The 288,358-nt window shown below is 44.2% G+C and overlaps 3 protein-coding genes across 3 annotated transcripts; 1 reads left to right on the top strand and 2 right to left on the bottom strand.

Annotated features, from left to right (window-relative positions):
• Positions 1–7,513: 7,513 nt before the first annotated feature.
• On the bottom strand, positions 7,514–39,277 carry LOC149439079 (NACHT, LRR and PYD domains-containing protein 3-like). The gene is made up of 5 exons (XM_089659486.1): positions 39,187–39,277; positions 31,766–31,926; positions 29,477–29,654; positions 25,464–25,529; positions 7,514–9,261 (listed from the first exon to the last, which is right to left on the bottom strand). Exons 1-5 carry the CDS (start codon positions 39,218–39,220, stop codon positions 7,550–7,552), a joined length of 2,151 nt encoding a protein of 716 aa, XP_089515612.1. The 5' UTR covers positions 39,221–39,277; the 3' UTR covers positions 7,514–7,549.
• A 62,743-nt stretch (positions 39,278–102,020) lies between these two features.
• Positions 102,021–211,579, bottom strand: LOC149439078 (NACHT, LRR and PYD domains-containing protein 6-like). Its single transcript, XM_089659494.1, has 11 exons — positions 211,477–211,579; positions 206,068–207,784; positions 188,852–189,016; positions 186,659–186,823; positions 183,843–184,007; positions 173,873–174,037; positions 145,406–145,546; positions 117,369–117,533; positions 112,437–112,601; positions 110,176–110,340; positions 102,021–104,290 (listed from the first exon to the last, which is right to left on the bottom strand). Exons 1-11 carry the CDS (start codon positions 211,577–211,579, stop codon positions 104,203–104,205), a joined length of 3,204 nt encoding a protein of 1,067 aa, XP_089515620.1. The 3' UTR covers positions 102,021–104,202.
• Positions 211,580–284,234: 72,655 nt separating this feature from the next.
• On the top strand, positions 284,235–287,864 carry LOC149439077 (NACHT, LRR and PYD domains-containing protein 3-like). Its single transcript, XM_089659475.1, has 2 exons — positions 284,235–284,307; positions 286,150–287,864. The coding sequence occupies exons 1-2, from the start codon at positions 284,235–284,237 to the stop codon at positions 287,862–287,864; spliced, it is 1,788 nt and encodes a 595-aa protein (XP_089515601.1).
• Positions 287,865–288,358: the final 494 nt, after the last annotated feature.

Below are 288,358 nucleotides of genomic sequence, written 5' to 3'. Positions count from 1 at the left end.
AGAACATATGACAGGAAACTGGGCTGGAGCAGACACCAATAACCAGGAGGAAGGGTCTGGTGAGGAGGCTGCCAGGGAGGACACAGGAGTAGTCGTGAAGGCTTTGATTTGTACAGTGGGCAAGACAGGAACCTGAGGTAATACAAGGGACAGAGGGCACTGTAGGGTGTATGGGGGCTGTACCGGGGACAGAAAACACAGTAGAGTGTAGGGGGGCAGGTAAGGGGACAGAAGGCACTGTAGGGGACAGGACAGGGGACAGAGGGTACAGTAGCTACTAATGTGGAAACCATGGCTTGGTCCAAAGCAGCTGAAGGGTGTTTTGGGGTCTTAGCAGGCAGGGCACATGGAATCTGGGAACTCATATGGTACAGAGGTCACAGATGTTGGGACCTTCACCCATCCAGAAGGTAGTGACATAGGAGCTCTGAGCTGCACAGTATGTAAAGGGATCCATGGTTTGGGAAGCAAAGAGGGTAAGGAACTAGAGGTGGACAGCACCGGAAGGGGGCAATAGGAGTAGGCAGGGAAGCAGCTTTACTACAAGAAACATCTTGTAAGGTCTGGCAATGTTGAGGGAGCATCGGAGAGGTGGTGGCCTCAGCCACGGGTACAGTGTGAGGTGGGAGCACCTTAGGGAGACAAGTCCGATTGTATTTTGACCCCCAAGACAATACTTGGCCAGAGTTCCATTCAAGATTGTGTGAGTGTTTCTGCAACCATGGAAGTCCAAAAATGATGGAGCTAGAAGAGTTAGGGAGGATCAGGAGGGAGATTTCCTCATGATGAAGAGTGCCAACATGCATAGTTATAGAGGTGGAAGAAGCGTAGAGGTCCTAAGGCCAAGGTAGAGCCATCAACTGTATATACTGATTGGGGTGTCATCAAGGGGACAAGAGGAATGCCCAATTCAGTGGCCAAAGATTGCTCAATTAAGTTCCTGGCTGCCCCAGAGCCCACATAAGCAGAAACCTGGTACAAGTTCAGGGCCCAATGAATGGAGACAGGTATGATAAATCAAGGGAAGGTGGTGGAATTCAGGTTCTGTTCTAGATCACCTCCCTCAGAGTGACCTAGACCCAAGTTTCCTGGGTGGACAGAACATGACTTAATTAGATGACCTTCAGCCCCACAGTAAAGGCATAGACCAATTCTTAGGTGACGCAATGGTTCTTGTGGAGTGATGTGTGTTCGGCCTAACTGCATAGGCTCTTCAGATGCTGGTACGGTTGCAGAGGTAAGTTGATCAGGGGCTTTCTGGAAAACAGGAGCAAAAGAACCCACTGGGGGGTGACGTGGACGAGCCCTTTCCAGAGCTTGCTCTTGGAAGCGGATATCGATTTGGATGCTAACAGCAATCAAGTCATCCAGCGCGGTGGGTATGGTTCTTCCAGCTAGTTCGTCCTTAATACAGTCTGCTAGACCCTGATATAGGATTGCAGAGAGAGCCTCATTATTCCATGCCAGTTCCGAAGCTAAGGTGCGAAACTGAACTGCATATTGTCCAACAGTCATGCTACCTTGACGAAGCCGAAGAAGAGCTCCTGCGGCAGACAAAGTCCTGCCGGGCACATCGAAAGGTTTTACAGAAAGCTTGCAGAAAGGCTGGGAGGCTGCAAATAGTTGGATCTTGATGCTCCCACAGTGGCGAGGCCCAAGCCAGTGCTTCACCAGAAAAGAGGGAAATCATGTATGCCACCTTGGAACGGTCAGTAGAAAAATGGTGGCCTGCCAGCTCGAAGTGAATTGAGCACTGATTGATGAAGCCCTGACAATCTTTGGGATCACCAGAGAAGCGAGGCGGAGGAGGCAACTGGAGTTTTGAAGGACTGTGTTCCACTGGAGGAACAGCGGGGGTTGGAGCAGCAGGAACCAGAGCAGAAGCCAAAACAGAGGATAAGGAAGGGGACACAACCTGCAGCTGATCCAGCCAAGAGGAAAGTTCCTGCAGACACTGCATAATACGTTTCTAATAGGCCTGCTGGACATCGACTCTCTGTGCCAAACACTGGAGTTGTTCCAGGAGAGGCTGCGGGGTCTCTGAGGAGCTGATGGCCTAAGCAAACTTTCAGCACCTGTGGTAGTGAGTTCTTATTGATCCTCAACTTGGTGTTCCCCAGAATGTGGAGTCTAAGCCCCAGCCTGCTTGTTCACCAGAGCCCCTGACAGTGGGGATGGACTTGCAGCAAGCTGGGACCAGGTCGCGGCAGCTGAGGTTGAGGAGACCGCTTGCGGGAGCAGAGTACAAAGGGAGGAGACAAACGGAATCCGACAGACAAGACGAGATCAGGACAGGCAGAAAACAAAGCAAGGTCAGAGAACGAAGCTGGGGTCAATACACGAGTAGTCAAAGTAGTATTCAGACAGTAATAACACACAGGAGTTCCAACAACTAGGAAGTTTCTCAGGCAAAGTGGGCTAGACTGAGCATGTCTTGAATAGACAAGCAAACTAGGAGGCAGGCCAGGAAGTAATGGAACAGAAGGAAATAAAACCAAGAGGATAGCAGATGATGCCCATAGGTGAGCACAGACAAACACACACCTCAACTCAGCCTAGCTTAGCTAGCAACTCCACAGGGTGTCTCCCTGGAGCAGTAAACCAATTTCCTCATTTGGGGAGGGAGTTGTAGGTGGAGACCTCAGGCTATGACCAAAAATCCTCAAATTTAATGTCGTGGCGTAGGCTACCTCCCTGGAAAGCAGCTTCCGGCTCAGGTAGAGGATGGGATGTTCCTCTCCTGCACCATCCACCTGGCTCAGGACTGCACCCAATCCATATGCAGAGGCATCTGTCTGAACTAGGAAATGGCAGGTGGAGCCTGGAGGATAGGAGAATAAGGGAAGAGATACACTTCGTGACTTATAATGTTAATGAATTAAATAGCCCTGGGAAGAGATTTAGGATATTTAAAGAAATTCAGCATAGATTGTCTTCAGTGTTTTTTTTTGCAGGAGACACATTTGGTGCGAGAAACAAATGTGAAATTAAATTCTAGATATTATCCATTGTGGTTCTATGCAGATTCCCCAATTAGAAGAGCTAAGGGAGTGGCAATAGGTTTTGCAAAAAAATATAAGGTTTTCGTTAGAAGACAGATTGGTAGATCCCGTAGGGAGATTTCTGTTTCTGAAGGGAAAACTGCAAGAAATAGATTGTACATTAGCAAATATTTATTGCCCGAATAAGAAACTGGAGAAATTCCTAAAAAAACTCTGAAAAAATTAATGGATTTCAAAAAAGGGAGGTCTAATTGTGGCAGGAGATTTCAATCTCTGTATGGACCCTCAGATAGACATGACATTGCCTGTGCAGAGAGAGGAAAGTAGGTCTTTGAGATCCTTGAAAAAAATGATATTCCAATGCCAACTTGTGGATATATGAAGAATTAAGCATGTGAAGGACAGAGATTATACATTTTACTCCCTTGCACATGAGATGTATTCAAGATTGGATTATATATTGCTGGAACATTGACTTATTGGGGTTTATTTACTAAAGCTGGAGAGTGCAAAATCAGACTCACTTCTGCATAGAAACCAATCCGCTTCCAGGTTTCATTGCCAAAGCTTCATTGAACAAGCTGAGGTTAGAAGCTGATTGGTTTCTATGCAGAAGGGAGTCTGATTTTGCACTCTCCAGATTTAGTAAATAAACCCCATTGAGTCTTTGGTCAAAGCAAAAATAGAAGTGATGTCAATATCGGACCATGCTGTCACAATGCAATTATTATGGGGAAATATTATGGTGAGCTGAAAGGGGAAAAAGTATGGAGGTTAAATGAGACACTCCTCCAGGATCAAGAGACAGATCAAAAAGTTAAAAAAGAAATAGAGCAATTTTTTGTGGAAAATGAGTCTGGGGTAGTGTCTGTAGCAACGGTGTGGGAAGCTCATAAGGCCTATATTAGAGGAATCCTGATACCAATTGGAGCAAAGAAGAAGAGGGAAAGAAGAGAAAAAAAAATGAATGTACTTCTTGGGGAACTCTGTGAGCTTGAGCAGACACATAAATATAGAGTAACAAAAGAGATTATGCAGAGGGTAATAAATAAAAGAGAAGAATTAAATAATTTTCTGGAAGAAGATAAGAGAAGAGTGTTTAACAAAATGATAAGTGAGAGATATAGATGGGGAGACAGGCCAGGAAAGTATTCAATGAGGGCTTAGAGAAAAATAAATCCAGGAACTATATAGAGAAAATAAGAGATCCCAAAGGAGAATTATTGTACTCAACTAAAGATATAGCTAAAGTGTTTAAAGAATACTACAATAATTTCTATAATATTATTCCCCATAGTTCTATAAATAAAGATGGAGTAGGAAAAATAGAAAAAAGACAGTCATACTTAAGAAAAGCGGGATTACCGAAAATAAGCGAGGAACAATTAAAATCCCTTGAATTAGCAATAATGCAGGAAGAAATACAACTAGCACTAAAAAGTACTGCAGCTGTCAGGAACTGCGGGTCTCGCCGCGGCGCACAGATCTGCGCATGCGCAGACTGCCTAGGCGCACCAATGTGCAGGCACTAGGACCTGGGCGTCCGCGGCGGCAGTTGTGGCCGCGCATGCGCACTCGCGCGCCTGGCAACAATGACGGTGCAGGGAGCACTATTTAAACTGGCCAGGCGGTGATCAGGTTGCCGCAAGGTCTAGTTCCTGTACCTGTGTTTCTGAAGTGCGTCCCTGTTGCCGATCCTGCTTGTCCTGAATTGTGTTGACCTTCTCCTGCTCTGACCCCCGGCTCGTCTCTGACTATTCCTCTGCCTGTCGTTACTATTACTATTGGACCTCCCGTTGCTGAACCTTGCCTCGTGACCCGGTTGCTCTCTGTCTACTGCTGGGTACCTACCTGTCTCCACAGTTACCAACCTGGCTAGTTGGACAACGCTCACTCCTGACTGTCATCCATCCATCCCGCTCAGGACCTGGACCTGTCAGCCTCTTCACATCAGGCTCACACCTGGCACATACCCTCAGCGGGACCCCTGTACCACAGTTGGGTGCACTCAGGGGTCGCGACATAGATCAAGTAGGATTTGTCCCAGGGAGAGAAGATAGAGACAATGGATTGAAATCTCTGTTTCTCATACAAAAAAGTAGGAAAGAGAAAACCTCTGCGGTGGTACTCTCGATTGATGCTGAAAAGGCATTTGATAGAGTAGATTGGGGATATATGATGGATACATTGGAAGTATTGGGGATAGGACATAGAATGAGAGAATGGATAAGGAAATTATATAGCCTCTGCAGCAATCGTGGTTAATGGGGAATTATCAGAGTATTTTGGGATGCTAAATGGAACAAGACAGGGATGCCCTCTGTCTCCACTTCTATATGTTTTGTCATTGGAATCTCTATTGGCTACAATAAGGAATAATATAGATATAAAGGGAATATGGATAGGAGACACAGAACATAAGGTGGCAGCTTATGCAGATGATATGCTGTTTTATGTGGGAAAGCCAAGGATAACATTGCCAAATTTAATAAATCATTGAAAGAATATAGGGAGATGTCAAATTTAAAAATTAACCCAATTAAAACAGAGATCTTAAATATAAATCTTCCAAATAGAGAGAAAAATAGGTTACAGGAGTAATTTCCCTTTGTTTGGAGAGAAAAAGAATTAAAATATCTAGAGACCAAAGATGAACTAAGGAAATTAGGTGGGGGAAATATATCATGGATCGGTTGTGTAAACTTGATGAAAATGGTGATTGTTCCAAAAATTCTATATAAATTCCAAATGATAACAATTAAATTACCAGAAGCATACTTCAGAACAATTAAAAAAATGTTAAATAAATTTATTTGGAGCAATGAAATTTTAAGTAGAAATAAAGAGAAAAGGCGAACTAGGAGTACCAGACTTGGAAAGATATTATAATTCAGTAATATTGGCAAGAATTTTTGATTGGACACATAATGCACATGGGAAAAGCTGGGTAAAAATTGAAAATACAATAAGTTATACTAATTTAAGTAGAATTGTATGGATACCTCCACAATATAGAGGATTAGCACATAGCACAAGTTTGTTCACACCAGGGCCAGACTGACAACTCATGGGGCCCCCGGGCAATAGGGAATCATGGGGCCCCTGTGTCCTTGCCAAACTCAAAAAAGCCTATGAAAAAAGGTACCAGGGGCATCTCATGGGGCCCCCTACTGACCCCGGGCCCTCGGGCAGTGCCCAAGTTTCCAAATGGTCAGTCCGCCCCTGGTTCACACTTAATGTTTTAAGAGTTTGGGATGTTTTACACAAACAGATGGGATAGGAATTTAATTCACTGTTAATGCCTTTAGGATCCACAGTTTTTTCCTCCAGGTAAAGAAAGTATCACTGGGAAGTGGATAAAGAAGGAAGATGTACAATTAAGAGACATAATGGTGGGAGAGGAAATGGGTTCACTTAAGGAATTGAAAAATAAGAGGGAAATATTTATGAGAATGGATGTGTAGCGTTATTTTCAATAGAAACACTTTATAGGGAAGTTGCCAAGGCCATTGAGAACAAGAGAGGATTGGAACCCTTTTGAGCACTTGTTAGATACAGGGGGTGATGGGAAACATGGGATTTCTAAAATATATACGATCCTCACTGAAATAGATACGGATATAAGGCCATCATTTATAGAGAAATGGGAAAGGGACTTAGGAGTAACAATAGATGTGGAAAAGCAGAAGAAATGTATAGTCTAATTCATGAGAATGTAAATATGAAGGAGGTGGAAATGAATTATAAATGTTTGGCAAGATGGTACATTACACCGAGTGTAGCACAAAGATTAAGCGGAGACAATTTACCCTTATGTTGGGATAGATGTGGGGGTAGAGATACAATATATCACATATGGTGGGAGTGTCCTAAAATCCAAGAGTATTGGGTTAAAATAGTATGTTTGATTCAGAAAATTACGGAGGTTAATATCTCAAAAGACCCAGAGATTTGCCTTTTTCATGATACCAAGCTTTCAGTTAAAAAATATATTTAAAAAAACTGGTTTATTGTATTATTTGAATGCAGTGAAAGGATTGATACCCAAATTTTGGAAGGAACAGGAGGCACCAAAAATAAAAGATTGGGTAGATAGGGTGGATCAGATATATAGATTGGAGGAACTTTACCATATGAATGAAGATAAGATGGAGTTTCCATATAAAATGGAAAAAATGGGAGGAATTTAAAAAAATCAAACTCAATTCTAGAGATCATGGTTGATTAATATAGGAATAAATATGGCTTTATTTCTGGATTAGGATCTCCAGAAAAAGCAAAGCAGAGATAAGGTAGGGTTGAAGGGGGGGGTATGTGGTTTATTGGTAGGGGGGCTTTGGGTGAGGGGAAAAGATATACAATATTAATGTTATTGTTTTGATATGGTGTTAGGTAAATGTGAGCTTATGTTTTGTTTATACAAACCATTTAAAATAGATAATCTGAAAACTTAATAATAAAATATGTAAATTATAAAAAAAATCCAATATAATAATAATAATTTCTCTGGAGAAATTTCAGAACATTTTATTATTCATAGTTAATATTTACCCCAGACTCTTGATGTTGTGTAGAACCGGTACAAGCTTTCTCAATCCTTCACTCTGAATATTACATGAACGTAGATTTACTTCTATCTCTCTGCAGGATTGAAGGATAAAGGACAGCACAGAGAAGTCGAGAGGGCTGAGGGGGACATTGTACAAGTCAATGTTGTTTGATCCAATACATTGTGACACCAGAGCCTTATTCCTGCTCTCATGGAGATAGTAGAATACATTAAGAAGATCTCTGTTGCCTCTTATAGATGCGTCAGGTCTTTGTTCTAGTAGTTTCTTCTGGATCCAGGTGATGACGTGTCTGGCAGCCTGAGCAGACAATTCTCCCACATGAGACTTTAACATGGATCTAGTAGAAGAGTCTGAGAAACCGCAGAGGAAACGGAGGAATATTTTAGCACGGCCATCTTTGTAAGATTCAGCCTCATCAAGTGTTTCCTGTAATCTGTCAGCATTATAGTCAATAAAATGGACTAAAGCAGCAAAGAACTCCTGAAGAGTGAGATGTAAGAAGGTGTAATCCACATCAGGAGGCTGACCAGATTCCATCAGGAAAGATGAAAAGAGATGTTTATCATTTCTCACACTGAATGACTCCAGATGACGCTCATCAAACACAATCATGTGATTCATGACTCCATGTTCTGCCATCCGCCCCATAGATGTCAGCAGTTCCCGGGCAGTGTGAACACCATCTGTATTCTGGCTGTGATTGGCCAGAATGTTGGAGACAAAAGTCACAAAGAGTTGTGTCACTGTTTTGGGCAATGATGTCATCAGCTGATCAGTGATTGTTGGTTGGGCTCTGAAGCACATTAATAACACTGTACAGATGATCCAGCAGTATGCTGGGATATAACAGAAAGTGTACAGCGTGTCATTCTCCTGCACATAATGAAAAGCCTTCTCTGACCATTCCTCATTTCCAAAGAAATTATTGAAGAAGGTCCGTCTGTCTCTATGGAGAAATCCCATGATCTCTGCTATTCTCTGGAAAGCACCGGTATCAACCGATGCCAGTCTGGTTGGGCGGCTGGTCATCAGTACAGAGCAACCCTTAAGAACACTCTGCCTCACCAAACTGATCACAATCTCACCAAAATGTGTTCTCCGTTTTTGATTGGACAGTTTACTTGATCTGAAATCCACTTGATGAATACTTTCATCCAAGCCATCAAATATAAACAGAAGTCTCTCTGGATCTTGTAAAATATTTCCAATCTGACTCTCCAGATGTGGATATTGTTGAAGAATCATTTCCTCAAAGCTGAGCTCTCCCAGTCTATTAAGGTCCCGGAATCTGAAGAGGAAAACAAAGGCAAATCTCTGGTAGTGTTTTCCGGTCACCCAGTCATAGACAAACTTCTGCATCAGTGTGGTCTTCCCTATTCCTGGCACTCCGCTCACCATTACTGCATGTGGTACACATTGTGACTGGAGGTTCCGTTGGAACAGCCTGTTGGGAGAAATATGTTCCAGTCCAGTCTGTGTTTCCTTCAAGCATTCCTCATGTTTTACCCCGGTCTGTATTATCTCATTCTGGGGACGCTGCCGGAACTGATCAGTGGAGACTAAAATCAGCTTCACATAACGCTCATTGATGAGGAATGTTTGTGGTTCCAGGGTAGTTCTTGGGGGTCTATGCTCCACTAGAGTCTCAGTCTTCTCCATCAGATGTTGTTTGTGCTTTTTCTGAATATCTAGAAGGTGGTGAAATTTTCTTTTAATCAGATAAAATCAGAAGTTGAAATATAAAATTAATTTTAAAGTGTTATAAACCCAGGACTCTGCATTCACTATATCTGCACTCCCTGGACCCCGCATTCACTATATCTGGTCTCCCCGGACCCTGCATTCACAATATCCGCTCTCCCTGGACACTGCATTCACTATATCCACTCTCCCTGGACACTGCATTCACTATATCCACTCTCCCTGGACACTGCATTCACTATATCCGCTTTCCCCCGGACCCCGCATTCACTATATCCGCTCTCCCCAGACCCCGCATTCACTATATCCGCTCTCCCCAGACCCCGCATTTACTATATCTGGTCTCCCACAGTACACAGAACATGGAAATGCAATTATTTTAGTAAATATAAACTGCTAAATACCTTTTTCTCATCAGCAGTTAGAGCAGTCTTTTGACTTCAGCAGAGCACTGGTTAAAGCTTGTAGGAGGAGTTTTTTTTCTGCTCTAGGAGGATGTGAAACCCCTGACCCTCTGTCTGGACAGTGCTGATTGGGACTGTGCTGATCACATGCACCCTCCCAAGAAAAAAAAAACCTCTAGTAATACACATCAAACTGAGCATGTACAGGTGACTACGGATTCAAAGGAATAACAGGCGCATGGAATAGGCAGTCCACATAGTCTTTTAGTTGGGTATGAGATCCAAAAACGGACAGGAGGGTGGACAGTCTAAAATACAAGGAGAGAAACACAGTGCCTCTAAGTGTAGACTGTTTAGCAGTTTAATAATTAAAACCATACTTTCCAGTGACCTTCCAGGCTTTACTATCAGGCGCTCCTCCATCTCTCCAGCGCTTTCTTCTGTCCGGCCGGCATTCTCTCTCACTGTGGTTCCAGTGTCTGGCATAGAGGCGCTGTGCACACTTAACCCTTATGAGCCCGTTTGTCGTTTCCAATATATGAGTTGTTAAACTTGCTGTTTTAATCATTAAACTGCTGAACAGTCTACACTTAGAGGCGCTGTGGCATATAGGTGGAGGTCACGATTCCCTTTCAGCTTCACTGCCAGCTGCCTGCCAAACTACGGGATGAAAGCCAAAGTCTGCATTCCAGGCTCAAATTACCTTGATTGTTGAGGATCAAAAGGATCCCATCCAATGTTCTAGCTATCATCCAATGCCATTAATTTGATTTGAAGAATTTTGCCAATATGATAGCAAATAGGACACCTACATACCACACCTAACCCATACAGAACACATCGGGCTGGATTTAATAAAGACTGAATAGAAATACTTTTCCCCAAACATTATTAAATGTGGAAAAGCTATGATGATTTATATCATCCAGTCATGTGCAAACAAAAATGCTATTTTATTTTCCTTGCACATGATTAGATATTCATTAGATACTGAAGTGTAGCATCCTAGTTTAGCTAGGGGAAGCTAGAATCCCAGTTGTCAGTCAGGAAAGCTGAGTAGCAGCCTGGGTGTAATAGCCAAAACGTTAAATTGTGGACAGGAGCTGAGAGGCTCTGCAGGCCTGCCCCTCTTTTATTTCCCCCTGCTCGATGGCTCTGGAGCAAGGCCCTAGAGGCAGTGGGTGGATCTGAGGGGTTGCAGTTCCTAGCCAATCCCCAACAAGAGGTTGGTAAGGGGACAGGGCACCCTTAAAAGTGTTGGAGCCTGCTCAATTGGAGGAGGGAGAGTTTGGGTGGAAGATGTGAGGCTGAAGGTGGGAGGCTGTGAGGAGGCCCAAAAGGATGGAGTCTACCTGCAGGCCTTGAGCTGGAAAGGAAGAAAGCACAGAGTCCCACTGGCCCTGTCACGGTCTGGATCAGGTTCAGAGACCAGTTGCTACAGCAGTGTAAGGCTTACCTGAAACCAGCAAGGTTGGTACACCAGCAGATCACCCTGGGAATGACGCAGGCTCACCTGAGGTGCGGGGTCTAAGTATTAACCAGTTTTGCCCAGAGCTCCTAATGGTGGAGATGGATTTGGCTGCGTGCTAATACCAGGTCGCAGATCTCAGGATCACCCCACCAGGGAATGAGCAAGCTGGAAACCAAAAGCGGATAAAACAGATTAGGGATCAAACAGAAGCGGAGTCAGTCACAAGCCAAGGGTCGGTCACAAATGGTAGTAGATAGGATGAGGAAGAATGGTAGTCAGTAGCAAGCCAAAGGTTGGTAACAAAGATGTAGACGGCAACAGGAACAGTAAGGGGGATATTGGCTGGGAAGGCACAATAATCTGGCAAGGATGAAGTGCGTGGACATGGCTTTTATAGGAAGTTCATGGGAGGAGCAAGGAGTTCAAGGTTCAAGACAAAACAGGGCCAAGGCAGGATCAACCAAAGAGTTGTTAAGGGAGCTGTCCAGCATTCCAGGTGGCTCAGTGAGAAGAAACATTGCCTCTCACCGCAGAAGGCCCAGATTCGATCCCAGGCTCTAACAGACCCCCAGATTGAGGACCACCTGTATAGCAGGGAAGGAGTGGCCCAGCTGATAGGCCCGGTAGCAGCCACCAACCCACCAGTGGTACAGGAAAGGATCTGAGCGAGTACACCTATGCCCTCTGGGTGGGGAAGGGGAAGGAGCACTCTGGTGGGAAACCAGATTCACCACCTAATTGTGACTGTTCATCTCCTAAATTGACAGGCACCGGATCCCCTGTTCAGGAATACCTCCAGATTGCTGGATGAAGGAAGAGGAGCTCATCTAGGGTCTGGGGTGGTATATTAGGAGATGCTGGCTAGCTCTTCATTATACACTGTGCTATGTGTAAAAGCTTGTAAATGGTTCCAGGAGGTTGTCCTCAGTTCATCAGTTCCCTTGGGCATTCTGTACACCCCTAACCCTATTCCAGTTCAAATCACTAAAAAGAAAAAAAAAACACCACCACAAAGCTCAAGGACTGATTTCTGACTCTGGATGCAAGCTTGTGTGAAGATGGCTGGCTGTGCAGGACTACGAAGGGACCCAAAATCTTTGCAACTCCTAAGGGGTAGTGCTACAGAAGCTTTACCATACTACATTTACTAAGGAAAACAAGGGAAAGTGCACATTCTATTTTGCCTTCAGTAAATCAACCCCATTGGATTTATCCCATTGATAGAAGCAAAAAATAGCACTATCATGACTAAGATATAAAATGTGAACCAGCTGCGTCACGTGACCCTGTGGCGTGATGCGTAGGGGAGGAGTTTTGGTGATGTCACGGTGCTCGCGGTCACCTGACCTGCCCCAGAGAGAGATCACGAAGGGAAAAACTGGTTATAGCCAGATGTCAGCTACATTTATGCGTGTAATATTGGGTGCGATGGAGCACCTGAATCATGCGAGTTGCTTATTTATATTTTAATAAAATGGAAGTTTTTAAACGATAAAGCATTATTGGTCTGCCTATGTACTTCCTATATGTATGCTGAGTGAAGAAGGAGCTGAATCAACAATGAAGGAGAATCTTGGTAGAGGTCATACCATCACTATACGTCCACCTAGAGGACGCAAGCCTTCTTTGACCAAACATAGTTGTGAGGTCAAAAATTCCAGGTCAGAGCACAACTGGTGTCACTGGTGGTGGAGGTGCACTATACAGTTATGTTCAAAATAATAGCAGTGTGTTGAAAAAAGTGAATAAAGCTCAAAGTCCTTCTAATAGCTTTTATTTCCATATACACAAATGCATTGGGAACACGACACATTCTATGTTCTATTCTATCACTTAATGAATATTTAGTTGTTTAAGCACTGTTTCTGAGAACTGTTCTACATCTGTGTTGCATGGAGTCAACCAACTTCTGGCCCCTGTGAACAGGTATTCCAGCCCAGGATGATTGGACTACATTCCAGAGTTCTTCTCTATTTCTTGGTTTTGCCTCAGAAACTGCATTTTTGATGTCACCCCACAGGTTTTCTATTGGATTAAGACCCGGGGCTTGGGCGGGCCACTCCATAACGTCAATCTTGTTGGTCTGGAACCAAGATGTTGCACGTTTACTGGTGTGTTTGGGGTCGTTGTCTTGTTGGAACACCCATTTCAAGGGCATTTCCTCTTCAGCATAAGGCAGCATGACCTCTTCAAGTATTCTGATGTATTCAAACTGATCCATTATTATTATTATACAGTATTTATAAAGCGTCAATAGTTCGCTCAGCGCTGTACATTACAAAGGGGGAATGAACATCCGACAGTACAGTAACAATACAATGCGATACACGAGGGGTTCGAGGGCCCTGCTCTTTCCAGCTTACAATCTAGGAGGGAGAGGATAGTGGCACAGGAGGAAATAGCTGTGGGGGATGAAGTGGTAGGAAGAGTGGAGGAGGTCGGTCAAGTTAGCAGGGGGTAGGGTAGGCTTCCCTGAAGAGATGGGTTTTCAGGGTGCGCCTAAAGGAGAGGAGAGTAGGTGATAATCTGATGGGTTGGGGCAGGGAGTTCCAGAGGATGGGTGACACCCTGGAGAAGTCCTGGAGGCGGGCATGGGAGGAGGAGACCAGGGAACTAGAGAGAAGGAGGTCTTGTGAGGAGCGGAGTGTGCGTGCTGGGCGGTACTTGGATATTAGGTCAGTGATGTAGTTCGGGGCAGTATGGTGGACGGCTTTGTACGTCAATGTTAGGATTTTGAATTTGATACATTGCGCAATCGGAAGCCAGTGGAGGGATTGGCAGAGGGGGGTGGTGGAAACGGAGCGGTTGGAAAGGTGAATGAGTCTGGCGGCCGTATTCAGGATCAACTGAAGCGGGGATAGCCAGCGGCGAGGCAGGCCAGTGAGGAGGGAGTTGCAGTAGTCGAGTCGTGATACGATGAGGGAGTGGATGAGCGGTTTAGTGGTTTCTGGGGTTAGGAATGCGCGTATTTTGGCGATGTTGCGGAGGTGGAGTCTGCACGAGTTTGTTAAAGATTGGACTTGGGGCTGGAAGGATAGGTTGGAGTCCAGAATGACACCAAGTACTCTGGCCTGCAGGGCGGGTTTTATATTGGCGTTGTTGGATGTGATGGAGATGTCAATGGGGGGTGGGGTCCGGGCTGGGGGGAAGACAAGAAACTCGGTTTTGGAGAGGTTCAGTTTAAGGAAGTGGAGCGACATCCAATCTGATATGTCGCTCAGTAGGTGTGTGATTCGGGCAGAGACTGAGGGGGTGAGGTGGGGGGTTGAGAGATAGATTTGTGTGTCGTCGGCATAGAGGTGGTAGTTGAAGCCGTGAGAGTGTATGAGTTGGCCAAGGGAGGAGGTGTAGATGGAGAAGAGAAGGGGCCCAAGGACAGAGCCTTGAGGGACCCCAACAGAGAGGGGGAGTGAGGGGGAGGTGGTAGCATTATAGGTAACGCTGAAAGAGCGTTGTGACAGGTAGGATGAGAGCCAGGAGAGAGCAGAATCTCTGAGGCCAAGGGAGTGTAGTTTTTTGAGGAGGAGGGGGTGGTTGACTGTCCATGATCCCTGGTATGCGATAAATAGGCCCAACACCGTAGTATGAGAAACATCCCCATATCATGATGCTTGCACCACCATGCTTCACTGTCTTCACAGTGTACTGTGGCTTGAATTCAGTGATTGGGGGTCGTCTGACAAACTGTCTCCGGCCACTAGACCCAAAAAGAACAATCTTACTTTCATCAGTCCACAAAATGTTGCGCCATTTCTCTTTAGGCCAGTCAATGTGCTCTTTGGCAAATTGTAACCTCTTCAGCACACATCTTTTTTTCAACAGTGGGACTTTGCGGGGGCTTCTTGCAGATAGCTTGGCTTCACATAGGCGTCTTCTAATTGTAACAGTCCTCACAGGGAACGTCACACCTTCTTTCATCTTCCTGGAGCTGATTGTTGGCTGAGTCCACCCCATTTTGGCTATTCTTCTATCCATTCAAATGGTAGTTTTTCGCTTTCTTCCACGTCTTTCAGGTTTTGGTTGCCATTTGAAAGCATTTTCGATCATTTTAGCTGAGCATCCTATCATTTTCTGCACTTCTTTATATGTTTTCGCCTCTCCAATCAACTTTTTACTCAAGGTACACTGTTCTTCTAAACAATGTCTGGAATGACCCATTTTCCTCAGAATTTCAGAGAGAAATGCACTGTAACCAGCATGTACAACATTTGCTCCCTTCCTTCCTTAAATAAGGGCAATAATTGCCACCTGTTTTTCAAAGAATGAATGACCTCACTAATAGAACTCCACACTGCTATTATTTTGAACATGTCCCTTTCAATTAGTGATTCAATGACACAGAATCAGCAGCATGCATGTCATGACTGTTGGGTCTGTTGGATTTCTATTACTCTACTACACCTGCTAGTAAATTATTTGCCATGTAGAAATATAATTTCTACCAAAAACAGTGATTGATCCGGTTAGTGATGTCTGACTGCTATTATTTTGAACATAACTGTATATGAAAAAAGAAAATTTTTGATGGAAAAAGTTTTTTCTATAGTTGGAAGGACTATGAATTAGCGAAGGACTGTATTAGTTCATTAGATTTGGGCATATTGTTTGTAGTATTTATTCAATATTATGTCACTATTTGAATAGTGTGGCACGGTTATCGTATGATTTTAGCATTATCAGGACTATTACAATAATTGATAATGCAATTAAATGGAAACGTCCCCCTTTGCCTACTTTCCTGATGATGCAGAAAATAACCCTGACTGGGGATTCTTCTGTGCAACATTACAAAAGATTGGCACGCCACCACCCCTGCTTCACAACATGATGACCCTTTATGACTCCCTAACTGCAGAAATTCATGTCAATTAATTATTCTTTGAACTGGTAGCAATTCATGTTTTGCACCAGGGTTGTCCACTTTCACTCTACGTTTATACAGGCAGTCCCCAAGCTACAAACATCCGACTTACATACTGTAACGGAACCGACCCAGACTGCGCTTTAGTACTTCCATTAGAATACCACTTCCCCGTCCGAACATCGACAGACACCACGGCCGACCATACAAGACTAGACGACACCATTCTTGAAGCAATTTATTTGAACACAGATACACGATATATACACTCGGGACAACCCCCCCCCCTCCCTGCATAATGACCCAGGGCGGGGCAATCTACATTTACTAACAAGAGACAAACCAACAGACAGTTCCATCAGGAGGGAGGGCTGCTGGAGACACCCCCCCCCACCAAGCTAATACACTTAAACACATACATCCCATAATAGTTTGCTCCCAAACAATAGAACAATGGGATGCAGCCACATAACATCAAAACAATCAACAACCGCCCACCCCAATTTTAGGACAGATCACCCTGTACCCCTAACAGGCACAGGGTGATTTACACATAAGAGGGATATTGAGAGCTGGATTCCATGGGCCCCCCACCCAAAGTGACTCCTGTCACACATACAACTCGTACTTAAGAACAGAGGCAGCGTGACGTCACGCTGGTCCCAGAAAAAGCCAGACAGCCATCTTGCTGCTCACCGCATGCTGCCACCAACTGTCTGGTGGATCTGTCAGCAATTCCACATCACTGCATGGCCAGTTAACCCTTCCCTATGCTATCCAACACTTAAAAAAAAATTGGGGTCTGGATTTACCCTTAAAAATGTACCTGTTCCAACTTACATGCAAATTCACCTTAAAGTGATACTAAAGTCTTGTTTTTTTGTTTTTTTTTTAAATAAACATGTCATACATACCTGCTCTGTGCAATAGTCTTGCACAGAGCAGCCCGGATCCTCCTCTTCTCTGGTGCTCCTTGCCCCTCCCTCCTGTCGGGTGCCCCCACAGCAAGCAGTTTGATATTGGGGCACCCAAGCAGGCGCGCTCCTGAAACACGGCTCTGCGTGTCTATTCACACACAGAGCCGCTGCTCGGCCCCACCCCTTCCCTCTCCTGATAGGCTCACAGACTGAGTGACAGCAGCAGGAGCCATTGCTCAGCCAATCAGTCGTGAGAGTTCCCAAAGAACTGCGGCTCTTGTGGACATCGCTGGATGAAGAGGGAGCTCAGGTAAGTGTTGGGGGGGGGGGGGTTCGGGGGTCCTGATACACACAGAAGGTTTTTTACCTTCATGCATTGAAAGTATGAAGGTAAAAATACTTGAGCCTTTAGAGCCACTTTAAAAACCTAGCTTGTTCGTAACCTGGAGACTAGCCAATAGAACATGTGGCTAGAGCTTTTTAAATGAACCTGACCATCTAGGGCATACCAACAGTCCAACAACATTATAAAATGGGTCTGTACACGGACCTTCTCCTGTGTATTTTGAATCCTACCTGGACTTTCCTTCCATTCTTCAGGAATTTACCGGTTTTGGATCATTTAGTTGTTTTGAGGTTAATACTCTTAAATTGTTCGGCACAGGAGGAGGAGCCTAACTATGGCGGTAGGAGAGAGGACGATGTGAGCACTCTCCGCAAGACACTCACCCTCCTTCCCCAGATGCTCCCCTAATAACGCTGCGAAGGGGCCCAAACAAAACTCACGAGCAAGAGGGGGTTCCCGAAGAGAATCTGATGAGAATGGAGCTGCAGGAGTCCACGAGTGCGGGACGGCTGAAACCTCCCACCCGAGGTTGCTGGGAGTGCAGGAGACGCCGGGTAGCCACGTGATCTCCCGAAAGGGAGCTCTGGGAGACAGAAGCCGGCTGGCTTCCTGTGTCAGGGGGAGACGCCGGCTCTGTCACTGACAGGACAAGTGATCCCGGCTCAGTGTCCCGGCTCGGTGAGAGGAGAAGGAGAGAGAACTGGCTGGGACTCAGTGGAGCCGGTGAGATGCCAGTCTGAGGGAAAGGAGAGCCTGGCTGCCAGATACCTGTGAGAGAGGTAGACGGAGGAGGAAGGAGACCTGGAGAGATTCCCCCCCCCCCCTCCTTCAACTGAGGGGAAGAGGAACAGAGTTAAAACAGAGGACAGAGAACTCAAAAGACAACCTCCCTGGAAAAGCGGCTGGAGAGAGGGTGAGTGAGAGTGGCTGGACTGTGTATTAAAATCTGTTATAAGGACAGTATATTGAAGCAGCAGGAGAAGTATACATAGAAAAAAAAAACAAAAAAACAAAAAGGGAATACCAAGTAGAGTGAAGAAACTAGAACCTCTCTAAAGGACCCATTACAGCATATACCCTAAAGTTTTAAAGAAGAGGGATTGGAAAACATGAAGAGTAAAAATAGTAAAGGGAGTGGGCCCAAACATTCTCAATCTGGAACAATTAGAAAATTTACGTCTCAAGGTAATGTGACCCCAGAAAGAACTCAGGGAATAGGTGAAAAAAGTATAATGGAAAACAGTATGGATAAGAGTGCCAGATCTCCGGTGGAATTGGATAATGATAGTCAACAAATAACAGGAGGAACAGAGTTAAGAGAAAATGAAGGAGAACTACAAATCCCAAATAAAAAAGAGATGGCAGAAATGTTTGGAAGTTTGGAAAAATCAATCAAACAGGAGATGGGAATTATTAGGAAAGACTTGGGACATCTTTTGTCTAGAGTAGAAGAAACAGAAGAAAAAAATTAAAAAACATGCGCAAGCCATTCCTGAACTGAGAAATCAGATAATGGAGATTAGGCAAGAACAGAAAAAGTTGGGATATAAGTTGGAGATACAAGGAAACATGCATAGGAAAAATAACCTCAGGATAAAGGGAGTTCCGGAGCTTACACAAGAAGAAGATTTAAGAGAGACAATACAAAAAATTCTAAACTCCATAATGGGTAGACCTAGAACCGAGACATTTGTATTGGACAATATATATAGGCTAGGAAGGTTTCAACAAAATCGGGTGGAAGAGAGACCAAGAGATGTAGTGGTACACTTTAATAAAAATGCAGAGAGAGAAGAAGTATGGAAGAAGATAAAAGGAAGAGCTAGTATTGAGTATGAAGGAAAACATTTACAAATTTTTGCAGACTTGACACCTGAAACATTATGGAGAAAAAGATCATTGAGACCACTAATAAAACAGATGAAAAAACAAAATGTACAATATAGATGGAGTAGCTCGATGTGTCTAATCGGATGGAAGAATGGAGTTACTGCATATCTGAGATTTCCTGAGGAATTAAGAGACTTTTTTGATAAACTTAACATTCAAAGAATAGAGATTCCAGGTTGGGAGGAAGAGGAAGAAGGAGGGATATATGCTGAGGGAAAAGAGGAATGGCAGCAAGTTAGAAGAAGGAATAAAGAATGAATAGTTAGGGGAACACTGGGGGAAAATGAGGGTGGGTGAACCGTACAGGGTTAGAGTTCTACCTCAAGGTCAAGATCCAAAAGTGACACTAGGCTCACAAAAGGATTAGATGGCAAAGAATAGGCCTAATGGGGGAGGGGGGAGGGAGAGCGGAGAGGAGGTTGTGAGGGAGGTGGAGGCGGGGGACATTGGAGGGGGGGGAGGAGGGAGGGGAGGGGAACGGTAAGGGAGGGGGAGGAGGATGGTATAGGGGGAAGTTTTTTAATACACTCTGCATAGAGAGGAGAAGTATGCAAGAAATATGGAAGATATAAGATTTATAACATATAATGTAAAAGGGTTGAATATTCCTGGGAAGAGATTTAAGCTATTTAAAGAATTACAACATAGAGAAGCTTCGGTAGTCTTTTTGCAAGAGACACATCTTGAGATTAAGTCAAATATAAAATTGAACACCAGAAATTATCCAACATGGTTCTATGCGGATACCCCAATTAAGAGAGCTAAGGGGGTGGCAATTGGGTTTGCTAAAAACATAAGGTGGGAGATAGAGGAGAGAGAGACGGATCCTGAGGGGAGATTCTTGTTTTTGAGAGGTAGATTGCAAGACATGGAATGTACAATAGCAAACATCTACTGCCCAAATAAAAGACCAGAGGTATACCTAAAAGAGATATTAAAAAAATTGATGGATTTTAAAAAAGGAAGACTGATAGTTGCAGGAGATCTGAATCTATGCTTAGATCCACAGATGGACACATCCTCTTGTGTGCAGAGAGAGGGAGGTAAGTCTCTGAGAATTTTAAAGAAGGAGATACATGAGTGCCAACTAGTGGACATATGGAGAATAATGCATGGAAAGGAAAGAGACTATACCTTCTTCTCTAATGCACACAAGATTTATTCGAGATTAGATTACATAATGGTAGATCATCAACTTATTGAGAGGGTGGTTAAAGTAGAAATAGAGTAGAAATATAATGAAGGTAAGATGGGGGAGGAAGTTAACAAGGGGGGTAGGATGGAGGTTAAATGAGGCTCTTTTACAAGACCAAGAGATTGATCAGAAGATCAGAAAAGAGATGGAAAGATTTTTTCAGGAGAACGATACAGAGGGTGTGTCAATAGCCACAGTTTGGGAGTCCCACAAGGCATATATCAGAGGTATACTGATTGCGTTAGGGGCAAAAAAGAAAAGGGAAAGGAGTAAGAAACTAACGGGGCTCTTAAAAGAAATATATGACCTGGAACAGATCCATAAAAATAGAACAACAAGTGAAATAAGACAGAAGGTAATAAAAAAGAAGAAAGAACTGGAGTTATTAATGGAAGAAGAGAGGAGGAGAGTACGTAATAAAGTAGCAGGAGAGAGATATAGATGGGGAGACCGACCAGGAAAATATTTAATGAAAGCCCTAAGGAAAAAGACAAATAGAAATTATATAGAAAAAATAAGAAACCCCAAGGGAGAAATGGCCCACTCTACTAAAGAGATCGTAAAGGTGTTCAAGGAATATTATAGTAAGTTGTATAATATTAACCCCCAAGATGGTGTGAATGAAGGTGAAAATGAGAGTAGAGATAAGAGAAGATTATACTTAAAAAACGCAGGACTACCAAGGGTAGATGAAGACCTATTGAAATCCCTGGAAGTAGAAATCACGCAGGAGGAAATAAAAATAGCATTAAAAAATACTAAGGCAGCGAAAAGTCCTGGTCCAGACGGATATACCGTGAGATATTATAAAAAATATAGTGATTTGCTAATACCTAAATTGAAAGAATATATGAACGCCTTGGGTGGAGAAATGGAGATTAGACAGGAATCCCTACAAGCCCATGTAACACTTATACATAAGGAAGGGAAGGATGCTACTCAATGTTCCAGCTATAGACCAATTGCACTGCTAAATATAGATACGAAGCTATATGCAAAAGTCCTAGCAAATAGAATGAAAGATTTAATGCCAGAATGGATCCACGGAGATCAAGTGGGCTTTGTATCGGGGAGAGAGGGTAGAGATAACGGAATGAGAACTATGCTTTTGATACAGAAATCTAAGAAGGGGAAAACCCCAGTAGTGGTGCTCTCGATTGATGCTGAAAAGGCCTTCGATAGAGTAAACTGGAGCTTCATGATGGATACCCTAGAGATCATGGGAGTAGGTGGTAGAATGAGGGAGTGGATAGGAAAGCTATATAGAGCACCCTCTGCGGTTATCTTGGTTAATGGTGAAAAATCTGACCCCATAGAGATGTCAAATGGGACAAGACAGGGATGTCCATTGTCCCCACTGTTATATGTGTTATCATTGGAACCCTTGCTGGAAACAATTAGGAAGAACGTAGATATAAAGGGAATACAGATAGGGGAAACTGAACATAAAGTGGCAGCCTTTGCAGACGACTTGTTGTTTTATGTGGGAAATCCTAGGATGACATTACCGAACTTAATAAAAAGCCTAAAGGAATACGGGAAATTATCAAATCTAAAAATCAACCCAACAAATACTGAGATCTTAAATGTAAACCTTCCGAATAGTGAGAAAGATAAGATACAAAAAGAATTCCCTTTTATATGGAGAAATAAAGAGATAAAATATTTAGGGATTAAACTTACTGCTTCATATACAAAACTATATAAATTAAACTATATTCCTCTTCTAAATGAGATCAAAGAAGAACTGAAGAAATTGGGAGGAGGAAATCCCTCTTGGTTAGGAAGTATAAATCTGATAAAAATGATAATTGTACCCAAAGTCCTGTATAAATTTCAGATGATCCCAATTAGACTCCCAGAGGCCTTTTTTAAAGTAATTAAAAAGATAACAAGATTTATATGGAAAAATAAAAAATCCAGAATATCGTATGACCTGATGACTAGGGGTAAAGAGAGAGGGGGATTGGGAGTGCCAGACCTCAAGAGATATTATAATGCAGTAGTTCTAACAAGAATTTATGATTGGACTCACAATGTAGAGGGGAAAAGATGGGTTAAGATAGAGGAAGAATTGAGTGGAGTGGATTTGAGTAGAAGTATATGGGCACCTACACAATATAGAGGTTTAAGAGACACCACAAGTGTATATACACTGATTGTTTTAAAGGTTTGGGATAATTTACATAAATATATGAAATGGGATTTCAATTCACAATTATTGTCATTAAGGAATATGGAGTATTTTCCACCAGGTATAGAAGGGAGTGTGGGAAAATGGTTTAAAAAGGAAGATATACAACTGAGGGATATTATGGATGGACAGAAATTGAAAACACTGAAGGATTTAAAGAAAGGTGGAGGGGAACTTTTTATTAAGATTGATGAGTGGAAATATCACCAATTAAAACACTTTGTAGAAGGGCTCCCAAAACCTATGAGAGGAAAAAAGGAGTGGAATATGTTTGAGAGGTTGTTGGAATCACGGGGAGATGGGAAACGGGGTACGGCAAAAATTTATAAGATTCTCACTGAGTTAGGCACGGAAGTAAAACCAAGTTATATAGATAAATGGGAAAAAGATTTGGGGATAGAAATAGATGAGGATAAACAGAGGAAAATATATAGACTTACACATGAAAATGTCAGTATGAGAGAAGTGGAGGTGAATTATAAATCTTTAGTAAAATGGCACATTACACCGCGTGTTGAACATAAAATAGATGTAGAAAAAACACAAGAGTGCTGGCGGGGGTGTGGAGGGATTGGTACGTTGTTTCACATATGGTGGGAGTGTCCAAAGATCCAAAGGTACTGGGAGACAATGGTCAACTTAATAAGGAAAATCTCAGGGATAAAGATAGGACTAGATCCAGAAGTGTGCCTATTACACAGTACAGAGATACCAGTGAGTAAATACAAAGACTTGGGTATATGGTACTATGTGAATGCTGCAAAGGGATTAATACCTAAATTCTGGCATAATTTAGAGGTGCCGACAGAAAGAGATTGGGTTGAGAGAGTAAATCAGATTAGTAAAATGGAGAAACTGTATTATATCCAAGAAGACAAGATGGAGATTTATAATAGGAGATGGAGGCAATGGGAAGATTTTGTAGATAAAATGAACATATGTGAAGCAGTGGGATGTGATAAGTGAAGTTTCTTTTTGAATTTTTAGGAAAGGACTTAAGAGAGAAAGGCAGAGTGAAAGGGGGGCGGGAAGAGGGAGGGAATAGGGGTAGAGGGAAGGGAAACAAAAGGGGGGAAAAAGAAGGAGATAAGAATTTTATATGATATATGAGATTGTTGAAGAAATGTTATGTTCTTCTTTTCTTTCTCTCTTTTTTATATGTATTTATAAATATGAAAAATCAATAAATATTTGAATTAGAAAAAAAAAATACTCTTAAATTGTTCATGCTTGACATCTGCCTTCCCAAGGCTGGTAAACAACTGCCCACGAGCAACATCTCTTTTCAATGGGAGTCTAGGGTGACTGAGCACACTAATAATAGTGCAGATCACTAAAAAACCTTGCCCATGTACTGTATATGAACTCAACTATCCTCCCCTCTTGCAACTGATATTCAACAGACCCAAGGATTGGATACAAAAGCAGCATCATTTTTTAAAAGCCATCTGTTTTGGAAGAAAAGAGAGCTAGCAAAAATGTGGACCTACCCTTTGCCATGGAATATCAGCAGCAGTCACACCCATTTTGTCATGTATACATTTTATGACTTGAATTAAAAATTCCTCAGTGAAAGAAAAGCCCCAATGAAAGTACAGTATATGCAAGTTCTTACGTTGTAAAACAACCTATTCAGTTCAACAAAGAAATGAAAGATAAAACATTTGCGTGTAGATAAAAGAAAAACTATTTTCCTTGTTTAGAAAATGATCACATTCCCTCTAAGCTCCTTATGCAGCTAACAGAGAGGTGGAGGTGTAGAAACAACAGCACACTGACTTTTTCAGTGAATGGCTGTGCTGTGCGGGGGGAGTGGGGGGGTGTAAGGACAAGTCTGATTGGAGGAGAGCAAGCACGAGTTCCCATAGTTAGAGAATAGAGAACTGACTGTACTGTGCTCTCATGCCTAGAAAGGAAGCAATACAAAGAGAACAGGAGACTTCATACAGGTACATGGTTGTCAGGGTGCTATTTGGAACAAACATAAGCATGTGCTGAAAAGGAGACGCAGAATAAAAAAGGAAAAGACCTGGCATAGTCACCAATGCTTTACATGGCACAAACATTTGAGTCAGCAAGAACATTTGCACTTGCGTATGTTCACGCACACCTGCTTCGAGAACTGGCACCAAATGCCCTATATAAGGACAGTGGCTGCGCTCAGACTTTGCTGGATGATCTTTGGCTACCACTATTCCTTGCTCCTGTGTTTCCTGTATTCCTTGGTTACCAGTTACCAACTCCGCTTGTCTATAGACTTTCCTGCTGCCTGATCCCTGGTTTTGACCCTGGCTTGCTCTAAGGGCTCTGCTTCTCTCGTTCTGCCATGCATGACTCTGGCTTGCTCTTGACTACTTTTCTGCTTGCTCCACTGGATCCCTGTGAATGACCTCATCTCTGTTCTTGACCACATTCCTGCCTATTCCCTGGCTTGCTTTTCAGTGTATGAGTTCAGCTACCAACCTGACAATGCTGTTACAGTCCATTCCTGCCAGCCTGATTCTGCTTCTTCCTTGGGTGCCACCTTGCCTGTGGTTGCTGCCCTGGTCCCACTACCTCACCAGTGGTAACTGAGGTCCTGCCATCTGTCTCGACAGAAAAGCTGGCAGCTATCCGGTTGACTTTACTGCAAACAGCTTCCAGCAGTTCTACCTAAACGGTAAACGTGCTTCTTTGAACCTAGCATTCCCTTTTCTCACCTTCAGGGGTACCTGGCACTTAGCTGTAAGGGAAGCCCTCTCATCAAATCAGCCTCAGACTAGGTACGTGAGAATAGTACAGCAGGCACATATCAGGAATATGAAATGTTGGGATTACATACTCTAAGTGAAAATATTTTAACAACGTTTGAACATATTTCAACAAAATTAATCATATTTTTAATTGAAAACACAATATATGCTCTATTTACCTTTCAGCTCCGGAGTCAGTGAACAACCGTGTTCATCCAGCAGAATCTGCTCCACCAGCTGCTCACCTTAAAAAAGTCAATAATTATGATTATTTATATTCATCTAGAGGAGAATGGATTAGTGGTGCTGGATTTAATTTTTCTCCTAAATAGAGCTCACAAATAGAATCATTTCAGCTAGTGTTCTTGCGACAAGAGTCACTTTGGGTGGGGGGCCCATGGAACACAACTCAATTTGGAGAGGTGGGGAGACCCCTGTCTCAGCTTCCCATATCCCTATTATTTGTAAGTCACCCTGTGCCTGTTAGCGGTACAAGGTGATGTGTCCTAATATTTGGTTGGGGGTTGTTGATTGTTTAATGCTCTGTGGTTGCATCTCATTGTTCTATTGTGTGTCTGGCTTGGGAGCAAACTATTATGGGATGTATGTGTTTATGTATTGGCTTGGTGGGGGGTGTTTCCAGCAGCCCTCCCTCCTGATGGGACTGTCTGTTGGTGTGTCTCTTGTTACTAAAGGTAGATTGTCCCGCCCTATGTCATTATGCAGGGAGGGGGGTTGTTCCCTTGAATGTACAGTGAGGAACAGAAGTATTTGAACACCCTGCAATTTTACAAGTTCTCCCACTTAGAAATCATGGAGGGGTCTGAAATTCACATTGTAGGTGCATTCCCACTCTGAGAGACAGAATTAAAAAACAAAATTCAGGAAATCACATTGTATGATATTTAAAGAATTTATTTCTCTTGCACTGCTGAACAGAAGTATTTAAACACCTGAGAAAATCAGTTTTAATATTTGGTACAGAAGCCTGTGTTTGCAATTACAGAGGTCAAACGTTTCCTGTAGTTCTTGACCAGGTTTGCACTGCAACAGGGATTTTGGCCCACTCCTCCACACAGATCTTCTCTAGATCTGTCAGGTTTCGGGGCTGTCGCTGAGCAACACGGAGTTTCAGCTCCCTCCAAAGATGTTCTATTGGATTTAGGTCTGGAGACTGGCTAGGCCACTCCAGAACCTTGATATGCTTCTTACAGAGCCAATCCTTGGTTATCCTGGCTGTGTGCTTCGGGTCGTTGTCATGTTGGAAGACCCAGCCATTGGTTGTTGCTCAAAATCTCACAATAAATGGCCCTATTCATCCTCTCCTTAATACAGTGCAGTCGCCCTGTCCCCTTCGCAGAAAAGCACCCCCAAAGCATGATGTTACCACCCCCATGCTTCACAGTAGGGATGGTGTTCTTGGGATGCAACTCATCCTTCTTTTTCCTCCAAACACGACGAGTGAAGTTTAGACCAAAAAGTTCTACTTTGGTCTCATCTGACCACATGACTTTCTCCCATGCCTCCTCTGGATCATCCAGATGGACATTGGCAAACTTCAGACGGGCCTGGACATGTGATGACTTGAGCAGGGGAACCTTCCGTGCAATGCATGATTTGAAACCATGACAGCATAGTGTTCTACCGACACTGACCTTTGAAACTGTGGTCCCAGCTCTCTTCATGTCATTGACCAGCTCCTCCCTTGTAGTTCTGGGCTGATTTCTCACTTTTCTGATCATCAGTGATACCCCACGAGGTGAGATCTTGCATGGAGCCCCAGTCCGAGGGAGACTGACCGTCGTCTTTAGCCTCTTCCATTTTCTAACAATTGCTCCAGCAGTTGATCCATTTTCACCAAGCTGTTTGGCAATTGCCCCGTAGCCCTTTCCAGCCTTGTGGAGGTCCACAAGTTTGTCTCTGGTGTCTTTTGACAGCTCTTTGGTCTTGCCCATGGTAGTAGTTGGCGCCTGACTGACTGTGGGGTGGACAGGTGTCTTTAAAGAGCTCAGACAGGTGCTACTAAGTTAGATTAATGAGTGGAGTAGAGGTGGACCTTTTAAAGGCACAGTAACAGGTCTTTGAGAGCCAGAATTCTTGCTGTTTCTTAGGTGTTCAAATACTTACTTTCAGCAGTGCAAGACAAATACATTCTTTAAAAATCATACAATGTGATTTCCTGAATTTTTTTTTAATTCTGTCTCTCAGAGTGGGAATGCACCTACAATGTGAATTTCAGACCCCTCCATGATTTCTAAGTGGGAGAACTTGCAAAATCACAGGGTGTTCAAATACTTCTGTTCCTCACTGTATATATCTTGTATCTGTGTTAAAATAAAGTAGTCTATTTCTTGGTTTGCTTCAAATCTGTGGTGTCTGTGATCGGTGTTCGGACGGGGAAGCAGTATTATAACAGATATACCCAAGCACAGATGGGGTCAATTCCGTTACAGTTCTCATTCAGGGTTTTTACCCGCTGGCTACCATAAAGTCATCCGGACTGGAATAAAAGTGACAAAGTGGTTTAGAATTTGGCTGCAGTTTAGGAGGTTGAGCATGAGATGATAATGCAACACTGGAAGATTAGTTAGAGTGGGACTTGGCATGACTAGTGGCACATAGGAGGTGAATGTGGCTAGAGAAAGGATGGACAAAGTAGCAACCAAGTTCATCATCCACAGAGTACACTATACTCTGCAGAAATTACAATCTTGGGGGAGAGTGGACTCCCTGTATTGTCCCTGATGAGCTACGGCTATCCTCATACACAGCTACGGCTAAGAGTACCCTCGCTCTTGGGAGTCCATTTCAACCACCCTTAATACACTTTGCTCTACACTGTATTGCTTGACCCAAAAGTGGCATTATTAGGAGCTGTCCCAGATGATAGTCTCCCATCTGATGTCCACATAATATGGACGAGATCTTTATATTGAGCTTGCAAATTCATATTACAGAAATGGATTTTATCAACAGCAGCAATGCATAAACAGTGGATAGATGTGATTCATGTCAACCTACGGAGGGAGGAGCTGACATATAAACAAAGGGGCTGCCCCAAAACATTTCAGAAAACATGAGCCCGATAGCTAGATTCCAATCTATCAACCCATTCCACATTGTCCTTGGGACCTGAAGTAGGGAGTTAGGTGAATGCTCTGCCAATGGTTGGAGAGGATGACCATCTTTTAGTTTAAATGAGATACATTATATAAGTGGTTAATTCTTTAATGTGACTCTTGGACAACTAACCTCTGTGAGAAGACTACTTTAACTCAAGGTTCCTTAAATCTGTTATGGCGTGATCTAAAGATAGTATGCTTTATCTGTACTTTTTTGGATGTCTCAGTAATATTTCTACTTCTGCTGTGGAAATATTTTTCTGTATAGTTTTTCGTTAAATAAAAAATTGTTTACTAAAAATTACCTGATTAAAAAAAAAAAATGTTTTTGTTACTGTATTCATTTCCCAAACCCCCCACCCCCGTGCCTAACTTGCAGTAATGTACCAGTTTGGAATTATTTAGTCATTTTGAGGTAAATACTCAAATTGATCACACTTGACATCTGCCTTCACAAAGATGATAAACAACTTCCCACAGGCAACTTATCTTTTCAATGGGCGTCTAGTGCGATCGAGTGCACTAATAATAGTGCGAATCACTAAAAAACCTTGTCCATGTATGAACTCATGCAGCCCTTTGATATTTGAAGTGTGGCCCTTGGACCCCAGCAGTCAGTAGAGGGAGCAATGATTTGTAAAAGGGCCCTTAATAGTAGTAAAGTCTAGTGGTATCATGCCACATGTCCCTAGTCTCTGACTGTCTCCTATAGCGTGACTTCTGTAGAACAATCTCTGACCATTTCCTCCATCAAGTCTTCCATCTGTGACAGTTTTCTGCAGCATTAACTATATGCTACACCCTTAGAGATATTGAGGTCTGCAGTTAAGGCTCCCGATACTGTGAGAGTTGACAACCAATGCTAAAATCAGTATCCAGGGCCGGATTACTCACACAGCCAATAGGCCATGACTTAAGGTGTCATGGCTGCCAGGGGTGGCATATTACAGGTTTGCTGGTTACTGTTACTTGTAGGCTTACATAGCCTGCCAGGCAAATCCGCTCTCCACTTCCTCCTGTGTATGGACTTAAACATAAAGCAAAATTAAATGCAGATTAAGCAGTGTTACCTGTCAGGCTGATTTCTCGCAGAACGGCCAATAAAATAGGAGGAGGACGATCTTCCTGTAGTGCATAGAGACATTCCCAGAGTCCAATCACAGCTTCTCTTCCCCGATCCTGAATATCTTGTAACAAGGTGTGAGCGAAGGCAGAAACCCCCAGTCCTTCTTGTACTGACCTGTATTTCTAAGACATAGACATATTCTCCTTGTAGATATATTGGGCAAAGAATTGCAGAAATATATTTTTTCAAATATTCTCAAATTGCAGGAAGGAAAAAAAATTGAAGTTTTATCAGTGAAAATAGCACAGATTTAGACAAAGCAACAAAAATTGACCCTACTTACTGTAAGTTCAGAGAAAATCAGATGGGCCTAATATGACAACTGTGTTTGAAGCTGGACTTAACCAAAGCTTAAAGCTGAACTTCAGTCAGATATAAAGGAAAAATGTGTTATGTAGTTTTGAGTTTATTCAAAAATATTTTTTTTTACATTTACTTTTAAAGACAGCTATGTCAATTTCTGAATTTGACTGGATATCAGCTTTATACAGTATTAACCCTTGTACAGTGGAACCCATACTGGGAGAAGGAGAGGCAGCCCTAAGACCCAATTTAAGTGTGTTACAGTGCATATATGATGAGAAGCTACATACTGAATAAAGGCAAGAGCAGAATGACCAGAGGAATGAGTTCTTCAGCGAGCTTCTGCTCATTCGTTGTCCAATCACAAGCTGGGGGTGGGGTGATGACAAGTTTGCTTAAAGTGGTTGTAAACGCTCAAGATGCATTCTATGCATGAAGGTAAAAAACCTTCTCTGTGCAGCATCCCCCCCCCCCCCAGCGCCCCTTAATACTCGCCGAACCCCCCTCTCAATCCAGCGATGTGCACTGGAGTCTCAATTATCCCGGGACTCCCTCTCCTCGTCGGCTGAGGCAGAGGCAGCCAAGCACAAAGCAGCAGTCCATTCACTCCCCCTCATTGAACAGTCTAGGGGTTGTCTTTTTGAAGTTGCTGGTAGAACTGGAAAGTAGGGGAGGACAATGGGGTATGGCATATTCAAAAACACTAGGTATTGTTAGCAGAGGACAGTTCTTGCTCAGTAAGAGCAACACAAGTAACAGGTAGACTGGAAGAGTCTATGTGGTCATCACAGTGGCTAAGTGGTTAGCACTTCTGCCTGGCAGCACTAGGGTCAATGGTTCAAATCCAAAACATGGCACTACCTGCTTGGAGTTTGTATGTTCTCCCTGTGGCTACATGGGTTTCCTCCGAGTACTCCATTTTCCTCCCACTGGTGGAAAAACTGGCCCTAGTATGAGTTTGTGACCTTATATTGTACGCCCCTTGAGGGCGGCAGCTGATGTGAATGTACAATATATATGTAAAGTGCTGTGTAAATTGACAGCGCTATACAAGTACCTGAAATAGTTAAAGTGGTTTTTTAGGCTCAAGGTTTTTTTTACCTTCAAGCATTCTATGCATGAAGGTAAAACACCTATGTGCAGCATCCCCCCCCAGCTCACCTAAGCCCCCTCTCGATCCAGCGATGTGCACTGGAGTCTTGACTCTCCCGAGGCTCCCTCTCCTTATTGGCTGAGCCAATGAGAAGAAAGAGGTGGTGGGGCTGAGCCGCAGCGGCTCCATGTGTGAATGGATACACAGAGCAGCGGGTGCCCCCATAGCAAGCGGCTTGCTGTGGGAGAACCCGACAGGAAGGAGGGGCCAAAAGCGCCAGAGGGGGACTCTACAAAAGGGGGATCCAGGCTGCTCTGTGCAAAACCATTACATACAACAGGTAAGTACAGACATGTTTGTTATTTTTTATTTATTTTAAATAAGCCTTTAGAATCACTTTAACTGCAAAAGGAAATGTCAGGTCACCAGTCTGGCTCTGCTTTCTGGATGTTCTGTGAAAATCTCAAGACTTTATTGGACAAACGTATAATTCATTTGACAGGTAACGCAGATCCAACATAATTATTATAAAGAATTTATATAGTGCCAACAGTTTACGCAGCACTTTATAATATAAAGCCATAATGTACTGTATGTATATCAACTATAAAATGAGCCATTTGCCTGGAGCTTTACAAAGCAATCAGTGTAGAAGAGAAGGCGGTCAGCCTCATGTCCTGGAAGTTGGTCAGACCAGGAATTTTAAGATCTTCACCCCGTGTTCCGTAGAGAAAGTCAGATTTTATACATTTAATGAGAATTTTACATTTGATAGGTGTCTGTAAAATTTTCATGCTTTTGTTAACACATGGTAGGTCTTTGCTATCATTATCTTACATCTCTGTTTAAGACATTCCGAGACTTTAGTTCTCTGAGAAGAGCTTTCGTGTCCAAGTTCTCCAGGATGTAGATCAGATCATCTCTGTAATACTCGTATATTCTCCTCAGTGATGAATGTTGATACAGAGACAGCTGGTGGCAGAACCTCTTGATGTCCTCTAAAGAAACAGAAATATTTTTACATGAATATCGATTTATATTAGAAACAAAATGATCATTGAGGAAATCTATATAATTGCATCTGTTCCTCTTTTTTTGTGCTTCCTTTAATAACAAGGTGTTGGTTTAGACCCACAAACACCTGTAACCTATAAAGCAGGATTTCTCAACCAGGGTTCCATGGAACCCTAAGGTTCCTCCACAGGTTGCTGGGTGATTCTTGAGCGATGAGCAATCTTTGGCTCTCAGGTAAGTTCCCACTGACACCATTGATCTTTTTAGTTATCTGTAAGGGGCTAATTCTTCCCATTGACCACAAATGTAAGGAACATTCTTCCCACTGACCATCACACTAATGTATCATGAGCTGTAGATATAGTCATTTTTAGCAGTAGTTCCCTGAGACCGGAATGTTATTTCAAAGGGTCTTCTGTGAAAAGACTGAGAAAGGTTGATCTAATACCATCATTACTTCTAAATCAATAACTCTATAGTGGGGGGTCAGCAACCAGTAGATTGTGGCCCGATGACAGGTAGATCACGGTCAGGGTTTGCTGACCCACCATCCCAGAGCATCAGAGTGCAATGCAGAGGGACTATTTGTAAAGTTGGAGCTGTAGTAGGGAGCGGGATAGCCGCATAAGCCCATGCCTCCTCTGTAGTGCCGACTCCTACGCCCTGTCATGGTTGGTGGGTGTAGCACCTGCCAAGCATGACCTATTCAAGTGAATGAGGCCGCTCTGCAAGTGCCCTGAAACCTTGTGCAGTACAGCAAACAAGGGGTTAAACAGGCATCGGTGTGTTGCTTTCTCACCACCTGCTTTAACTCCTCGGACCCCACAGAAGCATGCAGTTATGGGACACTTGCAGAGTGGCCCCATTTACTTGAATGGGTCTCGACTGACAAGGTGGTAGCACCCACCAAAAGCAGCAGGGGGTGTAATTCCTGCTGTGGTATGGTATGAGTACAACTTTGGCTGCTGCCTCAGCAGCTAAAGGGGGTAGGCATTGGGGGGAGGGGGGGTTAAAACTGTGACTCAACTGCAGAGTTTTGCCACCCCCCCCCAACTTTACATGTGAACAAGCTCTAAGAGCGCCACTGCCGGATGCAACTAAGGGCTCATTCTCATTCACAAGTACCGCAAGTGCTGCTCCTCTGCAAAACGGTCCAGGTGTGTTTGAAAAGTGGTAAGGAAGCAATACAGTGAAAGAAAAAAATATTTGATTTCCTGCTGATTTTGAATGTTTGCCCACTCACAAAGAAATGATCAGTCTAAAAATCGAATGTTCGGTGTATTGTAACACTGAGAGACAGAATAGCAACAACAAATTCAAAAGAAATGCATGTCTAACAAATGATGCACTGATTTGCATGTTCATGAGGGAAATACGGATTTGATCCCCTATCATTCAGCAGGATTTCTGGCTACCAGGTGTCTTTCATACGGGTAAAAAGCTGAGATTAGAAGCAGTCTCTTAAAGGGAGTGCTGCTAATCTCATTTTGTAACCTGTATAAAAGACACCTGTCCACAGGAGCAATCAAACCATCAGATTCCAAACTCTCCACCATGGCAAAGACCAAAGAGCTGTTCAAGGATGTCAGGGACAAGATTGTAGACCTACACAAGGCTGGACTGGGCTACCAAACTATGGCCAAGCAGCTTGGTGAGAAGGTGACAACAGTTGGTGCAATCATTCACAAATGGAAGAAACACAAAACAAGTGTCAGTCTCCCTAGGTCTGGTGCACCATGCAAGATCTCACCTCGTGGAGTGTCAATGGTCATGAGAACAGTGAGGAATCATCCCAGAACTACATGTGAGGATCTTGTCAATGATCTCCAGGCAGCTGGGACCACAGTCACCAAGAAAACAATTGGTAACACACTATGCTGCCAAGGATTGAAATCCTGCAGTGCCCACAAGGTCCCTTTGCTCACATCTCCAGGCCCATCTGAAGTTTGCCACTGAACATCTGAATGATACAGCGGAGGACTGGTTGAAAGTGTTGTGGTCAGATGAGACTAAAATCGAGCTCTTTGGCATCAACTCAACTCGCCCTGTTTGGAGGAGGAGGAATGCTGCCTATGACCCCAAAAACACCATCCCAACTGTGAAATATGGTGGTGAAAACATTCTGCTTTGGGGGTGTTTTTCTGCTAAGGGGACAGGACAACTGCATCGCATCAGAAGGGATGATGGACGGGGCAATGTACTGTCAAATCTTGCGTGAGAACCTTTTTCTCTCAGCCAGGGCATTGAAAATGGGTCGTGAATGGGTGTTCCAGCATGACAATGACCCAAAACACACGGCCAAGGCAACAAAGGAGCTGCTCAAGAAGAAGCACATTAAGTTCCTGGAGTGGCCTAGCTAGTCTCCAGACTTTAATCCAATTGAAAATCTGTGGAGGGAGCTGAAAGTTCGAGTTGCCAAACATCAGCCACCAAACCTTAATGACTTGGAGAGGATCTGCCAAGAGGAGTGGGCCAAAATCCCTCCTGAGATGTGTGCAAACCTGGAGGCCAACTACAGGAAACGTCTGATCTCTGTGATTGCCAACAAGGGATTTGCCACAAAGTACTAAGTCATGTTTTGTGAAGGGGACCAAATCCTTATGAACATGCAGATCAGTCATCATTTGTTAGACATGCATTTCTGCTGAATTTTTTGTTGCTATTCTGTCTCTCAGTGTTACAATACACCGAACATTCAATTTTTAGACCGATCATTTCTTTGTGAGTGGGCAAACATTCAAAATCAGCAGGGGATCAAATACTTATTTCTTTCACTGTTACCCCCTCACCACCTGATTTGCTGTGCAATACATATGATTGTGACACGGTAGTATGGAAATTAGAGGTTTAAATCCGGTGTCAGGAGGCCACACTGGGCCAGTTGATCTTTGACTTCTCCCATGTTGTTTAGTTAGATCTCTACCTCTTTAAGGTTGCCTATCCCTGCTCTATAGTATCTAATCTTTCCTCATAGCTGAGCTCCTCCATGCCTCTTATCAGTTTGGTTGCCCTTCTCTGTACTTTCTCCAGTTCCCCAGTGTTCTTTTTGAGAATTGGAGCCCAAAACTGAAATGCATATTAAAGATGAGGTCTTACTAATGATTTGTACCGAGGGATGGGTGGGATGATATCTCTCTCTCTCTGGAGTCTATACCTCTAGTAATACAAGAGAGGATTTTGTTTGCTTTAGAATCCGCAGCTTGGCATTGCATGCCATTATTAAGCTTGGGATCTACCAGAACTCCCAGATCCTTCTCCACCATTGATTCCCCCAGTTGTATCCCCCCCCCCCCCCCCCCCGCCCGTAGTATATATGATGAATGCATATTCTTAGACCCCAAGTGCAGAACCTCACATTTATCAACATTAAACCTCAGTTGCTACAGAGTTGCCCAATTAAACAGAGCAACTTACACTTGTAGGTAAAAATCAAAATGCAGAGCTTCCTACCACTTCAGGCATGTTCTTTAGTCTCCAACAACTCCAATAGCATGTTTGCAGTCTTAGTCTGTCTCCTGCGGCATGTCCGCAGGCTCTGACAATCTCCAGTTGCACGTCTGCACTCTCTCATGGGTTTCTGTTACATGCAGTGAATATTATGTACAGCTCTTAGCTGCTGTCAGGAGCCACACATGAGGTACACGTTAACAAGAAAGTTGACCACGACTGACACAGGGGGCTTAACCACTTGCCTACCGGGCACTTTCACCCCCTTCCTGCCCAGGCCAATTTTTTACTTTCAACGCTCTCATACTTTGAATGACAATTGCGCGGTCATGCAACACTGCACCCAAACTAACTTTTTATAATATTTTCACACAAATAGAGCTTTCTTTTGGTGGTATTTAACCAGTTGCCGACCGTAGATAGCCGAATGATGGCTACGCTGCGGCTGGCCAGTTCTGGGTGGGCGTCATATAACGTCCTCCCAGAACCCGCTCAGGGGCGCGCACCCGGCGATCTCCGTGATCGTTGTGTCCTACGGACACAGCTGATCACGTGATGTGGTAAAAGGCCAATCACAGCGGCCTTTTACCACGTGATCAGCCGTGTCCAATGACACGCTGATCACAGGGAAATGCAATCCAATGTCAGATCGTGAGGAAAGTACTGCCAAGAACAGGCAGTTGTCAGAGCAGGGATCGGCACTAATCATCAGGGCACTGATAATCAGTGCCCTGATGATCGGTGCCCAGAAGTGCCACCCACCAGCTCTGCCCACTTGTGCCCAGCAGTGCACCCACCTGTGCCCAGCAGTGCCTACCAGTGCCACACACCTGTGCCCACCAGTGCCACCCAGCAGTGCCACCCACCTGTGCCCACCAGTGCCACCCACCAGTGCCCATTAGTGCAGCCCAGCAGTGCTGCCAGTCAGTGCTACCAGTCAGTGCCCAGCGGTTGTGCCAGTCAGTGCCCAGCAGTTGCGCCAGTCAGTGCCCAGCAGTGCCGCCAGTCAATACCTAGCAGTGCCGCCAGTCAGTGCCCAGCAGTGATGCCAGTCAGTGCCACCTATCAGTGTTGTCTATCAGTACCCATCAGCAGTGCCGCCTATCAGTGCTGCCTATCCGTGCCACCTCATTAGTGCTGCCTATCAGTGCCGCCTATCAGTGCTGCCTATAAGTGCCCATCAGTGCTGCCTCATCAACGCACATCAGTGAAGGAGAAAAATTACCTGTTTGCAAAATTTTATAATAGAAACAAAGAAACTTTTTTTTTCAAATTTTATGCAAATTTTTTGCAAATGGCGAGAAAATACCACCAAAAGAAAGCTCTATTTGTGAGAAAAAAATGATAAAAATTTCATATGGGTACAATCTTGCATAACGGCGCAATTGTCAAAGTGCGACAGCGCTGAAAGCTGAAAATTGGCCTGGTAAAGAAGGGGGTATAAGTGCCCGGTAGGCAAGTGGTTAATCACCACAGGGAGGGGTTTTATTGTTTGCACTGTAAACAAAAAAAGAGTGAAAATTTAGAAAAATAAGGTTTTCTTTGTTTCTATTATTACATTTTAAAAACAGGTAATTTTTCTCCTTCACTGATGTGCATTGATGAGGCTGCATTGATAGGCAGCACTGATGGGCACTGATGAGACAGCACTGATGGCCACTGATAGGCTGCACTGATGTGGCAGTACTGGTGGGCACTGATGAGGAGGTACGGATGGTGCTGAACTGATAGGCGGCAATGATAGGTATTAATAAGCGGCACTGATGGGCACTGACTGGCGGCACAGACTGTCAGCACTGATGTGTACAGATTGGGAGCACTGCTGGGCAGAACTGTTGAGAACTGATGGGCAGCACTGTTGGGGACTGATGGGCAGCACTGCTGAACAGCACTGATGGGCACAGATTGGCAGCATTGCTGGGCAGAACTGTTGAGAACTGACGGACAGCACTGTTGGGGGCTGATGGGCAGCACTGCTGAACAGCACTGATCGGAAGCACTGCTGGGCACTTTTGGGGCTGCACTGATTATGAGGGCACTGATAATCAGTGCCCTCATTATCAGTACAGATGTGTCCTTTAACAGTTGCCGGTTATCGGCAGTACTTTCCTCACGCTTTGAGTGTGAGGATAGTACTGCTGATAACCGGCAAGTGTATTTACAAGGTGGTCAGCTGTGATTGAACACAGCTGATCACGTGGTACAAGGCCACTGTGATTGGCCTTTTACCATGTCATGTGATCAGCTGTGTTAAAAGGACACAGCAATCACAGACTGCGCCTGGTGCGCGCCGCTACCGGCGCATTCTGAGAGAACACCATATGACGCCCTCCCAGAACTGGACGACTGGCCTTTAGCCATCATTCGGCTATAGCGTGGTAGGGAAGTGGTTAAAGGAGGCCTCTGACATCACCAAGGGACAACCCATTATATTTAGTGAACATAATGCTTCAGAGAGTTGTCAGAGACTGCAGGCATGCAGTAGGAGACAGTGAAAGACCAACGTGCTACAGGAGACGGTCAGAGACTGCAAACATGCTGTAAGAGTTATTAAAGACTGGGAACTGCTAGAGATCACTTTCTTTACAAATCAGTTTCTTTATAAATCAATGATCCCACATTTGCCCCCTCCCCCCTTTTTTAAAATATAACATGTGCCACATTTGAGAAGTTATTTCAGCAAGATCCATTATTAAAGTGGGAAATAAAACAGAAAAAGAGAAGGGAATGGATGGGAAAAAAAAATAAGACAGTGGGAAATATTAACCTCCCTAGCGGTATGATTATTTCAGATTTTTTGTGCTGAAAGCGATACCATTATTTTGCATGGAAATATGTATTTTTTTTATTGTAGGCTGTAATATTTAGGAATAACTCACTGAAATCTGTCCGAACAAGAGTCTAGTAAACATCCCGGGGATGATAAAATTTGAAACACAAAATCATAAATTATAATTTAATAAATAATCATAAAAAATAATAATATAATAATAATAAATGTAATTCAATAATATAATCAAACTAAAAACACTGAAATGTGAAATAAAGCGCCAAGTTCGCACATCGCTGAGCAAAGTCGCAAAATTGTTTTCAGAGTCTGATGATGAATTTCCCCCACCAATCATTATCACTCAATTCTGCAAGTGGTTCTGATTTACTATCGCTGTTCTCTAGCCGGTCTAAACCGCTTTTGACCTAAAGGGACGCTTTTTGGACGCCATGGACGTTTCTCAGTTTCCAGGCAGAAAGAACAGTAAAAATGCAGGCAGGGCGCCGGACAAAGCACTCGGGACAAAATGTATGTGAAATGGTTTGATACAGGAATGTTATACTATGTAAAATTCGTTTTGAAAAAAATGAAATTTTTTTTACATTTTCAAATTTCCCGCCGCCGCCCGTACATCCCGACGTCACAGGGATCGGAACACAGAAGCCAGATGCCGGTATCAGCCGGAGGAGATGGCCGGGGACGCTGCAGGGGACACATCGCGGGAGCGAAGGACAAGGTAAGCTCTGCAGGGACTCCCTATGCAGCGCCGCATGGTAAGTCCGAGTGTAGCTCGGGGTTACCGCTTTTGGCACAGAAACTTTACCCCGAGCTACACTCGGGAATACCACCAGGGAGGTTAAATTATTAGAATCCAGTACGGACCAAGGCAAAGAAAACAGATTTTTGTCTGCGGGGCCCCAAAAACTGCACAATGGATGTCGAAGGGTCACTTGCAGCCCCCTGGCCAGAGGTTGGTCCCCAAAGATATAAGTGAATAAAAAATAAGCAGCAACTGATGTCTATTTACCAGAACTGGCAGCTCCTCTCCGGCTCTTCTCCATCTTTTTGCTCTTTGTGAAGTCCTGTACAGCAGAATTAGTCCTTCATAAGGTACACCTAAATGCACATCATAATTAACATTCCATTATTAGACAATCATAATATAATTAATAAAAACTTCTTGAACTGAAAAATGTCACTTGAAAAGGTAACGCATTTCCTATGAATCAGTCAGTGTTCAAATGAATGTTCCGTTGTGCAGCACTACCCCTGCGGGGGCCTCTGTCATTTACAAGGTTCTTTCCCAACACAGTGCAGAGGCAGCCAGGCACAAAGCAGCAGTCCATTCACTCCGGCTCATTGAACAGTCTAGGGGTTGTCTTTTTGAAGTGTATTTGCTGGTAGAACTTGAAAATGGGGGAGGACAATGGGGTATGGCATACTCAAAAACACTAGGCATTGTTAGCAGGGGACACTTCCTGCTCAGTAAGAGCAACACAAGTGACAGGTAGACTGGAAATGTCTATGTGGTCATCACAGTAGCTAAGTGGTTAGCACTTCTACCCGGCAGTACTCGGGTCGTTGGTTCAAATCCCAAACACTGCACTACCTGCCTGGAGTTTGCATGTTTGCCCTGTGCCTGCGTGGGTTTCCTTCCACACTCCAAAGACATGCTGCTGGGTAAACTGGCCCTAGTAGGTGTATGTATGAATGTGAGCTAGGAACTTTATATTGTACGCCCCTTGAGGGCGGCAACTGATGTGAATGTACAAAACATATGTACAGCGCTGCATCAACTGACAGAGATATATAATTAAGTGTTCTTGCATGGCGACCACTTCCTGTTATCTCACATATATATTCTTATTATTATAGCCAAATTTACCACCCTAACTCCTCCCACAGTTTTTACACTACATATACAGTAATATACCGAAATGTGTGGATTGTTCCCGATTGGTGTGCTATTACTTTGTGGAACGTTTCGCCGAATGGTTCACGAAATATCGCTGTTTTTGTGGTGAAATTGATCCCATAGGAATGAATGGTGGATTGTTCAAAACTAGAGTGGGTGCTGACAAAAGCTAGAGTGTGAGCTGAAAAATCAGGACATGATTTCTAAACTGCCACCACTCCCTCATTTTCAAGCCCACCTACACAAATCTTATATCAAAACGTTCAGCTATCCCTGCTGCCACTAAAAATGTCCACGGCTAAGCCATAGTCCTGATAGTTTTCACAATATGACCATTTGTATGCAACTCACGCCGCCCATTGAAACTCCACTCTAGCCACCTCAAATGTGAAGGGCAATTTTCTAAACTGCGACTGTGCCTTCATTTTTAATATTTCAGAGACATACTATGCATCGAAATGTAGGTCTGGGTCTTGTGATTCTCACAATATAAAGCTCATTGGTGTAGGGTTTACAATTTTTAAACTACAACCGTTTGAAGATGGCAACTGCCAGTGAAGTGAGCAAGTTGGAGCAGTTTGTTTTTAACCGCTCTTCTCTGCCCTCGCTGTAGAGTGAGTTGCCATAGGAACCCAGGTGTGTGAGCAGGCAGCAGAGTGACAAGCCACTCCAACCACAAAACAGTTACTCAAGCCACTCCACCCAGTTACTCCGCCCACTCCAGTTGTAGACTACTGGTGGAGGCAAGAACACTTCACACAATTTCCCCAGAAATTGTAGCTTTTCTAGTTAAAGTGGTTGTAAAGGCTGAAGGTTTTTTTACCTTAATACATTCTTGCATGAAGGTACAACACCTTCTCTGGGTAGCATCCCCCCCAGCCCTCCCAATACTCACCCAAGCTCCTCTTGATTCAGCGATGTGCACTGGAGTCTTGGCTCTTCTGGGGCTCTCTCTCCTCATTGGCTGGCTACAATGGCTCCCACTGCCCGTGAGCCAGAAGAGAGAGGGGCCGGGGCCGAGCCATAGCTCCGTGTGTGAATGGAAACACTGAGTAGCGGGTGCCCCCATAGCAAGCTGCTTGCTGTGGGGGCACCCGACAGGAGGAAGAGGCCAGGAGAGCCTGCGGGGGACCCAAGAAGAGGTGGATCTGGGCTGCTTTTTTTTTATATATATAATTCAATATTTTTATTGATTTTTTTTTCAGGGACAAACAAGGAAATGATATACGGTTCATTCATACAATATTGCAATACAATATAATATAGTTGAGCATTGTTTGTTTTACTCCACTCACTGGGTGGTGGTGGTATAAGTCTTATTTAGCAATATCATCAGAGGTATTCATATGAGTATGATGAACCTTGGTGAAGAGCCTGGGATGTTAGGGGGGTAATGATAGAGGAGGTGTTATGATCCGCCAGGTGGTGCCTCTGGCAGCCCACTTGACAGACCTACCCAAAGCGTGGAGTCTAAGTCCCGGTCTGCGCTTTCACCAGGGCCCCTGATGGTGGGGATGGACTTGAAACAGACCAGGACCAGGTCACGACCTCTGAGCAGGCCCACCAGTGGCAGAGGGAACCTCCGGGGATGTATAGGTACCGGGAGAGCCAGATGTGAGGACGATGGCGGGACCTAGCAGGATAGGTCACGAGCAGTGGTCCCATGGGGTAGGCGAGGTACAGAATCGGCAGGCGGAGAATCGGCAGGTCACACGCAGGGTCAGCAGGATAAGTCAGTCCGTAGGTAGGTCAAAACAAGCCGGGAGTCAGGAGGGGAGAAGGCAGAGTAGTCAGGACAATCCGGGTCAAATACAGGAGAAAGCAGCAAAATCAGGGTCAATAACTAGGTACAGGATCCAGGAACACAGATAGACCTTGCGGCGATAGTGACAGTGCAGGGCATCTTTAAATATTGCGCCCTGCACTGTCATTGGCCGTCCAGGACGCACCCCCGGGCTGTCATTGGCCGCCCGAGGCGCGCCCGCAGCTCCTACTGCGCATGCGCGGCGTCCTGTCATCTGCGGCTCGCCGGGACCTGGTGCTTGTGTCCCGGCGTGAGCTGTCGCCAGTGCGCGTGCGCCGGCCGACAGGACGCCGCGCTTCCTGACAGGAGGTGAGGGGGTAGGAAGTAGGAACGGGAAGATATAACTGGGTGAATGAGGATGTACCAGTCTGGGTTTAGTAGGTAACTTTTTACGCTTTAACGTCATCAGGGTTGTACAGAGCATTTTGGGTGTTTTAACCATCGGGGCCATTGTTGGTTGAATTTATGTTGAGAGGAAGTATTGAGTGCAGATTTGTTTTCCATTTCACATTGGGTGTTGAGGTCTGTAATTAGTGAAGAGAGGGGACATTAGTAGTGTTCCATAATCTGGTGATATTTATTTTGGCAGCAAAAAGTGTGTGGGTAATGATTGTTCGGGAGTGAGGAGGGAATTTCTCAATCCCAATATGTAGGAGTGCCAATGAGGGATTCGGGATTATCGAGATTTTGGTTATGTCAGAAAGTAATTGGAAGATAGCATTCCAAAAGGATCTTAGTGAGTTACATGACCAAAGAATATGTAGTGTTGAGCCTGTCTCACCGCATTGTCTCCAGCATGTAGAGGAATGTTTCAGGTAGTAAAAGGAAAATTTGACCGGGGTCAGGTACCAGTTTTTTTTAAAAAATAATTTTTTTTTAAAAAAGTCTTTAACCCCTTCACGCCTAAGGGTAAAACAAATCTTAATGCCTAAGCACAATTTTGCAACATGGACACATGTTAGTAAAACCGTAGATATCATCACAACTATTTTGTACATCCAGGTGAATTACACCGCGTTTTTTTTCAGGACAAATTGGGCTTTCATTTGGGGGTAAATGGTAATCAATATCTCTTGATTTTTTTTTATATTATCAAAGGAAAACTGGCCCAAAATAGTAATAAAAATTATTTTTTTTTAAATTTAGCTGTGTGTTTCTTGTTACTACCATAATCTATCTCCAAAGAACAACCCAAAATAAAATTTTCAGCTCTTGGCGAACGCAACAATACCATAAAAGTGTATGTTATTTGTTGTTTGTACCCGTAGTACAGCCCAAAAACAACAGTGCGCATTTAGTTTTTTGTTTACCTAATACACAATGACACTAATACCAATTTGTTTTTGTTTTTCTTTTTAAATCCTGACCTTTGACCGTGACTTTGACCCAAACACTTACCCTAGCACTGAACTAGATCAAACCTTGATCTAGGAATTTTTTATTTTATTTTTTAATATTTAATTTAATTTTCCCTCAATGCCAGGAGTTAGAGAGATACAATGTATCTCTCCTCCATTTATAGAGAGAGAAAAAAAAAAAAAAAGGGGTCCGGGCTGTACAGTGACTGATCACTGTGATAGCCAATCAGAGGCTATCACGGCGATCATTTGACCAGAAATCAGGAGTCCTGGTACCTGATCGTTAGAACGGGACCCAGGCCTCTCAGTGACACCGCTATGTGGCGCGCTCCCAGCAAAAAGACAGGTATGAAAATATGCGGCCACCATGGAAATAGCCCAGTTCTGTGAGGCCTCATATTTGTGTTACCTCGGTGTCAAATCACTTTAAATATCCTCATGGCTGGGGAGGGACCATGCAGTAGATTTAGCACAAGTAAAGGTAGACTAGTATAGTCTATAGCCTCACGGCTGGGGACCATGAAGTGATGTGCAGCACAAAAAGAGTCTCTACTCCCAGTATCCTGGAACAGGATCAGTTCATAGAGGCAGGCTCTAGTAGGGTATTTATGCATCTATTCTAAAGGGCTCTAGGGTTAAGCAACCCCCCTCCTCTCAGATAACATCCAATAGCTCAGAAAGGAAAAGGCAATCATCTCTGGGCTCTAGACTATTTAACAACTTGCCTACCGGGCACTTATACCAATTTCCTGCCCAGGCCAATTTTCAGTTTTCAGCGCTGTCGCACTTATGAATGACAATTGCGCAGTCATGCAACACTGCACCCATATGACATTTTTATAATTTTTTTCACACAAACAGAGCTTTCTTTTGGCGGTATTTAATTGCCGCTGGGTGTTTTATTTTTTCGCTATAAACAAAAAAGTGAAAACATTTTGAAAAAGTTTTTCATTGTTTCTATCGTAAAATTTTAAAAAACAGGTAATTTTTCTCCTTCACTGATGTGCGTTGATGAGGCTGCACTGATAAGCAGCACTGATGGGCTCTGATGAGGTGGCACGGATAGGCAGCACTGATAGGCGGCATTGATGATGCTGCACTGATAGGTGGCACTACTGGGCAGCAAGTGGGTGGCAGTGCTAGGCACTGAGGGGCACAGGTGGGTGGTCCTCATTTCACTTTCTCACTACCTATCACAGTTTCAGAGGCCCTGAAATGCCAGGATAGCACCAACTCCCCCCCACCCCCAAATGAGCCCTTTTTGGAAAGTAGACACCCCAAAGAATTTAAAAAGAGGCATGGTGGGTATTTTGCAGATCTCATTTTTTCTCACAAGGTTTTGAAATACAGGCAGTCCCCGGGTTACGTACAAGATAGGGACTGTAGGTTTGTTCATAAGTCGAATTTGTTCATAAGTTGAATCAGGCACTTTTATAAGCACTAACTACTAACCAAACGACAGGATATTAGATTACGTTTTTGTAATAAGGTTACAGAAAGCAGTAAAACCTCAAGAGGCTCTAAACTGGTGTTTTGCATAAGAACTGCAGCTTGGACACATGTTTGCCTTAACATATTTAACTTTTATGTTTTACATTTTACATGCTCCATTATTCTACTCTTATCTTTTAAAATTGTTGAAATTGTTGACGGAGCATAACCATATGCTTTGCAAATGGATGATGATTTTTCACCACTCTCTGATCTCTTTATTATTTCTACTTTATCTTCCAAGGAGATTGTTTTTCTTTTCTTTGCTGTGCCAGCACTTGCATCAGCTTTTTGCTTTGGAGGCATTATTGCAGGGTAAAAATACACTGTACTGTAATGTACTGTATGAGAGAACTCTGCTCTCCTTTACACAGCACACGCTGCCCCCTCCCCCCTGCACAGACGGAGGATCACTTCAGTGAGCAGCCTGACAGCCTCTCCTTTCCTCTCCCCGGAGGTGCAGACAGACAGTCTTAAATCACTTTGGAGATAGTGGGCAGACACTGCTAGCCCCACAAGTAACGAGCAATGGATGTCTCTGTCTCTTATGTCTCTCTGATGTCTCTTATCAGCTAGTCTCTTATCAGCTTGCTGCACAAGAATGCTGACAGCTTGACTTCCGGTCCCGAGGGAAGTGTACGTAAGTATGAGTATTACGTAAGCCGAATGTACTTAACTCGGGGACTGCCTGTATAAAAAAAGAAAGGAAAAAATATGTTTGTTTTCTTTCTTCATTTTCCAAAACCTTGTGGCAACAAATGAGATCTGCAAAATACTTACCATGCTTCTTATCAAATTCCTTGGGGTGTCTACTTTCTAAAGAGGGGTCATTTGGAGGGTTTTGGTACTATCCTGGTATTTCAGGGCCTCAGAAACTGTGATAGGTAGTCAGGACGTGTAATGAGGAAATAAAGCCCTGAAGGTGCTTATTGGATTTTGGGGTCCTGTACTTGGCTAGACTGCCAAAACGTCTCTCACATGTGGTACCCCCATACTCAGAAGTAGCAGAATGTATTTTGGGGAGTAATTCCACATATACCCATGGCATGTGTGAGCAATAAATCATTTAACCACTTGCCGACTGCAGATAGCCGAATGACGGCTTCACTGCGTCCGACCAGCTCTGGGAGGTCATCATATGATGTCCTCCCAGAATGTGCTCTCCTGCGTGTCATTAGGGGAGCGCACCCGGCAATTTCTGTGATCGCTGTGTCCTATGGACACAGCTGATCACGAGATGTGGAAAAAGGTCAATCACAGCAGCCTCTTACCACATGATCAGCCATGTCCAATGACACTCTGATCACTGTCACAGCATGAGGAAAGTACTGCCAAGAACCGGCAGTAGTCAGAGGAGAGATTGGCACCGATCATCAGGGCATGGGTGATCGGTGCCCTGATCGGTGCCCAGCAGTGCCACCCACAAGTGCCCAGCAGTGCCACCAACCTGTGCCCATCAGTGCAGTCCAGCAGTGCCACCCATCAGTGCCCATCAATGCTGCCTATCAGTGCAGCCTCATCAAATGCACATCAGTGAAGGAGAAAAATTACCTGTTTGCAAACTTTTATAATAAAAACAAAGAAAAACTTTTTTTTGCTATTTTTTTGTTTATAGCGTAAAAAATAAAACACCCAGCGGTGAGTAAATACCACCAAAAGAAAGCTCTATTTGTGTGAAAAAAAATGATAAAAATTCCATAAGGGTACAATGTTGCATGACCGCACAATTGTCATTCAAAGTGCTACAGAGCTAAAAGCTGAAAATTGGCCTTGTCAGGAAGGGGGTATAAGTGCCCGGTAAGCGAGGGGTTAACCACCTGAAGATCAAGCCTTTTCTGACACTTTTTATTCACATGAATCTGTATTTTTTCTAGGAAATTACTTTGAACCCCCAAACATTATATATTTTTTAAAGCAGACACCCTAAATAAAATAGTGGTTGCTGCAATTTCTTATGTCACATAGTACTTACACAGCAATTTTTCAAACGCAAATTTAAAAAAAAAAAAAAAAAACACAAAAAACCTTTTTTTACTTTTAATGCACAATAACACAATATATTGTCCAATTATTTGGTAAAATATAAATGACGATGGTATGCCGAGTAAATAGATACCAAACATGACATGCTTTAAAACTGTGCATGCCCCGTGTAATGCGACAAACTGCATACATTTTTAATATCCATAGGCAACGCTTTAAAACGTTTACAAGCTACCATTTTAGATTTACAGAGGAGGTCTAGTGCTAGAATTACTGCTCTTGATCTGATGTTTGCAGCGATACCTCACATGCATGCAACTGCTGTTTACATACCGTCACAGGATCAACGCTCACGCACGCAGGTGCGCGTGCTGGGAGGCGAGGGTGCTTTTTTTTTTTACGTTATTTAGATTTTTTTAATTATTTTTACACTGTCCCTTTCATGTTTTTTTTTTAATCACTTTTAATGCTATCACAGGGAATGCAAATATCCCCTATAACTTCAATGGGCATTGTCATATATTCTTTTTTGAGAAATCTGGGGTCTATCAGACTCTAGATATCTCCTCTGCCCTTACATTATGGAATCTCACCAAGATCGGTGTGATCAGATGCTTTCCCAGTTTACAAATGGTGCTGTTTATATCCTGCAAAACTGAAGTGATGAAATGCTCGTAGCTTTCGAAATCTTAGACTATAGAGATGATTGGCACCATTCCGGTCTCCAATCAGCTCTATGGTCAGCTGGCAGAAACACTGACTGCATTCTCAGGTTCCCCCGATGGCACGGGACTGCCCGAGAAGGCCGTGGAAGGCAGCAGGGGAAGGGGGGGCATCGTCTCCCTCTGCTTATAAAGGCAATCATGCAGCTAATTTGGGACTAGGATTGCTTTTACATGAAAGCCGATCGCAGGGTGAAAAAAACAATAACAGGATGATGTCTGCAGCTGTAGGCATCATCTTGGTATAACAATTCAAAGTCCAGTGATATCCAAGTACATCGCTGGTTCTTGTTGGGTATATATGCTATGTTCTTTTTTTTTGTATGCAGCCTGTGGGCTGAATGGAAAAAAAAGAGAAGAAATTTCTGCCAGAAAAAGTGTGTGATATGCCCACTATTAGAATATACCGCCCTGCATCCACCCACTTCTAATGGTGGGCACACATTAGGTCGCACGGTGCCACATGCGCCAATTTCAAGATTGTACAAATTTCTAAATAGTGGCACGCTTGAATAAAAATTGTCCATGTATAAGTGGTACCCCATATGGAAAAAGGATGACACCAAGTCCCAAACTATCTTGCCACTACTCCCCATGTAGTCTGGGCATCTAGACATCTGCAAATTTTTGGTTAAGGTGATTTGCGAGAGGCCAAATTTTGCGGAGCCGGTCAAATTCAGGGTCACTCAGAGGACGACAGAGCGTATTGTCATTGAAATGCATAAAACACATAATACTCTCATATCTATGCCTGGCCATGGCAGCAGAGAACACAGCCATATGATGAATCGGGTCTGTGGACCAGTACAACCGCAATTATATTTTTTTAGTAATGCCCATGTTGAGGGTTAGGCCAAAAAAAAAAAATTGAAATTCGGAAAGCACAATGGATTTCCATGTGAATGGTCTGGCAAGGTTTGAATTTGGGTTGGCAGCAATATATTGTTGCGCATATAAATTGATTTGATCCATAATCAATGCATACAGATATTCCGTGACAAACAGCTCCAAAAAAATCAAGGGGAGTAATTAAATTTGCTGTTTCCACCTGAATTCTGGGTTGGGCAGTGAATGGGGGAAGTACGGGTGCTGCAGAATTGGGATTTGCAAGTACATCCGGAAGGATACTAGGAGCTCTATGCGAATTCTCGGTGGTTGCGGGACAATACTTGTGCTCACCACCGCTCCAGCTTGTACTGTACTTAAGGGACTCGCCACATCACCAAGTGATACTACAGTGCTGGTATGTGAAAGACCAGGATGTACTAGGCCGCTGGTGCTCGGCAGTTCACTAAAAGGTAGAGCAGCACAAGTACTGGCACTCTGCTGCATATGAGGGGCATCAAAATTTACCGGCAAGTGCTAGCAGAGATCAGGCCTGAGTTTGCGAATACTGCGGTTTGTGTGCAATGTATCAAGTGACAGTGACCTACTGACACTGCACTTGCTGGGGAGAGAAGGGGAGAGGTAAGCGTATGGGCTAAACACAAGTACTGGAAGGTGGCGGGACTGATCCCGCTAACGCTGTGTTTTTGTCAATGCTGGTAGAGTGCTAATCTGAACAAAGATATTGATCCATTTATTGTGTATGAGCGTCTTCCTGGCAATCAAGGGGTTAAATGTGATTACTGGTGTACTGACAGGCAATCAAAAGCTATCTGGGAGGGGCGTGAAAACCACGGGAGCGTGAATCACATATATATATATATATATATATATATATATATATATATATATGATTCTTCACACCCGCGCCGCCCTGTAGCAGTATTTCTGCTAAAGGGCGGTCAGGAAGCAGTTAAAGAAGCAGTTTGTGTTGCGGCGCTGCATTACTTTCACTGACAATTGTGTGGTCATGCAACACTGCACCAAAATTAAATTTATGCCCTTTCTTTCCCACAAATTGAGCTTTCATTCAGTGGTATTTGATGGCCTGTACATTTTTTATTTTTTTCATTATAAAAAAAAAGCTCAAACATTTTGAGAAAAAAAAAAAATATTTTGGACTTTTTGCTATTAAACATGTCCAGTAAAAACATTAAAAAAATCAAATTTCATCATAAATTTAGGCCAAAATGTATTGTGCGACATGTTTTTGCTAAAAACAAAATCCCAATATGTGTAAATTGGTTTACGTGAAAGTTATAGCGTTTACAAATGGCGGTATAGATACTGGATTTTGTTTTTTTTAATATTAATAATGGCGGAGATCAGCGACTTATAGCGGGACTGCAGCGGACATTATGACTTTGGGGGGAAACTGACTTGGTGTTACTGACATCCCCAGTGACACCAATACAGTGATCGGTGATAAAAAAAAAACACTGACACTGTACTAATGGCACTGGGCAGGAAGGGGTTAAAATGAGGGGAGAGCAAAGGGTTAACTGTGTGATGTGTTTTACTAGGGGGCGGGGGGGGGGTTGTGTGCTTTACTGTAAAGAACACTGATCGGAATGGCTGTGCTCAGCCATCCCGAGCAGTGTGCCCAAACTGATAGGGTGATGGGCTTTTGGTAAACAATGCAGCCCTCCTCCTGTCGGTGATCACCGGGTGCCAGTGGGTAATCACCAGGCAGGACCCAGTGATGGACACTGGCGCGGGTAGGTCAGTCGCAAATCACGTGTATTTAGAGTGAAGGAAGGAAGTATTTGATCCCCTGCTGATTTTTAATGTTTGCCCACTCACAAAGAAATGATCAAATGGTCTACAAATTGAATGGTTAGGTGTATTGCAACTCTGAGAGACAGAATAGCAAAAAAAATTCAAAATAAATGCATGTCTAACAAATTATTCACCGATTTGCATGTTCATGAGGGAAATAAGTATTTGATCCCCTTCACAAAACATGACTTAGTACTTGGTGGCAAATCTCTTGTTGACAATCACAGAGGTCAGACGTTGCCTGGAGTTGGGCACCAGGTTTGCACACATCTCAGGAGGGATTTTGGCCCACTCCTCATGGCAGATCCTCTCCAAGTCATTGGAACTTTCAGCTCCCTCCGCAGATTTTCAATCGGATTAAGGTCTGGAGACTAGCTAGGCCACTCCGGGACCTTAATGTGCTTCTTCTTGAGCAACTCCTTTGTTGCCTTGGCCGTGTGTTTTGGGTCATTGTCATGCATTGTCATGCTGAAACACCCATCCACAACCCATTTTCAATGCCTTGGCTGAGGGAAGAAGGTTCTCACCCAAGATTTGACAGTACATTGCCCCGTCCATTGTCCCTTTGATGCGGTGCAGTTGTCCTGTCCCCTAGGCAGAAAAACTCCCCCAAAGCAGAATGTTTCCACCACCATGTTTGACAGTTGGGATGGTGTTCTTGGGGTCATAGGCAGCATTCCTCCTCCTCCAAACACGGCGAGTTGAGTTGATGACAAAGAGCTTGATTGTGGTCTCATCTGACCACAACACTTTCAACCAGTCCTCCTCTGCATTATTCAGATGTTCAGGGCAAACTTCAGACGGGCCTGGACATGGGCTTTCTTGAACAGAGGGACCTTGCGGGCACTGCAGGATTTCAGTCCTTGTCGGCGTAGTGTGTTACCAATTGTTTTCTTAGTGACTGTGGTCCCAGCTGCCTGGAGATCATTGACAAGATCCTCATGTGTAGTTCTGGGATGGTTCCTCACTATTCTCATGATCATTGACACTCCACGAGGTGAGATCTTGCATGGTGCACCAGACCTAGGGAGACTGACAGTTGTTTTGTGTTTCTTCCATTTGCGAATGATTGCACCAACTGTTGTCACCTTCTCACCAAGCTGCTTGGCCATAGTTTGGTAGCCCAATCCAACCTTGTGTAGGTCTACAATCTTGTCCCTGAAATCCTTGGACAGCTCTTTGGTCTTTGCCATGGTGGAGAGTTTGGAATCTGTTTGATTGCTCCTGTGGACAGGTGTCTTTTATACAGGTAACAAAATGAGATTAGCAGCACTCCCTTTAAGAGACTGCTTCTAATCTCAACTTGTTTCCTGTATGAAAGACACCTGGTAGCCAGAAATCCTGCTGAATGATAGGGGAACAAATACTTATTTCCCTCATGAACATGCAAATCAGTCATCATTTGTTAGACATGCATTTCGTTTGAATTTTTTGTTGCTATTCTGTCTATCAGTGTTACAATACACCTTGTATCGGAACCAACCCCAGACTGCACTTGGGTACTTCCGTTAGAATACCGCTTCCCGTCCGAACACCGACCACAGACACCACAGCCGACCATACAAGACTAGACGACACCAATCTTGAAATAATCCAGAAAGTAAACTATTATTTTAACTCAGATACAAGATATATACACACAAGGGACAATACCCCCTCCCTGCATAATGACACATGGCGGGGAAATCCACATTTAGTAACAAGAGACACAACAGACAGTCCTATCAGGAGGGAGGGCTGCTGCAGACACCCCCCACCAAGCCAATACACAAACACATACATCCCATAATAGTTTGTTCCCAAGCAAGACACACAATAGAACAATGGGATGCAATCACATGGCATTAAACAATCATCAACCCCCCACCCCAATATTAGGAGACATCACCCTGTACCCCTAACAGGCACAGGGTGACTTACACATAATAGGGATATGGGGGAGCTGAGACAGGGGTCTCCCCACCTCTCCAAAGTGAGCTGTGTTCCATGGGCCCCCCACCCAAAGTGACTCCCGTCACACACCTACCATTCGATTTTTAGACTGATCATTTCTTTGTGAGTGGGCAAACATTCAAAATCAGCAGGGGATCAAATACTTATTTCCTTCACTGTATACGTGATTTTGCACACAGGGCCTGCCCAGCAGTAAATGTACGGTGGGCGGGCCTTAAGCGGTTAAACATGCAGTAAAAAAATGATTAAAAATCATATTTCGTCATAAATTTAGGCCAAAATGTATTATGCTCCATGCCTTTGCTAAAAAAAAAAAAAAATCCCAATACGTGTAAATTAATTGTTTTACGTGAAAGTTAGAGATTATAAATGGCGGTATAGATAATGGGAATTTTTTTTTTCTACTAGCAATGGTGGCGATCAGCAACCTATTGCGGGACTACGGCAGACATTCTGACACTGGGGGGGAACTGACTTGGTGTCACTGACATCCCCAGTGACACCAATACAGTGATCAGTGCTAAAAAAAAAACAAAAAAAAAAGCACTGACTGTACTAATGGCACTGGGCAAGAAGGGGTTAATATTAGGGGCGATCAAAGGGTTAACTATGTGTAAGGAGTGTTTTACTAGGGGGCGGTGTCTGTGTGCGTCACTGTAAGCACACTGCTCTGGATGGCTGTGCTGTGCAGTGTGCCCAAGCTGACAGGGAGGAAGACTTTTAGTAAACAGTCTTCCTCCCCATAGGAGATGCTCGGTAATCACAGGGCGCCAGCGGGTAACTACTGGACGGGACCTGGTGACTGGCAGCTGCGAATGGCAACGTGGGTAGGGCGTGCGCCCCCTACCTGGAAATGCAAAATCATGTATATATACACACGTGATTTTGCACACCACTGCCACCCTGTAGCAGTATACCACAGTACATTTTTTTAAAATTTGTACATGAGGTTCCTCCTAAAAGCCTCTTCCCACAACCCTTGCTCAGTGGCTGTAGGGGTCTGCGGGCAGGAGGGCCCATTAGCATCAGGGTATCCTTTTAAATAAAGGGGCACCCTGATGCTGAACCCCCACCTTGTGAATGAGTAAGGGATACTTGTACCCTACCCATTCACTAATGGGTTAAAACTGTGAAAAAAAAAAAGACTTGCCAAAATAAAATAAAAAAACCCAACACCAGCCGACCCGTCCGCACCCACTAAACACTCACCGCAATCTGACATTTGCGAGTCAGATGTAAACAAATAGGCGGAGCTAGTGGTGACCTCACTGCTAGCTTCGCCCAATTGCTTACGCCTGACTGGCAACTGGCAACAATTGGGCGGTGATGTCACCCCCTAGCTCCGCCCAATTGTTCATGTCTGACTTGCAAACATCAGATTGCAGCGAGTGCTTAGGTTGGTGGGTTTTAAAAATTGGGTCGTCATGACAACACTGATTGACAATGGATTACAAAGCTGGAGCCAGTTTCTTTTTGGCTTTTTTACATTTTTAAATAAAGGACTGTTTTTTCCAATAAAGAATTTTTTCAAACGTCTGGTCTCTATTTTTTCACAATTTTAACCCTTTAGTGAATGGGTAGTTGTACCCTTATTCAAAAGGGGGGGGGGGCAGCATCAGGGTGCTCTCTTAACCGCTTCCATACCGGGCACTTTTACCCCCTTCCTGCCCAGGCCATTTTTCAGGTTTCAGCGCTCTCACACTTTGACAATTGCGCGGTCATACAACATTGTACCCAAACTAAAATGTTATCATTTTCTTCACACAACTAGAGCTTTCTTTTGGTGGTATTTAAGCAACACCGGGGTTTTTATTTTTTGCTAAATTAACAAATAAAAGACCAAAAATTTTGAAAAAAAGAAAAACATGTTTCTTTGTTTCTGTTATAAAAGTTTGCAAACAAATAATTATTCTTCATGAATTTAGGCCGAGATGTATTCTACTACATTTCTTTGGTGAAAATAACCCAAATTAGGATTTATTTAGTTTGTTATAGAGTTCATAAACTATGGTATATACTGTATATCTGAAAATTGATCAATTCTGAATTACTGACGGCCAATCTAATTTCTTGAGGTCCAAGAATGTCAGAAAGAGTACAGATATCCCCCAAATGACCACTTTTTGCAAAGTAGACAGTCCGACGTATTTCATAACAGGCATGGCGAGTTTTTTGAAGTTATAATTTTTTGTCATAATTTTTCAGAAAATTGAAAAAATTATTTTCACTTTTTTTTACATATTGTCATCAGTGCAGTACAGCGTCATCATATAACTGGCATGGCAGTGATCAGGGACACTGACTGGTGACAGTATGAAAAAAAAATTATAATTTTTTATTTTTTTTTATTAGTTTTAATTTATTACTTTTTTTTCTCTTTTTTAAAGATTTTTTTCATATTTCACTATGACCAAGTAGTATAATGTTACCATAGTAACACTGTACTATTTTGGGGAAGTGATCAGTATTTTTTTTTTCTTTTTTTTTTTTAACTACACAATTTGCTGATAACAAGGTATTAATTTGCTATAAGCAAGCATTTACCTGAATGACGTTAATTCATACAGGGTTTTTCTATTTTTGTGCTTAGCTGTGATTTGACCACAGCTAATCACATGACACAGCTGGGCTGTGATTGGCCCAGCTTGTGCATGTGATAGCTGTGACCATTCACAGCTAGACACACTAGTATACAAAGGATGGTATGAAAGGAAGCCATCCATTCTATACAACTGTCATGTGACCTGCTGTGATTGGTCACAGCAGGTCACATGGTACTGGAAACGGGGCTGGTACACAGATCTGTCATCGGCCGTGTTCGTGACAGATCGCACCGCAGAGCGGCCCTGCGGGCAGGCAAACTGCGCGTGACTAAAAGGACGCCATATGGCGTCCACCCGGAGGGACGAGCTGCTCGCCCGGCCGCCTTTGTGCTGTTGGCTGGGTGGGAACCGGTTAAAGGGGTATGCTGATGCTAATGAGCCCACCTGCCCGCAGACCCCAACAACTACCGGGCAAAGGTTGTGGGGAAGAGGCCCTTGTCCTCATCGTCATGGGGACACCGTCTGGCAGCCTGGTAAGGCGCAAGGAGCGGGGAGCCGCTCGTACGTTCCCCCCCCCCCCCCCAACACTTTCCTGGCTTCCCAAGCCTGTGCCTGGATTAAGGGTACGGTAGGAATTTGGGGGGGGACCCAATGCTCCCCCATTTTTTGGAGGTGGGGTTACCCTTAAAAATCCTACCAGACCTAAAGGGCCTGGTAGGGCTTTTAGGGGAAACCCCACGCACTTTTTATAAATTGTTTTTACTGTGGGGCCACGCCTAACTTTCCTGCCAGACCTAAAGGGTCTGTTAACCTCTTCTCGTCCGACCCAAGCCAATAGAGGGCCGGACGAGAACGCTGCCAATGCGGGTGTATTTTCAAAACGTCCCCCCGCATCCATTGCCTGTGCCATCGGTGCCCACTGTGTCCTCCATACAAGATGTCACTTCCTGACATCATTGCTTACAACTTGTGAAATCTGTGAATGATCACAGAGGTCACATGGTACAGGGCTATTCACAACAGCCTTGTACCATGCGACAAGCTGTGACCAATCACAGCTCACACAGTATTTCTCAATGGCTGCAGGAACGCAGCCAGAGAGAAGGAGAAATTATTGCTTTTACAGCCTTTATGGGTGTAAAAGCAATAACTGTACTGGTAGGGTGACAGTATGTTAAAAACAAATAATAATAAAATAAAAATGTAAAAAACTATTTAGAAAAATTATGTTTGGCTATAAACTAATTTGGGTTTTTTTTTACTAAAAAGATAGATAAATACATTTTGGCCAAGATTTATGAAGAAAGATTATTTATTTGCAAAATTTTATAAGAAAAACACTTTTTTTTTTCAAAATGTTTGGACTTTTTCATTTATATATCAAAAAAATTAAAATCCCAGTGGTGAATAAATACCGCCAAATAAAGGTTTATCTGTCTCAAAAAATGATAAAAATTTCATATAGGTACAGTTGCAAGAAAAAGTATGTGAACCCCTTGGGATTACATGGAGTTTTGCATGAATTGGGCATAAAATGTGCTCTGAACATCATCTAAGTCACAACAATAGAAGAACACAGTCTGCTGAACATAATACTACACAAACATTAGATGTTGCCATGGTTTAATTGCACATAACATGTAAACATTCCCAGTGCAGGGAGGAAAAAGTATGTGAAGCCCTAGCTTAATGACTTCTCCCAGAGCTAATTGGAGCCAGGAGTGAGCCAACCTTGACTCCAATCAGTGTGATGATATTGGATGTGTTGCTGACAGCTGTCCTTCCCTTAAAAAACACACACCTGTTTTGGGTTTACTGGTTTCAAGAAGCACTGTCTGATGTGAACCATCCCTCACAGAAAAGAGCTCTCAGAAGACCTACGATCAAGAATTGTTGACTTGCATGAAGCTGGAAAGGGTTACAAAAGTATCTCCAAATGCCTTGATGTTCATCTGTCCATGGTAAGACAGACTGTCTACAAATGGAGAAAGTTTAGCACTGTTGCTACTCTCCCAAGGCATGGTCGTCCTGTAAAAATGACTGCAAGAGCACAGCGCAGAATGCTGCATGAGGTAAAGAAGAATCCCAGAGTGTCAGCTAAAGACCTACAGAAATCTCTGGCACATTCTAACATTTTTGTTGACACATCTATAATAAGGAAAACATTAAACAAGAATGGAGTACATGGGAGGACACCACGGAGGAAGCCATTGCTGTCCTAAAAGAATATTGCAGCACGTTTGAAGTTTGAAAAAGAGCACCTGGATGTTCCACAGCACTACTGGCAAAATATACTGTGGACAGATGAAACCAAGATTGAGTTGTTTGGGAAGAACACACAACACTATGTGTGGAGAATAAAAGGCACAGCACACCAACATCAAAACCTCATCCCCACTGTAAAACATGGCGGAGGGAGCATCATGGTTTGGGGCTGCTTTGCTGCCTCAGGGCCTGGACGGATTGTTGTCATTGATGGGAAAATGAATTCCAGAGTTTATCAAGACATTTTGCAGGAAAACATACGACCATCTTTCCGCCAACTGAAGCTCCTCAGAGGATGGGTGATGCAACAGGACAATGACCCAAAGCATACAAGTGATTCAACAAAACAATGGCTGCAATAGCACAGAATACGCCTTCTGGAGTGGCCCAGTCAGAGTCCTGACCTCAACCCAATTGAAATGCTGTGGCATGACCTTAAGAGAGCGATTCACACCAGACATCCCAAGAATATTGCTGCACTGAAACAGTTTTGTGAAGAGGAGTGGTCCAAAATGACTCCAAATCGTTGTGCAGGTCTGATCTGCAACTACAGGAAACGTTTGTTTGAGGTTATTGCTGCCAAAGGAGGGTCAACCAGTTATTAAGTCCAATACTTTTTCCTCATTCACATACTTTTTCCTCCCTGCACTGTGAATGTTTACATGTTATGTGCAATTAAACCATGGCAACATCTAATGTTTGTGTAGTATTATGTTCAGCAGACTGTGTTCTTCTATTGTTGTGACTTAGATGATGTTCAGAGCACATTTAATGCCCAATTCATGCAAAACTCCACGTAATTCCAAGGGGTTCACATACTTTTTCTTGCAACTGTACAGTGTCATTCAAAGTGTGATAGCACTGAAAGCTGAAAATTGGCCTGGACAGGAAGGGGGGAAAAGTATCTGGGCTTGAAGTGGTTAAAGATTGGGGGGGCCCCACTCTGTTCTTTTTTGTTTTCTTTTTTAATAAAAATGTAATTTTTTAAAAAAGTCAGTCCTGCTGCAGCAGGTTCTATACATTGTACAGATGTGCACCTTTGCAGGTAGTTTAGGAGGACCCTAAGGCTTGATATTGAAAGGATTTTTTTTCCCTACTTTAAGCAATGAAAAATGACTGCCCCTTTAAAAACAGTACTTTTTGAAAACTATGTTTTCACTGATCCATGTCCCTCAATGCAGAACCTGAGTCCCCATTCCCCTTTTATGACTAATAACTTGCATATAAGCCTTCAAGATGGGCGCTCTTCGAGTCCCTTAGACTTGCTTTAAGTTTGAAGTTTGCATTACGTTTGAATGTTTGACCGCGAACTGCACAGGGGGGTGTTCAGTCCATCACCACTTACCGGGCTTAAGAGATCAGAGTTCTGCTTAGTCCTAACAGACCTAAATACAGAGAGAATCAAGGTTTGTACAACCTACAAATATCTCTTATTACATATCAGGATGACCCGTCCTGCCTAATGTACTACTACTTCTGTTATATAGGGATACATGTCATCTTACCTTACAGATCAGATGGTTTGTGAAGCCACATTCTAGCAGATCAAAGAAAAACATGGAGACTTTTAGGTGAGGCCAAGTAACGGGGATGTGACTGATTAACTTCCTTTCAGTTTCAGTAGGAGTCGACTTCCTGTTTTTTAAGCCAGACAGAATGAAGATTATTCTGGAGGTTGGATTCAGCAGTAGATTGTGAAAAGGTTTTACTATGGATCTGCTCTCTGCATGGGATCATTTGTGGAATCCAATCAGTACATTCGATGATGGCAACAGAGACTTAATTGATGTTTTTCGAATGCACTCCAAAATTGCATTTGCTTTTATAATTCAATTTGAATTGAATGAAATTTCCTAAATGAAAACCACATTCATTGTTAGAATTTCATTCGAAAAAAAAAAACCTGCTTTTTCAATATTTTTTTCATCACTACAGGTGAAAACGATGGTCAATTCAACCCCATTAACTACTACAAAATTTAGCAAATGTTCCGAATACATTTCTCTAAAATGCTACTGGTGTGTGGCTAGCTTTATGCCGCCACACGTGGGATCATCTTCCAGACATCTTACCAGATCTATAATGGAACTGGGGAACATTGGACGTGGTCACCACATTTTAGATGGCAAAACAATCATCTGATAAAATAAGAAATACAGGTCATTACAAAACACTATTAGGCTCCATGCACACCAGCAGGTTTTTTAAGCTCAAAAAACACTGGTAATAATGTTTTTAGCATTTTAGTATCATTGTAGTATCAGTTAGGAGTGTTGCCATTTTATTAGCATTTTTACAGTACATGTAGAAAAAAACAAAAGAAGAGAAAAATAAAAACAAAAGTTATTAGTAGCATTTCGCATTTTTTTCTGCTGGATAAACGCTACAACAAACTGTACAAAAACAACATTTTTTTTCTGCTCCAAAAACTGAAGCTCTAAAAACACTAATAGCCTAAAGCAGTGTGCATGGACACATAGGAGAACACTATTTAGCTTCTAGGAGCAGAAAAAAGTGTGCTTGTGTTCATGGATCCTAATGCAGGCCATACATGGTTCGAATTCCGAATCATTTTTCGTCCGAAAATCAAAAACGTCGTTCGTTCGGTAATCCGATGGTTGCCATCAAGGATTTCGAAAATCGGCCGACCAAGTCATAAAGTTCACCCCATATAACAGGTGAAATTTCTGTTCCTTCCAGGTCACGGCTCATGCGCATATTCTTTTCAGAAAAATGATCGTACGATTTGACCATCATTGAGTCGAAAATCAGTTGTTTTTTACGAATTTTCCAACATGCCCGATCACTGAAAAGGGGAGGAACCAAGAAAATCGGCCGGTGCTATTAACCCCACTAACAGAGCAAAAATCAGCCGATTATTTTTAGGTCCAAAAAAAATCTGTCGAATTTGTACCCATGTATGGCCGGCCTTAGACTCTTCATCCCTCCACCTTTGCTGCGCTGTATATCCAGTATGTATGCAGAAATGAAGTCCATGAGTAGGACGGAGCACCAGGAGGCTTTAGTTAACCACTTGGTAACCTTCCCATAGCCGAATGATGTCATCATATGATGTCCTCCCAGATCTCGCCCTCTGACACACCCCCAGTGGCATGCACCAGGCAATCTCCGTGATCACATGATGAGGTAAAAGGCCAATCACAACGGCCTTTTACCATGTGATCAGCTGTGTCCAATGACACAACAGATCACGGAGTAAATACAGTTGGCGGTTATCGGCAGCACTTTCCTAACGCTGTCACACAACAGATTGGCACTTGTTATTCAGTGCCACCCTCCAATGCCACCTAGGAATTGCTGCATATCAGTGCCTCCTCATCAATGCAGCCTATCAGTGCTGCCTATCTGTGCCACCTCATCAGTGTCCCTCTGTGCCACCTCATCAGTGCCCATCTGTGGAGAAAAATTACCTGTTTGCAAAACTTTATAATAGAAACAAAGAAACTTTTTTTTCTCAAAATTTTTTGCTCTTTTTTTGTTTATAGTGCAAAAAAAACACCCAGCAGCAATTAAATACCACCAAAATAAAGCTGTGTTTGTGTGAAAATAAATAACAATTTCATATGGGTACAGTGTTGCATGACTGCACAATTGTCATTCGCAGTGCAACAGCGCTGAAAGTTGAAAATTGGCCTGGACAGGAAGAGGGGAAAACTATCTGCACTTGAAGTGGTTAAGGATTGGGGGGACTCTGCTTTTTTTTCTTTTTTTAATAAAAATGTAATTTTTAAAAAAAAGTCAGTCCTGCTGCAGCAGGTTCTGTACATTTTACAGATGTGCAACTTTGCAGTTAGTTTAGGACAGGCATGTCCAAAGTCCGGCCCGCGGGCCAATTGCGGCCTGCGTTCCGGACTGAAACGGCCCCACAGGTGAGCTACCCAAATATATAACTTACGGCCCCCGGTAGTGATTCCCTGAAAGTTACTGAGGACTCCAGCAATCTCTTGACATCATCAGCTAGCGCAGGAAGGAGAGCCCAAATCTCGCGACGTCCGAGATCTCGTGAAATTTGGGCTTTCCTTCTCTGTGTGCCGGCTGATGACGTCAATTCCCGCTCGACAGATCCCTGGAGTCCTCAGTGGCGTTCGCAGAATCACTAGTGGAGGGCCGTAAGTTATATATTGGGCAGCTCATCTGTGGGGTCCGGAACGTGGGCCGAGGGATCCCAGGTGGTGCGCAGGGAATTACTACTGGGGCTACCATTTACCGTATTTTTCGTTCCATAAGACGCACTTTTTCCCCCCCAAAAAAGGGGGGGAAATGTCAGTGCGTCTTATGGAGCGAATATAAAGCGGCCGGTCCGGTATTTCTGCCGCCACCATGTCAGAATACCGGGCCGGCCGCTCAGCTGTTGTCTCCTGCAGGGCCTTACCTGTTCCTCGCTCCAGCGCTGCACAGTCTTCCTGCGCTGGCTTCTGTGACAGCCGGGTGCCCACTGCGCATGCGCTTTGTGAATGGTCATCGCAGTCTCTGGTCATCTCCTGTACTGTGTCCGCAGTCTCTGGTCATCTCCTGTACTGTGTCCGCAGTCTCTGGTCATCTCCTGTACTGTGTCCGCAGTCTCTGGTCATCTCCTGTACTGTGTCCGCAGTCTCTGGTCATCTCCTGTACTGTGTCCGCAGTCTCTGGTCATCTCCTGTACTGTGTCCGCAGTCAATAGGGCGCACTCTGCTCCCACCATGCATACACCTTAATAGACTAGTTTCCCTATAGTGCTTGTTTTAGGCTATTACAGGCACATTTATATATGCATATATGTTGGTATATGGGCCAGTGCATATTTTTCAATCAACTATTTTTTAATATTTTTTATCATATTATTTTGAAATTTATTATTTATTTTATTGTAATAATTAATTGTTTTGTATCATGGATTAAATTAATGCATTTTTGTAATTTGTAATGTAATTTTATATGTTTTATATTTTGTCTATATTTGCATATTCCATAGAGAGATGTACTCATGATGTGGGATAAAAATAGATAGATCCGAGCTGACTGCGAGGTTGTGATGCTATGTACCCCTCCGGGATGATTACAGTGTTGTTAGAATCACATGAAGCAATGTATTACAAGCGTCCCATTTATCTCTAGGAAAATGGCTGCCCCCATTAGATAGTCAATAAAATGGCGGAGCCGTGCTTTATAAGCCGGCAATACACGGGTGACGGACCAATCAAATCCCCCTGATGAAGCCACGTGACCAGTGGCGTAACGCGTAGGGGTGGGACTGTTAACGTCACTCGGAGGGAGTCAGTCCGTTTGCCGGACCACGAGCACACAGCTCCGGCAGTCAGCGGCAGTCTGGGATCGTATCTGTACTACCACTATCCGTATACATGTGAGTGCCATACCTTAAAGCAAATAAAAGTCAAGCTTTTAAAACGATAAAGCACCATGTCAAGATCTTTTTTGTATATGGAGAACTGCATGGAGACGAAAAAATAGAGGAATGGCACCCTATGAGAGGAGATTTATTCCACAGCATATGTCGCATTCCATGGATATCTAGTAACAGGAGCTCTTAACAAGCAGGTTCCAAAGGAGGTGAACCGCAAGCTTTAATAGCCTAATTGCAGGCTACCTATGAGGTGAGCGCATATCTTCACTTGAGGGAGGAGTCACAAGCAGTCACCGATTTAATGTTATTGAAGATTTTTCCAGCACAAAGTCACTTTTTGGGACATTAATTTTATATTATATATAATTATATATATATATATATTATTTTTATATTTTATTTTTTATATTCTATATATTTGTTTATTTATCACTGCCCTATGCACATGGTTTATCTGAGTTGATTCAGAATATTCAAAAGTATAAGTATTTATGTTTATTAATACACATTAATTTTGAAAAAATTTTTTATATATATTGATTGAAGGGTTGAGAGCGCAACACTATATATATTTTCATCTCCTGTACTGTGTCCGCAGTCTCTGGCCATCTCCTGTATTGTGTCCGCAGTCTCTGGCCATCTCCTGTACTGTGTCCGCAGTCTCTGGCCATCTCCTGTACTGTGTCCGCAGTCTCTGGCCATCTCCTGTACTGTGTCCGCAGTCTCTGGCCATCTCCTGTACCGTGTCCGCAATCTCTGGCCATCCCCTGTACTGTCCGCAGTCTCTGGCCATCTCCTGTACCGTGTCCGCAGTCTCTGGCCATCTCCTGTACTGTGTCCGCAGTCTCTGGTCATCTCCTGTACTATGTCTGCAGTCCATTGGTTCAGAATTTTTTTTTCCTGTTTTTCGCCTCTAAAACCTAGGTGCGTCTTATGGTCAGGTGCGTCTTATGGAGCGAAAAATACGGTATCAATTTGGGCTATAATGGATTGGTGCTCAGGATCGCTTAACGTCATCAGACAGTGCAAGGAGAAAAAGCCCAAATCTCACGACCTCCGAGATCTCGCGAGATTTGGGCTTTCCTTCTTCCTGTGCTGGCAGAGTGATTTAACACCTGTTTAGATTTGTCATCCAAGTCACAAAATGAAAAGTATGCTGTTTTCAATAAACTTTTGCATAAAATAGTTCATTTGCATTTAATTTTAATGGTTCATCAGAATGTCGGGCAAAATGGTCGGCCCTCGCACATGTTCACTTCATCAAATCTGGCACTCTTCCAAAAAAGTTTGGACACCCCTTATTTATTTTTCTACTTTAAGCAATGAAAAATGACTGCCCCTTTAAAAACAGTACTTTTTGAAAACTATTTTTTCATTGATCCATGTCCCTCAATGCAGTACCTGAGTCCCCATTCCCCTTTTATGACTAATAACTTGCATATAAGCCTTCAAGATGGGCGCTCTTCGAGTCCCTTAGACTTGCTTTAAGTTTGAAGTTCGCATGTTTGACCGCAAACTGCACAGGGGGGTGTTCAGTCCATCGCTATTTACCGGGATTAAGAGATCGGAGTTCTGCTTAGTCCTAACAGACCTAAATACTGAGAGAATCAAGGTTTGTATAACCTACAAATATCTGTTATTACATATCAGGATGACCCGTCCTGCCTAATGTACTACTGCTTCTGTTATATAGGGTTACATGTCATCTTACCTTACAGATCAGACTGGTTTTTGAAGCCACATTCTAGCTGATCGAAGAAAAAACATGGAAACTTTTAGGTGAGGCCAAGTAACAGCAATGTGACTGATTAACTCCCTTTCAGTTTCAGTAGGAGTCGACTTCCTGTTTTTTAAGCCAGACAGAGCAAAGAAGATTATTCTGGAGGTTGGATTCAGCAGTAGAGTGTGAAAAGGTTTTACTATGGATCTGCTCTCTGCATGGGATCATTTGTGGAATCCAATCAGTACATTCGATGATGGCAACAGAGACTTCATTGATGTTTTTCGAATACACTCCAAAATTGCATTTGCTTTTAAAGTTCAATTTGAATTGAATGAAATTTCCTAAATGAAAACCACATTCATTGTTAGAATTTCATTCGAAAAAAAAAAATTCTGACCTCCCTTTTCAATATTTTTTTCATCACTGCGGTTGAAAACGATGGTCAATTCAACCCCATTAACTAATACAGAATTTAGCAAATGTTCCGAATACAACATTTCTCTAAAATGCTACTGGTGTGTGGCCAGCGTTATGCCGCCAGACGTGGGATCATCTTCCAGACATCTTACCAGATCTATAATGGAACTGGGGAACATTGGACGTGGTCACCACATTTTAGATGGCAAAACAATCATCTGATAAAATAAGAAATACAGGTCAAAGTTCCTTACAAAACACTATTAGGCTCCATGCACACTAGCGGGTTTTTTTAAGCTCAAAAAACGCCGGATAAAAAACACTGGTAATAATGTTTTTAGCATTTTAGTATCATTGTAGTATCGTTTAGGAGCGTTGCCATTTTATTAGCATTTTTACAGTACATGTAGAAAAAACAAAAGAAGAGAAAAATAAAAACAAAAGTTATTGTAGCATTTCGCATTTTTTTCTGCTGGAAAAACGCTACAAACTACAAAAACAACATTTTGTTTTCTGCTCCAAAAACTGAAGCTCTAAAAACACTAATAGCCTAAAGCAGTGTGCATGGACACATAGGAGAACACTATTTAGCTTCTAGGAGCAGAAAAAAGTGTGCTAGTGTTCATGGATCCTAATGCTGGCCATACATGGTTCGAATTCTGAATGACTTTTCGTCTGAAAATCGAAAACGTTGTTCGCTCGGTAATCCGATGGTGCCATCAAAGATTTCGAAAATCAGCCGACCAAGTCAAAAAGTTCACCCCATATAACAGGCGAAACTTCTGTTCCTTCCAGGTCACGGCTCATGCGCATATTCTTTTCGGAAAAATTATCGTACGATTTGACCATCATTGAGTCGAAAATCGGTCATTTTTTTACAAATTTTCCACCATGCACGATCATCAAAAAGGGGAGGAACCACAAAAATTGTCCGGTGCTATTGACACACTAACAGAGTGAAAATCAGCCGATTATTCTTAGGTCTGAAAAATTTGGACCCATTTATGGCCGGCCTTAGACTCTTCATCCCTCTAGCTTTGCTGCGCTGTATATCCAGTATGTATGCAGAAATGGAGTCCATGAGTAGGAGGGAGCACCAGGAGGCTTTAGTTAACCACTTGGTAACCTTCCCATAGCCGAATGATGTCATCATATGATGTCCTCCCAGATTGCGCCCTCCCACACTCCCCCAGTGGCATGCACCAGGCAATCTCCGTGATCACATGATGAGGTAAAAGGCCAATCACAACGGTCTTTTACCACGTGATCAGCTGTGTCCAATGACACAACAGATCACGGAGTAAATACGGTTGGCGGTTATCGGCAGCACTTTCCTAACGCTGTCACACAACAGATCGGCACTGGTTATGCAGTGCCACCCACCAATGCCACCCAGCAGTGGCACATATCAGTGCCAGCAGTCAGTGTCGCCTATCAGTACCGACTATCAGTGACCATCATTGCTGCATATCAGTGCCTCCTCATCAATGCAGCCTATCAGTGCTGACTATCTGTGCCACCTCATCAGTGTCCCTCTGTGCCACCTCATCAGTGCCCATCTGTGAAGGAGAAAAATTACCTGTTTGCAAAAATTTATAATAGAAACAAAGAAACTTTTTTTTCTCAAACTTTTTTGCTCTTTTTTTGTTTATATGGCAAAAAATAAAACACCCAGCAGCAATTAAATACCACCAAAATAAAGTTGTGTTTGTGTGAAAATAAATTATAACAATTTCATATGGGTATAGTGTTGCATGACTGCACAATTGTCATTCGCAGTGCAACAGCGCTGAAAGTTGAAAATTGGCCTGGACAGGAAGAGGGGTAAAAGTATCTGCACTTGAAGTGGTTAAGGATTGGGGGGCCCCACTCTGTTTTTTTGTTTTCTTTTCTTTTTTAATAAAAATGTAATTTTTAAAAAAAAGTCAGTCCTGCTGCAGCAGGTTCTGTACGTTGTACAGATGTGCAACTTTGCAGTTACTTTAGGAGGACCCTCAGGCTTGATATTTAAAGGATTTATTTTTTTTTCTACTTTAACCAATGAAAAATGACGGCCCCTTTAAAAACAGTACATTCTGAAAACTATTTTTCACTGATCCATGTTCCTCAATGCAGAACCCGAGTCCCCATTCCCCTTTTATGACTAATAACTTGTATATAAGCCTTCAAGATGGGCGCTCTTCGAGTCCCTTAGACTTGCTTTAAGTTTGAAGTTCGCATTACGTTCGAATGTTTGACCGCAAACTGCACAGGGGGGTGTTCAGTCCATCGCTATTTACTGGGATTAAGAGATCAGAGTTCTGCTTAGTCCTAACAGACCTAAATACAGAGAGAGAATCAAGGTTTGTATAACCTACAAATATCTCTTATTACATATCAGGATGACCCGTCCTGCCTAATGTACTACTACTTCTGTTATATAGGGATACATGTCATCTTACCTTACAGATCAGATGGTTTTTGAAGCCACATTCTAGCAGATCGAAGAAAAAACATGGAAACTTTTAGGTGAGGCCAAGTAATGGGGATGTGACTAACTCCCTTTCAGTTTCAGTAGGAGTCGACTTCCTGTTTTTTAAGCCAGACAGAACAACACAGATTATTCTGGAGGTCGGATTCAGCAGTAGAGTGTGAAAAGGTTTTACTATGGATCTGCTCTCTGCATGGGATAATTTGTGGAATCCAATCAGTACATTCGATGATGGCAACAGAGACTTCATTGATGTTTTTCGAATGCACTCCAAAATTGCATTTGCTTTTAAAATTCGATTTGGATTGAATGGAATTTCCCAAATGAAAACCACATTCATTGTTAGAAAATTATTCTAGAAAAAAAAAAAATTCTGACCTGCTCCTTTTTTTTCATCACTACGGTTGAAAACGATGGTCAATTCAACCCCATTAATTACTACAAAATTTAGCAAATGTTCAGAATACAACATTTCTCTAAAATGCTACTGGTGTGTGGCTAGCTTTATGCCGCCAGACGTGGGATCATCTTCCAGACATCTTACCAAATCTATAATGGAACTGGGGAACATTGGACGTGGTCACCACATTTTAGATGATAAAATAAGAAATACAGGTCAAAGTTCCTTACAAAACACTGTTAGGCTCCATGCACACTAGCGGGTTTTTTAAGCTAAAAAAACGCTGGATAAAAAATGCTGGTAATAATGTTTTTAGCATTGCAGTATCATTGTAGTTGCCATTTTATTAGCATTTTTACAGTACATGTAGAAAAAAACAAAAGAAGAAAAAGCTAAAAACAAAGTTATTTGTAGCATTATGTATTTTTTTTCTGCTGGAAAAACGCAACAACAAACTGTACAAAAACAAAATTTTTTCTGCTCCAAAAACTGAAGCTCTAAAAACACTAAAAATCTAAAGCAGTGTGCATGGACACATAGGAGAACACTATTTAGCTTCTAGGAGCAGAAAAAAATGCTATTGTTCATGGAGCCTAATGCAGGCCATACATGGTTCGAATTCCGAATCATTTTTCGTCCGAAAATCAAAAACGTCGTTCACTCGGTAATCTGATGGTTGCCATCAAGGATTTCGACCAAGTCATAAAGTTCACCCCATATAACAGGCGAAATTTCTGTTCCTTCCTGGTCACGGCTCATGCGCATATTCTTTTCGGAAAAATGATCGTTCGATTTGACCATCATTGAGTTGAAAATCGGTTGTTTTTTACGAATTTTCCAACATACCCAATCACCGAAAAGGGGAGGAACCACGAAAATTGGCCGGTGCTATTAACCCACTAACGGAGCAAAAATCAGCCAATTATTCTTAGGTCTGAAAAAAAATCTGTTGAATTTCGACCCATGTATGGCCGGCCTTAGACTCTTCATCCCTCTAGCTTTGCTGCGCTGTATATCCAGTATGTATGCAGAAATGGAGTCCATGAGTAGGACGGAGCACCAGGAGGCTTTAGTTAACCACTTGATAACCTTGCTATAGCCGAATGATATCATCATATGATGTCCTCCCAGATCGCACCCTACCACACACCCCCAGTGGCGTGCACCCGGCAATCTCCTTGATCAGATGATGAGGTAAAAGGCCAATCACAGCGGCCTTTTACCACGTGAACAACTGTGTCCAATGACACAACAGATCACGGAGTAAATACAGTTGGCGGTTATCGGCAGCACTTTCCTAACGCTGTCACAGAGCAGATTAGCACTGGTTATGCAGTGCCATCCACCAATGCCCACCAGTGCCACCCAGCAGTTGTGCCCAGCAATGGCACATATCAGTGTCATCAGTCAGTGTCGCCTATCAGTACCAACTATCAGTGACCATCATTGCTGCATATCAGTGCCTCTTCATCAATGTAGCCTATCAGTGCTGCCTATCTGTGGCACCTCATCAGTGTCCATCAGTGCCACCTCATCAGTGCCCATCTGTGAAGGAGAAAAATTACCTGTTTGTTTCTATTATAAATTTTTGCAAAGAAAAAAACATTTTTTTTCTCAAAATTTTTTGCTTTTTTTTTATAGTGCAAAAAATAAAACACCCAGCGGCGATTAAATACCACCAAAACAAAGCTGTGCTTGTGTGAAAAAAATTATAACAATTTCATATGGGTACAGTGTTGCCATTGTCATTCAAGGTGCGACAGCGCTGAAAGCTGAAAAATTGGCCTGGGTAAGAAATGGGTATAAGTGCCCGGCAGGCAAGCAGTATTAAACCCCAAAACCAATTGTTTTTATATTGCAGTTTACTAATTCTGGGATGTGGTGGCTGCACTAGTTTTTTTTCCCCTTTACTTTTATCTGATGATCCTTTCATTAACAGATTAAGCTGTCGAGTAAACGTGAGAGTCAAAGTGGAACTACACCCACAGATTTAAAGTGGTTATAAACCTAAAGAACACAAATCAATCTAATCCTACAGTTGAATAGATTTGACCTTTGCTAAGCATTTGCGCTTGGTTTGGTACCTTGAAGCAATTCCCTTTTTCCAGAAATCCCCTCTGCTCTTCTGAACAGAATAAATCTGACACAAGCGGAAAAATGGTATCGCCACTCACCTTCACCTGTGAGTGACGGGCTGCGCTGAAGACGAGACCAGCGTGAGCCTCCATGTAATACACTGCAAAGGGATGGGGGGAGCGGGTGTCCTCTCCCTGATGGTCTCTGCCTTCACAAGATGGAGAACTCAGCACCAGTGTATACCTGAGGGATTGTGTGACATCTCCGCCAACTATTCCCTGGTCCTAAGCCACGCCCACAGATCAGCAGTTTTTGGAAGGCTGAGACAAAATAAGGGAGCATTTTTCTGAGGTTTACTCCCAGTTGTATGTATGTTTACATTATAATGTATTCATTTATGGCAAAAAGTACATTTTGTTATATTTGGCTTTACAACCACTTTACCTATACTTTAGCCTATAATGAGGATTACCTGTAGGTTCAGTGAATATCTCCTAAACTTGCACTGTTTAGGAGATATTCACACAACATGCAGCCGGTGATGTCACCGATGCATGCGCTCTGAAGGGACGGCATAGTGTGGCGCAACTTCAGAGCTCCCTGTCCCAGCCGAGGGCTCACGCGGACATGCTCAGGAGTGACGTCATCGCGGTTCCAGTCATCCATACAGGAAGACTGGGTAAAGATGGCGGTGCCGGGGAGCCGTGATAGTGTGGCGCTGGAGGTCTCCATCTACAGGTAGGTCTGTCGCGGTGCATTATGTCCTAAACCTGCATTGTTTTGGGTTTTTTTATACCGCTTTAACAGTTTCCCAAAACAGTTACATTCAAGGCGTGCCCTGAATGAGAACTGTACCAGCAGCTTGTGCTCTTAATTGAACTGTCAAGCCAGCAAATGGCTGGTGTCCTAACTGCAAACATGCAGCATTATTGTATAGATCAAATAGATGCAAAGATGACGGCTGTGAGGAACCATCAGGCACCCCGACTGGGTGCCTCCACCAAAGAGCTGCTTCCTCACTGCTGCAGCACAGGAACAAGGTATTATAGCTGGGAATTGCACCCAAGAACTAGACGACTCCAGCTTAGGTGCAAACAGGAACTGTTAATTATAAAAAATTCACACATAATTTATACCACACAAAATCAGACAAGAGCTTGATCACATTATCCTAAACAATGCAAACTTTAAACAGTAATATCATCAGTACATCTAATGAACAGCTAACAGTAACCTAATTAAAAAGTAATCTAATCAACAGTCAGGAACCCAGACCAGCTTTGATTTAGTCAGGGAGCCCACCCCAGACAGTCCAGCAAGAAGTCCACAGCCCTGGATACACAAAGTACATTACACATGTTGACTTTCGGGTATTTGGCTTTCACTTGAGTATTCTGTCCACTAAAAAAGTCATCAAAGGACAAAACTCATACAGTGTTTCAGCAGTCTGAAAAAGTGCAATTAATTTATCTTAGATTTCTTGAGGGAGATTGTTGATAAATATTTCTGTCCCAAATGAAGGCGCTTCTCCTACCCAGTCTGCAGGAAGGCCACCATATTTCCTCTGACCATTAACCTGTCCAAGATTAATATTATACCTTTCCATCCCCTCCAGAAGGGAAGCTTTATTGTCTTTATGCAGAGGATTAATGTAAGCCTCGCTCTCAATGTTCACCATGTTGTTGTCCATCATTAGAGAATGATCTGTTCTCTCCATCACAGGCTGAACTGAGCTCTCCTCCGTGCTCTGACCAGGAGAAGCAGAGAAAATGCCTGGCCTCCTCCATGGGCCATAATCAGTTGGTAGAAGGCAAGCCCCTAGTCCCCTGTCCCGGTTGGGTCTATCACATTTCTCACCCCTCAAAAGGTAGACTAACTAGGTCCCAGACCTCCACCTAGTCTGGACATGTGTTAGTCGGGCAGAGTGAACCCACATAGTTTGTCCACATAATCTCTATTCCTGGCCACAGGGAAGAGTTGCCATCAGTAGGTGTGGAGAAGAGGTTGTGGACCCTCTGTCTGGCTGCCAGTGGTTCAGCTGAGAGGTCCTTACCTTTCCAGGACTCAATCGGCTGCTGGGGAGAGGGACTGACTGCCCTGATTCCCCATAGCTGTGAAGATACGAGGTGCTAGGCACAGGTCAGTAAAGCTCTGCCCTGTTGCCAGCGATTCAGCTGGGGACTCCACATCCTTCACTCTGGCTGACTGTTGTGGAGGGAGGACAACTTCCTTCGCTCCTAGACTGTGGATCTGCCAATGGGGAGGGAGGACCCATCACCTCCTCTCCTGGACTGTGGATCTTCCACTGGGGAGTGAAGACAGCTTTCTCCTCTCCTGGGTTCTTGAAGTGCCACTGGGGAGATGAGCTGGCTGCTCCATCTCATCCGGCTGCTGAGATGACATTTCTTTGGTACTGTCTTCCAGGTGCATGGATCCCTGCTGGGGAGGGAAGACAGATTTCTCTTCTCCCAGGTTATCGTATTGCCTCTGGGGAGATGAGCCGGTTGCTCCCTCTTCTGGACTCCTGCTGTGCAACGAGGACGACATCCTTCGCTCCCGAGTCCCTACACTGCCGTTAGGGAAGAAGAACTGCCACCTTCTCTCCCTGAGCCACCAGAACTGCTGTGGGGCAGAGGTCTTGGACTCTGTCCACTTGCCAGTGCTTCAGCTGGGAATTCGAGCTTCGAGCCTGTCACTGGGGAGAGGTTGGAAGTTCTGCTCTGATACCAGCTCTTCTTCTTGAGGTTCACTGGGTTGTTCCTCCTCAGCAGAAGTCTATTAAATCCCCAGTCTTTGGAGCTGGTGATGGGGGATAGAGGTTCACTATCTCCTCTCCGTGCATCCATGGAGCCACTGAAGGTGCTGGGCAGAGGTTGGTAACACACTGGCCTGATGCCAGCACTTCTGCTGAGGATCCCACATCTTCCACTCCGACTGGCTGTTGGGGAGGGAGGATGGCTTCCTCTTCTTCCAGACTGTGAATGTGCCGCTAGGGAGGGAGGACGATTGCCGGTGCTGGGCCCCTATATATGAGGGAATTCACCAGTGAATGAGCCCCTATACATGAGGGAGGCCACAGATGAAGGAGTCTTTTCCTATCATTGCCATACATTATTTTCACAGATCACATCACTGTTGTGTGATCTACAAATGTGCCATCCATGCAATAGTCCAGCAGAGGGGGCTTATCCATCCATGCAGTGTAGTGGATGGAGGAAGCCTGCTGACTCAGGCCGCATTCACACTTTTGCGTTCTCAGAAATAAAATAAAAACATGCCAAAATGCACATCAAACTTGTGCTGCCATGAATTCTTAATGGCACTATAAAAGGGGGTTAGAGGCAGGCCCAGACTGGGACAAAAAATAAGCCCGGGCATTTTGGACTGAGCAGCCCCAAGCCAGGGGACCCTTTCATTTTCCTCAAAGCCCAGTAGCAGAACGCCAGGGCCTGATCACAGGAGCGACCCTGGTAGTTCTGTCATTAGTGTCAGTACGTTGTTATTCAATTTTGTACAATTTTCTATTGTATTTTTATTATATTTGTTTTGTAGGAGAGAAAGAAGGAAGGAAGGAGGGAGAGAGAGAAGGAAGGAAGGAGGGAGAGAGAGAAGGAAGGAAGGAGGGAGAGAGAGAAGGAAGGAAGGAGGGAGAGAGAGAAGGGAAGGAAGGAGGGAGAGAGAGATGGAAGGAAGGAGGGAGAGAAAGAAGGAAGGAAGGAGGGAGGGAGGAAGAGAAGGAGGGAGGGAGGAAGAGAAGGAGGGAGGGAGGAAGAGAAGGAGAGAGGGAGGAAGAGAAGGAGGGAGAGAAGGAAGGAAGGAAGGAGGGAGGGAAGGGGAGGAAGAGAAGGAGGGAAGGGGAGGAAGAGAAGGAGGGAAGGGAGAGAAACAGGAGACAGAGACAAAAAGAAAGAAACAGTGAAGTAAAGAAAGATAGGAGAGAGAGAGAGAGAGAGAGAGAGAAGACACAGGCTGGTGGAGAGAGTGTGGGTGGGGCAGACACAGGAAGAGAAGGTGGGAAGAGGAGGGGAAGCTCTCTCCTCTCCTGTCTGTTTGGGGGGGGGGGTTGGACGACTGTCAGTGGACAACTACGGCCGCCCCCCCTCCATCCTGCAGCACCGCCACCAAATTCCCCCCTCCCCCCACAGATGGGGAGGAGAGAGAAAGCTGCCCCTCCTCCTCCCGCCCTCTCCTTCTGTCTGCCCCGCCCACATTCCTGACAGCCTTGTGTCTTCTCTCCCCCCTTCTCTTTCTCTGTCTCCGGTTTCTCTTCTTTCTCTCCCTCCTTCCCTCTTTCAAAACAAATGTAAAAAAATAATAAAATATAAAATTGTAAAAAATTAAATAAAAATAAAAACCTGACACTAGTGGCGGAACTACCAGGGTTGCAAAAGTCACTCTTGTGTCTGGGCCCTGGCGTTCCACCACCAGGCTCCAAGGAAAGGATCCCCGGGCTAGGGGCTGCTCCATCCAAAATGCCCAGGTCTATTTTTAGTCCCAGTCTGAGTCTGGATGACTCCCCAAGAGTGCGGTATCCCCCCCCCCCCTTCGGGGTGTGCTGGTATAGAAATGCTCCCCAAAATGGTAAAGTATGAGGATCGGACACATCTGACCGCTGAGACACGTATAAAGCATGCTAATTTTTCCACGGTTAATGTGCGCTGTGTTGTGCAGTCTATTCAGAACAACTGGACTGACATACACCTCAGCAGTCCAGAAATCATATCCTTTTTTATGGGTGTAGCTTCAGTGGTCAAAATGGTGACCCCACCCATGCTCCAAGATCAGATAAAACCGATCTTGATATGGTCAGATGTTTTGAAGGGCAGAGGACAGATCTGGGGTCTAAGGCCCCATTCACATGTAAGTGTAGCGTATTTTGTGCATTTTTTTGCATGTTTTGTTGCACCTCTGCAAACATTTATGCACGATTTGTTCAGGCGTTTTTGGGCTGTTTGAGTTTTGGCGTTTTTGTATTAACCAACACAAAAATTTCATCTGTGACACCAATTGCTGCCATGTTCTGAAAGGCCAGAAAACGCTCTTGGTAACGCGACAAAACACGCAAAAGCACATAAATAACGCGCGATTTGCGCGTTTCCATGTATCGCTATGGGAATGAAAATGCGCCAAAAACACATCAATCTGCCCAAATGGAGCTACAAAAGCAACTCCAAAGCTGTATTGAGCTTCAGGCGACTCGGAGTGGAGATGTGAACCGTCTCCATGGAGTGATACTGATTTTTTTCTCCCTTCGAGCTACAAATTTCTCAGGTGTGAATGAGGCCTAATAGACTCCAGATCTCTCCATAAAGAGGATCTATCACTGCTCAAGGAACCCCCCTGAAGGAACCCTGGCTGAGGGTGGGGGGATGGGAGGATGTGTTGGAATTTGTGTGTAATAATCCTCTGATATGCCTGTCCCTGGAAGAGTGTTCCTGTGTGTAATAATCCTCCGATATCCCTGTCCCTGGAAGAGTGCTCCTGTGTGTAATAATCCTCCGATATCCCTGTCCCTGGAAGAGTGCTCCTGTGTGTAATAATCCTCCGATATCCCTGTCCCTGGAAGAGTGCTCCTGTGTGTAATAATCTTCCGATATCCCTGTCCCTGGAAGAGTGCTCCTGTGTGTAATAATCCTCCGATGTCCCTGGAAGAGTGCTCCTGTGTGTAATAATCCTCCGATATCCCTGTCTCTGGAAGTGTTCCTGTGTGTAATAATCCTCTGATCTCCCTGTCCCTGGAAGAGTGTTCCTGTGTGTAATAATCCTCTGATCTCCCTGTCCCTGGAAGAGTGTTCCTGTGTGTAATAATCCTCTGATATCCCTGTCCCTGGAAGAGTGTTCCTGTATGTAATAATCCTCTGATATCCCTGTCCCTGGAAGAGTGTTCCTGTATATATAATCCTCTGATATCCCTGTCCCTGGAAGAGTGTTCCTGTATATATAATCCTCTGATATCCCTGTCCCTGGAAGAGTGTTCCTGTGTGTAATAATCCTCTGATATCCCTGTCCCTGGAAGCGTGTTCCTGTGTGTAATAATCCTCCGATATCCCTGTCCCTGGAAGAGTGTTCCTGTGTGTAATAATCCTCTGATATCCCTGTCCCTGGAAGAGTGTTCCTGTGTGTAATAATCCTCCGATATCCCTGTCCCTGGAAGAGTGTTCCTGTGTGTAATAATCCTCTGATATCCCTGTCTGTGGTGACAGTGTGTGTTGCAGACGCTTATGCTAAGATCATAGTGTTGTTGCTGGGATTTGTGAGTTTCCTCCTTCTCTGTAAAAAGGAGGTGGCGGCAGTGTGAAGGGTTAATTGTGTAATTAACCTAACCCAGTAAAAATTGCCCTCAGTCTGCTGGCACAGATTGTGGTCCCGCGAGCTGGAGAATCTTTCTGCAGGGTGCAGCTGAGAGTGACATTGTTACACAAGTGACAGTGCGGTGCGAGTTGGTGAGAAGGCCAGGTTTCGGATGCCGCGTTCCGTCACAATACCCACCTCCGCCAGGGTCAGGGGCTCAGTGCAGTCAGTGCTAAAGATTAAAGGGGAGCTCCGGGCAAGACCTCCAATTTAGGAATCCATCTGAAGAGGGAGAAGTAGCTCACCTGAGACCTTTTGAAGAAGAATCCCATCTGACAACATTCCAGGCAGGAAATAAGGACTGTCTGAGGGACCATGCTGCTGCTGTCTGGTCAGGACTGGCCATCGCACACAATGCAGTTTGATTTGACCTCTCAGCAATCAGCTGTAATAAAGAACAGACGGCCATCTATGAGGAAGCTCCAGTCCTGCAGATGACAATCAGATAGAAGCAGCCGAGGTCCATCTCCTGAGATTCTATTCCGTGTCATTGGTTTTATGTCCTCCATCCCCCAATCATCTCTGGAATAATCCTGTCCTCTGTCAGTCCCTCGGGGGCGGGACAATTCCTCTTCTAGTAATAAATCTATTCCACCCGCCTGGTGTTCCAGGTCATAGATAAAGCAGCTTTCCCCTCATTATAATTCCAGTACAATGGATGTCATGTGACTTCTATTAAATGGGGGACCAAAATAGGCTGACTCCTCCCCCCAGGGACCACCTGAGCCCAAGAGAGCCCTTCACAACGGATTTGCTCTACACCAGACCTGCCACCCCTCACAGCTGTCCAATCAGATGTCCCCACCTCCAGACACGCTCCTGTGATTGGCTGGGAGAGTTGGCCACTCAACTCACGGCTGTTACTTTAGGTCTTCCAGCTTCTCCCCTGTGATTGGCTGAGGAGACCTGTCACTCCCATCACAGCTGTCCTGCCTCCCTGCTCCTGTCCTATAATTGGCTGAGACAGTTTGTCAATCATCTCATAGGCATTTGAACCTTCCAGCTCTTCTCCTGTGATTGGCTGAGTGGAGACACGCCATTATCTTTGGAGCTTCCCCGCCTCCCATCTACTCTCCAGCAATTGGCTGGGAGAGCTTGTCACCTGTTACCCCAGGTGTTCCCGCCTCCCAAATACTCTCTTGTGATTGGCTGAGAGAGTTTGTCACCTGCTACCTCAGGTGTTCCCGTTTCACAAATACTCTTCTGTGATTGGCTGAGAGAGCTTGTCACCTGTTACCTCAGGTGTTCCCACCTCCCAAATACTCTCCTGTGATTGACTGAAAGGAGTCTGTCACTTACCTCACAGATGTTTCAGTCTCCTAGTTCCTCTCCTGCGATTGGCTGAGGAAACCTGTCACTCACCTCACAGCCATCACAACTCCCATGTACATTTTGGTAATTGGCTGGGAGAGCTTGTCACTCACCTCACAGCAGTTACCTCAGGTGTTCCTGCCTCCCAGATTCTCTCCTACGATTGGCTGAAGAGACCTGTCACTCCCTTTAGTTGTGCCCTGCCTCACAGCTACTCTTCTGGCTGTGAGAAATTGTCCCCTCACAGCTGTGTTCCCACCTCCCAGATAGTCTCCTGTGATTGGCTGAGATAGCTTGTCCCCTCACAGCTGTGTTCCCACCTCCCAGATACTCTCCTGTGATTGGCTGAGAGAGCTTGTCCCCTCACAGCTGTGTTCCCACCTCCCAGATAGTCTCCTGTGATTGGCTGAGAGAGCTTGTCCCCTCACAGCTGTGTTCCCACCTCCCAGATAGTCTCCTGTGATTGGCTGAGAGAGCTTGTCCCCTCACAGCTGTGTTTCCACCTCCCAGATATTCTCCTGTGATTGGCGGAGAGCGCTTGTCCCCTCACAGCTGTGTTCCCACCTCCCAGATATTCTCCTGTGATTGGCTGAGAGAGCTTGCCCCCTCACAGCTGTGTTCCCACCTCCCAGATACTCTCCATCACCCTCTTATATTTATAACCTCAATTGTTCCCCCTCCCATCTGCTCTGTGCTAATTGGCTGAAGGAAGCCTGTCACTCACGTCACAGTTCCCAGCAGTCCCTTCAGGTGTTCCCACCTCCTCTCCTGTGATTGGCTGAGGAGACCTGTCACCCACCTCACAGATGTCCCTTCAAGTGTTCCCGCCTCTCAGCTCCTATCTTGTCATTGGTTGAGCAGTCCTGCCACTCACCTCACAGTTCCCTCATGTGTTCCCACCTCTGAGCTCTCCTGTCATTAGTTGAACAGTCCTGTCCCTCCCCTCACAGTTCCCAGCAGCTCCCACCTCTCCTCTCCTGTGATTGGCTGAGCAGTCCTGTCCCTCCCCTCACGGTTCCCAGCAGTTCTCTCAAGTGTTCCCTCCTCTCAGCTACTCCACTGTGATTGGCTGAGTTGTCATGTCACTCACCTCACAGTTTTCAATAGTTCTCTCGTGCCTCTCAGTTCCTTTCCTGTGATTGGCTGAGCAGTCCTGTCACTCACCACACAGTTCCAAGTAGTTTCCTTCATGTGTTCCCTCTACTCAGCTCCTGTCCTGTAATTGGCTGAGCTGTTATGGTCCCTCCCCTCACGGTTCCCAGCAGTTCCCTCATGTGTTCTCACCTCTCAGCTCCTATCCTGTGATTGTCTGTCCTGTCACCTCACAGTTCCCTCATGTGTTCCCGCCTCTCAGATCCTCTCCTGTGATTGGCTGTTCTGTCCCTTCCAGCTTTCCCTCAGGCAGACCTGCTCTGTGTTCCCGCCTTTTCCAGGCTGAGGGGAGGAGAATGGCCGCTGTGGGGTGTGAAGTCCTCTCCGAGATCTCCGGGTGTTACATCTACATGAGGCGGAGCTGCTGAAGTGTAGCCAGGTGGGGTAGCATTGTTGGTTATTGTATGTTGGAGAAGACCCCCTGCGTGGGGAATCCATGTTTGCTGTCATGTCATGTAATAGAAGTGTGCTGCTGATCCCTGAACTATAGATCCTGCCTGAGCCGGGCCCACTTTACACACATCTACCATAAACGCCGAACATTCGCCGTATCACAGCAACCAATGTGACCTTAACTCCTCCCCCTCCAGAGGATCCCCCGCCTCTTCCTGCCCAGGACATCTTTTGTGTTACGATGCTGCGTTATTTTAACTGACAATTGCGCGGTCATGCAACGCCGCACCCAAATGACATTTACGTCCTTTATTTCCCATTAATTGAGCTTCGGTGGTATCTGACCCCCTGTGCGGTTTTTATTTTTTGTGCTATAAACAAGAAACTGACAATTCTGAGAAAAAATATTTTTGGGTTTTTGCTATTAACCACTTCCAGTCCGGATGCTTCCCCCCCCCCCTTCCGGTCCAGGCACCCCCCCCTTCCAGTCCGGACACTCCCCCCCCCCCCCCTTCCAGTCCGGACACTTTCCCCCCCCCCCTTCCCCTCCAAGCCAATGTTCAGCTTTCAGCGCCATCACATTTTGAATGACAATTGCGCGATCATGCAACACTGCACCCATATGAATTTCTTAGCATTTTTTTTGAGACAGATAAAGCTTTATTTTGGTGGTATTTATTCACCGCTGGGATTTTTTATTTTTTTTGCTATGTAAATGAAAAAGTCCAAAAATTATGAAAAAAAGTGTTTTTCTTATAAAATTTTGCAAATGAATAGTTTTTCATCGTAAATCTTGGCCAAAATTTATTCCGTTTTATCTTTTTAGTAAAAAAAAAAAAAAATAACCCAAATTGGTTTATAACCAAACATTATAATTTTAAACTTTTTTCTTTAATTTATTTTTTTATATTTGTTTTTTTTTACATACTGTCACCCTAGCAGTACAGTGCCACTGCGGTGATTGGGACCTCACACAGAGGTCCCGTCCGACGATCGGTGTTTCACTGTGTCCGGATTGCGGTGCTGCACGCTCCCAGGGACCGCACACAAGCAGGGTGCGGGGAGGTCGTTTATAAACAGCCACCCGACCCTGCACTGCCACCGTCTGGCCGTTTATATACAACGGCCGGATGGGAGGTGGGTAAACCTGTCCAAAAACAAATTAAAAAATCAAATTGAGGACAAAATGTATTCTGCTTTGTGTCTTTGCTGAAAACAATCCCAATACGTGTAAATTAATTGGTTTACGTGAAAGTTATAGCGTTTGCAAATGCCGGTATAGCCCCCGGAATTTTTTTTTCCTAGTAATGGCGGCGATCAACGACTTACAGCGGAACTGCGGGGGGGAACTGACCTGGTGTCACTGACATCCCCGGTGACACCAATACAGTGATCAGTGCTAATAAAAAGCCCTGACGCTGTACTAATGGCACTGGGCAGGAAGGGGTTAACATCTGGGGCCATCACAGCCTAGGGGCTTGATTGTATACACCTGTGACCATGGAAGGGATTGGAACACCTGAATCACATGATTGGGAGGGGATTGGAACACCTGAGTCACATGATTGGGAGGGGATTGGAACACCTGAGTCACATGATTGGGAGGGGATTGGAACACCTGAGTCACATGATTGGGAGGGGATTGGAACACCTGAGTCACATGATTGGGAGGGGATTGGAACACCTGAGTCACATGATTGGGAGGGGATTGGAACACCTGAGTCACATGATTGGGAGGGGATTGGAACACCTGAATCACATGATTGGGAGGGGATTGGAACACCTGAATCACATGATTGGGAGGGGATTGGAACACCTGAATCACATGATTGGGAGGGGATTGGAACACCTGAATCACATGATTGGGAGGGGATTGGAGCACCTGAATCACATCATTTGGAGGGGATTGGAACACTTGAATCACATGATTGGGAGGGCAGGGACAATACTTTTGGCAATATAGTGTATATTGTACATTCACATCAGTCCCTGACCCTCGAGGGGCGTACAATCTGAGGTCCCTAACTCACATCCATACATACACATACCGGGGTCAATTAACCTCCCAGCATGTCTTTGGAGCGTGGGAGGAAACCGGAGTACCCGGAGGAAACAAGCACATGCCATGGTTGGGATTTGAACCCACATCCCTAGTGCTGATAGATGGAAGTGCTAACCCCTCAGCCACTTTGTTGCCCACAATATGGATTCTATGAAATGTTCATATTTTTAGTGGAGTTTTTATCTCCATTACAAAACCAAATCCCCCCCCCCCCCCATCCTGTCCTGGTGTATTCGTTCATCTGTGATGATCCGTTCTCCTCTGGGGTCAGGATTGCTCTTCTCTATATCTCATTCAGAGCGATGTCCCGGCTCCATTCACAGCTGTAGTTGAGTCTCCTCCTGCAGGGTCACCTCATGTATATATCTTCAGTTCTGGGCGGAGCGTTCCCGGAGTTTCTAGTTCTCTGCTTGCTTCCTCTGACAAGGAGTTGTTCCCAATCCTAGAAGAGAGGATATAAACAGTCATCAGATCTCAGCAGAATGTTCTCAAACCATTTCCCAGCATCCTCCAGGATATCTGATAAACTCCACACACATTACAATCTGATTGTACAATCACTGTTTGATCTTCCATCAAGTCTGCAAAGTGAGGTTCTGTCTGATTGTATAGAATCTGATTGGATAGTTTAGGTGGGTCCTCCTATTACATCGTTTTGGTAGATTGTAGAAGTTGATTGTACAGAGATTGTACGGTGAGGTTGTACTGTGTGTGATGGACCTGACACCATCCTGTCACCTTCTTGTAGGACTTTAGTAACTGCACTATGGAGGCTGATGGGAGATATCGGACTATACAACAGGAAATATTCCTCCTCATTGGTCGATTCTCCTGTAAGATCTGTTCTGTGATGTCCCGATCCCACCAATCACATTCACACGTCTCTCTTTCTCCTCCATTGAGGGACACAGCGGTTCAGGTAAGTTTGGTATTAGCGATGGGCCGAACCCCCCCCCCCCCCCCGTTCGGTTCGCGGTCGAGACATCCAAACCTACAGAATGTTCGACTGCAAACTCCGAACACGAACAATATAGTGAGCGATATCTTCCAGCATCTGAGTATGAGGTGAGATATCGTCCGTTACTACAATCTGGCCAGAGTTCCATGATGACGTCATTCGGTATTTTAATCGTGAGACATTCATTCATGTTTCTGCTGTCAGTGGGGTTCCCTGCCGACAGCCGGATGTCAAAACAATTGTCCGCATTGCCCGACAATTATATATAAAACATCAAAACAGCGCAAATATATAATAAAATGAATAAATATAATAAATATACACTGCAAGGAAAAATTAAATGATAATTAATAAAAAATGAATAAATCCACTCCAAATCAATAAAGTGAAAAATAAAAAAATATATTCATGAAAGTCCTTTTCCAAAAAAAAAAACGTTTGACCCGTGTTTCCCCGAAATAGCGCTCAAATACCACACCGCACTCACCAGATATTGGGGAAAAAAACGCCTTTCAGGGTTTTTTTTTGGGATCCTAAACCCGGTCAATAAGCCTCCAATCACCAGATATTATTGGATCTCCCCTCCTCCAGACAGGAATATAGCCGCCTCCAGCAGGATCACCAGACTCCACTCTCCAAGAAAACGTTTTGAATAATGCAGGAAAACAAACCAATGTATAGTGTAATCCTGCAATACTCGGCAGAATCGATTCCCGAGTACCAAACCGCTCACATTCTTACAAAGTATAATCCGCATTTATTGTATTTGACATGGAGCCAAAACCGCCACATCACCGCCGGGGTATTCCTGAGATCTCACGGTCAGCAACAGATGACAGCACAAGAATCACCCACAACCAAGATGGCCCCCGGGAACGCCATACGCCGGGGTATTCCTGAGATCTCACGGTCAGCAACAGATGACAGCACAAGAATCGCTCATAACCAAGATGGCCCCCAGGAACGCCATATGCCGGGGTATTCCTGAGATCTCATGGTCAGCAGCAAATGACAGCACAAGAATCGCCCACAACCAAGATGGCCCCCGGGAACATCACACGCCGGGGTATTCCTGAGATCTCACGGTCAGCAACAGATGACAGCACAAGAATCGCCCTCAGGCACAAAGGGGAGAATCCTACATCTTGGCTGACATCTTGGTTGTGGGCGATTCTTGTGCTGTCATCTGTTGCTGACTGTGAGATCTCAGGAATACCCCGGCATGTGACGTTCCCGAGGGCCATATTGGTTGTGGGCGATTCTTGTGCTGTCATCTGTTGCTGACCGTGAGATCTCAGGAATACCCCAGCGTGTGATGTTCCCGGGGGCCATCTTGGTTGTGGGCGATTCTTGTACTTTCATCTGTTGCTGACCGTGAGATCTCAGGAATACCCCGGCGGTGATGTGGTGGTTTTGGCTCCATGTGGAATACAATAAATGCGGATTATACTTTGTAAGAATGTGAGCGGTTTGGTACTCGGGAATCGATTCTGCCGAGTATTGCAGGATTACACTATACATTGGGTTGTTTTCCTGCATTATTCAAAACGTTTTCTTGGAGAGCTGAGTCTGGTGATCCTGGAGGCGGCTATATTCCTGTCTGGAGGAGGGGAGATCCAATAATATCTGGTGATTGGAGGCTTATTGACTGGGTCTAGGATCCCAAAAAAAACCCTAAAAGGCTTTTTTTTTCCACCAATATCTGGTGAGTGCGGTGTGGTATTTGAGCACTATTTCGATGGAAACACGGGTCAAAAGTTTTTTGTTTTTTTTTGGGTTTTTTTTTTTGGACTTTCATGAATATATTTTTTTATTTTTCACTTTATTGATTTGGAGTGGGACTTATTAATTTTCATTTTTTATATTTTTTATTATTCATTTAATTTTTCACTGCAGTGTATATTTATTAATTTTCATTATATATTAGTGCGGTTTTGATGTTTTATATATATTTTTTGGTGTTTGCACTAATGAGCAGCAGCATTTATTTAGCATATAATTTCACGGTTTTGGTGCTGGTGATTTTTATATAATTGCCCAACAATTACTTAAAAAAAAAAAAAAAAAAAACAGCCTGGGGTCCCCCCTCCCATCCATACCAAGCCCTTCAGGAATTTTGAGGGGAACCCCAATGCCAAAATTTAAAAATAAAATGGCGTGGGGGTCTCCCCCCCCCCCCCAAAAAAAAAAAAAAAAACCAATACCAGACCCTTATCCGAACATGTGGCTCAGCAGGTCAGAAAACGGGGGGGGACAAGTGAGTGCCACCCCCTCCTGAACCATACCAGGCCACATTCCCTCAACATTGGGGGGGTGCTTTGGGGCGGGGGGGCATGTTGATGGGGACAAGGGCCTCTTCCCCACAACCGTGGCTGGTGGCTGGGGGTCTGCAGGCAGGAGGCTTATCGGAATCTAGAAACCCTCTTTAGCAAGAGGGCCCCCAGATCCCGGCACCCCCCATGTGGATGAGTATGTAGTACATGGTACTACTATCCATTCACAAAAAAAAGCTTACTGTAAAAAAGAAGCCAGGAGAATTCTCTGACAAATCCTTTATTAAATATCAAGACTTAAAAAATGTCCCCTGAAATAAATCCATCGTCAGTCATGATGCCCGCCGCTACCTGAAAAAAGGAAAAACCGTGACTCTGGCTCCTACCTGACAGCTGCGCCCCCGGATGACCGTTCTTAAATACTGTCATGATGTCACAAGCGGTGAACCCCGCCCCTTGTGACATCATCCTATGCTGTGATTGGCCAAAGTATTGCACCTGAGCTATGGTCAGGAGCATTGCTTTGACCAATCACAACGCACTGTCAGGGTGCAGTTCATTACGGGGCGCAGCGTTCGAATAGCCCGTGGAACGCCCATACCATTCATGTGTTCGTTGAACACACACATGGCCCATGTTCCAGTCAAACTTGAGTTCAACTCCACCATGTAGCCCATCACTATTGGGAATATATTGCCACCTAGAGGAAACTTTGACAATGGCATTCTAAAAAAACTGGGGGCCAGGATAATCCCTCCTAGTCCCAACATGCCTCAGTTTTCTGCTGGTGTCCTCGGGCGGGGGAGGTCTTTACTCTGCTGAGAAAAGTTTAAATCAAACATTTCTTATATTGCAGCTGCCAAATCTTAGCTGTGATGGCTGGAATACGTTTCCTTGTCTTCTATATTCATCTGGTGAATCAGCCAGCAAGTCTTTTCAGAAGCACAAGCTCTCCAGCAGAATGTATCAGTTTACATGGATGAGACAAACCATTTACCACTGGCAGCGGTGATTACTATGATCAGCTTTTATTTATTCATGCCAAACCTTTATCATCCCGAACACTGATTGCTGTAAATGACTATAAAGTGTGAGCTGGAGGAGTTTGGAGTGTGAGCTGGAGGAGTTTGGCTTCCATGTGATAGCGGTTCTAAATCTGCAAATACATTTAACACTACCCTTCCCAGACTTACAATGCTGCTGTGCCTCCTGTGCTCATTGCTCCAGAGTCGTGTCAGGAGGTGTATTACTGACAGGATCACCAGGTGAAAACAGCGGAGAAAAAGACAAAACTAATGCAGCCACCACATCCAATGACTGGTGAGCTGCAATATAATACATTTAGGGTTTAGTACGGCTTTCACCTATTTGCAGCTTGTTTTTTCATCAAACTTTCTTCCCTTCAGTAAAGATTGTTGCTCCATTATTGCTGAGCTGGTCTCTGCATGCAGCTACCCGGATCTCCCCCATGACACCGCACATGTATGAAGTATGTGCGTGCTCCAGGGTCTTGTCTCTGTCACCTCCTGTCTGCAGGAACTCTATCGCTTTGCTGGTCTGAAGTCACTCTGCAGGTTTCAGCGGTTTCCTGTCATCTGCTCTGCATTCCAGCTTTGGATATCTCACAGTCGGTGCTGAATTATGTAAGAGCAAATCTAGTGGCTGAATGGCTGCTGGATCGCTTTCACATGTGGGGGAAGGGGGTCCCCATCCCCCACCACTTTCTGCTGACGATCGCACCACAAATGTAAGGTGATCCCATGAATATCATAGCGAGAGCGATAATCCCATCACCGGCCCTCCTGTGTGACTCTAATCTGCTGACCTGGAAAGGATGTTAAGGCGTGGCCGATGGAGATTTGTAAGAATTGTAATTTGTCACATTTCAGGAGTATGCGCAATTGTAACGCATGCTAGTTTGTGATCCATTTATCATCCCTGTATGGGGATTGTACCATACACACTCACACTGACCTCTCTAGGCTTTGAGGTCCAACTTTCTGGTAAGTCTTGGATTCAGTTGTGGGGGATCACTGTGATGGTCACAGAAGTCTCACTCATGTTGTGGAAACTTGAAACAAAGTAACGCAGTTGTACTTTGGGATTTTCTTTGAACGTTGTGATGGAGGATTATTATATTATAGCGTGGAGGAGTTTTCATTATTGCCAGTTTTATTTGGACTTTTTTTTTATCGAAGAGTCTCACTACTATTGCTGCAAGGGGGCGGTTGGGGGTTTGTGGGAGGTTTTGGGGGTGTTTGTGTTGTGGGGGCTGAGTTCAGTTTCCATCAGGGAGGTGCGGGTATGAGATGTTATTTGTTGTTTGTACCCACAGTACAGCCCAGAAACAATAGTCCGCATTTTGTTTTCTTTTTGTTTTGTTTTTCTTTTTACCTAACGCTGACACTGATACCAGTTTAAAAGCAAAACAAAAATCCTGACCTTGACCCAAACACTAACCCTGGCATTGAATTAGATCGAACCTTGATTTAGGTATTTTTTATTTATCTTTTTTTTTATTTAACAGTTTTTTCTCTCTATACAAGAAGAGAGAGAGATACAATGTGTAATATAATGTATATAATGATACAATGTATCTCTTTCCTCCATTCAGAGAGGAAAAAAAAAAGAAGGGGGTGGGCTGTACAGTGACTTATCACTGTGATAGCCAATCAGAGGCTATCACAGCAATCATGTGACCCGGAATCGAGAGTCCTGGGTCTCGATCATTAGAGCGGGACTCAGGGCTCTCAGTGACACCCCGGTCTTTGTGCTGGGAGTGCGCTGTCCTGGCAGACTTAACCCTTTGCTGCCCATGAGCCTGGCGGACTTAACCCTTTGTTACCTGGAGCTGCCTGTGTGGACTGACCTTGTGTTGCCTGTGTGGACTGTAACCCTCCGTGTCCGGCTCCCCGCATCCAGTAAGTGGACTAACCCCGTGCTGCCCAAAAGACTGAGCCCAATTCTCCCCATGAACCCCAATCCTCACAGAACCTCCACCCAACTGTCCTATTGAACCCTGTGGACTATTGGCCTCCTGTTGTTCCATATTGCCTTTCAGAGGACTTTACTGTGTCGCTGTGTCTGGTGTTGGTCTGTGGACTAACAGATCTATCATCTGTACCCCAAAATCCTCCCCAATAACCGGCCGCACGGCGGGTTCTGTGCAATCTGTCTCCACGTGCTCTCTCTGCGCTCCTGGTACTTGACAACTCAAAGTGACACAGCGCAAATAATAAAAATGTGAAAACTTATATATTAAAGTCCAACAAAAGCCCCAAATTAAAGTCCAAGGTCCCAAAAATTTGTCAAAAAAATTAATTAGAACTGTAACTGAAACTTCATAAATTTTCCAGCATGCTCACATCTTCAGTGAAAAAAAAACCCATTTGATTGAATTACTGTGAATTCTCGAGCTAATAAATCTTTAAGAGAGAACAAGACACGCCTGCAGGTGGGTGTGGTATCCTCAGATGTTGTCATACTCTTTCAGCGATTTCTCACTGACTCTCCTTCCCAGACAATTCCACATATAGCGATAGAAAACATAAAAGAAAAGATGCCAATGGAATATTACTATATAACCAGAAAATATATAGAAAGTGCCAAAAACAGCCTTCCTTACACCCAAATAAGGTGGTTAGACAGCAATTTTCATGGAATTATCTGCCTCCCAAATCACAGATGATGATCCATCCTCACCGTCCTCCAAGCCCTCCCTCATGGATGGAAGGATGGAAGGATGGATGGATGGATGGATGGACGGATGGAAGGATGGATGGATGAGGGTACTTTGTGACCAGCTTGTCACTCTCAAGCCTTCGCTAATAATTCTTCCTTAGTTTCCCCCGAATTCATTCTCATGGATGGATGAAAAATGCAAGAGAAAGGATACAGAATAGCGTACTACTGATAAATCCGTTTCCTCCTCAGGTGACGCTCCAAACGTCTCACATTATAGAACGGAATATAAAGCCTTTTTGTACATAAATCAGGACTCCTCCAACTTGTCCCAACAGCCCCTCTGACAGTCCCAGCTAGGCACACACAATGGGTCAGCTTTGGCAATGAAGAACTGGCAAAATTGTACAGTCAGATCTCTCTGCCCACACTAAAGATGGCTGCAGAACGCCGCATCAGCGTGCGCTCCGCTCACCGGATGTGACGTCATACGTACCGGGTTGGAACAGGAGGTACGTCAACGCGTTTCACCTTCCCACAAGGCGTCGTCACGGACAACAAACTCCGGTTCTCAGTCACTCTAAATACTCCCCCATCACTCCTCATTTGTCCAGCAATTAATGGGTGGAGTAAATCCGTATAATCCCCGCCCTCTCCATCCTGCTATGTCAACGGACTATTGAATAGACTGCCCTGCTGCCGATCGATCTCCTTACTTGGTGAATACCTCGCTGCCGATCGATCTCCTTACATGGTGACTACCCTGCTGCCGATCGATCTCCTTACACGGTGAATACCCTGCTGCCGATCGATCTCCTTACACGATGAATACCGCGCTGCCGATCTACCTCCTTACACGGTGAATACCCTGCTGCTGATCGATCTCCTTACACGGTGAATACCCTGCTGCCGATCGATCTCCTTACACGGTGAATACCCTGCTGCCGATCGATCTCCTTACACGATGAATACCGCGCTGCCGATCTACCTCCTTACACGGTGAATACCCTGCTGCTGATCGATCTCCTTACATGGTCAATACCCCGCTGCCGATCCATCTCCTTACATGGTCAATACCCCGCTGCCGATCCATCTCCTTACATGGTGAATATCCCGCTGCCGATCCATCTCCTTACATGGTGAATACCCCGCTGCCGATCCATCTCCTTACATGGTGAATACCCCGCTGCCGATCCATCTCCTTACATGGTGAATACCCCGCTGCCGATCCATCTCCTTACATGGTGAATACCCCGCTGCCGATCCATCTCCTTACATGGTGAATACCCCGCTGCCGATCCATCTCCTTACATGGTGAATACCCCGCTGCCGATCCATCTCCTTACATGGTGAATACCCCGCTGCCGATCGATCTCCTTACATGGTGAATACCCCGTTGCCGATCGATCTCCTTACATGATGAATACCCTGTTGCCGATCGATCTCCTTACATGGTGAATACCCTGTTGCCGATCGATCTCCTTACATGATGAATACCCTGTTGCCGATCGATCTCCTTACATGGTGAATACCCTGCTGGTAATCGATCTCCTTACACGGCAAACAATATGAACCAAAGCAATATATAAAATAACACTAAATGATAATCTTTATTATTAATAACCCTAAAAAATTAAAGAAAAAATACAATATAATGAGAAATAAAAGAAGTAACTTGGAAAAAAAAAATTGTGTGTGTATATATGTGTATATATATATATATATATATTGAAAAAAAATTAAAAAAAAAATAAAAATAAAAAATATAAAGAGAGCATAAATGAAAAAAATCTATATAAATGAATACAAATAAACAAATAAAAGTTAAAAAATAAGAAAATATATGAAGAAAAATATATATATATTAAAAATAAAATTTAAAAATCTATGAAAAATATAAATAAAAATTAGAAAAGATAAAGAAATACAAGCTGGTCATAAATTACCCTTATCCATCCATCCATCCATCTATCCATCCATCCATGAGTGAGAGCTTAGAGGAAGGTAAGGATGGATCATCATCTGTGATTTGGGAGGCAGATTTCATTAAAATTGGTGTCTAACCACCTTATGTGGGTGTAAGGAACGGTGTTTTTTTGGCACTTTCTATATATTTTCTGGTTATATAGTAATATTCCATTGACATCTTTTCTTTTACGTTTTCTATCTCTATATGTGGAAATATCTGGAAAGGAGAGTCAGTGAGAAATCGCTGAAAGAGTATGACAACTTCTGAGGATACCACACCCACCTGGAGGCGTGTCTTGTCTTTTAAAGCTTTATTCGCACAAGAATTCTCAGTATTTGCTGAATTTGGATCAAATGGGTTTTTTTTTTCACTGAAGATGTGAGCATGCTGGAAAATGTATGAAGTTTAAGTTACAATTCTGTTTAATTTTTTTTCATAAATTTTTGGGACATTGGACTTTAAATTGGGACTTTTGTTGGACTTTAATATATAATTTTTCCCATTTGTATTATTTGTATGTTTTGCGCTGTATCACTTCTATGAGTATATTTTGATGTTTAGTCAATTTCTGAACAGCAGCATTTATTATCATTTTATTGTTTATTCCTTTGGCACAAGTTTTCTATATATTTTGTGCGGTTTGTTTTTTTGCACTCAGCAGCCATGGAGGTTTTTGATTTTGTTCAACACAAAAAAATGATTGTTGATATTTTTTCACACTCAGCTGAATACACAGATTTAACGAAAGACTTCAGACCCCTAAAAATGTTCCAGATACACAGATCAGAGCTCGGGGGGATGTTGCTGCTTTGGAGAAATTTGTGACAGAGGGGATGACACCCAGGAGGGTGAGGTGGGAGGGGCCCCTAATGACAGTTTAGTAGGGAAAGAATCGGAGGAGGAACGGTTTTCATTCTTCAATCACGTAGAGAGAAAACTTTTAGAACTGATTATCCTGAGGAGGAAAAAGAAACTCGGAGATTTAGAAGAAAAAAAATCACACTTTCAAAGAAAAATTGATGCCTTTTGAGAACACCACCGACTTTACAGAGAGAATGAAATCATTGCAGGAGGAGAGTAAATAAGTGGAGGAGGAAACACAAAAGAAAAAGATGAAGTATTATAGAGACACACAAGACTAGAAACAGAATGCAGTCTATAAATGGCCGGAAGATGGAGCTAAAGATAATGTGGGTTCAAGGACGTCCAGTGAGGAGAGAGATTGTCATAGTGATAGAACCCGCCCTCCTTCACCACAGAAAAGTAGAGGGTTCACAAAACTATAATAACAAAAGGAAACCCTCAGGAGACAGAATGAGGGGAGTCATAAAGGTGAACGAACCCCTTTCTATAGGGTACTGCTGCACAATAGATTTGAACCTCTAAATCAGCGTTTTTCAACCACTGTGCCGCGGCACACTAGTGTGCCATGAGATATTGTCTGGTGTGCCGTGGGAAAAATTGCCTCGGCTCACAAATAGACGGGCAAACTACGGCCCGCGGGCCGTATACGGCCCGGCGGACCTTTTAATCCGGCCCACGGAGCGTGATACTGTCAGGATGATCTGTCCCCCTCGACGTATCTGCGCATGTGCCGGAGATTGCCGATCGGCTGCTAATGCCTGAAACTGGCACATGCGCAGATACGTCGAGGGGGACAGATCCTCATAGGAGACCTACACCGGAACGGCGAGAGGAACGCGCGGCGCAAAGGTAAGTGAATTGACACAGGGGGGGCTTGGGGACTTAATATGGGGGATGAATTAATATGGGGAATGAATTACTATAGGGGGGATGCATTACTATGGGGGATGAATTACTATGGGGGATGTATTACTATGGGGGATGAATTACTATATGGGGGATGAATTACTATATGGGGGGTGAATTACTATATGGGGGGTGAATTACTATGGGGGATGAATTACTATATGGGGGATGAATTACTATGGGGGATGAATTGCTATAGGGGGGATGAATTACTATGGGGGATGAATTACTATATGGGGGATGAATTACTATATGGGGGGTGAATTACTATGGGGGATGAATTACTATGGGGGATGAATTACTATATGGGGGATGTATTACTATGGGGGATGAATTACTATATGGGGGATGAATTACTATATGGGGGGATTAATTACTATGGGGGATGAATTACTATATGGGGGAGATGAATTACTATGGGGGATGAATTACTATGGGGGATGAATTACTATATGGGGGATGAATTACTATGGGGGATGAATTACTATGGGGGATGAATTACTATATGGGGGATGAATTACTATATGGGGGATGAATTACTATATGGGGGCTGAATTACTATATGGGGGATGAATTACTATGGGGGATGAATTACTATGGGGGATGAATTACTATGGTGGATGAATTACTATATGGGGGATTAATTACTATGCTTACTATGGGGGAATATTACTATACTTACTATGGATGACACATACACATCATTCATCTACTCTTGGTCCGGCCCCCGGGTCCAATTATAAAATACTTTATTATTTCATAATAAAGTAATTATAAAATAATTTCTTTGTGTTTGATTCCTATTCAAGAGAATTACTTTATATATAGTCAATATAGGCACAGAGGTAAATTTTTTTAACATTTTCTAATGGTGGTGTGCCTCGTGATTTTTTTCATGAAAAAAGTGTGCCTTTGCACAAAAAAGGTTGAAAAACACTGCTCTAAATGGATGGAGGCAGTCACCATCCAGACCCCACCCCCACCCTAATGCGGGGGATTTTCAGAGGAGAGAGTATGGGGGTCCACCATGGAGGGGGTCCTTACTTCAGGGGGAGGGGAGCCCCATTTTTCCAACCAGGGAGAGGAAGAGGGGGTTGGAGATCAGATCCCCAGATGTCAGGAACAGGCCCCTATATGAGAAATGGAGAAAGAGAAGGAGGGGGTGTAGAGGGGGGGGAAGAGGAAAAAGGAAAAGAGAGGTTGAAGTTGGCATGTGTAACCTGAGTGATGTGGGGGTCACTGAGGACCAACTGAACGTTTTAGAATGAGGATTGAAATTCTCCCCAGATAAACTATTGGACAAGATATATATATATATAGATTTACAAAAATTAATTTGCAAACTTAATGTTAGAACATTTTGGGATAAAAAGGGATCTAATGAGCAGCAGGACGAGTGTCGGTATTTACACACCAATTTACGGAATAAGTCGATCTTCAATCCCAAAATCAGCGATCATTTCTGTGTAGACACTTGGCTCTGGGCAGACATGAATAGTGAGTTCAGCTGACAACAAGTGAAGCCGGCATCTGATGATTTGATGGCATTTATTCATTTCCTACATGTGAGTGTATTACTGCTTCTTTATACATTTTATATTCGTACATCCTGCACCATGGGAGCCGCCTTTGTTCCCTTTTAAGGATAGGAATGTGTGACCTCCATCACCCGTAAAGGGACCGATCCTTGGCTCTGGTTTGACAATCTATGGCAAGCTGAAAGGTGTTTGATTTCTATCACATGGCTGTGGATTGAATAAGTGAAGAATCCGTTTTCCTATTGGATATCATAAAGTGCATTTCCATGTGCTCTGAGGTGAGAGTTCTGTGAGCACTGAGGTGGCTCTGTATGTTATGGGCACTATTCTACTGGATGGTGTTTGGGGATATCAGCGCAAGAAGAAAACACATGAATTATGGAAGAATCTTTATTACAAATTGATTGATTTTACATCTATGGACTCATTATGGACGTTTTATTCAGTTATGTCACTCTATTATTTTTGTAGCTATTATTTAGCAGCGTTACATCACTTATTTATTTATAATTTATGTACAAGCCTTTACACCAACATTTTCTTCTGCAGTGCTAGCCAGCATGTCCTGTCACCAGCATCTCCTGTTGTACCACCCCAGACCCCAGATGAATCCTCTCCTCATCCAGCTGTACTGGGTGAATCCCTGGGCAGGTTCCAGTGCCTGCGATGCCACTGCAGTGTGAAACAGTCCCAAGTGAAAAGCTAATATAGTGTCCTAGCAGAGTGCAGCTTTCCCCTCCCTGGCCTAGGGGTGCAAGTTTATTCACTCAGTCCTTCTTCTGTGCCGCTGGTGGGTTAGTGGCTGCTACCAGGCCTTCTAGTTGGGCCGCTTCTTTCCTGTTGCATAGGTGGTCCTCTTTCTGGGGGCTGGTGAAGTCCCAAGCTTTGCTTCCTCCAAGCTCCTCTGCCTGTAGGTGAGCCCTTCTCCATCTGGGCCCCCTCCCAGGCTCCTCTCTAACCTCACGTCTCCATCTTCCACTCAAACTCCCCTGCTGCTCAGCATGTTTAGTTACTCTTAAAGGATGTCCTGGCCCCTTGCCATACCTCCTGTCGGGGATTGGCCAGGATCCTCTACGACTACAGACCAGCCACTCCTCACCTCCACCCACTGCTTCTAGATCTTCCTCCAAAGTTCTAGTGCAGGGGGAAGTTCCAGAAACTTGGTCTGCAGAGCCTCTCAGCCCTGACCAAAATTTGACCTCCCTCTGACTATCACACCCAAGTCTCTACTCAGCCCTCCTCACTAACAATTAGAGCTAGAGCTCCCCCTAGCTGACAAGGAGGGAGCTACATTAAAAAATGTGCTGCACCAAATTGTATGTTACTGCAGTACTATGCGATTTGGTGGCTGCAAAATGTACACATTTTCTAGATGCATTAACATTTATTGGCATCTGCATGTGTCCAGCAAAGGCAGCGTATTCCTCTGTGGTGTGGAAAACGCACACAGAAATTAGCATTTCCTGCACTGCTATGAACCGGCCCTAAATCAGCTTTCTCTTCCTTGGATACTTTAAATAAGATGAAATGAAAGAAAAAAGTAAGAAAAAGAAAAAGGCGCTTGTACAAATATTTGCTTTATTTATGTATTATATTCAAATGAAGATAACAAACCGATCTGAAGATGTTTCTGCTTCTCTTATGACAAGTAAATCTGAACTATTACATATAAATATTTCATTAGAAATGGTTCTCATTTTTCCCTCTCTGGCAGACTAATCAAAGTGTCAAATGCCTTGTTTACTACAGTGCTGTGAATATACAGTGCCTTGAAAAAGTATTCATACCCCTTGAAATGTTCCACATGTTGTCATGTTGCAAGCAAAACCGTCAATGTGTTTTATTGGGATTTTCTGTGATAGACCAACACAAAGCAGCACATAATTGTGAAGTGGCAGGAAAGTGATAAATGATTTACAAATAAATATCTGAAAAGTGTGGCGGGCATTTGTATTCAGCTCCCTTTATTTTGATTCCCCTAACTAAAATCTAGTGGAACCAATTGCCTTCAGAAGTCACCTAATTAGTAAAGAGAGTCCCCCTGTGTGTCATGTGATCTCAGTAGTTCTGTGAAGCCCTCAGAGGTTTGTTAGAGAACAAAGAGCATCATGAAGGCCAAGTAACACACCAGACAGGTCAAGGATAAAGTTGTGGAGAAGTTTAAAGCAAGATTTGGATATAAAAAGATATCTCAAGCTTTGACCATCTCATAGAGCACTGTTCAATCCATCATCTGAAAATGGAAAGAGTACGGCACAACTGCAAAGACATAGCCGTCCACCTAAACTGACAGGCTAGGCAAGGAGAGCATTAATCAGAGAAGCAGCCAAGATGCCCATGGGAACTCTGGAGGAGCTGCAGAGATCCACAGCTCAGAGGGAAGAATCTGTCCACAGGACAACTATTAGTCGTGCACTCCACAAATCTGGCCTTTATGGAAGAGTGGCCATTGTTGGAAGAAAGCCATTAAGAAGTCCCGTTTGAAGTTTGTGAGAAGCCATGTGGGGGACACAGCAAATATGTGGAAGAAGGGGCTCTTGTCAGAGGAGACCAACATGAGACTTTTTGGCCTAAAAGCAAAACTAACAATATACATCACCCTGAACACACCACCCCCACCGTGAAACATGGTGGTGGCAGCGTCATGTTGTGGGGATGCTTTTCTTCAGCAGGGACAGGGAAGTTGGTCAGAGTTCATGGCGAGGTGGATAGAGCCAAATACAGGGCAATATTAGAAGGAGTCTGCAAAAGACTTGAGACCGGGGTGGAGGTTCACCTTCCAGCAGGACAACGACCCGAAACATCCGGCCAGAGCTACAATGGAATGGTTTAGATCAAAAGCATCTTCATGTGTTAGAATGGCCCAGTCACAGTCCAGACCAAAATCCAATGGAAAATCTGTGGCCAGACCTGAAAATTGCTGTTCCCAGACGCTTTCCATCCAATCTGACAGAGCTTGAGCAAATCTGCAAAGAAGAATGGGCAGAAATGTCCCTCTCTAGATGTGCAAAGAGACATCCCCAAAAAGACTTGCAGCTGGAATTGCAGCCAAAGGGGGTCCTACAAAGTATTGACTCCGAATACAAATGCCATCACACTTTTCACGGATTTATTCGGTTTATGACGGTTTGTAACAGGACAGAATGTGGAACATTTCAAGGGGTGTGAATGTAGGAATACTTTTTCAAGGCGTTGTAGACCTTCAATCTGCTATAGCAGTCAATGACAGAACTAGTTCTGGGCTCTCTTATTGGACAGTCTAGCATCCAACCCACAAACAGAATTATGAAAGAACGCAGTAATAAATATTACATTGTAAAATAAAGTTTGGAATGTTTGGAAAATTGCCATTGGCACACAATTGGCACCAATTTTTGTGTTTCCTAGGGCAGCCTAAAACCTAAATACACCACTGGTGCCATCTCTTCATCACTCCGTCTGTATTATCTCTGGATGAGCTGTGGAAGACAAATGCAAGGACGATCATTAGAGACAGCCGTGTCTCCCAAGTCACTTGATGGGGAAAATGTTCATGGCTGACTGGAGTGTCACCCCTTCATGTTCAGAAGTATTGGAAACAAAACAGTTACAAAGTCCTCCCCCCATCCTGTCCTGGGTGTATTAGTTCCTCTTTGATGTTTCATTCCTCTCTTGGGTCGGGTTATTCGTATCAAAATCTTATTCTCCTCGTCATCCTGAGCAATGTCCCATTCACAGCTGTAGCAGAGGTTCTTCCTCTGGATTCATCATGTAGAAACCTTCAGTTCTGGTCGGAGGGATTCCAGCTTTTTCAGTTTCCTTTTAGTTTCATGTGACAAGGAATTGTTCCAGATCCTAGAAGAGAGGATATAAAGCAGCCATCATTAAATGGTGGACTGCGGTCCGGACACCGACCAAGTGATGCTCCTGTCCGGACCGTCAGCCCACCAGACTAAAGGGTCATATCCCCGCCACTCAGCAGTCATTGGTTGCTGGGACCGTGGACATCCCAGCAATCAATGACGTCGTGTGTGCCCCCTGTGGCTCGGCATCTCTCCTGCTCCTTTTTTGCCCGCAGGGTACGATGTGACTTCATGCGGGCGCCTCTCCACCCTCAGCAAGGTTCTCCGCCCCCTGCAGCTCGCTACCTCTTCCGGCTCCCGCTCCCTGTCTGCCCTCAAGGTAGGGTGTGCTTCTACTTCAATAAAGATTTTCAGAGGCCAATGGGCACTTTTCATGGTAAATGGCACTCTGATGGGCACACTTTGTTAGGATGCAGTAAATGTAATTTGAATGTTTTTTTTTTTTTTTTTTTTACTGAAAATATAGCTTTGACAAACAGTTACCATAATATAATGTAACAAAAATGTGTAACTACCATGTTTATATTCTACAGGTCGTCAGCTTTTGTAGATTGTTTTGGGGTCCCTGCAGCAGGGAAGGAGTTAAAATTATATCTACTGTATATCCAAGAGCAAAACTGTGACATATTGCAGCTTACCAGTCTTTAAGGCCCCATTCTTGAGCGTTTTACAGCGCGAAGTTCGAAGCTCAAAAACGTTCAGGGGGGAAAAAAAAAAAATCAATATTCCTCTATGGAGATGGTTCACATCTCCACTCCAAGTCACCTGAAACAGAACGGCTGAAGCTCAAAAAAGTTTTGGAGCTACTTTTGTAGCTCAGATTGAGAAGATGTGCACGTCTTTGGCGCGTTTTTATTCCCATAGAAGACAATAGAAACGTGTGATTGGTGCGTATTTGCGCGCTTTTGCACGTTTTTGTACGATTTTCTGCTCAAATGAAAAAATGTAAAAAAAAAAGTAAAAATATATAAATAAATAAATACACATATAAACAAAAAAAACCATGATAAATAAATAAAAAATTAATAATTAACCCTTACCCTAAAAAAAATATAATATTATTATTATTATTAATAATAATAATGTATTTTTTAGGTGTTTATATTAATAATAATTACTATTATAATAAACACCTGAACAAAAAACACATTATTAATAATACATTTTTATTATTATTTTATGACTTTTTTGAGGTTAGGGGGTTATGGGTTACCGTATTTTTCGCTCCATAAGACGCACTTTTTCCCCCCAAAAAAAGGGGGGGAAATGTCCGTGCATCTTATGGAACGAATATTGAGCGGCCGGTCCGGTATTTCCGCAGCCACCACCGTGTCAGAATATCAGGCCGGCCGCTCAGCTTTTCTCTGCAGCATGACCTTACGTGTTCCTCAGTCCAGCACTGTACAGTCTTCCCGCGCCGGCATCTTTAGTGTCAGCACCCGGCTGTGACAGCCAGGTGCCCACTGCGCATGCGCGAGAAGCGCTGCGCTTTGTGAATGGCCCAGCATCTTCTGGGACACATGACAGATCCCAGAAGACGCCGGGCCATTCACAAAGCAAGGTGCTTCTCGTGCATGCGCAGTGGGAACCCGGCTGTCAACCGGGTGCCCACACTAAAGGGAGGACAACTCCGTAGAAGTGGGAGCAGGTACCTGTCAAATTCAGGTACCCGTTCCCCCTCCCTCCCCAAAGGTCCGCAGTCTCTTGGTCATCCCCTGTATTGTCTGCAATCTCTGACAGCCTCCTGTACCGTGTCCGCAGTCTCTGGTCGCCTCCTGTACTGTGTCCGCAGTCTCTGGTCGCCTCCTGTACCGTGTCCGCAGTCTCTGGTCGCCTCCTGTACCGTGTCCGCAGTCTCTGGTCACCTCCTGTACCGTGTCCGCAGTCTCTGGTCGCCTCCTGTACCGTGTCCGCAGTCTCTGGTCGCGTCCTGTAACGTGTCCGCAGTCTCTGGTCGCCTCCTGTACCGTGTCCGCAGTCTCTGGTCGCCTCCTGTACCGTGTCCGCAGTCTCTGGTCGCCTCCTGTACCGTGTCCGCAGTCTCTGGTCGCCTCCTGTACCGTGTCTGCAGTCCATTGGTTCAGAATATTTTTTTTCTTGATTTTCACCTCTAAAACCTAGGTGCGTCTTATGGAGCGAAAAATACGGTAATTATTATGAATTTATTGTTACATAGTATTTATGATTTTTATTTATTTGTGTATTTATTTTACATTTATTTATTCATCATCATTATTAATAATAATAATAATAATAATAATAATAATGTATTTTTTGTTTGGGTTTAGGTGTTTATTTTTTATTAATATTATTACTATTAATAATAAAAATTGCAGTAAACGCTGAAAACCACTACACTCAGATTTGAATTAAGCCCAAATGTGGTGGCTGCATTAGTTGAATTTCATTTATTTATGTACTCTGTTTAACAAGTTGATCTTTCCAGAAATGCTTTGTCTTTCTACTCTTCTTATAGGCAATTAGTAATTTCCTTCCAAGAAAGTGTCTGTAAATTACTAATTTCCTGCACCCCCCCCATAATGAAGATGCAGACAGAAGATGTTTGTAGCCCAAATCAGTTGTGCAGGCTTGGGTGACAACTCTGCTTTTCCTACACACAGTGCAGTCAGTCATCCTAGAACAGGAAGTGTGTTAAGGTGGTACTAAAGGTTCAATTTAAAAAAACAGAAACCCCAAAGAAGATGTTATACTGCTGTGTACAATCCAATCCTCCTCTTCTGGGGTCCCCCACTGGTGCTTCTCCCCCTTGACCAGCGCCCCCAATAGCCACTTGCTATGGGGGCACTGGTGCATGCTCGCTCCCAAAACCTGCTCTCTGTGTCCATAAGACAGACAGAGCCGCGGCTCGGCCTTGCCCTCTTCTCAGTGGCTCACTGGCTGCGATGGACACTGGCTCCTGTTTAAGCCAATGAGATGAGTATGTCCTGGGACAGCCAAGGCTCTCGTGCACATCATGAATCAAAAGGGGCTCAGGTTTGTATTAGGGGGGCTGTGGGGGGAGCAGCACACAAAAGGATTTTACCTTCATGCATAAAATGTACTGTATGAAGGTAAAAAACCTTTATCCTTTACAACCACTTTAAGCCTGATACACATGGGCAGAAAATCAGCTGGTTCAGCCGGTCTGTTGAACGGCATGCTGGAAAGCCAATGGCTGCAATCCCTGATCAGTGTATTCTGGCTGGAGGGGAGTCTCCCTGTCAGAATACAATATCTCAGTGGGAGAGATCCCTACATCATCCTTTGTGTTGATACAGGGATCTGGTTTTTTTTTTTTTTTTTCTATCCCACTGGTTGAGCGGAAAAAAAAAAAACTTTCCTGTGTGTACACAGCTTTACTGGCAGGATCAACAGGAGAAGATAAAGGAAAGGCCTGAAATCAGGAAATAAATGCCTCCAAAACATCTTAGGACTGGTAAGCTGCTAACAATGTGCACAGGAGCCTCGGCTTTCCGGAGACTCTACCTCCTCATTGGCTACGACAACAGCAGGAGCAATTTTCTCCCACTGCTGTCAATCACAGCCAGTGTCCCAAAGAGGAGGGGGAGGTGTTGGACTGCGGTTTGGTGTATGAATATACGCGCAGAGCAGCGGCTTAGGAGAGATCCTGCTCAGGTGCCCCCATAGTGAGCTGCTTCCTCTGGGAGGACTTGATAGGAAGGAGGAGCCAGAAGTGTCAGCGGGAGACCCGAGAAGAGGAGCAAAATGACTGCACACAGCAGGTAAGTATCACATGTTTGTTAGTTTTCTTTTTTACAAATTGCCTTTATTATCACTTTAAAACATATGATCCATACAGGTCCCATTATATATATCATTCATCAACTTATCATCATGTGTGTCCTATTTATTGCCTACATAAGGTCGTGTTCAATTCTAATTATATATAAAGTTATAAAACCCAACCACCTTATTATAGTTCCAATTCTAATCCTGTGAATAAGGCCCTGAAACCGGAGGAGGCCTTAACTCCCCCCCCCCCCCATATGTGTTGGCGGTATGTGATGCTATTAGTTGTTAAACAGACTGCTTCTACAAACATTGGTGAAAGAATGGGTCGCTCTCAGGAGCTCAGTGACTCCAAGGGTGGTCCCGTGATAGGTGGCCACCTGTGCAATAAGTCCATCCGTGACATTTCCTGGCTACTAAATATTCCACGCTCAACTGTTAGTGGGATTATAACAAAGTGGAAGCAACTGGGAACAACAGCCACTAAGTGGTAGGCCACAGACAGTGGGGTCAGCGCATGCTGAAGCGCACAGTGCGCAGAAGTCGCCAACTGTCTGCAGAGTCAATAGCTAAAGACCTCCAAACTTGGTGTGGCCTTCAGATGAGCTATTATTTAGCGGCGCTACATCACTTATTTATTTTTAATTTATGTACAAGCCTTTACAGCAACATTTTCTTCTGCAGTGCTAGCCAGCATGTCCTGTCGCCAGCATCTCCTGTTGTACCACCCCAGATGAATCCTCTCCTCATCCAGCTGTACTGGGTGAATCCCTGGGCAGGTTCCAGTGCCTGCGATGCCACTGCAGTGTGAAACAGTCCCAGGTGAAAAGCTAATCTAGTTTCCCAGCAGAGTGCATCTTTCCCCTCCCTGGCCCAGGGGTGCAAGTTTACTCACTCAGTCCTTCTCCTGTGCCGCTGGTGGGTTAGTGGCTGCTACCATGTCTTCTAGTTGGGCCGCTCCTTTCCCGTTGCATAGGTGATCCTCTTTCTGGGGGCTAGTGAAGTCCCAAGCTTTGCTTCCTCCAAGCTCCCCTGCCTGTAGGTGAGCCCTTCCCCATCTGAGCCCCCTCCCAGGCTCCTCCTCTCCAACCTCATCTTCCATTCGAACTCCCCCGCTGCTGAGCTGGCTCAGTTACTCTTAAAGGATGCCCTGACCCCTTGCCATGCCTCCTGTCGGGGATTGGCCAGGATCCTCTAAGACTACAGACCAGCCACTCTTTACCTCCGCCCACTGCTTCTAGATCTTCCTCCAAAGTTCTAGTGCAGGGGGAAGTAACCAGAAAGCTGGTCTGCAGAGCCTCTCAGCCCTGACCAAAATTTGACTTCCCTCTATCACACCCAGGACGCTACTCAGCCCTCCTCACTAACAATTAGAGCTAGAGCTCCCCCTAGCTGACGAGGAGGGAGCTACATTAAAAAATGTGCTGCACCAAATTGTCTGATACTGCAGTACTATGCGATTTGGTGGCTGCAAAATGTACACATTTTCTAGATGCATTAACATTTATTGGCATCTTCATGTGTCCAGCAAAGGCAGCGTATTCTGCGGTGTGGAAAACGCACACAGAAATGAGCATTTCCTGCACTGCTGTGAACCGGCCCTAAATCAGCTTTCTCTTCCTTGGATACTTTAAATAAGATGAAATGAAAGAAAAAGTAAGGCGCTTGTACAAATATTTGCTTTATTTATGTATTATATTCAAATGAAGACAACATACCGATCTGAAGATGTTTCTGCTTCTCTTATGACAAGTAAATCTGAACTATTACATCTAAATATTTGATTAGAAAGGTTTCTCATTTTTCCCTCTCTGGCAGACTAATCAAAGTGTCAAATGTCTTGTTTACTACAGTGCTGTGAATATACAGTGCCTTGAAAAAGTATTCATACCCCTTGAAATTTTCCACATGTCATGTTCCAACCAAAACCGTCGATGTGTTTTATTGGGATTTTCTGTGATAGACCAACACAAAGCAGCACATAATTGTGAAGTGGCAGGAAAGTGATAAATGATTTACAAATAAATATCTGAAAAGTGTGGCGGGCATTTGTATTCAGCTCCCTTTATTTTGATTCCCCTAACTAAAATCTAGTGGAACCAATTGCCTTCAGAAGTCACCTAATTAGTAAAGAGAGTCCCCCTGTGTGTCATGTGATCTCAGTAGTTCTGTGAAGCCCTCAGAGGTTTGTTAGAGAACAAAGAGCATCATGAAGGCCAAGTAACACACCAGACAGGTCAAGGATAAAGTTGTGGAGAAGTTTAAAGCAAGATTTGGATATAAAAAGATATCTCAAGCTTTGACCATCTCATAGAGCACTGTTCAATCCATCATCTGAAAATGGAAAGAGTACGGCACAACTGCAAAGACATAGCCGTCCACCTAAACTGACAGGCTAGGCAAGGAGAGCATTAATCAGAGAAGCAGCCAAGATGCCCATGGGAACTCTGGAGGAGCTGCAGAGATCCACAGCTCAGGGGGGAGAATCTGTCCTCAGGACAACTATTAGTCGTGCACTCCACAAATCTGGCCTTTATGGAAGAGTGGCCATTGTTGGAAGAAAGCCATTAAGAAGTCCCGTTTGAAGTTTGTGAGAAGCCATGTGGGGGACACAGCAAATATGTGGAAGAAGGGGCTCTTGTCAGAGGAGACCAAGATGAGACTTTTTGGCCTAAAAGCAAAACTAACAATATACATCACCCTGAACACACCACCCCCACCGTGAAACATGGTGGTGGCAGCGTCATGTTGTGGGGATGCTTTTCTTCAGCAGGGACAGGGAAGTTGGTCAGAGTTCATGGCGAGGTGGATAGAGCCAAATACAGGGCAATATTAGAAGGAGTCTGCAAAAGACTTGAGACCGGGGTGGAGGTTCACCTTCCAGCAGGACAACGACCCGAAACATCCGACCAGAGCTACAATGGAATAGTTTAGATCAAAAGCATCTTCATGTGTTAGAATGGCCCAGTCACAGTCCAGACCAAAATCCAATGGAAAATCTGTGGCCAGACCTGAAAATTGCTGTTCCCAGACGCTTTCCATCCAATCTGACAGAGCTTGAGCAAATCTGCAAAGAAGAATGGGCAGAAATGTCCCTCTCTAGATGTGCAAAGAGACATCCCCAAAAAGACTTGCAGCTGGAATTGCAGCCAAAGGGGGTCCTACAAAGTATTGACTCCGAATACAAATGCCATCACACTTTTCACGGATTTATTCGGTTTATGACGGTTTGTAACAGGACAGAATGTGGAACATTTCAAGGGGTGTGAATGTAGGAATACTTTTTCAAGGCGTTGTAGACCTTCAATCTGCTATAGCAGTCAATGACAGAACTAGTTCTGGGCTCTCTTATTGGACAGTCTAGCATCCAACCCACAAACAGAATTATGAAAGAACGCAGTAATAAATATTACATTGTAAAATAAAGTTTGGAATGTTTGGAAAATTGCCATTGGCACACAATTGGCACCAATTTTTGTGTTTCCTAGGGCAGCCTAAAACCTAAATACACCACTGGTGCCATCTCTTCATCACTCCGCCTGTATTATCTCTGGATGAGCTGTGGAAGACGAATGCAAGGACGATCATTAGAGACAGCCGTGTCTCCCAAGTCACTTGATGGGGAAAATGTTCATGGCTGACTGGAGTGTCACCCCTTCATGTTCAGAAGTCTTGGAAACAAAACAGTTACAAAGTCCTCCCCCCATCCTGTCCTGTGTGGATTAGTTCCTCTTTGATGTTTCATTCCTCTCTTGGGTCGGGTTATTCGTATCAAAATCTTATTCTCCTCGTCATCCTGAGCAATGTCCCATTCACAGCTGTAGCAGAGTTTCTTCCTCTGGATTCATCATGTAGAAACCTTCAGTTCTGGTCGGAGGGATTCCAGCTTTTTCAGTTTCCTTTTAGTTTCATGTGACAAGGAATTGTTCCAGATCCTAGAAGAGAGGATATAAAGCAGCCATCATTAAATGGTGGACTGCGGTCCGGACACCGACCAAGTGATGCTCCTGTCCGGACCGTCAGCCCACCAGACTAAAGGGTCATATCCCCGCCACTCAGCAGTCATTGGTTGCTGGGACCGTGGACATCCCAGCAATCAATGACGTCGTGTGTGCCCCCTGTGGCTCGGCATCTCTCCTGCTCCTTTTTTGCCCGCAGGGTACGATGTGACTTCATGCAGGCGCCTCTCCACCCTCAGCAAGGTTCTCCGCCCCCTGCAGCTCGCTACCTCTTCCGGCTCCCGCTCCCTGTCTGCCCTCAAGGTAGGGTGTGTTTCTACTTCAATAAAGATTTTCAGAGGCCAATGGGCACTTTTCATGGTAAATGGCACTCTGATGGGCACACTTTGTTAGGATGCAGTAAATGTAATTTGAATGTTTGTTTTTTTTTTTTTTACTGAAAATATAGCTTTGACAAACAGTTACCATAATATAATGTAACAAAAATGTGTAACTACCATGTTTATATTCTACAGGTCGTCAGCTTTTGTAGATTGTTTTGGGGTCCCTGCAGCAGGGAAGGAGTTAAAATTATATCTACTGTATATCCAAGAGCAAAACTGTGACATATTGCAGCTTACCAGTCTTTAAGGCCCCATTCTTGAGCGTTTTACAGCGCGAAGTTCGAAGCTCAAAAACGTTCAGGGGGGAAAAAAAAAAATCAATATTCCTCTATGGAGATGGTTCACATCTCCACTCCAAGTCACCTGAAACAGAACGGCTGAAGCTCAAAAAAGTTTTGGAGCTACTTTTGTAGCTCAGATTGAGAAGATGTGCACGTCTTTGGCGCGTTTTTATTCCCATAGAAGACAATAGAAACGTGTGATTGGTGCGTATTTGCGCGCTTTTGCACGTTTTTGTACGATTTTCTGCTCAAATGAAAAAATGTAAAAAAAAAAGTAAAAATATATAAATAAATAAATACACATATAAACAAAAAAAACCATGATAAATAAATAAAAAATAAATAATTAACCCTTACCCTAAAAAAAATATAAAATTATTATTATTATTAATAATAATAATGTATTTTTTAGGTGTTTATATTAATAATTACTATTATAATAAACACCTGAACAAAAAACACATTATTAATAATACATTTTTATTATTATTTTATGACTTTTTTGAGGTTAGGGGGTTATGGGTTACCGTATTTTTCGCTCCATAAGACACACTTTTTCCCCCCAAAAAAAGGGGGGGAAATGTCCGTGCATCTTATGGAACGAATATTGAGCGGCCGGTCCGGTATTTCCGCAGCCACCACCGTGTCAGAATATCAGGCCGGCCGCTCAGCTTTTCTCTGCAGCATGACCTTACGTGTTCCTCAGTCCAGCACTGTACAGTCTTCCCGCGCCGGCATCTTTAGTGTCAGCACCCGGCTGTGACAGCCAGGTGCCCACTGCGCATGCGCGAGAAGCGCTGCGCTTTGTGAATGGCCCAGCATCTTCTGGGACACATGACAGATCCCAGAAGACGCCGGGCCATTCACAAAGCAAGGTGCTTCTCGTGCATGCGCAGTGGGAACCCGGCTGTCAACCGGGTGCCCACACTAAAGGGAGGACAACTCCGTAGAAGTGGGAGCAGGTACCTGTCAAATTCAGGTACCCGTTCCCCCATCCTCCCCAAAGGTCCGCAGTCTCTTGGTCATCCCCTGTACTGTCTGCAATCTCTGACCGCCTCCTGTACCATGTCCGCAGTCTCTGGTCGCCTCCTGTACCGTGTCCGCAGTCTCTGGTCGCCTCCTGTACCGTGTCCGCAGTCTCTGGTCGCCTCCTGTACCGTGTCCGCAGTCTCTGGTCGCCTCCTGTACCGTGTCCGCAGTCTCTGGTCGCCTCCTGTACCGTGTCCGCAGTCTCTGGTCGCCTCCTGTACCGTGTCCGCAGTCTCTGGTCGCCTCCTGTACCGTGTCCGCAGTCTCTGGTCGCCTGCTGTACCGTGTCCGCAGTCTCTGGTCGCCTCCTGTACTGTGTCCGCAGTCTCTGGTCATTTTCTGTACCGTGTCTGCAGTCCATTGGTTCAGAATATTTTTTTTCTTGATTTTCACCTCTAAAACCTAGGTGCGTCTTATGGAGCAAAAAATACGGTAATTATTATGAATTTATTGTTACATAGTATTTATGATTTTTATTTATTTGTGTATTTATTTTACATTTATTTATTCATCATCATTATTAATAATAATAATAATGTATTTTTTGTTTGGGTTTAGGTGTTTATTTTTTATTAATATTATTACTATTAATAATAAAAATTGCAGTAAACGCTGAAAACCACTACACTCAGATTTGAATTAAGCCCAAATGTGGTGGCTGCATTAGTTGAATTTCATTTATTTATGTACTCTGTTTAACAAGTTGATCTTTCCAGAAATGCTTTGTCTTTCTACTCTTCTTATAGGCAATTAGTAATTTCCTTCCAAGAAAGTGTCTGTAAATTACTAATTTCCTGCACCCCCCCCCCATAATGAAGATGCAGACAGAAGATGTTTGTAGCCCAAATCAGTTGTGCAGGCTTGGGTGACAACTCTGCTTTTCCTACACACAGTGCAGTCAGTCATCCTAGAACAGGAAGTGTGTTAAGGTGGTACTAAAGGTTCAATTTAAAAAAACAGAAACCCCAAAGAAGATGTTATACTGCTGTGTACAATCCAATCCTCCTCTTCTGGGGTCCCCCACTGGTGCTTCTCCCCCTTGACCAGCGCCCCCAATAGCCACTTGCTATGGGGGCACTGGTGCATGCTCGCTCCCAAAACCTGCTCTCTGTGTCCATAAGACAGACAGAGCCGCGGCTCGGCCTTGCCCTCTTCTCAGTGGCTCACTGGCTGCGATGGACACTGGCTCCTGTTTAAGCCAATGAGATGAGTATGTCCTGGGACAGCCAAGGCTCTCGTGCACATCATGAATCAAAAGGGGCTCAGGTTTGTATTAGGGGGGCTGTGGGGGGAGCAGCACACAAAAGGATTTTACCTTCATGCATAAAATGTACTGTATGAAGGTAAAAAACCTTTATCCTTTACAACCACTTTAAGCCTGATACACATGGGCAGAAAATCAGCTGGTTCAGCCGGTCTGTTGAACGGCATGCTGGAAAGCCAATGGCTGCAATCCCTGATCAGTGTATTCTGGCTGGAGGGGAGTCTCCCTGTCAGAATACAATATCTCAGTGGGAGAGATCCCTACATCATCCTTTGTGTTGATACAGGGATCTGGTTTTTTTTTTTCTATCCCACTGGTTGAGCGGAAAAAAAAAAAACTTTCCTGTGTGTACACAGCTTTACTGGCAGGATCAACAGGAGAAGATAAAGGAAAGGCCTGAAATCAGGAAATAAATGCCTCCAACACATCTTAGGACTGGTAAGCTGCTAACAATGTGCACAGGAGCCTCGGCTTTCCGGAGACTCTACCTCCTCTTTGGCTACGACAACAGCAGGAGCAATTTTCTCCCACTGCTGTCAATCACAGCCAGTGTCCCAAAGAGGAGGGGGAGGTGTTGGACTGCGGTTTGGTGTATGAATATACGCGCAGAGCAGTGGCTTAGGAGAGATCCTGCTCAGGTGCCCCCATAGTGAGCTGCTTCCTCTGGGAGGACTTGATAGGAAGGAGGAGCCAGAAGTGCCAGCGGGAGACCCGAGAAGAGGAGCAAAATGACTGCACACAGCAGGTAAGTATCACATGTTTGTTAGTTTTCTTTTTTACAAATTGCCTTTATTATCACTTTAAAACATATGATCCATACAGGTCCCATTATATATATCATTCATCAACTTATCATCATGTGTGTCCTATTTATTGCCTACATAAGGTCGTGTTCAATTCTAATTATATATAAAGTTATAAAACCCAACCACCTTATTATAGTTCCAATTCTAATCCTGTGAATAAGGCCCTGAAACCGGAGGAGGCCTTAACTCCCCCCCCCCCCCATATGTGTTGGCGGTATGTGATGCTATTAGTTGTTAAACAGACTGCTTCTACAAACATTGGTGAAAGAATGGGTCGCTCTCAGGAGCTCAGTGACTCCAAGCGTGGTCCCGTGATAGGTGGCCACCTGTGCAATAAGTCCATCCGTGACATTTCCTGGCTACTAAATATTCCACGCTCAACTGTTAGTGGGATTATAACAAAGTGGAAGCAACTGGGAACAACAGCCACTAAGTGGTAGGCCACAGACAGTGGGGTCAGCGCATGCTGAAGCGCACAGTGCGCAGAAGTCGCCAACTGTCTGCAGAGTCAATAGCTAAAGACCTCCAAACTTGGTGTGGCCTTCAGATGAGCCCAACAACAGTGCGTAGAGAGCTTCATGGAATGGGTTTCCATGGCCGAGCAGCTGCATCCAAGCCATCCATCACCAAGTGCAATGCAAAGCGTTGGATGCCGTGGTGTAAAGCACGCCACCACGGGACTCTAGAGCAGTGGAGATGTGTTCTCTGGAGTGACCAATCACGCTTCTCTGTCTGGCAATCTAATGGATGTGTCTGGGTTTGAAGGTTTCCAGAAGCACGGTACCTGTCTGACGGCATTGTGCCAAGTGTAACGTTTGGTGGAGGGGGGATTATGGTGTGGGGTTGTTTTTCAGGGGTTGGGCTTGGCCCCCTAGTTCCAGTGAAGGGAACTCTTAAGGTGACATTTTGGACAATTTCATGTTCCCAACTTTGTGGGAAGAATTTGGGGATGGCTTCTTCCTGTTCCAACATGACTGCCCACCAGTGCACAAAGCAAGGTCCATAAAGACAGGGAGGAGCCATTTATTATGTTTGGCTCCTTTTTAAATCCTAATGATAACATAAATCACCCAAATAGACCTGAGCAAAAGTTTCCCTCCCCTGGAATGTTCGGCCTTGGTACAGACACACAAGGGGACACACAGGTTACAATGGCAAATAAACGTTCATTTCCCACATCTGTGGCTTTTTCAATTGCAATCAGTGTCTGTGTAAAAGTAGTATGAAATCGTTAGCTCTCACATGGAAGCACTGAGCAGGCTTAATACTGAGCCATGAGGATCAGAAAGAACTATCAAAAGACCTGCGTAACAAGGTAATGGATCTTTATAAAGATAAAAGCATATAAAGAGATATGCAAAGTCTTGAATATCACTTATTAAGGAGTGGAAAATTCAGGGAATACCAGGCCAAGGTCAGGTAGACCAATTAACAGCAGCCACAACTGCCAGAATAATTATTTGGGAAACAAAGAAAAACCCCATCTAACCTCAGGAGAAATACAGGCTGCTGTGTAACAAGATGGTGTGTTTTTTTTTTTTTTAAGAAGCACAATGGGAAAATACTTGAACTTAACTGAGCTGCGTGGTCAAGTTGCCAGAAAGAAGCCTTTACTGCACCAATGCTACAAAAAAGCCCGGAGAGGCGTGTCAAGGTGTTGTCAGGTGTATTGTAACCGGGCTTTTTTGAGGCATTGGCGCAGTAAAGACTTCCTTCTGGCAACTTGACCATGCAGCTCAGTTTTGTTCATGTATTGTTTATGGTCACTGTTTTTAATGCACTCATTTTTTCTGTATCTGTATGATGTCATTTTTTCTCTTTCATTGTAATTTCCTTCTATCCTTTCTTCAAGACAGACACTTTTACTCTATATCACTATATATACCGAATTCTTCCACATTGTATAGTTTGCCGGAACGTCCTGCATACAAGAAAAATATTCATGGTTGCAAAGTGTTTGGTGAGTTCAATTATCTGATGGAAAAATGTCTGCAGTGATTGTCTCTGCTCTGTTCAGGCCAGGCATAGAGGTCTTCGGAAGATTTCAATGGAAACTCTCCCAGAATATGATTGTCTCAGTCAGTCCTGTTATACTCACTGTAATTCCTCTATCCGGCTTGTTGTCAGAGCCGCCATCAGATCCCTGAAATGAGGACCCTCCAGATTGTTCCCAGACAGGTCCAGTGTCCTCAGTGTCGGGTTATTTCTTATTCCAGATGCCAGGTGGGGGCAGGAACTGTCTGTCAGGTGAGTATAGGACAATCTGTAGAAGAAGAGAAGAATGTTACCAGAAGGAAATGAATCCCCCCCCCCCCCAGGAATGAATGGAACTATTCTCTACATGGATGGAACTCATTTCTCTTTATTGGAATCATTTATATTCCATCACTTTATAAATCTCCAGGAAATAGAATTTTCTAAGACAAATGTTATAATGGAGGAGACCCCCCAATATTGTCCTCCATGTGTAGAGACGGTGATATCTCCATACACAGGATGAGCACAGAATACCACTGACATGACTCGTATTGTGCTATCATCTCCTTGTGTATGGAGCATGAATGGGATCAGCAGACAGTGTGAGGCCGGAATCAGCATTGCTAGTGATTGGACGGGAGGATTGTATCTGATATTCTATTTCTCTCTGCTGATCAGAGCTCTGTACTCATAGGACGTCATGGCGCTAAGTAACAAATGTTCAGTAATGGGGAGAGCTTCCGGAACTGAATAGCACGCCAGATGAAAAGAAAATGTATGAGAATCTTTAATGTCATCTATTTATACAGATACCAAAATAAATGTAGAGTGTTACTAAACCCCGGACCCCGCATTCACTATATCTGCTCTCCCCAGACCCTGCATTCACTATATCCGTTCATTCAAGCCTTCCATCACCAAGTGCAATGCAAAGCGTTGGATGCTGTGGTGTAAAGCACGCCGCCACGGGACTCTAGAGCAGTGGAGATGTGTCCTCTGGAGTGACCAATCATGCTTCTCTGTCTGGAAATTCGATGGACGTGTCTGGGTTTGGCGGTTTCCAGAAGCACGGTACTTGTCTGACGGCATTGTGCCAAGTGTAGAGTTTGGTGGAGGGGGGATTATGGTGTGGGGTTGTTTTTCAGGGGTTGGGCTTGGCCCCCTAGTTCCAGTAAAGGGAACTCTTAAGGCGACATTTTGGACAATTTCATGCTCCCAACTTTGTGGGAAGAATTTGGGGATGGCCCCTTCCTGTTCCAACATGACTGCACACCAGTGCGCAAAGCAAGGTCCATAAAGACATGGAGGAGCCATTTATTATCACAGAGTTGTTTGGCTCTTTTTAAATCCTAATAACAGAAATCACCCAAATAGACCTGAGCAAAAGTTTCCCTCCCCTGGAATGTTCGGCCTTGGTACTGACACACAAGGGGACACACAGGTTACAATGGCAAATAAACGTTCATTTCCCACATCTGTGGCTTTTTCAATTGCAATCAGTGTCTCTGTAAAAATTTTCAATGAGTTAGTTAGCTCAGACCTGCGTAACAAGGTAATGGATCTTTATAAAGACGGAAAAGCATATAAAAAGATATGCAAAGTCTTGAATATGCCAGTCAGTACTGTTCAATCACTTATTAAGGAGTGGAAAATTCAGGGAATACCAGGCCAAGGTCAGGTAGACCAATTAACAGCAGCCACAACTGCCAGAATAATTATTTGGGAAACAAAGAAAACTCCCACGTAACCTCAGGAGACATACAGGCTGCTGTGTAAAAAGATGGTGTGTTTTTTTTTTCTTAAGAAGCACAATGGGAAAATACTTGAACAAAAAAGAGCTGCGTGGTCAGGTTGCCAGAAAGAAGCCTTTACTGCACCAATGCTACAAAAAACCCGGTGAGGCGTCAAGGTGTTGTCAGGCGTATTGTAACCGTTTTTTTTGTGGCATTGGCGCATTAAAGACTTCTTTCTGGCAACTCGACCATGCAGCTCAGTTTTGTTCACGTATTGTCTATGGTCACTGATTTTAATGCACTCATATTTTCTGCATCCTCCCCTGTATCTGTATGAAGTCATTTTTTTTCTCTTTCATTGTAATTTCCTGCTATCCTTTCTGCAAGACAGGCACTGAAATGAGGCAGAAATTTTACTCTATATCACTATATATACCGAATTCTTCCACATTGTATAGTTTGCCGGAACGTCCTCCATACAAGAAAAATATTCATGATTGCAAAGTGTTTGGTGAGTTCAATTATCTGATGGAAAAATGTCTGCAGTGATTGTCTCTGCTCTGTTCAGGCCAGACATAGAGGTCTCAGGAAGATTTCAATGGAAACTCTCCCAGAATATGATTGTCTCAGTCAGTCCTGTTATACTCACTGTAATTCCTCTATCTGGCTTGTTGTCAGAGCCGCCATCAGATCCCTGAAATGAGGACCCCACAGATTGTTCCCAGACAGGCCCAGTGTCCTCAGTGTCGGGTTATTTCTTATTCCAGATGCCAGGTGGGGGCAGGAACTGTCTGTCAGGTGATTATCATCCAATCTGTAGAAGAGAAGAATGTTACCAGAAGGAAATGAATCCCCCCCCCCCCCCCAGGAATGAATGGAACTATTCTCTACATGGATGGAACTCATTTCTCTTTTTTGGAATCATTTATATTCGATCACTTTATAAATCTCCAGGAAATAGAATTTTATAATACTGTTATAATGGAGTAGACCCCCCAATATTGTCCTCCATGTGTAGAGACGATGATATCTCCATACACAGGATGAGCACAGAATACCACTGACATGACTCGTATTGTGCTATCATCTCCTTGTGTATGGAGCATGAATGGGATCAGCAGACAGTGGGAGGCCGGAATCAGCATTGCTAGTGATTGGACGGGAGGATTGTATCTGATATTCTATTAATCTCTGCTGATCAGAGCTCTGTACTCATAGGACGTCATGGCGCTAGGTAGCAAATGTTCAGTAATGGGGAGATCTTCCGGAACTGAATAGCACGCCAGATGAAAAGAATTTGTTTGATGCTCTGATCACTCATTGCATTAAGATCAGATTCTCCCATGTATGAGCATCTTTAATGTCATCTATTTATACAGATACCAAACTAAATGTAGTGTTACTAAACCCCGGACCCCGAATTCACTATATCCACTCTCCCCGGACCCTGAATTCACTATATCCACTCTCCCCGGACCCTGAATTCACTATATCCGCTCTCCCCGGACCCTGAATTCACTATATCCACTCTCCACGGACCCTGAATTCACTATATCCACTCTCCCGGACCCCGCATTCATTATATCTGCTCTCCCCGGACCCCGTATTCACTATATCCGCTCATCAAAGCCTTCCATCACCAAGTGCAATGCAAAGCGTTGGATGCCGTGGTGTAAAGCACGCCACCACGGGACTCTAGAGCAGTGTAGATGTGTTCTCTGGAGTGACCAATCATGCTTCTCTGTCTGGCAATTCGATGGACGTGTCTGGGTTTGGCGGTTTCCAGAAGCACGGTACTTGTCTGACGGCATTGTGCCAAGTGTAGAGTTTGGTGGAGGGGGGATTATGGTGTGGGGTTGTTTTTCAGGGGTTGGGCTTGGCCCCCTAGTTCCAGTAAAGGGAACGCTTAAGATGACATTTTGGACAATTTCATGCTCCCAACTTTGTGGGAAGAATTTGGGGATGGCCCCTTCCTGTTCCAACATGACTGCACACCAGTGCGCAAAGCAAGGTCCATAAAGACATGGAGGAGCCATTTATTATCACAGAGTTGTTTGGCTCTTTTTAAATCCTAATGATAACAGAAATCACCCAAATAGACCTGAGCAAAAGTTTCCCTCCCCTGGAATGTTCGGCCTTGGTACAGACACACAAGGGGACACACAGGTTACAATGGCAAATAAACGTTCATTTCCCACAGCTGTGGCTTTTTCAATTGCAATCAGTGTCTCTGTAAAAATTTTCAATGAGTTAGTTAGCTCTCACATGAATGCACCAAGCATACTGATACTGAGCCATGGGGATCAGAAAGAACTGTCAAAAGACCTGCGTAACAAGGTAATGGATCTTTATAAAGACGGAAAAGCATATAAAAAGATATGCAAAGTCTTGAATATGCCAGTCAGTACTGTTCAATCACTTATTAAGGAGTGGAAAATTCAGGGAATACCAGGCCAGGGTCAGGAAGACCAAGTAACAGCAGCCACAACTGCCAGAATAATTATTTGGGAAACAAAGAAAACTCCCACATAACCTCAAGAGAAATACAGGCTGCTGTGTAAAAAGATGGTGTGTTTTTTTTTTCTTAAGCACAATGGGAAAATACTTGAACAAAAAAGAGCTGCGTGGTCAAGTTGCCAGAAAGAAGCCTTTACTGCGCCAATGCTACAAAAAACCCGGTGAGGCGTCAAGGTGTTGTCAGGCGTATTGTAACCGTTTTTTTGTGGCATTGGCGCAGTAAAGACTTCTTTCTGGCACCTTGACCATGCAGCTCAGTTTTGTTCACGTATTGTCTATGGTCACTGATTTTAATGCACTCGTATTTTCTGTATCCTCCCCTGTATCTGTATGAAGTCATTTTTTTCTCTTTCATTGTAATTTCCTGCTATCCTTTCTGCAAGACAGGCACTGAAATGAGGCAGAAATTTTACTCTATATCACTATATATACCGAATTCTTCCACATTGTATAGTTTGCCGGAACGTCCTGCATACAAGAAAAATATTCATGATTGCAAAGTGTTTGGTGAGTTCAATTATCTGATGGAAAAATGTCTGCAGTGATTCTCTGCTCTGGTCAGGCCAGGCATAGAGGTCTCAGGAAGATTTCAATGGAAACTCTCCCAGAATATGATTGTCTCAGTCAGTCCTGTTATACTCACTGTAATTCCTCTATCCGGCTTGTTGTCAGAGCCGCTATCAGATCCCTGAAATGAGGACCCTCCAGATTGTTCCCAGACAGGTTCAGTGTCCTCAGTGTCGGGTTATTTCTTATTCCAGATGCCAGGTGGGGGCAGGAACGGTCTGTCAGGTGATTACCATACAATCTGTAGAAGAAGAGAAGAATGTTACCAGAAGGAAATGAATCCCCCCCCCCCCCCCCAGGAATGAATGGAACTATTCTCTACATGGATGGAACTCATTTCTCTTTATTGGAATCATTTATATTCGATCACTTTATAAATCTCCAGGAAATAGAATTTTATAAGACAAATGTTATAATGGAGTAGACCCCCCAATATTGTCCTCCATGTGTAGAGACGGTGATATCTCCATACACAGGATGAGCACAGAATACCACTGACATGACTCGTATTGTGCTATCATCTCCTTGTGTATGGAGCATGAATGGGATCAGCAGACAGTGGGAGGCCGGAATCAGCATTGCTAGTGATTGGACGGGAGGATTGTTATCTGATATTCTATTTCTCTCTGCTGATCAGAGCTCTGTACTCATAGGACGTCATGGCGCTAGGTAACAAATGTTCAGTAATGGGGAGATCTTCCGGAACTGAATAGCACGCCAGATGAAAAGAATTTGTTTGATGCTCTGATCACTCATTGCATTAAGATCAGATTCTCCCATGTATGAGCATCTTTAATGTCATCTATTTATACAGATACCGAAATAAATGTAGAGTGTTACTAAACTCCGGACCCAGCATTCACCATGTCCGCTCTCCCCGGACCCCGAATTCACTATATCCGCTCTCCCCGGACCCCGCATTCATTATATCTGCTCTCCCCGGACCCCGTATTCACTATATCCGCTCATCAAAGCCTTCCATCACCAAGTGCAATGCAAAGCGTTGGATGCCGTGGTGTAAAGCACGCCGCCACGGGACTCTAGAGCAGTGGAGATGTGTTCCCTGGAGTGACCAATCATGCTTCTCTGTCTGGCAATTCGATGGGCATGTCTGGGTTTGGCGGTTTCCAGAAGCATGGTACTTGTCTGACGGCATTGTGCCAAGTGTAGAGTTTGGTGGAGGGGGGATTATGGTGTGGGGTTGTTTTTCAGGGGTTGGGCTTGGCCCCCTAGTTCCAGTAAAGGGAACTCTTAAGGCGACATTTTGGACAATTTCATGCTCCCAACTTTGTGGTAAGAATTTGGGGATGGCCCCTTCCTGTTCCAACATGACTGCACACCAGTGCGAAAAGCAAGGTCCATAAAGACATGGAGGAGCCATTTATTATCACAGAGTTGTTTGGCTCTTTTTTAAATCCTAATAACAGAAATCACCCAAATAGACCTGAGCAAAAGTTTCCCTCCCCTGGAATGTTCGGCCTTGGTACAGACACACAAGGGGACACACAGGTTACAATGGCAAATAAACGTTCATTTCCCACATCTGTGGCTTTTTCAATTGCAATCAGTGTCTGTGTAAAAATTTTCAATGAGTTAGTTAGCTCTCACATGAATGCACCAAGCATACTGATACTGAGCCATGGGGATCAGAAAGAACTGTCAAAAGACCTGCGTAACAAGGTAATGGATCTTTATAAAGACGGAAAAGCATATAAAAAGATATGCAAAGTCTTGAATATGCCAGTCAGTACTGTTCAATCACTTATTAAGGAGTGGAAAATTCAGGGAATACCAGGCCAAGGTCAGGTAGACCAATTAACAGCAGCCACAACTGCCAGAATAATTATTTGGGAAACAAAGAAAACTCCCACGTAACCTCAAGAGAAATACAGGCTGCTGTGTAAAAAGATGGTGTATTTTTTTTTTTCTTAAGAAGCACAATGGGAAAATACTTGAACAAAAAAGAGCTGCGTGGTCAAGTTGCCAGAAAGAAGCCTTTACTGCACCGATGCCACAAAAAACCCGGTGAGGCGTCAAGGTGTTGTCAGGCGTATTGTAACCGTTTTTTTTGTGGCATTGGCGCATTAAAGACTTCTTTCTGGCACCTCGACCATGCAGCTCAGTTTTGTTCACGTATTGCCTATGGTCACGGATTTTAATGCACTCGTATTTTCTGCATCCTCCCCTGTATCTGTATGATGTCATTTTTTTCTCTTTCATTGTAATTTCCTGCAAGACAGGCACTGAAATGAGGCAGGAAATTTTACTCTATATCACTATATATACCGAATTCTTCCACATTGTATAGTTTGCCGGAACGTCCTGCATACAAGAAAAATATTCATGGTTGCAAAGTGTTTGGTGAGTTCAATTATCTGATGGAAAAATGTCTGCAGTGATTGTCTCTGCTCTGTTCAGGCCAGGCATAGAGGTCTCAGGAAGATTTCAATGGAAACTCCCAGAATATGATTGTCTCAGTCAGTCCTGTTATACTCACCGTAATTCCTCTATCCGGCTTGTTGTCAGAGCCGCCATCAGATCCCTGAAATGAGGACCCTCCAGATTGTTCCCAGACAGGTCCAGTGTCCTCAGTGTCGGGTTATTTCTTATTCCAGATGCCAGGTGGGGGCAGGAACTGTCTGTCAGGTGATTATCATCCAATCTGTAGAAGAAGAGAAGAATGTTACCAGAAGGAAATGAATCCCCCCCCCCCCCAGGAATGAATGGAACTATTGTCTACATGGATGCAACTCATTTCTCTTTATTGGAATCATTTATATTCGATCACTTTATAAATCTCCAGGAAATAGCATTTTATAAGACAAATGTTATAATGGAGTAGACCCCCCAATATTGTCCTCCATGTGTAGAGACGGTGATATCTCCATACACAGGATGAGCACAGAATACCACTGACATGACTCGTATTGTGCTATCATCTCCTTGTGTATGGAGCATGAATGGGATCAGTAGACAGTGTGAGGCCGGAATCAGCATTGCTAGTGATTGGACGGGAGGATTTTATCTGATATTCTATTTATCTCTGCTGATCAGAGCTCTGTACTCATAGGACGTCATGGCGCTAGGTAACAAATGTTCAGTAATGGGGAGATCTTCCAGAACTGAATAGCACGCCAGATGAAAAGAATTTGTTTGATGCTCTGATCACTCATTGCATTAAGACCAGATTCTCCCATGTATGAGCATCTTTAATGTCATCTATTTATACAGATACCAAAATAAATGTAGAGTGTTACTAAACCCCGGACCCTGCATTCACTATATCTGCTCTCCCTGGACCCTGCATTCACTATATCCGCTCTCCCCGGACCCCGCATTCACTATATCCGGTCTCCCCGGACCCCGCATTCACTATATCCTCTCTCCCCGGACCCCGCATTCACTATATCCGCTCTCCCCGGACCCCGCATTCACTATATCCGCTCTCCCCGGACCCTGCATTCACTATATCCGCTCTCCCTGGACCCCACATTCACTATATCCGCTCTCCCCGGACCCCGCATTCACTATATCCTCTCTCCCCGGACCCCGCATTCACTATAGCCGCTCTCCCCGGAACCCTGCATTCACTATATCCGCTCTCCCTGGACCCCACATTCACTATATCTGCTCTCCCTGGACCCCGCATTCACTAAATCCGCTCTCTCCGATATTGGCATTCACTATATCCGCTCTCTCCGGACCCCACATTCACTATATTCGCTCTCCTCGGACACCGCGTTCACTATATCCGCTCTCCTTGGACCCTTCATTCACTATATCCGATCTCCCCAGACCCCACATTCACTATATCTGTTCTCCTTGGACCCTGCATTCACTATATCCGGTCTCCCTGGACCCTGCATTCACTATATCCGATCTCACTGGATCCTGCATTCACTATATCCGCTCTCTCCGGACCCCGCACACTAGATCCACTCTCCCCGGACCGCGCATTCACTATATCCGCTCTCCCCGGACCCCGCATTCACTATATTCGCTCTCCCCGGACCCCGCATTCACTAAATTCGCTCTCCTTGGTCCCTGCATTCACTAAATTCGCTCTCCTTGGACCCTGCATTCACTATATCCAGTCTCCCTGGACCCTGCGTTCACTATATCCGCTCTCCCCAGAACCTGCATTCACTATATCTGATCTCCACTAAGCTACATTCACTATATCCGCTCTCCCCAGACCCTGCATTCACTATATCCGCTCTACTTGGACCCTGGCATTCACTATTTCCAGTCTCCCCAGACCCTGCATTCACTAGATCCACTCTCTCCGGACCACGCATTTGCTAGATCTGATCTCCATGCATCCTGCATTCACTATATCCGCTCTCCCCGGACCCCGCATTCACTATATCCGCTCTCCTTGGACCCTGCATTCACTATATCTGGTCTCCCACAGTACACACAACATGGAAATGCAATTATTTTAGTAAATATGAATTGCTAAATACCTTTTCTCATCAGCAGTATATAACAGTCTTTTGATTTCTATCAGTGTACAGCAGAGCACTGGTTAAAGCTTGTTGGAGTTTTCTTTCTGCTCCAGGAGGATGCAGAACCCCCGATCTCTGTCTGGACAGCGCTAATTGGACCTGTGCTGATCATATGCACCCTCCCAAGGGAAAAAAACTATCTAGAAATACACACTAAAGTGAGCATGTGCAGACTGACTACGGTTCAGTCTGTCTTATCCGAAGATAAGAGATGGTCGCTTGAAAAAGGAGAGGAACAAAGCAGAAAGGAGCAGTCAGCCTTTTACACAATGCCGAGTACTAACCCCTTAGGTTCCACAGTGAGTATCACAAGCATGCTTTACTGCATCTACAGACTGATTGTACTGTTGTGGGTTTAGTAACACTTTAATGTTTACATTTTATAGTCTATAGGGTCACCATGTTACCATCTGATATTATGCTGTTTGTACAACTTTAAATCATATGAGGACCTACCCAATGTATCCAGTCAGTTTGTATCCAATTAGGCAATGGAGGTAAAGAAGATTGTAAGATCAGACTGTACTGTGTGTGGGGAGCTTTAAGTAAGCTACAGACTATACAATATTCTTTCCTTCCACTGCGGGTGGAAAGAAAGACAATTGCTCAATCCCCCCCATCAACACAGTCAGAATGGATGGGGGAATCTCTCCTGCCGCACAACTGTGTTCTGCCAACAGGAAGCCTTCCCTGCCAGCAGAACACTGATCACTGTTAGCTGCTATAGACCTCCGGCAGTGATCGAATGCAAAAAGTCCCAGAGGATGGTTGTACTGAATGTGATTGACGGATCAACTTCAGTACAACCAGCCTGCCCATAGATGGGTCAGATCTTGGCTGGTCCTTACTAAACCTGTCCATATTTGATCCACTTATGGCCAGATGTAGAAAAAGTCTAATTTATTGCTGATAACAGAGTTAGAGAAGATCCGAAGATTTAGACAATTGAATGTTAATCTGTCCCAGAATATGATTGTCTCAGTCAGTCCTGTTATACTCACTGTAATCCCTCGATCCGGCTTGTTGTCAGAGCCGCCATCAGATCCCTGAAATTACGACCCTCCAGATTGTTCTTAGACAGGTTCAGTGTCCTCAGTGTCGGGTTATTTCTTATTCCAGATGCCAGGTGGAGGCAGGAACTGTCTGTCAGGTGAATAGAGGACAATCTGTAGAAGAGAAGAATGTTACCAGAAGGAAATGAATCCCCCCCCCCCCCCAGGAATGAATGGAACTATTCTCTACATGAATGGAGCTCATTTCTCTTTATTGGAATCATTTATATTCGATCACTTTATAAATCTCCAGGAAATAGAATTTTATAAGACAAATGTTATAATGGAGTAGACCCCCCAATATTGTCCTCCATGTGTAGAGACGGTGATATCTCCATACACAGGATGAGCACAGAATACCACTGACATGACTCGTATTGTGCTGTCATCTCCTTGTGTATGGAGCATGAATGGGATCAGCAGACAGTGTGAGGCCGGAATCAGCATTGCTAGTAATTGGACGGGAGGATTGTATCTGATATTCTATTTATCTCTGCTGATCAGAGCTCTGTGCTCATAGGACGTCATGGCGCTAGGTAACAAATGTTCAGTAATGGGGAGATCTTCTGGAACTGAATAGCACGCCAAATGAAAAGAATTTGTTTGATGCTCTGATCACTCATTGCATTAAGATCAGATTCTCCCATGTATGAGCATCTTTAATGTCATCTATTTATACAGATACCAAACTAACTGTAGTGTGTTACTAAACCCCGGACCCCACATTCACTATGTCCTCTCTCCCCGGACCCTGCATTCAGTATATCCATTCTCCTCGGACCCCGCATTCACTATATCCGCTCCCACGGACCCCGCATTCACTATATCCACTTTCCCCGGACCCTGCATTCACTATATCCGCTCTCCCCGGACCCTGCATTTACTATATCCGCTCTCCCCGGACCTTGCATTCACTATATCCGCTCTCCCCGGACCCTGCATTCAGTATATCCGCTCTCCCCGGATCCTGCATTCAGTATATCCATTCTCCCTGGATCCCGCATTTACTATATCCGCTCTCCCTGGACCCTGCATTTGCTATATCCGCTCTCCTCGGACCCCGCATTTACTATATCCGCTCTCTCCAGACCCCGCATTTACTATATCCGCTCTCCTCGGACCCCGCATTTACTATATCCGCTCTCCCTGGACCCCGCATTCACTATATCCGCTCTCCCCGGACCCGGCATTCACTATATCTGCTCTCCCCGGACCCCGCGTTCACTATATCAGTTCTCCACGGACCCCGCATTCACTATATCCACTCTCCCCGGACCCTGCATTCACTATATCCATATTCCCGGACTCCGCATTCACTGTATCCGCTCTCCCCGTTCCCCGCATTCACTGTATCCACTCTCCCCGGACCCCGCATTTACTATGTCTGTTCTCCCCGGAACCTGCATTCACTATATATGCTCTCCCTGGACCCCATATCAGGGGCGTCCCTAGGGTTGGTGTCACCCAGTGCGATAACACTTGGTGACACCCCCTCCGACGATTCCCACAGAATGGATCAGATCTGCGGATTGAGCATAATGGATTGAACTCTGATCCATTATGGTCAATCCGCAGATCCGATCCATCCTGCAGAGATCGCCGGCTTACTATATAACTTACCTTTTTGTGGAGTGGGTCCAGTGTCACCTTTTATCTCGGTACCTCAGTGTCACCCAGTGCGGGCCGCACCCCCTGCACATGCCTCGGGATGCCACTGCCCCACATTCACTATATCCGCTCTCCCCTGTGATGACTTTTTGACTGTTTATCAGGGTGGATAAAAATCAATGATTTTTTTTTTAAAAATCGGATTTTTTTAATTTAAATCAGATTTTTTTGATTTAAATCGGATTTTTTAAAATAAAATGCTTTTTGAGGAAAATATATTACCATCCAAAGGTTATTCCATCATGAAATAAAGATTAGTTTTTTAATTACGTAGAATAAGGCTGTATATGTTTCTTTTTTTGGTAAATAAATTCCATGAATCCATTCACAATGTCATGCTCTTCCAGAGGTTTTTGTAAGATTATTGGGCAGTTTCTCTGCCTACAAGATATTATCACAGATGATTGGTTTACTTTTGCAGTTCTCAAAACTGAATTTGACTCAGCGGAGATCACATGCCTCTTCACAGCAAAAATGTTATAACATGAACAGAGTTAAGAAAAAGACCTTCATCCTAACTTCTACAAACCTATGAATACAGAATCAGCCCCTTCAGTGCGAAGTTTCAAGAAGTTCAGTGAATAGAATAGAAACAATATTTTTCTGATTGTTTGGAGTGGAATAGATCTGCACAAGAAGAAAGTGAAACTAAGTGTGAGGAGGGAGGGGCCGACAGTGTGAGGAGGGAGGGGCTGACAGTGTGAGGAGGGAGGGGCTGACAGTGTGAGGAGGGAGGGGCTGACAGTCTACGTTTCTTAAAATATATATATTTTGATTAGCCAAATTAGTTAACAAACATGGATGTTTAAGCAAATAACATATGCTGGAATGTTATTGTTTCAGTTGAATAAATCTATTTAAATTGTTATTATTAAGGTAATGATTATTTTTCTCCTTCCTAAGTACAACAGAAAAGTTGTCAAAATATGAATGATTAACCTATTAAACTGGGGATAAAAAAACTAATATGAAAAGTTGTTATTCTAAAAATCTTCATCTACTTGCATATTAAAGTTATACCAGCAAGAATTAGTCTTTATGTAGAAAACTAGGATTTACATCAAACCTTACTGACTAGTGATTTAAATCGTGATTTAAATCAGTTTGATTTAAATCAAATCCACCCTGCTGTTTATTAAGAAAAATTATATTATCCAAAATTGGGAATACTAGCTGACTGTCAGGGGTTAACATCCTAGGTTGAGGAAGTTAAAGCTTGATATATACCAACGGAAACATTATCAGAAAGTATATTACCAACACTTTTCCATCAAGGGACAATCTATTCGATAAGGTTGGGTATTGCATCCCACTCAACTGAAGTTTGAAGTGATAAAATATAAGATGGTTTGTGAATTGGGTAATTGCTATATTTTTAAAGGAAATCAGCCTTTCCAATACAGTTCATATATCAGAAAAATGAGAAACCAAATGTATTCACATCTTTCTATGGTCCTTATCCAAGAGTTAGAAGGGAAATCATCTATACTTGAATAGGACATATAATTGATCCATAAAGGCATACTGCTTATATAAAAGAGTGAGTCATCATTAAGACCATCAATTCATTTGTAATACCTGACTGTCCCCAGTGGACAGGTTCGAAACATCTCTAGGTACGCAAACTGCTCAACCGTCTAATCATCAAGCCTGTTGGGAGGTCCCTCGGAACAAAGGACTTGTATGATATAAAATGCCAAACACTTCAAATTGAGAACAATCTTCTAACAATTTCTAAAGACTACTTCTAAAAACTTAAAACTTCTAAACTACTTTTTATCTACCCTGTTGCTACTATATACTGCACTATCATCACTTGCTACCTGCGGCCATTTTGCTGAGAATTTCCAGCTGCCATTTTGTTTTGAGGACTATTTGAAGGAAAAGAATTCCACCATAGATGCTGATGCTCAGTTAAATTCTGGTGCCTGACTGCCCAGAAACATTTCTTTTCCCAACTGCATCCCACTGGGAGGCCTCAAAATCAAGATTCTGGGAGTGGTGAGACTGTGCTAAAATACTGTAATTTCTTTGATATTTCAAACTTTCTAAGATCTATAACATTTTATTGTGTGATTAGGAATATTTTAAGGTTATCTATATGATTATAACTATAACTGTTTGAATATTGGTATTGAGGCTATATACTACATACTAACTGATTTGTAGTGTTTCTGTGGTGCTAATTATCAGATATACTTTCTTATTTCCCTATGGCCACAGGAAATGAGAAATAATATCTGAAGCACTATAGGTTGCAACTAACCTCCCAAAATTTTGTTTTTCCTTATTTGATAATCATATCTTGTATGATATTGTAGATATTAGCTTACTATAGCTTTGATTGTGTGTACAAATATATATTCATCACCAGTATTTTGCGTTTGTATTAATATATATATAAATATTTGTACATAAATAAATTTATCAAAAAGGCAAATTTTATGTATATCATATTGGTAAAAGAACTCACGGTATATTATTAAGTGGTGATCAAATTATTAAGGTGTCCAAATTATTGGTTTCTTAAATATTTGCCGTATTTTAACGGCTTGGAGGCACTGCAATATTTTGTTTAAGGGAGAGGACACCGCCCTAAGTATCCACAATAACTTATTACATAAACCACCAAAGGATAAATTTGGAGGCACTGCTGAGAGCCAAAGAAATCGTACCATAATACAAAACGCACTGGTGATTGTATATTCATACGCATTGTCAAAAATATATTTTGTATAAAAATGGCAACCAGTAACCACGGATCCACCTCTTTCAAGCATAGCGGGGAAAAGGTAACTGTTCAGAATGTCGAGGAGGAAACTCCTAAGAAAGCTAGAAAAGCCTGCGATGCTTGGCAAAGGTATGCAGAATGTGCGGTAAAGGATTATCTCCGCCAGAGATTAGATTTAGGGGATATCACTGAGGAATTAGTGGAAGAAGAGAAGAAGCAGGCTCAAAGCAGAATGAGGACCTGTTTAACCAGAAGGGTCAGGTTTTTATTAGCATTTGCTGAAGCAGAAAATAATAAAAGCCGTGACAGACGTCTAGAAGCATAGCCCATGTTGTGGTTTATGAGCAGTGAAGCTGCCCAGCAAACGCCAGCTTTAAGGAAGGACTTGTCAGAAGCCCGCCACCTTCTGAAAGATAGAGATCAGGAAATTGAGTCATTGAGGGAGAATCTTGACCGTACATGTGTTCGTCTAGACCAGGGGTGGGCAAACTTTTTGACTTGAGGGCCGCAATGGGTTCATATATTGGACCCGGGGGCCGGACCAAGAGTAGATGAATGATGTGTATGTGTCATCCATAGTAAGTATAGTAATATTCCCCCATAGTAAGCATAGTAATTAATCCCCCATATAGTAATTAATCCCCCATATAGTAATTCATCCCCCATAGTAATTCATCCCCCATAGTAATTCGTCCCCCATAGTAATTCGTCCCCCATATAGTAATTCGTCCCCCATAGTAATTCATCCCCCATATAGCAATTCATCCCCCATATAGTAATTCATCCCCCATAGTAATTCATCCCCCATAGTAATTCATCCCCCATATAGTAATTCATCCCCCCATATAGTAATTCATCCCCCATACAGTAATTCATCCCCCATATAGTAATTCATCCCCCATAGTAATTCATCCCCCATAGTAATTCATCCCACATAGTAATTCATCCCCCATAAAGTAATTCATCCCCCATAGTAATTCATCCCCCATATAGTAATTCATCCCCCATAGTAATTCATCCCCCATATAGTAATTCATCCCCCATATAGTAATTCATCCCCCATAGTAATTCATCCCCCATAGTAATTCATCCCCCATATAGCAATTCATCCCCCATAGTAATTCATCCCCCATAGTAATTCATCCCCCCATATAGTAATTCATCCCCCATATAGTAATTCATCCCCCATAGTAATTCATCCCCCATATAGTAATTCATCCCCCATATAGTAATTCATCCCCCATAGTAATTCATCCCCCATATAGTAATTCATCCCCCATAGTAATTCATCCCCCATATAGTAATTCATCCCCCATATAGTAATTCATCCCCCATATAGTAATTCATCCCCCATATAGTAATTCATCCCCCACATAGTAATTCATCCCCCATATAGTAATTCATCCCCCATATAGTAATTCATCCCCCATAGTAATTCATCCCCCATAGTAATTCATCCCCCATATAGTAATTCATCCCCCCATATAGTAATTCATCCCCCATATAGTAATTCATCCCCCATAGTAATTCATCCCCCATAGTAATTCATCCCACATAGTAATTCATCCCCCATAAAGTAATTCATCCCCCATAGTAATTCATCCCCCATATAGTAATTCATCCCCCATAGTAATTCATCCCCCATATAGTAATTCATCCCCCATATAGTAATTCATCCCCCATAGTAATTCATCCCCCATAGTAATTCATCCCCCATATAGCAATTCATCCCCCATAGTAATTCATCCCCCATAGTAATTCATCCCCCCATATAGTAATTCATCCCCCATATAGTAATTCATCCCCCATAGTAATTCATCCCCCATATAGTAATTCATCCCCCATATAGTAATTCATCCCCCATAGTAATTCATCCCCCATAGTAATTCATCCCCCATATAGTAATTCATCCCCCATAGTAATTCATCCCCCATATAGTAATTCATCCCCCATATAGTAATTCATCCCCCATATAGTAATTCATCCCCCACATAGTAATTCATCCCCCATATAGTAATTCATCCCCCACATAGTAATTCATCCCCCACATAGTAATTCATCCCCACATATTAATTCATCCCCCACATATTAATTCATCCCCCACATATTAATTCATCCCCCACATAGTAATTCATCCCCCACATAGTAATTCATCCCCACATATTAATTCATCCCCCATAGTAATTCATCCCCCCTATAGTAATTCATCCCCCCTATAGTAATTCATCCCCCCATGTCCCCCCTGTGTCAATTCACTTACCTTTGCTCCGCGCGTTCCTCTTGTTCCCGCGCCGTTCGGTGTAGCATGAAAATCTGTCTCCTATGAGGATCTGTCCCTCTCGACGTATCTGCGCATGTGCCAGTTTCAGGCATTAGCAGCCGATCGGCGATCTCCGGCACATGCGCAGATACATCGAGGGGGGACAGATCCTCATAGGAAACAGAGCGGACTGTGAGAGGAGCCTAGCGGGAGCCTAGCTCCGCGGGCCGGATTAAAAGGTCCGCCGGGCCGTATACGGCCCGCGGGCCGTAGTTTGCCCATTGCTGGTCTAGACGAATCCAAGGAACATCAAGCTAGCTTACTCAAAGAAATTCAATATACTCAGTGTTTATATGAGGAAAGTTTTGAGGAACTAAAAACAGTTTAAAAAAAAATATCAAGACGTAAAACAAGAAGTAGAATTCTTTAGATCAGGAAGAATATCCCCTGTGGAAATTAAAGTTCATCCAGGAGATAAGAATGATCAATCAGAACTTGCTTTTGTAAGGTCTGAGCAAAAAGCACTAGAGGAGCAGATTGTGAGGTTAACTGCCCAAATAAATGACACCCCAAAGGTCATTAAGTTTTTGAAAGACACTGTTCCTATTTTCACCAAGAAAGGGTCCCTAGCAATTACTGAACATATGGAAACAAACATTAGAAATTCTAGGCATTAAGGATGACCGCACCAAAATTGGATTATTGCCATGGGTGTTTGAAGAAAAATATCGGCAATTTTTTGATACCTTGAAGGCCTTCTCCAATCAGTCCTGGAGGGAGGTAAAACATAGGTGTCACATGGAATTTGGGCCCTATAGAACTGTTACCTCTGCCAAGGCTGAGGCCTACAATTTAAAGTGTGGTCCTAACCAAAGCCCTGCAGAATTTCTGGCAGTCCTCAGAAATGCTTATTTCCTGGCTGAGAAGGATCCCAATCCTGACCAGCCAGAATTCAAGACTATATTTTATGAAGCGCTACCTGCTTACATAAAATTGGGACTTGCCCAGGATTACAGGAAGGGACGCTTTCTTGATTGGTTGGTGAAAGAAAGTGACTATTTGTTCTCGATCCAACAGTCCAGTGAGAACGGGATAAAAAGAGAACCCAAGAATAGTCCCAAGATAGTGGCAGCCACTACCGTTTCCTCTCCAAATCTAAATTTGCAGGTGGAAAAGAAATCTTACGTGGAGGTAGTCCATGGGGGTAAGCCCAATGGTTCTCCTAGATGTGCAAGGGCCAAGGAACTACGGTAGTGGAAATGAAAAGAATAAAAAGGTATGAAAATGCCCAGTATAGTGATGAGAACCAAAGGGGTCAATGGTATCCTCGGAGGTTCTACTATAATCACCGGAACCAACAGAGAAATTTTTATAGGAACAACAAATTTAATAGGAACCCCAATTTTAATAGGAACTCTGACTTCCAAAGATTCTGTCAGGGCAGGAGCTATGGAACGGACAGGCAGGCCTAGTGGCAGGGTAATGCACTGACTGACGACAACCACCACCCACAGACCGAAGTCCCTCAGGGCGCGGAGTCTAAGTCCCAGGCTGCCCTTCACCAGGGCCCCTGATGGTGGGGATGGACTTGACACAGTCAGGAACCAGGTCGCGGCCCCCGATACACCCCAGCTACGGTAATGGCCGCCGCCAATGGCGTGTAGCTGGTAGGAAAGACAATAGCATAGTCGGGCAGGCCGGGTCGACAACAACGGGACAAAACAGTACAGAACAGTGGACAAGAAAAACACAGAGAATGGTCTAGTCACAAGCCGAGTCAGATACCAGGAGAGTCACGAGAGTAAGAACAGAGCTGTAGCAACACCAAGACACAAGTGCAAAGGGCATGTGCGGACCACAGGCTTATATGTAATCAGCCACACCCCTCTGGGGGATGGACCTCAGAGGCCTGAAGGCATGAAAGACTCCCAGTATGCACAGCAGAAACCCAAGATGGAGGCCAGCACATGAAGCAGCACAACCTCTGGGAAAAGGTAGGACCTTGACAGTACCTCCTCCTCAAGGGCCCTTCCGCGGCTCAACAAAAAGCTTCTGAGGAAAGCGGGCATGAAAAGCGAGGAGGAGGGCAGGAGCATGGATATGCGCGGAAGGAACCCAGGAACGCTCCTCGGGACCATAACCGCGCCAATGAACCAGGAACTGCAGCCGACCGCGCACCAATCGAGAGTCCAGGATCCGGCTCACCTCATACTGCTCATGACCGTCAACCCAGATGGGACAGGGTTGAGGCAGAGAGGTAGTGAAGCGATTGCAGACCAGAGGCTTCAACAGGGATACATGGAAGACATTGGAGATCCACATCCCAGGAGGAAGAGCAAGGGCATAGGCCACCGGATTCACCTTGCGGAGAATGCGAAAAGGACCAACAAAACGGGGGGCTAGTTTGGGTGCGGGCACCTGAAGATTGAGGTTGCGAGTAGACAACCACACCCGATCGCCAACCTGGTATGAAGGAGCGGGCAGCTGTCTGCGATCAGCCTGGAACTTCTGGCGCTGTGCTGAGTCCCTCAAGGACTTCTGGATCTGCCCCCATGAAGAATGCAGGGCAGCAAGATAGTTCTCCACAGCTGGAATGTCCTGTGGTGAGAACCTCTCAGGTAATACCGCAGGTTGGAACCCATAGTTGGCCATGAAGGGAGACATCCCGGAGGAGGAGTTGACAGCCGAGTTCCTGGCAAATTCTGCCCAAGGCAGGAGATCGGCCCAATCGTCCTGATGGTCTGAGACATAACAACGAAGGAATTGTTCCAAGGCCTGGTTGGAACGCTCCGCAGCCCCATTGGACTGTGGGTGGTAGGCTGAAGAGAAGGAGAGCCTAATACCCAACTGAGAGCAGAAGGCGCTCCAGAACCTGGACACGAACTGACTCCCGCGGTCCGAGACAATCACCTTGGGCAACCCATGCAGGCGAAAAATCTCCCTGGAAAAAAACGTGGCCAGTTCTTGCGCTGTTGGTAATTTCTTGAGAGGAATACAATGGCACATTTTGGAAAAACAATCAATGACCATGAGAATGACCGTATGACCCCGAGACACAGGGAGGTCTACAATAAAGTCCATGCCCAGGTGTGACCAAGGACGCTCCCCATTGGGAATTGGTTGCAGAAGACCCAATGGGAGATGCCGTGGAGATTTATTCTGGGCACAGATCGAACATGCCGCTACGTAAGAGGCGATATCGGCACTGAGAGTTGGCCGCCAGAATAAACGAGAGACGACCCAGGACAACTGGTTCCTCCCTGGATGCCCGGCAGTTTTGGAGTTATGGTAGGTACGCAGCAGGCGGGTGCGCAATCCCTCGGGTACGAAACATCTACCCTCCGGTCTCTCGGGAGGAGCGTCAGTTTGAGCCGCCAAAATCTGCTCCCCAAGGGGAGAAGTCAGACTGGTGCGAATGGCAGCCAGGATCTGATCCGGAGGTATGACCGAGGTTGGCTCAGAGTCCTCCCTGGACAACTCAGAGTATTGCCGCGATAATGCATCAGCCCTGACATTCTTGGAACCAGGCAAATAGGAAACCACATAATTGAAACGTGACAAGAACAAGGCCCATCTGGCCTGACTGGGTGTCAATCTCTTGGGCTCCGAAAGATAAGTCAGGTTCTTGTGATTGGTAAGAATGAGTACCGGAACTGCGGAGCCCTCGAGCAGGTGCCTCCATTCCTTGAGAGCCAGAATGATGGCCAACAACTCCCTATCTCCAATCTGGTAGTTGCACTCTGCAGAGGAAAGCTTCCTGGAGTAGAACCCACAGGGAAGTAGGGGTCCGTCGGGCGACCGACGCTGAGACAGGAGAGCGCCTACTCCCGTCTCGGATGCATCAATCTCGAGGACGAAGGGCAACCCAGGATTGGGATGAGACAGTATCGGAGCCGAAGCAAAGGCGGATTTCAGAGCCTCGAAAGCTACGATGGCCTCAGATGGCCACTCCTGAGGATTACTGCCCTTCTTGGTTAGGTCTGAGAGAGGCTTTGCCAGCGTGGAGAAGTTCCTGATGAACTTCCGATAGTAGTTGGCGAAACCCAAAAAGCGCTGAATGGGCCGAAGACCATTGGGGCGAGGCCACTGCAGTACCGCCGCAACCTTCTGAGGGTCCATGGAGAATCCCTCCGCAGAAATGATGTAGCCCAAAAAGGCAACTTGGGATCGATGGAATTCGCACTTCTCGAGCTTACAAAAAAGTTTGTTCTCACGTAATCGTTGTAGTACCCGCTTGACATCCTGGATATGGGACTCCATGGAGGCAGAGTAAACCAGGATGTCATCCAAGTAAACCACCACGCACTGCTGCAACAAGTCACGAAGGACATCGTTTATGAATTCCTGAAAGACCGTGGGCGCGTTACACAACCCGAAGGGCATCACCAGGTATTCATAGTGACCGGTTCTGGTGTTAAACGAGTCGAGTTTGGTAAAGACTGTTGCTCCCTTAAGGCGGTCGAACAACTCAGTAATCAATGGAATTGGGTAGGCATTCTTAATGGTGATTCGATTGAGACCCCTATAATCGATGCAAGGCCTCAATTCACCACCCTTCTTCTTTACGAAGAAAAAGCCCGCTCCTGCTGGAGAAGTAGACTTACGAATGTGCCCCCAGGAAAGCGCATCTGCAACCTACTCCTCCATGGCCTTTTTCTCCGCAACCGAGAGAGGATACGCCCTGCCATGCGGAGGAGTGGCTCCGGGTTGCAAGGATATGGCGCAGTCATAAGGACGATGAGGAGGTAAGGCACCAGCGCGTACCTTTATCAAACACGTCCAGGTACTCCCCATAGTCGGTGGGCAACGCAGAGTCCGAGGAGGCACACAACACTTTAACCGGCCCACGGATGCACCCGGCCCCACACTGTGGAGACCACAAGAGAATCTCGGCTGTTCGCCAATTAAAGGTTGGATTGTGCCTCTGGAGCCAGGGATACCCCAAAACCAAAGAATAGTGCGGGGAAAAAATTACCTGAAAACAGGCCAACTCCCTGTGAACAGCCCCAATAGCTACTTCAACCGGCAGAGTCTCATGGGTAACCTGCGGGGGTTGCAGGGGCCTGCCATCTATCGCCTCGAGAACCAATGGGGTAACTCGAGCCTGCAGGGGAATGGAGTGCTGGGCAGCAAACGAGCTGTCCATAAACAACCCGCCGGCCCCAGAATCTACCAACGCCTGGGCCGTCACCGAGCCCTCCGCCCAAGAGAGGACAACGGTGATCAGTGGTTTATCTTTGCAGAACGCCGGGGATGAGGAGACTCCACCCAACAGGATCCTGACAGGATCTCAAGTGCGAGCGTTTCCCGGATGGACCGGACAGGACTGCCGAAAGTGCCCACCAAGGCCACAGTACAGGCAGTGACCCTCCCGAAGCCGAGCGGCCCGCTCTCCCTTGGAAAGGCAAGCAAACCCCAGCTGCATGGGCTCACCACTAGACAAACCATCCCCAGGAGGCGTGGGAGGAGAGGGAGGAACGGGTGGGACAGAAAACGCAGGTGCCAGCCGATTGGAAGGCCTCCGCAGACGTTCCTTGAGTGAAGGCCTCTCCCTGAGCCTGGTGTCAATCAGGATCAGGAAGGAAATGAGTGCTTCCAGCTCCACAGGCAGTTCCTTGGCTGCAATCTCGCCCTTCAATGCATCAGAAAGATCCTGAGAAAACACAGCCACCAGAGTCTCATTGTTCCAACCCACCTCTGCTGCCAGAGTACGAAACTCTATGGCGTACTCGGCAACGGTCCGTGAACCCTGATGCATGGACATGAGCAGCTTGGCAGTCGAGGCGGAGTGAGCCGGTACGTCGAATACCCTACGGAAGGCGTTGACAAAACCGAAAAACTCATGAATCACCGGGTCATTCCTCTCCCATAAGGGGTTTGCCCAGGCCACGGCCTTGTCTGAGAGCAGCGATATTAGCAAACCCACCTTTGACCTCTCAGTCGGAAAAGCGTGGGGTATTAATTCAAAATAAATACCCACCTGGTTGAGGAACCCACGACACTGACTCGGCTCACCCCCAAAGCGCTGTGGAAGAGGGGCTGAACCAGTCATACCTCTGGGCGCCGCGGGTACCGCAGCAGCCGCGGCGGTAGGCGCAACAAGCGGAGCAGCAGCGGGAGCGACCACCAGAGTAACAACCGGCCTAATAGCACCAGGAGTAAGGTGCGCGGTGCGTGCAAGCAGAGTCTGCAACGCCTGAGCGAACTGATCCAACAGGAGATCCTGTTGATCAAGTCTGGGGACTAACATTGGAAGCGAAGGTGTACCTGCCCCGTCAGGATTCATGGCACTTGTGTAATGTCAGGGCAGGAGCTGTGGAACGGACAGGCAGGCCTAGTGGCAGGGTAACGCACTGACTGACGACAACCACCACCCACAGACCGAAGTCCCTCACGGCGCGGAGTCTAAGTCCCAGGCTGCCCTTCACCAGGGCCCCTGATGGTGGGGATGGACTTGACGCAGCCAGGAACCAGGTCCCGGCCCCCGAGACACCCCAGCTACGGTAATGGCCTCCGCCAATGGCGTGTAGGTGGTAGGAAAGACAATAGCGTAGTCGGGCAGGCAGGGTTGACAACAACGGGACAAAACAGTATAGAACAGTGGACAAGAATCACAGGTCACGGACCGGGTTCAGCAACGGAAGGTCAGATCAAAGGAAAACACAGAATGGTCTAGTCACAAGCCGAGTCAGATACCAGGAGAGTCACGAGAGTAAGAACAGAGCTGTAGCAACACCAAGACACAAGACACAACTGCAAAGGGCATGTGCGGACCACAGGGTTATATGTAATCAGCCACACCCCTCTGGGGGATGGACCTCAGAGGCCTGAAGGCATAAAAGACTCCCACTATGCTCAGCAGAAACCCAAGATGGAGGCCAGAACATGAAGCAGCACAACCTCTGGGAAAAGGTAGGACCTTGACAGATTCCCTCAAGACCAGGAACACCCTCCAGCTCAAAGGGTGGCTACAGTACCCCAGGCTCCCCTCAATTACAGGGAGGACCAGAAACCTCAGGGAGCAAGACCATGGCGTCAGGACCGGAGCAGCAGTTCTGACTCAGAGTCTCCTAACCAGCCCCGTCCGAAACGCAACCGCAAGTACAGGAATAGGGAGAATCACCAGAATGCCTCCTCTAAGCGCATTGAACAAATAGAGGTGCAGGTCAACAAAATGGCTGAACAAATGGACAGGCTTGTCAATAACCCTTCTTCCAATCCATCTTTTTTAGGGGCAGTTCCTGTGACCAAGCAAGGGTCACAAAATGTATAAGAATTTATAAGCAACCAAGCCTTAAACCAAAAGGGGAGAACACTGAATGAGACGACAGAAGACGTGTGTCCCTTCCTTGACACGCCCAATAATGGAGAATCTAGTTCTCGGGCCGAGGGGGACCAGTTGTTGGTTATTAATTCCTCTCCTGTTTTTCAGTGTCCATCTATTTCCCCTAATATAGTCACGTCGTCGGAAGTCAAACCAGACGGAACGCCAACTTCTAGTTGGGCTTCCGTCTTGAAACTGTCCAAGAGCCCCACCAGGAAGAATAAGGGTGATGTGTCTGCAACGTGCGGTGAGATGAAAGCCAAATCACGTCATTGAAGGGCCCACAGATCTTCAACCACGCTAAGTTCATGTGTGAGCTGAATGAATCTGATGGAAGATAATATGCCACAGTGCAGGTGCAGGATGCCAGTGATCTTTCTATTGTAGGCCTAATAAACACTGGATCCCAGGCTACCATTATGTCACAGGAACATCTTAACAAAGAGGCAAATGTCATGCCCAATAAGCCAAAACTTAAAAGCTTTGACAGCTCACTGATTGGTGTAGGTGGAGATCCTTTACAGGTCATGGGTACCGCCTGGCTTAAACGTAAACTGGGTAATAAGGATACCCCATTATTATTGCCAATATCTCCCAGCACCACATGATAATCGGGATGGACTTCGTTAAAAGGCTCAACACAATAGTTGACTGTGTGAACCAAGTACTGTGGTCACAAGTAAATACCCCTATCAAATATGAGAAACTTAAAAATCCCCATTCCTGGCAACACTGCCACCTGGTGGAAGAGAGGCCTGGTTCCTTGGAAATCCATTTCAACTTCCTGATGTCACAGTTATCCAACCTGATGACCATAACCCTACCAGAAGAGATGAAGATCACATTTTAAAATTCCCCGAAATAAAATAAAAGATATTTCCCTCCAAGATGATATACTTACCATATCTTTTCATGAGGAGGTTAAACCAAGGAAAGGGGGGAATCACATCCAATTCTTGACAGGTATTGAGAGGGTTAACAGTGATTTATTTATCCCTATCCGGATAAATGGTCTTAATAGGTCAAAATAAGCCAAAAAAGATTTGAGACAGGAACACAGCTTTGTAAGCCATGGGCTGATAAAACACCTGACCAAAATGGAAATGATCCGTTTCTCCACACCTCAGCGTCATTGGATTTCAGACTCCATTGATGATTCTGAAGACTATAATTCAATGGCTAGGTGTCTCTTAAATGTCACTATAGGTAATAAGACAGCCACCCATGTGTTCCTAGTCTTGGATAATCCCCAAACTAAAATTTATTTTGGCAACGATATGTTACATCGCTTTGCAACTCAAGTCGACCTAATTAATGACTGCTTATGGAGTCGACTAAAGGGGGACCCCGAGAAATACCAAAATCTGGACTTAGCCTTAAAATCTCGGCAACAGATGCCTTATGCTGTTGAAGTCCAGGTAGCCCAAAGAATTACAATTCCCAAGGGCATAAATAATTTCATACTCCCCATCCAAGTTAAAAAGGGACATAAACTGAAGGGGTCAGATGCATTGGTATGCCTCTCCCATAAAATGCAGGGGGAAGGACTGAACATTACACATACACCCCTAGTCAACACACATCAGTCCCCGATGTACATTTACGTGCATAATCTCTCCAATCAGGACATCGTCTTACCCAAGGAGACCCTCATTGGTCTAGCGGTAGAGACAGAGTATCACACTTTTGGAGTCACTAACCAGGGGATTGGACTCATCCCCGATGAATATTTATGGGAGGATATCTTCACCATAGAGTCCATTTATCCCTTCGATTCTAAAGATGGTACCTGTAGAATTGAGGAGACAGCAATTGTCTTTGATCAACCATTCAAAGAACAAGAGTACCCCAAGGGACCTGGATGGCAAGAGAATACACATTATACGCCCAATGACCTCACCACAAAACTTGAAGAGGCCTATGAGATGGACAGCTGGAAAGCTTTCGTGGATTTAAGGAGTTAGTCGAAGAGATGGTAGCCTTAGCCGATGCGTGTTCCAATGATCTCGACCGACAACTGTTCCAAGAGCTTCTCCTTGAATTCCAAGAGATCTTTGCCAAGGATTCTTACGATTGTGGGACTACTGACCTACACATCGCTAGGATCCAAACAGACCCAGATGCCCCACCAGTATTCGTAAGACAGTATAGGTTGCTGGTAGCTTCCTATGAATCTCAAGCTGAGATTATCAGAAAGTTACGTGAAAGGGGTATAATTAAGCCCATCCACAGCTCCTATAACTTCCTATCCTGGGTATTTTAAAACCCAACAGACAATGGCGTTTGTGCGCTGACCTCCATCAGCTAAACAAGCGTGTTTACATGTCAGGATGGCCTGTCCCATACATAGACCAATGTCTAGCCCAACTTCAAGAATCCCAAGTTTTTACAGCCTTGGATTGTGCACAGGGATATTGGACCATTAAGGTGAGTGAGGAAGACCAATACAAACCGGCTTTAAGTTTTGGCAACCAACAGTACTGTTGGGTGCGTATGCCTTTCGGATTTTTTAAATTCCGGACATGAGTTTGCTGTGTTTATGCACAAGGCCATGCCAGATGCCCTCGAACGGGGGATGTTGGCATATGTGGATGATATCCTAATCAAAAGTACTGATATGGCCAAGCACATGACAGAACTTCGACACATTTTGGGCCAATTAAAAGCAGCAGGGATTAAACTATCCCTACAAAAAGCCCAATGGTGTCGCACATGGGTAAATTTCCTAGGCCACGAAGTTACCGCTGAAGGTTTGAACCCACAAAAGAAGAAGGTTGAGGCGGTTCTGAACTGAATAGTCCCTACCAACCGTAAAGAATTAAGATCATTTCTAGGTATGGTAAATTACTTGTGTAAATTCATCAATAATTACGCTGAGATAACCAAGCCATTGCTTCACCTACTAAAGAAAGATGTCGAATGGTTGTGGGGTAAGAAACAGGAAGACACCATGAAGGAGTTGAAGGAACGTCTCACACAGGCCCTATGTCTCGTGTATCCAGAGAGAGGTAAAAACTTCTATTTAGAGACAGGGTTCACGCAGGTAAGCATGAGTTCCGTTCTTTACCAAAAACAAGATAATGTTAGTAAGGTAATTGCCTATGCTAGTAAAACATTGTCCCCGGTAGAAATAAAATTCAGTGACTGCGAAAAAGCTCTATTATAAACCATATAAATGCTGCGCTACATTCAAACTTATTTAAGTGAATGTGGAATCCAATAACTCAAATCAAAATAGTGACAATAATAATGAAAATAAATAATATGTGCTTAATGATAACAAAATTACCAAATAAACCACCCAAACTGATGAAAAAGCACAAACTTAAATCTATACGTATGTGCATGAGAAATACACATACATATATTACATCACACGTGCACAATGTGGAGTGAAATAATGACTAAATAATAAACGCAAACTCAAAGTCCAATAATGAAATGTTGAAGGTGAACAAAACTGTAAACGGTGTTTCCAATAATACTGTAAGGTGACCACAAGTGAAACAAATCGTGCAGATATCTGGGTGTAGATAGAGCTTGTGAATCCAACCACCTTCTGGATTAGCCTCTCACCTCATCACTTCGACCCTTGCGGGTCAAAGAGCAGTAATGGATCCCTCTCACAGATCCTCCAGGCACCACAGCACTCCAAAACCACTTTTCAGGATTTAGTATTCCCACTCAGGCTCTTCTCCAAGTATAGGTGAAATATCAATTTCTCAGAACACAAAAGAGGAATCCTCCCATAGTGTAGTATGTTTATTATACCATAGGAACATAAAAATCTTTGGTAAAATTGCACTTACGTAGCAGCCAGTCCACATTAGACCCTCATGCTCTCAGATGAGGATATATCTATGTTTGTTGGGTGTACAGCTGAATACACAGGTGTACCAAGATGGCCGCCACGCCGGAAATACGTCACCGCGCTACGCCGACGCGTTACGTCACAATATCACGTGACTTCATCAGGGCGAGTTTGCGTTTATTATTTAGTCATTATTTCACTCCACATTGTGCACGTGTGATGTAATATATGTATGTGTATTTCTCATGCACATACGTATAGATTTAAGTTTGTGCTTTTTCATCAGTTTGGGTGGTTTATTTGGTAATTTTGTTATCATTAAGCACATATTATTTATTTTCATTATTATTGTCACTATTTTGATTTGAGTTATTGGATTCCACATTCACTTAAATAAGTTTGAATGTAGCGCAGCATTTATATGGTTTATATTTACTTGATCACTGGTATATGATTTAATGCTAGCAGCTGTTTGGGGTTCATATATTAATTTAGTTTGTTTTAAACACACATTTGGAGCGCAGGAGGGTCACACCACTATTGCTACTATGAAAAAGCTCTATTATCCACTGTGTGGGCATTACAGAATTTCCGCAGCTATATTCAAGGAGAGAGAATCATTGAAACGGTACATCAGCCTTTACAGTATTTAAAGAGTGAACGTATCAGAGGAGGAAAATGTGTCTAATAGCCGCATCACTGCTTGGACTTTGTCTTTGCAAGGGTGGCCTCTTGAAATTCGATATAAACAGAACAAGAAAAGTCCAGTAGCCCAGGGCCTAGCTGAGCTCCATGATTGTTCTGCCACTAGTCCTTCTACAGAAACCCTGGACACTGACTTTTTAGAAGAACAACTGTTATCTCCCTACAAGGTTTATGATGAAGAATAATGTAAAGAGCTGCCGTGTGTTTATGTAGATGGTTGTGCTTTCCATCACAAGGATGGGGAACAGCTCCAACTAGTGGCAGGTATTGGAATCGTTTGGACCCAAGGCGTCACCGCGATTTCTGTGGAATACAAACTTGGACCAAAAAGCAGTCAGGTTGCTGAGCTCACTGCAATCCTAAGCGTAGTTGAGATGGCTATAGAGTTCAACATAAAAGAATGTGCCATCATAACTGATTCCAATTATGTCAGGAATAGTTTTGTGGAATATTTCCCTAGGTGGAAACGAAAGAACATGACCAAAAGCAATAATAAGTCCGTAAAACATGGTAAGCTCTTTTGTCATATCGATGAGCTAGTGAGGTCCAATGAATTAACCCTTTATTTCAAAAAGACCAAAGGCCACTCCAAGGTCCTAGGTGCAGAAAAAGAAGGGAACAATTTGGCTGATTCTCTAGCCAAGGAAGGGGCCATCACCGGTGAATTACTAGACATATCTTCAATCTGCACTGTACCTAAAAGATGATCTATCACCAGGCAACAGGCTAAAACAGCTGGTGATCCTAATGTGTTACAGTGGAGTCACGATTCTCCTAGTGAGGATTTAATTACTGCCCAAAAAAGAAGACCCAATAATTGGCTTATTTTATAGACATATAGAAGATCCCTACCAGAATCCCCTTAATCAGGAAATATGTGCTGGGAAAGAGGATTTACGTATTTTCATGAAATCCAAATCCCAATTCACGTTGTACCAGGGATTGTTGATACAAACCTTTAAGGTTGGTATCCAACAATGATTCGTCCCACTTAAATTTAGAGGTCTAATGTTACAGCATGCCCATGATGCTCCTACTTCTGGGCATCGCGGAGAGAAAATGACATATGAGATCCTATGGGATCATGCTTATTGGCCTCATATGTTACGTGATGTAAAGGCGTACTGCCAAGGTTGCCTATTATGTCCCCAGTTTCAACCTACTAAACCAATCCATAGAGCACCTCTCCAAAAAAGGGGGCTATGTATGGTCAGATCTTCAGATGGATTTTATTGGGCCCGTAACTAAATCTTCAGGAGGAAATCGATATACGTTAACAGTTACATGTTTATTTACCAAGTATGTTGAATGTATTCCAGCACGAAATAATAGCTCCGAGACATGTGCCGCATTGTTAATCATGTCTTTTCACGTTTTGGTCTCCCACAGAGGATAGAATCTGACAGAGGTTCACACTTCACTAGCGAAGTGATGGCCAAACTGTGGAAAATTTTGGGTGTTAAAAGGAAACTGCATATCGCCTATCGGCCAGCCTCTAGCGGTGGAGTAGAACGATACAATCAGACCATCGTTAACATCCTTAAGAAATTTGTTAAGGCAAGGACTGGGATAGAAAACTTCCACTGGTCCTGATGGCTTTAAGGGCTACTCCGAATACTGTCACAAAAATGTCATCCTTTGAACTGATGACAGGTAGACGGATGGTACTGCCCCAACACTTATTGTATCGCACTACAGATCAAAATTTGATCAATGCCACCACCACACACCAATACATAGGGGATCTACGTAAACATGTGCAATATGCTTTCGCCTTTGCCCAGCGAAATGTGGAAAAAGCCGCAACTAGTGCTAAGACATACTATGATCTCAAAACCTCCAAGAAGGAATATGAGATTGGTGACAAGGTCTATATAATATTCTGTATATCCGGTACTTAAACTGTTCGTTTTCCATAATTTAATAATGACGGCCCAGATGATGACCAGACCGGTGATCGGAGGTGTCAATGACCAGACCCTAGAAGGAAGATCAGGTGACTACCTGATGTCCTGAGGGAAAGACCAAACCACCAGCGATCGATCCGGAGACGACAACCTGATGTCCCAGACCACTAAGGACCAGTCCAGAGGAAGAAACCCGCCTACGAGACCGTCTCAAAGACCCGTTGTTCGGAGGATCCTATGAACCCTGATGTGGGTGTGTCCGCCAGGCCGGCCTCATCTCCAGACCAGGACTGTTGTCAGGAATATTCGTCCAAGAAGCGCCAGAATTCAATTCAAAGATAAACCCAGCATTGCCGCTGCCATTTCATCATCAAAATACCACTTAATTCCAAAAGTACCATCGGGAAAATTACCATTACATACACCTCTCTATACGTGTTCATATCTCAAAAAGGGGGGATATGTGATGACTTTTGGACTGTTTATTAAGAAAAATTATATTATCCAAAATTGGGAATCCTAGCTGACTGTCAGGGGTTAACAGCCTAGGTTGATTTCCAGTGACCCTCGAGGAAGTTACAAAAAAACAATGAGTGGAAAAAATTGGTCTAAAATCCAATGAGACTAAAATACCAGTATTTGAATGTGTGCAGGTGAGCAAACACAAAGTACCAAAGTGACAATGGTGAGACAAAATCCTTATTGTCTGATTTCTCCAAAAAACCTTGGAAAGTGTGTGATTACCAAACAAGACCTCTAAACTGTCACAATAGGCTATTATATCCTGAGGTCAAAATCCAGTCCATTCTGTTTACCCTAATTCTCACTCAATAGTGCAAGTAACTAGAAATTCTCTCTGTCACATATCCTTGAACCGTGCATTAAACATAGGGTGAAAGTTGGGTCATTTAAAATATAAAGCTTGATATATACCAACGGAAACATTATCAGAAAGTATATTACCAACACTTTTCCATCAAGGGAAAATCTATTCAATAAGGTTGGGTATTGCATCCCACTTAACTGAAGTTTGAAGTGATAAAATATGAGATGGTTTGTGAATTGGGTAATTGCTATATTTCCAAAGGAAATCAGCCTTTCCAATACAGCTCATATATCAGAAAAATGAGAAACCAAATGTATTCACATCTTTCTTTGGTCCTTATCCAAGAGTTAGAAGGGAAATCATCTATACTTGAATAGGACATATATTTGATCCATAAAGACATACTGCTTATATAAAAGAGTGAGTCATCATTAAGACCACCAATTCATTTGTAATACCTGACTGTCTCCAGTGGACAGGTTAGGAACATTTCTAAGTACGCAAACAGCTCAACCGTCCAATCAACAAACCTGTTGGGAGGTCCCTCGGAATAAAGGACTTGTATGATATAAAATGCCAAACACTTCAAATTGAGAACAATCTTCTAAAGACTACTTCTAAAAACTTCAAAACTTAAAACTTCTGAACTTCTAAACTACTTCTTATCTACCCTGTTGCTACTATATACTGCACTATCATCACTTGCTACCTGCGGCCATTTTGCTGAGAATTTCAAAATCAAGATTCTGGGAGTGGTGAGACTGTGCTAAAATACTGTAATTTCTTTGATATTTCAAACTTTCTAAGATCTATAACATTTTATTGTGTGATTAGGAATGTATTAAGGTTATCTATATGATTATAACCATAACTGTTTGAATATTGGTATTGAGGCTATATACTACATACTAACTGATTTGTAATGTTTTTGTGGTGCTAATTATCAGATATACTTTCCTTTTTCCCTATGGCCACGGGAAATGAGAAATAATATCTGAAGCACTATAGGTTGCAACTAACCTCCCAAAATTTTGTTTTTCCTTATTTGATAATCATATCTTGTATGATATTGTAGATATTAGCTTACTATAGCTTTGATTGTGTGTACAAATATATATTAATCACCAGTATTTTGCCTTTGTATTAATATATATATAAATATTTGTACATAAATAAATGTATTTATCAAAAAGGCAAATTTTGTGTATATGGTACGAAATCATATTGGTAAAAGAACTCAAGGTATATTATTAAGTGGTGATCAAATTATTAAGGTGTGCAAATTATTGGTTTCTTAAATATTTGCCGTATTTTAACAGCTGGAGGCACTGCAATATTTTGTTTAAGGGAGAGGACACTGCCCTAAGTATCCAGAATAAATTATTACATAAACCACCACACCCCAGACCCTGCATTCACTATATCCTCTCTCCCCGGACCCTGCATTCACTATATCCGCTCTCCCCGGACCCCGCATTCACTATATCCGCTCTCCCCGGACCCCGCATTCACTATATCCACTCTCCCCGGACCCCGCATTCACTATATCCTCTGTCCCCGGACCCCGCATTCACTATATCCACTCTCCCCGGACCCCACATTTACTATATCCGCTCTCCCCGGACCCCGCATTCACTATATCCGCTCTCCCCGAACCCTGCATTCAATATATCTGATACCGGCATTCACTATATACGCTCTCCACAAACCCCGCATATATAAATTATTACATAAACCACCACACCCCGGACCCTGCATTCACTATATCCGCTCTCCCTGGACCCCGCATTCACTATATCTGCTCTCCCCAGACCCCGCATTCACTATATCCGCTCTCCCTGGACCCCGCATTCACTATATCCGCTCTCCCCGGACCCCGCATTCACTATATCCGCTCTCCCCGGACCCCGCATTCACTATATGCGCTCTCCACAGACCCCACATTCACTATATCCGCTCTCCCCGGACCCCGCATTTACTATATGCGCTCTTCCCAGAACTGGCATTCACTATATGCGCTCTTTCCAGAACTGGCATTCACTATATGCGCTCTTCCCAGAACTGGCATTCACTATATGCTCTCTCCTCGGACTCCGCATTCACTATATCCGCTCTCTACGGAAACCGTATTCACTATATCCGCTCTCCCTGGACCCCGCATTCACTATATCCGCTCTCCCCGGACCCCGCATTCACTATATCCGCTCTCCCCGGACCCCGCATTCACTATATCCGCTCTCCCCGGACCCCGCATTCACTATATGCGCTCTCCACAGACCCCACATTCACTATATCCGCTCTCCCCGGACCCCGCATTTACTATATGCGCTCTTCCCAGAACTGGCATTCACTATATGCGCTCTTTCCAGAACTGGCATTCACTATATGCGCTCTTCCCAGAACTGGCATTCACTATATGCGCTCTCCTCGGACTCCGCATTCACTATATCCGCTCTCTACGGAAACCGCATTCACTATATCCGCTCTCCACGGAAACCGCATTCACTATATCCGCTCTCCACGGACTTCGCATTCACTATATCTGCTCTCCCCAGACCCGGCATTCACTATTTCCGGTCTCCCTGGACCCTGCTTTCTCTATATCCGCTCTCCCTGGACCCTGCATTCACTATATCCACTCTCCCACAGAAACCACAACATGGAAATGCAATTATTTTAGTAAATATAAACTGCTAAATACCTTTTCTCATCAGTAGTATAGAGCAGTCTTTTTTATCAGTATCCAGCAGATCACTGGTTAAAGCTTGTAGAAGTTTTCTTTCTGCTCTAGGTGGATGCAGAACCCTTGATCTCTGTGTGGACAGCGCTTATTGGCCATGTGCTGATCACATGCACCCTCCCAAGGAAAAAAAAACCTCTCTAGCAAGACACACTAAACTGATCATGTGCAAAATTCCTACGGTTCAGCATGTCTTATCAGATGATAAGAGGTGGTCACTTGAAAAAAAAGGCGGAACACAGTAGAAAGGATCAATCTGCCTCTTTGCACAATGCATAGGATTAACCCCTTAGGTTCCACAGTGAGTATCACAAGCACGCTTTACTGCATCTACAGACTGATTGTACTGTTGTGGGTTTAGTAACACTTTAATGGTTACATTTTATAGTCTATAGGGTCACCATGTTACCATCTGATATTATGCTGTTTGTACAACTTTAAATCATATGAGGACCTACCCAATGTATCCAGTCAGTTTGTATCCAATTAGGCAATGGAGGTAAAGAAGATTGTAAGATCAGACTGTACTGTGTGTGGGGAGCTTTAAGTAAGCTACAGACTATACAATATTCTTTCCTTCCTCTATGGGTGGAAAGAAAGACAATTGCTCAATCCCCCCATCAACACAGTCAGAATGGATGGGGGAATCACTCCTGCCACACAACTGTGTTCTGCCAACAGGAAGCCTTCCCTGCCAGCAGAACACTGATCACTGTTAGCTGCTATAGACCTCCAGCAGTGATCGAATGCAAAAAGTCCCAGAGGACGGTTGTACTGAATGTGATTGACGGATCAACTTCAGTACAACCAGCCTGCCCATAGATGGGTCAGATCTCGGCTGGTCCTTACTAAACCTGTCCATATTTGATCCACTTATGGCCAGATGTAGAAAAAGTCTAATTTATTGCTGATAACAGAGTTAGAGAAGATCCGAAGATTTAGACAATTGAATGTTAATCTGTCCCAGAATATGATTGTCTCAGTCAGTCCTGTTATACTCACTGTAATCCCTCTATCCGGCTTGTTGTCAGAGCCACCATCAGATCCCTGAAATGAGGACCCTCCAGATTGTTCCCAGACAGGTTCAGTGTCCTCAGTGTCGGGTTATCTCTTATTCCAGATGCCAGGTGATTATCATCTAATCTGTAGAAGAAGAGAAGAATGTTACCAGAAGGAAATGAATCCCCCCCCAGGAATGAATGGAACTATTCTCTACATGGATGGAACTCATTTCTCGTTATTGGAATCATTTATATTCGATCACTTTATAAATCTCCAGGAAATAGAATTTTCTAAGACAAATGTTATAATGGAGTAGACCCCCCAATATTGTCCTCCATGTGTAGAGACGGTGATATCTCCATACACAGGATGAGCACAGAATACCACTGACATGACTCGTATTGTGCTATCATCTCCTTGTGTATGGAGCATGAATGGGATCAGCAGACAGTGTGAGGCCGGAATCAGCATTGCTAGTGATTGGACGGGAGGACTGTATCTGATATTCTATTTATCTCTGCTGATCAGAGCTCTGTACTCATAGGACGTCATGGCGCTAGGTAACAAATGTTCAGTAATGGGGAGATCTTCTGGAACTGAATAGCACGCCAGATGAAAAGAATTTGTTTGATGTTCTGATCACTCATTGCATTAAGATCAGATTCTCCCATGTATGAGCATCTTTAATGTCATCTATTTATACAGATACCAAACTAGATGTAGAGTGTTACTAAACCCCGGATCCTGCATTCACTATATCCGCTCTCCACCCCTGCATTCACTATATCTGCTCTCCCCGGACCCCGCATTCACTATAGCCTCTCCCACGGACCCCGCATTCACTATATCCTCTCCCACGGACCCCGCATTCACTATATCCTCTCCCACGGACCCCGCATTCACTATATCCTTTCTCCCCGGACCCTGCATTCAGTATATCCGTTCTCCCCGGATCCCGCATTCACTATATTCGCTCTCCCCGGACCCCGCATTCACTATATCCGCTCCCACGGACCCAGCATTCAGTATATCCGCTCTCCCCGGACCCTGCATTCAGTATATCCGCTCTCCCCGGATCCTGCATTCAGTATATCCGTTCTCCCCGGATCCCGCATTCACTATATGCACTCTCCCCGGACCCCGCATTCACTATATTCGCTCTCCTTAGACCCCGTATTTACTATATCCGCTCTCCTCAGACCCCGCATTTACTATATCCGCTCTCCCTGGACCCCGCATTCACTATATTCGCTCTCCCCAGACCCTGCATTTACTATATCCGTTCTCCACGGACCCCGCATTCACTATATCCGTTCTCCACGGACCCCGGATTCACTTTATCCGCTGTCCCCGGACCCTGCATTTACTATATCCGCTCTCCCCGGACCCGGCATTCACTGTATCCGCTCTCCGCGGACCCGGCATTCACTGTATCCGCTCTCCCCGGACCCCGCATTCACTGTATCCGCTCTCCCCGGACCCCGCATTCACTGTATCCGCTCTCCCCGGACCCCGCATTCACTGTATCCGCTCTCCCCGGACCCCGCATTCACTATGTCTGTTCTCCCTGGAACCTGCATTCACTATATATGCTCTCCCTTGACCCCATATCAGGGGCGTCCCTAGGGTTGGTGTCACCCAGTGCGATAACACTTGGTGACACCCCCTCCGACGATTCCCACAGAATGGATCAGATCTGCGGATTGAGCATAATGGATTGGACTCTGATCCATTATGGTCAATCCGCAGATCCGATCCATCCTGCAGAGATCGTTGGCTTACTTTACAACTTACCTTTTTGTGGAGTGGGTACAGTGTCACCTTTTATCTCGGTACCTCGGTGTCACCCAGTGCGGGCCGCACCCCCTGCACATGCCTCGGGATGCCACTGCCCCACATTCACTATATCCACTCTCCCCTGTGATGACTTTTTGACTGTTTATCAGGGTGGATAAAAATCAATGGTTTAAAAAAAAAAAAAAAATCAGATTTTTTTTTTATTTAAATCTGATTTTTTTGATTTAAATCGTTTTTTTTAAAATAAAATGCTTTTTGAGGAAAATATATTACCATCCAAAGGTGATGCCATCATGAAATAAAGATTAGTTTTTTAATTATGTAGAATAAGGCTGTATATGTTTAATTTTTTTGGTAAATAAATTCCATGAATCCATTCACAATGTCATGCTCTTCCAGAGGTTTTTGTAAGATTATTGGGCAGTTTCTCTGCCTACAAGATATTATCACAGATGTTTGGTTTACTTTTGCAGTTCTCAAAACTGAATGTAACATATGCTGGAATGTTATTGTTTCAGTTGAATAAATCTATTTAAATTGTTATTATTAAGGTAATGATTATTTTTCTCCTTCCTAAATACAACAGAAAAGTTGTCAAAATATGAATGATTAACCTATTAAACTGGGGATAAAAAACTAATATGAAAAGTTGTTATTCTAAAAATCTTTATCTACTTGCATATTAAAGTTATACCAGCAAGAATTAGTCTTTATGTAGAAAACTAGGATTTACATCAAACCTTACTGACTAGTGATTTAAATCGTGATTTAAATCAGTTTGATTTAAATCAAATCCACCCTGCTGTTTATTAAGAAAAATTATATTATCCAAAATTGGGAATACTAGCTGACTGTCAGGGGTTAACATCCTAGGTTGAGGAAGTTAAAGCTTGATATATACCAACGGAAACATTTTCAGAAAGTATATTACCAACACTTTTCCATCAAGGGACAATCTATTCGATAAGGTTGGGTATTGCATCCCACTCAACTGAAGTTTGAAGTGATAAAATATAAGATGGTTTGTGAATTGGGTAATTGCTATATTTTTAAAGGAAATCAGCCTTTCCAATACAGTTCATATATCAGAAAAATGAGAAACCAAATGTATTCACATCTTTCTATGGTCCTTATCCAAGAGTTAGAAGGGAAATCATCTATACTTGAATAGGACATATAATTGATCCATAAAGGCATACTGCTTATATAAAAGAGTGAGTCATCATTAAGACCACCAATTCATTTGTAATACCTGACTGTCCCCAGTGGACAGGTTCGAAACATCTCTAGGTACGCAAACTGCTCAACCCTCCAATCATCAAGCCTGTTGGGAGGTCCCTCGGAACAAAGGACTTGTATGATATAAAATGCCAAACACTTCAAATTGAGAACAATCTTCTAACAATTTCTAAAGACTACTTCTAAAAACTTAAAACTTCTAAACTTCTTTTTATCTACCCTGTTGCTACTATATACTGCACTATCATCACTTGCTACCTGCGGCCATTTTGCTGAGAATTTCCAGCTGCCATTTTGTTTTGAGGACTATTTGAAGGAAAAGAATTCCACCATAGACGCTGATGCTCAGTTAAATTCTGGTGCCTGACTGCCCAGAAACATTTCTTTTCCCAACTGCATCCCACTGGGAGGCCTCAAAATCAAGATTCTGGGAGTGGTGAGACTGTGCTAAAATACTGTAATTTCTTTGATATTTCAAACTTTCTAAGATCTATAACATTTTATTGTGTGATTAGGAATATTTTAAGGTTATCTATATGATTATAACTATAACTGTTTGAATATTGGTATTGAGGCTATATACTACATACTAACTGATTTGTAGTGTTTCTGTGGTGCTAATTATCAGATATACTTTCTTATTTCCCTATGGCCACAGGAAATGAGAAATAATATCTGAAGCACTATAGGTTGCAACTAACCTCCCAAAATGTAGTTTTTCCTTATTTGATAATCATATCTTGTATGATACCGTAGATATTAGCTTACTATAGCTTTGATTGTGTGTACAAATATATATTCATCACCAGTATTTTGCGTTTGTATTAATATATATATAAATATTTGTACATAAATAAATTTATCAAAAAGGCAAATTTTATGTATATCATATTGGTAAAAGAACTCACGGTATATTATTAAGTGGTGATCAAATTATTAAGGTGTCCAAATTATTGGTTTCTTAAATATTTGCCGTATTTTAACGGCTTGGAGGCACTGCAATATTTTGTTTAAGGGAGAGGACACCGCCCTAAGTATCCAGAATAAATTATTGCATAAACCACCAAAGGATAAATTTGGAGGCACTGCTGAGAGCCAAAGAAATCGTACCATAATACAAAACGCACTGGTGATTGTATATTCATACGCATTGTCAAAAATATATTTTGTATAAAAATGGCAACCAGTAACCACGGATCCACCTCTTCCAAGCATAGCGGGGAAAAGGTAACTGTTCAGAAAGTCGAGAAGGAAACTCCTAAGAAAGCTAGAAAAGCCTGCGATGCTTGGCAAAGGTATGCAGAATGTGCGGTAATGGAATATCTCCGCCAGAGATTAGATTTAGGGGATATCACTGAGGAATTAGTGGAAGAAGAGAAGAAGCAGGCTCAAAGCAGAATGAGGACCTGTTTAACCAGAAGGGTCAGGTTTTTATTAGCATTTGCTGAAGCAGAAAATAATAAAAGCCGTGACAGACGTCTAGAAGCATAGCCCATGTTGTGGTTTATGAGCAGTGAAGCTGCCCAGCAAACGCCAGCTTTAAGGAAGGACTTGTCAGAAGCCCGCCACCTTCTGAAAGATAGAGATCAGGAAATTGAGTCATTGAGGGAGAATCTTGACCGTACATGTGTTCGTCTAGACGAATCCAAGGAACATCAAGCTAGCTTACTCAAAGAAATTCAATATACTCAGTGTTTATATGAGGAAAGTTTTGAGGAACTAAAAACAGTTTAAAAAAAAATATCAAGACGTAAAACAAGAAGTAGAATTCTTTAGATCAGGAAAAATATCCCCTGTGGAAATTAAAGTTCATCCAGGAGATAAGAATGATCAATCAGAACTTGCTTTTGTAAGGTCTGAGCAAAAAGCACTAGAGGAGCAGATTGTGAGGTTAACTGCCCAAATAAATGACACCCCAAAGGTCATTAAGTTTTTGAAAGACACTGTTCCTATTTTCACCAAGAAAGGGTCCCTAGCAATTACTGAACATATGGAAACAAACATTAGAAATTCTAGGCATTAAGGATGACCGCACCAAAATTGGATTATTGCCATGGGTGTTTGAAGAAAAATATCGGCAATTTTTTGATACCTTGAAGGCCTTCTCCAATCAGTCCTGGAGGGAGGTAAAACATAGGTGTCACATGGAATTTGGGCCCTATAGAACTGTTACCTCTGCCAAGGCTGAGGCCTACAATTTAAAGTGTGGTCCTAACCAAAGCCCTGCAGAATTTCTGGCAGTCCTCAGAAATGCTTATTTCCTGGCTGAGAAGGATCCCAATCCTGACCAGCCAGAATTCAAGACTATATTTTATGAAGCGCTACCTGCTTACATAAAATTGGGACTTGCCCAGGATTACAGGAAGTAACGCTTTCTTGATTGGTTGGTGAAAGAAAGTGACTATTTGTTCTCGATCCAACAGTCCAGTGAGAACGGGATAAAAAGAGAACCCAAGAATAGTCCCAAGATAGTGGCAGCCACTACCGTTTCCTCTGCAAATCTAAATTTGCAGGTGGAAAAGAAATCTTACGTGGAGGTAGTCCATGGGGGTAAGCCCAATGGTTCTCCTAGATTTGCAAGGGCCAAGGAACTACGGTAGTGGAAATGAAAAGAATAAAAAGGTATGAAAATGCCCAGTATAGTGATGAGAACCAAAGGGGTCAATGGTATCCTCGGAGGTTCTACTATAATCACCGGAACCAACAGAGAAATTTTTATAGGAACAACAAATTTAATAGGAACCCCAATTTTAATAGGAACTCTGACTTCCAAAGATTCTGTCAGGGCAGGAGCTATGGAACGGACAGGCAGGCCTAGTGGCAGGGTAATGCACTGACTGACGACAACCACCACCCACAGACCGAAGTCCCTCAGGGCGCGGAGTCTAAGTCCCAGGCTGCCCTTCACCAGGGCCCCTGATGGTGGGGATGGACTTGACACAGTCAGGAACCAGGTCGCGGCCCCCGATACACCCCAGCTACGGTAATGGCCTCCGCCAATGGCGTGTAGCTGGTAGGAAAGACAATAGCATAGTCGGGCAGGCCGGGTCGACAACAACGGGACAAAACAGTACAGAACAGTGGACAAGAAAAACACAGAGAATGGTCTAGTCACAAGCCGAGTCAGATACCAGGAGAGTCACGAGAGTAAGAACAGAGCTGTAGCAACACCAAGACACAAGTGCAAAGGGCATGTGCGGACCACAGGCTTATATGTAATCAGCCACACCCCTCTGGGGGATGGACCTCAGAGGCCTGAAGGCATGAAAGACTCCCAGTATGCACAGCAGAAACCCAAGATGGAGGCCAGCACATGAAGCAGCACAACCTCTGGGAAAAGGTAGGACCTTGACAGTACCTCCTCCTCAAGGGCCCCTCCGCGGCTCAACAAAAAGCTTCTGAGGAAAGCGGGCATGAAAAGCGCAGGGGAGGGCAGGAGCATGGACATCCACGGAAGGAACCCAGGAACGCTCCTCGGGACCATAACCGTGTCAAATGAACCAGGAACTGCAGCCGACCGCGCACCAATCGAGAGTCCAGGATCCGGCTCACCTCATATTGCTCATGACCGTCAACCCGGATGGGACAGGGTTGAGGCAGAGAGGTAGTGAAGAGATTGCAGACCAGAGGCTTCAACAGGGATACATGGAAGACATTGGAGATCCACATCCCAGGAGGAAGAGCAAGGGCATAGGCCACCGGATTCACCTTGCGGAGAATGCGAAAAGGACCAACAAAACGGGGGGCTAGTTTGGGTGCGGGCACCCGAAGATTGAGGTTGCGAGTAGACAACCACACCCGATCTCCAACCTGGTATGAAGGAGCGGGCAGCTGTCTGCGATCAGCCTGGAACTTCTGGCGCTGTGCTGAGTCCCTCAAGGACTTCTGGATCTGCCCCCATGAAGAATGCAGGGCAGCAAGATAGTTCTCCACAGCTGGAATGTCCTGTGGTGAGAACCTCTCAGGTAATACCGCAGGTTGGAACCCATAGTTGGCCATGAAGGGAGACATCCCGGAGGAGGAGTTGACAGCCGAGTTCCTGGCAAATTCTGCCCAAGGCAGGAGATCGGCCCAATCGTCCTGATGGTCTGAGACATAACAACGAAGGAATTGTTCCAAGGCCTGGTTGGAACGCTCCGCAGCCCCATTGGACTGTGGGTGGTAGGCTGAAGAGAAGGAGAGCCTAATACCCAACTGAGAGCAGAAGGCGCGCCAGAACCTGGACACGAACTGACTCCCGCGGTCCGAGACAATCACCTTGGGCAACCCATGCAGGCGAAAAATCTCCCTGGAAAAAAATGTGGCCAGTTCTTGCGCTGTTGGTAATTTCTTGAGAGGAATACAATGGCACATTTTGGAAAAACAATCAATGACCATGAGAATGACCGTATGACCCCGAGACACAGGGAGGTCTACAATAAAGTCCATGCCCAGGTGTGACCAAGGACGCTCCCTTGGGTTGCTTGGGAATGGGTTGCAGAAGACCCAATGGGAGATGCCGTGGAGATTTATTCTGGGCACAGATCGAACATGCCGCTACGTAAGAGGCGATGTCGGCGCTGAGAGTTGGCCGCCAGAATAAACGAGAGACGACCCAGGACAACTGGTTCCTCCCTGGATGCCCGGCAGTTTTGGAGTTATGGTAGGTACGCAGCAGGCGGGTGCGCAATCCCTCGGGTACGAAACATCTACCCTCCGGTCTCTCGGGAGGAGCGTCAGTTTGAGCCGCCAAAATCTGCTCCCCAAGGGGAGAAGTCAGACTGGTGCGAATGGCAGCCAGGATCTGATCCGGAGGTATGACCGAGGTTGGCTCAGAGTCCTCCCTGGACAACTCAGAGTATTGCCGCGATAATGCATCAGCCCTGACATTCTTGGAACCAGGCAAATAGGAAACCACATAATTGAAACGTGACAAGAACAAGGCCCATCTGGCCTGACTGGGTGTCAATCTCTTGGCCTCCGAAAGATAAGTCAGGTTCTTGTGATTGGTAAGAATGAGTACCGGAACTGCGGAGCCCTCGAGCAGGTGCCTCCATTCCTTGAGAGCCAGAATGATGGCCAACAACTCCCTATCTCCAATCTGGTAGTTGCACTCTGCAGAGGAAAGCTTCCTGGAGTAGAACCCACAGGGAAGTAGGGGTCCGTCGGGCGACCGACGCTGAGACAGGAGAGCGCCTACTCCCGTCTCGGATGCATCAATCTCGAGGACGAAGGGCAACCCAGGATTGGGATGAGACAGTATCGGAGCCGAAGCAAAGGCGGATTTCAGAGCCTCGAAAGCTACGATGGCCTCAGATGGCCAATCCTGAGGATTACTGCCCTTCTTGGTTAGGTCTGAGAGAGGCTTTGGCAGCGTGGAGAAGTTCCTGATGAACTTCCGATAGTAGTTGGCGAAACCCAAAAAGCGCTGAATGGGCCGAAGACCATTGGGACGAGGCCACTGCAGTACCGCCGCAACCTTCTGAGGGTCCATGGAGAATCCCTCCGCAGAAATGATGTAGCCTAAAAAGGCAACTTGGGATCGATGGAATTCACACTTCTCGAGCTTACAAAAAAGTTTGTTCTCACGTAATCGTTGTAGTACCCGCTTGACATCCTGGATATGGGACTCCATGGAGGCAGAGTAAACCAGGATGTCATCCAAGTAAACCACCACGCACTGCTGCAACAAGTCACGAAGGACATCGTTTATGAATTCCTGAAAGACCGTGGGCGCGTTACACAACCCGAAGGGCATCACCAGGTATTCATAGTGACCGGTTCTGGTGTTAAACGAGTCGAGTTTGGTAAAGACTGTTGCTCCCTTAAGGCGGTCGAACAACTCAGTAATCAATGGAATTGGGTAGGCATTCTTAATGGTGATTCGATTGAGACCCCTATAATCGATGCAAGGCCTCAATTCACCACCCTTCTTCTTTACGAAGAAAAAGCCCGCTCCTGCTGGAGAAGTAGACTTACGAATGTGCCCCCGGGAAAGCGCATCTGCAACGTACTCCTCCATGGCCTTATTCTCCGCAACCGAGAGAGGATACGCCCTGCCATGCGGAGGAGTGTCTCCGGGTTGCAAGGATATGGCGCAGTCATAAGGACGATGAGGAGGTAAGGCACCAGCGCGTACCTTTATCAAACACGTCCAGGTACTCCCCATAGTCGGTGGGCAACGCAGAGTCCGAGGAGGCACACAACACTTTAACCGGCCCACGGATGCACCCGGCCCCACACTGTGGAGACCACAAGAGAATCTCGGCTGTTCGCCAATTAAAGGTTGGATTGTGCCTCTGGAGCCAGGGATACCCCAAAACCAAAGAATAGTGCGGGGAAAAAATTACCTGAAAACAGGCCAACTCCCTGTGAACAGCCCCAATAGCTACTTCAACCGGCAGAGTCTCATGGGTAACCTGCGGGGGTTGCAGGGGCCTGCCATCTATCGCCTCGAGAACCAATGGGGTAACTCAAGCCTGTAGGGGAATGGAGTGCTGGGCAGCAAACGAGCTGTCCATAAACAACCCGCCGGCCCCAGAATCTACCAACGCCTGGGCCGTCACCGAGCCCTCCGCCCAAGAGAGGACAACGGTGATCAGTGGTTTATCTTTGCAGAACGCCGGGGACGAGGAGACTCCACCCAACAGGATCCTGACAGGATCTCAAGTGCGAGCGTTTCCCGGATGGACCGGACAGGACTGCCGAAAGTGCCCACCAAGCTCACAGTACAGGCAGTGACCCTCCCGAAGCCGAGCGGCCCGCTCTCCCTCGGAAAGGCAAGCAAACCCCAGCTGCATGGGCTCACCACTAGACAAACCATCCCCAGGAGGCGTGGGAGGAGCGGTGCGCGGTGCGTGCAAGCAGAGTCTGCAACGCCTGAGCGAACTGATCCAACAGGAGATCCTGTTGATCAAGTCTGGGGACTAACATTGGAAGCGAAGGCGTACCTGCCCCGTCAGGATTCATGGCACTTGTGTAATGTCAGGGCAGGAGCTGTGGAACGGACAGGCAGGCCTAGTGGCAGGGTAACGCACTGACTGACGACAACCACCACCCACAGACCGAAGTCCCTCACGGCGCGGAGTCTAAGTCCCAGGCTGCCCTTCACCAGGGCCCCTGATGGTGGGGATGGACTTGACGCAGCCAGGAACCAGGTCGCGGCCCCCGAGACACCCCAGCTACGGTAATGGCCTCCGCCAATGGCGTGTAGGTGGTAGGAAAGACAATAGCGTAGTCGGGCAGGCAGGGTTGACAACAACGGGACAAAACAGTATAGAACAGTGGACAAGAATCACAGGTCACGGACCGGGTTCAGCAACGGAAGGTCAGATCAAAGGAAAACACAGAATGGTCTAGTCACAAGCCGAGTCAGATACCAGGAGAGTCACGAGAGTAAGAACAGAGCTGTAGCAACACCAAGACACAAGACACAACTGCAAAGGGCATGTGCGGACCACATGCTTATATGTAATCAGCCACACCCCTCTGGGGGATGGACCTCAGAGGCCTGAAGGCATAAAAGACTCCCACTATGCTCAGCAGAAACCCAAGATGGAGGCCAGAACATGAAGCAGCACAACCTCTGGGAAAAGGTAGGACCTTGACAGATTCCCTCAAGACCAGGAACACCCTCCAGCTCAAAGGGTGGCTACAGTACCCCAGGCTCCCCTCAATTACAGGGAGGACCAGAAACCTCAGGGAGCAAGACCATGGCGTCAGGACCGGAGCAGCAGTTCTGACTCAGAGTCTCCTAACCAGTCCCGTCCGAAACGCAACCGCAAGTACAGGAATAGGGAGAATCACCAGAATGCCTCCTCTAAGCGCATTGAACAAATAGAGGTGCAGGTCAACAAAATGGCTGAACAAATGGACAGGCTTGTCAATAACCCTTCTTCCAATCCATCTTTTTTAGGGGCAGCTCCTGTGACCAAGCAAGGGTCACAGAATTTATAAGAATTTATAAGCAACCAAGCCTTAAACCAAAAGGGGAGAACACTGAATGAGACGACAGAAGACGTGTGTCCCTTCCTTGACACGCCCAATAATGGAGAATCTAGTTCTCGGGCCGAGGGGGACCAGTTGTTGGTTATTAATTCCTCTCCTGTTTTTCAGTGTCCATCTATTTCCCCTAATATAGTCACGTCGTCGGAAGTCAAACCAGACGGAACGCCAACTTCTAGTTGGGCTTCCGTCTTGAAACTGTCCAAGAGCCCCACCAGGAAGAATAAGGGTGATGTGTCTGCAACGTGCGGTGAGATGAAAGCCAAATCACGTCATTGAAGGGCCCACAGATCTTCAACCACGCTAAGTTCATGTGTGAGCTGAATGAATCTGATGGAAGCTAATATGCCACAGTGCAGGTGCAGGATGCCAGTGATCTTTCTATTGTAGGCCTAATAGACACTGGATCCCAGGCTACCATTATGTCACAGGAACATCTTAACAAAGAGGCAAATGTCATGCCCAATAAGCCAAAACTTAAAAGCTTTGACAGCTCACTGATTGGTGTAGGTGGAGATCCTTTACAGGTCATGGGTACCGCCTGGCTTAAACGTAAACTGGGTAATAAGGATACCCCATTATTATTGCCAATATCTCCCAGCACCACATGATAATCGAGATGGACTTCGTTAAAAGGCTCAACACAATAGTTGACTGTGTGAACCAAGTACTGTGGTCACAAGTAAATACCCCTATCAAATATGAGAAACTTAAAAATCCCCATTCCTGGCAACACTGCCACCTGGTGGAAGAGAGGGCTGGTTCCTTGGAAATCCATTTCAACTTCCTGATGTCACAGTTATCCAACCTGATGACCATAACCCTACCAGAAGAGATGAAGATCACATTTTAAAATTCCCCGAAATAAAATAAAAGATATTTCCCTCCAAGATGATATACTTACCATATCTTTTCATGAGGAGGTTAAACCAAGGAAAGGGGGGAATCACATCCAATTCTTGACAGGTATTGAGAGGGTTAACAGTGATTTATTTATCCCTATCCGGATAAATGGTCTTAATAGGTCAAAATAAGCCAAAAAAGATTTGAGACAGGAACACAGCTTTGTAAGCCATGGGCTGATAAAACACCTGACCAAAATGGAAATGATCCGTTTCTCCACACCTCAGCGTCATTGGATTTCAGACTCCATTGATGATTCTGAAGACTATAATTCAATGGCTAGGTGTCTCTTAAATGTCACTATAGGTAATAAGACAGCCACCCATGTGTTCCTAGTCTTGGATAATCCCCAAACTAAAATTTATTTTGGCAACGATATGTTACATCGCTTTGCAACTCAAATCGACCTAATTAATGACTGCTTATGGAGTCGACTAAAGGGGGACCCCGAGAAATACCAAAATCTGGACTTACCCTTAAAATCTCGGCAACAGATGCCTTATGCTGTTGAAGTCCAGGTAGCCCAAAGAATTACAATTCCCAAGGGCATAAATAATTTCATACTCCCCATCCAAGTTAAAAAGGGACATAAACTGAAGGGGTCAGATGCATTGGTATGCCTCTCCCATAAAATGCAGGGGGAGGGACTGAACATTACACATACACCCCTAGTCAACACACATCAGTCCCTGATGTACATTTACGTGCATAATCTCTCCAATCAGGACATCGTCTTACCCAAGGAGACCCTCATTGGTCTAGCGGTAGAGACAGAGTATCACACTTTTGGAGTCACTAACCAGGGGATTGGACTCATCCCCGATGAATATTTATGGGAGGATATCTTCACCATAGAGTCCATTTATCCCTTCGATTCTAAAGATGGTACCTGTAGAATTGAAGAGACAGCAATTGTCTTTGATCAACCATTCAAAGAACAAGAGTACCCCAAGGGACCTGGATGGCAAGAGAATACACATTATACACCCAATGACCTCACCACAAAACTTGAAGAGGCCTATGAGATGGACAGCTGGAAAGCTTTCGTGGATTTAAGGAGTTAGTCGAAGAGATGGTAGCCTTAGCCGATGCGTGTTTCAATGATCTCGACCGACAACTGCTCCAAGAGCTTCTCCTTGAATTCCAAGAGATCTTTGCCAAGGATTCTTACGATTGTGGGACTACTGACCTACACATCGCTAGGATCCAAACAGACCCAGATGCCCCACCAGTATTCGTAAGACAGTATAGGTTGCTGGTAGCTTCCTATGAATCTCAAGCTGAGATTATCAGAAAGTTACGTGAAAGGGGTATAATTAAGCCCATCCACAGCTCCTATAACTTCCTATCCTGGGTATTTTAAAACCCAACAGACAATGGCGTTTGTGCGCTGAACTCCATCAGCTAAACAAGCGTGTTTACATGTCAGGATGGCCTGTCCCATACATAGACCAATGTCTAGCCCAACTTCAAGAATCCCAAGTTTTTACAGCCTTGGATTGTGCACAGGGATATTGGACCATTAAGGTGAGTGAGGAAGACCAATACAAACTGGCTTTAAGTTTTGGCAACCAACAGTACTGTTGGGTGCGTATGCCTTTCGTATTTTTTAAATTCCGGACATGAGTTTGCTGTGTTTATGCACAAGGCCATGCCAGATGCCCTCGAGCGGGGGATGTTGGCATATGTGGATGATATCCTAATCAAAAGTACTGATATGGCCAAGCACATGACAGAACTTTGACACGTTTTGGGCCAATTAAAAGCAGCAGGGATTAAACTATCCCTACAAAAAGCCCAATGGTGTCGCACACGGGTAAATTTCCTAGGCCACGAAGTTACCGCTGAAGGTTTGAACCCACAAAAGAAGAAGGTTGAGGCGGTTCTGAACTGAATAGTCCCTACCAACCGTAAAGAATTAAGATCATTTCTAGGTATGGTAAATTACTTGTGTAAATTCATCAATAATTACGCTGAGATAACCAAGCCGTTGCTTCACCTACTAAAGAAAGATGTCGAATGGTTGTGGGGTAAGAAACAGGAAGACGCCATGAAGGAGTTGAAGGAACGTCTCACACAGGCCCTATGTCTCGTGTATCCAGAGAGAGGTAAAAACTTCTATTTAGAGACAGGGTTCACGCAGGTAAGTATGAGTTCCGTTCTTTACCAAAAACAAGATAATGTTAGTAAGGTAATTGCCTATGCTAGTAAAACATTGTCCCTGGTAGAAATAAAATTCAGTGACTGCGAAAAAGCTCTATTATCCACTGTGTGGACATTACAGAATTTCCGCAGCTATATTCAAGGAGAGAGAATCATTATTGAAACGTTACATCAGCCTTTACAGTATTTAAAGAGTGAACGTATCAGAGGAGGAAAATGTGTCTAATAGCCGCATCACTGCTTGGACTTTGTCTTTACAAGGGTGGCCTCTTGAAATTCGATATAAACAGAACAAGAAAAGTCCAGTAGCCCAGGGCCTAGCTGAGCTCCATGATTGTTCTGCCACTAGTCCTTCTACAGAAACCCTGGACACTGACTTTTTAGAAGAACAACTGTTATCTCCCTACAAGGTTTATGATGAAGAATAATGTAAAGAGCTGCCGTGTGTTTATGTAGATGGTTGTGCTTTCCATCACAAGGATGGGGAACAGCTCCAACTAGTGGCAGGTATTGGAATCGTTTGGACCCAAGGGCCCTGATTCACTAAGATGTGAGTCTATCAGCAGAGTCTGACCATTCAGGCAGACTCCGGTCAATCAATCAGTCGTCTGACCAGCGTCTAGCAAGCTCATTAACGAGCGTCTACTGACTACTTTGCCACTAGTGAATGAGGTATCCCGTCTGGCACATCTTTAGGTGCAATACCGGATATATTCGCTAGATGGCGCATAAGCGCGGGCTTTATTAACATTGGCGTTTTCCTGATAGAAAATTCTAATACAGCTGTACTATTACATTCTGAAAATTCTCTTTTGCTATTTTTTTTTTTTGCTGTTTCTCCAAAATGATCAGGAAAGTATTGCATTTACTAATGAATGTCATACATTCTATATTCAAATGTTAAACATTTTCACACTTATATCTCAAATAATTTATATACTTCTAATTTCCCAATATAGTTATATATCTTCATTCTCTTTAATCACATAACTATTCTATGTTAAAGACAAGTGCAGCGCTATAAATGCATGTGATCAATAATGAACGCATGTAAAAACCAAAAAGTGCAAAGAATTGCAATAATGATGTAAACTGGTAAATCGTGCTAAAATAAGTTCATAGAATCATTCCTGAATAATGGAATGTCCTTCGTGTGAGAGTACCAACTCAGAGAGTGCCTATGAATGGCACGTGTGGTCTCTCCGTGACGGACAGTAGTGCATGAACTCGTGAAAGGTAAACCACCCTTGGGACTGGTCTACACTCACCAGAAAAAAAGTATTAATGTGCATGGGTTATACACATCGCACATCTGGGGGTGCAGCGGTATGCTGGCAGCTATGGGTTAGTCATCCAGCTCCATCCATCCATCCATCAGGGTGGGTGCCCAAATGGTCCTGGGGAGGAATTAGCTCAGCCACAGGAGCCAGAAAGGTGCTCAATAGTGTAGTACACTGTCACAGGAGTGGATGACCTTTCACGAGTTCATGCACTACTGTTCGTGGTTATATTTATCTTGTGTAATACCATTTTACTAGTCTATATCATTTGACCAGCGCTCGCTTTATCATTTTTAAACAATGTAACTATTCTACATTATAGCTCAAACTGTGTTTCCCACAGTGGTTTAGTGGTTAGAGCTCAGAACTTACAGCACTTGGGTCATGGGTTCTAATCCCAGTCTTAGCAACATCCCAAAAAAATGGAGATCAATTTTCTGGGTTGTGGCAGGAATATTGATCAATCAATTATGATTTTGCCTAGTGACTAGAAAGTGGATGAATGTTACTTGCGTACTGTTCTTCTGCCAATTAGGTCATGTGCAAGTTTCATGCCGTGTATATTTCATTGTAACTTTTTTCTCTTTTAAATCTGTCTCCTTATACAACTTGACTCCCTCCCCCACCCCATCATCACCTGTCCCATATGCAAATCTATGGATCACCGCCCCACTCTTTAACTATCTATTTACTGATCAAGTGAATGTGTCTCATTTTCTATCAGCTACAGCTCAGATCTCACATTATTATACAATTGCTGATTGTATCTCACCACTAGTCTGATTGAATTCACAATTCCTAGTCAGTCCTGTTCCCTGACCTCTAATAACCTTTAGGGCCAGTTCACACTACATGTGTTTCAGTTGCTTTTTCAGCATCACAAACGCACAGAAAGAAGGTTATATGGTTGTCAATGTCATAGTTCACATCAGCGCTGCATTGTTTCTGCACAGAACTGTACTGGAACACATTGAAACGTCCTTGAATGTACTAAAACGCACATGTCCCTAACTACATTGAATACAAAGAAAATAGAAAAAAATAAGTGGAAGGGATACAAAAATGCAATGTAAACATGTCCAAAACGCATCCAAAATGTACTGGAACACACTAAACATGCATGCCAAAAGGGCATGAAAAAACCCCATCAGGAACACATCTAGACTGTTTCTATAGTGTGAACCAGCCCTTAGGACTTGTTCACACCATTGGTGGTGCAGAAACGCATGCAAGAACACACATTTTCCAGCACAGCAAAGAAATGCAATGCCCTATGTAGATGTGCGCAGGTACCATGATGAAAACGTTGTTGCACCTACACACGTCTATTAAAAACAGCCCCATTCACAGCCACAAATACGCATGGCACCACACTATTGTGCGGTTAGGTGCGACACACTTGGAAAATAACATAAAAATAAGCCAACATGGCTAAAACATATCTTGAAAATATGGGGACTCTGATATCCGGTGACAGTCCGTTCACGAACGAGAAGCAATTCTGCACCCTAAAACCAACATAGAGGAAAGGGATGGTCAAATTGCTGTGCTGCTTCCAAACCACCTCTGGCATGCCAGGGTCATTATGCAGGTCCTCGATGCCAGTTCTTGCCTGCGGCCACAAAATATCCACTGGCCACAAGTGAAGGTGAGTGGAGGACGTGAAGGTGGATTTCTACCAGCTTCAACCGCAAGCAGTACCACTCCTGAAAAATGAGAGCAAATAATCATTGACACGTCATCATGACAGTCAATTCTCAGTGCAGGCTATCTAGAGTGTCTTTCCTTTTTAACCATTTCAAGAGTTCAAGGAAACATTCTTGGAGCATCTACTGTGTTTGGAAAGGCCAAAGGCCCCCCCCTCCCCCAGGCACACTAATGCTTATGCAGGCCATAGACGGGGAGAAAAACAGCCGATTTTTCTTTTAAAAAATGAAAAATCGGTTGTTCAAGCGGCCGACGTTACCAGCAACATCCCGTCTACAGCCGGCAAAAAGTGTCCCTGCAGAGAGCTCCGCTATTTCTTTGACAGTTCTTTGACATTTATAGCGGTTGCAACAATGTATTTGTATCCATTTCGGATACAGATGTTTGTATTCGGAAACAAATAGATACAATGTTGCAACCGCTGTAAATGTCAAGGAACTGTCAAAGAAATAGCGGAGCTCTCTGCAGGGACACTTTTTGCCATACTGGAATTCCTCTCATTTTTCATCCTTCTTCTTCCTCTTCTTCTTCCTCTTCTTCTTCATCATCATCCTCTTCTTCCTCTTCATCATCTTCTTCTTCTTCTTCATCATCATCCTCTTCTTCTTTTTCTTCTTTTTGTCTTCCTCTTGCAGGTCACTGCTCATGTGCAGATTTTTTATCAGTAAAAAAATCGGCCGATTTGCCCATCATTGCCGCGAAAATCGGCCGATCGGCAAATTCGGCCGTTTTTTTCCAACTTTACCAAAAAAAAAAATCTGCCAAAATACCGAAAAACGGCCGAACAAATAGCCCACTAACGATCCGAAAATCGGCCGATTTTATTTTCGGCCGAAAAATCGGCCAATTTTCGACCCATCTATGGCCTGCATAAGATATGGTGTGGCCCTAGGGTCAATGTGTGTTTAGAATACTTCCAAAATGCACATACAAAAACACTACATCCAAATGCATGTTGCATTTCTATAGCATGTTAAACAGAAGAATAACGCACTTCCATAATGTTAACATGCGCAAGTAAAAATAGACAAAATCCACATCCTTTTATTCTGGCTTCACATACATGCATTGTGGTCTAACACGGCACTCCTGGGCAAATCACATGCAATTTGTGTGCGTTGCAATTAGAGACAAACATTTTGCACACCTCAAATTGCACCGCATCCGGGCCAAAAATGTGCAGGACCCTTTTTCAGGGTATGCACATGGGTGTGAATAGGCATGCCATCCAATTTGGCAAATCGCAATACGCTTTGTGTACCAATATTGGTGTGTTGGTAACTTCACCTAGAAAGCCGCAGCAGGTGGCATGAAGGGGTTGCGGTTGTGATGCGGTGCAGCGCTTGCACAGAAAACACTGCAAATTTCACATCGCATCTGTGTGACACCAGAATGTGCCAATATGTGGCTGACAAAGCACAGTGGTCAGTGCAGATTATTTTCAATCCATGTTTTTTTACACTTTTCATTCACTGGTTTAACTCAGGTGATCATTAATCACAATTATCTCCGGAGATCACATGCAGCCCCTCAACCATCTACACATATCTCTGGAAATCTATACAGATCTCCTTGAAAAAAAGTCTCCTCTCCTCTTCGGAAAACAATTGTCCTCCACCTCATAAACAGGGGGACAGAGAAGACTTCTCCTTGATAACTAAAATCAGATGAATTATCTGTGCTTAATAAACATACACCAATACTGCAAATGCATTGTACTGTCCAAGGCATTGCACACGAACGCATTGCACACTAGAAATGTCAAATGCGTTAGTGTGTACAGTGCATGAGTGTAAAATGCTTTAGTGCACACTGCAGTGTACAACGCATTGCACACTGTAATACTCTGTACAAAGTAATACCGTGTACACCCACACATTGTAGACTGTAATGCACTGTACACTGTCATGCAGGCTGGAGCTACGCATTGCACACTGTGATACGCTGTCCACTGTCATGCAGAATCCAGCAACGCATTGCACACTGTTATACCATGTACACCAACACATTGTAGAATGTAATGCATTATACGCAGTATACATGTCCAGATATTCAAAGATTAGCCATGAAGGCCTAGCTGGTTACCTATTTGGCGACCGCAGATAGCCGAATAACGCTACACTGCATCCAGGCAGCTCTGGGAGGGTGTCATATGACATCCTGGCAGAACGCGCTCTCCATGATTGCTGTGTCCTAAGGACACAGCTGATCACGTGATGTGGTAAAGACCAATCACAGCGGCTTTTTACCATGTGATCAGCCATGTCCAATGACACGCTGATCACCGGGAAATGCATTTGCCGGGTCTTGGCTGCACTTTCATCACGCTGTCAGAATGTGTGGAAAGTACTGCCGAGAACCAGCAGTTATCAAAGCAGGGGTCGGCCCCGATGATCAGTGCCCACCAGTGCCACCCAACAGTTCCGCCCACCTGTGGCCAGCAGTGCCGCCTCATCAACGCACATCAGTGTTGCTAAATTACCAGTTTACCAAATGTTATAATATAAACAGACTTTTATTCATTATGAGCTATTTTGTGGTTTATCGAGCAAAAAGTGAAACTCACAGCAGCAAGTCAATACCACCCAAAGAAAGCTCTATTTGTCTGAAAAAACTGATACAAATTTAAGATGGGTACAATGTGGCATGACCGCACAATTGTCATTCAAAGGGTAACAGTGCAGAAAGATGAAAATTGGCCAGGACAGGAAGGGGGTAGGAGTACCCAATAGGCAAGTGGTTAATATAATTGACCCATCAATACCCAGGAGCTAATGTACAGATAAGTAGCATGTGCACCAAGTGAGATTCTGCTAGGCCCCACCCACAAAATTACAATTACTTGTCCCTCACATGTTATAAACATATTTGCAATGGCCACAGTTACTTTACATATAAGGATCATCTCCTCAGTTGAGAACTGTGCTCTCGCCATGTCCAAATGCCAATAAAGTTATCAAAATTTTCAACCAACACAAAACCTCCAACCACTTGTCATCCACTTACACTCCCCACAACCACTTCCGGGTGCGTGCGCACGTGATGACGGACTTCCAGGAGGATAGCTGCTCGTGCGCCATGGGGACACCTGTTTGGCGTTTATTTGTGCACGATCGCGCATATCTATGCACGATCGCTCATTTCTATGCACGGCTATGATAGCTTTCGCGAATGTGTGTTTTAGTGATTTTTTTCTTTTTAAACCTTGGCTAATATATATTTGTGCCAAAGGCCAAAAATCAACATACAGTGGGGACTATTTTATTACTGTAAATCAAATTGTAGAAAACCTGTAGCTGGCTGCACAGTGAATGTGACATATTCATTAGTACATAACAATATTGTGGTGCAAGCAGGTTTTTTATTTTTTTGTTTGGTTTTGAAAAAGCCAGTTTGCACCCACTTGCATATTCACGCTCTTACAAGCTACATTTGAGCAGATTATATAAGTATACAAAGTAACTATTAAGGTTGTTCATATATTGAACATAAAATAAACACAAAAACATCGGTGAAACATTTATTGATCAAATATATCTTCATTTATTTGGTCAGCAGGAACAAGTAGGTACAGTCAATATCTTGGTGAGTCACAAAAATAGGATTGATGTGGCAAAAATAAAACACTCCTGCTCATAAGAGCTTACAATCTAAAGATACTTCTAATGAACTGTGTGTGCTCAGGTTATAGCAGGAAACAAAGGGGAAGATGAATCAAGTAACATTTTCGTGCACATAAGGTTTACTTACACAATCATTTAGTATGAAGATCCATTCACAAAAAAAGTCTACACATCAAAATATAAAGAAAACAAGACATATGTGAAAAACCCCTCCCACCTCTACAAATCCCCTCCCACCTCTACAAATCCCCTACACATACATTTGTCAGCAGGTTTGTAAGAAAAAAGCATTTGAGTCTAAATAAGCAAGCAAAATTAAAACAAGAGCAGATTTTAAACAAAACGATTGACATGTGTGAGGCTTTCAATGCAAAGAGAAAAAAACACAATCATTGTGCAATAACACACAAACACACTTTACAAGGCCAAAAATATGCAAACATTTCCAGCCCACTTCCAAACACAGCCTGAGTGGTGTCTGGGGCAATTCAGCACAAAATCTCTTCTTCCCCCAAACCACTACAAGCAAGGACTTAGTCACAAACCACCCGGCCTAGTAACAGGCCAAATCACTCCCTACTGCACGTCTTTATATAAGCTAGGTTGTATTTGGAGCGTGCCAAACAAGGCCCCACACCCAATGAAGCCACACCCACCACTGACCTTAATTTGGTCAGTGAAAGTGTTTTCACCTGATGAATCCGCTTCCTACCTGCATTAACCCTTGGTATACAGGCCCCACAAATCAGAAAGATATATACAGTGAAATGTACGTGTGCAGCATACAACAGAACATTGAGCAGAGATGTGAAAGGGAACCCCAATTGGAACCTTTATTGCTACTATGGTCACAATTCCCTCCAGATTCTCGCATGAGTTAAGACAGTCACATGACCACATCTTGTATGCAATACTGAAAATGACAAATCGATTTGACTAGTATGGTGAATTTCCCATCAATTGGTAAAACACTCCAGAAATCAAACATCACCAAACATTACACTCTGGGCAAAGCTGATTTACAAATCATGCAACTTACAGTAAAGTTGACCATTTCAATGCAATTTTCAAGACATCTGACACAGATCTCTATGCAAATTGCCACTAAAGTAGTACATGTACTACTATAGAAATCAGTGTTTGAAACGCACCCATGTGGTCACTCTAATAGCAGACAATAGGGTGCGACTTTGCAGATGATTTACAGCTTGCATGTTGTGCAAATCACATGCCAAGTCCCACTCAATGAGCACGCTATTGGAGCGTTCATATTGTTGTGGTTCAAACTTGGTCGGAGCCGCAAGTAATAATAGAGTAATGAATACACTACTTTTCATGCAATTTGCTGAGAGATCGATGTCGAATGTCTTGCAAATTGCACTTGAAATCACCATGTACCCCGACTTTGAAATCATGCAACTTCTATGCAAGTCACATGATGTGACTGTGGTGTCAATAACACCACTTAGAAATCTGCTTTAATGTGACCGGGTAGCCCCCAGTAACATTGTTTGCGATTGCCATGCAATTGGCATGACAGGCGACTTGCAAATCGTAGACCAAGTCGCACCCTATTGGCCACTGTAGGCTCTGTTCACATTCAATTGGATTGTGAACTCGTGCAACTTCACTGTAAGTTGGACAATTGCCGCATCGGATTAGATGTGACAGTGGTGTTGGCCCCCAGTAACATTGGGTGCAATTTGCCATGCAAAGAGCAAGCTGCTGGCCATGCCAATCACATGACAAGTCACATCCAGGGTGTGCAATTTCAGGTGCGATTTGTGCATTGACATCGTACCTGATATTGGATATAATGAATGTGAGTGTATTAACATACACCATTTGTTGCAGCGAGAGTTCAAAGGTATATGAGAATTGTGGCCATTTATTAGCAATTTAACATCTAGACTCAAATAGAAATCGCAATGCTACACACAATTGAAAACACAACTAGTTAGTAATTCTCTAGAAAACACAGTAAAATTGGCAACTTAAAGAGTAATTTTCAATTGCATATAGTGTGAGCGAAGCAGGAAAATCAACAAAGGAAATAAATCTTTGAAGGCGTGCGGTACCTGCCTGCTGGGATAAGGGTCTGCTATGCATTTGGGGGAAAAATGCACGCCAGGATTTGTGACAAGTTTGATGTGTGGATTCACCAACCGAGTCTTTTCTCTCTCGCTCACTCTTCTGAATGTCTCTCTTTATCACTCCTCAGTATGTATCTCTCGCTCACTCTTCTTCGTCTCACTGGCTCGCTCTTCTCTCTCGCTCACTCTTCTTCGTCTCACTGGCTCGCTCTTCTCTCTCGCTCACTCTTCTGAATGTCTCTCTTTATCACTCTTCATATGTATCTCTTGCTCACTCTTCTTCGTCTCACTCTTCTCTCTCTCTGTCAGCTCTTTGCTTGCCAAATCCTTCACAAAAGTGGGTGGAGTGTAAACCATCATTATCAAATCTATTAGTGCTCCAGGCTCTTATCTTATCCCATTGTATGACATTCACATAAGGTGCAGCTTTGAAGGTGTTTCAACAGACAAGGCCTCATTCTAATTCACATTTTAGGGATCATTTAGACAGAATGCAAAGATGTTGCCAGAACATGTATGTGAAGACAGCCACACACGGAGATCATGCTACTACCTCGCCGGGGTTGGGATTCGAACCGACAACCCTAGAGTTGTGAGGCAGCAGTGCTAACCACTAACCCACGGAGCTACATTGCTAACCCAGCCTGTATTTCTGTGCTGTGAATCAATCCTAGGTCCCTGGGCATGGTCAGTATAACTAGCCAGATATCTCCAATGTGACACAAATGTTGTGCTATGTTGCCAATTCACATGTATGTTGGTTCTATGTATCCCAATACAAAGGATTGCAATACTAATACAGGCGTACCTCGGTTTACCAACGCCTCAGGGAACGTCATATTTGGGGTACAAATGCCAAACCATTTCAGTTAATTGGTCTGTTTACAAATGTTTGAATAATTTGGTATGGGCATGTGGCCTGGTATGGTTCAGGAGGGGGGGAGGCGCTCGCTCGTCCCCCCCCCCCTTTCCTGACCTGCTGGGCTGCATGCTCGGATAAGTATGTGTTACGGATTTTGGGGGGTACCCCATGCTGTTTTTTATTTAATTTCAGCGTGGAGGTACCCCTTAACATCCATACGAGACCCGAAGGGCTTAGTATGGATGGGAGGGGGGACCCCACGCCAGTTATTTAAAGAACTGTTTCTAAATCCCTGCAATACTTTGACATTCAACTGTCAGTGGGGAACTCCGCCGACAGCTGAAACATGAGCGCTGCATTGGTTTTCACTACTAAAACGCCGCATGAGTTGATAACATAACTCATGCGGGATTGTAGGAGCGACAGCCATGAGTTAATGTTTCATCTGTCAGCGGGGTTCCCCACTGACAGCTGAATGTAAAATAATTCCCTTTATTGCATAAATAATAGAAAAAAAGCGTGGGTCCCCCCTCCCATCTGTACCAAGCCCTTCGGATCTGGTATGGATATTAAGGGGGAACTCCACGTCGAAATGTAAAAAAAAAAACAGCGTGGGTCCCCTCAATATCCATACCAGACCCTTATCCAAGCATGCAGCCCGGCAGGTCAGGGAAGGGGGGGGGGACGAGCGAGCACCCCCCCTCCTGAACCATACCAGGCCACATGCCCTCAACATGGGGGGGGTGCTTTGGGGCAGGGGGGGCTCCCCCCCCAAAGCACCTTGTCCCCATGTTGATGAGGACAAGGGCCTCTTCCCCACAACCCTGGCCGGTGGTTGTGGGGGTCTGCGGGCGGGGGGCTCATCAGAATCTGGAAGCCCCCTTTAACAAGGGGGCCCCCAGATCCCGCCCCCCCCCCCTACGTGAATGATTCTGCGGTACACGGTCCGCAGACTCATTCACAAAAAAACTAAGTGTGGTGTAAAAAAAACACAGTACAGGGTCTTTGACAAGTCCTTTATTAAAACAATGTCCCCCGAAGTAGATCCAACGTCAATCGCGGCGGCGGCGACCCGAAAAAAGGAAAAAAAAAAAAAGGTTCCGCTCCCGTCCGAGGCTTCCAGCCTAGTGAAGAAAAGCCTAGCTGACAGTTCTTATATAGGTATGGGCGGGGCCAGCCGGGAACAGCAAGCATGTGACATGGGGCGGGTCACTGGGATGATGTCCCCGGCTGGCCCCGCCCATACCTATATAAGAACTGTCAGCTAGGCTTTTCTTCACTAGGCTGGAAGCCTCGGACGGGAGCGGAACCTTTTTTTTTTTTCCTTTTTTCGGGTCGCCGCCGCCGCGATTGACGTTGGATCTACTTCGGGGGACATTGTTTTAATAAAGGACTTGTCAAAGACCCTGTACTGTGTTTTTTTTACACCACACTTAGTTTTTTTGTGAATGAGTCTGTGGACCGTGTACCGCAGAATCATTCACGTAGGGGGGGGACCGGGATCTGGGGGCCCCCTTGTTAAAGGGGGCTTCCAGATTCTGATAAGCCCCCCGCCCGCAGACCCCCACAACCACCGGCCAGGGTTGTGGGGAAGAGGCCCTTGTCCTCATCAACATGGGGACAAGGTGCTTTGGGGGGGGGAGCCCCCCTGCCCCAAAGCACCCCCCCCATGTTGAGGGCATGTGGCCTGGTATGGTTCAGGAGGGGGGGGGGCGCTCGCTCGTCCCCCCCCCTTTCCTGACCTGCCGGGCTGCATGCTCGGATAAAGGTCTGGTATGGATATTGAGGGGGACCCACGCTGTTTTTTTTTTAAATTTCAGCATGGAGTTCCCCCTTAATATCCATACCAGACCCGAAGGGCTTGGTATGGATGAGAGGGGGGACCCACGCTGTTTTTTTTTTTTTTTTTTTATTGCGGACCTTTATTTTTACATTCAGCTTTCAAAATAAATTTTATCTAGACCTTCAAAATAAGTAAAATCATAACAGAAATAATTATAAAGGATAAGAAACAAAAATATAATCACTAAAACGAAGGAAATCTAATTAGATTACATGAAGATATGCTTAATGCTGTTTATTAAACACAATAGTCGCGACCGAGTGCCGGCTGTCAGAGGAATCCACAATCAGATTCACTATTAGTCAGTGGCTAAAAAGCAAACGCCCATGGCAGAGGACTAAAATGTGTTCTGCACATGCTCAGTTCTATCTGCCAAAGACACTGCACGGGCATCTAGATTTTTACTGTGTCGATTTCCTTGAGAAAAACGTTTTTTAACACATTCTTAATTTTTTTGGAAATAGCAGATATTGTTTAAAGTGAAGTCCTGATATTTGGCAAAGCAAATTTCTAAGTGAACATGTCTCTACAGTGATTTTTCATGGTGTTAGACGTGCTTCTTAGCAAGTCTGCTTTTGTGAGTCTGATTCCGGGCGTGTGTCTTTTTGTGAATTAGATTGGGCGTCTGCTTATGGGCTCTGCTCAATAGTGAATTAGGTTGCAGGGTCAAAAATGGACGGACGCCCATGAAAATTGGGCTTAAGCCCATAAATATGCGCCCACGCCCAATAGTGAATCAGGGCCCTTGTGTCCATTTTTGGCGTTCTTGGGGGGTTGATATTTGGTGGATACAACTTGGCTCGCAAGTTATACAGATATCTGCTTATAGAAATAATATCTGAAGCACTATAGGTTGCAACTAACCTCCCAAAATTTTGTTTTTCCTTATTTGATAATCATATCTTGTATGATATTGTAGATATTAGCTTACTATAGCTTTGATTGTGTGTACAAATATATATTAATCACCAGTATTTTGCCTTTGTATTAATATATATATAAATATTTGTACATAAATAAATTTATTTATCAAAAAGGCAAATTTTGTGTATATGGTACGAAATCATATTGGTAAAAGAACTCAAGGTATATTATTAAGTGGTGATCAAATTATTAAGGTGTGCAAATTATTGGTTTCTTAAATATTTGCCGTATTTTAACAGCTGGAGGCACTGCAATATTTTGTTTAAGGGAGAGGACACCGCCCTAAGTATCCAGAATAAATTATTGCATAAACCACCACACCCCAGACCCTGCATTCACTATATCCTCTCTCCCCGGACCCTGCATTCACTATATCCGCTCTCCCCGGACCCCGCATTTACTATATCCGCTCTCCCCGGACCCCGCATTCACTATATCTGCTCTCCCCGAACCCTGCATTCAATATATCTGATACCGGCATTCACTATATACGCTCTCCACAAACCCCGCATAAATAAATTATTACATAAACCACCACACCCCGGATCCTGCATTCACTATATCCGCTCTCCCCAGACCCCGCATTCACTATATCCGCTCTCCCTGGACCCCGCATTCACTATATCCGCTCTCCCCGGACCCCGCATTCACTATATCCGCTCTCCCTGGACCCCGCATTCACTATATGCGCTCTCCCCAGAACTGGCATTCACTATATGCGCTCTTCCCAGAACTGGCATTCAGTATATGCGCTCTCCTTGGACTCCACATTCACTATATTCGCTCTCTACGGAAACCGCATTCCCTATATCCGCTCTCCACGGACTTCGCATTCACTATATCTGCTCTCCCCAGACCCGGCATTCACTATTTCTGGTCTCCCTGGACCCTGCTTTCTCTATATCCGCTCTCCCTGGACCCTGCATTCACTATATCTGGTCTCCCACAGTAACCACAACATGGAAATGCAAATATTTTAGTAAATATAAACTGCTAAATACCTTTTCTCATCAGTAGTATAGAGCAGTCTTTTTTATCAGTATCCAGCAGATCACTGGTTAAAGCTTGTAGGAGAAGTTTTCTTTCTGCTCTAGGTGGATGCAGAACCCTTGATCTCTGTGTGGACAGCGCTTATTGGCCATGTGCTGATCACATGCACCCTCCCAAGGAAAAAAGAAAAAAAACCTCTCTAGCAAGACACACTAAACTGAGCATGTGCAAAATTCCTACGGTTCAGTCTGTCTTTATCAGATAAGAGGTGGCCACTTGAAAAAAAAGGCGGAACAGAGCAGAAAGGATCAATCTGCCTCTTTGCACAATGCAGAGGCTTAACCCCTTAGGCCCCACAGCGAGTATCACAAGCATGCTTTACTGCATCTACAGACTGATTGTACTGTTGTGGGTTTAGTAACACTTTAATGTTTACATTTTATAGTCTATAGGGTCACCATGTTACCATCTGATATTATGCTGTTTGTACAACTTTAAATCATATGAGGACCTACCCAATGTATCCAGTCAGTTTGTATCCAATTAGGCAATGGAGGTAAAGAAGATTGTAAGATCAGACTGTACTGTGTGTGGGGAGCTTTAAGTAAGCTACAGACTATACAATATTCTTTCCTTCCACTACGGGTGGAAAGAAAGACAATTGCTCAATCCCCCCCATCAACACAGTCAGAATGGATGGGGGAATCACTCCTGCCACACAACTGTGTTCTGCCAACAGGAAGCCTTCCCTGCCAGCAGAACACTGATCACTGTTAGCTGCTATAGACCTCCAGCAGTGATCGAATGCAAAAAGTCCCAGAGGACGGTTGTACTGAATGTGATTGACGGATCAACTTCAATACAACCAGCCTGCCCATAGATGGGTCAGATCTCGGCTGGTCCTTACTAAACCTGTCCATATTTGATCCACTTATGGCCAGATGTAGAAAAAGTCTAATTTATTGCTGATAACAGAGTTAGAGAAGATCCGTAGATTTAGACAACTGAATGTTAATCTGTCCCAGAATATGATTGTCTCAGTCAGTCCTGTTATACTCACCGTAATTCCTCTATCCGGCTTGTTGTCAGAGCCGCCATCAGATCCCTGAAATGAGGACCCTCCAGATTGTTCCTAGACAGGCCCAGTGCCCTCAGTGTCCGGTTATTTCTTATTCCAATTGCCAGGTGGGGGCAGGAAATGTCTGTCAGGTGATTACCATCCAATCTGTAGAAGAAGAGAAGAATGTTACCAGAAGGAAATGAATCCCCCCCCCTCCAGGAATGAATGGAACTATTCTCTACATGGATGGAACTCATTTCTCTTTATTGGAATCATTTATATTCGATAACTTTATAAATCTCCAGGAAATAGAATTTTATAAGACAAATGTTATAATGGAGTAGACCCCCCAATATTGTCCTCCATGTGTAGAGACGGTGATATCTCCATTCACAGGATGAGCACAGAATACCACTGACATGACTCGTATTGTGCTATCATCTCCTTGTGTATGGAGCATGAATGGGATCAGCAGACAGTGTGAGGCCAGAATCAGCATTGCTAGTGATTGGACGGGAGGATTGTATCTGATATTCTATTTATCTCTGCTGATCAGAGCTCTGTACTCATAGGAAGTCATGGCGCTAGGTAACAAATGTTCAGTAATGGGGAGATCTTCCGGAACTGAATAGCACGCCAGATGAAAAGAATTTGTTTGATGCTCTGATCACTCATTGCATTAAGATCAGATTCTCCCATGTATGAGCATCTCTAACCGCTTGCTGACCCGCCGCAGTGTTTTTACTGCAGCAGGGCGGCACCTGTGGGCACAGCACCGTCTTTTAACGTCACTCGCGCTCCCTGTGTTTTCGCGGGTGGGGGGGGAGGCGCATGCGTGCCCCTGCCGACCCGCTGGTGTCACCATTTGATCCCCGAGGGATCAATCATTCGGTTTCAGCCAGTGATGTCCGGCTGAAATCGGATGATCAGTCCCAGTCCTATCCTTTGTTGACAGTTATACAGGACAGGATATGATGTCATTCTTTTCTGCCTGGGCACATTCTGTCCCAGAGAGAGAAGAAGACATACAAATCGTGAGTAAAACAGCACATACCCACAGTTAGAACACACCTAGGTCACATTTAACCCCTAGATCACCCCCCAGTTAATCCCTTCACTGCCCTGTCACCAGTGTCATTGATTACAGTGAACAGATTTTTACTCATCACTGTATTAGTGTCACTGGCGACTTCCGATAGTGTTAGTGCCCCTCCCAGATAGAGCCAGTTTACCCACTAGTACACCAGTAATCCCATTTAACCCCTTGATCGTGCCCCCCTGTTAACCCCTTCACTGCCCTGTCACCAGTGTCATTGATTACAGTGAACAGATTTTTACTCATCACTGTATTAGTGTTGCTGGCGACTTCCAATAGTGTTAGCATCAGTTAGCGCTCCTCCCAGATAGCGTCAGATTGCCCACTAGTACAAGAGTAATCACATTTAACCCCTTGATTGCCAGGAACACGCTCACTTGTACACTAAACCTCCATTGCTAGTATAGTGTCTGATTGGATAAATATCTTTGATCAGATCAGCGCTATACCAGCGTTCACATTAGTATAGTGTCCCAAAAAACGCAGCGTTAGCGGGATCAGCTCCGACACCTGCCAACACCTGCGTTTAGCCCCTACGCTTACCCCCCCTTCTCCCCCAGCAAGTGCAGTGTCAGTAGATAACTGTCACTTGATACATTATACGCAAAACCGCAGTGTTCACAGAATCAGGCCTGATCTGTTAGCACTTGTCGGTAAATTTTTTGTAGCGGCTCAAGCAGTCCCTGACAGCCAGGCGCTCTTTTTCCCGTGAGTTGCACTAGGTACCTGTAAAGCTAGTGGCCAAAATGTCCAAGCAAAGGTACACTAGTGAAGAGGCCTACAGGATTCTGAGCATGTCAGGTGAGAGCGAAGGGGAAGACTCACTGACAGAATCCAGCTCAGAATGCGAACCTGTAGACAGCAGAGGCACCCTGACAGGTAGCTCAGACGACAGAGAAGAGGTCCCTGCTAAGATCAGGCATACCCGACCCCAATTTCAGGTTGCTGAGGTGGTACAAACGCATGATGACTCTCATATGCAGCAGACTGCCAGTACTAGTGCCACACTACCTTTTGGTGAACTGGCGAGCACCAGCAGCCTAGTCCATCCTGGTCTTATACATACCAGCACTGCAGTATCACTTGGTGACATGGCGAGTCCCACAAGTGCAGTACAAGCTAGTGCGGTGGCGAGCACAAGTAGTGTCCCGCGGCCACCAAGAATTCACACACAGGCCCGTAGAGCCCCTAGTATCCTTCCGGATATGCTTGCAAATCCTGATTGGCAGCCCACAAATTCTGAAGCACACTTACTTCCCCCATTCACTGCCCAACCCGGAATTAAGGTGGAAACAGCAAATTTAAATATTCCCCTTGATTTTTTCGAGCTGTTTTTGACAGATGATCTTTATGCATTGATTGTGGATCAAAGCAATTTATATGCACAACAGTTTATCACCGCCAACCCGCCAAGTTCAAACCTTGCCAGACCATTCGCATGGAAACCCATTATGGTTTCCGAATTTAAAGTTTTTTTGGGCCTAACCCTCAACATGGGCATTAATAAAAAAAATGAATTGCGGTTGTATTGGTCCAAAGACCCAATTTATCATATGTCCGTGTTCTCTGCTGCCGTAGCCAGGAAAAGATATGAGATGATATTGCGTTTTATGCACTTCAACGACAACACACTCAGTCGTCCTCGGGATGACCCTGAATTTGACCAGCTCCACAAAATGCGGCCCCTCGTAAATCACTTTAACCAAAAATTTGCAGATATCTATACTCCCCAGAAAAGCATCTGCATTGATGAGTCCCTCATTCAATTTGCTGTCCGCCTTGTATTCAAACAGTATATCCCCAGCAAGCGTGCCAGATATGGGGCCAAGATGTATAAGACCTGTGAGAGGGCAACAGGATATACATGTAAGTTTTGGATTTATGAGGGAAAAGATAGTCACATGGAGCCCCCTGGATGCCCAGACTACATAGGGAGCAGTGGCAAGATAGTTTGGGACTTGGTGTCATCCTTTTTCCATATGGGGTACCACTTATACGTGGACAATTTTTATTCAAGCGTGCCACTGTTTAAACATTTGTACAATCTTGGAATTTGCACATGTGGCACTGTGCGAACTAATCGCCGGGGCTTCCCCCAACGGCTTGTAAATACCCGTCTTAGAAAGGGGGAAAAAGCCTGCTTGAGAAACGAAGAATTGCTCGCAGTGAAGTGGAAGGACAAAACTGGATGTTTACCTTCTGTCTTCCATTCACGTAGATACAACCATCCAAATTTCCACGGCAGCTGGTGTTGTTGAGAAGCCCCTCTGTGTCCATGATTATAACCTTAACATGGGAGGGGTGGACTACAACGACCAGATGATGAAGCCGTACTTAGTTTCCCGAAAATCCAGACGCTGGTACAAAAAAGTGTCTGTTTATTTATTCCAGTTGGCTATATACAATGCTTTTGTTCATTACAAAGCAACTGGACAAAAATTCCAGGAAGATATCATCAAGGCCCTTTTGTATCCAAGAGGTGCTATGCCCCAAACTCCCAACCCAGATGCAGTTAGCCAGCTGCATGAGAGGCATTTTCTCGATGCCATTCTTAGTACCCCAACCCAAAGGAACCCCCAAAAAAGATGTGTCTGTAGCAAACGTGGAATTAGGCGTGACACTCGCTTTTGTTGTCCCTCCTGTCCTGACCAACCTGGCCTCTGCGTCAAGGGCTGCTTCCGCCTCTACCATACACTAGTGGATTATTAGTATAGGGTACAGCACGGCACAGTTCAGGGCACATTTACACAGGGTCTCGAAAGATGGTAGGTAGTCAGGAAATTGGCTATCGCATTTGGAGAGATCCTACCATCTGTTTTTAAAATGTTTAAAATTTGAAAAAAAAGGAAGTTAAAAAAAAAAAAAAAATTAAAAGTACAAATCCCAAAATAAGTTAAAAATTTTAAAAACCAAAAATAGTTATAGGTTTTTTTGTTGTTGTCATTTTTGTAATTGTTCTACTTTTACTGTTTTATTGTTACTGTTTTATTGTTAACCATTTCTGTTTTCAGGAATGCTTTCAGCTGCAGCACTGACCTGTTTATTTCTGACAGCAACAGGAACTTGCTCTCAGAATATACATAAATCAGTGTGGGCAGCTCTGTCGGATGAGATTTTTCATCCGCAGTTTAAAAAAAGAGCATATATGACGAAGCATGGGGGCCTGGGGTGGCCAGTGGGTGGATGGCCCCTATGCTTCGGCATATATATTTTATATTTGTTTTCACATTTCGTGTGTGCCCACCATTAGAAGTGGGTGGATGCAGGGAGGTATTCTAATGGTGGGCATAGCACACACTTTTTCTGGCAGAGATTTCTTCTCTTTTTTTTTTATTCAGTCCACAGGCTGTATAAAGAAAAAAAGAACATAGCATATACACCCAACAAGGACCAGAGACGTACTGGTACATCACTGGACTTTGAATGGTTATACCAGGGTGATGCCTGCAGCTGCAGGTATAGTTTTTTTCAACCGGCGATCGGCTTTCATGTAAAAGCATTCCTAGTGGCTAATTAGCTGCAGGATTGCTTTTACAAGCAACAGGAGAAAATGCCCCCCCTCCCCTGCTGCCTTCCACGGCCTTCTAGGGCAGTCCCGTGCCATCGGGGAAACCTGAGAATGCAGCCGGTGTTTCTGCCAGCTGACCATAGAGCTGATTGGAGACCAGAATGGTGCCAATCATCTCTAAGAAATCAGAAGCTATGAGCATTTCATCACTTCAGTTGCGCAGGATATAAACAGCGCCATTTGTAAATTGGGAACGCATCTGATCACACCGATCTTGTTTTGATTAGATAATGTAAGGGCAGAAGAGATATCCAGAGTATGATAGACCCCCAGATTTCTCAAAAAAGAATATATAACAATGCCCATTGAAGTTATAGGGGATATTTGAATTCCCTGAGATAGCATTAAAAGTGATAAAAAAAAAAAATTAAAATGGACAGTGTAAAAATAATTAAATAAATCAGAAAAAAAGTACCCTCACCCACCTGCACGCACCTGTGGTCGTGAGCGTTGACCCTGTGCCAGTATGGAAACAGCGATTGCACCATGCATGTGAGGTATCGCCACAAACGTCAGGTCAAGGGCAGTAATTATAGCTCTAGACCTCCTCTGTAAATCTAAAATGGTAGCTTTTAAAGCGTTGCCTATAGATATTAAAAATGTATGCAGTTTGTCGCCATTGCACAGGGCATGCGCAATTTTAAAGCATGTCATGTTTGGTATCTATTTACTCAGCATAGCATCATCTTTTATATCATACCAAATAATTGGCCAATATAATGTGTTTTTGTGCATTAAAATGAAAAAACGTGTATATTTTTCAAAAAAATTGCGTTTGAAAAATCGCTGTGTAAGTACTATGTGAGATATAAAATTGCAGCACCCACCATTTTATTTACTAGGGTGTCTGCTCTAAAAAATATATAATGTCTGGGGGTTCACTTTAATTTCCTAGCAAAAATACAGATTTTTTTAATGTGAACAAAAAATGTCAGAAAAGGCTTGGTCTTCAGGTGGTTAGACGAGTGCGTGATGTGTGGCTTAAACTTCTAATGCTGGGCATAAAATGCCCCCACCCCCCAAAATGACCCCTTTTTGGAAAGTAGACACCCCACACTATTTGCTGAGAGGCATGTTGAATCAATAGAAGAATTTATTTTTTTACCACACGTTTTTGGAAAATGACAAAGAAAAAAAAAAATTACAAATAATTTATTGCTCACACATGCCATATGTATATGTGGAATTACTCCCCAAAATACATACTGCTACTTCTCCCAAGTATGGGGGTACCACATGTAAGAGACATTTTGGCAGTCTACCAAGTACAGGACCCCAAAATCCAATAAGCACCTTCAGGCTTTTAAAGGGCTTTATTTCCTCATTTCACTTCCTGACTACCTATCACAGTTTCAGAGGCCCTGGAATGCCAGAATAGCACCAAACCCCCCCAAATGACCAGTTTTTGGAAAGTAGACACACCAAGGATATTGATAAGAAGCATGATGAGTATTTTTCAGATCTCATTTGTTGCCACAAGTTTTTGGAAAATGAAGAAAGAAAACAAAAACATATTTTTTCTTTTCTTTTTTTAGATTTCAAAACCTTGTGAGAAAAAAATGAGATCTGCAAAATACTTACCATGCCTCTTGTTAAATTCCTTGGAGTGTCTACTTTCCAAAAAGGGGTCATTTGGGGGGGTATGGTGCTTTCCTGGCATGTCAGGGCCTTCGAAACTGTGATAGGTAGTGAGGAAGTGAAATGAGGAAGTTACGCACCTTCAGGCTTTCAAAGTGGTCATTGGATTTCAGGCTCCTGTATGTGGCTAGGCTTCCAAAAAGTCTCACACATGTGGTATCCCCATACTTGGGAGAATTAGCAGAATATATTTTGGGGTGTAATTCCACATATACCTATGGCTTGTGCCAGAAATAAATAATTTAAATGACAACTTTGTGTAAAAAAAAAAATGTTTTTATCATTTTCCAGAAACTTGTGGAAAAAAAATAAATCTTCCATGGACACAATATGCCTCTCAGCAGATAGCTTAGGGTGTCTACTTTCCGAAAAGGGGTCATTTGGGGGTGTTTGTTCTATCCGGGAATTTTAGCACCTCAAGAAATGTGATGGGCAGTCAGAAAGTAAAAGCTGTGTAAATTTCAAATTATCTATACCATAGTTTGTAGACGCTATAACTTTCACACAAAGCAATCAATATACACTTACTGGGATTTTTTTTTACCAAAAACATGTAGCAGAATAAATTTTGGCCGAAATTTATGACAAAATTTGAGTTATTTGGATATTTTGTATGACAGAAATGAGAAATAATTGTTTTTTTTTCTTCTAAATTTTGGGGTTTTTTTTGTTTATAGTGCAAAAAATAAAAAGCGCACAGGTGATCAAATACCACCAAAAGAAAGCTTTATTTGTGTGAAGAAAAGGACATAAATTTCATTTATGTACAGCATTGCATGACCGCACAATTGTCAGTTAAACTAGTGCAGTGCTGTTTAGCAAAAAATGGCATAAATTACAATATCTATCCCATAGTTTGTAGACGCTATAACTTCACACAAAGCAATCAATATACACTTATTGGGATTTTATTTGCCAAAAACATGGAGCAGAATACATTTTGGCCTAAATTTATGACTAACTTTGAGTTTATGATATATTTTTTATAGCCGAAAGTAGAAAATATTGTTTATTTTCAAAATTTCGTTTGGGTGCAGCATTGCATGACCGCGCAGTTATCAGTTGAAATAGTAAAGCGCCAAACAGCAAAAAAAAGGCCTGGTCAGGAAGGGGGGTAAATCCTCAGGAGGGCAAGTGGTTAATGTCATCTATTTATACAGATACCAAAATAAATGTAGAGTGTTACTAAACCCGGATCCTGCATTCACTATATCCGCTCTCCCCTGCCCCCTGCATTCACTATATCCGCTCTCCCCAGACACCACATTCATTATATCCACTCTCCCCGGACTCTGCATTCACTAAATCCACTCTCCACGGACCTTGCATTCACTATATCCGGTCTCCCCGAACACCGCATTCACTATATTAGCTCTCCCCGGACCCCGTATTCACTATATCCGCTCTCCCCGGACCCTGCATTCACTATATCCGCTCTCCCCGGACCCTGCATTCACTGTATCCGCTCTCCCCGGACCCCGCATTCACTATATCTGCTCTCCCCGGACCCTGCATTCACTATATCCTGTCTCCCCGACCCTGCATTCACTATATCCGCTCTCCCCGGACCCTGCATTCACTATATCCGCTCTCCCCAGACTCTGCATTCACTATATCCGCTCTCCCAGGAACCTGCATTCACTATATCCGGTCTCCCCGAACACCGCATTCACTATATTAGCTCTCCCCGGACCCCGCATTCACTATATCCGCTCTCCCCGAACACCGCATTCACTATATTAGCTCTCCCCGGACCCTGCATTCACTATATCCGCTCTCCCCAGACCCTGCATTCACTATATCCGCTCTCCCCGGACCCTGCATTCATTATATCCGCTCTCCCCAGACCCTGCATTCACTACATACGCTTTCCTCGAACCTTGAATTCACTATATCTGCTCTCCCCAGACTCTGCATTCACTATATCTGATCTCCCTGGACCCTGCATTCACTGTATCTGGTCTCCCCAGTCCCTGCAGTCACTATATCTGATCTCCCTAGACCCTGCAATCAATATATCGGTTCTCCCGGGACCTCGTATTCACTATATCTGCTCTCCCCGGACCCTGCATTCACTATATCTGATCTCCCCGGACACTGCATTCACTGTATCTGCTCTCCCTGGACCCTGCATTCACTATATCCGCTCTCCCTGGACCCTGCATTCACTATATCCGCTCTCCCTGGACCCGGCATTCACTATATCTGATCTCCTCGGACCCTGCATTCACTGTATCTGGTCTCCCCGGACCCTGCAATCACTATATCAGTTCTCCCGGGACCTCGTATTCACTATTTCCGCTCTCCCCAGACCCTGCATTCACTATATCTGATCTCCCCGGACCCCGCATTCACTACATCCGCTCTCCCCGGACCCTACATCGCTCTCCCTGGACCCTGCCTCCACTATATCCGGTCTCCCTGGACCCAGCATTTACTATATCCACTCTCCCTGCACCCTGCTATTCACTATATCTGATCTCCCTGGACCCTGCATTTACCATACTGTATCTGGTCTTCACGGACCCCGCATTCACTATATCTGCTCTCCCTGGACCTTGCATTCACTATATCCGGTCTCCTTGGACACTGCTTTCACTATATCCTCTCTCCCCGCACCCTGCATTAACTATATCTGGTCTCCCTAGACCCTACATTCACTATATCTTGTCTCCCCGGACCCCGCAATCACTATATCAGCTCTCCCGGACCTCGCATTCACTATATCCGCTCTCCACGGACCCTGCATTCACTATATCTGGTCTTCCACAGTACACATAACATGGAAATGCAATTATTTTAGTAAATATAAACTTATAAATACCTTTTCTCATCAGCAGTATATAGAAATCTTTTGACTTCTATCAGTGTCCAGCAGAGCAGTGGTTAAAGCTTATAGGAGGAGTTTTCTGTTCTAGGAGGATGCAGAACCCCTGATCTCTGTGTAGACAGCGCTGATTGGTGCTGTGTTGATCACATGTACCCTCCCACGGAGAAAAAAAAAACCTCTATCAATACGCACTAAACTGAGCATGTGCAAAATGCCTACGGTTTAGCCAGTCTTATCAGAAGATAAGAGGTGGTTGCTTGAAAAATAGGAGGAACAGAGCAGAAAGGATCAATCGGCCTTTTTGCACAATGCAGAGGATTAACCCCTTAGGTTCCACAGTGAGTATCACAAGCATGCTTTACTGCATCTACAGACTGATTGTACTGTTGTGGGTTTAGTAACACTTTAATGGTTACATTTTATAGTCTATAGGGTCACCATGTTACCATCTGATATTATGCTGTTTGTACAACTTTAAATCATATGAGGACCTACCCAATGTATCCAATGCCAACAGGAAGCCTTCCCTGCCAGCAGAACACTGATCACTGTTAGCTGCTATAGACCTCCAGCAGTGATCGAATGCAAAAAGTCCCAGAGGATGGTTGTACTGAATGTGATTGACGGATCAACTTCAATACAACCAGCCTGCCCATAGATGGGTCAGATCTTGGCTGGTCCTTACTAAACCTGTCCATATTTGATCCACTTATGGCCAGATGTAGAAAAAGTCTAATTTATTGCTGATAACAGAGTTAGAGAAGATCCGAAGATTTAGACAATTGAATGTTAATCTGTCCCAGAATATGATTGTCTCAGTCAGTCCTGTTATACTCACCGTAATTCCTCTATCCGGCTTGTTGTCAGAGCCGCCATCAGATCCCTGAAATGAGGACCCTCCAGATTGCTCCCAGACAGGTCCAGTGTCCTCAGTGTCGGGTGATTTCTTATTCCAGATGCCAGGTGGGGGCAGGAACTGTCTGTCAGGTGATTACCATCCAATCTGTAGAAGAGAAGAATGTTAGCAGAAGGAAATGAATTCCCCCCCCCCAGGAATGAATGGAACTATTCTCTACATGGATGGAACTCAATTCTCTTTATTGGAATCATTTATATTCCATCACTTTATAAATCTCCAGGAAATAGAATTTTATAAGACAAATGTTATAATGGAGTAGACCCCCCAATATTGTCCTCCATGTGTAGAGACGGTGATATCTCCATACACAGGATGAGCACAGAATACCACTGACATGACTCGTATTGTGCTATCATCTCCTTGTGTATGGAGCATGAATGGGATCAGCAGACAGTGTGAGGCCGGAATCAGCATTGCTAGTGATTGGACGGGAGGATTGTATCTGATATTCTATTTATCTCTGCTGATCAGAGCTCTGTACTCATAGGACGTCATGGCGCTAGGTAACAAATGTTCAGTAATGGGGAGATCTTCTGGAACTGAATAGCACGCCAGATGAAAAGAATTTGTTTGATGCTCTGATCACTCATTGCATTAAGATCAGATTCTCCCATGTATGAGCATCTTTAATGTCATCTATTTATACAGATACCAAAATAAATGTAGAGTGTTACTAAACTCGGGACCCTGCATTCACTATATCCGCTCTCCCCAGACCCTGCATTCACTATATCCGCTCTCCCCGGACCCTGCATTTACTATATCCGCTCTCCCCGGACCCTGCATTCACTATATCCGCTCTCTCCGGACCCCGCATTCACTATATCCGGTCTACCCAGACCCGGCATTCACTATATTCGCTCTCCCCGGACCCCGCATTCACCATATCCGCTCTCCCCGGACCCCGCATTCACTATAGCCGCTCTCCCCGGACCCTGCATTCATTATATCCGCTCTCCCCAGACCCTGCATTCACTATATAAACCCGGGCCCCTGCATTCACTATATAAACCCTGGCCCCTGCATTCACTATATCCGCTCTCCCCGGACCCTGCATTCATTATATCCGCTCTCCCCAGACCTTGCATTCACTATATCCGCTCTCCACGGATCCTGCATTCACTATATCTACTCTTCTTGGACCATGCATTCACTATTCCCGCTCTCCCCGAACCCCTCATTCACTATATCCGCTCTTCCAGGATCCCACATTCACTATATTCGGTCTCCCCAGACCCTGCATTCCCTATATCCACATTCCCCGGACCTTAATTTTACTATATCCGCTCTCCCGGACCCTGCATTCACTATATCCGGTCTCCCCAGAACCTGCATTCACTATATCCGGTCTCCTCGGACCCCCCATTCACTATATCCGCTCTCCCCGGACCCTGCATTCACTTTATCTGCTCTCCCCGGACCCTGCATTCACTATATCCGCTCTCCCCGGACCCCGCATTCACCATATCTGGTCTCCCAGACCCTGCATTCACAATATCCGCTCTCCCCGGACCCCGCATTCACCATATCCGTTCTCCCCGGACCCTGCATTCACTATATCCGCTCTCCCCGGACTTCGCATTCACTATATCCGCTCTCGCCGGACCCTGCATTCACCTTATCTGGTCTCCCACAGTACACACAACATGGAAATGCAAATATTTTAGTAAATATAAACTGATAAATACCTTTTCTCATCAGCAGTATAGAGCAGTCTTTTGATTTCTATCAGTGTCCAGCAGAACACTGGTTATAGCTTGTAGGAAGAGTTATCTTTCTGCTCTAGGAGGATGCAGAACCTCTGATTTCTGTCTGGATAGCGCTGATAAGCCCTGTGCTGATCACATGCACCTTCCCAAGGAAAAAAAAACCCTCTAGCAATAGACACTAAACTGAGTATGTGCAAAATGCCTGCAGTTCAGTCTGTCTTATCAAAAGGTAAGAGGTGGTCACTTGAAAAAGGGGAGGAATAGAGCAGAAAGGATCAATCTGCCTTTTTACACAGTGCAGAGGATTAACCCCTTAGGTTCCACAGGGAGTATCACAAGCATGCTTTACTGCATCTACAGACTGATTGTACTGTTGTGGGTTTAGTAACACTTTAATGTTTACATTTTATAGTCTATAGGGTCACCATGTTACCATCTGATATTATGCTGTTTGTACAACTTTATATCATATGAGGACCTACCCAATGTATCCAGTCAGTTTGTATCCAATTAGGCAATGGAGGTAAAGAAGATTGTAAGATCAGACTGTACTGTGTGTGGGGAGCTTTAAGTAAGCTACAGACTATACAATATTCTTTCCTTCCACTACGGGTGGAAAGAAAGACAATTGCTCAATCCCCCCATCAACACAGTCAGAATGGATGGGGGAATCACTCCTGCCACACAACTGTGTTCTGCCAACAGGAAGCCTTCCCTGCCAGCAGAAAACTGATCACTGTTAGCTGCTATAGACCTCCAGCAGTGATCGAATGCAAAAAGTCCCAGAGGACGGTTGTACTGAATGTGATTGACGGATCATCTTCAGTACAACCAGCCTGCCCATAGATGGGTCAGATCTCGGCTGGTCCTTACTAAACCTGTCCATATTTGATCCACTTATGGCCAGATGTAGAAAAAGTCTAATTTATTGCTGATAACAGAGTTAGAGAAGATCCGAAGATTTAGACAATTGAATGTTAATCTGTCCCAGAATATGATTGTCTCAGTCAGTCCTGTTATACTCACTGTAATTCCTCTATCCGGCTTGTTGTCAGAGCCGCCATCAGATCCCCGAAATTAGGACCCTCCAGATTGTTCTTAGACAGGCCCAGTGTCCTCAGTGTCAGGTTATTTCTTATTCCAGATGCCAGGTGGGGGCAGGAACTGTCTGTCAGGTTAGTAACATACAATCTGTAGAAAAAGAGAAGAATGTTACCAGAAGGAAATTAATCCCCCCCCCCCCCCAGGAATGAATGGAACTATTCTCTACATGGATGGAACTCATTTCTCTTTATTGGAATCATTTATATTCCATCACTTTATAAATCTCCAGGAAATAGAATTTTCTAAGACAAATGTTATAATGGAGTAGACCCCCCAATATTGTCCTCCATGTGTAGAGACGGTGATATCTCCATACACAGGATGAGCACAGAATACCACTGACATGACTCGTATTGTGCTATCATCTCCTTGTGTATGGAGCATGAATGGGATCAGCAGACAGTGTGAGGCCGGAATCAGCATTGCTAGTGATTGGACGGGAGGATTGTATCTGATATTCTATTTATCTCTGCTGATCAGAGCTCTGTACTCATAGGACGTCATGGCGCTAGGTAACAAATGTCCAGTAATGGGGAGATCTTCCGGAACTGAATAGCAGTTGGCCACGCCAGAAGAAAAATATTTGTATGATGCTCTGATCACTTGCATTAGGATCAGATTCCCATGTACTGTATATGAATATCTATAATGTCATCTATATATAAGGAATGCAGGATATCTGGCAAGCGCTGAGTATTAGGAGCTGCTAGCACAAAATGGGACAAAGGTAAAAAAAATCCCACAAGAACTAGTGGAAGTGGAAGTGCAGAGCTAAATATTAAATTCCGTCATAAAGTGTTATGGTGAAAAATGTGAACACCTGATGTTATTAGACCATGTGACAAAATCTGAATGTATTGCACATGTAACCAAATATTAAACAAAATAAAAAATAAATAAAATGTCCATGGTACTACAAGTGTCAGCAATACCAATGTGATAAATATAATAGTGCTCATCATCCAGTGAAGGAATCTGTGGTACTACAAGGTTCAGCAATACCAGGTGAGATATTGAAAAGGTGCTCATACTGTAATGTGGGAATCCACCACCTCTTATGGATATGCACTCACCAGAACACTACTGGTATAGGCGCATTTGTGCTGATTCCATAGAAGATCTTCGAGAGCCATGACTATTGCACCAGAGATAGGCTTGTCCACTTCCCCATTACCACCATTACCGTTCCGCTCCAATCCCCTTCCCCTTAACCAATTATACTTACAAAAGACATAACACCAATTTTGGAGTAAATGGCCAACAACTCAAGTTAAAATACACCAACCATTCCTTATAACAGAAACCCAAAGAATTGTTGTTGGTCTTCGAAGGCACCCCCAAACAATCCGAAATGCACCTGCGGACAACCATACACACTAGGCCTCCAGCCGCAACCAACCAGCTCGGAGACACCCATACCGTCCGCAGTGCAGCACCACCACCTTCCAGTTAAACCTTGGTTAACTGGGAATGTCCCCAGGCATCCCATACCACTGATGGGTCCCACACCATTGTTGTTTACCTTCCAAGATAAGAACCGCCTCCAAAGACCAACAACCACCCATGAACCAACATAACCCCCCCTCTTCCTGGAGGGACCCAATACTCACCCAAAGAGGGAGGGCGGGAGGGAAGCTCACACTCCTGCCGTCCAGCTCAACTGACGCCCCCTCACAGAACCCCCCACCCTAAGGTGCAGCAAACCCCACCTACACCAACCTCTACCAATCAGATACCCCCCACTATCAATAACAAACCCCCTGGAGCTAACCTTAACCCTTTCTGCTCCTCCTTCCCCCACTCTGGGCCTAGTCATGTATGCCCTGCGCTATTTCTTCTTTATTTTCGCTACGGGCATTTCTTATATGCAGACCGGACTTCTCCAGAAAATAGACTTTAGAAAATCGATAAGGGAATCCTCCTAGGGGGAAATGCTCACCACAGGAGCCCAAGGTTCAGCATATAGTGTAGTATTTATTAAAAGCTTAAAATACAATTCACGTGGATAAACAATTCATTTGTGTGTAAAACACATACCAAGATGGCCGTCGCTCCAGCCGCTGTGGCGTAACATCAGCACGTAAGGCGCCACCAGAACTGTCCTGTTATACTCACTGTAATTCTTCTATCCGGCTTGTTTTCAGAGCCACCATCAGGTCCTCGAAATGAGGACCCCACAGATTGTACCCAGACAGGTTCAGTGTCCTCAGTGTCGGGTTATTTCTTATTCCAGATGCCAGGAGGGGGCAGGAACTGTCTGTCAGGTGATTATTATCCAATCTGTAGAAGAAGAGAAGAATGTTACCAGAAGAAAATGAATCCCTCCCCCCCCCCAGGAATGAATGGAACTATTCTCTACATGGATGGAACTCATTTCTCTTTATTGGAATCATTTATATTCGATCACTTTATAAATCTCCAGGAAATAGAATTTTATAAGACAAATGTTATAATGGAGTAGACCCCCCAATATTGTCCTCCATGTGTAGAGACGGTGATATCTCCATACACAGGATGAGCACAGAATACCACTGACATGACTCGTATTGTGCTATCATCTCCTTGTGTATGGAGCATGAATGGGATCAGCAGACAGTGTGAGGCCGGAATCAGCCATGCTAGTGATTGGACGGGAGGATTTTATCTGATGTTCTATTTATCTCTGCTGATCAGGTAACAAATGTTCAGTAATTGCGAGATCTTCCAGCACTGATTAGCAGTTGGCCACGCCAGAAGAAAAAAATTTGTATGAGATTCTGATCACTTGCATTAGGATCAGATTCCCATGTACTGTATATGAATATCTATAATGTAATTTATAAACAGTGAGGAACAGAAGTATTTGAACACCCTGCGATTTTGCAAGTTCTCCCACTTAGGAATCATGGAGGGGTCTGAAATTCACATTGTAGGTGCATTCCCACTCTGAGAGACAGAATTAAAAAAAAAAAAATTCAGGAAATCACATTGTATGATTTGTAAAGAATGTATTTGTCTTGCACGGCTGAACAGAAGTATTTGAACCCCTGAGAAGATCAGTGTTAATATTTGGTACAGAAGCCTTTGTTTGCAATTACAGGGGTCAGACGTTTCCTGTAGTTCCTGACCAGGTTTGCACTGCAACAGGGATTTTGGCCGACTCCTCCACACAGGTCTCCTCTAGATCTGTCAGATTTCGGGGCTGTCGCTGAGCAACATGGAGTTTCAGCTCCCTCCAAAGATGTTCTGTTGGATTTAGGTCTGGAGACTGGCTAGACCACTCCAGAACCTTGATATGCTTCTTATGGAGGCACTCCTTGGTTCTCCTGGCTGTGTGCTTCGGGTAGTTGTCATATTGGAAGACCCAGCCACGACCCATCTTCAATGCTGACTGAGGGAAGGAGGTTGTTGCTCAAAATCTCACAATAAATGGCCCCATTCATCCTCTCCTTAATACAGTGCAGTTGTCCTGTCCCCTTCGCAGAAAAGCACCCCCAAAGCATGATGTTTCCACCCACATGCTTCACAGTAGGGATGGTGTTCTTGGGATGCAACTCATCCTTCTTTTTCCTCCAAACACGACGAGTGAAGTTTAGACCAAAAAGTTCTACTTTGGTCTCATCTGACCACATGACTTTCTCCCATGCCTCCTCTGGATCATCCAGATGGTCGTTGGCAAACTTCAGACGGGCCTGGACATGTGATGACTTGAGCAGGGGAACCTTCCGTGCAATGCATGATTTGAAACCATGATGGCGTAGTGTTCTACCGACAGTGACCTTTGAAACTGTGGTCCCAGCTCTCTTCATGTCATTGACCAGCTCCTCCCTTGTAGTTTTGGGCTGATTCCTCACCTTTCTTATCATCAGTGATACCCCAAGAGGTGAGATCTTGCATGGAGCCCCAGTCCGAGAAAGACTGACAGTCGTCTTTAAGCAGAAAAGGAAAATATGCCTTTAAGAGTCAGTAGATAGGTGAGCCAATCACAGCCATCCTCACACTGTACAGAGCCTTGACCAATCCCAGCCAGTTTCACATTTGTGCCTGTGTAAAACTCCCTGTTAGAATTTTCTAGAGTCACTTGCTCACCAGACAGAAGAGGAAACAAAGTTCCAGTCAGAGAAGCTCTATGGAAGCAGAGAAGGCCAAATAGGTATTTAATGCACTTGTGTGTTCCTCTGTTGTTTAACAGTGCAGGTAGATCTGAGTGTAAAATCTGTTATATGTGTTTACTTGTAGTTCCACCGAAAATAGCCAGCGAATCAAGTCATTGTAGAGTAAACAAAATAAATCGAACTTAACCAGTGTAATACGAAAGAAATAAGCCACTGTAAGATAAACGAAACAAGCCATTGTAAGCAGTGTTATATGAAGAAGATTGAAGTTATTAAAGAAGTTAACTAAAGTATTCGGTGTGCTCTTTAAACCTACTGCATCCATAGAGCGGCATTGGAGGAATTACAGAGTAAAGTCAGTCTAATCAAACAAAAGAAACAGCAATTGCATAATTTTTCTAATGCCACAGCGCACAAGGCACTACATAGTGCTGCGCCTGCCACAGTGGAACTATCACCCTTAGAGGTCAAGCAACAGCGCTCCTCAACTTGCACAGTAAAGAGTACACTAGTGAAACACAGCGCCAGCATATACCGCCACGTGGAGACACCTCAGCGGAACAACAGTACAGGCCATAGCACGTGCACATTAGTCAGACTGCAGCCGACTCTTAAAGTGGCATACCAGCAAAGGCAAGACAGTCAGAGAAAGAGCGCCAGACCTCCTGCACCCCTAGAGAGAGAAAGAGATGCATGGGGGGGGCCAGAGTCCAGAGCGCCTGCACTGCTATCCATCAAGAGACCACGTGTTTCATCCACAGAGTTCACAATACCAGTCGCAAGTCACCACAGAGCATCGCAAAATTACCGCAGAGCATCGCAAGTCACCGCAGAGCATCGCAAGCTACGCATCAAGAAAAAAAAAGTCTCCTTTAAGACTGACGTTTGTTTCTGCAACCTTCAGATCACGGTATCCTGCTTTTCAATTAAGGTCAGAGCTTTCCTTTATTACTCACTTTTTTGTGCTCAAGAGAATACAGACTTTTAAAAAAAAAAAAGAGAGAAGAAAGAAAGGAGAGAGAGACAGTTATAGTATATGACTCTGAAGTATTTAAAGTGAAATTAATTTATTGCCTGCGTTTGATGCTATTACATGTAAAGTGAAAGTCATTTATTCTTGCATTTGGTAGCATTGCATTTTAAAGTGACAGGTCCTTATTATTCATATTAATTGTTATAGCATTCAGAAATGGCTGAGCCTAGCATTGCCACCCCACTGTTAGCGGATGCAATGATAGATATAGTAGAAGGTGAAGAGCAAGAGAACCCGTCTGAATCTGAAAGGTGCAATGTAACAGTAGTCTCACCCCAAACAAATATAGCTCAAACAGGTGAACTAAGACGTTCATCACGGGACAGAAAACCGACCCAAAAGGTGCTAGAAAATTTGGAACAAGAGGCAGCACTGAAAGAAAAAAAAGTTTGCCCGAATGTATGAAAGGTGGAAAGTATACATTATAGGCATTCGCAGTAAGCTAAAACAAGAAAGCATAAAGGAGAATTTGAGTGAAATGATAGAGACGGTAGAAGATTCTGAGTCAGAGCTTATGACAGCATATGTCAACTTGCGGTCGTCCTTGACACCCTCCCAGGATACTGTAAGAAACATGGATACATGTACCACAGTCACTAGGGATTTAGTGAAGCTTATGAGAGAACTATCATCTGCAGCAAATTATGATGAAGTCAAGGCACGAAAGGGAATGAATGAGCTCTTCATGAAAGACTATGCTAGGTCCTTAGGAGGAACCACAATCTCAAGTGTGACTTCCATCACTAGCAGAAGTGCCAGCCACATAACAGAGTTCTCCAGTACGTCAGCCAAAAGAAAGGAATTAGCTGAACAACTCACTGCCAAAAGAGCAGAAGTTGAGATGGAATCTGCCATTGAGGCTCAGCGTCTACGGATGGAGGCTCAGCGCCATAAAATGGAAGCCGAAATGGAGACTCAGCGCCATACAATGGAAGCCGAAATGGAGGCTCAGCGCCATAAAATGGAAGCTGAAATGGAGGCTCAGCGCCATAAAATGGAAGCCGAAATGGAGGCTCAGTGCCATAAAATGGAAGCCGAAATGGAGGCTCAGTGCCATAAAATGGAAGCCGAAATTAAAAGTCTGGAAAGGCAGAAGGAAGTTAAGATTATAAAAGCCAGATTCAGAGTGTACGAAGAGGATTTGAATCAGGGTAGTCATGGACCCAAATCAGTACTAAGTGGAGAAGCTGACTCCTACGTTCTTCCTTACGCCCAGGAAAATGGAAGGAAATCTCCAGCATGTAGTAAAGAGATAAGTCATAGTTCTTCCATCCCTGCTCAGAGAGAAAAGGAGAGACTCACCTGATTCAGAGCAAAGTGGAAAAAGAGAACCAGATAATTCAACTCCCATATGTCATGGCAGTTGTCACGAGGATGTTGCAACTGTTGACCCGGAGAAACCTCAGAGAAGATTTCTCACTAGACTTCCTGTTCCGGAACCTACTGTATTCTCCGGCGACACACTGAAGTTTATAGAGTGGAAGGCAAGTTTTGAAATGATCATTGAACATCATTGCTCCCGTCCAGTGGAAAAGTTATTCTATCTCCAGCGGTATACTGGCGGAGAAGCAAAAAAGGTTCTTGAAGGTAACTTCTATAGGAAAGATGAAGAAGCCTACAAGCAAGCTTGGGAAAATAAATGCAAGATATGGTCATCCCTTCTTAGTGCAAAGAGCTTTCAGAGAGAAGTTGATAAACTGGCCTAAAATAGGTCCTAAAGAACACTTCAAGCTCCAAGAGTATGACGACTTCCTGCAAGCATGCAGCAACGCTATCCCACATGTTCAAGGACTAGAAGTATTGAACGTCTATCTAGAAAACCACAGGATGCTAGCCAAGCTACCAGAACCAGTGGCTTCTGGATGGAATCGCTATGTGACTAAACAGTTAGATCACAGCAAAAACTTCCCAAGTTTCAAAGAGTTCTCTGAATTTGTCAATAAGGAAGCACGAATAGCGTGTAATCCAGTAACAGCATCTTATGTCTTAAAACCCTTAGAAGAAAGGCCTGCAAGAGAGATAAGACATGCAAGAGCAACTAGCTTTGCAACCAACACAGCTACTAAAGGTCCAGATGCCCATGAGAGCAAGTTCAACGTCATTACTGGGATTAGTAAAGAGTTTGTACCGACAAGTCTTCAGACTACCTTCAAGTGTATGTTCTGTGAAGAGAATCACTCCATACATAAGTGCCAACGACTGAAGGAAAGGTCTCCAGACGAAAGGAAGAAGTTTTGCTTGATAATCAGCTGTGTTTTGGATGTTTAAGAAAAGGCCATATTACTAAAGAATGCAAGAAAAGGGCCACTTGCAGCATTTGTAAAGGACGTCATCCTACACCACTACATGAAGAGCGTCCAAAGAAAGAGAAATCCTTAATGCCCAAGGACACCGAGGAAGAAAATAAAGCTACAGTATTCTCTTGCAGAGTGAAAGAAATCAATGGCACGTCAATGGTTGTACCAGTGTGTATTTCAAATCCTAAAAGGAAGAACAAGAAGGTATATGCCTATGCGCTACTGGATGCCCAGAGTGATGTCACCTTCATTGATCAAGAAATCTGCAAGAAATTACAAGTGGCCACAGAACCAGTGAAACTCAAATTCACCACAATGACGGGAAGAGACACATTGGTGAACAGTCAAAGAGTCAAAGGACTGAGAGTTAGAGGACTCCACTCAAACTGCATATTAGATCTACCTCCAGCTTATACAAAAGACGACATACCTCTGGATCGAGATCGCATACCTACCTGTGAAACAGCCAACAATGGGAACACCTATCTGTCATATCTCATGAAATGTCCTCGCTGAAGGAATTTGGTGTTGGACTGTTGATAGGCTACGACTGTCCCGAGGCGTTGGTGCCACGAAAGATAATCGCAGGAGGAAAGGGTGAACCCTACGCAGTCCAAACTGATCTAGGATGGGGTGTTGTTGGAGGAAAACGACAGATTGCAGATTCAGGACAGGTGACAGGATCGTGTCATAGAATATCTGTCCAAGAGTTACCAACTGTAAGTCCAGCGAAAGTGCTCAAAATCCTAGAATCCGACTTTGCAGAAATAAGTTCTAATGAAAAGAACGTATCCCAAGAGGACATAAAGCTCTAGAAGATAATATTCAGCAAAATCAACAAGGTTATCTTGAAATGCCCCTACCTTTTAGAGAATGACCTCATCTGCCAAATAACAGAGATCTTGCCCTGGCAAGATTGAAAAGCTTAAAGAAAAGGATGGGAAGAGATCCCAAACTCAAAGACGATTATTTCAAATTCATGAAAGAAATCCTCAAAGAAGAGCACGCAGAGAAAGTTGATGGTCAGCCTAAAAATGGAGAAGTGCGGTATATCCCTCATCAAGGTGTCTATCACACAAAGAAACCGGATAAGATCAGAGTAGTTTTTAATGCAATGATGTTGCATTAAACGATCATCTACTAAAAGGTACCAGATCTTACAAACACTTTACTTGGAGTACTCTGTAGATTCAGAAAGTATCCCATAGCAGTCATGTGCGACGTTGAAAAGATGTTCCAACAATTTCATGTGAAGGAAGAAGATAGAGACTTCCTGAGGTTCCTAAGGTGGGAAGACGGAGATACAGATACAGAGCCAGCGGAATACAGAATGAAAGTACACTTGTTTGGAGCAGCATCATCCCCAGGTTGTGCCAATTATGGTATGAAGTATCTGGCCAATCAGAATGAAAAGGATTTTCCATCAGCAGCAACAATTTTGAAGGAAACCTTTTATGTAGATGATGGTCTTATAAGCCTAGAATCCTCAGAATCTGCAGTTCAATTGGTGAGAGAGAGCCAAGAGTTATGCGCAAAGGGAAACCTGCGTCTTCACAAATTCATCTCAAACGACAGAGAGGTACTAGAATCCATCAGTGACTCCGAACGTTCATCAATGAAGAATGTGGATCTTAACTATAATCCTCTTCCAGTTCAGAATGTACTCGGATTGGGATGGAATGTACAAAACGACAATTTTTTCTTTGAAATATCTATGGAAGAGAAAGTTCCAACTAGACGTATCATTCTTTCCGCAGTAGCCTCAATATATGATCCGTTGGGATTCTTGGCACAAGTAATCCTCAGAGCAAAAGAAATACTGCAAGAATTATGCAGACAGAAGTTGGGATGGGACGAACCCATACCTGAAGGCTTGAGGCCAAGGTGGGAGAGTTGGATAAGAGACTCGCAAAATTTGAAAGAAATTCGGATACCCAGATGTTTTGTACCTCCTGATTTCGGAAAGTACAAGAAAATAGAACTTCATCACTTTTCAGATGCCAGTAGTCATGGTTATGGTCAGTGCTCCTACATCAGAGCAATAGGAGAAGGAAATATACACTATGCCCTGGTTATGGGAAAGGACAGAGTCGCACCCAACAATATTCAGACAATACCAAGACTCGAACTAACGACAGCCGTCGTTTCAGCATCAGTAAGTCAGTTTCTGAAAGAAGAATTGGAATTGAAAATAGATGAAGTGCATTTTTGGACAGACTCACAAGTTGTCCTAGGTTACATAAACAATGAAGCTCGAAGATTCCACATCTGTGTCGCTAACAGAGTTAAAAAACATTTGAAAAACAACGAATCCAGAACATTGGCACTATGTTGACACAAAGCACAACCCGGCAGATCATGCTTCAAGAGGCCTAAATGTAACAGAATTGAAGAATTCAAACTGGTTCACCGGTCCAGAGTTCCTTTGGGAAAGGGAAATCATACCCGGTGAAGGTTATACAGAACTGTCTATGGGTGATCCAGAAGTAAAGGTAGTTCAAACATTGAGCACTGCTGCCAAGTGTTAAGATGACATACTTGAACAACTAGCCAGATGTTCAAAGTGGAATACAGTCATAAACGTAGCTCGAATTCAACGCTTAGCAAAAGGAATCAGAAAGATAGAATCGTTGAATGTAGAGGAAAGAGTGAAAGCTGAAGAAACGGTTGTAAGACTCATTCATCAAAGATTCTACAGTGAAGAATTGAAGAGACTTTGGAAGTCTCTTAGGTTCTTGACTAACAACCACCCATTGTACAAGCTTAATCTTATTCTGCAGGATGGTATACTGAAGGTGGGAGGGAGGCTGGAAAATGCATCGCTACCTAACAGAGTTAAGCATCCAGCAATTCTACCCAAAAAGTCTACCTTCACAAGATTGATTATCAATCACTACCAAAACAAATCCTTGCATCAAGGAAGAAGCTTTACTCAAAACTGTTTGAGAGAAGGTGGTTACTGGAGAGTGAAAGGAAGCAAAGTTATAGCGAAGTACATAAGTAAATGTGTAATCTGTAGAAAGGCACGTAGACCTACAGAAGAACAAAGAATGGCTGATCTACCAGCTGATCATGTAAACCCATCACCACCATTTCTTTATAGCGGAATGGATTGCTTCGGCCCATTTATCACCAAACAAAACCGCAAGGAGTACAAGAGATATGGACTGATATTTAAGTGTCTAAGCTCCAGAGAAATTCACCTGGAAATGTTGGAAGATATGTCAACCGATGAGTTTATCAACGCCTTAAGATGTTTCATAGCCATTAGAGGTACTGTCAGAGAACTTAGATCTGACCAAGGATCTAATTTTGTTGGAGCAAAGAACAAATTGAACAAGGCTCTAAAAGAGATTGATAAAGAAAAAGTAACTGAGTACTTGTTGAGAAACAGTGTGATTTTCACATGAATGCTCCAAAGGCAAGCCATACAGGCGGAGTCTGGGAGAGGCAAATCAGAACTGTAAGAAACGTACTAAGTTCAGTGTTGAAAAAGAACGGCGAAAGATTAGATGATGCTTCACTTAGGACACTATTCTATGAAGTAATGTCTATCGTTAACAGTCGTCCACTTACAGTCAACAACATCAACGACCCAACAAGCTTGGAACCTCTAACTCCTAACCATCTACTTCACCTTAAAGCTGATTACATACAGCCACCACCTGGCAACTTCACCAAAGAGGATTTATACGCAAGGAAAAGATGGCGAAGAGTTCAATATCTATCAGAGCAGTTTTGGAATAGATGGAGCAAGGAGTACGTAGCTCATCTCATACTAAGAAGTAAATGGCAAACGCCTAGAAGAAATGTTCATGTTGATGACCTAGTGTTAGTAAAGGAAGACGACTTACCTAGAAGTCAATGGAAATTGGCCAAAGTCCTAGAAGCTCGAAAGGACGAAGAAGGACTAGTAAGAAGAGTATTGTTACAAATGGGAGACTCAAAACTGGACAAAAAGGGAAAACGTCTCACAACTCCACTCAAGTTGGAACGTCCAATACAAAAGTTAGTTGTTCTGCTTGAGAGTAACAAAGACACTTGAGATTTGAGAAACTGATGGAAAATTCCTCAAATTCATGTTCGAATCCTAATACTGAGAACATAGAATTATAGGTAATTTTGGTGGGAGTGTAGCTGGCCAGCTAAGACCAGTCCTAGGTTGCTAATATGGTTCACATATATGTGTATACCAATCCTGCCAATAACCTCAGTACAGTATATATGTGTATATGTTAAAGCCAAAAGCAGAATCATTGCTGTAATTTATGTCTTTGATTGTTATATGACATTTATATATTCATTGTGTTAGCAGAAGCAGAAAAGGAAAATATGCCTTTAAGAGTCAGTAGAATGAGAGAATATACACCTGTACATCTGTCAGTATCAAAACATTCGAAACATCTGAAATATTTCTGAAATCGAGGATTCTCACTCCCTGATCAGGGATGCAGGCTGTCAGCATCTGCTCGACCCGCTCATCAGTCCAGTCATCTCCAGGGAGGCTCAGCATCACACACCATTCCGGAATTCTCCTCTTAGCACCAGGCAGTGATCTTCGTGGGTTCCATCTTTTCTTGCTCGGGTTCACATACTCTCTGGACAGGGAAATCCCACACAAGCCCCCACGTGTAGCACTACCCCCTTAGGAGTTGCTGAATTGTTTTCGGGTTCCCTGCAGATCTGGACCCCACTCTGAAAGCCCAACCCCTGCTGACATCACAGTACACTCTTAACTGAAATAAATCACCACCAGAAAGTGATTTCTCACACCGATTGAAGCAAACTAGTAAGAGGTTTATACCCAACTTCAATATGGCTTGGTTACACAGCATAAACAGAATTAGAATGTGTAAAATCAATTGTTACTTGTGTTGATTTGAACTTAAGGAAAACTAACCCACTAGTTTTTAGAAACTAACCCAATACCTTCAACCTGAGGTGGTCTTACAGTCCCCAGTGAGCAGCTAGGACTATCAAACAGGTAGACTAGCTCCCTTTGGGCCCTCAGGACCTGATGGCAAGGAGATAGCCTTAAATAAGGAAAAGAGCGCTTTACCCCAAAACAACCAATGTTCTTTAAAGGAAATGAAGAGTCTTCTACGCGCTTGATAGGGCCCAGTTGGTGCGCAGTGAAGAGAAGTGTGGACTGTAACTCTCTGAGGAACAGTGTAATAACACTCCCCTTGCAAGCAGCAATTTTACAATATAATGTTGTTTAAGGGCACTAGTCACTTCCGAGTCTAGAGCAACAAGTGGCCAATCTGATAAAAGTGATTGTTGGCACAGGGCAACTCTTCTTTGGGCTACAAGACTTTTGGAGCAATAGGGAAATGGCCTCCTTAGCAGAGTGAATTGATGATGATGGTGACACAGCGGTGGTTTGGCCTGTGGACCGATTGTCCTGCTATCAGTTCTGATGGTAAGGCTGTGCTAAGTGTAATCAGATGATAGTGGCGAAAGGAACTAGACCGCAACTTCTAATAACTATGCGCAATGTCTGCAACTGTGCAGGATAATTGCAAAGGTGCAGCAGGTGTCAGTGTTTCCTGTCCCTGATAATGCTTGGATGGCGATAGGATGGCTTTTGGTGAATTTTGGCGGTTTTTCTCTCTCCTTCGATAAGGCCTCCACACACTCTCCGGTCCTGCCTGCAGCATTCCGTCTGGTCACCTGCTAGCAGATTAGCTTTCTCCATGATGCGGCAAGGTCAGTGATCAGCAGATTCTCCTTGTCTCCTCTCTTTCCCCAGCCTGGTCCAGTTCCCCTGCAGTCAATGCACTCCTCTTGCCAGATCTCTCCCCTCTCACTTTCTGTCTCATCTCGCAGGCTTTCACACATATATATATATATATATATATATATATATATATACTGCCCTACCCACATGCATGTTCCTTTGGGAAATGTAGTTCTTTACTACACTATTCCTTAGCAAAGTTTTGCAGTACAGCATACAAGATCCATGGGGCTGCTCTATAGAGTGTGAAGTTCACTGTTCTGCAGGACACTGCCAGAATGTGTTTGTTTGAACATCCTGCATCCAGTTTAGCAGGGTGTTACAAAAAAAAAAAAACAGATAGATGAGTTCTTGCGAGAAAAAAAAAACATTTTAAGCAACTGACAGCATGGATTCATGAAATACAGAAGTTGTGAGACAAATCTGATTTCTTTTTATGAGGAAGTGAGCAAAACCTTGGACTAGGGAGTGGCTGTGGATGTGGTATACTTGGACAGAGGGGTGGCTGTGGACGAGGTATACCTGGACAGAGGGGTGGCGGTGGACATGGTGTACTTGGACAGAGGGGCGTCTGTGGACGTGGTATATTTGGACAGAGGGGTGGCAGTGGATGTGGTATACTTGGACAGAGGGGCACTGGTGGACATGGTATATTTGGATAGAGGGGTGGACGTGGTATATTGGGATAGAAGGGGGGGCGGTGGTCATGGTATACTTGGACAGAGGGGTGGCGGTGGACATGGTATACTTGGACAAAGGGGTGGACGTGGTATATTGGAACAGAGGGGTGGCAGTGGACATGGTATACTTGGACAGAGGAGTGGCGGTGGACGTGGTATACTTGGACAGAGGGGTGGCGTTGGACGTGGTATACTTGGACAGAGGGGCGGCTGTGGACGTGGTATACTGGGACAGAGGGGTGGCTGTGGACGTGGTATACTGGGACAGAAGGGCGGCTGTGGACGTGTTATACTGGGACAGAGGGGTGGCGGTGGACATGGTATACTTGGACAGGGGCGGTGGTGGACATGGTATACTTGGACAGAGGGGTGGATGTGGTATATAGGGACAGAGTGGGGGCTGTGGACTTGGTATACTTGGACAGAGGAATGGCACTGGACGTGGTATAATTGCACAGAGGGGTGGCTGTGGACGTGGTATACATGAATTTTGCAAACACATTTGACAGTTTCCCACACACGGCTAACGTGTAAGGTAAAGTATAAAGGCTGGAATAATCAGTTTGTAAATGGAGAGAAAACTGGCTAAAAGATTGAATTTCAGAGAGTAGTGGTTAATGATTCATACCCTGAATGGTCTAGGGTTGTCAGTGATATACCCCAAGGTTCAGTGTTGGGACCCTTACGTTTTAATATATTTAAGCTGGTAGGTTAATTGGTTCCTGAATAAATTGTCCCTAGTGTAGCACTACCCCCTTAAGAGTCGCTAGAGATTTGGGGCCCTATAGCCCTGGACAGCCAGGCAGCGCACATCTTTACATAGACTTGCATCCAGAGTTAGAAATCAGTACCTTAGCTTTGGTTCTGTTATTTTTAGTTAATGTATCACCCCAGACCCTAGATGAATTCCTCTTCTTCACCCAGCAATCTGGAGATATCCCTGAACATGGGATCCGGTTCCTGTCACTTTAAGACAGTCACTGGCAGGTGGCAAATCTGGTGTCCCATCGGAGTGCTCCTTCCACTTTTTGCCCAAGGGGTGCAGGGGTACTCACTCAGATCCTCTCCTGTACCGCTGGTGAGTTGGTGGCCCTTACCAGGCCTATCAGCTAGGCCGCTCCTTCCCTACTGTACATGTGGTCCTCGCTCTGGGGGCCAGGGAAGCTCTGAGCTTTCCTCCTTTACAGCTCTGCTGCCTGTAGGTGAGCCCCTCTTTCCTTCTGGACCTCTCTCCCAGGCTCCTGCCTTAAGCCCCACATCTTCCTCACTGTCTTCAACCTGAACTCTCCTGCATCTGAGCAGGTTTACTTACGAGTTGTCCTAGCCCCTTGCAAAGTATCATGTTGGGGATTGGCTTGGATTCCTCAAGGGTATAAGCCAGCCACTCCTCAGATCCACCCATTGCCTCTAGGCTTTCCTCCAAAGATGTAGAGCAGGGGGAAATTCCAGAGGGGCTGGCCTGTAGATCCTCTTCACTCCTGACCATATTTTGACTTCCTGATTATTGCACCAAAGCTGCTACTCAGCTCTCCTCTCTATCAATCACAACTCTAGCTCCTACTAGCTATCTAGGAAGGTACTACACTAGTATATGTATGAATGTGTGTTAGGGATCTTAGATTTTAAGCTCCAGGTGGGCAAGGACTGATGTGCATGTACAATATTTTTTGTGTGTGTGTATACATACATATACACTCTTCTGGCTGGTATAGGCACCCTCTCTTTGGGAGTAATAGCTCCACAAAGGAGCCATAAGAAACAGGTGCCAGAGATAGTGTAGTATGTTCTTAGATGATTTATTTGTCAAAAACAGCAATAGGGCAGTATGCACATCACAACATACAGTATATTAGGAAGTGAAAGACAGCATTACTGACCCCAACAAAGATGGCCACCGGGCCTCCTCATGGCTCCGGCGGTAGGAAATGACGTCAAGCTCTGCACAGCTCCTCCTTAGGCCTTTCGTGCTACAGGCACATCATCAGAGGGGAGGTACAGCCTCCCCTCTGATGATGTGCCTGTAGCACGAAAGGCCTAAGGAGGAGCTGTGCAGAGCGTGACGTCATTTCCTACCGCCGGAGCCACGAGGAGGCCCGGTGGCCATCTTTGTTGGGGTCAGTAATGCTGTCTTTCACTTCCTAATATATGTTGTGATGTGCATACTGCCCTATTGCTGTTTTTGACAAATAAATCATCTAAGAACATACTACACTATCTCTGGCACCTGTTTCTTGGGGCTCCTTTGTGGAGTTATTACTCCCACAGAGAGGGTGCCTATACCAGCCAGAAGAGGGGTCAATACTATCAGTGTGGATTACCTGACTAGCCTTAAGGGGACCTCTGGACCTCTGGATCTGACTTGGAGTCTTTGATGACCCACCGTGAGAAGGACGCCCACCACTTGGTCTTCGATGGATCTGATATCTGGGATGATTATTCCTACACACGCATAATCTATGCGTTTCTGGTGAGTGCGCATTGCTATTATTTCGAAGCAGTATATACTTCGGAAGTGTATTCATCTTATCCAGACAACACCATGGATATCGCATAGACTTTTTGCCTATATTTTTTTAGCGCTGCACTGTTTCTTGTTACATTTATATACATATATTTTGAAGGTATTGTGGTTACCTGAAGTGTTCTAGCTGCTGTATATATTTGAGAGCGCTCACTACAAATTGTTTTATTATACATATACACTACATTGACAAAAGTATTGGGACACCCCTCCAAATTATTGGATTCACCTCCATGGCCACAGGTGTATAAAATCAAGAACCTAGGCATGCAGACTGCTTCTAACAAACATTGGTGAAAGAATGGGTCGCTCTCAGGAGCTCAGTGACTCCAAGCGTGGTACCGTGATCGGTTGCCACCTGTGCAATAAGTCGATCCGTGACATTTCCTGGCTACTAAATATTCCACGCTCAACTGTTAGTGGGATTATAACAAAGTGGAGGCAGCTGGGAACAACAGCAACTCAGCCACCAAGTGGTAGGCCACGTCACATGACAGGGCGGGGTCAGCGCATGCTGAAGCGCACAGTGCGCATGCTGAAGCGCACAATGCGCAGAAGTCACCAACTGTCTGCAGAGTCAATAGCTAAACTCCTCCAAACTTAGTGTGGCCTTCAGATTAGCACAACAGTGTGTAGAGAGCTTCATAGAATGGGTTTCCATGGCCGAGCAGCTCCATCCAAGCCTTACATCACAAAGTGCAATGCAAAGCGCCGCCACTGGACTCTAGAGCAGTGGGGGATGTGTTCTCTGGAGTACCCAATCATGCTTCTCTGTCTGGCAATCCGATGGACATGTCTGTGTTTGGCAGTTGCAAGGAGAATGTTACTTGCCTGACTGCATTGTGCCAAGTGTAAAGTTTGGTGGAGGGGGGATTATGGTGTGGGGTTGTGTTTCAAGGGTTGAGCTTGGCCCCTTAGTTCCAGTGAACCCTTAAGGTGTCAGCATACCAAGACATTTTGGACAATTTCATGCTCCAAACTTTGTGGGAAGAGTTTAGGGATGGCTCCTTCCTGTTCCAACATGACTTTGCACCAGTGAACAAAGCAAGGTCTACAACGACATGGAGGAGCCAGTTTGGGGTGGAGGAAATTGGCTGGCCTGCACAGAGTCCTGACCTCAACCCCATAAAACACCTTTGGGATGAATTAGGGCGGAGACTGCAAGCCAGGCCTCCTCCCCCGACATCAGTGCCTGACCTGACAAAGGTGCTTCTGGAAGAATGGTCCAACCGTCCCATAGACACACTGCTAGACCTTGTGGACGGCCTTCCCAGAAGAGTTGAAGCTGTTATAGCTGCAAAGGACGGGCCAACTCATTATTTAACCCTACAGACTAAGACTGGGAGGCCATTAAATGTCATTTGTGTGGAAAGGCCAGCGGCTCAATACGTGTGTGTTGTTAAATCTCATATCCCTGTATATTGTGTTTACGCTACAAACCAAATTTCCTTTCCCAGGCTCTGTTGTCCTATCTGAGGGTATGGGACAAGGAAAGGAGGGAGATACCCATTCACTGGCTGTTAATACTTGTAAGCAATGCATATAATGTCACTTCCAGTTTCTGCTGATCTACACTCCATTAGGTTCAATCAAGGGCAGGTGAGGCATCAGGGGTCTGATAGACCTCTGATGTCTCATCAAGAAGAACCTGTCACAAAGAGTATCACACAAAAGACAAAAGTGATAAAAAGATTTAGTGCAAAAAAGGAAGAAACAAATAGCACCCAAGCACTTAGAAACCCCTAATATTTTGACCCCTCACTGCCCCCATGTACACACAGGTGTAAGCACAACTATTAGGGAGCCTACATAGAAAAACAGATTACATTATGTGTTACATATCACCACACACACCAGAAATAGAGCAATGATTCTATGGCCACTATTCACATTTGACTCTAAAGTGATGACCTGTCAGGGCTTATAAAGTGTCTCCTATGGAAAGTATAGTGTACCAAAGTTCATCTTCATTTTGTGGCTGTACACAATTCTAAACTTGACATGTTGGGTATCTACTGATGTAACATAACCTCATCTTCAAGTATTTTTTACTGATAATTTGTACCTGATAAACCATTGCGCAAATATTGTCTGACATAAAACAACTACTATTTTATTCTCCAGGGTATCTACTTTCAGAAAATATATAATTTTGGGGGGTTAACTAATCTTCAGGCCAAAAATTATTTTTAAGATGTGTGTAAAAAAATGCAAAGATGGCAATGAAAGTGTTAAAATTATATCTGCATTCACTCTATAAATCTGACTGAAACCAGCATTTCAATGAACCCATCTTCGCTGATTATTCAGTGATCTTATCAATAAATGGATTGGGAATTTCCTGCTGGGGTCACATACTGTATAACATTGAAGATTCATGGAACTCTTTAAGGTCAGAGCAGAGACCCCACAGATACGACCAATGGTGTCACTGCTACTTGTCTAACACAGACATTCCATAGATCAGATTCTGCTGCCTCTAATCATCTTTACATTTGATGCAACAATCTAATACATTCACACAGATACCTATAGAGTCCACATATAACAGACGACAAGAAGCACCAACAATTTGTACCTTCTCCAGAGCTGCTCCCATCCTCTGAAACTCCCTTCCCCATTGCTGACTATCTTCTATTCTGTCCACTTTTAGATGATCCCTGAAAACTCATCTTTTCAGAGATGCCTATCCTGCCCCCACCTAACAACTATATATGTATTTTGTTCATCAGCCCATCAACCACAGTTATTACCTCTTGTATCTCTCGACCCGCCCTCTTAGATTGTAAGCTCTAACAAGCCGGGCCCTCTGATCCCTCATGAATTAAATTGTATTGTAATTGTGCTGTCTGCCTTTATGTTGTAAAGCCCTGCATAAACTGTAGGCACTATATAAATCCAATATAATAATAATAATTTCTCTGGGGAAATTTCTGAACATTTTATTATTAATAGTTAATATTTACCTCAGACTCTTGATGTTGTGTAGAGCCGATACAAGTTTTCTCAATCCTTCACTCTGAATATTACATGAATGTAGCTTTACTTCTCTCTCTCTGCAGGATTGAAGGATAAAGGACAGCACAGAGCAGTCCAGAGGGCTGAGAGGGACATCAGAAAAGTCAATGTTGTTTGATCCAATACATTGTGACACCAGAGCCTTATTCCTGCTCTCATGGAGATAGTAGAATACATTAAGAAGATCTCTGTTGCCTCTTATGGATGTGTCAGGTCTTTGTTCTGTCATTTTCTCCCGGATCCAGGTGATGAGGTGTCTGGAAGCCTGAGAAGATGATTCTCCCACATGAGACTTTAACATGGATCTAGTAGAAGAGTCTGAGAGACCGCAGAGGAAACGGAGGAATATTTCAGCACGGCCATCTTCATAAGATTCAGCCTCATCAAGTGTTTCCTGTAATCTGTCAGCATTATAGTCTATAAAATGGACTAAAGCAGCAAAGAACTCCTGAAGAGTGAGATGTAAGAAGGTGTAATCCACATTAGGGGGCTGACCAGATTCCATCAGGAAAGATGAAAAGAGATGTTTATCATTTCTCACACTGAATGACTCCAGATGACGCTCATCAAATACAACCATGTGATTCATGACGCCATGTTCTGCCATCCGCCCCATAGATGTCAGCAGTTCCCGGGCAGTGTGAGCACCATCTGTATTCTGGCTGTGATTGGCCAGAATGTTGGAGACAAAAGTCACAAAGAGTTGTGTCACTGTTTTGGGTAATGATGTCATCAGCTGAACGGTGATTGTTGGTTGGGTTCTGAAGCACATTGATAACACTGTACAGATGATCCAGCAGTATGCTGGGATATAACAGAAAGTGTACAGCGTGTCATTCTCCTGCACATAATGAAAAGCCTTCTCTGACCATTCCTCATTTCCAAAGAAATTATTGAAGAAGATCCGTCTGTCTTCATGGAGAAATCCCATGATCTCTGCTATTCTCTGGAACACATCGGTATAAACCAATGCCAGTCTGGTTGGGCGGCTGGTCATCAGTACAGAGCAACCCTTAAGAAGACTCTGCCTCACCAAACTGACTACAATCTCACCAAAATGTGTTCTCTGCTTTGGATTGGACAGTCTACTTGATCTGAAATCCATTTGGTGAATACTTTCATCCAAGCCATCAAATATAAACAGAAGTATCTCTGGTTCTTGTAAAATATCTCCAATCTGACCCTCCAGATATGGATATTGTTGAAGAATCATCTCCTCTAAGCTAACATCTCCCAGTCTATTAAGGTCCCGGAATCTGAAGAAGAAGACAAAGGCAAATCTCTGGTAGTGTTTTCCGGTCACCCAGTCATAGACAAACTTCTGCATTAGTGTGGTCTTCCCTATTCCTGGCACTCCGCTCACCATCACTGCATGTGGTACACATTGGGACTGGTGGTTCCATCGGAACAGCTTGTTGGGGGAAATGTGTTCCAGTCCAGTCTGTGTTTCCTTTAAGCATTCCTCATGTTTTACCCCGATCTGTATTATCTCATTCTGGGGACGCTGCCGGAACTGATCAGTGGAGACTACAATCAGCTTCACATAACGCTCATTGATGAGGAATCTTTGTGGTTTCAGGGTAGTTCCTGGGGGTCTATGCTCCACTAGAGTCTCAGTCTTCTCCATCAGATGTTGTTTGTGCTTTTTCTGAATATCTGGGAATATAATAGAAATATTTTTTGATTCAGGTTAAAACAGTAGTTGAGAAAGTATAAGCAGTACTCCCAGTAGAAGGGGTGCTGTCAGAGGCTTCCTCTACCGCCCTTCAAAGTTCAATGTGTCCCCTTAATCTCCTCCCCACATATTCCAAATAAGTACCCTATGCTGCCTCTTCTATACCCTGTGGCTAGTGTTGGCATCTCCGCCTCCAGGATGTCTCAGGTGAGATCACACCTGACTGGAGATACTTTACTATGCAGACATTAATCAGAATAGGACCTCCAGCTAATTACAGCTCTTTTTGCAGCTCTGACATTTCATGTTTGAATACCATAAGCTTCAAAGGAAGATGATGCTGGAAGCTGAAACGTTGTGTCGCTAAAAGCCACGTTATTCAGGAACTTCCACCTTTCACCATGCCAGCCAACCACAATACTGCACTTTGTATGGTAGAAGTACAATAAAGCACACACCCCCATCCTCTACAGTAACCTCAATATAAATTAAATGAATCAAATTAATAAAATGAAATGTGAATATACTGTAATGATATACAATGATCCAGATATACAAAATACATCTTTGACCAAGAATTTCTATGAATATAAAATAATAAAAGCAAGAATGTTGGCCACTTTCCAACTACCTAATGTATATGTGTGCCAGCGAGGAGGGTGGGCCGTATCGTCCATGCGTCACACATATGCATCTATGGTGCACCTCTGTTCTGTGCGGAAAGCACTACCAGCGTGACTGAGCAGTCACTATTTATAAATGGGAGGTGGCGGGGGTTCCTAATCATGTGACTGCTAGAACAGCCAATCACAGCGATCACATTACCAGGAACTCCGCTTCTGCTTCCTGTCATTCAGAGTCCAATAAAGAGGTGTTGGTGAAAGGTTAAAGAGAATCAGCGGTCATAGGAAAATGTTGTCTTCTAATTTTTCATTTTAAGTGTATGTTACCCAAACATTTCATATTCCCGATATTTGTCTGTTGTACCATAGGCAGTACTTGTGTTAAAAAGTCTCCTGTTCTCTTTGTATTGCTTCCTTTGTGAGAAATACCTGGTGTTCCTGCCAGTCCCTCTGCTTTATTACTTCAAACCTATTTCTTCCTCCCAGCATTGTCAGTCATAAAGAAATACTTATAATTAAAAATTATTTTTTCCTAAGGATACGCGTGTGACATACATGTGACATGAATGTACAGATTTGAGTAGATAAGATTCGACCTGTAGCAATATAAAATAAAAATAGGACTATCCTGCTCAACTTGCCAGCCTACCCCAGTATAATAATGGCTATTGTCAGCAAGGAGCATAGATAGGTATAACTTATCAAAGAGGGGGAAAAGAAAGCCAGTTCAAACTGCCAGCCAGTTTGCCAACTATTAAAAACCAAATTGACCTGTCTAAGAACATGCGTCCAGTAAAACGTAAGTGCGTCATACGTGCGATCGTGGCCATCTTTGTTTAAGGAACATGCTGTTTCTGCCAGGATAAGACCTGATTGGAATATTTCAGATGCTAGAAGCAGTTTGTTGGAGTTTTAGATGTAAATTGATGAATAAAATGTTATATTTTAACACTTTATAGCCTCTAAATATCTGATTTGCCTTATGAGGAATATGGGAACACGCTAACAGGAATATAAAGGAGCCTGGAGGTGCCAGCATCTACTGTGTGGGAAAAGCTTGACATTACCTTCATAGGGTAATTACCCATTGCTGCACCAGTTGGAGTGTTTTCCCTTGAGTTGCACACTTTGGAGTTCACTATTGGGTTTTATTTATTTTTGCAGTGAATGAGTTTACTACCACATTAAGCTGTGAACACGGTCATTGTGTTTGGAGTGTTCACTTTTGTCCACGTGTGTTCATATTTGTGTATATTTATTTTGTTTATATATATATATATATTTTTTTTTTTTTTCTCTTTGCACTTTTTATACACATGCAGTGTGCATGACACATTTATTTTTGCACAAGCGTTTGTTTGTAAAAGGTAATACACTATTTTTAGTTTATATTATTATGAGGTACAAGAACATTGAAATACAACACGTTGGAGTATCATATACAGCATAACACGATGTGATTTCAAGGTGGAAAAGAAAGTGATTTGTACATTTGGAGATTTCAGAGACATTTGTGGGACTTTTTATGAATTTATGGTTTATTTATTGATTTATGAATTTATTCACTTGATTTATTTATTTAATCAATTGTTTGAGGTGTAGATATTAGAATTGGGTAGAGTGTCGTTGAAGAAAGATTTCACACATTATATCACTTTCAAGAGTGAAAGTTTTTTCTTTTCTTCTGGGTCAGGAATGTTATAGTTTTAGTTGGGAGTGTGCACAGCTATTGGTTTCAGATTGTATATAAGATTTGTATTTGCCAGTGTGTGGTCAGCCAGCTGGATTGGAGTGGAGGCTCCCTCCGGTGGTGGTCAAGAGGTAGCGCAGGCTGTGAAAGGATATCACGGCTGATCTTATATACAGTTTTATATATTCAAAGTTAAGTCCTCTTTATTCCCTCTTACCCCAAGTCACGGCCGCACGGGCCTCGGTTAGCTAGTCGCTGTAAGCGTGGCGTGTGGGTGACCCGTGACAGAGCGTCTTTCAATATATGCATTTTTTTTTTTACCTAAATTTGTGTTCTTACTTGTGCTGTTCTGTTGAATGATAGGGAGAGATTTACTAAAACTGGAACACGCAGAATCTGGCGCAGCTGTGCATGGGAGCCAATCAGCTTCTAACTTCAGCTTCATCAGTTAAAGGATAAGTTCACCTTCTGGACAAAAATAATAAATGCACATTTTTTTGCAGGTAAAAAAATGTGCATTTATTATTATAGTCCAAAAGAGCCTGGAAAGCATTGCACCGGCGTTTAGTAGATCTCTGATATCATGCAGGTCTCCTGCAGACCTGTCAAAATATGTGCTTGGCCATACGGGATGGTACTGGGTGTACGGGATGGTACGGGGTATAAGGGATTTACTGGGTGTACTGGATGTACGGGGTGTACAGGATGTATGGGATGTACGGGGTGTATGGGATTTACGTGGTGTACTGGATGTATGGGGGGGTATGGGATGTACAGGGTGTACTGGATGTATGGGGATATAGCAGATGTACAGGATGTAGGGGATGTACTGTGTGTAGGGATGTATGGGGTGTAGGGATGTACGGAGTGTACTGGATGTAGGGGATGCATGGGATGTAAGGGATGTACGGGGTGTAGGGATGTACGGGGTATACTGGATGTATGGGGTATACTAGATGTACGGGGTGGTATGGGATGTACAGGGATATAGGAGATGTACAGGATGTAGGGGATGTATGGTGTGTAGGGATGTATGGGTTGTACTGGATGTACGGGGTTTACTGGATGTACCGGGCTTATGGGATGTACAGGCATGTACGGGGTGTATGGAATGTACGGGCTGTACGGGATGTAGGGGATGTATGGGGTGTACTGGATTTAGGGAAAGTATGGGGTGTACTGGATTTAGGGGATGTATGGGGTGTACAGAATGAACTGTGGAGCGCCGAGGTTGTTCATTGAACACTACAAGCCCACGGCCACTAAGACTGTTGGGAATTGCAGTTCATTCATTCATTCCAAGAATCCAGCAGAATCTGATCCCGTGTTTTATAAGATATAATGTATAATGTGTTTTGGGTTTTTTTACCTCTCAGTCTCGGAGTCAGCGAGTGTCCGAATTCATCCAGCAGAATCTGATCCACCAGACGATCACCTATACAGAGGAATAGAAGATGACGGGTCTGAGTCATGTATGATTGAAGCTGACCTTTCACAAACTACACATTAGATTTATATCCAAACAAAAGAAAATACATTACAGCTGAACTCGGGGATAAGGAAATATTGTGTGAATATATTCATCCTGTGTATTGTTCCTTGAATCTTGGTATGCTTTGTGTTCTTCCAGATCTGTGCAGTAATCAGTGTGAGACTTTAGTCTCTGTGCAGTTTTCTGTAATAAAGACCGCTCACTGCTGCTCCCTCTCCTTTAGGCCGGCCATACACAGATTGAACTTCGAAAGAATTTTCTTTTGAAAACATTTTCTAAGAGTTTATATTTTAATTTCGTACCATTAGTGGGCCACAGAAATGCCCGATTTTTGTGCCACCATCAGATTTGAGTGATCGGGCATGTTGGAAATTTTTTGAAAAACAAACAAATTTCTCATTAACGATGGGAGAATCGTGTGAGAAATATAATCGAAAAAGAAACGAACATGAGCTGTGATCTGGAAAGAAAAGAAAACGAGGTAAAATTGAAGGCTTGATTGGTCGAATTTTGAAATCAGTGGTGGCACCATCGGATTATAAAATGCATGAAATTTCTGATTTTCTAAAAAAAATTTGTTCGGAATTTGACCCGTGTATGGCCTGCATAGCACCAATTGTCACAGTGAAATATTTTAGTAGTGTTGTGTTACACTATTTGATTCATTATTATTTCTTTGTGACCATCAATTGTTTATTATTGCTCTGTGTCTTTAACCGCTCCAATACCGGGCACTTTTACCCCCTTCCTGCCCAGGCCATTTTTCAGGTTTCAGCGCTCTCACACTTTGAATGACAATTGCGCGGTCATACAACATTGTACCCAAACTAAAATGTTATCATTTTCTTCACACAACTAGAACTTTCTTTGGTGGTATTTAATCACCGCTGGGGTTTTTATTTTTTGCTAAATTAACAAAAAAAGACTGAAAATTTTGAAAATAAAAAAACATTTTTCTTTGTTTCTGTTATAAAAGTTTGCAAATAAATAATTGTTCTTCATAAATTTAGGCCGAGATGTATTCCGCTCCATGTCTTTGGTGAAAATAACCCAAATTAGGATGTATTATTTAGTTTGTAGGAAAGTTATAGAGTTCACAAATTATGGGATATATCTGAATATTGATCAATCCTGAAGTACTGACAGCCAATCTAATTTCTTGAGGTCCAAGAATGTTAAAACAGTACAGATATCCCCCAAATGACCCCTTTTTGCAATGTAGACAGTCTGACCTATTTCATAACAGGCATGGCGAGTTTTTTGAAGTTGTAATTTTTTTGTCATAATTTTTCGGAAAATTAAAAAAATTATTTTCACTATTTTTTTTTTTACATACTGTCACCAGTGCAGTACAGTGTCATCATATAACTGGCATGGCGGTGATCAGGGACACTGACTGGTGACAGTATGAAAAAAAAAATATATAATGTTTTTTTTTTTTATTAGTTTTAATTTTTTATTAAATTGTTTTCTCTTTTTTAAGATTTTTTTTCATATTTCACTATGACCAAAGTAGTAAAATGTTACCATAGTAACATTGTACTACTTTTGGGAAGTGATCAGTATTTTTTTTTTTTTACACAATTTGCTTATAGCAAAGAATTACTTTGCTATAAGCAAGCATGTACTTGAATGAAATCGATTCATTCAGCTTTTTTTTTTTTTTTTTTTGTGCTTAGCTGTGATTTGGTCACGGCTAATCATATGACACAGCTGGGCTGTGATTAGCCCAGCTTGAGCATGTGATTGCTGTGTCCATTCACAGCTAGACAGACACACTAGTATACAATGGATGGCAGGAAAGGAAGCCATCCATTGTATACAACTGTCATGTGACTTGCTGTGATTGGTCACAGCAGGTCACATGGTACTGGAAAGATCTGTCATCGGCCATGTCCGAGGTACACGGCCGATGACAGATTGCGCCGCAGAGCGGCCCTGCGGGCAGGCGCACTGCACATGACTGAAAGGACGCCATATGGCGTCCACCTGGAGGGGCGAGCTGCTCGCCCGGCCGCCTTTGTGCTACTGGCCGGGCGGGAACCGGTTAAGCTGCCTCCTCCTGTCTAAGTGGAGCTCTTTCTCTCACCATACTTGTGTATACTCCTCCCTCCTGCCTCTCTCTGGTAATCATTCCACCGTATCCTGTCTTCCTGAATGCATCTTCCATAAGACTTACGACGTTAACGTTTTTCTACCTATGGTTATTCTCCATTAAACATTCAAATGGGTTTCTTCATCTGACTTCCTCAACGTGTAAGTTTATGCATTGGGTTCAACTGTCTGACCCGATGCAAGAGATATATTCAACACCATGTGGTATAGCTGTATACATTGCTGGAGATAAAGTTTATCGTCCTGTAGTCGAGTCAGAACAAGTAGTGAGGATACCAAACAAGCTTTTCAGAAGATAGAAGTTGAGGAGTAATGTGGGCACATGGTTTAGATTCCACAAAAAAATATTGGTAGACAGTCTGTCTATCATGGCCGTGGATGGGGGGTACCACCATTCCTCCTGTACGGGGCCCAAGCCAGCTGGGGGGCCCAGGCAGCTGGGTGAATCGGATGTGGGCAGAGAGGGTGATCGGCATGGCAGGGGGGCAATTACTGGAACCAATACCCTATATGGCTCTCAGGGCTGGGACAAGGGGTGGGCAAGAGGGACGGCTGCCCTGGGCATAGTGGTTCTCTGTAGGGATGGGGGCTCCTTCCATCAGTTACAAGCGTGATAGGAGTAGTGGCAGTGATTTTAACAAGTGTGTGACAGCTGGGCATAGGATCCTCTAAGCTTACACATCATAAACTGGGGGGGGGACACATTTTGGCCTGCCCTCTTCTTCTGTCTCTTCTGCTAGCTTTCAGTTGCTGCACAGAGAGCCATACAGGGGATTGGTTCTAGTAATTGCCTCCTGCTGCGCCCAATGATCACCTTCCCTGTGCACCATACATTTCCCCCTGTTGGTCAGGCCCCCCCACAGTGCTGCCGGCTTCCCTCCTCTTTCTCCCACCGTCAACTGCAACACACAATAGGATCCTTCAGGATCAGGGTGGATTTGATTTAAATCACTAGTGAAAAGGCTAGTACATAAAATATCATGTAATAATAATCGAGCCTTTTCACTAGTGACAGCGAGGTTTTCTGTATGGAAATGGGAAGGAGAGAAACTCTGTCAGAGAGGAAAAGAGAGGAGAACAATGATAGTGTAGTTTGCCAACAATGGAGTTATACTTGGCATAATTGGTGTCAGTTATTATTTTGGGATAATTGGTGTCGATCATTATTTTGGGGTAATTGGTGCCAGTCATTATTTTGGGGTAATTGGTGTTGATCGTTATTTTATCACAATGTTGACTGACAACATAAAGTCCTGTTACCTCTCTGTGTGATCTCATCCAGAACAGCCAATAAATTCGGATGAGGATGATCTTTCTTTAACATATAGAGACATTTCCAGAGTTCAATCACAGCTTTTCTTCCCCGATCCTGAATGTCTTGTAACAAGGTGTGAGAGAAGGAAGAGCGATCTTTTTCCATTGACAGGTATTTCTGCAAAAAGACATCTTATGATTGTTCCATTACCACATTTAGAAATGTAATTTCAATATATTGTGTTTTATTAGGTAAAACATAAAAAATAATTCTGGTTGCTCTAAACCGCTCTGTTCAGAAAAGTAAATCCTGTCATAGTGAAGTTATACTGCCTGAACTCTGCCTGACTTTTGTGTGCTTTTTCAGAATGGTTCCTCCTCCTAACACCAGTTGATGTAATAGGATCAGGACTGTCAGCGAGAATGTGGGGGAACGCAGTTCCGGTACCTCTAGCACTTAAAGTGTTACTAAACGCTGGACCCCGCATTCACTATATCCGCTCTCCCCGGACCATGCATTCACTACATTCACTACATCCACTCTCCCTGGACCCTGCATTCACTATATCATCTCTCCCCGGACCCCGCATTCACTATATCCGATCCCCCCGGACCCCGCATTAACTATATGCGCTCTCCCCGGACCCCGCATTCACTATATCTGGTCTCCCCGGACCCCACATTCACTATATCCGCTCTCCCCGGACCATGCATTCACTACATTCACTACATCCACTCTCCCTGGACCCTGCATTCACTATATCCGCTCTCCCCGGACCCCGCATTCACTATATCCGATCCCCCCGGACCCCGCATTAACTATATGCGCTCTCCCCGGACCCCGCATTCACTATATCTGGTCTCCCCGGACCCCGCATTCACTATATCCAGTCTCCCCGGACCTTGCATTCACTATTACAGGTCTGCTCGGACCCCGCATTCACTATATCCAGTCTCCAAGGACCCTGTATTCACTATATCCGGTCTCCCCGGACCCTGTATTCACTATATCCGGTCTCCCCGGACCCTGCATTCACTATATCCGCTCTCCCCGGACCCCGCATTCGCTATATCCGCTCTCCCCGGACCCTGCATTCACTATATCCACTCTCCCTGGACCCCGCATTCACTATATCAGCTCTCCCTGGACCCTGTATTCACTATATCCGATCCCTCCAGACCCTGCAATCACTATATCCGGTCTCCCCGGACCCTGCATTCACTATATCCGCTCTCCCCGGACCCTGCATTAACTATATGCGCTCTCTCCAGACCCTGCATTCACTATATCTGGTCTCTCCAGACCCTGCATTCACTATATCCAGTCTCCAAGGACCCTGAATTCACTATATCCAGTTTCCCAGGACCCTGCATTCACTATATCCGGTCTCTCCGGACCATGCATTCACTAAATCCGCTCTCCCCGGACCCTGCATTCACAATATCCGCTCTCCCCGGACCCTGCATTCACTATATCCAGTCTCCCAGGACCCTGCATTCACTATATCCAGTCTCCAAGGACCCTGTAGTCACTATATCCGGTCTCCCCGGACCCCGCATTCACTATATCCAGTCTCCCCGGACCTTGCATTCACTATTACAGGTCTGCTCGGACCCTGCATTCACTATATCCAGTCTCCAAGGACCCTGAATTCACTATATCCAGTCTCCCAGGACCCTGCATTCACTATATCCGGTCTCCCCGGACCCCGCATTCACTATATCCGGTCTCTCCGTACCATGCATTCACTAAATCCGCTCTCCCCGGACCCTGCATTCACAATATCCGCTGTCCCCGGACCCTGCATTCACTATATCCAGTCTCCCAGGACCCTGTATTCACTATATCCGGTCTCCCCGGACCCCGCATTCACTATATCCAGTCTCCCCGGACCTTGCATTCACTATTACAGGTCTGCTCGGACCCTTCATTCACTATATCCAGTCTCCAAGGACCCTGTATTCACTATATCCGGTCTCCCCGGACCCTGCATTCACTATATCCGCTCTCGCCGGACCCAGCATTCACTATATCCGCTCTCCCTGGACACCACATTCACTATATCCGCTCTCCCGAGACCCTGCATTCACTATATCAGCTCTCCCCGGACCCTGTATTCACTATATCCGCTCTCCCCAGACCCTGCAATCACTATATCTGCTCTCCCCGGACCCTGCATTCACTATATCCGCTCTCCCCGGACCCTGCATTAACTATATGCGCTCTCTCCAGACCCTGCATTCACTATATCTGGTCTTCCCAGACCTTGCATTCACTATATCCAGTCTCCAAGGACCCTGCATTCACTATATCCGGTCTCCCCGGACCCCGCATTCACTATATCCGGTCTCTCAGGACCATGCATTCACTAAATCCGCTTTCCCCGGACCCTGCATTCACAATATCCGCTCTCCCTGGACCCTGCATTCACTATATCTGCTTTCCTGGGATCCTGCATTCACTATATCTGGTCTCCCTGGACCCTGAATTCACTATATCCGCTCTCCCCGGACCCTGCATTCACTATATCTGGTCTCCCACAGAACATGGAAATGCAATTATTTTAGTAAATATAAACTGCTAAATACCTTTTCACATCAGCAGTATATAGCAGTCTTGGGACTTCTATCAGTGTCCAGCAGAGCACTAGTTAAAACTTGTAGGAAAAGTTTTCTTTCTGCTCTAGGAGGATGCAGACCTCTGTCTGACCAGTGCTGATTGGCCCTGTGCTGAGCACATTCCCAAGGAAAAAAAACTTCTCTAGCAATACACACCAAACTGAGCATGTGCAAAATGCCTATGGTTCAGTCTGTCTTATCAGGAGATAAGTGCTAGTCACTTGAAAAAGGGGAGGAACAGAGAAGACAGGATCAAACGGCCTTTGACCCTTAGATTCCACATTGAGTATAGCAAGCATGCTTTACTGCATCTACAGACTGATTGTACTTTTGTTGGTTCAGTAACACTTTAATGTATGTAATGGCAAGGGGGGCTGGAGGGTCTATTGATGTTGGCTGCTGGGGATCTATTATCACTGGAGGGGATAAATTTTTGCATGGTGGTCTATTGTTGCTGGAGAGGGATCTATTGTTGATCGAGAGGGATCTATTGTTGCTGGAGAGGGATCTATTGTTGCTGGAGAGGGATCTATTGTTGATGGAGAGGGATCTATTGTTGATGGAGAGGGATTTATTGTTGCTGGAGAGGGATTTATTGTTGCTGGAGAGGGATCTATTGTTGCTGGGAGGTCAGCTGTTGCCAGAAGAGATCTACAGTACTGTTGAGGGAGGAGTCTATTGATGCTTGCTGCTGTGAATCTATTCTTTCTGGGGTGGAATTTTGTTGTGATGGTCCATTGTTGCTGGGGGAATCTAGTGTTGCTGGGGGGGGGGGGGCTAATGTTTCTGGCTGTAGAGTATTTTACTGTTTTTCTTGTTATCATTAACAAATTCCATACAAAATAATACTTGGCTCTGTATTCTCTAAAAGGAGCTGTACTTGGGAGGTGAGTAGGGGGTGGAACCAAGGGACGGTGCTCAGAGGTGGGTAGGGGGTGGAACCAAGGGACGGTGCTCAGAGGTGGGTAGGGGGTGGAACCAAGGGACAATGCTCAGAGGTGGGTAGGGGGTGGAAACAAGGGACAGAGCTCAGAGGTTGGTAGGGGGTGGAAACAAGGGACGGTGCTAAGAGGTGGGTAGGGGGTGGAAACAAGGGACAGAGCTCAGAGGTGGGTAGGGGGTGGAAACAAGGGACGGTGCTCAGAGGTGGGTAGGGGGTGGAAACAAGGGACAGTGCTCTGAAGTGGATAGGGGGTAGAAACAAGGGACGGTGCTCAGAGGTGGGTACGGGGTGGAACCAAGGGACGGTGCTCAGATGTGGGTAGGGGGTGGAACCAAGGGACGGTGCTCAGATGTGGGTAGGGGGTGGAAACAAGGGATGGTGCTCAGAGGTGGGTAGGGGGTGGAAACAAGAGACGGTGCTCAGAGGTGGGTAGGGGGTGGAAACAAGGGACGGTGCTCAGATGTGGGTAGGGGGTGGAACCAAGGGATGGTGCTCAGAGGTGGGTAGGGGGTGGAACCAAGGGATGGTGCTCAGAGGTGGGTAGGGGGTGGAACCAAGGGACGTGCTCAGAGGTGGGTAGGGGGTAGAAACAAGGGGTTCCTGCACCTATTCTCTGAGAAAAAAAGCCCTGAATAGGATACTACCAGAGCTGCAGGCAAGATAGAGATGGTAGATAGGATTTGTACCATTGTTAGCACCCAGTGCAGACACTCCCATTGTCAGCCTGATCTGAACTATCAGAAGGTGATGACTTCAATGGTTTTCAGTGAATGGTATGGGGAGGGCTTTCATATTTTTCTGGTGTAGAATACGAAGCACATAGCTGATTTTCTTCTAATGGATCCCGAGGTTGTTTATTTGTTCTTACTGCAGGTCTATTTCACATAATTGCTGCTCTGCTCTCTGCAGCGCTCCCCAGTCAGCAGGGAGTGTGAGTGTTGTGATTGGACAGTTCTAACTCTGATTCAGCATAAGGCATGTATGATCTGTGCAGAGAGACCACTGCTTCTACACGGGTCACAGGGGTCCTTCTGTCTAATGGCCAAAGAAAGGTTGTTGTTGGAGTTGGAAGTGCTTTATTAACCACTTGCCCTCCTGAGGATTTACCCCCCTTAATGACCAGGCCTCTTTTTGCTACTCGGCGCTACACTAATTCAACTGATAATTGCGCGGTCATGCAATGCTGCACCCAAACGAAATTTACGTCCTTTTTTTCACACAAATAGAGCTTTCTTTCGGTGGTATTTGATCACCTGTGCGCTTTTTATTTTTCACGCTATAAACGAAAAAAGAACAAAAATTTTGAAGAAAAATGATATTTTTTACTTTCAGCTATATAAAATATATAGTAAACTCAAAGTTAGTCATAACTTTAGGCCAAAATGTATTCTGCTCCATGTTTTTGGTAAAAAAATCCCAATAAGTGTACATTGATTGCTTTGCGTGAAAGTTATAGCGTCTAGAAACTATGGTATAGATACTGCAATTTACGCCATTTTTTTGCTATACAGCGCTAGTTTAACGGACAATTGCGCCGTCATGCAATACGGTACACAAATTAAATTTATGCCCTTTTTTCACACAAATAGAGCTTTCTTTCGGTGGTATTTGATCGCCTGTGCGTTTTTTATTTTTTGCGCTATAAAAAAAAAGTCTGACAATTTTGAGAAAAAAAGCTATATTTTGGACTTTTTGCTATAAAACATGTCTAGTAAAAAAAAGTTTAAAAATCAAATTTCGTCATAAATTTCAGCCAAAATGCATTCTGCGACATGTCTTTGCTAAAAAATACCCAATACGTGTAAATTAATTGGTTTACGTGAAAGTTATAGCGTCTACAAATGGCGGGAAAGATACTGGGATTTTAAATTTTTTTTTATACTAATAATGGCGGTGATCAGCAACTTATGGCAGGACTGCGGGACTGCGGCGGACATTCTGACAATGGGGGGAACTGACTTGGGGTCACTGACCTCCCCAGTGACACCAATACAGTGATCAGTGCAAAAAAAAAAAAACAACACTGACACTGTACTAATGGCACTGGGGAGGAAGGGGTTAACTTTTTTATTCACTGAAAGAGTTAACTGTGTGAGGGGAGTGGTTTACTAGGGGGGCGGGGGTGTGTACTGCATGGGAACACTCTGAGATAAACTCTTCTCTCCATATCAGCATGTCAGGAGCTGTCAGGGAACTGACAGAAAACAGAGCTACTGCAGCCCTGCTCTCTGTCAGTGATTGCTGCTAATCAGCGGGACACGGCCGGTAATGACTGGCTGTGACCCGGTGACTGACACCCGCGATCGGCGGCGCAGGTAGGGCGGTGGCGCGCCTTGTGCACGCCCCCTACCTGTTTTGCAAAAGCACGTTTTAAAATGTGGTTTTGTGCAGCCATGCTGACCTGCCACCGTATTTCTACAGTGGCTGGTCGGCAAGAACTTAAAAAAAATTAACTGTAAGCATATATTATTTTATTGATTTACAGCATTTAATAGAAAGGTTCAACTCCCGAAGATCACTTAGAGCAGAACTTTCAGAAATCAGAGAATTGGGAACATGGAGGTCAGTGTGATTATCTCACTTCTTACTCACTTTTACATGGAGTTGATTATAAGGCATGTGATCAGCAGGTCAAGCAAAGACATAATGATCACTCGACTGCCTTTTTTTTTTATACCTCTTTTGCATATGTTAAATTTCATTTTTTTCTTTTTTTAATTTTTTAAAAGCTTTTTATTCTAGATGCTACAAAACATCCATTCAATGTTGCCAAGCCAGTCATGCTCATAGCTTTCAAAAGAAAACTTTTTTTTTTTAATATCTTGAGACAATTTTTGGAAAAATTTCACAGCAAAATCAAGTTGGCCGATATTTGCTGCTCGTCCACAATAAACATGCAGTGAGCGATAGAAAGAGATGTGAGATGGGGAAACAGCTCTCATTGTTTGAATACTGCTTGTGTGGAGTAAATTAAATGTTTTGACTGACATTCTGCAGTTTAGCCACAAGATGTCACTGTTTTTCTAACACAGCCTCAGACTGCATAGATATTTCTATATTCATGAAGAGGTGGAGTTTTCACACAAAGTTGAGAGAGAACAGGAAGAAGAGAGAGGAGCCATGTTCTGGAGAATGGTGAATGAGGGGGGCCTTGTGAGTTGAGAATCTGATGACATCCAGGTGTGAGAGCATCCCTCCGTAACCAGAGCTGCAGCTAAGTGAAGCTGATGAGATTGCTGCCAGGAAGCTGATGAGATTGCTGCCAGGAAGCTGATGAGATTGCTGCCAGGAAGCTGATGAGATTGCTGCCAGGAAGCTGATGAGATTGCTGCCAGGAATGCTGATGAGATTGCTGCCAGGAATGCTGATGAGATTGTAAACAGGAATGCTGATGAGAGCAGAGGAACTAAGCAACATATACTGCAAGACCGCATGCTTGTTGGAGTGACATTTGTTCTGTTCAGAGTCACCAGCAGATGCAAAGCAGACCCGGGTCGGTAAGATCGTGCACGCACCTCATTTCAGTGTTGGCGCCTTGAGACTGAGTCCAGGCCTATAGTTAGTTAGGGTCTTTGTGTCAGGCCACAAATGTTTTACTGATCATTGGAAGGACTCCATAACTGATGACATCCAGGTGTGAGAGCATCCCTCCGTAACCAGAGCTGCAGTTAAATGAAGCTGATGAGATTGCTGCCAGGAATGCTAATGAGAGCAGAGGAACTAAGCAACATATACTGCGAGACCGCATGCTTGTTGGAGAGACATTTGTTCTGTTCAGAGTCACCAGGGGATGCAAAGCAGACCCGGGTTGGTAAGATCGTGCATGCACCTCATTTCAGTGTTGAGACTGAGTCCAGGCCTATAGTTAGTTAGTTAGGGTCTCTGTGTCAGGCCACAAGTGTTATTACTGATCATTGGAAGGATTCCACAACTTAAAGTGACATTTCACATTGGAGAACTGATAAAATCCTACAAACTCAAGCCAGACTGGCGTTTTGCTCAGAAGGAATACTCAGGCACGTGCTACAGGACCAGTTATGGGAGGGGGAATACTGTAGATTTGTGTAAGATTGTAAGCTGTTGTGCTGCTCTGCAGGCTAGCCCATACCGTACACCCATACACTGATTCCTGCGCTTTTAGGATAATAATGGGTAAGGTGTGGCAGCTTAGTTGTGCCCCCAGTAGGTAAATTACTACTCTTTCTACCTTCATCATCAGAAGGCGCCGTGCTGTGCAGCACAAGGGTCTCAGCCTTTGGACTGGGAGTATGTAAATATATTGTATGTTCCCAGCATTTGGGGTTGTGTTTATTTGCCACATCTAAGTAAAATTCTGTTGTGGCAAAAGCTAGTGTTGGGGTTGCTTTCCTCGTTCGTGACTTCACTGTATCCTGGGGAGCCCACCCCGGCACACGGCCTACAACTTGGTGTAGTCGGCAGAATACAGCGACCGTTATGGACGGGAATGCGGCGGAAGATCTTCCCCCGGCGCCAATGGCACCGGTCCAGGACCCAGCTCAGGGTGCGCTGGTGCAAGGCCAAGTTGCCCCAACACCGCTGATACAGCTTGCCCCCACCCTGCCTGTACCAGTATGGTACATTCCCGTGGGGGCGCTGTTGAGTCACCTGCCAAAATTTGACGGTAAAAATATGATGTTGCAGGACTGGACTGATAGAGTGCGAAGTGCGGTTAGAATGTGTAACCTGACGTCCGAGCTGTGGGCAGAGGTTGCATTGAGGGCTCTAGAGGGTGACGTCAGATGGACAGTAATGGTAAGGCCCGAATCTGAGAGAGACACCCTAGAGAAAATATTATCCCTGCTGGAGAGAGCCCGAAGGGGGGCATGCTAAAGTAGTGCAGCTGCGGAGCCACTTCTTCAACTGACCACAGCAAGAGGGCGAGACCCTGATGCAGTACTCCAATGCCCTACAGGAGACGCTAAGTGAAATACAGCGGCGAGATCCAGAGGCCATGGGAGCTTTCCGGGAGGCTACTACGAGACCAGTTCATAGTGGGGCTCTCCAACAAGTTCTTACAGGACAAATTGCAAGAGATGACCCGTACGGGGCCCAACATGACATTCTACAGCATCTACTTAGCTGCCGTGGAGAGAGAGGAAGAGTGCATACCTGTGGCAGCGAGAATAGTGAGTAGTACCCATGGTACAAGAGGTCAGTCTGCATCTGAAGACTCAGAATCCTTAAAGGATGTGGTCCAAGCCCTGCGGACAGAATTAAGAGAACTTCGGCTGGCAGTGTCCCAGATGAAGGCAGAATCTCCCCGGTCTCCGGAAATGACCTCAGCACCTCGCGCCACTCCATTCAGGATAACTCAGCTGCGGGGGCATGTCAAACAGGGACCACCTCTGTTGGGCTTGCCGACAGTACGGCCACATGGCCAGAGAGTGCCCAGAACAGATGAAGTCTGAGCCAACATTAAACTTCCGACCGCCGCAGTAGCTGGGCGTCCTACGGCGGTACACCAGAAGCTAAGCCCTAAGCATGAGGAACATGACCTGTATGCCAGCAGCCCCGTTATGGAAGCCGAGTTGGAAGGCCAGAAGGTATGCTGCCTAGTTGATACAGGGTCGGAGTGCACCCTTATGCCTCTGGAGTTCTTCAAAAGACACTTTGGACATATGATGGAGCCGGAAGACAAGAGCATCATCAAGCTGACGGCTGCCAATAACAGAGAGATGGACATCCGAGGAATAGTCTGGATGCGGGTCCGGCTGTGTGGGCAAGAAGGGGGTCGTGCTGGTGGATCATTCGTCCCGGAGAGGGATGAACGTGACACTAGGTATGAACGTGCTGAGAGACCTAGACCACCAACTTTATGCCAAAGAAGGGCCAAGGTATTGGCAACGGGCCACCACACACCGGCCAACCCAGAAGGTTCTACAGCAGATGGTGAGGAGCAGTAGTCTGCAAAAGGGCGACATGCCCGGTCGACCCATTGGACACGTGAGGGTGCCGCGGAGGACCCCGGTGAAGATCCCGCCTCGACAAGAGCGAATATTGATGCTGCTGGTTGGGGCTAGACAACAACTGAATGGACTGGAGGTCCTGATCGAGCCCGCTTACCAAGAAGAAACGCAGACTCATCCACTGGTAGCCCGGGCCCTCGCTATTGTGAAGGATGGATGTGTGCCTATGCGCTGCCTCAACGTCAAAGACTGTGAGTTAACCGCCCCTGGGAATACCTTGCTGGCCGAAGTTTATCTGTCCGAAGGGGATATTCCTCGACGGAGGAGCTTCATGCTACGGCCATATAGGAGATCAGCCTGGAACTATGCTGTAGAGGTCCATCAAAGGGAGACCCCGACAGCAGAGTGGAGCGGTCGAGTGATCATGGCCCGGGTGGGGGTGAACTACAAGATCCTGACTCCAGGACAACAGAAGTTGCTGGAAGACACCCTTTGGGAATTTCAGGAGGCCTTCTCGAGACATGATGAGGACTATGAGACCTATAGTTAGTTAGTTAGGGTCTCTGTGTCAGGCCACAAGTGTTATTACTGATCATTGGAAGGCCACAAGTGTTATTACTGATCATTGGAAGGATGTGACACTAGGTACGAACGTGCTGAGAGACCTAGACCACCAACTTTATGTCAAAGAAGGGCCAAGGTATTGGCAACGGGCCACCACACACCGGCCAACCCAGAAGGTTCTACAGCAGATGGTGAGGAGCTGTAGTCTGCGAAAGGGCGACATGTCCGTTCGACCCATTGGACACGTGAGGGTGCCGCGGAGGACCCCGGTGAAGATCCCGCCTCGACAAGAGCGAATATTGATGCTGCCGGCTGGGGCTGGACGACAACTTAATGGACTGGAGGTCCTGATCGAGCCCGCTTACCAAGAAGAAATGCAAACTTATCCAGTGATAGCCCGAGTCCTCGCTATTGTGAAGGATGGATGTGTGCCTGTACGCTGCCTCAACGTCAAAGACTGTGAGTTAACCGTCCCTGGGAATACATTGCTGGCCAAAGTTTATGTGTCTGAAGGGGATATTCCTCGACGGAGGAGTTTCATGCTACAGCCAGATAGATCAGCCTGGACCTATGCTGTAGAGATCCATCAAAGGGAGACCCTGACAGTGGAGTGGAACGGTCGAGTGATCATGGCCCAGATGGGGGTGAACTGCAAGATCCTGACTCCAGGACAACAAAAGTTGCTGGAAGACACCCTTTGGGAATTTCAGGAGGCCTTCTCGAGACATGATGAGGACTTTGGGTGTGCCTCCACCATCGAACACGAAATCCCCACCAGCAATGCTGCACCGATCAGGGAACGTTACCGGCAAATTCCGCCTAAAATGTACCAGGAGGTGAAAGATATGGTGGCCAGCATGTTGGAAAACCAGGTGATCCAGGAGAGTCAAAGTCCTTGGGCTGCTTCAGTAGTCTTGGTGCGGAAGAAAGATGGGAGTCTCCGTTTCTGTGTGGATTATCGGAAGCTGAATGCCCAGACCGTCCGGGACGCCTACCCCCTTCTGTGGATTGAGGAGTCGTTGTCCGCCCTGAGTCATGCAAAGTTCTTCTCGACTATTGACCTGGCCAGTGGGTATTGGCAGGTACTGGTGGCCAAGAAGGACAAAACAAAGACGGCCTTCATCCTACCTATGGGTCTCTACGAGTTCAACCGGATGCCATTCGGCCTGTCCAATGCCCCGGGAACATTCCAGCAGTTGATGGAGCACTGTCTGGGAGATCTCAACTTCGAGTCAGTATTGATATACCTGGACGACGTAGTAGTGTTTGGGGCCTCTTTTGAGGATCACTTCCAGAAACTGCGACAGGTCTTAGGATGGCTGCGAGACCATGGGCTCAAATTCAAGACCAAGAAGTGCCAACTGTTTCGACAGCAGATAGAGTATTTGGGACATTTGGTCACCCAGGAGGGGGTAAAGCCAACCCCCGACAAGGTGGAGGCCATCCAGAAGTGGCCCCAGCCGAGTACACTATGAGAGGTGCGGGCGTTCATTGGACTGGCCGGCTTCTACAGGAGGTTTATACCCAAGTTTGCTCATTTGGTGGGCCCGTTAAACGAGTTATTAAGGGGCACTGCAGGGGGCCCAAAGAATCGTCCCATCAAATGGGGACCCCGGCACCAAGGGGCCTTTGAAGCAGTGAAGGGGGCGCTGATCAGTGCCCTGATTCTGGCTTATGCGCGGTTCAACACCCCATTCCTGCTGTACACTGACGGAAGTCTACATGGTCTGGGGGCTGTGTTATCCCAAGTCCTGGATGGACGTGAGAGAGTCATTGCCTATGGCAGCCGGGCTCTGAGGGAGTCAGAGCGCAACCCGACAACTATAGCTCCTTTAAATTGGAACTACTGGCACTGGTATGGGCCATGACCGAAATGTTTGCGGAGTACCTGACGGGTGCAGAGGTGACCGTGATGACGGACAACAACCCGTTAGCACATCTGGAAAATTCCAAACTCGGTGCGCTTGAGCAGAGGTGGTTGGCCCGCCTTTCTAAGTACCAATACTGCATCAAGTTCCGGTCAGGTAGGGAGAACGGCAACGCTGACGCACTCTCCCGAGTCCCTGTAGGGTTGTCGGCTCAGAGTGCCGATGAGGAGCTAGAGGACACTGAAACTCCTGACCTTGGTCGATTACCCATGTTCCAGGATGTGGCACATTCAAGTGGGGTGGCGTCCGGGATGCCAATGGTGCTGGGAAAGACGTTGGCTGATTGGGAGAGGGTCCAGGATAGCTGCCCGGACCTGTGGAAAGTGAAAGAATGGGTCCGGATCAAGATCTGGCCTCGGTCAGAAGAACGGGCTCACCTGACTCCCGAGGGCCAAAAGTTGTTGAGGCAGTGGGATTAGCTAACTGTTACCCAGGGCCTCCTGTGTCGGACCATATACTTGCAGTCAGAGTTGCACTACCGGCGACAGATTGTCATCCCCATGTCATTGGGACCAGAGGCTTCCGGGGAAGCCCATGAGAGTAGTGCCCATTTTGGGAGCAATAAAATGTTCAAGTGGCTCCAACAGCTCGTGTACTGTCCAGATTTGGCAGACATGGTGGCCAAAGCATGTCTTAAGTGTCGGCCCTGGGGGCTGAGTAAGAGTACTGAACAGCGGGCTCCTGTCCAGGCCATCCGGACATCAGCACCCCTAGAGCTCCTTATGATCGACTATGTACAGATTGGGTATTCTACCTCGGGGCACTCGTACTGTCTAGTCATGACAGATCATTTCACAAAGTATGCGGTGGCTGTACCCACCAGAGACCAGGCGGCAGAGTCGGCCGCTGAAGCGGTCTGCAAACACTTTATACAGGTGTTCGGGTGTCCACAGAGAATACATTCAGACCAGGGGGCATGTTTTCAGGGTACTCTAATGAATGAGTTGTACCAACTGTATGGGATCGAACATTCCCGCACCACCCCGTATCACCCCCAGGGAAACGGGGCGTGCGAGCAATCAACCGCACCTTGCTCCAGATGCTGCGGACTCTGGAGGACTGCCAAAAAGCTTGGTGGCCCGAATACCTACCTGAACTGATGTGGGCCTATAATAACAGGGTGCACAGTACCACCGGATACTCCCCATATATGCTCATGTTTGGGAGAGCCGATCCGATGGAGCCACCACCAAGAAATACTACCGCATGGGTGCAAGAGCACCACCGCCGGCTAAGAGCGATCCACAAGGTTGTGGGGGAGCGCCTTAGACAAGTGGTATACCCCAATCCAAGACCAGTGCAGAAGGAGGGGTATGCCCCGGGTGATCAAGTGATAGTAAAAGCCAAGCGGCCGTCTGGAAAGTTGGATGGGCAGTGGGAGGCGGTCCCATACATGGTGAAGAGGAGGGTATACCCTGCCATCCCAGTCTATGAGGTAGAGCCAATAGGGACCGGGGGGCCCTCACGAAACTTGCACCGTAACATGTTGAGGTGTTGTAATTTTGATGAACCAGTGTGCGTGGAGGGGATGGCTCCTCCTGCTCAGAGTACAGAGGAAGTCTCCTTAGAGGAGGGGGAGGAATGGTGAGTTGTCCCTGCCCCAGTACCCACAGAGGCTCCAACCATAGCAAGTTTGCCACCAAGGGAAAGTGTTGAGTGGTCAGCATCTCCTCTCCCAGTAAATGTGCCTGACATCCCCAGTGCTTCTGAGCCTGTTACTCTATGAAGGTCAGCAAGGCCCAATGCTGGTGTGCCCCCACAGCGTTATGCCCAGAATAAGCTTGTATGGGGAGGGTTGCCGAGGACGACAACCTCTAGTGGGGTGGCATGTGAGATGGGGAAACAGCTCTCATTTTTTTGAAAACTGCTTGTGTGGAGTAAATTAAATGTTTGACTGACATTCTGCAGGTTAGCCACAAGATGTCACTGTTTTTCTAACACAGCCTCAGACTGCATAGATATTTCTATATTCATGAAGAGGTGGAGTTGTCACACAGAGTTGAGAGAGAACAGGAAGAAGAGAGAGGAGCCTCATTCACCTTCTGGAGAATGGTGAATGAGGGGGGCCGTGTGAGTTGAGAATCTGATGACATCCAGGTGTGAGAGCATCCCTCCGTAACCAGAGCTGCAGTTAAATGAAGCTGATGAGATTGCTGCCAGAAATGCTGATGAGAGCAGAGGAACTAAGCAACATATACTGCGAGACCGCATGCTTGTTGGAGAGACATTTGTTCTGTTCAGAGTCACCAGGGGATGCAAAGCAGACCCGGGTTGGTAAGATTGTGCACGCACCTCATTTCAGTGTTGAGACTGAGTCCAGGCCTATAGTTAGTTAGTTAGGGTCTCTGTGTCAGGCCACAAGTGTTATTACTGATCATTGGAAGGCCACAAGTGTTATTACTGATCATTGGAAGGATTCCACAACTTAAAGTGACATTTCTAATTGGAGAGCTGCTAAAATCCTACAAACTCAAGCCAGACTGGCGTTTTGCTCAGAAGGAATACTCAGACACGTGCTACAGTACCAGTTATGGGAGGGGTAATACTGTAGATTTGTGTAAGATTGTAAGCTGTTGTGCTACACCGCAGGCTAGCCCATACCGTACACCCATACTCTGATTCCTGCTCTTTTAGGGTAATAACAGGTAAGGTGTAGCAGCTTAGTTGTGCCCGCCAGTAAGTAAATTACTACACTTTCTACCTTCATCATCAGGAGGCGCCGTGCTGTGCAGCACAAGGGTCTCAGCCTTTGGGCTGGGTGTATGTAAATTTATTGTGTATTCCAGCATTTGGGGTTGTGTTTGCCACATCTAAGTAAAATTCTGTTGTGGCAAAAGCTGGTGTTGGGATTGCTTTCCTCGTTCGTGACTTCACTGTATCCTGGGGAGCCCACCCCGGTACACGGCCTACAGCGGTATCACCCACATGGAAGAAAAATATATTTTAAATATATTTGAAAAATATTCTTCCTAAATATATTGACATGTATTTGAAATACTAAAATTTTTGCCATATTCAGTATATATTTCAAAATGATTTTTGATTTTTTTTATCATATTAAAAAGTAATTTTAACATATATTTGTAAATGCAATCCAAAAATGTAGATTAAATGTATTTTAAGACATACAGTATATTTGAAAATGTATTTTTTAAATTATTTTTCATATATTTTGTAGTAAAACTGCATTTCAACATACAGTATATATATATACAGTTGCAAGAAAAAGTATGTGAACCCCTTGGGATTACGTGGAGTTTTGCATGAATTGGGCATAAAATGTGCTCTGAACGTCATCTAAGTCACAACAATAGAAGAACACAGTCTGCTGAACATAATACTACACAAACATTAGATGTTGCCATGGTTTAATTGCACATAACATGTAAACATTCACAGTGCAGGGAGGAAAAAGTATGTGAACCTTTGGACTTAATAACTGGTTGACCCTCCTTTGGCAGCAATACCCTCAACCAAACGTTTCCTGTAGTTGCAGATCAGACCTGCACAACGATCTGGAGTCATTTTGGACCACTCCTCTTCACAAAACTGTTTCAGTGTAGCAGTATTCTTGGGATGTCTGGTGTGAATCGCTCTCTTAAGGTCATGCCACAGCATTTCAATCGGGTTGAGGTCAGGACTCTGACTGGGCCACTCCAGAAGGCGTATTCTGTGCTGTTGCAGCCATTGTTTTGTTGAATGACTTGTATGCTTTGGGTCATTGCCCTGTTGCATCACCCATCCTCTGCGGAGCTTCAGTTGGCGGACAGATGGTCGTACGTTTTCCTGCAAAATGCCTTGATAAACTCTGGAATTCATTTTCCCATCAATGACAACAATCTGTCCAGGCATTGAGGCAGCAAAGCAGCCCCAAACCATGATGCTCCCTCCGCCATGTTTCACAGTGGGGATGAGGTTTTGATGTTGGTGTGCTGTGCCTTTTTTTCTCCACACATAGTGTTGTGTGTTCTTCCCAAACAACTCAATCTTGGTTTCATCTGTCCACAGTATATTTTGCCAGTAGTGCTGTGGAACATCCAGGTGCTCTTTTGCAAACTTCAAACGTGCTGCAATATTCTTTTTGGACAGCAATGGCTTCCTCCGTGGTGTCCTCCCATGTACTCCATTCTTGTTTAATGTTTTCCTTATTGTAGATGTGTCAACAAAAATGTTAGCATGTGCCAGAGATTTCTGTAGGTCTTTAGCTGACACTCTGGGATTCTTCTTTACCTCATGCAGCATTCTGCGATGTGCTCTTGCAGTCATTTTTACAGGACGACCACGCCTAGGGAGAGTAGCAACAGTGCTAAACATTCTCCATTTGTAGACAGTCTGTCTTACCGTGGACACATGAACATCAAGGCTTTTGGAGAAACTTTTGTAACCCTTTCCAGCTTCATGCAAGTCAACAATTCTTGATCGTAGGTCTTCTGAGAGCTCTTTTCTGTGAGGCATGGTTCACATCAGACAGTGCTTCTTGAAACCAGTAAACCCAAAACAGGTGTGTGTTTTTTAAGGGCAGGACAGCTGTCAGCAACACATCCAATATCATCCCACTGATTGGAGTCAAGGTTGGCTCACTCCTGGCTCCAATTAGCTCTGGGAGAAGTCATTAAGCTAGGGCTTCACATACTTTTTCCTCCCTGCACTGTGAATGTTTACATGTTATGTGCAATTAAACCATGGCAACATCTAATGTTTGTGTAGTATTATGTTCAGCAGACTGTGTTCTTCTATTGTTGTGACTTAGATGACGTTCAGAGCACATTTTATGCCCAATTCATGCAAAACTCCACGTAATCCCAAGGGGTTCACATACTTTTTCTTGCAACTGTATATATATATATATATATATATATATATATATATATACACACACACACACATACACATATATAATTTTTATATATGTCTTGAAATATATTGAATATGGCCAAAGTTGTAGTATTTCAAATATATGTCAATATATTTGGGAAGAATATTTTTTCAATATATTTCAAATATATTTTTCTTCCATGTGGGCATATCTAATATATATATCCCTCCTAGATTGTAAGCTCCAAGGAGCAGGGCCCTCGAATACCTCGTGTATCGCATTATATTGTTATTGTACTGTCTCATGTATTGTCTCCCATTGTAATGTACAGCGCTGAATGAACTATTGGCGCTATATAAATACTGTATATTAATATTAATTATATATGGAGTTATGGATGTGAAAAGATACAAAATAACACCGCAGGTAACGTACTCATACAGCCATCTTTGGTGTTTAAAAAAAAAAAAATTATATTCTGGTGGCAACAGTTGTGTAAATGGCTTTAAATGTTGTATGTGGGATATAATGAAGTGCTGATATGATCACATTTATCTTGTGGATTTATTATAAAGTTTTGTTATTTATGATCAGTATGGAGTGATTTGGTGTACAATTATAAAGGATTGGGTGTTTTATATGGAGTTCCCCTGTACCACACACACTGTATTTTACTGTAGGAAATGTAGAAATATCTTACATCCGTGTTTAAAACTCTCCGAGATTGTAGTTCTACCAGGATGGAATGAGGGTTCATGTTCTCCAGGATGTAGGTCAGATCATCTCTGTAATACTCGTATATCCTCCTCAGTGATGGATCGTCATACTCAGACAGCTGACGGCGGAAGTTGTCATCTAGAAAAGCAGAGAGAATCACATTTTCTGGCCTTCCCAAAACCAGCTTTATAAATGCTGTGAATTTACTTCCACCACAAACTTTTACTTCTATGCTGGATCAATTGGAGGGATGTAACAAAAGAATAAAAAATAAGCGCAGGGAGGACATGACTAGGGGGAATAGAGGGACAACAGAGGGTTAAATGATGGGTGGGGAGTTTTTGGGGATTATGGGTTACCTTATTGGATGAGGGATGTTGGGGAGGTTCTCCCAGGGAGAAAAAGGAGTGTCTGACCTCAGGAAGTCCAATGGGGGAATTTTGGAAGAAGAAGCTTCCCACCTTCCCTCCCCTTCGTGCTTTGGTTTGGATTGTCATGGTGGCCTTGGCGGTGGTTGGTCTTTGGATGAGAAAAGAATTCTGGATTCGGGACCCATCAGTGGTATGGGGACCTTGGTACATTCCAAGGGGTTAACTTGGAATAGGTAAAATGGTGGTCACTGCGGATAAGAAGGATTATCCCTGAGCAGGTGTGTTGCGGCTGGGGATAAGTAGGATTGTCCCCGAGCCGGTGGTTTGCGGCTGGAGATAAGTAGGATTGTCCGCAAACCGGTGGGTTGCGGCTGCTATGGCCATTTTGACTCCAAAATCTTGGCTTGTGTATTTTGTATAGCTGGGTCGGTGGAGGGTGGGGCCTAGCAGGCTGGGTTAGGTTGGAAGGCGTATATTCTACCCTTGTCATGACATTTCTATAAGGAGCACAGGAGGTGGGGATCACTATAAGGACCATTACATGAATTGCCCTGTGATTGGGGATTTATATTTGTACATCCCAAGCCAACCAACTATGAATCCTTACTGATCTACGGTTTTGCTTACCATGATTATGAAAAAATAGTTGTGTGAGACTAAGGCAAGAAACATCTGGGAATTGCAGGAATGGAAACAATGTTGTATATATAACGTTTAATGTGTATATTTGATCAAAATTGTCTTTATGAAACTAACATTTGTTCTGTTTTTGTTTTTCAGGGTGAGCATAGGTGGCGGTGAAAGGGACAGTGTGAAGGGATTGGATTGGAGAACTATGTTGGTGTAGGGAGAGTTATTGTAGGGGTAGTTTGAAGTCTGAAAATGGAGGTGGATTCGGGATTTTCTGTATATGTTAAATTTTACTTAACCACTTCCCGTCTGCCCTATAGCAGAAGTACTGCTACAGGGCGGCATGGGTGCACAAAATCACGTGTATATATATACGTGAATTTGCATTTCCGGGTAGGGGGTGCATGCGAACACCGTGCGCAACCTACCCGTGTCACCATTTGTCAATCACCAGGTCCTGCCCTGTGATGGGGGAGAATGGTTTGTACACGAAACAGTTCTTTCCCATCAGCTCCTGCACACTGCTTTACATGCCTATGCATAGCACAGCCATACAAAGAAGTGTGTTTACAGTAAAGCACACACACAGCACAGTATTTAAAACAGTATTTAAACCAGCACAGTTAACCCTTTGATCAACCCATATGTTAAACCCCTTCCTGCTCAGTGACAGTGTCAGTGCTTTTCATTAGCGCTGATCACTGTATTGGTGTCACTGGGGATGTCAGTGACACCAAGTAAGTTCCCCCCAGTGTCAGAATGCCCGCCGCAGTCCTGCTATTAGTTGGGATTTGCAGGCTGGCTGGTTAGAGCTGGGATTTTTTTTTAGGAGGGGTGGGCTCCCTCAGGTCCACCTGACCTTTAGATGAATTGTAGATATGGACATTTTTAGCGGGGGTTCCCTGAGACCAGAAATTTATTTCAAGGGTTCCTCTGTGTTTAAAAGGCTGAGAAAGGCTGATATATATAAAAGGCAAACCGTGACTGATCTCTTGATTACCGGGACTGATGACTCTTCCCTGGCGTCTCCAACTCTCCGCCATCTTTTTTTCTTGCTCTTAGTTTGTTTTACAGCCGTATTCCAGTCATGCCACGGAACACCTAGACACAGAGATACATTGTGACTAATGGCTACTAGGTTGTCCAGATCCCCAAGAAGAAGTAAGATGTCTGAGACTTCATTTCCTGATGCAGATTAAAATTTCTATGGAACTTTCTTTTTTTTAATAGATATATATCCAAAACTAAAAACCAGAGAAAAACAGCTTTTACTGAACTTCAGGCAGATATAATAGACAGAAAATAATAGAACTCTGTAGTTATTAACACCAGGGGCGGACTGACAACTCATGGGGCCCCTGGGCAACAGGGGATCATGGGGCCCCTGTGTCCTTGCCCACACTCAAAAAAGCCTATGAAAAAGGTACCAGGGGCATCTCATGTGGCCCCCTACTGACCCCGGGCCCTCGGGCAGTGTCCGAGTTTCCAAATGGTCAGTCCGCCCCTGATTAACACTCGTCCTTCATTAAATGAACATTTTAAATGCAAGCAATGTTTTAAGTAAGAATTGAATCAAAACATGAAACTTTGGACTCTTCAAACACTAAAAAACAAAAGCGGACATCTCTGTACTAATAGACACCTGATGTGTCACTCCTGCTGTGCTATGGTAGCAATAAAGATAGGTAAACAAATCATATCCCCCTTATGTATTATACATGGAGATCATATCCCCCCCTTATGTATAATACATGGAGATCATATCCCCCCTTATGTATTATACATGGAGATCATATCCCCCCTTATGTATTATACATGGAGATCATATCCCCCCCTTATGTATTATACATGGAGATCATATCCCCCCTTATGTATTATACATGGAGATCATATCCCCCCTTATGTATTATACATGGAGATCATATCCCCCCTTATGTATTATACATGGAGATCATATCCCCCCTTATGTATTATACATGGAGATCATATCCCCCCCTTATGTATTATACATGGAGATCATATCCCCCTTATGTATTATACATGGAGATCATATCCCCCCTTATGTATTATACATGGTGATCATACCTCCCCCCCTTATGTATTATACATGGAGATCATATCCCCCCTTATGTATTATACATGGAGATCATATCCCCCCCTTATGTATTATACATGGAGATCATATCCCCCTTTATGTATTATACATGGAGATCATACCCCCCCTTATGTATTATACATAGAGATCATATCCCCCCTTATGTATTATACATGGAGATCATATCCCCCCTTATGTATTATACATGGCGATCATATCCCCCTTATGTATTATACATGGCGATCATATCCCCCTTATGTATTATACATGGAGATCATATCCCCCCTTATGTATTATACATGGAGATCATATCCCCCCCTTATGTATTATACATGGAGATCATATCCCCCCTTATGTATTATACATGGAGATCATATCCCCCTTATGTATTATACATGGAGATCATATCCCCCCTTATGTATTATACATGGAGATCATATCCCCCCTTATGTATTATACATGGTGATCATACCTCCCCCCCTTATGTATTATACATGGAGATCATATCCCCCCCTTATGTATTATACATGGAGATCATATCCCCCCTTATGTATTATACATGGAGATCATATCCCCCCTTATGTATTATACATGGAGATCATATCCCCCCCTTATGTATTATACATGGAGATCATATCCCCCCTTATGTATTATACATGGAGATCATATCCCCCCTTATGTATTACACATGGTGATCATATCCCCCCCATTATGTATTATACATGGAGATCATATCTCCCCTTATGTATTATACATGGAGATCATATCCCCCCTATGTATTATACATGGAGATCATATCCCCCCTATGTATTATACATGGAGATCATATCCCCCTTATGTATTATACATGGAGATCATATCCCCCCTTATGTATTATATATGGAGATCATATCCCCCCTTATGTATTATACATGGAGATCATATCTCCCCTTATGTATTTTACATGGAGATCATATCCCCCCCTTATGTATTATACATGGAGATCATATCCCCCCCTTATGTATTATACATGGAGATCATATCCCCCCTTATGTATTATACATGGAGATCATATCCCCCTTATGTATTATACATGGAGATCATATCCCCCCTTATGTATTATACATGGAGATCATATCCCCCCCTTATGTATTATACATGGAGATCATATCCCCCCTTATGTATTATACATGGAGATCATATCCCCCCCTTATGTATTATACATGAAGATCATATCCCCCCTTATGTATTATACATGGAGATCATATCCCCCCCCCTTATGTATTATACATGGAGATCATATCCCCCTTATGTATTATACATGGAGATCATATCCCCCCTTATGTATTATACATGGAGATCATATCTCCCTTATGTATTATACAAGGAGATCATATCCCCCCCTCTTATATATTATACATGGTGATCATATCCCCCCTTATGTATTGTACATGGTGATCATATCTCCCCTTATGTATTATACATGGAGATCATATCCCCCCTTATGTATTATACATGGAGATCAGATCCCCCTTATGTATTATACATGGAGATCATATCCCCCCCCTTATGTATTATACATGGTGATCATATCCCCCCTTATGTATTATATATGGAGATCATATCTCCCTTATGTATTATACATGGAGATCATATCCCCCTTATGTATTATACATGGTGATCATATCCCCCCTTATGTATTATATATGGAGATCATATCCCCCCTTATGTATTATACATGGAGATCAGATCCCCCTTATGTATTATACATGGAGATCATATCCCCCCCCTTATGTATTATACATGGTGATCATATCCCCCCTTATGTATTATATATGGAGATCATATCTCCCTTATGTATTATACATGGAGATCATATCCCCCCTTATGTATTATACATGGAGATCATATCCCCCCCTTATGTATTATACATGGAGATCATATCCCCCCTTATGTATTATACATGGAGATCATATCCCCCCCTTATGTATTATACATGGAGATCATATCCCCCCTTATGTATTATACATGGAGATCATATCCCCCCTTATGTATTATACATGGAGATCATATCCCCCTTATGTATTATACATGGAGATCATATTCCCCCCCCATAATCTCTCTTAATAGGAGAGGATTTTGCTCGCGTTAGAACCCGCAGCTTGGCATTGCATGCCATTATTAAGCTTGTGATCTACCAGAACCCCCATATCCTTCACCATTGACCCCCCTATTTTTACCCCCCCCCCAGTATGTATGATTCATGCATAATCTTAGCCCCCAAGTGCAGAACCTTACATTTATCAACATTAAACCTCATTGGCCCCATAGTCCCCCAATTACACAGAGCATTGAGGTCGGCTTGTAAGTTGGAGACATCCTGTAAGGACGTTATTCCCCGGCACAGCTTGGTGTCATCTGCAAAGACTGAAATGGGATTTATAATCCCAGACCCTATATTGGTTATAAATATATTGGCTCCTGCTGCTGCCAATCAAATTCTGTAATGAGGGAGCATGGGGTGGGGCTGTGCCATGCTATCAATGTCAATATTTGGAGGCAGTGTGGCTCAGGAGCGAGCTTTCACAAGTGATTCCATAGAAAGCAGCTTTCTATGGTTGACCAAACAGTAGGAGCCAGGAGCACCAGCGGGGGACCCTAAAGGAGGAAAATCAGGCCTGCTTCATGCAAAACCATTACACCGAGCAGGTAAGTATGACATGTTAGCTATTTTATTTAAAGAAATGGCATTTTTACAATCACGTTAACCACTTCCCGCCGTAGGTCATCATCTCGGTATCAAAGTTTGCATCTGGCGATAGGCTTTTATGTAGATGTAAGGCTATCGAGCCACTCGATTACTTCTACAGGTAGCAGAAGGGGGTCCTCCCCAGAGGTGGGTTCTCCCATCTTATCAAGGAGCCCTGTAGGGTGACATTGGCTTCCAGACTGATGTTGTTCCTCCCACTGTGTGATGTCAGAAAGTGGAAGTGACAAGGAATTGCCACTTCCAGTCTCAGTGTGATCAGATGCTTTGGTGGGCAGAGGAGAGATCTGGGGTCTAATAGACCCCAGATCTCTCCATAAAGCGGACCTGTCACAGCCCATGCTGTCACAAGGGATGTGTAAATTAAAAATTAAATAAAATGTAAATACAAAATACATTTTAAAGCACCCCAATATCCCTGTGCTCATGTGCAAAGGCATTGGTCCCACATGTATATGTAAACATCAATCACACTGCACATGTGGGGTATCACAGCGAACGTCGGAGCGAGAGCAATAATTCTAGGGCCTGACCTCCTGAGTAACTCTAATCTGGCAACTTCTAAAGGCTATTAAATCATTGAGTATGGATAATATAATGTACCGTAGTTTGTCACCGTTCCATGGGCATTCACGACTTTAAAGCATGACATGTTTTATATCTATTTACTCGGCATAACATCATATTTTATATTTTACCAAAAAAAACCCAGATATTATCTTGTTTTTGTGTGCACTGAAATTCATTAAAGTGTAATTTTTCCCAAAAAATTTGTGTTTGAAAAACTGCTGCACAAATCCCGTGACATAAAAAATTGCAACAGTCAGCATTGGCCTGGGCAGCAAGTGGTTAGGATATGTTCTTATTTACTAAACAAGAACATAGAGCAAAAAGAAAATGTAAAACCTTTCTCTCTTTCGTTCTCCTTTCAACCTTGCGGGCACTGCAGGATTTCAGTCCTTGTCGGCGTAGTGTGTTACCAATTGTTTTCTTGGTGACTGTGGTTCCAGCTGCCTGGAGATCATTGACAAGATCCTCACATGTAGTTCTGGGATGATTCCTCACTGTTCTCATGATCATTGACACTCCACGAGGTGAGATCTTGCATGGTGCACCAGACCTAGGGAGACTGACACTTGTTTTGTGTTTCTTCCATTTGTGAATGATTGCACCAACTGTTGTCACCTTCTCACCAAGCTGCTTGGCCATAGTTTGGTAGCCCAGTCCAGCCTTGTGTAGGTCTACAATCTTGTCCCTGACATCCTTGGACAGCTCTTTGGTCTTTGCCATGATGGAGAGTTTGGAATGTGATGGTTTGATTGCTCCTGTGGACAGGTGTCTTTTATACAGGTAACAAAATGAGATTAGCAGCACTCCCTTTAAGAGACTGCTTCTAATCTCAGCTTGTTACCTGTATGAAAGACACCTGGTAGCCATAAATCCTGATGAATGATAGGGGATCAAATACTTATTTCCATCATGAACATGCAGATCAGTCATCATTTGTTAGATGCATTTCTGCTGAATTTGTTTTTGCTATTCTGTCTCTCAGTGTTACAATACACCTACCAGGGGCAGACTGACAACTCATGGGGCCCCCTCCCCCGGGCAATAGGGGATCATGGGGCCCCTGTGTCCTTGCCCACACTCAAAAAAGCCTACCAGGGGCCAGGGGCATTTCATGGGGCCCTCTACTGCCCCCAGGCCCTCGGGCATTGCCAGAGTTCTCGAATGGTCAGTCCGCCCCTGACACCTACCATTCGATTTTTAGACCGATCATTTTTTTGTGAGTGGGCAAACATTCAAAATCAGCAGGGGAGAAAATACGCATTTCCTTCACTGTATATGAAACAAGATGCATCAAATACATGGTGTATATACTGTATACACACACACACATATATATACACACACGGCATCGTTAATGCTAATGCGCACAGAGTGATTAGGGTGTGCCCAGGCACAATCGACACACCCTTCTGTGCACACCTATGATTATCCCCCTACATGTCCAAAGTCTGAGTCTTATCTCAGTGTCTTCAATAAAATGCAATTGAAGCTGTTTATGGACATTCTGGACATTCTCCCAGTTCATAGTACAGCTTAGTATCATCATCTGGTTAAACGTATCTTTGTGACTTCGGTAAGTCACAATTAAAGGAGTATTAAAGTCACATTCATTACATTAAAATAGAACTTTAGGCAAAACTCTTTTTTTTCTTTTTGGATAGAGTAAGCAAAAGTTATAACCCCGGTCAGATTTTTTTTTTTTTTTTGCCCCATTGTAGAGATTTCCCTTCACTTCCTGTGCGATAGTCCAAAAGGAAGTGAGAGGAAATCCCCTGCAGATTAACTGAATTTCTTGAGGACCCCCAGGTCACCAGAATTAGTGTCCCCATTGATTTCCCCTCTATTATTTTTCTGGGGACAAGCTAAAATTTGGAATTTTCTTTTACTTTCAATGATAATGGTAAACGGGACAAATAGAGGGAGAATCTCCTTAACAGGGGAACAGACAGCAATAAAACTGACAGGGGTTCTAATCCATCTCTAAAAAAAAAAGTTTTGCCTTTAGAAGATCCCGCCCCCCCTTCCTGACCGGGCCATTTTTTGCGATACGGCGCTGCGTTACTTAAACTGACAATTGCGTGGTCATGCAACGCTGCACCCAAATGAAATTTACGTCCTTTTTTTCCCTCACAAATAGAGCTTATGGTATTTGATCGCCTCTGCGGTTTTTATTTTTTGTGCTATAAACAAAAAAAGAGCAACAATTTTGAGTTAAAAAAAAATTATTTTGATGTTTTGCTATAAAATATGTCCAGTTTAAAAATGTAAAAAATCAAATTACGTCATAAATTTAGGCCGAAATGTATTCTGCTCCATGTCTTTGCTAAAAAAAAATCCCAATACATGTAAATGAATTGATTGAAAGTTATAGCGTTTACAAATGGCGGTATATACAGTGGGATTTTTTTTTTTACACTAGTCATGGCGGCAATCAGTGACTTATAGTGGGACTGCGGCGGACATTCTGACACTGGGGGGGGGACTGACTAACTGCCACTGACACCAATACAGTGATATAAAATATGGACCTTGCTTTGTGCACTGGTGCGCAGTCATGTTGGAACAGGAATGGGACATCCCCAAACTCTTCCCACAAAGTTGGGAGCATTAAATTGTCCAAAATGTCTTGGTATGCTGACAACTTAAGAGTTCCCTTCACTGGAACTAGGGGGCCAAGCCCAACCCCTGAAGATGGACCCCACACCATAATCTTCCCTCCACCGAACTTTACACTTGGCACAATGCCATCAGGCAAGTACCATTCTCGTGGCAACCACCAAACCCAGACACGTCCATTGGATTGCCAGACAGAGAAGTGTGATTGGTCCCTCCAGAGAACACGTCTCCACTGCTCTAGAGTCCAGTGGCGGTGTGCTTTACACCACGGCATCCGACGCTTTGCATTGCACTTGGTGATGTAAGGCTTGGATGCAGCTGCTCGGCCATGGAAACTCATTCCATGAAGCTCTCTACGCACTGTTGTTGGGCTCATCTGAAGGCCACACCAAGTTTGGAGGTGTTTAGTTATTGACTCTGCAGACAGTTGGTGACTTCTGCGCACTGTGCGCTTCAGCATGCGCCGACCCTGCTCTGTCATGTGATGTGGCCTACCACTTGGTGGCTGAGTGGCTGTTGTTCCCAGTTGCTTCCACTTTGTTATAATCCCACAGTTGAGCGTGGAATATTTAGTAGCCAGGAAATGTCACGGATGGACTTATTGCACAGGTGGCCACCTATCACGGGACCACGCTTGGAGTCACTGAGCTCCTGAGAGCGACCCATTCTTTCACCAATGTTTGTAGAAGCCGTCTTCATGCCTAGGGGATGATTGTATACACCTGTGTCCATGGAGGGGATTGGAACACCTGAATCACATGATTTGGAGGACTGGCCCAATACTTTTGGCAAATAGTGTATACATATACAATAATAATCTGTATATCAGAAGAGTGAGAACTATTCCTACCTGTTGGATCAGCTCCAGGACGCAGACGGAGGAGGATACGGAAGAGAGCGGTGACTGATTACTATGGAAAACAAAGTCATAAACCGCCTACAAGGTGAACCTTGCCCTCTAAGAGTGAGAGATGGATTCAGTCTTCTTCTGTAGAAATGAAAACAAACGAAACGTGTAAAATTTACACAAATTGGACCTCTGTACTGTGTAACAATAATTTGTTCATGGATAAACACACTAAAGGGTCTGTGGTATAGCAGCAATTATTGCAATTGGAGATGGATGGTAGAGGGGTGGATGAAGAGTTGGATGGATGGATGGAACGTGGTTCACCTCTGCAGCTCCTGCAGATCTGGGCAGGATCACCTCATAAAGTGAAAAACACCTTTATTGAAAGCAACACACTAAGGCCCCTTTCACACTGACGGTCCAATCAGGTCTGCCTGTTAGTTTTTTAGGTGAACCCGATCGGACCATCCATAGCTCTCCATTCATAGAGCCCTTTTCATAGGTGGAAGCTAATGTGCAGCTTCTATGAATGAAGGAGCAGGTGGAAAGGGCAGGTATAGTCAGAAGTCTTGATGAGCGTCTATGAAAGGTCCAATCAATTGTATTAACTCCCACATCACTGGAAGATTACTGCTGGCTGGATCTTCATGGGGTGCAGAGGAATGAAAATTTCAACTAAGAGAGCAGCACAAGGGACACTTCTCATTTGAAGTATTTACCGTACCTTATGCTGATTGAAAGAAAAAAATAACTAAACTTTGGCTTTAAAGTTGTGAGGACCCTCCAGATTGTTCCCAGACAGGTTCAGTGTCCTCAGTGTCTGGTTATTTCTTATTCCAGATGCCAGGTGGGGGCAGGATCTGTCTGTCAGGTGATTATTATCCAATCTGTAGCAGAACAGAAGAACAGGGATGTTCAATTCCTATCGCCCGACGCCTGGGACATGTAGTTCTGGGCACCGGGCAGGTAGTTATCCTCCTTTAGCCCTGCTGCGGGCAAGCAGCGGGCTGAACTGTCAGGTGAAGTGGAAGCGCTGCCGCTGATTGCTTTCACACAGTGCCAGCCTCTCCGCGTCCCGGTCGTAAGGTTTCCTGGGCTCCGCTTGCCCATCTGCGGGCTCGGCGTTGGCTAGAGGGGAGGGAGAAGCCCACAGTGTCAGCCTCTCCCCCGCTATACTATATGTCCTTGGCTCCACTTGCCCATCTGTGGACCCAAGACTGGTTCGGTGGGTGCCGCGGGATGTGATATAGAGGAGGGAGGAGGAGAGCAGACACATCCACTCCCCTCCCCTTCTTCTCCTGACCCAGAGGTGATGTGATGTCACTTCCAGTTCCCTGTTCGACAGATTCCCAGTCTTTGAGGCCGGGAAAGAATGTAGTGCAGTGCGATGTGCACCACATTATATTAAGTGTAGTACAGGGGAGACATGCAGGGTTTTTAGACCTTGGATGTCTCAAACAAGAGAACCTGTCACCAAAAATTATCACAAAGGGGACCTTTTGTCCCGTATGTGATTTAAAAAAAAAAAAGTTAATTAAACTTTTTTTTTTTAATGGAAGTTACACCCAAGCATACAACACCCCTAAATGTTTCAAGGCCCCCCCACCCCACATATATACGCACACACAAACGTAAAAGCACATGCTTGGACGCCTACACTATACATGAAAATGATGATTGTGATACATCTTGCATATCGCCACACACGCCAGAATGAGAGCAATAATTCTAGCACCAGACCTCCTCCATACACTATACTGATGACCTATAAGGGGCTTTAAAAGTGTTGCCTATAGAAAATAAAGGGTACTAAAATTTGCTGCCGTTTCACGAGTGCACGCAAATTTAAGGTTTGACATGTTGGATATCTATTTACTCGCTGTAACCTCATCTTTTATAAAGACATTGGGGAATGTATTGCTTTTTGTGCCCTAAAATTAACTTAAGTGTATTTTTTACTGAAATTTTGTGTTTCGTGGGACATAAAAAATTGGAGCTACTGCTATTGTATTCTCTAGGATCTCTGCTTTCAGAGAATATATCATGTTTGGAGGGTTTGTGTAATCTTTAGGCCTAAAATTATTTTTTGAATGTGAGCAAATAACACAAAAACAGCTCTGGCAGTGAAATGGATAAAGGATAAGTCTGACACGCCCCTTTCCTGACAAGCAGCTAATCGGTGCTCATCACACTGCAAGGTCTCTCCTTTCCCTGCTAGTTCCCGGGTGCGGTGCTAGAGAGAGGCAGGGAGGGGAGGAGGAGATAAACAGCGCAATGTTAAAAATATTAAACATTTGGGTCGCCATAAAGCCCCATTTGTTTTTAAAAGCCCCCGACATTCCTAAAATCACCTCTGATTTAAATACGGTTTTGGTTAAAAAAAAAAAACTTATTTTATCTGGACAAGTATTTTGGGGCCCCGATTTAGTCCCTGGATAAGTAGTTTTTTCAAAAATTTCCACACCCCTGGAAGAATGTTACCAGAAATATTTCCTCTCCCACCAATTAGTATAGTTATTATCTATATAAATAGAGCTTATTTTATTTATTAAAAATATATATATAGTGCAGCGCTCAAACCTAACTTAAATACTAGAATAACTGTGCTCACATGCAATAGTGACACACATGAAGTGAAATATCCTTAATTATAAGTGCCACTCTATATTAATCTTTCGTGCCCACATAATCACACAAATATATATGAAAACAAACAAGTCCTCATTAAAAAATATAATAATTTTGCAGTGCTCTAAGTGTAGTGACGTAACCACACTTTATATATTAATCATAAAAATCCAACAAAAATTGTCCATAAATGCTAATGGCAAACACATGCAAGGTGCAAAAAATGTGCAAAAAATACAAAAAATTGGTGCAAAACAAATGTGTTCTTGTTCCACAGCAGTGCCACTCTTCCCCTCCTATGGCTAGATTGCCTCCTCACCTCCTTACACTGACCCCTAAGGGCCAAACAGCTTTCAGGATCACTCTGGATCCTTATCCCCTGGAGATCAGCACTTCTCCTGCCGTCGTGGATCACTTTAGGGTACTTCCATTACCCCCACTCAGAAGCCTCTAGAGAATAATTACTCACCACCCAGTGAGCAAGAAAGAAGAATCCTCTAAGTGCAGTATTTAGAGCCAATAAAACACTTTAATAATAGTGCTCATAAACATATAGCCACTCACATATGTCCATATTCCTCCTTAGCCGATATGTGGGTGTGCTGCATGCAATCAGAAGGACTTCCTGGGTATACCAAGATGGCGGCTGGCGCCGGAAGTGCGTCACCGTGTACCGGAAGTTGGCGTGCTAACGTGCCTACGCGTTACGTCACTGTCACTCGTGACTTCCTCTGGGCTTTGCCCTATGCACGTCTATCCTCCCTTAAATAGCGAACCTCCTACTTGTTGTTAATTACCGGCCTGCCCCCTTCCTCACTAACATGGAGCGGCCATTTTCTTGAAGCGCATCTCCACTCAGAGAGTGAGGACACGTCCTGTAACCCTAGGGATAATACGAACGCCATGCATTCTATCCATCCCTGAGATTACCAACCAGACCCTAATAATTAAAATTTATTTTATTAAATACAATTAGAATAAACCTAATTCTAAACTAAAAACATATATTGTGGGGATCCTTAATCATTTACCTCATAATGGACCTATATTACATCCCAGGATAACTATAACAACCCAAGCTGATACTCATATATATTTCATACAATAATTTGACAATAATTAAAATATTTCATTTTATTTAAATTTTTTATTACTTAAATCACTCAAAAATTAATTAAAAAATATATAAAATTAAAATACCTTTAATAGGACCCAGATAAAAATTAAAAATTTTAAATAAATGGAATACCACTTTATTTTATTTATTGTTCTTGTGTATTTTAGTTTATTTTATAGAGTGACAGAAATGAGACAAACGTACCTTGGTTCAGTTTAACCACCTCCCGTCCGGCCGTTGTATATAAACAGCCGTACGGTGGCATTGTACGATCATTGTACAGGACCTCTGTACGAGGTCCCGATCATGTGATCACTGATTGGCCAATCAGTGATCACATGCAGAGTAGTAAGCAAGATCTCATTTCTGACATCATTGCTTACTACGTGTGAAATCCGTGAATGATCACAGAGGTCACATGGTACAAGAGTATTCACAACAGCCTTGTACCATGTGACAAGCTGTGACCAACCACAGCTCACACAGTATTTCTCAATGGCTGCAAGAATGCAGCCAGAGAGAAAGAGAAATGATTGCTTTTACAGCCTTTATGGGTGTAAAAACAATCAGTCTAAAAAAAAAAAAAAATCTTTATCAGCCCCCACAAGTAGTACAGTGTCACCATGGTGACACTGTACTGCTAGGATGACAGTATGTAAAAAAAAATAAAAAACAAATATTATGAAAAAATAAAATAAAAATGTAAAAAAAAAATGTTTTTAATTATAATTTTTGATTATAAACTAGTTTGGGTTATTTTGTTTACTAAAAAGATAACTGAATACATTTTGGCCAAGATTTATGATATATTATTTATTTGCAAAATTTTATAAGAAAAACACTTTTTTAAAAAAAATGTTTGGACTTTTTCATTTATATAGCAAAAAAAATAAAAATCAAGTGGTGAATAAATACCACCAAAATAAAGCTTTATCTGTGTCAAAGAAATGCTAAAAAATTCATATGGGTGCAATGTTGCATGACCGCACAATTGTCATTCAAAGTGTGATAGCGCTGAAAGCTGAAAATTGGCCTGGACAGGAAGGGGGTGAAAGTGTGGAAGTGGTTAAGGCTTGTTTGCTGAAACCAATCTCCATTGCCGTCAATGTGGAGATGAATCTGAGAAATCTGTAATTGCCATTTTCTAGGCTAATAGGTAAGAGATGGTAAATGAGAGGGGTGCACAGAAGCGGCCTAATGACTAATGAGGGCGGTAGTACAGCCCTGGCCAAAAGTTTTTAAAATTACACAAATATTAATTTTCACAAAGTCTGCTGCCTCCGTCTTTCTGATGGCAATTTTCCATATACTCCAGAATGTTATGAAGAGCGATCAGATGAATAGCAATTAATTGCAAAGTCCCTCTTTGCCATGAAAATGAACTTAATCCAAAATAACTATTTCCACTGCATTTCAGCCCTGCCACAAAAGGACCACCTGACATCATGTCAGTGATTCTCTCATTAACACAGGTGTCATTGTTGTAGAGGACAAGACTGGAGATTGCTCTGTCTTGCTGACTGAGTTAGAATACCAGACTGGAAGCTTTAAAAGGAGGGTGATGCTTTAAATCATTGTTCTTCCTCTGTCAACCATGGTTACCTGCAAGGAAACACGTGCAGTCATCATTAATTTGCACAAAAAGGAATTCACAGGCAAGGATATTGCTATTATCAAGATTGCACCTAGATCAACCATTTATTGGTTTATCAAGAACTTCAAGGAGAACGGTTCAATTGTTGGAAACAATGCTTCAGGCCCCCAAGAAAGTCCAGCAAGCGCCAGGACCATCTCTTAAAATTGATTCAGCTGCAGGATCGGGACATCACTAGTGCAGAGCTTGCTCAGGAATGATGGCAGGCAGGTGTGAGTCCATCTGCATGCACAGTGAGGCGAAGACTTTTGGAAGATGGCCTGGCGTCAAGAAAGGCAGCAAAAACGCCACTTCTCTCCAGAAAATACATCAGGAACAGACTGATATTCTGCAAAAGGTTTTGGACTGCTGAGGACTGGGGGAAAGTAATTTTGTCTGTTGAATCCACCTTCCAATTGTTTGGGACATGTGGAAAAAACCTTGTCCGCAGAAGAAAAAGTGAGAGCTACCATTAGTCCCGTGTCATGCCAACAGTAAGGCATCCTGAGACCATTCATGTGTGGGGTTGCTTTTCAGCCAAGGGAGTGGTCTCACTCACAATTCTGCCTAAGAACACAGCCATGAATAAAGAATGGTCCAAAAACATCCTCCGAGAGCAATTTCTCCCAACCATCCAAGAACAGTTTGGTGAGGAACAATGTCTTTTCCAGCATGATGGAGCACCTTGCCATAAGGCAAAAGTCATAACTAAGTGGCTTGTGGAACAAACCATCGAAATTTTGGGTCCATGGCCAGGAAACTCCCCAGACCTCAGTCCCATTGAGAACTTGCAGTTAAACCTCAAGAGGCGGGTGTACAAAAAAACCCACACATTCTGACAAACTCCAAGCATTGGTTATTCAAGACTGGGCTGCCATCAGTCAGGATGTGGCCCAGAAGTTGATTGACAGCATACCAGATTTGCAGAAATCTTGAAAAAGAAGGGTCAACACTGCAAATATTGACTCTAAGGCCCTGATTTACTAATGTACATAGACGGCATCTAGGTGCATTTCCGTAGGCTAAAGTCTACTTTTCATTGGAATCCGTCTACTTTTAGACGGCAAAGACATTTACTGAAGAAAGCGTCTAACAAACAGACTCAAAAATGAATTTACTAATCGACACAATAAAGGAATCCGTCTAAAAACACCAGACGTCCTAGAAGCACGTCTAAAGGAATGAAAAATCGCTGTAGAAACATGTTCACATTACAATTTGCTTTCCCACATATCTGGACTTCATTTAGCCGTCTACCGTGGGTGCTTTTCTTTTAGACGGTGTTTAATAGTAAATCTCTATGTGGAGTCCTCTGGAAGACGGCAATCGTGAACGTCAACTGAATTTCACAAACAGCACTATTTGTAGCTGGCGTCTAACACCCCGGTCACATCTAAGCCGATTTTGAAATCGTACGACTTACACCCCATTCACATCAAGCCCGACTTTGAAATCACGTGACTTACAGTGAAGTCGCATGATTTCAAAGTCGGGGGACCCACTGATTTCAAGTGCAATGTGCAAGAAGACATCTGACACATAAGTCTAAGCAAATCGCACGAAAAGTAGTGCATTCACTAATTTAGAAATCGGTGCGGCTCTGACCAATTCACAACCGCACCAATATGACTGCTTTAGTATCGGTCACATCGGGTGCGACTTGGCATGCGATTTGCAAATCATATGTCAAGTCACACCCTATTGTTCGTTATTAGAGTGGTCATATCGGTGCGTTTCCGACTTGATCAGAAAGTTTTAATAAACAATCACATAGTTACAGCAAGGCAACGTTTCGGAGTCTCACAGGACCCCTTCATCAGGTATGTGACCATGCCTGATGAAGGGGTCCTGCGAGACTTCGAAACGTTGCCTTGCTGTAACTATGTGATCGTTTATTAAAACTTTTGGACCCAGATTGGTGATCCTCGGTGTGCTGGTGACATTTTTTCCTTGCTGATTTTGTTCGGTTCCAGCCGACGGTCCCTGCAGCACCCACTTATACACACAGCCATTTTTAATGCAGGAACGTGTGCGTTTGGATTATACACATTCCGACTTGGTCAGAGCCGCGCGATTTCTAAAGTAGTACATCTACTACTTTTGTGGCGATTTGCATAGACATCTGTGGCAGATGTCTTACAAATGGCATGGAAATCGGCATCTCATCTGATTTTGAAATCGTGCGACTTTCACTGTAATTCGCACAATTTCCGTGTCGGCTCTGATGTGACCGGGGTGTAAGGTCTTTTTATGTTGGATTTCCCAAATGTTTTTCCGATTTATGGGAAATACCGCATACTAACAAAAGTAAATTGACATTTTCAGTATCGCATGAGAGATGTGGTCATGTGACTGACTTAACTCATGCGATAATCTGGAGTGAATTGTGCCCATAGTGCCAATAAATGTTGCCATGGGGTTCCCCTTCACATCCCTGTTCAATGTTCTGTTGCATACTGCACAGGTACACTTGTTATACTGTTGCTTTCTTTCTGGCCATGCTAATGGACTGTGATTTGTGGGGCCTATAGACCAGAATTGATGCACATAGACACATAACCAAGGGTTAACGCAGGTGGAAAGGGGATTGGTGCCGGACAATCAGGTGCAATCACTTTCTCAGACCAAATGACAGTGGTGGGTGTAGTCTTCATTGGGCGTGGGGCCTTGTTTGGCGTGCTCCAAATCCAACCTATGTTATATAAAGGGCTGCGGTAGTCAGGGTGGCTTGGCCTGGTAATAGGCCGAGTTATTTTCAGCAAGTCCTTGCCTGTGGTGATTTTGAGGGGGGAGGAGGAGGAAGAGATATTGTGCCAAATTGCCCCAGACCCCACTCAGGCTGTGTTTTGATGTGGGCTGTATATGTTGTGCATTTTGTCCTTCTAAAGTGTGTTTTGGTGTGTATTATTGTACAATGGTCGTGTGTTTATGGTTTGGGAGCATCTGATGATCTTTGCCTTGTAATCCTAACAAATGTCAATTGCTCTGCTCTTCCTGATCCTCACTTGGCTATAATTTGTTTATTTAGACTGAAATGCAGTTTTAGGACAAACATAATCCGAAAAGTGTGTGGGGGATTTGGGGAGGTGGGAGGTGTGTGTTTTTTTTGGCACTTTATTATGTATTTATATTTTGATCTGGGGCCTGTTTTGTGGATAGATAATCCTGATGGTGTGTGCTAAGTTTATGGCCCTGAAAATGTTGTCCGATTCTTATTAATTTGTTTGCTGTACCCTGTAAAAGCACTTGTCATTAGAAGGTGTATTCTTTTAGATTGTAAGCTCTTATGAGCAGGGCCGTTCTATTTTAGCAACATCAATTCTGCTTTTTTTTTTCCACCAAGAAATTAAATGTACCTACTTGTTGCTGCTGTCAAAATAAATGTTGAATATGTATTGGATCAATAAATGTTTGGACTAGGTATTGTTTGATTTTTTTGTTTTGTTTTTGTTTCATGTTCTAGTTCAATGTACTCGCACCCATACCACTTTTTTGCTACCTATATAATATGCACAAATCTTCCTTGTTTGTTTGAGTGCACATATGCAAGTATGTCCCAAATAACAAGCTAAAAGTACACTATTGCACCACCAGACTGAATGTTATGTACCAATGGATAGGTCGTGTTCAATGTGCAGCTAGTTATTATTTTTACACAATCCTATTAACAGTAATCATTTGGGCCTTCAATTTATGTTGCCTTTGGCCCTTTACCGCAAAACAACATATATTCACCAATGTCAGATATATAATCACGCTGCAGGGGAAAACCGCTATGGCTCACGATGAGGTGCTGGAGCAGCTGTCATACCGTAAATGCCCCCTTACCTCAGGTGTCCCCATGAGAGTGCCCCCTTACCTCAGGTGTCCCCATGAGAGTGCCCCCTTACCTCAGGTGTCCCCATGAGAGTGCCTCCTTACATCAGGTATGCCCATGAGAGTGTCCCTTATATCAGGTGTGCCCATGAGAGAGTGCCCCCCTTACATCGGGTGACATCAAGGGCATTGAGATGACAAAGGGGAGGATCTTTGTTCTCTTTTTAGAACATCAAAAATGTAGTCTTTCCTGTTCGAAGTCGAAAGCACCTTTGCAGTTACATTCCAATGTCTCCAACACACCCAATATTCTCCATTGTTTCTGTTTTCTACAGCCTGAATGTCTCAAGAATTAAGTCGGACCTGGAAGGTAAGGCTAAATGTTACCCTATATATCTGATATTATTATTATTATACAGGGTTTATATAGCACCAACAGTTTGCACAGCGCTTTACAAAATGAAGGCAGACATTACAGCTACAATACATACATGGAGAGGAGTTGGCTCAAGTTAGATGTCCACTGTTGGGTCCATATTCCTGGAGGGTAAGGAGGTGAAGGGGGGAGAGAAAGAGAGACCACTGCTACCTCCAGCAGAAGATCTACAGGGGCACCGGGACGATTAGTACTTCAAGGCAGCCTTCAGGGTAGAGCAGAAGCGAGTCTCCAATGTCACATATGAAAAAAAAAAAAAAAAAAAAGATTGAGAAGGCGCCACCAAGTGCAGTCCGCCAACCCTCCACCACAAACACTGTATATAGGATACTGATAATAGTATTACACGAGGCAGGGGGATCCTCCAGATGTGTAATAGAAGGGATCTGTGTGGTTTAGAATCACTCTGTGGGTCTGGGTTACTGAACTGCAATCTGTATTCTTACTGGTATAAAGTATTGTAGTTTTCCTGCCCCAGTACCTCCTGTATGGAATGGGAGTATTTCTGTGACATGCTTCATAGTTTTTGTACCTCTCATCCTTATAAAGTATGAGAGAAGGAAAAACCAACTTTTTAATTCGACCTTTAAATTGAACTGTTACAGAAGTAAAGTTATAATTTAAGGATCTTGAAACCTAAAAGTGATACTTCTAGAGTCTGATAATACATTCCAGCAGGCGAATCGTGTATTGTAGAAACCAATCTCAGCAGTCAGTGAGCGATGGGAAGGAAGCATGTGCAGCTGGGAGACTCTGGACCTTTTACTTACTTACATAGTTGAAAAACACACCCATATATACATGTATTTATTATATATAAAATTTGTTTTTTGTTTTTTTAAAAGAGCTCCTCTAGGATGGCTGGGGTTTTTTTTTTTATGTCACACGGTATTTGCAGAGCGGTTTTTCAAAAGCAATTTATTTGGAAAATATACACTTTTTCATGAATTTTGGTAAAATATAAAAGATGATGTTGCTGTACTAGAATATCTCTATACAGGCATCAGCATCTCAGGTGGCTCAGTAAGAAAAGCTACTGCCAGATGCAGCAGAGGTTGCGGGTTCAGATCCTGGTCCTGGCAAAGAAGAAGAGTTACTATATAGAGGATGCATACAGTGGGGCAAAAAAGTATTTAGTCAGCCACCAATTGTGCAAGTTCTCCCACTTACAAAGATGAGAGAGGCCTGTAATTGGCATCATAGGTAGACCTCAACTATGAGAGACAAAATAAGAAAAAAAATCCAGACAATCACATTGGCTGATCTGGAAACAATTTATTTGCAAATTATGGTGGAAAATAAGTATTTGGTCACCTACAAACAAGCAAGATTTCTGGCTCTCACAGACCTGTACCTTCTTCTTTAAGAGGCTCCTCTGTCCTGCACTCATTACCTGTATCAATGGCACCTGTTTGAACTTGTTATCAGTATAAAAGACACCTGTCCACAACCTCAAACAGTCACACTCCAAACTCCACTATAGTGAAGACCAAAGAGCTGTCGAAGGACACCAGAAACAAATTTGCAGACCTGCACCAGGCTGGGAAGACTGAATGTGCAATAGGCAAGCAGCTTGGTGTGAAAAAATCAACTGTGGGAGCAATAATTAGAAAATGGAAGACATACAAGACCACTGATAATCTCCCTCGATCTGGGACTCCACGCAAGATCTCACCCCGTGGAGTCAAAATGATCACAAGAACGGCGAGGAAAAATCCCAGGACCACACGTGGGGACCAAGTGAATGACCTGCAGAGAGCTGGGACCAACGTAACAAAGGCTACCATCAGTAACACTACGCTGCCAGGGACTCAGATCCTGCAGTGCCAGACGTGTCCCCCTGCTTAAGCCAGTACATGTCCGGGCCCGTCTGAAGTTTGCTAGAGAGCATTTGGATGATCCAGAAGAGGATTGGGAGAATGTCATATGGTCAGATCAAACCAAAATAGAACTGTTTGGTAGAAACACAACTTGTCGTGTTTGGAGGAGAGAGAATGCTGAGTTGCATCCAAAGAACACCATACCTACTGTGAAGCATGGGGGTGGCAACATGATGCTTTGGGGCTGTTTCTCCGCAAAGGGACCAGGACGACTGATCCATGTACAGGACAGAATGAATGGGGCCATGAGTGCAAACCTCCTTCCATCAGCAAGGGCATTGAAGATGAAACGTGGCTGGGTCTTCCAACATGACAATGATCCCAAACATACCGCCCGGGCAACAAAGGAGTGGCTTCGTAAGAAGCATTTCAAGGTCCTGGAGTGGCCTAGCCAGTCTCCAGATCTCAACCCCATAGAAAACCTTTGGAGGGAGTTGAAAGTCCGTGTTGCCCAGCGACAGCCCCAAAACATCACTGCTCTAGAGCAGATCTGCATGGAGGAATGGGCCAACATACCAGCAACTGTGTGTGCCAACCTTGTGAAGACTTACAGGAAACCTTTGACCTCTGTCATTGCCAACAAAGGATATATAACAAAGTATTGAGATGAACTATTGATCAAATACTTATTTTCCACCATAATTTGCAAATAAATTCTTTCCAAATCAGCCAATGTGATTGTCTGGATTTGTTTTCTCATTTTGTCTCTCATAGTTGAGGTCTACCTATGATGCCAATTACAGGCCTCTCATCTTTTTAAGTGGGAGAACTTGCACAATTGGTGGCTGACTAAATACTTTTTTTCCCCACTGTATATAGTATGGATGGATAAGTCCCCTCCGCTGGACTATTGCATGGACATCATGTGTGCAGATCACACAACAATTGGGATATGATCTGTGAAAGTAATGTGTGGCAGTCATAAGAAAAGACTCATACATTGGTGACCTCCCTCATATATAGGGGCTCATTGACTGATGAATTTCCTCATATATAGGGGCCTAACACTGGCAATAATCCTCCCTGCCTAGCGGCACATTCACAGTCAGGGAGCAGAGAAAGCCGTCCTCCCTCCCCAACAGCCAGCCGGAGTGTGCGGTCCCCAGCAGAAGCTCCTCGCTCCACAGCAGGAGTCCAGGAGCCCAGGAGATGGAGCAACCATCTCCCCAGAGGCAGTACGATAACCCAAGAGCAGAGAAATCTGTCTTACCTCCCCAGCAAGGATCCATACACCTGGGAGACCGTATCAAAGAATTGTCATCTCAGCAGCCGAGTGAGATGGAGTAGCCATCTCACCTCCCCAGCGGCAGTTCAAGGACCCGGGAGAGGAGGAATCTGTCTTCACTCTCCAGCGGAAGATCCCCAGTTCAGGAGAGGAGGAGATCGTCCTCCCTCCCCAACAGCAGATCCAGGGATGGTGGTGTTTTTTGTTACTGATTTTAATTAAATTTAATTTTGCAAGCTTTTTTTTTTTTTAACCTACACTTTATTGCTAACACAGCACAGTGGAAGTGACAAGTTCCCTGCAATGAGACATCAGGGGTCTATTATCTCATATATATATAATTTTTATAGAATCCAGAGCCAGGGTTGCATTGCTTACATTTAAAAATGTAATGTAATGATGTATTAATGAATACAGAGTTCTATTAAATAAGAAGAATGGATAGAGCTTTTTTTAGGGGGTTTGGATTTCTTTTGTGGGTTACAGGAGTGCACTTGTACTCTCTGGTGACCCAGAATCAGCTAATAGTAGGCCAAAGCCTGCTGTCAGTTGGCATCATACAACTACTCCATGCTCTGGAAGAATCCGACAATAATGTTGGGATCCATCCAGATGCTTGATCAGCTGCTGGCTTGGCCTATCAGCCTAGCCAATCTGCCAGCTTATTCAGCTGCTTCCACCCCCTTTCCAACCTTGTGATCTAGTGAGCAATGGAGGGGCAGAGCAAATAGCGGTGACTGCACTCTGCACAGATCAGACTGAGAACTGAGCAAGTACAATAATGAGTATCTGCAGCCAACTGTGAAGCATGGTGCAAATGGATTTTTTTAGGTGTCCTCAATCTGAGAAATACAGGTAGATAGTTATCCATCATGCCATACCATCAGGGAACCATGTTATTGGCCCCGAATTTATTCTGCAGCAGAACAATGACCCCAAACATATAGCCAATGTCATTATAAACTATCTTCAGTGAAGAGAAGAATGAGGAGTGCTAGAAGTGATGAAGCCCTGATCTCACCATCATGGAGTCTGTCTTGGATTACATGAAAAGACAGAAGGATTTGAGGCAGCTGACACCCACAGAAGGGCTGCCAATCAACTATGTACAAGAACGCAGATAGCAACAGTCTCTCCTTTAAGAGCACTACAAGCTCTTCGGTGTACCTACTCAGACCCTAGATGAATTCTCCTCTCTACTCAGCTGCCTGAGGGAATTCCTGAGCAATGGGCTCCAGGAGCTGCCAACTGAAGTCCCAGCTGAGAAGCTAGTTGGGTATTGCACCTGACTGCCCTCTCTCCTTATCTGGCCCAGGGGGTGTAGGAATACTCACACTGTCCTTTCCTGTTAGCTTAGTGATTTGGTGGCTGCCTTCAGGCCTTACGCTGGGCTAGCTCCTTCCCTGCTGCACAGGCTGTCCTCCTCCAGAGACGTTCAGGCAGTGGAGATCCTCCTCTCCAGCACCCTGCCTGTAAGTAGGCTTCCCTCCCTGGGGCCCACTCCCAGGCTCCACACTGCAACCTTCCTCACTCCATCTTCCACCCAACACTGACTACTGCTCCCAATGCTCTGTCATATTTGAGGGTTTCTTTGATCAGCATGCCCAGCCTCCTGAACAGAGGATTGGCCAAGGTCCCTCAAACATTGAGATCTGAGCCTCCTTTCCCCCTCCCCTGTTCCAGAACGTTCCTCAAGTTTCTGTAAAGGTGGAAGAGCTCTAGAAGCTCTGACCTTCAGAACCTGCCTAGCCTGTCCCTGAGTAAACTCCTGCCTCAATCACAGGCTGACTCATCATAAGCTGCTACTCAGCCTCTATCTAAAAAACAAAACTTCCTACAGTGCCTTGAAAAAGTATTCATACCCCTTGAAATTTTTCACATTTTGTTACAACCAAAAACTTAAATGTATTTTATTGGGATTTGATGTGATAGACCAACACAAAGTGACACATAAATGTAAAGTGGAAGGAAAGTGCTAAATGTTTTTTTTTACAAATAAATATGTGAAAAGTGTGGCTCGCATTTATATTCCACCCCCTCCCGGAGTCAATACTTTGTAGGACCCCCTTTCGCTGCAATTTCAGCTGCAAGTCTTTTTGGGGATGTCTCTCCCAGCTTTGCACATCTAGACAGTGACTTTTTTGCCCATCCTTTCTTGCAAAATAGCTCAAGCTCTGTCAGATTGGATGGAGAGCGTCTGAACAGCAATTTTCCAGTCTTGCCACAGATTCTCAATTGGATTTGGGTCTGGACTGTGACTGGGCCATTCTAACACATGAAGATGCTTTGATCTGAACCCTTCCATTGTAGCTCTGGCTGGATGTTTTGGGTCATTGTCCTGCTGGAAGAGGAACTCTTGCAGACTCTAACAGGTTTTCTTCTCAGATTGCCCTGTATTTGGCTCCATCCATCTTGCCATCAACTTTGACCAGCTTCCCTGTCCCTGCTGAAGGAAAGCATCCCCACATGATGCCACCACCATGTTTCACGGGGATGGTGTGTTCAGGGTGATGTGCAATGTCAGTTTTCCGCCAAACATACTGTTTTGCTTTTAAATCAGAAAGTTCAATTTTGATCTCCTCTGACCAGAGCCCCTTCTTCCACGTTTGCTGTGTCCCGACATGGCTTCTCGCAAACTGCAACGGGACTTCTTATGTCTTTCTTTCAACAATGACTTGCCACTCTTCCATAAAGGCCAGATTTGTGGAGTGCACGACTAATAGTTGTCCTGTGGACAGATTCTCCCACCTGAGCTGTGGATCTCTGCAGCTCCTCCAGAGTTCCCATGGGCCTCTTGGCTGCTTCTTTGATGAATGCTCTCCTTGTCCAGCCTGTCAGTTTAGGTGGATGGCCATGTCTTGGTAGGTTTGCAGTTGTGCCATACCCTTTCCATTTTCGGATGGATTGAACAGTGCTCTGTGAGATGTTCAAAGCTTGGGATATTTTTTTTAAAACCTAACCCTGCGTTAAACTTCACAACTTTATCCAGGACCTGTCTGGTGTGATCCTTGGCCTTCATGATGCTGTTTGTTCACTTTTGTTCTCTAACAAACCTCTAAGGGCTTTACAGAAGAGCTGTATTTATACTGAGATTACATGACACACAGGTGGACTCTATTTACTAATTAGGTGCCTTCTGAAGGCAATTGGTTCTACTAGATTTTAGTTAGAGGTATCAGAGTAAAGGGGGAATGCCACACTTTTCACATATTTATTTGTAAAAAAATGTTGAAAACCATTTTTCATTTTTCTTCCACTTCACAATTATGTGCCACTTTGTGTTGGTCTATTTCATAAAATCCCAATAAAATACATTGACGTTTTTGGTTGTAACATGACAAAATGTGGAAAATTTAAACTGGGGAGGAAGACTTTTTCAAGGCACTGTAGCTAAACCTGGAGGGCATTACACAACCTACCTGCTGAGTTCCTTCAAAAACTGTATGCAAGTGTACCTAGAAGGCAAAGGGTGGTCACACCAAATATTGATTTGATTTGGATATCTCTTCTGTTCATTTACTTTCCATTTTGTTAAATCAACATTTACAGCATTTTTTCTCCACATCTGCCTAAGACGTTTGCACATTACTGTACCTTTTATGAAAAATAAATTTCCATAAAGATTTCCATCTGCAATAGGAAAAGAATCCTTTTTTTTCTGAAGGATCTGCTCAACATAGCAGCCATTAGTCATAATGTATCTCTGTGTCTAGGTGTTCCATGTCAAGACTGGGATTAAGCTGTAGAAGTAAGAGCGAGCAAGAAGATGGATGAGAGCGGGAGAAGCAACTTACAACAGATGAACAAGAGCCAGAGAAGAGTCATCAATCCCAGTAATCAGAGATCAGTCACTATTTTTCTTTTGTACGAGGGTGGATTGAAAATTTCTTAGCCTCATCCCCAGAGGGTGGAACAAACCACTTAATCTTGAATAGGGAAAGTCAGTAAAGTATCCTTTGTATTAGAGATGCACCGATACTGTTTTTTTTATCGGCGAGTATGAGTACCGATACTGTTGGTCAAGTACTTGCCGATACCGATTACCAATAGCTTGCAGTGCGATTTGCGTTAATGGATGCAAATTGAACCACAAAGAATAGTATGCAATTTGAACAGGACTGCAATTCCTTTCCAAGTCGTATGCGGATTCCTCACTGCTCCTTGATGAACCTGGGCTTGTCATATCCTGAGTTCACACAGGAGCGGTGCGGAAGACCTCCCTGCAGGCATCTGATACTGAGTCTCAATGGTGGAAGGGGAGAGAAAGCTGCTTCACAGGTTTGGGGATTTGAAATCCCTGAGGCTCTCTTTCCAGGGATGACAGTTCAGGCTAGAGGGCTGTTGATTGGTCAGCATTGTCACATGGATGGTGCTGACCAATCAGATGCCGTCTAGCCCATACTGTCATTGCTGCAAGGAGAGGAGACAAAGCCACGGGGATTTCAAATCCCCAGACCTGTGAAGCGGCTTTCTCTCCTCTTCCACCACTGAGACTCAGCACGGGATGCCTAAAGGGAGGTTTCCTGCACCGCTCCTGTGTGAACTCGGGCTATGGCAAGCATGGGTTCACAAAGAAGCAGTGGGGAATCAGCATGTGATTTGGACAGGAATCGCATTCCTGTTCAAATCGCATGCTAATATTTGGAGTGCAATTTGCATCCATTAACACAAATCACACTTTGCACCGCAAAGTATCGGTTAAAGTGTTACTGAGCCCAAGACCCCACATTCACTATATCAGGTCTCCCCAGAACCTGCATTCATTATCATCTGGTCTCCCCGTACCCTGCATTCAATATATCCTCTCTCCCCGTACCCCGCATTCACAATATCTGGTCTCCCCGGAACCTAAATTCACTATATCTGGTCTCCCCGGACCCCGCATTTACCATATGTCTCCCCGGACCCTGCATTCACTATATTCAATATATCCGGTCTCTCCGGACCCTGCATTCACTATATCCGGTCCCTGTACTGATCACATGCACTCTCCCAAGGAAAAAAAAATACATCTCTAGCAATACACATCAAACTGAGCATGTGCAGAGTGTCTCCGCACGATATGTCTTATCAGGGGATAAGAGGGGGACACTGGAAGAAAAGGAGGATCAGAGAAGTCAGAATCAAACATGATTTTCACAAAAAGCAGAGGATTAACCCCTTAGGTTCCACAGGGAGTATAACAAGCATGCTTTACTGCATCTACAGACTGATTTTACTGTTGTGGGTTTAGTTAACACTTTAAGCTCCACATTAAACAATTCCAGTTTCACTCCACAAACAGAAATACAGAAGCTTTTCCTAGTTGTCCATGCAGTCAGAGTTTTGAAATGTAATGTTCCCCTTTGATAATAACCCCCCCTGAGAAAAACAAAAACAGTGCTCAAATCTTCATGCTGACCGGGGGTACTGTAACTGTCATTCTCTGAGGTGCAGCCCTTGGAAGATCGGAGCAATGATCTTAATCCATTGTCTCTTCCCTCCCTGGTACAAATCCTACTTGATCGATACGTATCCAATCCGCCATCAGATCCTTCATCCTGTTTGCTAAAACATTTGCAAATAGTTTTGTATCTATATTTAAGAGTGATATTGGCCTATAACTAGAACATAGGGAAGGATCCTTTCCCTCCTTCAGTACAACTGTACTATTTACCTGCAGAGACTCCCTTCTCATAAATCTACATAATTTGGGCATAAGCTGTTTTTTGAAACTTCATATAATATCTCAGTGTAAAACCATCTGGTGCCGGACTTTTTCCTGTCGCTGTACTTCTCAGTACCTTATTTCTTCATGGGAGATTAATTTTTCTAATGTTAATAATCCCTCTTCTTCTATCCTGGGCAGTCCCGATTCTTTTAAATATTACTGCCTCTTTCTTTCTCTTTCCCCCTCTGATTTTTTCGGGCTACTGGGTTTTAAATCATAACTTATTCTAATATTTTTGGAAAGTTTTAGCTATATCAGTGGTTGAATAAACCATTTTACCTGTCAGGACGCGAGTGTTCTGCAGCATCGCGCTGGGCAGCGCATGCGCAGAACACCAGTCCTCGCTAGCGGACGAGCATCGGGACCTGGGCGTGCACGGCAGCGGCGGTGTTCGCGCATGCGCACTCGCGATCGTGGACACGCGCCTGGCACCAATGACAGCGCAGGGTGGGCTATTTAAACGAGGAACCAGGTATGTCAAATTGCTGTTTGGTCTTACCTGCTCTGTTCCTGATTGTGTTCCTGTGTTATTTCCGTTGCCGATCTCTGCTTGTACCTGACCTGATTCTCCTGGCTTGCCTGACGATTCTTCTGCCTGATCCCTGGTACCAAGCTGCCTGCAACCTGCTGAACCTGGCTTGTGACCCCGACCATTCTCTGCCTGCTCCTCTTGTACCTCGCTGCCCACACGTTGCCGACCATGCCTGCCTGACTACGCTTACTTCACCCTCCGATCCATCCATCCATCCCGCACGGATCACTATTAGTAAGTCTGCCTGTCTCTTCCCATCAGACTCCATTCTGGCAGTCCCCTGCCGGTGCTCTCTACCACAGCTGGACGCTTTCAGGGGTCGCGACCTGGTTCCAGTCTGCACCAAGTCCATCCCCACCATCAGGGGCCCTGGTGAATAGCAGGCTGGGACTTAGACCCCGCGCCCTGAGGAAATCCGTGCTGTGGGCTGCTAGAGACATTGCCAGGCGGTTCTTAACATTACCATTTTCATCTTTTATTTTTTTTCTATATAATTCCTTGATTTCCTCTCTCTTACTCTTCTTATCACATATTTTCCTGGTTTATTTCCCTACTGATATCTTTCGTTATCCACTCTACTGAAAACTCTTCTAGTATATTGTTCCATGAAGTCTTTCATTTCCTCGCTCTTCAAAATTATCTTCGGTTGTGTCCCTACATCTATTTTCTTTTTATGTAGTTGTTCTAAACCTATAATGCCACCACCTCCCTCTCACTCCCCCTCTCTGTTGGGGTCCCTCAAGGCTCTGTCCTCGGGCCCCTTCTCTTCTCCATCTACACCTCCTCCCTTGGCCAACTCATACACTCTCACGGCTTCAACTACCACCTCTATGCCGACGACACACAAATCTATCTCTCAACCCCCCACCTCACCCCCTCGGTCTCCGCCCGAATCACACACCTGTTGAGCGACATATCAGACTGGATGTCGCTCCACTTCCTTAAATTGAACCTCTCCAAAACCGAGTTTCTTGTCTTCCCTCCAGCCCGAACACCACCCCCCATTGACTTCTCCATCATGTCCAACAACGCCACCATCAAACCCACCCCGCAGGCCAGAGTACTTGGTGTCATTTTGGACTCCAACCTATCCTTCCAGCCCCAAGTCCACTCTTTAACAAACTCATGCAGACTCCACCTCCGCAACATCGCCAAAATCCGCACGTTCCTAACTCCAGAAACCACTAAACAGCTCATCCACTCCCTCATCATATCACGACTCGACTACTGCAACTCCCTCCTCACTGGCCTGCCTCGCCGCTGGCTATCCCCGCTTCAGTCCATCCTGAATACGGCTGCCAGACTCATTCACCTTTCCAACCGCTCCGTTTCCGCCACCCCCCTCTGCCAATCCCTCCACTGGCTTCCGATTGCGCAACGGATCAAATTCAAAATCCTAACGCTGACGTACAAAGCTGTCCACCATACTGCCCCGAACTACATCACTGACCTAATATCCAAGTACCGCCCAGCACGCACACTCCGCTCCTCACAAGACCTCCTTCTCTCTAGTTCCCTGGTCTCCTCCTCCCATGCCCGCCTCCAGGACTTCTCCAGGGTGTCACCCATCCTCTGGAACTCCCTGCCCCAACCCATCAGATTATCACCTACTCTCCTCTCCTTTAGGCGCACCCTGAAAACCCATCTCTTCAGGGAAGCCTACCCCGCCCCCTGCTAACTTGCCGACCTCCTCCACTCTTCCTACCACTCCATCCCCCACAGCTATCTCCTCCTGTGCCACCATCCCCTCCCTCCTAGATTGTAAGCTTGAAAGAGCAGGGCCCTCGATCCCCTCATGTTTTGCATTGTATTGGTATTGTTCTGTCACATGTTCTGTCCCCCTTTGTAATGTACAGCACTGAGCGAACTATTGGCGCTTTATAAATACTGTATAATAATAATAATAATAATAAATCATATAATTCTTTAGTTAGCAATTTTATTTTATTTTCCCTTTCTTTCTTTTTTTGAGCTCCTATTGAGATCAAAATTACCCTGATATATGCCTTGGTAGCTTCCCAGATTGTCACCAGAGTTATCCCTTCTGTTTCATTGAGCATGAAGAATTGCTCCATCTCTTTCCCTAATCTTATCTCCACCTCTGGGTCTTGGATTAGTGTTTTGTTTAATTTCCACGCGTTACTTCTATTTTCTTCCTTTCTCCATTTTAATTTCACTATTAATAGGTGCATGATCTGATAACGACATTTCTGCAAGTTCTCCCACTTACAAAGATGAGAGAGGCCTGTAATTGGCATCATAGGTAGACATCAACTATGAGAGACAAAATGAGAAAAAAAATCCAGACAATCACATTGGCTGATTTGGAAAGAATTTATTTGCAAATTATGGTGGAAAATAAGTATTTGGTCAATATCAAAAGTTCATCTCAATACTTTGTTATATATCCTTTGTTGGCAATGACAGAGGTCAGCCGTTTCCTGGAAGTCTTCACAAGGTTGGCACACACTGTTGCTGGTATGTTGGCCCATCCTCCATGCAGATCTCCTCTAGAGCAGTGATGTTTTGGGGCTGTCGCTGGCCAACACAGACTTTCAACTCCCTCCAAAGATTTTTTATGGGGTTGAGATCTGGAGACTGGCTAAGCTACTCCAGGACCTTGAAATGCTTCTTATGAAGCCACTCCTTCATTGCCTGGGTGGTATGTTTGGGATCATTGGCATGTTGGAAGACCCAGCCACGTTTCATCTTCAATGCCCTTGCTGATGGAAGGAGGTTTGCGCTCAAAATCTCACGATACATGGCCCCATTCATTCTGTCCTGTACATGGATCAGTCGTCCTGGTCCCGTTGCGGAGAAACAGCCCAAATCATGATGTTGCCACCCCCATGCTTCACAGTAGGTATGGTGTTCTTTGGATGCAACTCAGCATTCTCTCTCCTCCAAACACGACGAGTTGTGTTTCTACCAAACAGTTCTATTTTGGTTTCAACTGACCATATGACATTCTCCCAATCCTCTTCTGGATCATCCAAATGCTCTCTAAAACTTCAGACGGGACCGGAAGATGTACTGGCTTAAGCCGGGGGTTCACGTCTGGCACTGCAGGATCTGAGTCCCTGGCGGCGTAGTGTGTTACTGATGGTAGCCTTTGTTACGTTGGTCCCAGCTCACTGCAGGTCATTCACTAGGTCCCCCCCGTGTGGTCCTGGGATTTTTGCTCACCGTTCTTGTGATCATTTTGATCCCACGGGGTGAGATCTTGCGTGGAGCCCCAGATCGAGAGAGATTATCAGTGGTCTAGTATGTCTTTCATTTTCTAATTATTGCTCCCACAGTTGATTTGTTCACACCAAGCTGCTTGCCTATTGCACATTCAGTCTTCCCAGCCTTGTGCAGGTCTACAATTTTGTTTCTGGTGTCCTTCGACAGCTCTTTAGTCTTCACCATAGTGGAGTTTGGAGTGTGACTGTTTGAGGTTGTGGACAGGTGTCTTTTATACTGATAACAAGTTCAAACAGGTGCCATTGATACAGGTAATGAGTGCAGGACAGAGGAGCCTCTTAAAGAAGAAGGTACAGGTCTGTGAGAGCCAGAAATCTTGCTTGTTTGTAGGTGACCAAATACTTATTTTCCACCATAATTTGCAAATAAATTCTTTCCAAATCAGCCAATGTGATTGTCTGGATTTTTTTTTCTCATTTTGTCTCTCATAGTTGAGGTCTACCTATGATGCCAGTTACAGGCCTCTCTCATCTTTGTAAGTGGGAGAACTTGCACAATTGGTGGCTGACTAAATACTTTTTTGCCCCACTGTATATGTTAGGTGAATCAAGAGAACAGCAAATACTGAGACCGAAAGTAATATAACTCACTTTTACACTCAGGCTGCTTTCAGGGGATTCCAACCGTGAATAACCCCAAGAGCAGAGGCAAACACTTAAATGGCAACCTCAAAGTGGGTCCTAACCCCTTTACATAAATTCGGCGCTATGATGTCCAAGCAGGAGGAGCGCAGAAGAGTGACTCTGTTGTGTCAAATTTCTCCCTCCTAACCCCCTACACCACAAGCCCAATAGGAAAACACTGTACCCAAATGCAATCACACACCATGCAGTACAGAGGCCTGAATACGCATGCGCGTGCATGTATGGCACCAGTAACTTCAGTCTCTTGGTAACAGGATGAATCTTGGGATCTTCAGCTAGCCACTTTCATTGGTGCACTTAAACTCCTTAAACACTTAAAGTATAATTGTAATCTCGTGACAGTATTTGTATAGCAAAGCGAATACTGTGTCTGTTCAGCAGGGCCATCTACACAACCCAGTGCTTGGTGAGTATGGGAGAAGTGTCATGTCTCTGTCTGTGTGCCGTGTTCCTGTCATCTTACAGTGGGAAAAATCCCTCTCACCAGATCCTGTGACTAAGGCCCAAACGATCGTCCTGGAAATGACAGGCTCCTCTGGTCACCTCACGACGAGCACTTCACTCTGTCAGGGTGGGCACTGTACTGTAGGCCACTTCTCTCAGTTTGGATGTTCCCTTGGCTGATGCAGATCACCAGCATGCAGTGCACTGCCCATAAGCACTTCTTTGCCAGGTCCAGTCTCTCTCCTGCCACATGCAGTCTCCTCTCCCTCAGGAAAAACACAAGATGGATCCCTTCACTCTGCTCTCCCTAAGCATGATGGCTTTCGTAGTTCTTTTGTAATTCTATCTCCATATCAGCCTATAAGGCCGTTTCTGTTCAAGACTGCATCTTCCACAATCCTTTGCCGCTGCACTTCCGGCTTGAGAAAGTCCCTGTCATTGGCTCCTTTAATGGCTCTTATGATTGTCTCTCTCTCTCTCTCTCTATTACAGTCTGAGAGGAGAAGGGGGGGCTGAAATCCCTCACTGCGTTGTCTGTGTGAGTGCAAGTGTCAGGCTTCAGAGGAGAGGCCAGTCAGCAGACCACAGCCATCACAGACAGGGCCAATCTCCCCTGCTACAGACTATTGCCTCCATCTCTCCGCGCACATGAAGATGTATCCAGCTACTGATCTATGCAAAAATTGAAATCTCCTGCCACAATCAATGGACCTATCTTAAAATCCATAAGCCTTCTCATACATTCCTCCAAATAGGCCATCGGATTTCTATTAGGACAATAGATATTGGCAAGAGTGCATTTAACTCCCTGCAATTTCCCTTTCAGAAACAACTACCAACCTTCTGGGTCAACCATTCTATCATCTACCGTAAAACTACAATTTTTTCCTATCCCAATTGCCACCCCTTTTGCTCGTTTAATGGGCGAGTCCGCACAAAACCATGTAGCATAGTATTTAGAAAATAGCTGGGTCTTTGTATCTTGGGATAAATGTGTTTCCTGTAGGAACACCACGTCTGTAGAGTATTGATGAATTTCCTTAAGGATCTTATATCTTTTAGTCGTGGTGTTCAATCCTTTAACATTATATGTCATAAAGTTACATACATTCATCACCTTTCCTCAACTGATCTCCCTCTAGACCCAAGAAGAAGCAACTATATACAAATTAGAACAGGAAAGGTTTTCTTCTAGGTGACCTTTACCTTTCCGCTCCCCCCCTCTTCTCCCCCCATATCCTTTTCTTCTATGCTCTTCTTTCCCCCTCCCTTAACCCATTGGCCCATATTCTAGCCAGAGAATCTGTTGTGACTAATTTCACTTTTGATTCCTATTCGGGGTAGGACTCGGATCCCTGACATCCAGCTATACCAGTATTTCAAAGCTATAACTAACCCGTCTCTTATTTAAGACTCCCGATGCCCCTCATAGATGAAAACAATAAACTTTCCAAAGTTCTAGTGCAGGGGGAAGTCTCCGAGAACTGGTCTACAGAGCTGCTCAGTTCTGACCCGAATTTAACCTCTCTCTGGCTGTTACACCTGGGCTGCTACTCAGCCCCTGACTGATTGAAATCTAGCTCCCCCTAGCAATCTAGGAGGGTGCTACACCAATTTAGGATTACAAAACCAAGAGAAAACTGCAACCTCAAGTCTTCTCTACTCAGACACAACACTCTGGAGCCCCATACTCTGCATTATTGCTAACCCTGTGTCACTATTCCCTATACTCACACAGTGGCAGGGCCTAGCACCGTTACATTTGTCACATATTCCCAGTTGCAAGGCATTGATTCAGTGAGATAACATGTCCATGCTGGAAGTAAATTTTCAACATTTATAAAGCTGTTTTTAAGGAAGGTCACAACATGTATTTTCTGTGTGTTTTTCTAGACGACATTGAGCAGTTCCACCATCTGTTGTCTTCATATCCTGATTCATCGCTGAGGTGGATATACGAGTATTACAGAGATGATCTGATCCACATTCTGGAGAACCTGAACCCTCATGCCGTTCTGGTAGAACTAAAATCTCGGAATGTCTTAAACACAGACGTAAGAATAAAATATTTCTAAACTATCTGCTGCAGAATATGTATGATAAAGGGGAAGTCCAAATAAAGAGTTGTAAAAATGGCTTACCCCAGTCCTTTGTAATTGTACACCTTGTCACCCTATGCAGATCATAAACAACTGAACTAATAAATCCACAAAATAATTGTGATCATATCAAAACTTACAAGATGACATCCCACATAAACCTTTCAAGCCATTTGCACAATTGTTTCCACCAGAATACAATTTTACACTGGGGGGTGTATTTATAAAACAACTAATGCAGGCCATAGATAGGTCGAAAATTGGCCGATTTATCGGCCAAAGAAAAAAAAAATACGCCGATTTTCGCACCGTTAATGGGTTAATTGGTCAGCTGTTTTTCTGGATTTTGTCGGATTTTTTAGATCGGTAAAGTTGGAAACAAATCATCCGATTTTCACGGCAATGATGGGCAAATCGGATGATCTTTTTGCCGATAAAAAATCTGAACATGAGCCGTGACCTGAAAGAAGAAGAAGAGGAAAAAGAAAAGAGAAGAAGAAGAAGAGAGAGAAGGAGAAGAAGAAGAAGAAGAAGAAGAAGGAAGAGGAAGAAGAGAAAGAAGAAGAAGAGAAAGAAGAAGAAGAGAAAGAAGAAGAAGAGAAAGAAGAAGAAGAGAAAGAAGAAGAAGAGAAAGAAGAAGAAGAGAAAGAAGAAGAGAAAGAAGAAGAATTCCAGTCCGCTATTATATTTGACATTAAAAAGTATTGCGGTTGCAACAATGTATCTATTTGTATCCGAAAAACCCCCATCTGTATCCGAAATGGATACAAATAGATACAATGTTGCAACAGCAATACTTTTTAATGTCAAATATAATAGCGGGGCTTTCTGCAGGGACAGAAGTAATTAAATGCTGGCCATAGACGGGAAGAAAATCGGCCGTTTTTTTTTTTTTACTGTTGGTGGTAACGTTGACCTATTGAACGACCGATTTTTTGTTTTTTTATTAAAAAAAACAGCCGATTTTCTCCCCGTCTATGGCCTGCATAAGATGGCGGTATGAGTACATTATCAGCGGTGTTACATTGTTTCTTTTTACATCATTAAAGCCTTACATCCATAACTCCATATATATGTAAGTAGTGATGGGCTGAACACCCCCTGTTCATTTTGCGGCCGAGCATTCGAACCTACCGATCGTTCGACTGCAAACTTCGAAAAGGGGCAATTCACTAAGCTACTAAAATACTGCATTAGTTATATTAAGTCATACGGTATTTTAGTAGTGAAAACATTCTTTCATTCGCCGCTGACAGCTGAATGTGAAAAGAATTGCTGGCATTGCCTAGCAATTAAATTTTTTTTTTTAAATGGTGTGGGGTCCCCCTCCAACCATACCAAGCCCTTCAGGTCTAGTATGCATTTTTAGGGGAACCCCTCCATGCCAAAATGTAAAAAAAATGGCATGGGGGACCCCCCAAAATCCATATCAGATCCTTATCCAAGCATGCAGTCCTATTGGTCAGCAAAGGGGGGAGACAAACGAGTGCCCCCCTCCCCTACTGAAGCATACCAGGCCACATGCCCTCAACATGGGGGGGTTGCTTTGGGGCGGGGGCTCCCCACCAAAGAACCTTGTCCCTATGTTGATGGGGACAAGGGCCTCTTCCCCACAACCACAGCCGGTGGTTGTGGGGGTCTGCTGGCAGGGGGCTTATCGGAATCTGGAAGCCCTCTTTAACAAGGTGGCCCCCAGATCCCGGCTCCCTCCCTATATGAATGAGTATGGGGTACATGGTACAGCTACTCATTCACAAAAAAAAAGTGCAGTGTTAAAAATGACAGTAGGCTTTGACAAGTCTTTTTATTAAAAACAAAAATGTAAAAACATGTTCCCTGAAGTAGATCCAACATCAATGAAGATGCCCGCCGCCACTACCACCAACCAGAGAAAAAAAGAAAGCTTCACTCTCGACGCTGTCTCCTGCCGTCTGACAGCTGTGCCGGGCCGGACAGTATTTAAATACAGTGATGTCACAAGGGGGTGGGGTCACCTGCCCCCTTGTGACATCATCATGTGCTCTGATTGGCCAAAGTATTGCACCTGACCCGTGGTCAAGTGCATTGCTTTGGCCAATCACAATGCAGTCAGGGTAGCGTGCATTGTGAGGCACGGCAGGCGAACGCCCTTACCGTTCATGTGTTCGCCAAACACAGGAATGGACCATGTTCGAGTCAAACTTATGATTGACATGGAACATAAAGCCCAACACTACATATTAGACATGATACCTCTTCCTTTCGCTCTCTGCATGTTAATTGGAGATGAGCTGAAATTTTGGTCAACTTGATTTTGCTGTGAAAGTTTTCCAAAATTTGTTTTGAAATCCATTTTTTAAAAAGGTTTTCTTTTGAAAGCTAGGAATATGACTGGCATTTGTGTCTCCTTGCTTGGCCTGGCATAAAAAGGTTTTCAAAATGACAACCCCCCCAAATTGTAATTAAAATTATGCAAAAAATAGAATTTGTGACATTTCAATAAAGTTTACAAAAAAAAAAAAAAAAAGGCCATCGGTACCTTTTATTGTAACAATGCAATAAAATACCACCCCTTACTGCCCATAGACAATGGATACCAGTCTGCACCAACTCTGAGTGTTTTATGGACCGTGTGATAAAGTTTTGATATGGTCACATCAGGGGTGGACTGGGCTAGGAAAAAATACAACCAAATGGCCTTTTATAGTGAATACATATTTCTGTGAGCTAAGGAAAGTGTGCTATACAAAGTGTGTCCTGGGGCTGTAGTGACTACCATGGGATGCAGTTTTAAAGTGATATTAAAGCTTAGTTTTTTGTTTTTTTTTAAATAACAGACATGTCATACTTCCCTTCTCTGTGTAATGGTTTTGCAGAGCAGCCCCGATCTTCCTCTTCTCAGGTCCACCACCTGCATTTCTGGCCCCTCCCTCCTTACGAGTGCCCCCAGAGCAAGCAGCTTGCTTTGGGGGCACCCGAGCAGGCTCGCTCCCGAGCTGCTGTCCTGCATGTTCATTTACACACAGAGCCATAGCTTGGCCTGCCTCCTCTTTCTCCTCAATGGCTAACTGGCTGTGGCCAATGGCTCCTGCTGCTGTTTCAGCCAATGAAGAGGGAGAGACCCCGGAGGGCTGAGGCTCCCATGCACATCGCTGGATCGTGATGAAGCTCAAGTAAGTATTAGTGGGGCTGAGGAGGAGCTGCACCCAGAAGCTTTTTTTACCTTCATGCATAGAATCCTTATGCATAGGAATTTAGTGATGGATGGCAGATGCTGTGATCTTACACTATATTGCCAAAAGTATTGTCCCCGCCCTCCCAATCATTGGGTTCAGGTGTTCCAATCCCCTCCATGGACACAGGTGTATACAATCAAGCCCCTAGGCATGCAGACTGCTTCTACAAACATTGGTGAAAGAATGGGTCACTCTCGGGAGCTCAGTGACTCCAAGCGTGGTCCCGTGATAGGTTGCCACCTGTGCAATAAATCCATCCGTGACATTTCCTGGCTACTAAATATTCCACGCTCAACTGTTAGTGGGATTATAGGAAAGTGGAAGCAACTGGGAACAACAGCAACTTAGCCACCAAGTGGTAGGCCACGTCACATGACAGGGCGGGGTCAGCGCATGCTGAAGCGCACAGTGCGCAGAAGTCGCCAACTGTCTGCAGAGTCAATAGCTAAAGACCTCCAAACTTGGTGTGGCCTTCAGATGAGCACAACAACAGTGCGTAGAGAGCTTCATGGAATGGGTTTCCATGGCTGAGCAGCTGCATCCAAGCCTTCCATCACCAAGTGCAATGCAAAGCGCCTGATGCCGTGGTGTAAAGCACGCCGCCACTGGACTCTAGAGCAGGGGAGACGTGTTCTCTGGAGTGACCAAACACGCTTCCCTGTCTGGCAATCCAATGGACGTGTCTGGGTTTGGCGGTGGCCAGGAGAACGGTACTTGCCTGACTGCATTGTGCCAAGTGTAGTTTGGTGGAGGGGGGTTATGGTGTGGGGTTGTTAGTCAGGGGTTGGGCTTGGCCCCCTAGTTCCAGTGAAGGGAACTCCTAAGGCGTCGGCATACCAAGACATTGTGGACAATTTCATGCTCCCAACTTTGTGGGAAGAGTTTGGGGATGGCCCCTTCCTGTTCCAACATGATTGTGCACAAGTGCACAAAGCAAGGTCCATAAAGACATGGAGGAGCCAGTTTGGGGTGGAGGAACTTGACTGGCCTGCAGAGTCCTGACCTCAACCCCATAGAACACCTTTGCGTGGAAAGGCAGGCAGCCCAATACTTTTGGCAATATAATGTAGATGTGAATGGGGTGCAGGTAGCTGTATAATGCCCAGCATTTGTCACTGACTGCAGGTTCAACTCTGACCAGTGTCTGGATGGTGATGTATATCCACCCAGCACCAAAAGACAAACAAATCCTATTAGTACTAGCCCAGGGGGCAAATGCCTTCTTCCTCCACCTTCTCCCAAGCACAGTCTCCACCTAGGTCACATGTCAATTGTTCAGCCTATCAGATATGTCCTCTGGTCTGACCCTGCACTCCACCAACATCCCTGGCCTCCTGGCTCTGAACCTGCTTCCTGGTTTCTTCCATCTGATCAGCAGTGGTGAGGCGGTTTCCTGGAATGGAGTCATCTGCCATCCATCCACATGGGATCCGAATCTGACATGCTTATGGCAGGCACCATATTGTGCTACTTTTGTGAGTTTTTTATAGTCTTGTTAACATTAACCACTTTCCCTCCAGAGGATTTACCCCACTCCCCCCCCCCCCCCACCCCCGCTTCCTGACCAGGCCATATTTTGCATTATGGCGCTGCGTTATTTTAACTGACAATAGCGCGGTCGTGCAATGCTGCTCCCAAATGAAATTTACGTCCTTTTTTTCCCCACAAATAGCACTTTATTTTGGTGGTATTTGATCGCCTGTGCGTTGCTTTTTTTTTTGCGCACTATAAAAAAAAAAAGACCGAAACTTTTGAGAAAAAAAACAATATTTTTTGACTGTTTGTTATTAACCACGTGCCTAACAGGGCACTTATACCCCCTTCCATACCAGGCCAATTTTCAGCTTTCAGCGCAGTCGCACTTTGAATGACAATTGCGCGGTCCTGAAAGATTGTACCCATTTGACATTTTTATCATTTTTTTTCTCATAAATAGAGCTCTCTTTTGTTTCTTTTATAAAATTTTGCAAACACGTAATTTTTCTCCTTCACTGATGTGCGTTGATGAGGCAACACTGATGGGCACTGATAGGCGGCACTGATGGGCATTGATAGGCAGCACTGATAGGCAGCACTAATGAGGTGGCACAGATAGGCGGCACTAATGAGGTGGCACTGATGATGGGTACTGATAGCACTGATATGCGGCACTGACTGGCGTCACTGCTGGGCATTGACTTGTGCAACTGCTGGGCACAACTGCTGGACACTGACTGGTGGCAGTGCTGGGCTGCACTGGTGGGTGGCACTGCTGGGCACAGGTGGGTGGCACTGATGGGCACAGGTGGGCGGCACTACTGGGCGGAACTGGTGGGTGGCACTGCTGGGCACTGATCATCAGGGCACTGATGATCATTGCCCTGATGATCGGTGCCGTTCCCCGCTCTGACAACTGCCGGTTCTCGACAGTACTTTCCTCACGATCTGACAGCGTGAGGAAAGTGCAGCCGAGAACCGGCAATTGCATTTCCCTGTAATCAGCGTGTCATTGGACACGGCTGATCATGTGCTAAAAGGCCGTTGTGATTGGCCTTTTACCACATCACGTGATCAGCCAGAACTGGCCGGCCGCAGTGCAGCTGTCATTCGGCTATCTGCGGTCGGCAACTAGTTAAACGTCCAGTAACATTTTTTTTTAAAAAAATAAAATTTTGTCATATATTTAGGCCAAAATGTATTCTGCTCCATGACTTTGCTAAAAAAAAATCCCAATACGAGGAGTAAATTAATTGGTTTACGTGAAAGTTCTAGAGCTTACAAATGGTGGTATGGATACTGGGATTTTTGTTTTTTTTATACTAGTAATGGCAGCGAACAGCGACTTATAGCGGGACTGCGGCGGCCATTCTGACACTGGGGGGGGAACTAACTAAATTGTACAGAGATTGTCCAATCGGATTGCATAGTGTATGGCCATCTTTTTACAAGTACATAAGAGAGAGTGGATGGAGACACTCAGTTGTCAGGCCCACGTAGTGAAGACTGACATTCCCACGTTTTGTTTTGGAGAGTTTTCACTCGTCACGCATAGGGCAGTCCATTCACTTGAACGGGCTGCCCTAAATGCAACAATCGCCCAGAAAAGCTCAAGAACTTTTTTGGAGCGGAGCATGGTGCGTTACCGCAGTTTTTGCTGCATTTGCCTTTACCATGTAATGACAACACAAACACAATGCACATTTGCAGTGTGTTTCTAAAACGCATGGCAAAGCGTGCATTTTCTGTGCAGTTTGCCATGCGTTTAGAAACACACATGTGAGCAGAGCCTGATTGTTCTGTGTAAAATGCACCAATTAAACTTTCAGGCCCCATTCACACCAAGAGTAGAGAGAGCGCATGTTTTTTGGCTCGTTTTTCCAATGACACACAAATGGGTGTCCGTTGAGTTCAATGGGCTGCGCTACACATGGCAAAGTAGCTCATGGGACATTTAGACGTGATGCAGATTGCACATTTTTTACTGCATGTTTTGCTGCATTGGTCACTCGTTTTTTATGTGGCAAAATTTGTGCTTATTTCTGAGTTTAGTGTGCAATTAAAGTGTAACTAAACCCATGACCCTGTATTCCCTATATCCGCTCTCCCTGGACCCCGCATTCACTATATCCGCTCTCCCTGGTCCCCACATTCACTATATTGGTCTCCCTGGACCCCGCATTCACTATATCCGCTCTCCCTGGTCCCCACATTCACTATATCCGCTCTCCCCGGACCCCGCATTTACTATATTCTCTCTCCCCAGACCCTGCATTCACTATATCCGCTCTCCCTGGACCCTGCATTCACTAAATATGCTCTCCCCGGACCCCGAATTCACTATATCTGCTCTCCCCGGACCCCGCATTCACTATATCTGTTCTCCCCGGACCCGCATTCACTATACCCGCTGTCCCCAGACCCCACTTTCACTATATACGCTCTCCCCGGACCCTGCATTCACTATATCCGCTCTCCCCGGACCCTGCATTCACTATATCCGCTCTCCCCGGACCCTGCATTCACTATATCCGCTCTCCCCGGACCCTGCATTCACTATATCCGCTCTCCCCAGAACCTGCATTCGCTATATCCGCTCTCCCCGGACCCGGCATTCACTATATCCGCTCTACCCGGACCCCGCATTCACTATATCCGGTCTCCCCGGACCCCGCATTCACTATATCCGCTCTCCCCGGACCCGGCATTCACGATATCCGCTCTACCCCGACCCGGCATTCACGATATCCGCTCTCCTCGGACCCTGCATTCACTATATCCGCTCTCCCCGGACCCTGCATTCACTATATCCGCTCTCCCCGGACCCCGCATTCGCTATATCCGCTCTCCCCGGACCCTGCATTCACTATATCTGGTCTCCCCGGACCCGGCATTCACTATATCCGCTCTCCCCGGACCCTGCATTCACTATATCTGGTCTCCCCGGACCCCGCATTCACTATATCCGCTCTCCCCGGACCCGGCATTCACGATATCCGCTCTACCCCGACCCGGCATTCACGATATCCGCTCTCCTCGGACCCTGCATTCACTATATCAAACAGCATTTTTACACAATGCAGAGGATTAACTCCTTAGGTTCCACAGTGAGTATAACAAGCATGCTTTACTGCATCTACAGACTGATTGTACTGTTGTGGGTTTAGTAACACTTTAATGACACTGATAGCACAAGTAGGTAACTTTAGGTGTATAAAGCTGGTCATACACTCATACGATCTCCTTTAGATTTACCAAATATATATAAATTTATATAATATATTTACTATACTATATATATAATAGGAGGACACAGCATCTATCCAATCACTCTATATCCAATCAAGCAGGCCCTTGCATTACATTATGGTTTTCTCGTGGGCTGCATGTGGCCTGAGCCCATCTGAAGGGACTCTGGGGTAGCCATACAAATGCATGTGGGGAGGGATGCTGTGAAAAAAATAGTTGATGGGTGAAGGGTGTGTACTAATGAGGTCAGTGCAAGATTTGTGTGCTAATAAGATCAGCTGGTAAGCTGCTTCCAGGGTCCTACTGGCTCCTCCATCCTCTGTCTACATTCCAGGAAGTGAAAAAGCTTTCTAAGAATATTACCCAAGGCTAAGGTAAGGCCTTGTTCTCCAGATCACAGAGGGCTTGTATATTTTTGCAGTTGAGGTACATTAATGGTATATTGGTGCATAGGGGATCTTGATTTTATTTAAGAGAAAAAAATGGAACTTAACCTTTAATAGTCTGCATTTCTTCAAGAAAAACAATATGAAAGTCCTCCTCAGACAATTAAAAAAAAAATCAGTCACCCTTAAATGTCCTACATTTTAAAATTCTATCACCCCCTGCACACTAACTGAAATTTCAGATCAGGCTGACAGTGGGCATGTCTGGATGGAGCTGTGGCGAATGGGACAAATCTTTTCTGCCTGCAGCTCTGGTAGTGTCCTATTAAATCCACTGGTGTTGGGAGGGGCCATTGTCCAAAAGAACTCAATGGTCAGGCATGATTCAGTCCTTCCTTATGACAGGCTTTTTCTTTCTGAATGGAGTGCTCAGAATAACCATAATCGTTTTTTTGTTTTACCTAAAAAAAATACGTTGAATTTACATTTTTAACAGCAGATTTGGAACAATAATAAGATGTCTTTTTGCAGAAATACCTGTCAATTGAAAAAGATCCAATCTGCTTCTCTCGCACCTTGTTACAAGATATTCAGGACGGGGGAAGGAAAGCTCTGATTGGACTCTGGAAATGTCTCTGTGTGCTACAGAAAGATCGTCCTCATCCGAATTTATTGGCTGTTTTGGATGAGATCACACAGACAGGTAACAGGACTTTTGATAAAATAATGATTGTCAACATTGTGATAAAATAATGATTGTTACCAATTACCCCAAAATAATGATTGACACCAATTACCCCAAAATATTGATTGACACCAATTACCCCAAAATATTGATTGACACCAATTACCCCAAAATATTGATTGACACCAATTATCCCAAAATATTGATTGACACCAATTACCCCAAAATATTGATTGACACCAATTATCCCAAAATATTGATTGACACCAATTACCCCAAAATATTGATTGACACCAATTACCCCAAAATAATGATTGACACCAATTATCCCAAAATAATGATCAACAATTATCCGAAGTGTAACCCCATTAGACACGTGCAAAGCACCAAAATTTGTTTTGTTTCCTTTTGATTTATTTGACTCAATTCGTTTAATTAGTTTTCAGAAATAATTTTGTTTTGTCTCTTCGACTGAATTAAAAATTTAAAAGGGATTTGAAAGTAATTCTAATGGATTTGAAAACAATCCTAATGTTACAATCCACAATCCATATGCATTTTTGACGGTATTTGGGCTATATGAAGAGTTGCGCGGCCATACTGGAAATTTTTTTTTTTCCTGCAAAATTTTCAGAGTGCCTTTGTTGATCACTTATCACATCACCATAGCGTAGCTCACAGTTGTTATTTAGTGAAAAGTATACCTTATGGCGTCGGTCCAAGCTATGAATGGAAGGAAATGGATCGCCCTCCGGCAAGTGAGAAGAGGGGATTCCAGTGTCAGCCAATACAAGTGAAGGGATGGATGTTGCTCAACTGACCCCAAAAGTCCAATGTTGAGGAATGGACATTTAGCCGCTGTTCTGGCCACGCCCTCTGATGTGTTTCACCTCACCCACGGGACTTAGTCTCTGTGACTTAGCCCCATGGGCAGGGTGAAACGCATCAATTTGGCGTGGCCAGTATGGCCGCTGAGGCCATTCCTCAACATTGGACACTGGAATCCCCTCTTCTCCAAATTCTCCAGATTGCAAACCAATCAAGCATGTGTGAAAAAAAAGTCTGATCCATGGTGGCCCCACCTCCCAACTTACAGAATTTATCAAATCTACTGTCTTTTCTATTGTTGCTGGCTGCCCGGAGATCTGTTGTAGCTGCTGGGGGACTATTGTTTCTGGGCTGGTATTTTGTTTTGGGGGTCCATTGTTGATGGAGAAATCTATTGTTACTGGGGAAGGGGGAGCTCTATTGCTGCTGGCTGTGGGGGCTTTTCTTGTTGTCATTAAATTCCATACAAGTTTTGTTGGGGGTGGTCCATTATTGTTGTGTGGGGGATCTGTTGTTTCTGATGTGGGATCTATTCTTGCTGGGGTGGGGTGTTTTGTTGCTGATGGAGTCTATTGTTGTGTGGGGGTCAATTGTTGTTGGGGGAGTATATTGTTGTGTGGGGATCTATTGTTGCTGGGGTGGGGTGTATTGTTGTTGCTGGGAGATCTATTTAACTGCTTTTCTTGTTGTCATTAACAAATTCCATACAAATTATTTAGCACCACAAAATGTTACTTGGCTCTGTATTCTCTAAAAGGAGAGGTAGTGGGAGGTGGGTAGGGGGTGGGGCCAAGTGATGGTGCTCAGGGGTGAGTAGGGGGTGGAGACTCAGAAGCGGGAGTTCCTGCACCTATTTTTTGAGAAAAAAACCCTGGTGAAAGGTCAGCTTCAATCATCCATGACTCAGACCCATAATCTTATATTCCTCTCTATAGGTCAGGATCTGGTGGATCAGATTCTGCTGGATGAACTCGGACATTCGCTGACTCCGGAGCTGAGAGGTAAATAATACACATGGTGTATCTGATGTAACACATGACTGTATAGAGTGGGGGATGGGGTTGGAATATTTACATTTCAGTTGTGCCATCTGCTCCACTGGGGGCTTCTACATCTGGATCTGACAAATTACCAATGCTGAAATTGGTGCAGCAATTACACTGGATCTCCACTTTGTCTTTTGGCTGTACCTGAATCAAAATTCTGGAACATCGCATTTTATTTCAAGTCTAGAAGCTCACTGCAGTGAAATGGATCCGTGAAACTGGATTACTGCTGCCTTCTGGCTCAGATTGTCAGTGTGATACAGCATAAATCTGGGGGTTATTTACTAAAACTGGAGAGTGCAAATTCTGGTGCAACTCTGCATAGAAACCAGTCAGCTTCCAGGTTTCAATGCTAATGTCACAAGTTAGTCTGCAGCCTCTTGTGTGTTTGTTCTTACCTCCTTGCTGCTCTTGATTCCTTCACGTGTGTTTGTTTGTGCTCACCTGTGGGCATCGTCTGCTATTCCCTGGGTTTTATGTCCTTCCCTTTCATCACTTCCTGGCCCGCCTCCTAGCTGGCTTGTCTATTTAAGACATGCTCAGTCTGTCCCACTTTGCCTGAGCAACTTCATGTTGTTGGAGCTCCCATGTGGTTCCTCTGTGAATCCTGTGTTGTCTATCTGAGTGCTGACCCCAGCTTCGTTCCTGACCCTGCTTGTTTTCCACCTGTCCTGAACTCGGCTTGCCCATTGGATTCTCCCATTGTACCCTGCCCCTGCTAGTGGTCTCCTCCACCTCAGCTGGGTGTACCTGGGGGCCACGACCTGGTCCCAGCCTGCTGCAAGTCCATCCCCACCATCAGGGGCCCTGGTGAAAAAGCAGGCTGGGGCTTAGACTCTGCGCCCCGGTGAACCCCAAGCTGTGGACCTATAGAGCTCACTACCATAGACGTGACAGTTTGCTCAGGCCATGAGCTCTTTGGAGACACCGCAGCCTCTCCTGGAACAACTTCAAGGTTTGGTGCTTAGAGTTGAACTCCAGCAGGACTTTCAGGAACAAATCATGAACTGTCTGCAGGAACTCTCCTCCAGGTTGGATCAGCTACAGGTTGCATCCACTTCCTCACCCTCTGTTTGGGCCCCTGCTCCAGTTCCTGCTGCTCCACCTTCCGCTGTTCCCCCAATGGAACACTATCCTTCGAGACTGCAGCTGCCTCCACCGCCTCACTTCTCTGGTGATCCCAAAGCTTGTCAGGGCTTCATCAATCAGTGCTCAATTCACTTCGATCTAGCAGCCCACCATTTTTCTACTGACCTTTCCAAGGTGGCGTATATGATCTCCCTCCTTTCTGGTGAAGCACTAACTTGGGCCTCACCACTGTGGGAGAGACATGATCCAACTATTTGCAGCCTCCCAGCCTTCCTGCAAGCTTTCCATAAAACCTTTTATGTGCCTGGCAGGACTTCATCTGCCGCAGGACCACTTCTTCGGCTTTGTCAAGGTAGCAGGACTGTTGGACAATATGCAGGTCAGTTTTGCACCTTAGCTTCGGAGCTGGCATGAAATAATGAGGCCCTCTCTGCAACCTTTTGGCAGGGTCTGGCAGACCGTATTAAGGGCGAACTAGTTGGAAGAACCATACCCACCACCCTGGATGACTTGATTGCTCTTAGCATCCAGATCAATATCCGCTTCCAGGAGCAAGATCTGGAAAGGGCTTATCCACGTCGCCCTCCAGTGGGTTCTTTTGCTCCTATTTTCCAGAAAGTCCCTGATCAACGTACCTCTGCTACTGTACCGACATCTGAAGAGCCCATGCAGTTCAGCCGACCTTACTCCACAAAAGAGATTTTGTCGCCTAAGATTTGGTCTATGCCTTTACTGTTGGGCTGAAGGTCATCTAATTAAGTCATGTTCTATCCACCCACCTCGCACTGTACCCCTGGCTGAGGCCACCACCTCTCCGATGCTCCCTCGACATTGCCAGACCTTACAAGATGTTTCTTGTAGTAAAGCTGCTCCCCTGCCTATTCCTATTGTGGGCCCCCTTCCCGTGCTGTCCACCTCTAGTTCCTTACCCTCTTTGCTGCCCGAATCTTCGGTCCCTTTACATACTTTGCAGCTCAGAGCTCCTATGTCGCTACCTTCTGGGTACGAGGTCCCAACATCTGTGACCTCTGTACCATCTGAGTTCCCAGATTCATGTGCTCTGCATGCTGAGACCCCAAAATTCCCTTCAGCTGCTTTGGACCCAGCCGTGGTTTCCACAGTAGTAGCTACTGTACCCTCTGTCCCCTGTCCTGCCCCCCTATACTCTACAGTGCCTTCTGTCCCCTTTCCTGCCCCCATACACCATACAGTGCCCTCTGTTCCTTGTATTACCCCAGGTTCCTGTTCTGCACAGCCTGTCTTGCCCACTGTACAAATCAAAGCCTTCACGCCTACTCCTGTGCCCTCCCTTGCAACCTCCTCACCAGACCCTTCATCCTGGTTATTGGTGTCTGCTCCAGCCCAATTTCCTGTTGTATGTTCTCCTATTCTTTCTCCTTTTGAGGAAAATGTTTCCAAGAACTTACATCTATCAGCTTCCAAGTACAAAGTAGCTGCAGATTGTCATCTCCGGGTGAGTCCCAAATTTTTTCCGGGTGACAAGGTTTGGCTCTCTACCAAGAGTATCTGTCTACGGGTACCCTTTATGAAATTTGCTGCTCGGTTCATTGGTCACTTTACCATCCTTCGCCACGTCAATCCTGTTGCTTTTAAACTTCGCCTGCCTTCACATTTGAGAATCCCTAATGTTTTTCATGTTTCTCTTCTGAGACCGTATATCAACAACAGATTTTCCCATCCTCATCATCATTCTTCCCCAATAGCAAGTGTCACGATCGCAGCATCAGACCCCAGCCCTTCTCACCAAAACTCGTGACCGGAGGACTAGCCGATCTAAAACCGCGATGTCACATGCGTAACAATGCCACACCCAGCTGCACCCTGCACAACGATTTTCCAGCTAATTGGACCACAATCGATGTACTGGCAGCCTGAGCGATTGTTACTGGGTCAGGTTAATTATACAATTAACCCTTCACACTGCCACCACCTCCTATTTGTACAGAGAGAGGAAACTCGGCGATATCAGTTAAAACACTATAATGGTTGAGGTAATCGTCTGTATAACACGTTTATACAGAGGGTTAAACAAACAGTAGCGTTCTCTTTAGAGGCAGGAATTCATAAATTGCAATAAAGCGCTACAGAAACAGTTCAACACTTTCAGAAGGAAGGATTTATTACTACAAACGGGTGCAATAAAAATATTTACAGAAAAGATGTAACTAAGAGATATATATATATATATATACAGTATATATATATATATATATATATATACAGAGACTAACAGCACAGCAAAGAGATATCAGAGAGAGGTGAAAGGGTTAAGGTACTTGCCAAAGTCCTGGGTTAGCAGATCCAAGTTTCAGAGCGAAAGGGCATGGGTCTCCCCAGGTGGTACTGATGTTAAAATGGGAGACGTCTTCAACTTACTCTTCTTAGACCTGACAGTCTAACTTGTAGTTCCCCAGCAGGGGGTGTCTCTGAAGTCAAAGACCAATACCCCGTTTAGGGCGTGGAGGTCAGGACGTGGACCTAAACTAAAGCCAAAATCTTTCCTAACTCATATTTTGGCTCATAACGCTTCATATGCACCAGTGACACTCTACCCGCGGGTAGATTATTATGCAGACACGTCTGAGGATTGATTAGATATGAATTATGAAATTATACACTGAACGGTTCATGAGATCTACTTTTCGGCTTTCCTATGTATTCGAGACAAGGCGAGTGACCTATCAAATTGTTCGTCTTCTCTTAGCCAATCTGACGATATGTCTGTTTTTATGCAAGTCTCTCATATTCCAAGATATGAGACATAGGGGAAAAATGGATTTTTAAAAGTGTTAGCTGGCCCCGCCTTCCTTGGAATGTCTTGAACTCAGGGGAAAGCTTGCCTTATACGAGGTGTTACATTTTACAGGTTCTTCGGACAGCTAGGCCCCAGCTCCCTTGGGGACTTTATAGCTCCTAGCCCCCTGCTGGGCCCTGGCCTCCTGTGACACTCCTAACACACATACACACTGGCCAAATGTCGCTGTGACTCTCAGAGAGGGAAGGGGGAAAGTATGAGGGGATAAAATGGAGATTCTCAACAAAATGGAGGACTGTGTCAGTCTCTGGTGCTCACATTTGCGACAGCGAGTACCTCGGATCAGTATGAAGTGCTGTCTGTGCTCACCTGTGGGCGTCATCTGCTATTCCCTGGGTTTTATTTCCTTCCCTTTCATCACTTCCTGACCCACCTCCTAGCTGGCTTGTCTATTTAAGACATGCTCAGTCTGTCTCACTTTGCCTGAGCAACTTCTTGTTGGAGCTCCCGTGTGTTTCCTCTGTGAATCCTGTGTTGTCTATCTGTGCACCGACCCTTCGTTCCTGACTCTGCTTGTTTTCCGCCTGTCCTGACCTTGGCTTGCCCATTGGATTCCCTGTGTCTTCTCCCATTGTACCCTGCTCCTGCTAGCGGTCTCCTCCACCTCAGCTGGGTGTACCTGGGGGCCACGACCTGGTCCCAGCCTGCTGCAAGTCCATCCTCACCATCAGGGGCACTGGTGAACAAGCAGGCTGGGGCTTAGACTCCACGCCCTGGGGAACCCCAAGCTGTGGACCTATAGAGCTCACTATCATAGACGTGACAGCTAAAGCTTAATTGAACAACCAGATTCTGGGTGCTCCAGCTTTAGTAAATCAACCCCTATATGTTCACCATGTTAGAGATTTCATAGTGAGTACAAAGTTGGGGATAATACCGATTTATTCCTGATTGATGGAAGAGACATGGAGCTGTCACTTGACATATATAGATACACATTCCTAATTCTCACCTGTAATGTTACTTAAAGTGGTTCTAAACTCTAAAAGTTTTTTTCTTTACCTTAACCTCCCTGGCGGTCTAACTGATCAATATTTTTGAATATCAAAGCAGTACATTTTTTTGCATGGATATTTGTTGTTTTATATTGTAGGCCTGTAATTCTTAGGAATAACTCACTTAAATCTGTCCAAAAAAGAGTCTAGTAAACATCCCGGGTGTGATAAAGTTTGAAACACGAAATAATAAATTATAATATAATAAATATTAAAAATAATATAATAATAAATTGAATTCAATAATGGAATCAAACCAAAAACACTGAAATTTGAAATAGAATACCAAGTACGCACATCACTGAGCTCAGTCACAGAATCGTTTTCAGTGTCTGAGGACAAATATCCCCGAGAATCACGATCGCTCAATTCTGCAAGTGATTCTAATTTTTTTTTTTAAGTTTTCTAGCTGGTCTAAAAGGGGCACTTTTTGGACGCAATGGACGTTTCTCAGTTTCCCGGCAGAAAGAACGGTAAAATGCAGGCAGGGCACTGGACAAAGCACTCGGGACAAAATTTAGGTGCAATAGTTTGATACAGTAATGTAATACTAACAGATTACAGTGTATTGTGTGCATGTAAAATGTTAACTTTTTTGAATCTCCTGCCGGTTCCGCCCCTCGTACGTCCTGACACTCGCAGGGAACGGAACCCAGAAGATGGATGCCAGCATCGACCAGCCGACATGGTCAGAGGACACAGCGGAAGGACCTCGCGGGATCGTAGGACAAGGTAAGTCTCAAGGGATCGCTGCAGTGTAATCCCAAGTGTGGCTCAGGGTTACTGCTTTTGGTACTGAAATTAACCCCGAGCTACACTCGGGATTACCGCCAGGAAGGTTAATGCATTCTCTGCATTAATCAGTTCCCAATGATGGCTGAGTGGACGTCACATGACCTCCACCTGGATTGCGACTCACAAGCGCCTACAGGGCTGCACTGTGATGCAATCTGTCACCAGCTGTGTCCATCAGACAAAGCTGATGACTGATCAGTGTACTGGCCCACTGCTGGTAGCATGTGACCACTGGGACCAATCACAGAAGCAATGGATGGCTTCCTTTCATGCCATCCATCGTGTACAATTGTGTTGCTAGCTGTGATTGGTCACAGTGATCACATGGTACAGACTGGGCCAATCACAGCCCATCTGTGTCATGTGATAAGCTGTGACCAATCACAGCTAATCACAACAAGAAACTGAATGAATCGATTTTATTCAGTAAAATGCTTGCTTATAGCAATGAAATTAATTGCTATGAGCAATCATAATGTGTCAAAAAAAACAAACAAAAATACTGATCACTTCCCCAGAGTAGTACAATGATACTATGGTAATATTATACTACTCTGGTCACAGTGTGTTGTGAAAAGAACATTAAAAAAAAAAAAGGAGATAAAAAGTAATACAATTTTTTTTTAAAAATTAAAAAATTCAGTGTCCCTGATCACCGCCATACCAGTTATGTGATGACGCTGTACTGCACTGGTGACAGTATGTAAAAATAACTGTTTTTTTTTTTTATTTACCAAAAAATTATGACTAAAAATTACAACTTAAAAAACTCACTATGCCTCTTACTAAATACCTCGGACTGTCTACTTCCCAAAACGGGGTCATTTGGGGGGTATTTGTACTGTCCTGATAGTTTTGGGCCTCAAGAAATGAGATCGGCCGTCAGTACATCAGGATTGATCAATTTTCAGATATATATCCCATAGTTAGACTCTATAACTTGCCAACAAACTAATAATAAACACTGATTTGGATTTTTTTTTTCAAAGAAATGTAGCACAATACATTTTGCCCTAAATTTTAGAACAACAATTATTTATTTGCAAAATTTTTTAACAAATGAAGAAAAACTTTTTTTTTCAAAATTTTCAGTCTTATTGTTTAGAACAAAATTAAAATCCCAGTGGTGATTAAATACCAGAAAAAGAAAGCTCTATTTGTGTGAACAAAGTGATAAAAATGTCTTATGTGTACAGTGCTGCATGACCACGCAATTCTCATTCAAAGTGCAACAGCGCTGAAAATTGGCCTGGGCAGGAAGAGGGTAAAAGTCCCCAGTATTGAAGGGGTTAAGGTAATAAACCTTCCAATGCCTGTTCCACCCACCACTTATCTGAGTCTGGTATCAGTCCAGTGCTGTGCCTAGCTGCAGGACTTTAATCCTCTCTTCATGCTCTCACAGGCTTTGATGACAGCAGAAAGAGCTAATGGCTCAGGAGCATGCCTGCAGGTATGTCCCCATAACAAAGAGTTCTGAATGACAGGAAGCAAAGGTGGAGTTCCTGATCATGTGACCAATGTGATTGGCTGTAACAGCAGTCACATGATTGGGGGCCCCACCACCACCTCCCATTCACAAACAGCGAGCGAGAGCTGTCAGTGACAGAATAGTTAGAGTGCTGGTAGCACACAGTGAGCATGCTTGCAGCACAGAACAGAGGTGCACCATAGACGCAAAGATGTGGCACGTGGACATTAACGCTCACCCACCCTGCTGCCATTCTTAGTCAATGATAAATTTTTAACCTGAGTCATAACATTTGTCCATTATATTTCCAGACATTCAGAAAAAGCACAAACATCATCTGATGAAGAAGACTGAGACTCTAGTGGAGCATAGACCCCCAGGAACTACCCTGGAACCACAAAGATTCCTCATCAATGAGCGTTATGTGAAGCTGATTGTAGTCTCCACTGATCAGTTCCGGCAGCGTCCCCAGAATGAGATAATACAGACCGGGGTAAAACATGAGGAATGCTTGAAGAAATCACAAACTGGACTGGAACATATTTCCCCCAACAAGCTGTTCCGACTGAACCTCCAGTCACAGTCACAACGTGTACCACATGCAGTAATGGTGAGCGGAGTGCCAGGAATAGGGAAGACCACACTGATGCAGAAGTTTGTCTATGACTGGGTGACCGGAAAACACTACCAGAGATTTGCCTTTGTCTTCTTCTTCAGATTCCGGGACCTTAATAGACTGGGAGAGGTCAGCTTGGAGGAGATGATTCTTCAACAATATCCGTATCTGAAGAGTCAGATTGGAGATATTTTACAGGATCCAGAGAGACTTCTGTTTATATTTGATGGCTTAGATGAAAGTATTCACCAAATGGATTTCAGATCAAGTAGACTTTTTGCTTACAGGATGAATTTTGGTGAGATTGTGGTCAGTTTGGTGAGGCAGAGTCTTCTTAAGGGTTGCTCTGTACTGATGACCAGCCGCCCAACCAGACTGACATCAGTTTATACCGATGTGTTCCAGAGAATAGCGGAGATCATGGGATTTCTCCATGAAGACAGACGGATCTTCTTCAATAATTTCTTTGGAAATGAGGAATGGTCAGAGAAGGCTTTTCATTATGTGCAGGAGAATGACACGCTGTACACTTTCTGTTATATCCCAGCATACTGCTGGATCATCTGTACAGTGTTATCAATGTGCTTCAGAGCCCAACCAACAATCACTGATCAGCTGATGACATCATTACCCAAAACAGTGACACAACTCTTTGTGACTTTTGTCTCCAACATTCTGGCCAATCACAGCCAGAATACAGATGGCGGTCACACTGCTCGGGAACTACTGACATCTATGGGGTGGATGGCAGAACATGGCGTCATGAATCACATGATTGTATTTGATGAGCGTCATCTGGACTCATTCAGTGTGAGAAATGATAAACATCTCTTTTCATCTTTCCTGATGGAATCTGGTCAGCCTCCTGATGTGGATTACACCTTCTTACATCTCACTCTTCAGGAGTTCTTTGCTGCTTTAGTCCATTTTATTGACTATAATGCTGACAGATTACAGGAAACACTTGATAAGGCTGAATCTTATGAAGATGGCCGTGCTGAAATATTCCTCCGTTTCCTCTGCGGTTTCTCAGACTCTTCTACTAGATCCATGTTAAAGTCTCATGTGGGAGAATTGTCTGCTCAGGCTGCCAGACATGTCATCACCTGGATCCAGGAGAAAACTACAAAACAAAGATCTGACACATCCATAACAGACAGCAGAGATCTTCTTAATGTATTCTACTATCTCCATGAGAGCAGGAATAAGGCTCTGGTGTCACAATGTATTGGATCAAACAACATTGACTTTTCTGATGTCCCCCTCAGCCCTCTGGACTGCTCTGTGCTGTCCTTTATCCTTAAATCCTGCAGAGAGAGAGAAGAAGTAAATCTACGTTCATGTAATATTCAGAGTGAAGGATTGAGGAAACTCATACCGGCTCTGCACAACATCAAGAGTCTGAGGTAAATATTAAATCTGATTAATCACATTGCTGTAATAATTTGGTATTTTCATGTTTTTTTTTGTGAAATTACTATTTATTAGTGTGACTTATTTTCTATTTATGCAAACTACATGGTGCAATGGTGAACAGGACTAATAGAAGGGTAAATCTCCTTAATGGGGAGACAGACAGTAAACAAATATTCTCCACCCTTTCCAAACCTAAAAAAGTTTTGTTTTAAGTTATACTTTAATGTTTACAGATATTTACATTTCTTAGTAAATGTTGAATTCTCTTCCAAAATGAAGAGATGACAGAAGTCGGGTATTTACCTTTTGATGAAAACTGAACAGTGCATGTTAAAACAAAAAGCAAAAAAATATATGTGCAAAACTAATCGTACAAAGTGCATGAAACTATAATGCACCTTATAATTAGGATTGATGCCAGTGAAAAACGCACAGTGGAAATAAACGTGCATCAATAAGCACAAAAAATAATTAAAGCAACGTGACAT

Source organism: Staurois parvus, unplaced genomic scaffold, assembly GCF_062004578.1.
Source record: "Staurois parvus isolate SC_StPar_1 unplaced genomic scaffold, SC_StPar_1.0 ptg001161l, whole genome shotgun sequence".
In the NCBI taxonomy this organism is placed as follows: Eukaryota; Metazoa; Chordata; class Amphibia; order Anura; family Ranidae; genus Staurois; species Staurois parvus.
This window is presented reverse-complemented; position numbering and strand designations above follow the sequence as displayed.

Excerpts from the sequence above, each read along its gene's own strand:
- LOC149439078 (XM_089659494.1), bottom strand. The coding sequence starts at position 211,579 with ATGACTCAGACCCGTCATCTTCTATTCCTCTGTATAGGTGATCGTCTG. Across the intron at positions 174,038-183,842 it reads AGCCGGATAGAGGAATTACG|ATTGGATGGTAATCACCTGA; the intron begins GTGAGTATAACA and ends CTTCTTCTACAG. Across the intron at positions 117,534-145,405 it reads AGCCGGATAGAGGGATTACA|ATTGGATGATAATCACCTGA; the intron begins GTGAGTATAACA and ends CTTCTTCTACAG.
- LOC149439077 (XM_089659475.1), top strand. The coding sequence starts at position 284,235 with ATGGATGCCAGCATCGACCAGCCGACATGGTCAGAGGACACAGCGGAA. Across the intron at positions 284,308-286,149 it reads TCGCGGGATCGTAGGACAAG|ACATTCAGAAAAAGCACAAA; the intron begins GTAAGTCTCAAG and ends TTATATTTCCAG.
- LOC149439079 (XM_089659486.1), bottom strand. The coding sequence starts at position 39,220 with ATGGAGAAGAGCCGGAGAGGAGCTGCCAGTTCTG. Across the intron at positions 29,655-31,765 it reads GGAATGTCTTAAACAGAGAT|AAATACAGGTCAGTACAAGA; the intron begins GTAAGATAATGA and ends TCTATGTCTTAG. Across the intron at positions 25,530-29,476 it reads GCGAGAAATCAGCCTGACAG|GTGAGCAGCTGGTGGAGCAG; the intron begins GTAACACTGCTT and ends GACTTTTTTAAG.